Genomic DNA, 236,212 nt, shown 5'->3' on the forward strand with positions numbered 1-236,212 from the left:
ACCCTGTACTCCACCGGGAGCCAGTGCAGCTGGTATAGCACCGGATGAATGTGATCTCGCAGCGAGGACCCCGTAAGGAGTCTCGCTGCGGCATTCTGCACCCGCTGGAGTTTCTGGGTCAGTCTCAAGGGCAGCCCCACGTAGAGCGAGTTACAATAATCCAATCTGGAGGTGACCGTCGCGTGGATCACAGTGGCTAGGTCAGGGCGAGAGAGGTAAGGGGCCAACTGCTTAGCTTGGCGGAGATGAAAAAATGCCGCCTTTGTTATAGCTGTAATCTGCGCCTCCATAGAGAGGGAGGTATCGAAGATTACACCCAAACTCTTGACGGACGGTGCTGGCACTAATTGCACCCCCGCAAGAGATGGGAGTTGCCCCCTCAATCCCATATCGTCCCGTCCCAGCCAGAGGACCTCTGTCTTCGAAGGATTTAACTTCAACCGGCTCCCACGTAACCATCCAGCCACAGCTTCCAAGCATCTGATCAGTGTGTCTGGGGCCGAGTCAGGATGGCCATCCATCAACAGATAGAGTTGGGTGTCATCAGCATACTGATGGCAGCCCAGCCCAAAACTCCGGACAAGCTGGGCGAGGGGGCGCATAAAGATGTGTCTGCCAACTTCATTCCTGCTGGCTCCTACAGTTTCCTAGCAGCTATCAGACCACCTGTGTGCTCTGCCTCCTCAGGGCTGGAAAAATTCAAAAGGAGAAAGGGGTGCATTTGAATGGTAGGCTAGCGAGGGCTTGGCTAGTCAAACACAGAAAGTCTGCTGGGCTTCATGGCCTGCATCAAGAGATTGCAACATTTTCCCTTGCCTCCCAGTGCCCACTGCTGGCCAGTTGTGGGAAGGCGCCACAAGCCAGGATTGCATCCCACAAACTCTGTTTGAAATGCAGATCAAGCAGGAGAGCAAAGCCATTTTTCAAAGTCCTGGAAGACAGCAACTCTGCTTACAGCTAAAGCGCTGAGGCCAAGACAAAAAGTGGGAGAATTCAGTGTTACATTTTTAAGCTTGATGTTTACCTGCCTTTGCCTCTTGGAACAGAACAGCTGCAGAATTGGGGTGGGGGGCTTATTTCAAAATAAAGTTTTGAGTTTTGTTTTGTTTGTTTTAAAATCCCATGAAGCTTGGGGTACACTTCTAGACAACCTGGTTTCTGAGCATTCATCCTGACCTGTTTTCAGAAGAACAGACCGTGTTGGCTATTTAATAAGCATTCGTTCTGATTTGTGAGCAGAGATGTTAGATGTCCAAGTGCTATTATCCCACACTTTCCAGGGCATTTTCCTGTTGCAAAAAGTCTGATCCTTTGGAGAAGGAGGTTTGTTGTACAACAGCTTCAAATCAACATGCATTGTGAAGCCTGTATTTGCTGGCACGTAACAGCTCCTTTTTACCATTTGAGCTCGCCTTGTATTTTTTAATTGTGTTGTTGCCTGCCACTCTGTAATGCCACTTACAGATTCTAATATAAGAAGAAGAAGAAGAGTTTGGATTTGATATCCCGCCTTTCACTCCCCTTCAGGAGTCTCAAAGCGGCTAACATTCTCCTTTCCCTTCCTCCCCCACAACAAACACTCTGTGAGGTGAGTGGGGCTGAGAGACTTCACAGAAGTGTGACTGGCCCAAGGTCACCCAGCAGCTGCATGTGGAGGAGCGGAGACACGAACCCGGTTTCCCAGATTACGTGACTACCACTCTTAACCACTACACCACACTGGCTCTCTCTCATAAGTAGCTATGAATTAGGGTCCTCTGTCAGAATGGATGCCAATATGCTCCAAAGTCACCAGAAAAGGTTCAGTGGCCACACTGACTCCTGCCACTCTCCCACCCTCCTTAAATAAGATTAAAATGAATATTCTGCTCCGGTGCGATGTGTCTTGAGCAAAGAGTCTTCCCTCCTCTCCTCTCCTTCAAAGGATTGTTGCAGACCCCTCCTTCTATGCGCCCCCTGGCACCCTTTTCCTTTACTCCTTTTTGTCTTTTTCCCTAGACAGTGTTTTCTCTCTCTCTCTCTCTCTCTCTCTCTCTCTCTCTCTCGCTCTCTCTCTCTCTGTCAAGCCTCTAAGAGAGCACAAAGTTGCTGTTGTTGTTGCTAATTTAATTTACACTGCATAATTGCCCAAGTGGCTTCTATGCAGTTTGAAGCACAGCAGAAGAGCCCACTGATGCTTGACCAGGTGCGCTGGCACCTGTGTGACATCTGCTGAATTAACATCGGGCAAATCCTCCAGACAGCAAATTTCAGAGAGAGTGGCATTTCCCATCTCCAGCATGTAATGCCATTTCATATGGACCCTTTTAGACTTGGTGGAGGGTGGTCTCCCTATAGATTTTACTTGTTCCTTCAGGTATAAAAACATCTAAGCCCAGCAACTTTTCTGAATTAAAAATTAACCAAGTATTGTTATGAGTTTGCAGGGAGGAAGTAGGCTGTATGTGAAACCCTTCTAACCCCTGAATCCAGCAAGGGTTAAAATATAACCTGGACTAGCTTCCTGTGTTTAGGCGATCACCTGGGTGACGGGCAGGGCAATTTTCAGCCAGAACTCAGTGGAAATCAATTCTGGCACATCTCAGATGGGCACCATGGCCATTATAATAGCACAAGGGAGGAGCTCATGGTGAGTTCTAGCACCTCTTTTTATAGAAAAATAGCACTGGTGTTGGGCCATTAAGAAACAAAGGAAAGGGGGCTCTGAGCAAGAAGACAACTCAACTGAGAGATAGTTAGAAGGACAAAGCCTGAGTTTAGAATTGAGAATTGGCAGTGATGTGACCTAGAGGTAAAGCAGCAAGTTGGAGAGTCAGAACAATGCTTGATTTCTGTTTGAATCTGAGGCTGCAGCTTTGGGAGAAATAACCCTTTTTGGGTGTTAATGCTATGAACCCCTCTGGCTCAGGTTGTGTTGTTGTTTAGTTGTTTAGTCGTGTCCGACTCTTCGTGACCCATGGACCAGAGCACGCCAGGCACTCCTGTCTTCCACTACCTCCCGCAGTTTGGTCAAACTCATGCTGGTAGCTTCGAGAACACTATCCAACCATCTCGTCTTCTCTCATCCCCTTCTCCTTGTGTCCTCCATCTTTCCTAACATCAGGGTCTTTTCCAGGGAGTCTTCTCTTCTCATGAGGTGGCCAAAGTATTGGAGCCTCAGATTCACAATCTGTCCTTCCAGTGAACACTCAGGGCTGATTTCCTTAAGAATGGTGAGGTTTGGTCTTCTTGCAGTCCATGGGACTCTCAAGAGTCTCCTCCAACACCATAATTCAAAAGCATCAATTCTTCGGCTATCAGCCTTCTTTATGGTCCAGCTCTCACTTCCATACATCACTACTGAGATAACCATAGCTTTAACTATACGGACCTTTGTTGGCAAAGGTCCGTAAATAAACACCACATATCATAAAGACATCGCAGTCTCCACTGTGCCTCATTCTAAAAGGAAACAGGAACCCTGGGTAAGCTCCTGGAACCCCTGAAATCTCACACTGCTCAGAGAGTGGAGTAGTGTGCAACAGTATATTCATTGCAAAGCTCTTGCTACTATGAGCCATTATGTCCCATCCTTCCACAAAGCGCTTGCTCCATCCCTCTCTCCAATGTTGCCAAATGCCTAGCACAGTGGTGAGGCTCCAGGGGCTGCAGTAGAGGAGGAGAGCCACAAGGGGGCATCCCATGAACATCCACATTGGCTGTGTCTGCCTGATGAAATCCTGGTTTTGTAAGCCATGCAGGTGCTTTCTGCACCCATCCAAAGCTCCTTCACTCCTCCCTTTGCATAAGCAGGGTCTTAGTTGATCACAGAACAATAAAATAGAATCAGAATTATATAGTTGGAAGGAACCTCAAGAATCATCTAGTCTATGGATGTAGCAGGAAATGATGGTTAGCTGCATCTTCCTGGTTAAGTTTCCCTGCTTGTGGCAAGGCAGAAGTGAAGCATGAGCAGCAAAGGAGCTGGACTCCAGTGTGCAGCACCCACACATACTCTTAATATGCAATAAAACTTGCACATATTAAGCCAATAACTGATTGTGTGAACACAGCCACTGAGTGTAAGGTTGTGGGTCAACTCAGTGACAATAAATCCTTCTGTTCTGTTACAAACTAATATGCAAGGAGGGAGGGGGGTCAGGGAGCCTTCCCATTGTCTCAGGAATTGAGTAATCAGCATTTTAATGGGTGACACACTATCAGGAAAGGCAATCAGGTAAGGCAATCAGATAACCTGGCAGACAGGAAAAACAACACCATCTTTTCTGTGATGTAGATATGATGTTTGTGGGGGGTGGACTTGGGTTACACCCCTTCTGTGATGTATGTATGATGTATGGAGGGGAGGTCTTGAGCTCCAGGGCAGGGAATTTAAAATGTCTATATAAGGCCTCGCGCGCCATTGTTCTGGGTTCCTCCTTTCCTGTGTTTGAGGGGAGCACCCTGTTGCAACAGATCAATAAAGATCAAGCTTACTAGCTGCTTTGCTTCTCCATATTCTCTGGTTGGCTCTGTTATTTTCTCCTACCAATAGGGAACCTTCGTAAGGCCTCTATATGGGCTCTTGGATACCCCATAAGGGAAAAAGGGCAGATCTGATTTACAACACAGTGAGCCAGTACATAGACACATTTATCAGTGAATTCTTACATTTGGTATCATGCAGCAAAGGCCCTTTGAATAGATAGGAAGAAACTGTGATGAAGTGTTTTGTGGGGACAAATCACAAAAGTCACAAAAGTGATGGTACTGATTTTAGTAGTGGGCTGCATGTGCATATGTACTGGAGGGGCAACCCCCCCCAACCTATACATAAATTCCTGCAACAAAATGTACTTCCCTTCTTTATGGCAAGGATTTGCACTTCCCCACTCACTGTGCTTTCTTTCACTAGTCCATTAATTCAATTCATGTATACTTGAATCTAAACATATGTACAGTGGTACCTCTGGTTAAGTACTTAATTCGTTCCAGAGGTCCATTCTTAACCTGAAACTGTTCTTAACCTGAAGCACCACTTTAGCTAATGGGGCCTCCTGCTGCCGCCGCGCTGCCACTGTGCAAGTTCTGTTCTCATCCTGAAGCAAAGTTCTTAACCCGAGGTAATATTTCTGGTTTGGCCGAGTCTGTAACCAGAAGCATATGTAACCTGAGGTACCACTATACTGTATCCTTGTGCGTATATTTCATATATTGGACTGATTTTTTAAAAAAAATAATAATATGTATATTCCTTATATTAGACTTTTATATAAAATAAACAATGGACAGGGCGAAATTTAAATAGGTATCCTTGCAATATATCTCTGAAAGCCGCAAGAGGGCTGCGTGCCTCCAAAGCCCCTCCCCCATCCACCATCTCCCCCATCCACCATCTCCCCCATCCACCATCTTCTCTCCTAGAAGGGCCCCCCGTGCCCTTGCTGCCTGCGCCTTTAAGAGGGAGGAGCCCCGGGGGCTCACGCGGCTGAGAGGGGAAGGCTAGGAGGAGAAGGAGGCGGAGGGTTAAAGCCGGAAAGCACCGCTCTCCTTCCTTCTTTGCCCTCCCTCCCTGCCACCCCCGCCCTTTTCCTTTGTCATAATGCGCAGGGTCACGTGAGGCCGAAGGTGGCGCACTGTGACGCATGCGCAGACCAGTAACCCGGGAGGGGGGAGGAACCGCCTGCGCCTTGCGCTGCTGTTGTGCGTGGAGCGGCCGTTCCCTCCCTCCGCAGCCCCTGCGGTCGCTGGCCGGGAAACCCCATCGAGCGGAGGAGTGGTAGCGGCGTCGTGAGGGGAAGGAGTTGGAGGCCGAGGCCGAAGACGACGACGAAGGAGGAGGAGGAGAAGGAGAAAGAAAAGGAACGGAGGGAGACCGAGGAAGAGGAGGAAGGAAGGAGAGAAGAGGAGAAGAGAGGAGTTTTAGGAAGCCGCCGCCGCCGCCATGATGGCGGCCTAGCCGGCCCAACGCAACGCCTGACGGGAGCCGCCGTTGCTGCCGTCGCGGAGGACCATGGCGGAACGAGGCGGCCTTTGAGGAGGAAGAAGCCGCCGCCTCACACGGGAGGACGCCCTTCGCGGCCCTTTTTCTTCCTCGAGGCATCTTTCCCTCCCCGCCCGCCGCCGCCGTAGTCTCGGCGCCTGCCCATCCCCCACCCGCGTAGCGCCCCCCGTCCTTCCCTCCCCTCCACCGCCATGTCCTGCGTGCACTACAAGTTCTCCTCGAAGCTCAAGTATGACACGGTCACCTTCGATGGGCTCCACATCTCGCTCTGCGACCTCAAGCGCCAGATCATGGGCCGCGAGAAGCTCAAGGCCGGCGACTGCGACCTCCAGATCACTAACGCTCAGACCAAAGAAGGTAGGAAGGACGACGACGACGGGCGGCTCTCGTGCTCTGTTTTCTCGTGTCGTCGTCGTTTGGCTTTCTTCTCTTCCTCTCCTCTTGTGGGGACACGACCAGCATCCCTCACACACAGCGCGCGCACACCCACCCACCCGCGATCCAGCCGCCCCCCCCCGCACGAGCTTACCCACATGATGCGTACACACATACACAACAACATGGGTTTAAAAGGCACGTTTACACACACACGGAGCAGAAATAATCCCGGGGGCTGGGAATTGTGGCCTTGTGAGGGGTGGAGATGTGCTTTAGATGTATGGATGGTGATGTATGCAGCCACAGTCTAAATCGGGGCAGGAGTGACAAACATCCTTGACTCAGGAAGGCCTTCCTTTAGGAGGGTTGCTAGGCCACCTTTTCTCCAAAAGGTATAGGTCTTTATCTTCACATGCTTTCACTTTGCTTTCTGCAGAGTCAGGCCACTGGGCCTGTTTAGCTCAGTATAATTGACACCTTTGGTCTTCAGCTGGTGGGTTGGGACCCTCTACTGGGTCATGGTCTGATCTCAGATGTTAAGTGTCCAGTGGGTTTCCCAATGCATATTTGAATTACAGGTGGGACTCAGGCCTGACAGTATTGAAGACTGCTGCCAGAGGCTCCCTATGATGTCAGGCTGGGGAAATTCCCAGTCTTACCAAAGATGCCAAAGCTTAAACCTGGGGTTTTCCACTTTGCAGGTTTTAAAATTGCTTAAGGGTTGTTATAAAATTTTAGGATGCACACATATATCAGACACGCACTCCACAGAAAACCAGTCCTTCATCCTTCAAAATTTAGGAAATATTTCCTGAGAAAATTGCCCATTATTTTAGCACACAGAACAATCCCAGAAGCTATATTGGCTCCCCTAATATTAGAAGAGAAACCTTTCCCAATAGTTCTTTCAGTTCCAAATCCTTCAAATCCCATTTTAAGGGGGTATTTTGTGTATGAATACCAAGTGACCTGGATTCAAGAACTAAGTATTTACCATCTCAAAAGAATGGTCAGACTGCCCAGGTACAGTCATACCTGGGGTTGCGATCACTACGGGTTGTGCGTTTTTGGGTTACGGACGTGCTGAACCCGGAAGTACTGGAACGGGTTACTTCCGGGTTTCGGCGCATGTGCAGAAGCGCTAAGTCGCCTCCCGCATGGATCACGTTCACAACCCAAGGTTCCACTGTAATGCAATTAGTTAAAAGGTTATTAGGTATCCTGGCAGGCAGGAGAGGAGCCTCACTATCAGTTTTTTGTTGTAGACTGCCTCCTTGTTCATGATGTTTTTAGGGTGGTCTTTGGCTAAGGGGTTGGGCAATGTGTAAAGTCTTTAAAGGGGCTTGCACATCTTTGTTCTGGATCTCTCACCTCCTTACAAGGAGGCAGTGGCTTTGTTATAACAGAAAAATAAAGATCTGCCTTGCTTTCACTGGATCCTGCCTCCATCCATCTCTGACCCATTATGGACTTAGGGAACTCAGGGTCCCTTGGTGAGTTGGGCAGCAAAAACTAACCCCCAATTCTACAACAGGCTAAATACAAAGGGAAAAATACGAAGCAAATGCTCCACTGTTGAGCTAGGCATAGGAAAAGTGAGGGCCCACAGTTAAGCTGTGGGCAATATTGGGAATTTGAACCTGGAACTCCTTAGTCTTTGTCCAGGACTCTTAGCCATCCCCAGCCTGATGTTTTAGAGAACAGCTCCCATCAGCCCTAACAAGCATAGGGTCAGAAACTATGGGAGTTGTGGTCCTAAAAATCTGGAGGGCTCACACCACTGTGTACACCTTTTCCGTTACCTACCTTCCTTTCATAGATTGGTGTGTGTATGGGTAGCCAGTGGTCAAGTTGTTGCCCTGTATGTGGTGAGATGAATTACTAAGGTAGTAGCATCTTTAGTCTTGTGATCTTCTAGGTCTCACCACCCCAGACCCAAGGGTATATGGCCGATAAAGAATGCAACTACTCATGTAAGCAATTTAAAGTTACATTATATAGCACTTTTGTGCCTGCAACACTATGTTACTTCAGTAGTCCTTACAGCAGCTTGAAGCACATGCTTCCCCAACACTACCTAGTGTGCTAAAGGTAACAGTTGAATTGCGGAAACAGTTTAAAACATGTTTCATCAGTGTTACTTAGTTTCCCATTCCAATACCAGACTGGTACACAAAATCTTTACGCTGCTTCCCTGAATATGTAATAAATACCTAGAAAAATATTCTAGTTTTTATATGATAAATAAGTAGAGAGCTTGGCTTGTATCTGGTCATAGTTGAATCCATCAGAAGTTGTTGAATCCATTAACAAGGCCCCTCAGGTTTTTTTTGTTTTGACTGCAAGTGAGGCTCAGGTGGCCTGATTAGCTGGTGTCTGTCTGTAGCAGCAGTCAGCAGCAGATGCGTCAGAGGAAGTGCATGGTAAACAGTTGTTGGCATGAGCCATTCCAAGCCACTCACTCCCAGTTTCCGGCAGTTCCAAGATTCCACATACTGTTTAAGCAGTTACATCATGGCTAATAGCCACTGGTGGCCTACTTACCTCTGAATTAGTTAAAATCTTATTATCCTTGCTGCCTGATGGTGTGGCATATGGTGTTATGTCAAAACATACATACTGAATTTGTGTATGAATAGAGCCGCTTGAGTAGATTTACGATCTCCTGATTTCACCATTGGTACAGTATAGGGACACTCTGTAAGAGCCTAGGATGAGGAGGGGTGCTTTGTAACAGTTATGTCAGGAATAGGGAACTTGTGTTCTCCAGGTATTGTTGGCCTCCCAGCTCCCATGAGTTCCAACCAGCATAGTCAGGGGTGACTGGAAATCTAGCCCTCCCGCATATGGAGGAAACAGGTTCCTTATCTTTGACTTATGGCAGCCTAGGGTGAATACACTGGATACGATTCGTTTCCTGATTGGTGGTAGGCCTGGTGGACAATGACTTTGATAATGTCAACACTCATCTCAGTAACCTCCTTGGCATGCTAAAAAGTGGACCAAGACTGTCTTTATGTGAATCTTTAGGAAAGTACAAGTCGTGTTGGCCCTGCTGAGGATATGTGCATTTTAAACATTGTGCTTGTTACCACAAATCACGGCAAACAAAGCAGACTTCAGACTGCCACAAAAGCCTCTCATATGTACAAGACTTTATGGAAGAGAGAATGTTTGTCCTGCATGTATGTGCATTGTGTGTGTAAGGCAAGTCCCCAAGGTTGTCATATGCAGGCAAAAAGCTCCAAACTAACTGCTCACTGAAAATGGCATTCACCCCACTGAGAGAGTTCACTGTAAATGTAGATTAGATGTGTCAGGGCTGAATTAGGCAATTGGATTAATGTTTATTAGGCAGCAAGGTTATAGTAGTTCATCTAGTAAGGCACCCCAGACAGGTATCCTGGGGGAAATAGGCTGTGTCACATTTATCTTCACACTCCTTGTCCCCCCCCCCCAAGTATGTGTACCATTACGCAAGTTTTGTGTTAATTCCTGGAAAGTGTGTATAATTCCAGAAGAGACTGTAGAAAGACTGTTTGGGACAATAAGTTGAAAAGTGAACTATGGCAAGTTCTTGATGTGAACACAAGCCATTTATTTCCTCGAGAATTGTACAGTTAATTATTTAATTAATTTTCATGTCAGCTAGTTAATTTTTTATGACAATAGCTGTTTCAGTTGCTGAACTATCTGGAGTTTTAAAAAAACAACCACCAGGTCCCTGGGAAATTCAGTTGTGTATTATGCTTGCCATTTTTATGCTCTTGTCCAGGGAAAATCAGAAGACATCTTCACCAAATGCACTGTTAGCTTATTGTGCCCATGCATATATGATGTGTGTTAAAACATCCACATTGGCATAATGGTATTAGCAGCTCCGGGCTGGTGGGGGTAGTTAGTTGTAAGCACCCATCCTAACTTTGGAGCCGTGTATTAATTTTATAACTGGGTGCTTTTTAAAGAAATAGAGGTATGATTTTATAACTGGGTGCTTTTTAAAGAAATAGAGGTATGATTTCAATGTATGGGGTTGGGTGGATTAAACATTTTGGGTGGAATCCAACTAACTCCCTCTCTGATTAAACCCATTGGAATTGCTGGACCTAAGATAGTTGTGTTCAGTGAATCTACTCCAAGTATAACTGTTATTAGATAAACCTTTTATAATGGGGGGGGAGCCATGTAATCCAAATACTAAACTTGTGGTTTGTACATTAATACGTCCTGTTCTTTGCAACCTTTCACAAGGACAAGCTAACATTTTGGTTATGTGATTTTGGCAAAAAGAGGTAGAACATTTTTCAGTATTCCCAAAAGGGTAAGTCCAGTGAAATTGCCACCTCAGATCATTGTGCTACAGTAACTGCCATACCAGCTTTCTTGGGAACACTTTGCAAACTAGACTACAAATTCATAGTCTTAGGTTGCAGTCATATATACCCTTACCTGATAGACTCAGTAGGATTTACTTTTGAGTATACATTTATAGGGTTGCAGACAGAGTGTGCATTCCCAATACAGTGTGAAGTTCCAGACCACTCTGTGCATAAGTTATCTTTTGCTTTAAATATCTCCCTATGAAATCCTTGTTCTGGAGTGCACTCTTAATTGGCAGGGTCCATTTAGCATTTTAAAACTATCCCAAAGATGCTAAATACGGTCCTGTCATACTGTGCTTTTAGCCAGTGTCCTAATAAATTACATTTTCATTAGTATTCATTCTACAGGTCTTGGGTATATTAAGGAAAGTGGTCCAAGTTCCACCAAATGCTACTTCAATAATTGTGGGATAAGTATTAATGATCCCAAATGGTTACAATTGCTGAAAAGTCCCAGGGTTTTGTGGCCTATTTTGAGAAAATTCCACATTGGTTTTCTTTTATTTTATTCTGAACCAAGCATACATGTTTTTTCTCTCCTTTCCTAGAATATACTGATGATAATGCCCTGATTCCCAAGAACTCATCTGTTATTGTCAGAAGAATTCCTATTGGTGGAGTAAAATGTACAAGCAAAACTTATGTCATGTAAGTGTCTGTTTTTTTGTTCCAAGTACTAAAATAAACATATGGGTTCTAACTAACATGTAGAAGCTTAGTGATGCAAGAAACATAGTTTATTTCTGCTACATGAAAAACATGCATGCAAATTCATTTTGTCATATTTGACCATGCCAGCATATGTAAGTTGCACATTTCCATTTCAGTCTATGGCAGTTATATTCCTATTTATTCTCCTGACAAAGTTACACTTTCTAACAGAAGTTACAGGAAAAGCAGTTTTCTACTTGCTAGTTTGCTGAGGATTTCCATCAGAATCCTCTCCCCCACCCATGCAGTCTTGAGTTCCATGTGAGTGGATTAGGCACATCCAGCTTCTAGTTGGTAATAAGTTATGTGTTTTGATATGTTTGGTGAGAGTGGGACAATAAAGTCAAAAAGGTTATTTTGTTTACTGAATAATACTTTAAAATTATACTGTGCCCTTTCTGGTAGTCCTTTGAAAATGAAGAATCGGAGTTGGAATGGACCCCTGAGGGTCATGCATGAATGAAGTCCAACCCCCTACAATTTGGCATCACAGCTATCCCAACTTTAAAAACCTCCAAAAGGAAGTCTACTACCTTCCAAGGGAGTCTGTTCCACTGTTAAACAGCTCTTACCATCAGATTCCCCCCCCCAATGTTGGGGGGGATCTCTGTTTTTTGGGAATCTCTTTTTTTGTCATTTGAATCCATTGGTTAGGATCGTCCACTCTGGAGCAACAGAAAACAAATTTGCTCCATCTTCCTTGTGGCAACTCTTCAACTATTTAAAAATGGCTATCCTGTCACCTGTTTCTTCTCCAGGCTAAACACCCCTAACTCCTTCAACAGTTGTTCATAAGGCCTGGTTTCCAGACCCTTGATCAGCTAGGTCTCCCTCCTCTGCACATGTTTCAGCTGACCAACTTAAACGGCTGTGCCCAAGAATTAGCCCTACATCTATTCTTGTTTAATTTTTTACATTCTTTTACTTAGAGGCACTTGAAGTAGATTATTCCTCTCCAGTGAATAGACTTGTGTTCCTGCAGTTTTGGAATTTGGAAAATAAACTAGACTGAAATCCTGAGTGTGGGGCTGATTCTTGAAGTTCAGGTTGGCAATAGGTCCAATTCTGAACATCTCCTGGAGATAGAATATTTTATGTTTGGATTGACTTTGGGATGATAGAGATTAAATTGTAAAAAGAGTGGCTTTTTCACATTATGATTAATTATAAAATTAATTATGATCAGACAATGTTGAGCTTAATGATGAAAACAAATTTCTATGGTATGTAGAGACAGGATGAGGAGAGAAACCCTTGGGACTGGTTTTCCATTATAGGAGTTTGGGCTTGTCTACAGATTGCATAATGAAATCTGCATTCTACATGTGGGTAGGAGTTCCTGGACCACAGGACTCATTCATATTGCCTTTTGGGGAGGAATTGGGTGGAAGCAAGCAAGAGCAGTGGATGCTGGGCAGGGCAAGATTCTGGTGGATTGTGCTTCTGAAGATCATGTTTTGAGTATTTTAAGCAGATACTGTTCTAGTCCTCTTGTGCATTTGTCATAGCATGGGGTAGTTCATGATATCACCTCTCAGCCATCAATAGCATAACATGTGAATGGTGTGTTTGTGTGTGGGGGGGGGGGAGAATAAGAAAGAGGAAATCATAGAATTGTAGAGTTGGAAGGATGATCTAGTCCAACCCCTTGTGATGCAAGAATATGCAACTGCCCCATACAGGGATCAAACCTGCAATCTTGGAGTTATCAGCACCACACTTTAACCAACTGAGCTGGTGTTAGGTTTGATACTTGGTAACTGGATGGCACCCTTCCACACAGCTGACATAGGTATGATGGGTTAGCACTAAAGCATAATGTACTCTGGAGTGAACATTGACTTGTTCCTTTAAAGTCAAGTGAATACAGAGCACATTTGCCTATGTTTGCAAGAGTTGCTTATGGTAAAGATGTTGTACATTTGTAGGGTAAAATGTATCGCAAACATATCCTCAGGAACTCTTGAGAGTAATTTTTGCTGCCTGCTGAGGCCAGGTCTGGTGTCTCCTCCATCCCACCTGCCAGGCCAACACTAAAATGTCTTGCTGCACCATTCAGGCACTTAATGCCTGTCTTCATGTATTCTTCCCACCCCAATGCTCGCTTAAGCAGCCTGCTTCCTCCTCCTACAGAAAAATACTATTCCTGGTGCAAGGACCAGTTTTCTGCTTAGAGTTCCATTCCTTGGTATCTGTCCACCCACCCCTCACACACACACCATGGAACATGCTAGTTGAGTGTGCAGTACTATCCCCTCACCCCATGTGTAGTTTTAACTTAATGTGTGCCTGTGGCCTTCACTTTGTACCACCAGAGACCATGGTTAGGATTAGTTCTTTCCCCCATAATAAACATGATAGATATCAACCTCAAAAATGAGACAACAAAATAGCAGGATTCAGAGAATGGTTTTTTTTAAATACAAAATTGCTTTTATCTTGGGTTACTTGCTGCTTACATTTAAACTGTTTTCAGTGACAAATATGTAAGGCATGTGGTATAAGGCCCTATTCAGACATTGGCTTTGGACTTGCATGCACTCACTCCTTAACAATTGTGAGGAGATTTAAGCAATGTGTGGTTCTCTGTAATATCCAGGCTGTGGTTACTTAAACAACTTCTAACAAGAAGAAGCTAGCAGTTCCAAATCTTGCCTTGTTATCACAAACCTTAGTTTAAACACAGTTCGCCGAAGTTAAGATTTAATGGACAGTTGTGCTTTGTATAAAAGCAGGTGCTTCTGCTCACCCACAGCCATTAAAGAAGGGGAGGGGCTCACCATAGTTTATGCACATAGCAGAAAACCATGGTTTCCCATTACATCTGAATCAAGCTTAAGTGTGTTCATTATATGATGGCTCTTGTGCGGGAGATGCAGTTGATTAATACTGTTCTATAAACAGTTCTCTCTGGGCCAAGTTAGCTTCCTTGTTCACAGTTTGGGGATTTGGCCTTTTGTATACCTTTGTGCAGCTTCTGTCTCTCATGAAATGGGTAAAAGTTGTAAGTCTAATAATAATAATAATAATAATTAATAATAATAATAATAAATTATTTATACCCCGCCCATCTGGCTGGGTTTACCCAGCCACTCTGAGCAGCTTCCAACAAAATATTAAAATACAAAACAGGCATATGGTTTGTATCTAAGGTGGCAGTTTCCTCTGTCATTGCTGTTTTTCTGACATTCTCTATTTTCTCTTTTTAGAAGTCGAACTGATCCAGTGAGTGGAACTTCAAAAGCAGTATGTAAAAACACAATATCACACTTTTTTCCTTCTACACATTCACTTAATGTTTTTAAAGTAATGTAGCAATAAAATACTTTTCTAAATACTAATTTACATTGATTTCTCACAGAGAACCATTTATATTGTAAATACAATGTATTTTGAATCAGTATAGCAAAATTAAGCAATGCAGATCATTTTAATGTGAATATTGACACTTGTGCAAAGTGACGCACTGTATTGCATATTGAATGCAAGATTATTTCCTGTATGACTATGTGTTGTACAGATACTGTATGATCGTTTATAGATCATGTAAGATAAGGGTTTCACTGCTAAACGTGATTACCTTGTTCAACATCTGTGTGTCTCTAGTTAGTAGCTATATGTTTGTATAGGTTGTTGTGTGCCTTTTTGTTTTCTTGAAATAAAAACATTTGGAGTGTATCTTTTTTTTTGCCACTATTGCATTGTATCACCTAGGCTTTGTTCTAAGTATTTCCCTTTATAGTTTTTGAAAATGTTGTCAAAAACCACATTAGTGTTAAACTTGTTGTTTTTTTCCTTTTAACTTAGGGTTCAGGCACATGTTGAAACACCAAGAGCAGTTTTATGCAGCTATAAATGTGCCCTGTCATACACAGTCTTTGCACACGACTTCCAATAGCAATAAGAATTTTTTAAAAACCATCTAGAACTGGTATCCTGGATTTGCTTCCGTTTTTTTGTGAGCAAGCACATAATTTAAATTTGTCACAGTAGTCAACATACAGGAAACATATTTTGGCATAACAACCCAGCTACAAGTCCTGCTACCTTTTTAAGAAACCTTCCCAGTTGAGGATAACTTGCCTTACTTTTTTCCTCTTCACCAGACAAATTCCCTAATGTTATTTTATATTAGATAAACTCTTAAATTGAATACTCTAGTAAATCCTTCTGTAGCATACCATTGTTTGTGTATGATAACATTGGCAGCATTTTTGTTTGATTCTGGTGTATTAATTTGAGCCAGTACTAACACATATTCTGTTCAGTATGGTTTTGCTTAATTTAAGCTAATGCAAACCTAGTTCTAATTATTTTTCAGCTTGGCATATCTTAAGTGTACTTGTTTAAGTGTAGCTGGCTTTCTTTTTAGAAGAACGAAACCCAAAAAGTTATTTTGTGGATTTACTGGTCTTGGTGACCAGTGAGAATATTGATGAAATCATGGTTAACTAGAAATGTTTGGACTTTGTGTAGCCTTTCAAAATGTTAAACCATAGGCTGCATTTGACAACTCGTCATACATGTTTTAAAACTGCTTCCCATTTATAGTGACCCAATGACTGCTGTAATACATAATATAGTGGATTTGTGTAAGCTACACTTACCTAATTCTTTTTTCATGAGCAGTCCTTTTCTTTGCTAGTATGTATATAAACACGACTATATGTTCGTAAATAAAGTTCAACATTCATTTAGAATATTGTGTTCCCTGGCATGTCTATTATACATCTGGGTAGTTCTTGTAGTTTGATCAAATGTTTTTTAAATGTGTTTTTTAAAGCAGGCTTGCAAACAGGTCCACAGAATTTGCTAGCCTACAAACTTTTATCCACATTGTAACGTATTTGCGTTCTAAAGTGGGGGTGATGGGTGTATACTTTTTAAAGCTTCCCTGTCGTAAGTACCTGGAGATGATTACTACTTCCTGGCCTAGAGGGTGGCTGTTTAAAGCCTGCTTTAAAGCTAAGGCGGAACACTTAGTTCCTTTACGTAATTCATCTGCTATGCTGTCTTGCCCAGATGTCAACTGAGAATTCAAAAGAAAATTCTTTTTGGAAATAGGTCTTTCCAATTCTGTGTGAAATGTTCAGTGCTCTGGGAAACTTGGTCTAGATGGTGGGGAGGAGACTTCAGTGCTTCCATGTGGTATATGACAAAGCGAAAAACTGTAGGCTGAAGATGAGGCTTGGCACTGGGCTGAGAGTAGTATAGAGTGCAGGTTTCTGTAGTCTAAAAAAGTCAACATGTTCTGGATTGTCAAGAATTCCCAAAATTAGTACTTCTTTGATTGTTGTCTTAGTATCCAAAAAGTACAGCAACTTTTTGGGTGGGCTTTCTGCATCTAATATAGACTGCTAATGTTCTTGACAAGGCCTCCACAAGTCAGGTTTCCTAAGAAGGCAAGGTGTCCCACACACAGATTTCCTCTCCTGTGTTGCAAATAACTTGGGATCTAGGAAGTTGTGAACTCAATCATGTACAGGGCTGGATCTAACATGATCCTTAGTGCCATGGCTCTGGGGTTTTCTTAGCTCTTTGTGGCGCTCTGAGTTCATTGTAGGGCATGGGTTTGACTGGGTGTGAAATGTGAATCAGCTGTTTGTAGCCATGCAAAGGAATGGAAATCAGAGGACTGACAGAAACCTCAACTGGAATTCATGACTTTTAAGACCAAAGAGTTTAGTATTAAAGGAATAAGAGCAGCCAGAGGACTTCCAACTACTAGGAGACCCAAAATTCACTTGCTTGTGGTATTTTAGAGGCCAGGATGCAGTGTGTTCCCTTGTCCCTATTCTCTTAGGCAATGCTCTGCTTGTAATCTGTTCAGTGCTTTCCACGGGAAATATTACCTCTGTGCCCATGTTCCATAACTTGCTTCATATGGCTGCAGCTGCTTACAGTAAATAACACCTGATGAGCTGTTAAGCTCTTCAGTTTACCTGCTCAGCCTGTTACCACACACAAAAATAACTGCCATGATACAGGTTATGAACTCATTTTCTTGAAAAGGCTGCCTTTAGAAAGCTGAGTTTGAGTATACTGCTTTAATTAAATTGCTGCATAGTTCAAGCTACAAAAAATGTTAGTAGTCAGATAGCTCTGATTGTGGGACATTATGGAGGTGAGGTCATTGCAAATAACTCTGCGTTGGCTGAGGCTGGCCACGCAGCTTTAGGAATGGTGACCAGGATCCACTCTTAATGATGTCCCAAGTGTAGTGCTGGTGGGATTGAATGGCAGCTATTCACTTGAGCAGGAGAAAGTAAAGGGGTACCCTCATAACTTTGGGCAAAGTGTGAAACCTATTGACTCGAGCATGTTCTCCCATCCTGCCAAACAGAGTCCTACAGAACTCCATAGAGGCAAGCTTAATTCTTTTTCAGGGTTAGCTTCTATCTGCCTAACCCCATGTTTCACTGTCCCCCTTTTAGGCAGACATTATTGTAACACTAGTCACAAACACCTGAAATGTTGGGAGTTAGAAGGGGAAAGTGTGTTTTATTATCTTAACATAAATCCATTTTTCTTCTTCAGCAACTTTTTGCATTACACTTGGAAGACCATAAAACAATGCTAGTGTTTTACGATGTTATAGTTCTGATTGCTTTCACTTCAGAGCTACCTGTAGGCACTACTTAAAATGTGTCTTAAAACTTAACGTTGAATGTTGTATCCTAGGATTAGCCTCTCAAAAATGTGGCTTTATTTACTTGGCGCCAGGCATGTAAGCCCCAATCCTGGTACCTTCAAGCAAGATACCACCATGAGAAGCAATACATGTTTTCATTGAAATTGTTTTCTAAAGTAGTAGCTAGAGTTCTATTCCTTATGTCACAAGAAGGGCTATCTTATCTCATTACTGTATTTCTGGTATTGAATGCTGCCTTATTCCAAAGTTAGTTCGAATGCAGCCTTTGCCAACCTGCTGGACTCTGGATGTTTTGGACTACAACTCCCATCAGCCCTTGCATGCACAAGTCTTTAGGATGCTGAGGCTGAGGCACACCAAAGCATCTGGAGTGCACCAGGTTAGTGAAGGCTACTGCTCTACAGTAAATGAAAGAAAGTTGATCTACACAATCTGGTTTAACACTCGTGGCGCCTCCAACAAAATAAAATATTTTGCTTTAGGGGGCTTCAGTTCATTTTCTGAGCAGCATCCCAAGACTTGTCACAGAACCAAAGTCTGATTTCTTGCTATATTATGCCATTTCTCTTAAATGGACAATAGCTGTAGTTTAGCCCAGTGCTAGAAATCAAGTTCCTGAACTGATCCCTGGACTTCAAAAAATATTTGCCATTACTGATTTAGATATTACAAACAAAATTCTTTAAATGTTACCTCTTTATTTCAATAGTTTCCATTAAAAATGTAATTTGAGAATCATATAAATATTTTAAGCACTCAATTCCAACACTTTTCCTGCCACAGAGCATTTAATTAGTACCCTGTTGCTATCGACATTGGCTTTTTTGAGTTAAGCATTAACAAGTTTCCAGAGGCTTGAAATCTGCCAATTTATTTTTTTATTTTTAATATAGGAAATTATTTGGCTATTTTGTGTGACTGCTTTGTGGAACCTACTGCAGCATGCTATTACATGTAGAATGAAGATTTTTAACTATTGAAAAAGCAATTTATTTTTATTGTGAAAAAATGTAGGCTTGTTTATGTTGATCTCTGAACATAAGCCTGATGAGTTGATTCCATTGAGTGAGTGCAGCATTAGTTGCTCTCCTGTGAAACTGAATATTATGTATACCTGACTGCACAAACTGTACAGACAATGATATGTTTTGGCCAAAGGCTTCATTACTTTGAAAAAATGCCTCTCTGTAGGACTAGATCTTAATTACACAGTAGAGGCTAAATATTTTGCTTCATTTTGATTGTGGAACTTGAATGTGTGTTTAATTTTTTATGAACAGATTGATGACTCTTCTGCATCTATTTCTCTGGCCCAGCTTACAAAGGTATATATACATATATTCTTGTCAAATATAGCCAAATAAATTGTTGCTTGCTTGGTATTTTCAATGTTTTTATGCTGTGATCCTTATCTGGTTAGTTTCTGTTACTGGTGCAAAGCATTTTTAGTAAAAAGTACCGAGCCTAAACATTGAAAATGTGTGTATATTTATTGATAACTATCCTGTAAAGAGTAGTTCCCAGTATGGGAAGATAGAAGGGGAGTCCCTTATCAGCCTCAACATAATGTTGCCGTTTTACTCATCTTCAAGACACAAAGAAGAAGCACCTCCGAAGCTGTTTTATCGTTTCTTTCATACGTTCCATTAATTTTGCATTGGAAAAATAGCACAAAGAAGAATTTTAATACTTTGGCTATTTATGGACTCCTAGGATTTCTCGGTGTGACAGCCAAAATAGAAGTATTTCCCTATCACATGGACACTTTACATGATAATTTTGGGATTCTGCATTCAAAGCCAGTGATAGTACAATAATTTGCATAAAATTTGATAAAAGTTGTACACTTGTAGTGTATCAGTGGGCAGCAGCTATGCAACTAATTTGTTTGAACACAGACTGCGTAAATGTAACTGTTTATAGGAATATACCAATGTGTATGTGTGGCATATTAGCAAATGTGACCTTCTGAAACTGTTGTATCTGCCTTGTTTTGCTATGAAACTGCTTGCATTTTCTGCTCAATAATGTGTAACTTTGTCTGGGAAAGCACTAGTGATAACGCTCATCAAGTAAATTAGCTGCTCTTTAAAATTCCTATTAAGCAGTGTTACCTAATACATTTGTGTTCCCTTTGTGAATAAAGACTGAAGTTATGTGTTTCCAAGAAAAACTTTATCTAGTAAAGTTGGGAAACTCTGAAGTGCATTTGCAAATACAAAATTTAAGTCAAGCAAGGTAGCTTTAGTTTGGTTTCCATTAGTGCTGTCCTTAAATTTGTCCTCAGTTCTGTAAGCTCATGTCAAGTTCTATTTTTATTGAGGTGTGAAAAAATGTCCAAGAGGTATACAAGTTACGGAGAACTTAAGTATTTCTGACTATTTTGTAATATAAAGTAGTTGAAAACTGTTACTTGCTTTAAAACCTCTTCAATGCACAGAGTCTTTGCATAGAGGAAATGTGTTTAACAGTTTTCTGTTTTATTCCTATTATGTATTAAATGCCATATTTGAATTTTGGTCTATTCCTACTAATGTTTTGTGCTATTGGATGTGTTCTGTAAAACTGTTTGGGTTCAAACAAATTAGCTCAGTATTTGTAAAATAGTCTTCTGTAAATGTGAACAATTTAATAGTTGTTAATCTGGAATGTTAAGAAAAAATATGTATTTTAATCAACTGTTTAATAAAATGTTGAAACTAGCTGGTTGCTTTTGTGGATGAATGTATAAAGTATGTGTGGCTGATCTGAATGTTAAGTGATTGAATATCTGAACAGTTAGTAAACCAGTCCTTAGACCCTGCTTGTATCTGTTTATAGAGTGTAATGAACCATCCTAACAGGTACCAAGTTTCTGGAAACATTAGCTCAATAAGGGAGCCTCACATTTAGGGCTTGCACCTTAAGGGTAGTGTCATCTTGAAAGTTGTGTTTCCAAAGCATTTTGTGCTGTCTTTAATTCCAGTTGGGGAAAATTATTTTGTCTGAATTTTTTTGTGCGTTGGTGCGATGCAGTTTTTTTGATACATTCAGTTGCACTCAGGCATTTTCCTTTTAAAGACATCTGAAAGGGAATAACAAGCCCATTTCCCAAGTTTTTAAAGGTGGTCTAGCTGGGCTTCTGAACCCTCAGTTTTCAGGATGACATTGTCCTTTTAAATATTTTAAGCATAAATAATGCATAGCATTATATAGCAAATTGAGGCAGTAGTGAACAGCATCACTTTACAAAAGGAAACAGCTCAATGCCTTTTATCTTGTAAGTATTACAAAAGGCATCTTTCAGAACACTTAACTCCAGACCATTTAAATTTATCACGGCAAACTGGAGCAGTTACACAAGCCATTACATAAGATACAAACTGCACCTAAGGTTTAGTTAGAATGCCCCAGCAGAGTTTTTTATCTTTTCATTTTAGGTTAGCAAGTACACAAACATCATGTAACGGCATAAGGACTCCCTGGAACATCTTCAAGACAATCTGATATTAAAGAGCTGTTTTTGAGGCAACTTTCAGTTAGCTTTGTGCTGCTCTTTACAGGATTGGATGAGTGGTGTTTGTCTTTGACTGGATGGACTTAAATGTGTTTCTAATGTGTGTGTCAAATGATTACCTATTGAACAGACCGCCAATCTGGCTGAAGCCAATGCTTCCGAAGAAGATAAAATTAAAGCTATGATGTCACAGTCTGGCCACGAATATGATCCAATCAAGTAAGTCTTCAGCATGCCACAAACCAATTTTTTAAAAAAGCTAACTTTGGAAAAATTTACAGATTTACTATCTTCTTAATTAAAGCAAAACAGCAAAGAAACACACTTCTCTTCTTACACCTTTTTAGTTACATGAAGAAACCCCTGGGTCCGCCTCCGCCAACATACACTTGCTTTCGTTGTGGAAAAGCTGGCCATTACATAAAGAACTGCCCGACCAATGGGGTAAGGGACTGTGGAATGGAAGTTTTGATTAGTGTTAACTTGTTTATCTTTATTTTCATAGACCTCCATTAAACCAGTAGCAAGAAAATTAAAGTTTTATTCCTTGGTTTATTGTTTATGGGGGAGTGTAATATCCTGTTAAGTCCTTCTTTCTCTCCACTTTCAGATTGTGTCTGTCTCTTCAATGATCCATTTGGTAGTGCCACCTTGTATTTGTATCACTGACTCCAGTAATGCAAGATCAGTGGGGTTGAGGGAGGGCTACCTGTCATGGATTATTATTGCGGGGCACTGCTCACTATGAAAAGTAGTTTCTTAATGATAGCTTACAGTAAACATTCTAAGAGCAGGAGACAATTTTGTTCAATTCTTTCATGCTTCAAGTGGGATGTGACTGACTTAAATAGCATCCTTGGTGAAGCTGCAAAGTTCATGTCATGTGCCTGAACAACGTTGTTTCAACACAAGCCAAGAAGCTTAGTTAAATTTGGGCAGGGGTTCTGTTTGGAGAAGCTGTTGAATCTTTCTCTTATAGCTTAGAGAGATCTTTTGTGTTTTTTACCCCTTCAATAGGACAAAAACTTTGAGTCTGTTCCCAGGATTAAAAAGAGCACAGGAATTCCCCGAAGTTTCATGATGGAGGTGCAGGACCCTAATACCAAGGGTGCCATGCTCACAAACACAGGGAAATATGCCATCCCAACTATTGATGCGTAAGTATGCAGGTCTTTAGAACAGAAATGTTGTCTCTAACGTTCAATATTCCTAGCTAGAGCTTTGCAACTAGGGAATCTTATTTATTGTAAGCAGCATATTTGTGTAAAAAAAAAAGTCATAATAAGAAATAATTGTGAATGCTTGTGACAGTTCATTTATGGCATCAGACAATGTCTTCGGCATCAGACAAAAACATTGCTTTTCAAAAACACCTCCAGAAACACCTGGTTTTACCATTTTGCTGCTGCAGTAGAGGGAAAGCCTCCTGTTTATTGATTTCTCCTGGAACTATTCTCTTTGATAATTCTGGTTTGATTCTGTCCTCCAGTGTTTTGGTTTGAAATTGTAAACTGCTTGAGTTCATTGAATATAAGGCAGGATGTTGTTAGAATATAGTATTTATTTGACTAGGCCTGTGACTTGGGTCAAATCCACACCATAAACAGAACATTACTTCTATCCACAAACTGTAGCTTGTTAAGAGTGCTGGGAATTGTAGTGTTGAGTTCTTTGGGCAGGAAGGTGGGATACAAGTAGAATAAATAATAATAAATATTAAACACATATATTTAATGCTTAACATCATGTATTGTCTCACCTTTTTAAGACCAAGATGTGTGTCTGTGTTTTCAGTGCTGCTTATGCTATAGGAAAGAAAGAGAAGCCCCCTTTCCTGCCAGAGGAGCCATCGTCTTCCTCAGAAGAAGATGACCCTATTCCAGATGAGCTTTTGTGTCTGATTTGCAAAGATATAATGACTGATGCTGTGGTCATTCCCTGCTGTGGAAACAGCTACTGTGATGAATGTGAGTTCCATGAACTGGCTTGTGTGTGTCTGAATGTGATGGGAGAAGAGCAAGGCTGATTGGGTTTCCCCACTTCTAGCGTTAGCTGAGGAGAATAGAAGAGTGTTGCGTACTTACTTGCTGCTTCACTACTGTTTTTAAGAGGCAGGAACTGGACTCGTTAATTTTTAGCCAAAATTTTTACTCTTCCTTTGACCCACAGAATTCTACTTTTTCCTTAAGTTCATTGGCATTTTGGCTATATGGTACACTCTAAGATATCAAAAGCCCTTTCCACAGTAACTCAAGAGTGGCTTTTTTAGTGTGGTTGCACCTGTTCTATGGAACAACATCCTTCTTGAGATAAGACAAGAGCTGGCTATCTGCACTCTTTTGAAACAGTTGAAGACATTTTTGGTCTGCAAGGCTCTGCCATGGGTGCTTATTTGGTGTGATTTTCAATTTCATCCACTATTATTTTCTGTAGATTATAGCTGTTTTGTACATCATCTTGATGTACAAAAGAAGGCAATTAATAATATTATTCATAATAAAAAAGCTGAAACTGTTGTCTTGCTTAAATTCTGACCTGGAATGCTTTATAAAGCAAGGACATTCCTTTTCAGACATTGGAGTTTCCCTCTGCACCTCCATGCCTCTAGAAGGACAACCATCCATCTCCTTCTGGAGCAGCGGCTTTTCAGGAGGCATATGGGACTGCAGTGGGTGTACAGCTTTGGGACATGCCCTTTGGATCTCAAAGTTGCTACTAGATTTCTGTACTGATCTACTATTTTGTGGCCTTTGCAGTGTCCTTTTAGTTACAGCACATCCACATTTAGAAGTCTTCTGGCATTTGTTGTTTGCAGTCTTAGTAGCTGTGCTAGTACATGTGTACCATTGAGCAGAGTGTGAAGATTTATATAACAGTTACACATTTCACATGGCATTGAAAAATCATTCACAGGTATCAGAACATCGCTGCTAGAATCGGAGGAACATACCTGCCCAAATTGTCATCAGACAGATGTTTCTCCTGATGCGTTAATTGCCAACAAATTTTTACGCCAGGTAACGTGAGATCTATCTGTATCCAGTTCTGCATGCCTGAGTGTACATCTCTTTCCCCCTTATTCTTACTGATCCACTGTGTTGGCCCGGATGAGAAGGGGTGGGAGTTAAGCTGGTTTGGTCCCTCTGTGACCTGCCACCCAAGAAATTGACCCACATGCTGTGTCCCTTCCTGCAGTAAAGGTATCCACAGCAAGATCTGATTTTTTATGACCTCACCAGGCCTGATACCAAGTAGCACAGATGTTTTGATGCAATCTTAGGGAAGCTTTGATATGCTTAATCATTTCTCTTGACTGGTGATTTTTCTTCTCTAGGCTGTAAATAACTTCAAAAACGAAACTGGCTACACAAAAAGACTTCGCAAACAGGCCCAGCCACCTAGACCGGTAGTTCAGCGGAATGTGCCTTCATTACAAAGGCCAACAGGTTCCAGGCAGCAGGATCCCCTCATGATTCCAGCCACTTCTGCTCCTCTTCTTACACCTGCATCTCTCACCTTGTCATCAGCTCCTGGCCAATCAGTATCTTCAACAGCCACGTTGTCAGTCAGCCATTCTGCCACCACATCTGCTAGTGAGGTCTCTGCACCAATGTCCCTGGCAATTCATGCTGACAAGCCAGAAGGACCTTTCCGGTAGGTCTATTTGTAGAAAGAGGCCACTAGATTGACAGCTTGGCTTCACTTTTATACTGTCCTGGGCTCTGGTAGTGTTGTGTCTAACCATTTGTATGCCTATCTCCCTGGAAGGATTGACTGCCAGTTCTTGAGTGTGTTTGTATGTCTTAGTAACTTTTCTAAGGCTGGCAGTGAGTTTTCAAGTTACAAAGGTTTCTAAGAAATCAAATCCAAAGTAAGGTAAATCAAGCCCAATGCTTGCTTTTGGCCTGTTAAAATTGAGTGTTCTTATGGGAGGGAAGTGATGCTTATATGTTTTAATGAGTTACTACATTGTTTTGAATTTCATGCATTCTCCAGGGATTGATTGATATTGCTATGCTTGTATCACATTTTGCCTTTTAAGATTTTAGGTTTGAAATCTTAAAAGACAAAGTGAGCTAGGTGAAGCTGTGAGAATATCCTAGTGAATTTCAAGAATTTCTCCTTTGGGTGCTGCAAGCATCCAAGAAAGCAATAATCATTCTTTATCTGTATTATTTGATTAAATTTCAAACTACAATGTTCTCATCGGCCGTCAGCTCAATTCAGATAGTCCTCAAGAGCCATGCCATGCTATAAATTGCCAATTTGGATATCACAGCAAACTGATTAACTTTAAACAGGAAATGGAGAATGGGAGGCAGGGCAGGAGGGACCTGGTGAATCCATAGCATGTCAATTCTCCTGAAACCATGGCTTGGAAGGTTCTCCAGAGCCTATCCACACCACATGAGGCAGATTAACATCTCATTGAAAAACTTAGTCATAGCACAGTTCCTTTCTGATATATGCACCTCATCTGTTTAACCGCAAAACTCTTCATAGAGAGGTTCTCCCAGCCATTTAATTATGTGTGTTGATTTGTTTTGCCTGCCCTTCCCCACCTTTTTTAAAGTATTGTGACTATGACTACCTCCAGGGTCTGCAGAATGACTTTGTAGCACCCAGTCTCTCGTTTTCAGTCTCTTGCCTAGAGTTCCTAACCTTGAATTTGCCTCTTTCACTGCAGTGAGGGCGATAGTATTGGACCAGCTGCTGCTATAGTGACTGCCTCAGAACACTCAAAGCCACCTTCCACACTGTCAATTAATACTGTGATGGAGGAGAAGGTAAGCTTTGTTTTGGAACTAAACTTGTTTGCACATTTTAGCAGCATCACAGTCTAATTCTGTTCCTCTTCCTTTCTGCAGGGCTATCAGGTTCCTGTGCTTGGGCAGCCAGCTTTGCCAGGACAGCTGGGCTGTCATGGGCATTCAATACCCACCATGGGTAAGTGGTACAACTTTGCTCTTGGCTATTTTTTGCAATAGGCCTGCCATCTACATTTAATAAGCAACTTCTTCCCCTTTTCAACATAGGTCAGCCAATGAGAACTCATCCTGTTCGCTCTGCAGGCAATAGGTCAGGCTGGGAGCCGTAAGTATACCTCCAAAACATATTTTTTGTATCTTAGGTAGTAAGTTTAGAACATGATAAGCACATTAAACAGCTTGATATGCATAGAGAGGCTTTTTTAAAAGTTGCTGGTTAAAGGATCTAGTTTGGTATCGAGCAACACTCTAACCTCACTCCATTTTTTAAAGTGTCAAACTGTTATCGGGATTCGGGGACACCTTTAAAATCCTAGATTAGAAATAAATATGATTGATTTCAAAATAACTCCAGTTTATTATAAAAAATAATATTGATCGATACTGCATTCCAGAAAAATAGAGCTGTATCCAACGAAGACATTGCATGATTGAAACAACTTCTGCTTGTGCAGTGGACCTTCTCCTCCTGCTGCAGCCCAACCCCCGAATCTACTCTGGGGGTTCCCCAATACCCCATGGCAGGTTTAGGAAAAGATGTTGGGGGTGCTTGTGAAGAGGAGAGAGAGGGAAGTTCCGTTTCACAAGTGGAAGTTATTCAACTCAACACAGTTGAATACAAACTCTTATCTAGTCCAAAAGCTATTGGGGATACATTGAACCCCACAATGTCTACTCAAATTGCTCATTGAGCTATTGGTAAGCCCTAGAGGAGAAAACAGAAGAGATGCATAAATGAAATACTGAACATTTAACAGAAGAGAAGATGAACTAGAACCCAAGCAAGGCCTAGTAGGTTTTTTCTTACAAATGATAAATCAGTGTTGAAAGCCAGCTTAGAGGAGAATTAACTGCTTAAGATAAGATTCATTCCTGTGATTTAGTAGACCCCTGCAATACTTTGTTCTGGGGCTTTGTACACACAGGAATGTGCAGAAAAACTGGACAGAAGATGTACTCCGGTGCGCTGAACACTAAAGTTATTTTACCTACCCTGTTTTGATAAGTTGCTGGGGATAGAATAGGCCCCAGTTAGTGAGTAGTTTCACTTTCCCATTCATTTCAACAGGGTAAATCAGCCTCTGACAACTTAGTAAATTAACAATTTTAAAAATAATTGAAAGGAGGCAGGGAGCAAAATGAGGTGTTACAGGACAACTGACTCCATAATTGCTGAGGAATATGTAGAGTAGGTTTGCAAAACATTTTACAGCATATTTGCAGCAGTTGCTGGTACCAACATTAGCTGCTATTGGGCTAAAATAGGTAGTTTTTAGCACAGGGTGAGGGCCGGGGTTTCAAATTGCCAGGAAGCAGCATTTAGATTGCTTGAAGGCACCCTCAAGTTTTTGAATTGCAAGCCATAGGCAGAGGGTAGAGAAATCTAAACCCTGACAGGTCTGTATTAGACATACTGTGCTAGGTATCCTTTTTTAACATCTACAAAATGCCAGTGTACAAAAGAAATGCAGTTGTGATGGGGATGCTGGATGGCAGGCATTTAAAACAGCAGCAGTAGCAGATTAACTAATGTTCATGAAAGGCTTGGAGGAGGAAAACTGTGGTAAGTGTTGTGTGTGACAGAGAGGGCTCTTGGGAGGATCTGTTGAACTGGAAGTGCTGAGGGGGAGCAAAAGAACAGTTTAGACTGGGTAGGCTGTAAGACTGAGGATGGGCAGTTACTGCAGAGGGGTGCTATCCATTTCACGTTTCTCTCTTGAGAACAAGGGGCAAGTGTAACACTCAGTGACAACGTGTTTTTGGGTTTCTTTAGAAGTTCAAACCGAGGACGCCCGCATAGTGACCGTACACAAAGGACTCAGGCCCCAACACTGCCAGCATCAACACCAGTCTTTGTGCCCGTGCCTCCTCCTCCCCTGTATCCTCCTCCTCCCCATGCACTTCCTCTTCCACCGGGGGTACCTCCACCACAGTTTCCTCCTCAGTTTCCACCTGGTCAGCCTCCACCTGCTGGGTACACTGTCCCCCCTCCGGGATACCCCCCAGCTCCAGCAAACATATCAACACCTTGGGTACCAACACCAGTACCAACGGCTCATTCAAATGCCATCCCAACGACACAAGCACCTCCTCTCTCTAGGGAGGAGTTTTACAGAGAACAGCGGAGACTTAAAGAGGAGTAAGTATTTGGCTCTGAATGAAGTTCCGTTATATTTCATTCTTCTGTTTCCGTAGAATATCAGACTGCAAAACTATGCTAAAAATGCGTCTGCCGTAAGCAAAAATGACATATAACGTGAGATTTCAAATGTTGGTTTTCACCAATAAAAATAATCCTTCAGATCTCAAACCCAGAAAACTGTAATTCTAACAAAATGCCATGAAGCATCTCTTGGAAACCTGCGTTGCTTTTTGCTTTGTTGTAGCATGTTCACATCTCAGTTGCATGCAGAGTCCTTTTTTGAGTGGTGTGGTTCTCTTAATGCCGCCTTTAACATTGCCCAATGACCTGACATCACGATCTCTCACTTTTGACAGGGAAAAGAAAAAGTCAAAGCTTGATGAGTTTACAAATGATTTTGCTAAGGAACTGATGGAATATAAAAAAATCCAGAAGGAACGCAGGCGCTCTTATTCCCGGTAATTGTTTTTATTGTGCCTGTATAGATGAGCCGGAACAAAATCCCCCGTTCTTTTCACCTTGCAGATCCCTATTCAGTCCCTGGCATCATATCTAGTTTTTGGGTCTTATGTAGTACAGAGATGGGGAAAGATGCTACCACTCAGTGCCAATGGTACTGGGCAAGGTGGGCTAACAGTCAGAAATAGCATGGCTTATTGCAGGTACAGGGAACCTCTGGCCCTCCAGATAATGCTGAAGTACATCTACCATCAGCCCCTCAGCAAGCATAACCAGTGGCCAGGGATGATGGGTGTTGTAGTTCAGCAATATCTGGAGGGCCAGCGGTTCCCCAAACCTGGCTTACTATGTTCATAGGCATTTTTCCTATGAAGACTAATGCAGGATACAGATTTGCATCTGTTGTCCTACATTTCAACCTTGATGCTAACTGCAGGCAATGTTATACAACAACTTTTCCCCAATATTCAGAGGAACAACATGCTCTGAACTTGCTAAGGCTTTGAAAGAAATATTGTTTTGGATTTTTAAGGGTTAAATAGTTCCTGGGCTATTTTGAGAATGCACACAAAATGCCCAGTAGTAGCTTTCTGTGAAAGTAACCTCTGAAATAAAGGCTAATGATTGTCTGCAGACCAAATAATTTCTGGATACTCTGTTAGCTAGTCACATAGTGCATGAAAATGTTTCCCAAAGAGGAGCTGTCACCATCAGCTGGTGAATTGCTTCTTAAATATTGGGTGTACAAAAGCAATTTGTCATAACTTATTTGGTGCAGAGTGAGGAGCTATTCTTCATTGACAATAGTGATAATAATAAAGCTGTAAAAGTCCCACTGAGCTTGAATGAGTTGTTAGGGGTGCCCAGAAGAGCTCTGTGCATTGTCTCCTTCTAGGTATCTCCAGTGACTGCTTCATAACAGATTCTGTGACAAAAAAGGGAATGCTCTTCACTGTGGTTGTGCCACATAATTTGTACAAAAGTGAAGAGGCTAGTTACACATCTTTCCTTCCCCCTCCCCCTTTGCTTTGTTTCTTAAGGTCCAAATCGCCATACAGTGCATCTTCATACTCAAGAAGTTCCTATACGTACTCCAAGTCCCGATCGGGCTCATCCCGTTCTCGATCCTATTCTCGGTCATTCAGCCGTTCCCATTCCCGCTCCTACTCACGGTCTCCTCCCTACCCACGGAGGGGCAGGGGGAAGAGTCGGAACTACCGTTCCAGGTCAAGATCCCACGGCTATAACCGCTCAAGATCCAGGTCACCCCCCTGCAGAAGATATCATTCTCGATCGAGGTCTCCAGTTTACAGAGGCCAGTCCCCAAACAAGCGCCCTGTTCAGCAGGCAGAAGGGGAAAGGGAATACTTCGGCCGATACCGAGAAATTCCACCTTACGACATGAAAGCGTACTATGGCAGATCCGTGGATATGAGAGACCCATTTGAGAAAGAGAGATTCCGGGAGTGGGAGACCTACCGGGAGTGGTACGAGAAATACTACAAGGGCTACACAGCTGGAGCCCAGCCCAGGCCTTTGCTTAACAGGGAGAACTTCTCTCCAGAGCGCTTTGGTCCTCCTGGCCCTAGGCGAGAGAATTCCCCATACGTTCGGGGCCGTAGAGACGATTACCCTGGAGGGCTGGGCCATCGGAATCGGAATGTAGGTACTGGCTACTCTGAGAAGCTTCCAAGTAGAGAGGGCCATGGCATGAAAGAGGTGGCCAGACTGAAAGACAAGGAGGTTGAGATCCCACCAGGAGACGGGAAGGGAAACAAACACAAGAAGCACCGCAAGAGAAGGAAGGGGGACGAGGGCGAAGGCTTCCCCAATGTTGACCTGTTGGAAGGCTCGCGAAAGCCACGGGATCCTGCCCCTGGGGAAGAGAGCAGCAAGCCTGACCCACTCTTCATGCTCCCAAGCAGGGATGATGCTACTCCCGTCCGAGATGAGCCAATGGAAGCAGATTCCGTTGCCTTCAAACCCACTTCTGACAAGGAAAGGAAAGAGAAGCCAAAGGCAAAAGCCGAGAAGACAAAGCGAAAAGCAGAAGGCCCTGCCACTACCAAGAAAGAGGTGCAAGTGAAGCCAGCTAAAGCACCCCAAGAGAAAGTGGAGGCAGATCGTGAAAAATCCCCCCGGGCAGATCCTCCTGCGAAAAAAGCCAAGGAGGAGTTGCCAAAGGCTGATCCTATCAAGTCAGTGTCCTCTCAGAAAGATGAGAAGGCACTTGGTACGCCACGCAAGGTTCATCCCCGAAGCTCAAAAGAGCATCCAGAAACCAGATCAACCAAGGAGGAGAAGGCCAAGAAAGATCCCCCCAAGGAAGTCAAGCAAGAGAAGCAATCAAGTAAGGAGGAGAAGTCAAAGAAACCTGTGGACAAGAACAAGCCTGTGGATGCAAAGCCAGAGAAAAGGAAAAGGAAAGCCGAGGAAAAAGGAGACAAAGATCACGAAACGCCGTCGTTAAAAATGTCCAAACCTGACATTCTAGAGTCGAAACCATTGCCAAAGGGGAAAACTGAGCCAGAGGGTGAAAAAGCAGAGAGGACCCCTGAAAAGGACAAAGCTCTTTTGCCAGTTGCTCCAGCAAAAAAGATTAAGCTGAACCGAGAAACTGGCAAGAAGATTGCCAGTGTTGAAAATGTCCCCCCAGTGAAGGAGGCTCCAGCCGAGAAGCCTGAGCCACCCCCCAGCAGCAAAGGGAAACAAGAGAAGGTGAAAGGAAAGCTGAGGAGGAAAGCCGCAGCTGCCGATGGATCTGGTCTGACGCTGGTTGATTATACCAGGTACCTCCTGATTAAAACTTAAAAATTAATTTCACTTCCTGTCCATGTCATGTTGAGTACTGCCTCCTTTCTTAGGCTTTGATTTGGCCTCTCTTAAACCCAGGTGGGAGTAGAAGATAAGCAGCTGACGTTGGCTGGTCTGGATCTGGATCTTTCGTCTTATGGACAAGCCAGATCAATCCCTCTGATATAGATCAGTTGCCCTCCAGTCCCAAGCAGTCCAGATTGAGTCATGGCCTTTTAATTTCCCTTCTAGCATGAGGTTTTTTTATGAAGCAATTTGCCCACCTTTCCTTGATGTCTGGGCTGTGTCGGTTATTTTGTGCCTGTGGCTAGGTAAAGTGCACTTGCCATTGGCCATTGGAAATCTCACTTCAGCCTTTTCCATCGAAGGGAAGGAATCATTGCCTGATGTGGCTTACTAGTGTTAATTTATCAATGCTACTCTGTGATCTGTGGGTGAGGGGGCCTTTCAGAGTTCTTCATTTGCCCTAGAGGCCCATTCTCCCCCTCCCCCCTGTCATACCCACCTGTCACAATACCATTTGATGTCAGGTGTGCAAAGTGCCCTCATGACAGGTGGGGAAAATAGCCTAATTGGCTGTGTCAGGCAATGATTATTTTCCCTTGATGGAAAATGCTAAAATAAGACCTGCAAGGGGTCACCCAGGCTTGATGGGAAGGCTACATCTGGATTTGGATCCACTCAGGAGCTCCTGATTGAAGTTCCCAAGCAGACCTGATGTCTGCTGAAAGCAGTACAGTTTTATATTCCATGCCAAATGCAAACAGCAAAGAAACAATTGGGAGCCTCTGCAAGAACCACTTGCATTCGGCACTGTTTCATTTTGGCACTGAGTGCCCACTATGCTACTTTTGGCCAGGTTAGATCCACTCCAGTGGATCTGATCTGGCAGCACATCTTGCATTCCTTGCTGCATTTTAATGACATTGAATGCATGACACGCTTGCAAAAGAACAATCCCACCTGCCAAGCGTGGACTGCAGAAGGTTTGCCATAGCTGAATCCAGCCCACTGTGTCAACGAGGTTCCCTGCGCCTTTTGTTGTCAAACAGAAATCTCTTGAGTCACAACAGCCCCTCTAAAGTGTAGGCTGAGAAGAATGAAGGCTTGGTTACTAAGTTTACTTTTCTGTAGTGGGAAAACGCACATGTGGCCTGGATAGGGGGGATGGGACTCTGGACCCCAATGTTCCTGAGGGAAAAAATAAACCCCAGGCCAGTTCCTTGATGCAAGGGCTGTTTTCTATGTGAAAATAAAATAGTAAAGTGGGGCTTTTGGCCCTGTAAAAAAAAAAGAATATCCCCACAATCTAAACTTGGAATCAAATTATGCTGCTTTGATGTCTTCCTTAATAGGCTGTCTTTGGTTTTTCCTTCCTTAGCACCAGTTCTGCTGGAGGAAGCCCTGTGAGAAAGTCAGAAGATAAGCTGGACATGAAGCGAACTGTCATCAAGACCATGGAAGAGTACAACAATGACATAACAGCCCCTGCCGAAGATGTCATCATCATGATCCAAGTTCCTCAGTCCAAGTGGGATAAAGACGATTTTGACTCTGAGGAGGAAGAAGAGGAGGAGGACGTTAAATCTCTGCAAGTACCCTCTGCAGCTGGGAAGCCCTCGAGTGTCGTCAAGAATGTCAGCACAAAGCCATCCAACTCCCTCAAACACAGTGAAAAGGATCCTGAAAGTTCACAGCCTGAGTCCAAAAACTCCAAAACAGTGTTATTGTCCAATGAGAAAGGGAAACTCAAAGAGAGGGATCACGCTGCATCTGACAAAGACTCTTCTGAGAAAAGGAAGAGTGGCACTCAACAGGAGAAGGAGCGCTCCGAACGCAGTGCCGAACAAGGCAATGCAAAGAATTGCTCTTCTAACTCTTCCAAAGAGGCCAGGTCTTCAGATAAACATGAAGCTGCCCATGGGTCCTCTGGGAAGGATTTCACTCCTAACTGGGACAAAAAGTCTGACTACGACAGCAGCAGTAGCAGAGACTATTCTGGTTCCAAGCGAAGAGAGGAAAGGAGCGACCTGGCACGGAAAAAGGTCTCTCCTCCTCGCAGCCGTGATTCTGCCACCTCTGGACAAAAAAACAAGGCCAGGGATGAGCGAACGGAGCAGCCCAAAAAGGAGGCTGGGGACTCAAAGCGAAGCAGTTACAGCCCTCCGAGGGACCGGAGGCCAAATGACCACAAAGCTCCTTATGACTCCAGACGTTCTGCAGAACAACACAAATCCCAGGAGAGGAGTTCGGGCAAGGAGAGAGAGAAACGCCCGTCCTCTGAGACTACCTGGAGCAACAAGGAGAGGGTGGCAGGTGGGAACAAGTCCTTGCACCGGCGCTGCTCACCAGAGGCAAGAGAGCCAGGGACAACGGTGCCGAATGACAAGGGCACCACCAAGCCGAAGCCACTGCCCAGCCACTCTGCCCGTCTCTCGTCTGACCCAACGAGGGAGACGGACGAGGCAGCTTTCGTCCCAGACTACAGTGAGAGTGACAGCGACAGCAATTTCTCTACAAAGCAAGAGGACTCCCCTGGAAGAGCCACCCGGGAGGGGAAGGATAAGGCCCCCGAGAACAGTAAGCCCAAGGAGGGAGCGGTGGGGACAGCAGTCTTGGCCCCCCCAGCTGGCGGGAGCCAGAGCAGCCCCAGCATCAGCCGCAGCCAGAGCCCTTCTGAGAGCCAAGGCCGGAGCCGCAGCAGCAGTGCCAGCTCGGCCGACAGCCAGGACAGCAAGAAGAAGCGGAAGAAGAAGGACAAGAAGAAGCACAAGAAGCACAAAAAGCATAAGAAGCACAAGAAGCACGGCGGGACAGAGTCGGAGGCAGAGCGGAGCCAAAAACACAAACACAAGAAGAAGAAGTCGAAGAAGAACAAGGAGAAGGAGAAAGGAGACGACCAAAAAGCTAAGGCGGCCCCCCTCTAGGGCGGGGCAGGGGGTGGACTGACCTACAGAGGGACTGAGTCGCCTGTGTGAAATTTTGTTATAATGTAAACAAACGAGAGCCTTGTAAATAATGCCATGACGGGCCCTGTGCTGCACTTACACAATTGCTGCTTGATTTGATTTTTACATCAGAGCTTTATAAAGTGAACATTTTGTACAGACTTGTGAGTTGTGACCATGTGATATGGGGGAGGGAGGTGGGTTTTTTATTTAATTTTATTTTTATTTGGGGGGGCTCTTTTAACCACCATTAAAATAGTTTGGGTGGTGTTTACTGTACTGTGAAAAAATTCACACTTAATTTTTTTTTTTTTAATTGCCTGTCAGGAAAAAGAAAAGGGCTGATATCGGTTCTAAAATATCAGCCAGAGGACTTGTGGAATGCATTACAGCCCTGTTCTGTTACTTTTGGATTACAATAAAAAAAGAATTCATTAAACTTTATAATCAATGTGTTAGATTTGCAGCACCAGCTTTAATCAGGCAAGGAAGGGAAGGTGACCCTCACCTCCCCAATGAGCTCTACCCTTCATGAGAAATTGTCTGTCTCCGACAGAATTTATTGGTTTAACACAGAGAATGTTAAACTGGAGGGTGGGTGGCTAGGAAGCTCTGTGAGCATTAATCTTTGAAAGCAGTCAAGTTCGCTCTTCCATGTAGAGAACTTGGACTAGTAAATGCATCATCCTAGGAGGCTGCGTGCTTAAAGCAGCACTCCTCAAGCCTTTGCGGGTGGGCTCCCTTTGGGGACCTGAACACGATGTGTGACCCCTTGCCATTGGACCCATATTGGTCCACATTTTGATGCATAGTGAGGATGGTGGTTGGGGTAAACTGGTTTAAATGGAAGCTTGGCTTTCCAACCTGGCTGATTCAAGGTTACATGACAGCCAGCAATAATTGCCTCAGGCAGGATTCCAGACTGACACAGGGCCCTTTAGCTTGGTGAGTAACAACCCAAACCCTATGCTCTGCTAAGCAGCCAGAGCAGGTGGCTGGGGCTCGTTCTGTGCAGCTAGCCAGCATTGGCTCCTGCCAGCAATTTGGGAGAGTCATTTCAGCCTTTCATTATCAGCACTGTCAGTTGTCAATTCTGTCAGACTTAAGATTTTTGGAGGGGAAATTGTTTTTTTAAAAATTGGCATGTTTTATTGCCTCAAAAGGTTAAACACCAAGTAAGGAGTTCCTGTTTTTAATAAGAAATATATATATCCTGCAGCTTTAAATTGCAATGCTAGTTTTCTAATGCCTCAAAATTTCAGGTAAAATCATGGAATGGTGCTGTCAGTTGAACATGAAATTTTCTCTGACACTTTGGAGAGTGGGTGCTGCATTGCTCCTGCTCTCCTCAGTGGGCCAAAGAAAGTCCTAATATTCCTCCACGGTGTTAGAGCAAGCAGACAAAAAGGTACAACCCTAACTTGGCTGTTGCACACTAATACTTGGCTGTGATTCCCTCCGTTTTCCTAGCCCTACACATGGTTGCAAAGTGGTCACTGGGAGTTTCCACAAGAGGTATTAAACAAAAGAGGAGCTTGCTGGATCAGGCCAATGGCCCATCCAGTCCAGCACCCTATTCTCACAGTGGCTAGCCACTTGCCTCTGTGGGAAGCCCACAAACAAGACCTGAGTGCAGCACCTCTTTCCCCAATTGCATTTTCTAGCACCTGCCATTACTGCCTCTAATAGTGGAGGTAGCACAGACCCCTTGTGACTTGTAGCCATTGATAGCCTCCTTCTCTGTGAATATGTCTAGATCACCTTTAAAGCCACTGAGGTTGGTGGCCATCACTAGTTCTTACAGGAGCAAATTGACATAGGTAGACACTGCTCTGTGAAAGGCTGTTCAAATATGGACTCCAGCACTCCTGCCGCAGGTGATCTAGACGTAATTCACAGAGGAGAATACGGCTATCAATGGTTACAAGGGGTGTGTGCTACCTCCATTATTGGAGGCAGTAATGATCACAGAACAGAGGTGAAACACTTCCCTTTTTTCGATACGTACGCTGTGATCCTGTTACTGCAGCCTCAGCTATCATTAACATTTCTGAAAGACTTTTCGCATGTACCGCTTGCCAAGTCAGGACTCCGTCATCCAACTTATAATGTGACTTTGGTGCCGAAACACAAGGCTACCTTTCATCTCTGGAATTTCATCTCCGTTTCAGCACAGCTTTCCAACCTGCCAAGTTCATTTTCATCCTTGATTTTGTCTTTGGTGGTTCCCCTCACAACTTTGTGTCATTTGCAGATTTGATGAGCTCCCGTATGCCTTTGCCACCACAAATTTATAAATGCATTTACCAGCTCGGGACGTAGGCCAGAGCCTTGTGGCGTTCCAGATGAGACAGCTCTCCAGGTGGATGTAAGCCATTAATGGGTACTCTGGTGCTGTTGTTCAACCAGCTGCAAATCCACCTAACAGTAGCATCATCCTGCCCATATTTTAACCATAGGTCAAAATTATTATCATGAGAGAATTTATCATATGCTCTTTTGCAACCAAGTAATACAGTGGTGCCTCGCAATACGAAAAGAATCCGTTCTGTGATTCTCTTCGTCTAGCGGTTTTTTCGTCTTGCGAAGCAAGCCCATTAGCGGATTAGCGCTATTAGCGGCTTATCGGATCAGCTGATAAGCGGCTTAGCGGCTTAGAAAAAGGACCCGCAGGAACTCGCAAGACATTTTCGTCTTCCGAAGCAAGCCCATAGGAGATTCGTTTTGTGAAGCACCTCCAAAACAGAAAACTCTTTCGTCTAGCGAGTTTTCCGTCTTGCGAGGCATTCGTCTTGCGGGGCACCACTGTACTGTCTACCACATTTCCATGAACTACTAAGTTAGTAGCTAAGATAAAATTGATTTGGCATGTTTTGTCCTTCAGAGACCCTCACTGGTTTAGTAATAAAACTTCATTTCCCATGTTTTGAAGGGGCAGGTATACGTTTTTTTCTCCCATATCAGTTTTGTCCTAACAGTCAGGTTATGTTTGGACCTGGGTATATGAAATTCAGAGTTCCACTCACCCTTAACATTTCAACACCACCATGAGCAATTCACCCAAGGCTGTTGGAGAAGCCCAATAATGCTTCAGAACATACTGGGGTATTTGTTAAAGTTGGTTGCTTATAGATATTCACTTAAATGGGGCTTCTTAAAAGTGGCATCCCATTATGCTGAGGACTACAGCCCTCTTCAACAACAACTCTGGTTCAGTGTTTTGGATTTGGTTCCTCCCTATCTGAGATGCTCAGCATGTTAACAGTTTTTCATTTAGCTGAGCCTTTTAATTTCCCCATTAAGGGATCTCAGCTCTGCATGCTGCCTCGATTAAGGAGAGGGAAATTGCCATTTATAGACTACCATTTATGTTGACTTTAAAACTTGGGTATTTTGCGCAGTACTGGAGAACTGCATCTCTCAAACTGACGGTCCTTAGAATCATGGAACAATGCCTCCTCTGACCACTTCAAGGGCCACCACATTCTCTATATGGCAAGAAGAGATCCATTGGAAGCAAGAATTGGACTTCCCTACAGGCAGAGTGTTGGGTGGGCTGGAGAGAAGCTGGCTTATTCAGACAGGCTCCCCCATGTACAGGAAGGCAAGGAAGAGGCTGCTTAGTAGGTTGCCCCAACTTTATAATTACACAGGGTACTTGGCTATTCCTCTGTAGTTAATGATAGGAAATGGGCCTCCTTTGGGTAACCCAAACTGCTTAGGCAGTGAAAATGTATAGTACTTGATAGCTGTGGTTGCGAGCATCTCTCCTGTGACAGAGCTACACATAGACAATTGTTAACTTTACAGCTCATAAGCTCATCTGTATTATTGCAATGGGGCCTATAAACACACAAAACTTCTTAAATACTCAGAATACACTGAATTTCCAGATTTCTATGCAAAAATAATTACTGATCCAGATGTTTTAGACTACAGCTCAGTCCTGCCCTGGGCCATCTCACAACACCACAATATCCATTGTAACCAAGGGACTAAACATCAGAAAAACCGCAGCACAGAAGTCAGGACACCAGACACTGAAAGAGTCTGCCTGGGTGAACAGAGCGGTCAGCCTTCCCCAGCCAGCCACCCTCCAGATAGGAGAGGGTTGGTTGTATGTTGCCTCCTGTGAATACCTCCTGAGGAAGCTCCCTTACACTGAGTCAGACCATTGGCTCATCCATCTTATTACTGTCTACACAGACTGGCAGCCGCTCTCTTAATGTTTCAGAGAGGGGACTTTCCCACCCACACCTGGAGATGCCAAGGAATTGACCTGGGACCTTCTGCACACAAAGCAGGTGTTCATCATTGAGCGGAGATCCTAGTCCTAGTGGTTTTGAACAAAGGCCTGATTTAATCAGGAACACAGCATTGGCCCATCTAGCTCATTACTGTCCACACTGACGAGTGGTGGCTGTCCAGGTTTTCAGGCAGGGACATTCCCTGCCCTATCTGCAGATGCCACCAGCAGGGATCCAACCTGGGGCTGTCCGTGTGTAAAGTGGATGCTCTGGCCTCCGGTTTTCCTGCAGCCAAACTCAACTTTCCTCGGATTTCCTTGTGCTCCACCACTCAAGGGCATTCACTGTGTAGCAACCAAGCTGGCAGTGTTCCAGTGCCACCCGCCTGCCCGCCCTTCTTCTGGCCTGCTCATTTCCAGAGAGACAGAGCAGCTCATCTTGGCTGGTTGCAGTGCCAGGTTCCTCTCTGTTCTTGTGGATGCCGCGTGCCACTTCCCAGGCTCCAGGGAACTGGTGGCACCTCGCCCAGATGGCATCTCTCTCTGTCTCAAGGAGGTAGCGGAGCGCCGAGGAAGCTGCCTGCCACTGGCATCCTCTGCAAGGGACAAAGCTCGGGCAAGTTGCCTCCTAGGAAAAGAGGGAGGGAAGGCACTTCATGTGCCAAGGTGCCATCTGGAGCGTCTCCTTGGCCTACATGAATGCCTCCGTGCCTGGCACCAGCCGTGGATCCCTTTGTGCTGCAGAGAGCCAGTGGGGGGTGCAGCCCGAGACTTCTCCGGCATCATTCGTCGGCCTGTCTCTCCTTGTGCCGGCAGAGCAGGTAGGAAGCAAGCCCACCCCTTTTCTCCCCCTTAATTGGGGGCACAGGCCGCCCTCAGCCATTGTGCACCAACTCTGGCTCACTTAATGGTATTGATTGCATTTGTATCCCACCTTTTTCTCCAAAGAGCTCAAGGTGGCATAGATAGTTCTCCCCCCCCCCCAAAAAAAATTCATTTAATCCCCACAACAACCCTGTGAGGTAGGTTAGGCTAAGAGGGAAGGACTGGTCCAAGGATGCCGAGTGATCTTCATGGCTGAATGGGGATATGAACCCTGGTCTCCCAGGTCCTAGACTAGGGGTCCCCAAATTAAGGCCCGTGGGCCGGATAAAGCCCAAGGGACTCGTTTATCCGGCCCGCGGTGACCCCCACCACCCACTGCCACCGCCCTATCTTACCGGCGTTGAGCTGTGTGGCTGCGCACGTCCAGGTTGGAGGAGCACCGGAAATAGCTTATGCGCATGCAGAAGCATTATTTCCAATGCACATCCGGGTCAGAGGAGGCCTGTGCACATGTGCACAAGCTATTTCCGGTGCTCCTTCGACCCGGAAGTGTGCCAGAAATGGCATGTGCGCACGTGTATGGGCATGCGCTCCCCTGCCCTCCGGCCTGCCGCGCATTCGGCGCTGGAGACACCGGCCTGAGGTGTGGTAATTTTGCTGACCCCTGTCCTAGACCAACACTCCTCCCCACTACACCACACTGGCTCTCAAAAAGCTCAAGGCCTATGAAAATCTGAGTGTTTGCATTCATTCATTCCTCCATTCATTCATCCATTACATTTCATAGAATCATAGGATTGTAGCGTTGAGAGGGATGCAAAGGGCCATCTAGTCTAACCCCCTGCAATGCAGAAATCACTCCTTTTTGCTCCAGTGAGCACAAGGGTCTCCCCCCCCCCTTCAGTGAATCTTCACAACAACCCTATGAGGTAGGTGACGCCGAGAGGCAGTGACTGGCTCAAGGTTGTCCAGTGAGCTTCATGACCAAGTGGGGATTTGAACCCTGGTCTCTCCCAGGCCCTAGTCCAACACTAACCCAGGCATCCTCAAACTTGGCCCGCCAGCTGTTTTGGGACTACAATTCCCATCATCCCTGAGCACTGGTCCTGTTAGCTAAGGATGATGGGAGTTGTAGTTCCAAAACGTCTGGAGGGCTGAGTTTGGGGATGCCTGCTCTAACCGATACACCACATGGGTGGTCAACTCTAGGCTGTCACAAGGATTTGTTACCCTTACCTGTTGGGTGGCCGCCCTAGGTGGCAAGGAAATTACCCAACACTGTGGTCCCTGACCCCAAGAGGATTCGGTGCCTTGACTGGGAATGCAGGTCTTGCACCAAGAATCACCTCCTGGCTAACCCTCCCTCTGCTGCTTTTGGGCCTCTGGTTTCTGCCTGCAATGCAGCTCCTATTGATTCTTCCCTTAGGCTATTCTGGCTGTTCTGCAGCCAATCTGCTCAGCTGCTCTTGGACCCAGTTCAGTCTTGCCAGTCTGAGATTGCTCATCTCCTGTCTTGACTTGATTTGGCCCTAGGCTACGGTGTCGATCTGGGAAAGATTCCAGGACCCAATGCCGCAAGTCCATCCCAATTCAGGCTTCTGGCTCCCATTCCCACCAGCCCACTGTTTCAGAGCCATGTGTGTTCTGTGATTCTGCATAGTAGTCTGGGATGAAGAGTAACATGCTTGGATCCTGATAAATTCAGCATTTAATCCCCCCCCAGCAAGTTGCTAGTGCAGGGGTCTGCAACCTTTAAGACAAAAAGAGCCACTTGGACCCGTTTTCGAAGAAAAAAAAACCTGGGAGCCGCAAAACCATTGCGACATTTAAAACAAATATATCTCCGAAGCCGCAATCTGACAGCGGGCGGGAAGGTGACGTCAGGACGGTGCGTGACTAACGCACGCACCGCCCCCATGCGACATCACAGCCAGTACAGCGCCCAACAATGCGCCTCCTCCCCTCGCTAGTATCCGCCCCGGAGCCGCAGCAAAAGTGTAAAAGAGCCACATGTGGCTCCGGAGCCGCGGGTTGCAGACCCCTGTGCTAGTGCATGACTGCCAAGTAGGTCCAGATGAAAATGCAGAAGCTGATGAAATCTATCCAAATTGGTTTCTCTCATTTTTCCAGTCTCAAATTCAGTTCTGCATATCAGTGTGTGGGTTGTTGTTTTTTTTAAAAAAGTCATTTTGAAAATTCATCAGTTTTTAGTGTGAATTTCTCCTAATATGCATGCTAGTCAATGAAACTGCCTGATATAATGGCTTTTGTGTGTTAGTTTCACTAATACAGTTGTAACTTGATTGCCGAACACCCTGGAACGCGGACATTTTGGCTCCCAGATGCCGCAAACCTGGAAGTGATTGTTCCGGTTTGCGTACGTTCTTTTGGAACCCGAATGTCCGACAGGGCTTCCTGCAGCCAATCAGAAGCCGCAATTTGGTTTTGGAAGTCCAAACAGACTTCTGAAACGGATTCTGTTTGACTTCCAAGGTATGACTGTATATGCATATTTATGCACACATAACCCCAGTATTATGAGTACCTTACTGGGCTGGAGAACTGCATTGCAAAATTCAGAGAAGTACAAATTTCAAAAAGTGGTTGTGTTTTGGATGACATGCTGTTTTGGGAAGTGTAAATTGGGTAGGTTTGCCTTTAAGTGCAAATTGAAGTTAATAGCTCCCCTATCCCTACTTGCCCATCCCAAGGAGCAATACTCTTGCTTCACTTATCAAGATCTTTCTTTCTTTCTTTCTTTCTTTCTTCCTTCCTTCCTTCCTTCCTTCCTTCCTTCCTTCCTTCCTTCCTTCCTTCCTTCCTTCCTTCCTTATGTTTGGTATGTTGCACTACTACTAGCTCCCTATTTCTTAAAGTTGCACAGTTCCATCTTCTGGGGGGAGTGGGAATAGATCAGGATTTAGCCTCAATCAGTGTTGGGGGCTCAGGCGGGGGGAGGAACCAGGTTTCTCCCAACCATCTCTTTGTTCTCGTCTTTAAGAAATGCTCTCAAGCACTGTGGATCTCCATAGCCATCTCTAATATGCACGGCTTTAAGATTTTAAGTTTTTTTTTAAAAAAATGGGGACTGAGGTGGTAGCGCTGTTCAGCCTTGTTGGAGATGGCTGCAAGTTGCCTCTCGTAATTAGTCATTAGGACGAGCTGCCCGTGCACCTTGAGTTGCAGGACAGGGAAGCCTGGCGGTGGTTATGAGTTATGCTTCCCCCGGTATCCTTTGTGACAGATTCCAGCTTGAGAGAGCCACAGCCCTGCAGACGGACGGCAGAGGCGTCAGATTTGCGATTAACAAAGGAGGCTATTCAAATGGAGTTGGCACTGGTCCAGGTTGCGGTTTATGAGAAATCGAAGGCGCGGGTATTAAATATTCATAGGCAGGTTCATTGGCATTTAGCTGGCTTTCTTCTTCTTTTTCCTCGCAACCCCCCCCCCCCCGCTCGCCTGCCCACCCCCTCAGGAACAATTGCTTAATTGCAAAGGTTAAATGAAAGCTTCTGCAATGAATTCATTCACTGAGACGTTAGAATCCAGGCACATTTTGGGGTTTCTTTTTTGGGGGGGGTTGCCATGTGACTAGTGACCTTGATCACATGACAGCCCAGACTGGTGCTAAAGGCAGCATGTGACCCTAAGAAGCTATGTGAGCTTTTTTTAAAAAAAAAATAAATACAAAAAAACATATCGGGAATTCTGTCCTTCCTCCCTCCCTCCCTTCACCTGCTGTTGTAATAGTTCATTTCCTCCCCAGTTCAGAGTCCCTGGAAAGACCACCTGGGCATAGTAAATCCTGCCTGCCCAGCTCCCTCCTTGCACCATGAGACTCCTGCCCCCTCTCCCTCTCCCTGCGTGTTACACCGCCCTGTTTGGTAAGTTAACAGATACTTTGAGCAATTAATTTGCGCAGCATTTCCCAGAGTAACTCATTAGCATGCACACTGCACAGCCGGCGTGGAGGCTGCCCGACAATGCCTGGTGCGCCAGCGCCACTGCAGAGGGTGCCTTGTTCCGTGTGCTTTGCCTGCCGGCTGCCGTTCTATCTCCAGCTCAGGGGTGGCGACAGGGGGAAGGGGGCTTCCTGGGAATGCCTTTTTCTGTTCACCTGCTGGTTTGAGAAATGCTCTCTGCAGCCCCAGTGCCTGAATTGGTGCAAGCAGTGGGGCTATCGCCCAGTGCTTGGCACCTTGTTGTGCTTGGAGAGTCTTGAGCCTCTCGAGAGAATTTTGGAGGGTGGCCAGCCAGAAAACCTGGTTTGCACCCAAAGGGTGGCTGTTCATCCAAGTAGCAGCTTCTGAAGCTGGTGGCGAATTGTCCCGGTTGCAGGCGGGGGGGATAATTTCCCTCTCCCTCTCCCCAAAGAGGGATGTCACTTTCAAGACGCTTCAGCATTAAAGCTTGCCAGTAGCCAAAAAGCAAGCTGGCATCCCGGCACTCAGTCTTTTGTGATGTTCAGGGACGGCTCCACTTGCTCTTCTGCAGTTTTTAGCCGTTCGGAAATGATCTTGCCCTCAGATCGCAGGCTGGGCTTGCAAAGACAAGCAGTCCAAAATTTAAGAGGAGGCAGGACATCCCGCTCTCTCTCTTTCTCTCTCTCTCTCTCTCTCTCTCTCTCTCTCTCTCTCTCTCCAGGTCAGCAGGCTGGCCCTTCGTTAGGATGCAATGCCATTGTCGTTACCGTGGAGATGGTGGGAGGGGACTTGGACAGGGGTGTCCGGCTGACTTAGCATGTGGTGTGGTAGGCAGCCATGCTCAGAGGAGGAGGATTTGAGGCAGTGAATGATTGCCCCCATCCCCACATCCAGCTTTTGTTTCATTGTCAACAGAAAAAACTGGAAAAAGAAATTTCATCGGTTATGTTCAAGAACATTGCCTTCCTCCTTGGGAACAAAGATGGTGCATACATTTGCATCTCATTTTAGCAATAGCGGTGAACCTCAGCCTTCCGCCTCACAAGAGGGATGGCTTCTACAGCTGTGTAATAAGAAAGGGGGCAGGTCGGTGTTTATAGAGGGGGTTATTCGTTTTATTCTGCATGCAAAAGAGTTCCTCTTTCTGGATGAAAATGTTCCTCCCAGGTGATGCTTAGGTTAGTGGGAGGAGATGGAAACGAGAGAGCATTGCACTGGGAAAGCAGACTTCATTCAAAATACGTTTGGGTGAGCACCAACCACACAATTAAGTTTGGATCCCAATTTAGCACTTTGGAAAGCAACTTGCCTCAGTCCAAGGCACTTCGGAATCTGCTCAATTCAATTCAGAACTGCCAGGGTCTCCTTTGCTTCCCTCTCTTTCAGTACTTCAATTTTAAAAATAAAATAAAATAGATAAATCCCCTTTTGGCAGAAGTGGCTGAAATTTGCAGGCTTATTAGCTGTTGCATAGGGGGTCAAACCTACCACTCTGCAAGTAAATTTGTCCTGGAGCTTTTTGTCCTGGGCACCTTTAAAGTTTTTCTTTTAAGAATGATCTATAATTTTCATTACTTTTATAGGCAAGGTTGCCCCAGCTGAGGGCATCAATCCTGCCAAATTTCAAAATAACTGCAGTGCCCATTCCCACAATGGCAGCAATTTAAGTTTTAGTGCGAGTAAAAAAAATGAACCACTCTGTCTCCTTGCTTTGTGGGCAATTTGGACTGAAAATTCCAAGCACAAGAGAGGTGGCCCAGGGTAAGAAAATTGCCAAATAACAAATAAATAGGTCCAAGGCTTTTTTCGCTAGGCAGTTTTAAAGTTGATCTTAGGCTGAGAAGATCTAGGATGGGAATTTGCTTCCCGGGTAAAATAATTCCCTCTCATTAAACGCTGGATTTGTGAGGAACATCATAAGCTGCATTATACCAAGTCAGACTTACCCCTGGTCCATGTGACTCATTGTGCTGCCTACACTGACTGACAGCTTCTCTGTAGGGTTCTAGGCCTGGACGGGGGGTTTCCTGGCCCTACTTGAAGATGCTGAGGACTTTCTGCATGCCAAGCAAGTGCTCTGCCACTAACCTACAGCCCTTCTCAACAGAGCCCTCCATCCACCCTCTCTCCACGCTGGCTCTCTATTCCTCCATCACCCTACCCTGAGCTCATGGCATTATGAGAGGTGCCAGAGCTGAGCTCCTGAAAAAAGCCCTGAATTTACCACCACAAGATACAGGGATGGCCACCAATTTGGATGACCTTAAAGAGGGCTTGAAGGGACGCGGGTGGCGCTGTGGTCTAAACCACAGAGCCTAGGGCTTGCCGATCAGAAGGTCAGCGGTTCGAATCCCCGCAACGGAGTGAGCTCCCGTTGCTCAGTCCCTGCTCCTGCCAACCAAGCAGTCCCTTAACCTTTAAAGAGGAATTAGACAAATTCATGGTGGTCAAGGCTATCAACCTCCCAGTAGTGGAGGCAGGATGCCTCTGAGTAATATCAGTTGCTGGGGGTGATGGGGTTGAGGTGGTCCACTCCTCACTGGTAAACTCCCTTTCCTTCTCTAATGGACTTTGCTTTAATGGGGGTGTTTATGATATATTTTAATTATGGGCGGCTGCAGTTTTACAATTGGTTACATTCCTCTTATTTTGAGGTTGGCCTTTATTTGCTTGTGAAACACCTTGGTATTTTTTCTTGAAAGGTGGCATATTCATTTTATTTATTATTATTATTATTATTATTATTATTATTATTAGGAAGAAGAAAAGTGTGGTGCAGTGGTTAGAGTCAGATGCAACTTTGAGTCTGAAGACCAGAGTTCAAATCCCCACTTAGCCAGTCTTTGGGGCCACTCAGTGCCTCTCAGCCTAACCCTATTATTATGCAGAGGCAGGACCGATTCCTTCAGAACAGCTCTAGGGGGAAATATACAAAAGCAGAGATTACTGCATTTATTTCCCCTAATCCCAAAGCACCAGATCTTTCACAGAACCTCTTGAATTGTCTTTACAGAAACATAACTTAGCCAGGCAGGCGTAGCACTGGGGAAAGCTTTTGGTGAGCAATTCTAGGGAACAACCTTTTAAAACCAACGAAGCCAAATTTCCAAAATGGGGAGAATGTTGTTGGGGCGAAAGGGCAAGGCAACACAGAGACAGGTTTGCAAATAAAAGTAATAAAGTCAGTCTAATATAACTAGTTATATGTTACCTGCTTTAGTGGAGTCTTGGTCTTCAGAGCATGTGCAGACTTCCTTGTCGAAGAGAAGTTCTGAGAGACAGCATCTTTGGACTCCCAGTTCAATGTTTCTGGGAAGACCAAAGCTGAAGCCTTACTGATGTGAGATCAGTAAGAGCTGGGTCTCCATCCTAAGATGAATTGTTGTTTAGCCAATCATGAAATCGCCTCCATCTCTGATGTCAGTAGTTCCTGTGGCCAGCCACAAAACTACTAAAAGTCCAGTTCAACCTCCCTAAAGATTCTGAACTTACAATACAAAGGCCCAGCCAGTTCAGACCTGTTGAGTCATTGTGCTGTACGGAGAGGCTTAGCCAAAAGATGTATATTCAGAAACAATGCAGCCTGATAGCTTTCTGTTGAAGGCTAACTGCAGGAGGTGAGAACCCCAGGAGCTCTAGGGGGCACTGTTGAGCTGCATCAGAATATTGGGGTTTGTCACAACTTAGAACAGTGGCAGAAAACTCTTGCCTTGACATCCTAAGATGGGCACCCAAGACCCTGCTCTGAATGCCCCCTCTGAGAGATGGCCAGAGAAAGGCAATCTCTGTTTCTCTGTGGCAGCCCCTGGCTTAGAGAGTGCTCTCTTCTGGGAAGCCCACCCAGCACCAACATTGCCTTCCTTTGGGTGCCAGACAAAGACGTTATCTATTTTTCAAGGCTTGCAGATAATGGCGAGATAGGAAGCTGCCTTATACAGTGGTACCTTGGGTTACATATGCTTCAGGTTACATACGCTTCAGGTTACAGACTCCGCTAACCCAGAAATATTACCTCGGTTTAAGAACTTTGCTTCAGGATGAGAACAGAAATCGTGCTCCGGCGGCGCGGCAGCAGCAGGAGGCCCCCCCATTAGCTAAAGTGGTGCTTCAGGTTAAGAACAGTTTCAGGTTAAGAACGGACCTCCGGAACGAATTAAGTACTTAACCCGAGGTACCACTGTACCAAGTCAGATCTTTGGTTGAACTAGCTCAGTATTGCCTGCTCTGACTGGCAGTGGCTATCCAGGGGTTTTAGACAGGGTTCACTCTCAGGCCTACCTGGAGATGCTGGAGACCTTCTAGAGATGCTCTTTCACTGAGCCTTTCACCATGCGAGTCAGACCCTTGGGCCACCTAGTTCAGTGTTGTCTACACTGACTGTCAGCAGCTCCCCAGGGTTTGAGGCTGGGTTTCCTCCCAGTCACACATGGATATTGAAGCTGGGACTTTCTGCATGCTCTGCCACTAAGCTTTGACCCTTCTCTGGATGACTGAATAGTAAAAGGTAAATGTAATGGTCTGGCTTTTTTGTGGTTATTTTTGGGTGATCGTGCCTGAACTGAGGAAGATAGTGGTTTTTTGAGTGACTACTGTGATGAACACTTTATATAATGCATAATTCATTATTTACATGTTGTCCATCTGACTGGGTCGCCCCAGCCACTCTGAACGGCTTCCAGCAAATTAGCACAGTAAAACATCAACCATTAATAACTTCCTTATACAGGGCTGCCTTCAGCTGTCTTCTAAAAGTCAGATAGTTGCTTATTTCCTTGACGTCTGATGGGAGGGCTTTCCATAGCGCGGGTGCTGTGTGTAGAAGCACTTCCTTTTATCTGCCCTGAACCTTCACACATGACATAAACTGGGTCTCACTCTACCTAGTCCATTTTTCTGATGCTCTTTCTGGTCCTTCAGTCTCCAGCTCCTCCAAGTCTAGTCTAGTGCCCAGCAAAATTCCCAGTTCCAAAATTCATGGGAGTCACATTCCTTGCATTGCTCTGTGCAGACGCTATACCCCGCTGACACTGCCTCATTGTCTGTTTAACCTCTGCTACTGAATCAGATGTCATGCAGGTGGAACGAGCACACAAACATGGTCCTGAGACAGCTCCAAACACAGGCCTTCAGCAGGGTTTCTCATAGGGCAAAGCAGACTAACATGTCTTTGGACTACAACTTCCATCATCCCTGAGTGTTGGCCATGCTGGCTGTGAGGGCTGATGGGAGCTGGAGTCCAGCAACATCTGGAGAGCCACAGGTTAGCCACCCCCGGCGTAGCGGCAGGTAGGATCTGTACTTGGCGAGATGTCACACGCTTCCCACCCTGCTTTTCAACACAGCACACCAGCAATCTTATCAAGGCAATTGGCCTTACAGCTTGGATGCAATGAATAGTCCATTTAATAGAGCTGGTTTTTGCCCATGAGTCTGAGCAGGCGTCTCTGGATGGGAATGAATGGAACCTAATTAGGGAGAGGGGGGATGAGGGAATCCAGGAGAGGTGCTGATCCCAAGGAAAGCCAGTGATAATGGGGAAATGAATGAGCTGCCACCGTCAGCGGAGAGACGCTGTAATTATCTTGGCCTGACACGCTGCAAGCTGTCTGTGATAATGAGGCAGTGCCTCAAATCAAATTAACTGGCATTATTAAGCACATGGCGCAATGCGCCGCCGTCGCCACAGCAGCGGCCCTTTCCAAGAGCAGCATTCCAGCAGGACAGGGAAATTCCGGGTTCCAAAAGGCAGGTGTTGGAGTGGCTAGCGAGATCGTCAGACTGCTAGGTCCAGGGTTCAGATCCCTGCTCCTCCACAAGGTTTACAGAGGGACTCTGGGCCTCCCTCTCTCTCTGTCTCAACCTGATCTACCTCACAGGGCTGTTGTAAGGATAAAGGGGGGAACTATGCATGTTACGCTGAGCAGTTCATGGCAGGAAGGATGGATTTAAAATGCACCGATGTTTTGTCCTGCAGCAAAGCGGCCACCGACCTGATCTGTCATGAGCAGAGTTGCCAACTGAGCAGAAAAATATTTTGCTCGGCGGGTTGTTTGTGTTTGTTTGCTTTTTGAGTTGCAAGCCCCATGAGGAACAATTGAGGGAGTTGGGTATGTTTAGCCTGTAGAAGATTGAGAGGTGACTCAAGTAGTTGAAGGGTTGTCACGTGGAAGATGGAACAAGTTTGTTTTCTGCTGCTCCAGAGGGAAAGACCTGAATCAATGGATTCAAGTGATCAAAAAAATTAGATTCTGAATAAATGTTAGGAAGAACTGTCTGATGATAAGAGCTGTTTGACAGTGGAAAGGACTCCCTTGAAAGGTGGTGGACTCTCCATTGGAGGTTTTTAAGCAAAGGTTGTATGGCCATCTGTCAGGGCGGGACAATGTGCTATAAATGTGGTTTAAACGCATGGTGCACTTTCATGCACAATCAGTAACATAGGAAGGTGGGGGTGGGGTGTACTGGGTGGCACAGTGGCTGGAGGGCCTGGCTTGGATAGGGCTATCTTCCAAAAAAAAAAAAAAAAAGCTCAAGAACTTTGGACGATCTCCAAACTTCAACTTGTTTTCATTCATCATCACTGACCATCATTCATCCCCATTCATAAATGTTTGAAAAGTCCAGGGATGCAGTCAGATGACCAGGGAAACAGGCAAGGCAGGAATCCCGCTCAAGTTTGCTTTTGCTTAACTGTCTTTCTCGCCACCCCCATTCTGGAGATACAATTTTGTACAAAGGACCTAATGGATCTTAATCTGGAGAACAGGTCGACATGCCCACATTCTCACACAGTGCAATTTGTCAAGCTAACAAGACCTGCAGAAGTACCACACATGATTCATTAGACTGCTATATCTGGAGAAGAGGTGGAGCTCGGTGGTTGGTGGAGCATCTGCCCTGCATGCAGAAGCCCCCAAATTCAATTGTTGACATCTCCCAGTAAGACTGGGAAAGAGTTCCTGTCTGGAAACCTGGACAGCTGCTGCCAGGCAGTGCAGACAACACTGAGCTAGATGGACTGTTGGCCTGACTTGGTGTATGGCAGTTTCCCATGTTCCATAGGTTTTTATGATTAATTATGGGATGTACATGTGTGGACTCGTAGACACCTAGGGAACCATCTGAGAACCTTCTGGTAATAATAATTTAAAAAATAAATTTTATTTATATCCCGCCCTCCCCAGTCGAAGCCGGGCTCAGGGCAGCTAACAACAATAAAACAGTACAACAGTACAACACAACACAACACTCTAAAATCATTCATTATATATTCATTATAAAGTTAAATTAAAATCAAACCAATGGCAACCATTGGGCCAGAGCTCCGTGAAGATTGCCGAAGGGGGGAGTCAGGCTGTGCCCTGGCCAAAGGCCTGGTGGAACAGCTCTGTCTTGCAGGCCCTGCGGAAAGATGCCCTGCGGGTAAGCTGTTTGTATGGATCTCCAAGTAAGATCCATGATCTGTAGCTGAGATTCTGGGTGTCCCCAGACTGCCACTGTTGTTTCAGTAGGGATTCAAGCACCTACCATAATTTTATGTTTGCACAGTTACAGTGGATTATTAAAGCACTCTGTTGCCCTAGCACAACAAATCCACTTGAAAAATACCGTATTTTTCGCCCCATAGGACGCACTTTTTCCCCTCCAAAAATGAAGGGGAAATGTGTGTGCATCCTATGGGGCGAATGCAGGCTTTCGCTGAAGCCTGGAGAGCGAGAGGCATCGGTGCGCACCAACCCCTCTCGCTCTCCAGGCTTTAGGAAGCTATCCGCAAGCCTTGTAAGCCCGGCGGGAGTTCCCACGGGCTCACAAGGCTTGCGGGCAGCAGCCTGCAGCCCCGGCGAGTGTCCGCAAGCCTTGCGCACCGGGCAGGAGGTCCCGCCAAGCGCGCGAGGCTTGGGGCGGCAACCTGTCGCCCGAAGCACGCGGAGCCCTCCGTAGGGTGCCCCGTGCTTCGGGCAGGTGTGCGCAAGGCTTGGGGCGGCAGCCACGGTGGGGGGATAATTTTTTTTTATTCATTTCCCCCCCCCAAAAAAAAACGAGGTGCGTCCTATGGGCCGGTGCGCCCTATAAGACGAAAAATACGGTAAAATAAAAACTATGGTTTCGGAAAAAAGGTGATGGAGAAACGCATAGAAAATGAACAAACAGTTGACGGGAAGACATATAAACCAGTGTTTCCCAACCTTTTTTGGGCAAAGGCACACTTGTTTCATGAAAAAAATCTCGAGGCACACCACCATTACAGCCCTGTGACGTCAGCACGCAGCGTCACGCCGGGAGGGACATGAATTGCTAGCAAATTACATAATCACCTCCTTGAGGGCTGGCTCATCTTCTCCGAAGGCAGAACCCCATTAATTAACAGCACAGACTCACACCATAGCCAAGACGAGGGGGGGAAACCTCAGTCATGCACAGTCATGCACATGTGGGGGCTAAATGAGGATGAAGACCGGGCAGAGAGCAGGGTTCAAATAACCCCACCTGGCCAGGACAATCCCTGGGTGCTCCCTTGGGCCACTCGCCTGACCCACCTCGCAGGGCTGTTGTTGCGAGGATAACACGGGGAGAACCACACGCGCCCCCGGGAGCTCCTTGGAGGAGAAAGCGGGCGATGAATGCAATGCACGAAATATATGAGAGGTGACCAGGTTTTGCAGGTGAGGGGCCCCCGCCAGCCTCCGCTTCCAACACCCGGCGCAACAACGCCAAAGTTTCCCCCCGGGCTCGGCTCGGGGAGCAGCGCTGCTCCCCCCTGGCTCCCCTTCGCCCTCCCGGCTCTCTCTGCCGCCCACTGGGGACCCTTCTCACCTGCCAAGTCCGGAGCGCCGGTGGAAGTTGCATGCATGCATGCAGGGCGCCGCGTTGCCATTGCATTGCACTGCACTCCATGCAATGCCTGCACGCATGCATTGCCTTGCACGCCCGCCAAGGGGTCTCCCCACGGTCCGATGCGTCCCCTCCGGCGCGGATGCAGCATTGCAAAAATAAAAAAACCCCGACGCAGCCCTACCTGGGGGGCAGCCTCCGCCTCCGCCGCTCCGCCTCCGCGGGGATCCCCGGGCTCCATCCTGCCGCCCGATCTCCGCGGGGGCGCAGGCAGGCTGCGCGGGGTCTGCGCGGAAGAGCCCCTGCCCGCCCGGCCGCCGCCGCTGCGCTCATTCTATGGCCGGGAGAAGAGCGCTTCAAACAAAACGCCCGGCCCGCCAGGCCACGCTGGGAAACGTAGTTCGTGCACCCCGCGCGGGCGCGGAGCCCAAGGGTGAGGGGACTACGGATCCCGGCAGCCCCTGCGCCGGGGACGGAGGGGGAGAGGCCGGGTGCAGGGATGGAGGGACGGGTGGGCGAGCGAGTGAGTGAGTGGCAGCCGCCAAGCCTTGGCCGAGAGCCAGGAAGGGCCTCCCCGGAGGAGGAGGAGGGAGGCGCAGAGCGGGAGGGAGGGAGGGAACCCCAGGGGTCATCTAGTGACGGCGCCCCAATCGAAAATTTGACTTAAAAAAAAATCTTTCGAATTTTTTAATTTTCCCCGCGGCACACCAGGCAACATCTCGCGGTACACTAGTGTGCCGCGGAACAGTGGTTGGGAAACACTGATATAAACACTTCACAAGCACCAGTCAGGATGCAGGAGGACTGCTGCTCATTCCCATCCAGCCATTCTGCAAACAAATAAGGATAGATGGGGAATAAACATGTCCTCTAGAGGAGCCCCAAGTAAGAACCAGGACAGATCTGTAGCCACCATGCCTCTTTCTTTCCAGAAGACAATAATGAGGAGCACTGTGTGAATTTTGGGCACCCTATCTTGAAAATTATATTCAATGAATTAGAGAGAGTCTGTGCTGGGAAGGGGGAGGTGCATGAATGAACCCCTATTTATTTGGGGCACCCCCCAATTTGCTTCTGAGCTAATTGAGGGGATGACAGACCAGCTCTGGAACATGGGAAGTGCACTGGATGTGCACAGAGTGTTTCCCACCATCGCTGAATAATCACTGCCGGCTGTTACATATTTTGGGATGGGTAGGGAAATGGCAGAGATCCCCCCCCCCTCAATTCCAGCCTGCAGTGTCCAGTCCCTGCCTGCAGGAGGCAGCAAAACACCTTTTTGCTTGCACATAAGCTCCAGTCTTCTGTGTTGTGTTTGCATGTATGGCTGTAATGCAAAATGGTTGTTTTTTTCCAAAAAAATCATTTTCTTTTACATGTTGCAGCTTCAGGTGCTGCACTCATCTGTGCTTAGAGAGCGGCTGTCTGGGTTTACAGTGGGGCATATGGGTACACCTTCACCAGTTGCATAAAAGATCCTGGAGTTTGCCACCACAACAGCTTCACCTCTGACTGCAGCAGGAGGTGGCCATTCAACATGGAATCATAGAACTGTAGAGTTCGGAAGGGGCCCAAAGGTACATCTAGTCTATGGTTACCAGATTTTTTTTCAATGAATCCGGCGACACACTTGGTTTTTTTGTTTTTGAAGCTGAGTAGCAACAGGAAGTCAGTAGTATGGATGGTGAGGCAAAAGACCCTGGGCCCAAGCACACATGCATATTGTATAAAGGTGCAAAGCCCTTCTTTCGCACCCTGTGAAACATAAATGCTCAGAGTTGTTGTTTTTTAACTGGGCAACAGCGCACCGCGCGCCTGTGACTCCTGAGCCTTCCCCGATCTCCTTTCCCCTTCCCCTTTTGTTTTGACAGATCAGGGGAGGCTTGGGAGTCACGGGCAGGCGGCCGTTGCCCAGGAGGGGCCAGCCTGGTAGCGCAGTTGGCTCTGGCTGGCTTCAGGAGCTGCTTGCTGCTTGCTGCCGTGGTGCAGGAAAAATGGTGGGCGCCACGGCAGAGAGCAGCAAGCAGCTCCTGAAGCCAGCCAGAGCCAACTGCACTACCAGACTGGCTATGGGCTGCTGAGGCTGCCACTGCCATGTTTCCTGGGGCCAGATTTGCAAATCTGGGGACATTCCGGGGACGGGAATTTGTCCGGGGATAGATTTGCAAATCCGGGGACTGTCCCCAGTAACTGGGGACGTCTGGTAGCCCTAATCTAGTCCAACCCCCTGTGATACAAGAATCACAACACTATTGAATTATTTGACAGGATTTGTGGAGAGTATAGATAGAGGTGTCTAAATTTGGGGGGCCCAAGAGCCACATTCCCCTTTGGCCTGTTGTCTGGGAGTCTCGTTGCAGCAGTGGTTGCGGCAGCCATATTTTGTGTCATTTGCAAACGGTTCAGTCCCCAACGTCTCCAGCTAAGAGGTTGCGGAAGAATTGTTGAGTTGGAAGGGACCACGAAGGGCCATCTAGTCCAACCCCCTGCAATGCAGGAATCTTTTGCCCAACAGCGGCTCAAACCCATGACCCTGAGATAAAGAGCCTCATGCTCTACCAACTGAGCTATCCCAGCAGTGAGAAGACCCATGGAAACTAATAAACATGACTGACTCAGGCCCATTCATTTCAATGCGTATACTCTGAGCAACTGCTGGCTACAATCCTCTGTCTTATTTTCAAGCAGTTCTCGGACGCTCCATGGTTTGCCATTCCTTCCACGCGCCGCCCCCCCCCCCCGACAACCAGTTGGGTTTGTCTGAGATCGGGTAACACCTAGGAATTACTTTCTGCAAATCCTATTACAGAATAAGTGCATGTGGGTGTTTAAAAATCCAAAACGCAAAACGTGAAAGCTTTGGGAAGTGGCTGAGTCATGTCTCTTGCTGTGCAGGACCCAACACCAAGTACTCAATAAGAATTTACTTAAAAAGAAAAAGAATTAATTGTACAGCTAAGTTGCAGTACAACTAGCATATGTGTCTACTAGGAAGTAAGTCTCTTTGTATTTAATGCATCTAACTTCCAGTAAGTGAGTACAGGTTGGCAGCCTAAGGTAAAGGTAAAGGGACCCCTGACCATTAGGTCCAGTCGTGACTGACTCTGGGGCTGTGGCGCTCATCTCGCTTTACTGGCTGAGGGAGCCGGCGTACAGCTTCCATGTCATGTGGCCAGCATGACTAAGCCGCTTCTGGCGTACCAAAGCAGCTCACGGAAACACCGTTTACCTTCCCACCGGAGCGGTACCTATTTATCTACTTGCACTTTGACGTGCTTTCGAGCTGCTAGGTGGGCAGGAGCAGGGACAGAGCAACGGGAGCTCACCCAGTCGCAGGGATTTGAATCGGCGACCTTCTGATCGGCAAGTCCTAGGCTCTGTGGTTTAACCCACAGCGCCACCTGCGTCCCTTGTACTTGCAGTACAACTAGCATATGTGTCTACTCAGAAGTAAGTCTCTTTGTATTTAAGGGATCTAACAGGTTGGCAGCCTAGGCTTTGCTTTAAGCAGGATGACTCTGAATACCAGTTGCTGGGAAACACAAGAGGGGAGAGGGCTCTTGTACCCGGGTTCTGCTTGCTGGCTTCCCACAGGCACCTGGTTGGCCCCTGTGAGAATAGGATGCTGGACTAGATGGGCCTGCTGTGGCCTGACCCAGCTACAGGACTCTTGCTGTAAAACCTCCAGGTCCAGAGACAGTCTATCTAGATTCCTAGGTTCAAAGGGACATTTGGCCACAGTGAGAAACAGATGCTGGACTAGATGCACCCCCCCTTTTGTCCTGAACCAGCTGACTCTCCTTATGTCCATATGTTAGAGTTGTCATTGGGGGGGAAATAGGGTCCTTATGCCCTTAACAGTTGTATCTTCACAGGACCAACAGAATATGGCTGGCTTCCCTATGGTAAGCATGAGTTTGCCCAGAGGTTGGGTGAGGAGCACCATGGCAGCCATTTTCTGACCGGCACCCACAGTACTCCTCAAAATTTGAAATGCGCCTTCTGTTCAAAATTTGTCTTAAGCAAAGGGGGAACTGTGTCTTGTTTTGAGAAGTGGTGGTGTGGAAAGTTGAAAAGAGATTGAGACACACAGAGAGAGGAGTAACTATATTCTGTGTCAGTGAATCTGACCCCTGAGGGGAATGTAGAGGGGGAAACAAGAGGAATATGCAAAGAGGCAGCCCTTGAATGAGGCACATAACTATTATTTTGTTCCAAGAAAAGGGATCTCGTTTCTGATAAAAGCCTATGGAAGAGCTACAGATAGATTTCAGAGACTTTCCTTCCTTCCATGCTGCGTTTCCCCTCTGCTTCGTTTTCTTACTTCCCTTTCCCACGAAGAAAGAAACGGACGAATGCTACTTTAATGTTCATTAAAATAAGATAAATTAGTCATGCATGAATAACAAGGCCAGTTTGTAAGCTCCTGCCTAGCATCAAAGTGAATGATTAAACATTAGAAATAACTTTCTGATGGTAAGACTCTGGAATGGATGTCCACAGAAGGTGGGTGGACTCTCCTTCGTTGGAGGTTTTTAAAGAGAGGTTGGGTGGCCATCTGCCAGGGGTTCTTGGTTCCTGCATTGTACAGGGCTGCACAAAATGAACATTGGGGTCCCTTGCAACTCCACAATTCTTTGAAAGTAAGAACTAGGTTGCTAGACCACGTCAAGGTCCATCCAGCCCCCTGTATCCTGTTCCCAACAGCAGAAGCTTTTGGGGGAAGCCCATGTGGAGGGCGCAACACTGATCACCATTCCCCTCTTGTTTGTGCTCAGCAAATGCTTCTGGGTGGTAGGCTGCTCCTGTACATGGAGGTTCTACCATCTGCCATGATGGTCAACAGGACACCCTCCCCTGGGCGGCCACTCCGGGTGCCCATCCTCCACCTCAAGCAGCCGCCAGTGCTACACTTGGGCTCCGTGCCAACATTCCTCCGCTTGCAGATGGCGGTGCTGAGCCCAACTGGAGCGCACAGGTTCTCCTCCTCCTTCTTCCCCCCCCCCCCCACAGCCGGCTGGGCCGCCTTGGTTTCCATGGCAACCTGCATTCCCTTCTGCGGTGCTTCTTGCCTGTGCTTCCCAGCTCCCCCCCCCCCATTTGTATTCTGCTCCTTTGTCTCCTATTACAGGTTGGCAAGTTGCCAGGCCAGGCATCCATTTCAAAAGCAGCCTTTGTTTTTATGGGCAAAATGGCTAGTCAGGAGTGGACAGGAGCAGCAGAGAGGAGGAGGCTGGACATTGCGGGGGAAGAGCAGCAGGACCACATGCACACACACCTCACCTGCAGCCTGGGAATATCACCTAGACAAGGCAGCCGCCTGGTTTAAGGGAAGCCTAGTTGATTAATCCTATGAATTTTAATTGATCAATCCAGCCTTCCCTAAGCTGGTGCCCATTCATGTTTCGGATTGTGAGCCTCATCAAGAGTTACCGTCCAAAGCCTCTGGGGGCACCAGCTTGGGGAAGGCTGAATGAATCCAGCCGTTACGTCTGAATAAAATCTGAATAAAATCTCTGTTTTTGGAGAAACAGCTCTCCAAAGGTAGTGCGTGTCACTAATTTGGGGAAATGTGTTTTTGTGTGTGGCTGTGTAAGAAGTCCTCACAAACACTGCAGGAAATGGGAGGGCCTGGCTATGCATGGAGAGAGTAGGGAATTGAGAGTAGAGCATTGCCCTCATCTCCAGTTTGTAGGCTTCCCACAAGCTTCTGGCCAGCCACTGTGAGAACAGGATGCAGAACTACTTGGGCCATTGGCCTGATCCAGCATCCTCCTCTTAGGTCAGGGGTCTGCAACCCATGGCTCTGGAGCAGCATGTGGCTCTTTTACACCTTTGCCACGGCTCCGGGGCAGATACTAGTGGGGGGGAGGCGCATTGTGCGCCCCGACACTCCCCACTGTACTGGCTGTGACGTCGCATGGGGGCGATGCGTGAGTTAGTCACGCACCGTCCCGACGTCACCTTCCCACCCGCCCGCCCGCTACATTGTAAGGGACATGTACGCTGGTCACTGCATTGAAAGGGGGCATGTACGCTGGTCACTGTTTTGAAGGCGAGTGAAGAACACACACACAAAAAAGGTAACTTGTTGATTTAACGTTTATTTCTATGAGGAGGAGTAATTCTGAGGGGTCAAACAAAGAAAAAATATATGAGGAGGAGTAATTCTGAGGGGTCAAACAAAGAAATAATAAAAAAGTGACAAAAAAGTTATTTTTATAATGACGAGTTTTGTGGCTCCCAGTTTTTTTTTCTTCGGAAACGGATCCAAGTGGCTCTTTTTGTTTTAAAGGTTGCAGACCCCTGTCTTAGGTCTTTATGGTGGGAGCAGGGCTACTTAACCCTATCCCTTTTGCCCACTCAATACTGGCCCTCCCAGCTGCTCCCCCCCCCCACCCGACCCTGCGCCTTTTCCCCAATTGTGGAGAAAAGCAATTTTGATTTGACTAACAGTAAACTACCGAGCCTAGGACTTGCCGATCAAAAGGCCGGCGGTTCAAATCCCCACAGTGGGGTGAGCTCCCATTGCTCGGTCCCTGCTCCTGCCAACCTAGCAGTTCAAAAGCACGTCAAAGTGCAAGTAGATAAATAGGTGGGAAGGTAAACGGCGTTTCCGTGCGCTGCTCTGGTTCACCAGAAGCAGCTTAGTCATGCTGGCCACATGACCTGGAAGCTGTACGCCGGCTCCCTCGGCCAATAAAGCAAGATGAGCACCGCAACCCATTGGCCACGACTGGACCTAATGGTCAGGGGTCCCTTTACCTTTTTAACAGTAGACAGGGAAAGGGTTAAACAGCAGTGGGGGGCCCTCCAGCCCTCTCCTCCTGCTTTCAGCCCCCCACATCACCTGGAGTTTGGCCAATAAAAGGGAAGGATCACATTCTTATTTCATCAGCCCTACTTGGGCTCTTCTCCTGTACAATGGTGATCAGGTTGGAGATGAACCAGAAACTCACAGGTTCTTCCCAGGCTTTGCTTCATCTTTCTGTTTTGCTTCAGCAGCTGTTTTGACGGCAGCTCAAAAAATAAATAGGTGCACAGCCTGATCTAGACTGACTCAACCAGAATCATCGCTCAGAAGTAGTGGGATTGACTCCTGAGTTCACAGAATTCAACTAAGATTAGTTTAATCAAAGGACTGGCATGATATTCTGCTTCTTCTCTTTTCTGAGAGAGAGACTCCAGTACCAAGGGCCAGGCTTCAATTCATTGCCCGTGCTTTCTTCAGCTTTCTCTTCTTGGCCCCAGCCAAATAAGGGCAGGATTTGGTGTACACGATGAATCACCCGCTGGATTCCAATTTGAACATTCTCTGAATGGATCAGGGGCAACACGAACCTCATGTTAAAATTACGCCCACTGTGTTGTGCATCAAGAACTCGTTGCCATACAACTAATTTAGACACAAATCAAACATGTTTCCAAAAACTATCAGATTGCTCATGGTTTTTCCATTCTCCTCTCCTTAAGATGCTAGACAAAGGCCACAGGAAATTCACCCCATTCCCTTGATTTTCCCCTATTGAGGTTTTCTCGAAGCCTTGACTACAAATTGCAGACCCAGGAAGATAAAGGAAGGGGGGGCAATGCTTTGATTGTTATGCTTCAAGTGTTCTGTGAATCCTGCGAGTCTTTTGTATTTAAATGCTGCTTTTGTGCCTCGACTCAAAATAAATCAAGCTGGTGATGGCAGGAATTATATGATCTCTCTGACTGTGGAGCATAAGAGCAGAGTTGTAACTGGAGATAGGCTGAGGAATACACATTTGACTGGTGGCCTCATACTGTGGTTATTCCTTATTAGATTCTTTTATCCAGTCTGTTATTGAACTTATGCTCCACTGAAATCAATGAGCAAATATAGTAATGAATTAATTTAAGTCATATTGATTTCAAAGGGATCTAAGGTCAGATCCAGATCATGACCTGTTAACAGCTTGCAAAGGAACTCAAGGACAACTCAGTTGTTGGGATGCCTCCAGCCTGTCACTAACTTGGAGGAGGGTTCAAAGTGCATACCGGAATTTTAGGTTTGTGCAATTAAAGGAGATTAAAGTGCTCTGTTGCCCTAGCAAAACAAATTTAAAAATGAACTTTTTGCAGTTTGGAAAGTGGCAAGAAAAGTGTTGGATGAATTAATGATTGACAGGAAGCAAATCAGGACAAATGCTCATTGTCATATAAGTGTCCCATAAATGCTCAATAAACACTGGTCATCATGTAACTTCTGCATAAGCTTTCTATAAGCAAATCAAGATGAATGCTCAGTAAACAGGAAATCTGGAGGAGCCCCTGGTGTCAGGTAAGGGAAACCCACTGCCAGCAGAAATCCCTCCTAGGCTATGAAGCTCACTGACAGACCTTGAGCAAAATAGTTTCTCTATTTCTCCCCCTGTCTCTCATAGCCCAACCTCGTAACTTTCACAGGACTAAAACACATTCTGAGACTGGCTGGAGCTGACGGGAGTTGTAGTCTAAAACATCTGGAGGACATTAGGATCATGAAGGCTGACATAAATAATGACACTGAACAGTTGTAATTGCTCAGATCATAAATTGTATTTCTGAATAGCACGAAAAACATCCACAAAGAAATTTGCTTTCCTAGACCTCCTTAAGTTGTTAGAAGCAAAGCATCAGAGGGACATGAGGGAATTGCTGATAATATGCCATATCTCTGGCAGGCTTATGGGTAAGAGTAGCTCATTAATGGGGCAGGCAGCAGAGAGTCAACTTAACATCCAGAGGTGCCATCTCATATTCTCTTGGTGAAGGAGGGGGGGGGGAGGGGAGTTGCTACCCTTGACCTAATCTTGACCAACAGGGAAGAACTGATCGAAGGAGTGGAAGTGGCAGGAATCTCGAGGGAAAGTGACCGTGTCATCTTGGGATTTGTGATAAAAAGACCGTCAAGTGTACACCATGGAAGGCCAAGTTCACACAGCTCAAGCAACAGTTGGGTAGGATGCCATGGGTAGACATTAAAGAGGGAGGTCATAAAAAGTGAAATATTGAAGGCACAGCCACAAGCTTCGGAGGGTGGGGTGGTGGGCTGAGACAGCTAAAAGAGCAGAACTGTGGCGTTGAAGGGACATCTGTGGGAGATGGCAGGAAGGCCACATTACCAGGGAAGGGCCATTGCTCACAGGTAGAGCACATGCTTGCATGCAGGTCTCCGGCTCTGTCTCCCAAGGCATCGCCAGTTAGGGCTGGGAGAAAGATTCCTGTCTGAAACCCTGGAGAGTCTCTGCCGTCCGTCTAGGCCACGGGTGGCCAACACCCAAGACACTGCGATCTACTCAGAGTTAAAAACTGCCAGTGATCTACCCTCTTTTGGGGGGTTCAGGTCAAGGTTGTTGAGCGCTTTTTTTAGGAAGGAGGGAAGCCCCGCTTTTTGGAGGCGAAGGGCTAAAATGTTGCTCTTTTTTTTAGGGAGCCAAAGTTGTTGAGCTTCTTTGGGGGGAGCCAGTGATCTACCACAGACGTCCGGTGATTTACTGGTAGATCACGATCTACCTGTTGGACGTGCCTGGTGTGGACAATATTGAGCGAGATGGACCCAAGCCTACCTCGCAGGGTCGCTGTGTGGATAAAATGGAGTGCGGGGAGGGGGAGCGTGTGCGCCACCTAGCGCTCCTTAGAGGAAAAGAGGCGGGCTATAATAAATGCAGCAACTGAGCTGATGAATAAGCCGCATCCCTACATCCACGGAGGGGACTCTTTTGCCCCTTCTTCCACCACATTTTTTTCTAACGCTTCGTTCCACGGCGAATCCGGCGCGCCAATTCGACCTCCCTCCCTCCCTCTCCCGCTCGTTGTTAGGGCGCCATGTTGGCGGCGACGGGAGCCCCCCCGGAAGTGCTTCCCGCCGGCGGGGGGAGGCGGGGCGTCCGCTTCCGGGGCGTGGCGGCGACGGGGCTGCTGGGGAGTCTCCTCCGTGAGGGAGGCTGGAAATGGCGGCGGCTGGGAGGGGGGAGAAGAAGAAGAGGCGGAGGCGGAGGCGGCCGACCCGGGTGGAGAAGCAGCAGCAGCAGGAGGCAGCCGAGGCCACCCTGCCGGGGACCCCCAGGCCGGGGCGCCGGGAATAAGAGGCGGAGCAGGCGACACCCCCGCCGCCCCCCCCAAAGCACATGCGGTGAGGAGGGGGCGCCGTGGTCCGGGTTAGGGGGGGGTGTCGTTTGCAGGACAAGGTGCAGCCGGGACAAAATTTTCCTCTCATATATATCTCCCCAGCACCTTAAAAAAAAAAAAAGCCCCTCACTAAACATGGCGCGCGAGGGCCGGGCCTGCCCCCCCCATTTTGCTGCTGCGCCAGCGCTCCGCCTTGCACGGAGCTGCCCGAGAGAGAGAGAAACGCGCGCCCCGCCGCCGCCCCGTGCCCGCGCTTTGCGTGCGCCCTTGCCCCGGGGAGGCTGCAAAGCGGTGCATGGCGCCGTGGGGGAAGGAAAGGGAAGAGAGAGTGGGGAAAAGAGAAAGAGAGAGTCTCCTCCTCTTCTGTTTACTTCAGCTGCAAATGCAAGAAAGCGTGAAAGGGGGCCCCTGCGAGGAAGCGGAAATTTCGCTTCTCCCCCCCCGCCGCGCCGGCCGCAGCAGAGGATGGCGCGAGAGGAGGAGGAGTGCAGCGCAGGCAGCCGTCCACCCATCCTGCGCTCATTGCAGACAGGAGACGGTGGGGGCCCTTATTCCAAATGAGAAATACTTGCAATGAGGCTGGGGTGCAGCCTGCTCGCCCCAGATTTGCCCAGATGGAAGGAAAGGATGTCTTCCCCACCCAAAGAATAGCATCTAAGTAGAACTAAAGGGGTGCATGGGCAGAGGAAGTGCTTTCAGTCGATCTCCCTAGGGTGCATTCTTAGATGGAGAGGAGGGGTGCCCCTGTTGTAATAAATAGCATAAAAGTCTGTGCCACCCTGTTGGCCTGACAGTGGCTGTACCCTTAGGATGCCCTCTGTAGATCCCTGCAGGGTGAGCAGCGTTGAAGGGCCTCAATAGAGTACAAGTTGCTGAGCTTTTACCTCTTTAGCTGCCAGCACCATTCACTTAAGTTCTGAAACACCCCCCCCCCTTTATTTTAATTGAATGGACACTGGTGAGGTATGAAAATACCACCCCATCCATTTGTTGGGCACACATTTGTATACAGTAGCAGCTGCGTCTTTAGCAAAACAGCTGATACGAGTAAGTACGTCACCATGTTCTGTTGCAGGTAGAATCTGGCCGAACCGTTAATCCACCTCCTATAATTCCTTTGCTCTGAGCCCAGAGGGTGGGAAGTTACAGCATGTTTCCAACTCAGCCATAGATTCGAATCTCTTTTGGACATATTGAGAGCACTTAATGTTGTGGTTCCATGTTTGGTACCTAGGCCTCAGTCCCACCTAGGGCAGAGTGTTGCAAGTATGGTGTACCCTACATGCAGTGAATGTTCTTGTGGAGCACATCAAGCAATAGCAATTTCTGTTCTGAAGCTATATTGTTAATAGACTTTCTGTTTGCTAATCTTACAAGCTGGTGCTGAGCTGTATAGTTCTAGCTTCTTTGGGACAGGGCTTCTCAGTGCATTCCAGCTTTGTCTCTGGTGCTATCTGAGTCTATCCTGTCAGCTGCTTTTGCTGGCCTCAGTTATCTTTCACCTGCACCTTCACATTAGTTCATCTGATTAAATGGGTCGTTGCCTACAACAGCAGTTTTAAATGTGTCGATTTTGAAGGTGCCACAAAGCTCCTTCCTTGGGTTTTCTTGCAAGCGGTTGACATGGCTGTCTTCCTGTTAGTGCCAGAAATACATGTTGTGCTCAGAACGGGACTGATGAGGGTTTTCAGCTGCTGAACTCTTGCTTCTCCTGCACCAACGTGTGTGTTCGTGTTCACTGCTTTTCTCAATCAGCTAGTGCATATGTGTATTTTTATTCATTGCATATTCATTTCTCATTTAACTGTGCACAATAAAACAATCCTTTAAATCATTGGTCAGACAAGTATGCCTGTATTTGTACTTCTGATTTGTTGCTGCCTGTGCTTGTTTTCTTGATTGGGGATATGTGTGTTCTTTTTCAGAGTGTTGGAAGCTAAAGCTACCAAAGAAGTCGAAAGAAAACTAAGCAGGTAAGTCAGAAATAAAAGGGCAGAGAACGAACTGAAGGGCATGTAGGAATTGGGCGCTTAGACAATTGACAGTTTGCGTGATTTGTTTTAAAGAAATGTGGTGAAGCTTCCTTATAAAAAGTAATTGAGCAGAGGGGTCCTTTGTGAAGCGAAGTCCTCCACTCCTTTAAATATCTTGCCGAACATATTTTCTTTTGCTACATTTAAACTGTTGCCAGAAGCAAGCAAGAGCAAAAATGAATACAGGGTTTGTTTGCTGTGTGTGTTTTTCATCCTTGCCTAGCCAAATGGATTTTTATTGGCTGGAAATCATCGCTGGCCTTGAACTCAACACAAGCCGCATCTTGTGAAATAAACATTTGTTCCTTTCTACGTGCTGTATTAAGGAGTGTGAGAAGTAGCTGCTTGCTAATAGCCAGGGAAATTTGAAACTTCCCCTTACTACAGTAGTAATAGAAACTTTGGAATTAGCTTAAGAGTTTGGAGTGGGAATGGGGGGGGGGTAAATATCTGACCAAATTATTTTTCAGTACTTTTGTGCTCCTCCTTTATCTTTGCAAACAGGTAGCCCACTATTCCCATAGTGCAGCTAGGCAATTGAGAATGAGCAGTGCACTGCAAACCCAGGTCACTCAGATCAAAACCCTGCAAAGTACCTGCTCAAGTGCTTTCTGTTTTCTTGCATTACGCATATATGTCAGATAGTATTCTTTCTGCACTTGTAAGGAACTGATCTTTTAGTGTGGCAGCACCTACACTTTGGAACTCCCTGCCTATTGATATCAAGCAGGCGCCTTCACTGTACCCGTTTTGGCGCCTGCTTAAAGCATTTCTGCATATGTAAGCCTATCCAGTTATGTAGATGTTGATGTATTTTAGTTTCCTTTGCTTTTAATTATTTTTATATGTCTTTGTTTTTAACTTTTTATTTAGGATTTAAATATTTATTGTATACTGCTTAGTAGTTTTGTAAACTGCTTAAGTGGTATATACATTTCGTTAAATAGAAACTAAAAGCACTTTTGATTAGGGATTCTTATCCAAATATGTTAAAAGTTGACCTGTGTTTTATTTAGTAATTTTAGCTTAACTACTGATTTTAATTACATTCTAATTTTTTTTGGAAAACAAATACACCTATTAACTTTTTTTTAAAAACTGTATTGCATATTTCTCTTTTTTATACACTGTTTATAGTTAAGCCTTCTACAGATGGTTAAATAATGATGTCTAGCCCCACCCAGACCCCCGTCCCCTTGCCACACTCTGTGTTTGATAACTTCCCCCCCCCCCTTAACTGGCCACAATTTGGTCTTAGCCAATAGACAGGAAATTAATTATTTTAAACGTCTGTATACCTCATTTCAGCTCTAACAGCCTCCCGAGCATACACCCAAATGTTGAAAAATGAAAACAGTATCTTGTCAAGATTTATACAGTTAAAAACAAGACATTCTGAAAAACCCTGACTAGAGCAGAAATCAAGGCTACTACATCTTGCCTTGGTTTGGTTTTTTAATGTGTAGTAATTGTGATAGTTCTGCACATCAGTAGAAGGTCAAGAAGAGTAGTTTATTGTTAATCTACTGAACATTGCCATTTAATTCTTAGAAACATAGGAAGCAGTCTTAGACCAAGTCAGGCCACTGGGCCCATCTAGTTTGGTGTGGCTTTCACCAGGCCAGCCCAACTTTTCATACCAAGTGGGCCACAAATGTACTTCAACATGGAACCCGTGGACCGCACACTGCCTTGTTGTGGGGCAGGGGTTGGTGAGGCCAAAAGTTGACCCCAGCTCTTGTGCTGCCTTCCCAAAACCAGCTAAGTGAGACACCAGGTTTCCCAAGTTCACGAAAATAAAATAAATACTTCAACAATAAAGCCTATATACAATAACAGCATGAAAATGAACAAGAGCTATGATGAACGCATTCAACCTTGCGTTGTCACAAGTGAGGAGTAAATAAGAAGAAATATATGTACTCCCTTTCAAGGGAGGTGTTTGTACTTCTGCTTTTGAAGAAAAGCATGCTCCCAGTTGAAACACTCATCTGCAAATGCTACCAAAAAGGGCCCTGTCCTTCCCACTCCCCAATTCCTTCTTGTCTCTATTCGCCTTGGAAGGAAGGGCCCCCTTTTCTGGCCTACAAAAGAAAACAGTTGAGAACTCTGATTTATGCAAAGGACTCTGCCCACACAATTCTTTTCTTTTTAAAAAATAATTTTTATTGAATGATTTTGCTCACACAATTCTTGGTGTGAATAGAGAAGCAAGTGTAAATACCCTGAACTCTCCAAGGATGCCTTTGTCATTGTGAACACAACTGTAGTTTTCTTGGTCAAATCTGTTGCTGCAGGCATGTTTAAAGTGAAACTGGCAGTGGAAGGATAGTGTGTTTCATTGCAGGAGGAATTTTATAGGGTGGCATGGGACTCCTATCAAGCAAATGAATGGTCAGGAGCCTTATACCTCACTGGCAGAGGGTGGCTTAATTGCAGTATCATTTTTACCCCTCTCATCTGTGCACGTGTGCAGCTAGGGTAAATTTGAAATAATGGTACTGCTTATACTGAAATCACCCAACCTGGCATCTCTGGTTCTAAATAAATAATTGCAACAGAGGAAATGCTGACTAGCATTGGAACTTAATGCCATCAAAGCATAACCTGCCGCTGCTACACCCCTATTGGGGTTTAGAAGTGAAACTCAATAAAGGACACAAACTTCCTTTAAAGCAATCAGCACCTTGCTGCATAAAAACAATATAATAAATGTTGCATTTGTGGTAAGGATGTTTAGAGTGTGTGACATAAGCTATCTGGCCAGAGCTTAGGAGCTCATGCAAGGCGGCTCTAACAAATTTTCAGAGTGTTCAGTAATGGTCTGAGTCTCCTTCCTGAGCCAATTGCTGCTGCCTACAGCACTGCTCATGCTGTGGAGTGGTTCATCATAGACAGGCAGGAATCTTAATGAAACTCTGAGCAGAGTTTCAAAGCATGTGGTCAGATCTAGGGCTGGGCGATAGCTTGTTTTCAATATTGCAATATATCAGTTAAACATCTCGATATATCACAATATCTGAAATAAGGAAGGAACTGTGCAGAGGCAAACAGGACAATGTCCTGGCAGCTGCTACTACTTAGGGGTCTAAAACGGATAAATGACAATATTATCAATCATCTCACACTCAGTTTCATCAGCAGGCAAGCCAAAATGCATCCCAGCAGGACTTTTGGGTTTGGCTACCAAATGGTCCTGTTCAGACAATCCAAAGTACAGCGATGAGTCATAGTGAATAGAAATAATCTGGGACTGCCAGCAGGCCTGCTAGGAGGCAGCAGAAGCAGTGGCATAAACAGCTTGCCATGATTGCGGTATGTGTCCGCAGTAGCAGTGACAACCTGCAAGGCCTGGCGGTGGCGGCAAAATCAGTGGTGGCCTGCAAGTCCTCTTGGCAGTGCCAGGAGCTGTCTGCAGTAGCAGTAGCAGCCTGCAACGACAGCACAAACAGTGGCACAATGTTTTGCTGGTGAGTTATCACAATGTTGAAAACCAGATATTGCCTAGCCCTTACACACATTGAGATTTGCAGTATATTGCCAGCTCAAATATTATGAAACAATTATTAGGATGTGAATTTCAAAGCGGTTTTGGATGATATATCACCCAGCTCTAGTCAGTTCTTGCCATTTGTTATGCCCTCTGAAGGCACATTGGCTTCAGAGAAAACTAATGATTTTCCTTCTTTAAAGATCTGAATGAACTCCCTTGGCAAAATATGCTGTTAAGTTGGTGGCTCAACAATTGTGCTTGTGTACTCTGTTTGGGGCAAAAATACTGACTTGTTTGTTGAACCTTCAGGAAATTGTCCCCCCTCCCGTTAATTTAATAGATGTTTCTGCACCATCTAACTTGACATGGAAACCCCATTGGATATGCTTGTCTGACATAAACCCTCCACACTGTTTTCTTTCTTAAGATCATTTATACCCTACTTTTGACCCTTTTGAAATTGTAAATCACAGCAGGGATGTGGGCACACACAAATCCCAAACAGCTGTGAAACTAAAAAAAAAAAAAGAAGAGCTGTTTTGACATTGACTTGAGCGCGCAAAATGAAACAGACTTGTGGAACCTACTGCCCTGTGTGATCTGACGGTCTAGGAGCTGCTACTGAGAAGGCCTGATTTTACGTCTCAATCTTCTGCACGGTACAAGATAGCAGTACATATAATAGAGTCACTTCTAATGACTGAAATGCCTGGGGTAGGTTTACAGGACAGTGGAAACTTGGCCTGCAGCAGTTAGTGCAGAGATCTGTTGGGATTGCAATCCACAGCTGATTTATTTTGGGTTGCATCCAAAGTAGCTCTGAGTAACACATTCCGTCAGTGCAAGAGTTTCAGTTTGTGCATTGGGATGTCACTCGCCCCTGCAGAATCTTTCCCCAAGACTCTTTAGTAGATTTGGAGAGGGTGCATGTGGGGAGAGAGGGAAAGTCCATCTGGGCAAGTGTACACCCTTGCACTGACTGGACTATTAGTTGTATACTGCCCCTTATTATTACATTTAGGTTCCAGCTCTCTTCCAGGGAGCTCAGGGTGGAGCGCATCATTCTCCCCCTCGCCACAACATCCCTGTGATGTAGATTAGGCTGAGCAGTTGTGACTGACCCAAGGCCTCCCAGTGGCCTTCATGGCTGGGTGGGGATTTGCGCCTTGCTCTGCCAGGTCTTAGTCTGCTTATAGGACTGCTGCCCAAACAGTTGGTGTGCCATCCTTCTCATGAAATAATTAAAAATACCGTATTTTTCGCTCTATAAGACGCACCAGACCACAAGACGCACCTAGTTTTTGGAGGAGGAAAACAAACAAACAAAAATATTCTGAATCTCAGAAGCCAGAACAGCAAGAGGGATCACCGCGCAGTGAAAGCAGCAATCCCTCTTGCTGTTCTGGCTTCTGGGATAGCTGCACAGCCTGCATTTGCTCCATAAGACGCACACACATTTCCCCTTACTTTTTAGGAGGGAAAAAGTGAGTCTTATAGAGCAAAAGATACAGTATATATTGTTTATTTGCAGTATTTATAGCCCCACTCTTCGTAATAAAAACAGAGAAAAACAACATGCAGAAATTTTAAAAATCATATAAACAGGACCAATAAACAACCAGACACTGTTATAAGGTCAACAAGCAAAATAGCAACAACATAAATTAATATTTCCAATTTATTGACGTACAGGCCTCAAGGTCAGCCGGGTTGCCAGGTAGTGATGTGTAGGTGGATTTGGTGGCCGCCTTATCTCCCTAGCAGCCAGCACAGGCAGTGTGCCGGAACCTTCAAGGTCTTGGCCTAAGTGGATGCTATAAATGACTTCCAAGTATTTGGAGGTTCACCATCGGAAGTTGTGATGAGTCAGAAGGGGCTGTGCAAGCAGCTCCATTTAACCCCTTCCAGTGCTTGCATGCTGCTTGAGTCAAGAGCAACACTGCCAACCACCTCCTGCCATTATTATTATTATTATTATTATTATTATTAAGATGATGGCTTACCCCACTTGATTGCCATTGCTGCTTGACCATAACTTTTGCAGAGTTTCTAGCTTCCCTTCTTCTGGGTACCTTGACTTCCAGTGCAAGTCATATAGACCATAAGTCTCATATTCCGCTTCGCTTGCCCCCAAAGTAAGAGTGCTGTGAATGAATTGGCTGTGTATGCATAGTTTGCTCAGCTCCATTGCTGATTTGCGGGAGTCCTTGAGCCAGAGGTGATTAATGTTTGCTTAAAGGTTTTGTCGTCTTGACCTCAAAGCTTTGAACTAATCATTAGTTGCATTTCTAAGATGGGTATTCCATAAATGCACCAAGCAAAAGGCACATAATTTGCGTGAGGCCAGCTGCCTTAAGGCCTGGAATCTTGCACAGGCGGATGTCTGTTTCAGCTCTTTGATTTGCCCTTTTGTTCTTAAACAGAATGTAACTGATTCTTGGGAAGGTTGGCTTCTGCTTGACACTTTGATGTTTGTGAATGAAATTGCCTGTTGAGCCTTTGTAAACAGACTGCCTGGGTGCTTAAACATACAAAGGGTATTCGAAGGTAAAATGCAAGCTGAGAGGTGTCCAGGGGGAAAGTTTGTACAGCATTTTTGCATCTTATGCGTAATAAACTTGCGAGATTTTGACCATATGCAGTCGAAGGCAAGCTGATTGAAATTGTACAAGTTAAATCCGAGCAAGGCAGAGAGATGGGGATATGCCTGTAGTATATCTCACTTTCAGCAAAGCATTTGACAGACACTTTGTGATAGCCTTCTTGATAAGACAGTAAAATAATGGGCTGGGCTTTTGTTCCCTACCAAAAGCTACCCTCCTGTCTTTGATTTTCTTCTGTGATTCATTCTCTAGAGGTGCAAAGGACATGCTATTTTAAATATTTAACAAAAATTAAATACGGCTTGATTGTAAATAGAACCTCCAAGACAGGCATGTGCTTGTCCATCTCCATCCGTTTTTCAGGCAAGATCACTAAGGGGAGAACGGAAAGCATCCTCACACAGCTGCTCTGAACAGTGGATCTCAATAGAAAAGACCAACACTGCCTCTTGCTTAAACTCCATGGGCACAAAAGGTTCTCCTAAAGTAGGCATGTGCAAAGTCCATTTTGGGGGCCTAATTTGGCAGTATATGTCCCAGGGTAAAACCCTCAAAAAAAGGTCAGCTTCAATCCTCCTCTCACAGAACAGCCCTCTCGCGTGTTCACGTGTTCACTTCATCAAATCTTGCTCTCTATGAAAAAAGTGTGGGCACCCCTGCTCTAAGAGGTGTATGACCAATATTTAAATATCAATACAAAACAGTTAAAGACAGGTATATTAAATATAAATAAAATATAATTAAAATCAACTGTTCAGCTAAAAACATTTAAACACATGTGTGGATACATGCCTGAACAAAAATATTTTTAGCAGTGTGGAAAAGAGTACACCAAAGGCACTTTTTCTGATGTCACAGTGTTTCCTGAGTATTGATACTGGTTAAGTATCAAGTGAGAGGCAGTGTGGTGTTGTTTGAAAGCACGTCAAAGTAGATAAATAGGCAGCAAGGTAAATGGCATTTCTGTGAGCTGCTCTGGTTTCCCAGAAGCGGCTTAGTCCTGCTGGCCACATGACCCAGAAGCTGTACACCAGCTCCCTCGGCCAATAAAGCGAGTTGAGCGCCGCAACCCCAGAGTAGTACGTGACTGGACCTAACGGTCAGGGGTCCCTTTACCTTAAGTATCAGGTGAGAGGCAGTGTGGTGTAGTGGTTAGAGTGCCGAACCAGGACCTAGGAGGCCAGGATTTCAGTCACCATTCAGCTATGACACTCAGGAATTAAAGTTTTAGGATTGCTGTTCTGTTTTTGATCTTCTGCTCAGTGGACTGTGTGGTATAAAACCTATAAAGTATTGAATCTTTTGTGGTAGTTACAGTTGGTAGCATATTGTGCAGTTTTCAAAATTCCCAGATCTCTTTCAGGTCTATCCTGAGTGTATGCATGCTCATAGTTTATCTGAAGTTGGTAGAAGAAAAGATTGCTTGCTTAGTTTGTCTTGCATAGTACTGTGATAGACAGCACCTAATTACTTCCATATGAAGATTTATCAGGCTGCGGCGCAAAAGGTGTGAATAGTGTGTGTGCATTCAGTTGTCTGGGCTTCTTTGAACTCTGGGTGTGAGCTGATCTCTGGGTGTGGTCTTGTGCAGGCAAACCTCATTATCTGTGGATTAAATCGCCTCCCTATCTGCTTATGCATGCTGCTTTATAACACCAATAGCCCCCTGGGTCCCCACAATTTGAAGTGTCAAGTCCCAAGAGGACTTGAATTGTAATGCAAGCATGATTTGCATACACACACACACACACACACACACACACACACACACATCTATATATCACATTGTGATTGCTTGGATCTATTGACTACTTGGGTAAATGCTACACATCTGTAAAAGGTTTTCAGTGGAGCATATTATGAGGGGGACAAACATGCTTGCTTTTGGTCTAATTTACTGTCCCTGTAATTGCCTTAAATTGAGACTTTGGGGTTGGTTGGTTGCAACAAGATGCGATAATTGAGGACATGTGGCACTTAAGTGGGTCAAAATGAGGCCAATAAAACTAGGAGTAGAATTCCATTACAGCTGGAAGGGCTTCATAAAGCAACAATTGTCAAGCTGTTTGCTTAGACCCGTTGAGTCAGGCTAGCGCCATCTTGCGGAGTCTGCTGTGCCTTTTTGTTGATGCAGGGAGCAGACTGACTTGGCAGCAACTTGAATCCCCTCACAGTCCCCACCTTACCGGGACCAAGCTATACCTAGCATGCAATCATGTGACACCTTGCCCAATTCTAGCTAATTAGTGAAAAGCAGCCTCTGGAGGCTTGCAGTCTTCAGTGGAGCACAGAGTGGGGTGAAAAGGCTGCTTAACCCGTCTGGCTGCTTTCTACTTTAAATAACTCCTTCCCCAGCTATGTTCATGGAAGTAAGGGACTTAGCTCACTTAAGGGGAGAAAAGCAGCTGAAAGGATTAAGCAGCCAGCCCCCCCCCCATGCCCTGTGATTGCAGCTGCCTTTTGTCAATTAATGCAGGTGGAGTGTCCTGAGGGTGGGTCTGTTTCCTGCTCAGTGATTCACCTTTGTCTTCTTCAGCACAGTCCCATGTGGAAGGAATTGGTTTGGAAGAGAGCCTCCCATGGCAATTCAGAAAGTGATTTCCTGGCCTTGCCTGCTGTTGTTTGGCTTAATGACCCTCTCTACTTCAACACAATTTTCATATTTCCCCCTTACTTTTAAGGCAGTTATTGTTATAGCGTCATCTATGTATCTTACTGTTTTAAGATCTGTCCCATTCCTTTTTCTTGATCTGTTATGGTTTTTTCAGTTGCGAGCCTCTCTGAGTGGTACAAAATTTAGTACTGATTTAGTTATTTAATTAATTTGAACGGCAGGAGCTGTAAATACATAGACAAAGTTGTTTTGTGGTTTTGGCAATGTGATGCCTTTAGCTGGGCGAGCTGGTGTCTGCCTTCTCTTCCACACCCAACCTTGTATGCTTCTTGTGAGGGCAGAACTCAAAATATTTCACCGTTCTGCAGGCCTCTCTTACCTTTGCTACCTTTTCCCCCAAACCCTGCGGCCTCTTTTTTTTTTTTTGGTTGGGAGAAGTGGAGGGTTTGCTGTTTGTGCAGCTTAGTTGCCAGCACTTCCTTGGGCTCCCCTTCCTTGGTTTGGGAGCCTGTGAGGCACTCCAGTCCTTCCTTGCCTCTGAAAACTCTTCCTTTTCTGTAGCTAGCAGTTCCTCCTTTCCCTTGTTTCTAGTTTTGCCTTGGAGTAAGTGTAACAAATCAAATATTGGAGCATAGCAATTACCAGATTAAAAAATATATATTGCATGACTTGCACCTTGTGAAAAGCATTTCTAGTCTGAATTCAAACTGAATTAAAAAGTGCACGCCACAATTCTTTGCATGCTTGCAGAATTAAAAGGTATATCTAGGAAGATACTGCTAGGATTATTGAAGTTGGAGTGATAGACATCTTAATGTATTTCAGTATAGTAGGCAGAACTAGACTTTTAATTCCTAGCAAATTAGTGTGGGTTGTATCCAAGTATGTTTTACCCAGAGTAGACCCAGAGTAGAATAAATTGGGGTCCATGCCCTACAGGGAAGACATTGGCTGTGTGTCTTTGGAGGTCTAATTGCAGCCCTGTCCTTCTCAGGGAATTGGTGCAAGAGGAGGAAGAACAGTTGATGGAAGAAAGGAAAAAGAGGAAAGACGACAAGAAGAAGAAAGAAGCTGCTCAGAAAAAGGTGAGTCAGAAACTAAGGCACTTAGTGGGTTGTGATGGCCACCAACTTTGGCAGCTTTGAAATGGGCTTAGACAGATGCATGGAGGAGGAGACTCTTGATGGCTACTAGTCATGATGGAACAGAGGAGCATCTTATTGGCCACTGTGAGAAACAGGGTGCTTGATTGGATGGGAGCCCTTTGATCTGATCCAGCTTCAGGGCTCTTTTATGGGCCTAAAATGTATGTGTTTGTGAACCTCGCATTGCATGATTATCAGATGTTTTAGCCTTTAATGCTGGGAGTTCTTTGCACACAGGGGGAGAAGCCTTCAACTTTAAAGGGGTCTGACTACAGTTTTATGGGGGTGGGGAGACAACCTTACTTCATATTTATGTTGAGAAAGATGCTTATGCTGATAATGCCCTATAAGCTGCCAGTTTGTGCCCAGTGTTGGGAAAGCAAGTCTCTGATCATTAATTGGGTTGTTGTTGTTGTTTTTCAGGCCGCTGAACAAAAAAATAAAGGTGAGTTATGGTTATTGGTTTGTCGTAACTTTGATATGACTCCTCTTTGTCTGGTGAAGAGCTTTGAATGTGCCTTTGGTGGGCTGGAGATTCTTCCATGAGAAAGCCTACGACCTGGCTTTTTAGTGATGAGGCCTTTTCTATTTGAGACACCACCTTTTTTACTTTCCAGAGGGGCGCATAAAAGAATCCTCACACCTTTGAGCCTCTCCCAGCCCTTGTCATGTTGAACACTGAACCCCTATTCTGAAGGACAGGCTGGAAGAGATGAGCAAAGAGCTTTGAAATAGGAGAGGAGGAAAGTGCATGAATGAGAAATTCCTCCCACCACCCACCCTATGCCTTAACTCAGGCATCCCCAAACTCGGCCCTCCAGCTGTTTTGGGACTACAGTTCCCATCATCCTGACCACTGGTCCTGTTAGCTAGGGAAGGTGGGAGTTGTAGTCCCAAAACATCTGGAGGGCTGAGTTTGGGGATGCCTGCCTTAACTCTTGTAATTCAAAGCCCTTTCCTAGTTGTTTGAGGATGGAGAGCAAAGTCCCCCTCCCCACACCCAGTGGTCCTCCTTAGATACCAGATATTGCTGGACATTTTGAATGCCTGCATTCTGTCTAAAAGCAGGAAATTTGGAACAATATCCAAGATGTCTACCTGCTTGCACAACGGAAACCTGCTTGTGCAATGTAGCTTGTGGTTTCTTTGATTTCTCCCTCCTGCGCCCCCCTCAAATGCACTCACAAAATTGCTCTGGAGGGTCCCCAAAACTCCGGAGCAGATTTTTTGGGTGTGGTTGGAGCTTCAGGGGAGGAATGGAAGGAGAAGCCCCACTGCAAAGGCAAACACCCTCTCATGCTATGTTAGCTCTCAGCTTTGGTTTTGGTTTTTGGGGGTTTTTTAAAAACTATCCTGTACTTAAATTTCTCTCGTTAGGAGATATTTCCAAGATAGTACTGCAGATTGCACAAATACATTTGCTCTGCAAATCTTTTGTTGAGCAGATTGATTTTTTTGTGTCCCTTGATGTCTGGAGTCATCTAATGTTTTGTTTCAGATTGCATTAAGTGCAAAGCAGAGGAAAAGAGGGATTTGGGGGCAGTTATAAGACTTCAAAAAGGCTTCCTTTCTTTCAATTTAATTTTACTTTTCTCATGAGTGAAACTGGCTAAGAGTCCTTTTGGCATTATAAGGGTGCTCTGAGTAGTATCTTCCAAAATGCTAGGCATCTTAGATCGATTAGGAAACAAACGCTTCAGTGCACTCTAAACTTAGTATACTTAAGAATGGTGCATTTTGAATAATAGTCTAATTTGCTTCACTTAAGGGTGTCAGACCAGCTTGTAGTACACACGTGCCCAGGGTGGATAAAAATTAATTAACTTTTTAAGAATGAAAGGTGCCTCTTTAATTTAGAAAAACAATAATAGCCTGGTTTAAAAAAAAATCTGATCCCATATAAGTCACAGTCTTTTTGGTGGAATTACTTTAATAAGTGTACATAGGATTCAGCTTTAGCCTGCAAGTAAGTGATCTTGCTTAGTCTACTTAGATGTGCACAGATGGGTAAACGAACGACTATTGTTTTCAAGTGGTTATAATTTTGCAGTGCAATGCTAATATGGGCAGTATTGCAACAAATTCTGGATTTTGCTTCTTGGCTTGTAATTAAGGTCCTGCTTAATTACAGACTGCAGTGCTTTAAATATTATAGTGCCTAGTCAGTATGGATTTTGTTCAGGAAGTATGTATACATTTCGAAATTGGAAACCTGATTGAAGACTGCAGTCCACAGGCAGGCACAGGAATGCTTTTGAGTACCAATTGTTGGGAACCACGGGAGGGGAGAGTGCTCTAGCTCTCAAATCCTGCTTGCAGGTTTCCGACAGGCATCTGGTTGGCCACTGTGAGAACAGGATGCTGGACTAGATGGGCCCATTTGACCTGATCTAGTGGGCTCTTGATGTTCTTGGGGGATCTTGTACTGTCCCATAGCTAGATCTGTGGCACTCGCCCTACTTTCAGCAGACCCTCAATCGGCCTTTTGCCATCGTTAGGATTGCTCTGACAATCACTTAAATTAGTCTTTCTTAAGGTTCAAATAAATCTACCCTACTGGAGCCTGGTGGCATGTTTCGTTTGTTTGTTCCAATTGTGATGGATGAACCAGAATTGTAGAGTTGGAAGGGACCCCAAGGATCTTCTAGTTCAGGGGTCGGCAACCTAAGGCCCATGGGCCACAAGCGGCCCACGGGGGGTCATTTAACCGGACCCTGATGTTTAATTGGGATCTCCTTTCTTGTCATTTGAAGCCTTTGGTTCGAGTTGTGTGACAGCCCTTGAGATATTTGAAGATGGCTATCGTATATCCTCTCAGTAAACATACCCAGCTCCTTCGACCCTTCCCCATAAGGCTTGATTTCCAGACCCTTGATAATCTTGGTTGCCCTCCTGTGTGCACATTCCAGCTTTTCAATATCTTCCTTAAATTAAAACTTTCTTTCCTATAAAGTAGTATAAAGTGCCCCTTTTCTTATTAAAACTAAAGTTGGTTTCCTTTCACATCAGAACTCCCAGAAAATCTTGCACACTCTTAACTGTGCTTTGGTGAGCCATTGCTGTTTTATCTGTAAAAGGGCAGGTATTTCCTGTCAAAAGTCCCCACCTTGACTCATTTCCTGTTCCTTCTCATGGCTCTAGGGGAGTCAACTGTAGCTATCCATCCTCCCCAGGGGCCTCCATTGGAACTTTTGCATTTTGCATGTCTCATCTTGGTGATATGAAATCCACATGTGCCCTTTAGCACCCCCAGACTGGCAGCTCAGTGAGGCACTCAAAAGGAAAGTACGTTGCTATGTTTGTAAGTGACAGTGAAAGCAGAGAGGTCTAAATGCAGCCTGCTTTGTGCCAGAAAAAGGAGTGAAACCAACACTTGCAGGGTGGTTCTTCAGCTAGTGAAACTGTTTCCTGTCTGCACTGAAGATGTTAAAGCAACTGTAGTTTTGTTTTCATGCCTAAGTGAAGACTTGAGAGAAGAGTTCTACTCACTAACTAGCCCTGTAAAACTATACCCTTCCAGCAGTTAAGTGATGTTTATGCAGCACATTAGATGTGCTTCTAATCTCTACTGTAGAGTTTAAAAAAAAATTAAAAACAGGTTTTAAAAAATTAAGACAAGGCTTATGCATCTTGAAAACATGTTCTTTGCTCATCTTCCCCGCTGTTAAGTTTTGAGGCAAATCAAGGGCTGCACAACTGCTTTAAAGTTTCTGTTTAGTACTAAGAAGTTTTCCAGGGAGAATTGGAAGTGAGAAATTGAATGGTTTTCTTATGAAAGTTAACTGAAGCCATCTTTGAGCATTCAAGTGTGTGAGCCTGGGTTGCATTGGAGACAAACAAGGCAATTAAAATCACTCATCTCTAGTAACTCGTGGACATACATTGGTAATTGAACATGAAGCTCACCCCTCAAGCCTGCCTTTCCTCCATCCTTCTTTTTTGCTTTTTCTTTCTCCTTTCTGATTACCAACATTGAGTTCCTCCTGGTGCCTGTTTCTCCATGAGATTTGTCCAAGCCAAACTTGTCTTTTTTTCCAGAGATGCTCAAGCCAGCTGTTTATTCTGTTCCTGACCCCTCTGCCACTGGGGTGCTTCATCATTCCCATCATCCCAGCGGTTCCACTGCCACTGGGGAAGGGGAGGGTTTTCCAGCAAGAGCAGGAGCCACCTAGTCTGTCATGTATATAAAGCATACAGTCAAACCTCGAAACTCGAACATAATCTGTTCCGGAAGAGCATTCGACTTCAGAATTGTTCGGGTTCTGAGGCACGGCTTCCGATTGGTTCCAAGAGCTTCTTGCACTCAAGCGGAAGCCACGCCAGACGTTTGTTTTCTGAGCAACGTTCCGGGTTTTCGGCATTCAGGAGCCAAAACGTTCGAAAACAGAGCCGTTTGAGAATCGAGGTTTGACTGCCTTTTTATACCCCTTGCGTAAGTTCTATGTTTTAGAAGTGTTTTGTTGAATGAATATTTGTTGTTGTTTTTTAATGGTCTCCTAAAACAATTTACTAACATCTGCTCTTCCTCCCTCTTCTCTCCCCCTCCCCCGTCAAACATCTTGCTTTGGGCAAGTGCAGTGCCGGAACCTGCCAAGCCCAGTGTCAATCAGCTATTACCTGCCACCTCCACTGCCGGCACAACCACAGCAACCAGCAGTGTTGGTGGCAATAATAATGCCAAGAGGGCTTTGGTCAGCAGTCAGCAGCAGCAGCAGCAGCAGTCGTCGTCCTTGCCTCGCTACCCACCTCGCGAAGTCCCTCCGCGGTTCCGGCACCAGGAGCAGAAGCAACTCTTGAAGCGAGGGCAGCCACTGCCGGGGATCGCTGCAACCCTGGGGGCGGCATCTAAACTTCTGAACGGCCAGTCCGAAGGGAGCCCAGTAACAAGCGAGCAACCTGCAGTCGGTGGCGAAGGGCAGAGCAGCAGCAAAAAGCAAGCAGGTGAGGAGGCGGCAAAGACCTCCCAATGAAAGGGACAAGTGCCTGTAAATTCTCTGGCTCATTTGGCAGGGGGGCTGCACACTTTGGAGGAAGGCCCAACCTAGCTCTTTTCCATGCTCCTTAAGACCCATTTCGCCTCCATTTCTAAATGTCACAACTCTGCAGAAACCGGATGTTCTTTTCCTGTGCTTCATGCCAAGACTGCAGCTGCAGAACCTGCCAAGGCACAACACATGGTCTCTCTGCCCTCAGCTGTGTCACCTGCCTTTCCACACTTGGGGGGAGTGGAGCGGGCAGGAGGAATAATACACGTGCTGGCGTCAGTTCTTCCTTCACACTTGTGACCAGAGGAGCGCTAGAGAGTTTCTCCACTTAAGAATATAGGACTGTTCTCAATGTAGTAGGAAGGTTGGTGCACCCATTGTGTGACTTAACATTTTGAAGAGGAGCATAATGGGGGCACATGCTTTCTATATGCCAGCAGTTTACTCTCAGAGTGATAAGAGGCTCGGTCCTAAGAAGTCTGCACGGATAGCAAGCCGTTGTAGGTACTTGTCAGATGATCAGAGTGACCAGAGAGGTGAATGAATCTGGAGCCCTGAGCAGGGATGAGTTGACCATTGCGAGACCACAGCAGACCAGAGAAGTCTGTAATAGTCTAAGCAAGAGATCTCCAGAGCTTGGCCAGAGGGAGGGGCCAAGATGAGCTCTATAGCCAAGGCACTCTCCCACCATTCCACTAGCTGCACTTCAGCTACCAGTGGGATGTAGTGAGACACCCCTCCTGTAGATCTTAATGAGTGGGGAAAGGGGAGAGGCAAGTCATTTTAGGTATCAGGGCTCATTTCACATGTGGAATATATGGACATACCTGTGCCTGCCCTTTTGCTAAGAATATTTCAAGTACCTAAGCCATGTACTTTTGCAACATCTTGTGGTCCTTGTTTTCCAGAATTCTGGATAGTCTTCTTGCCTCTGTTTCTTTGCTCACTGTACTGAGTGTTCTTTTTTGCTGTACCATTTCCAATGATGATGACGATGTCTTCTCCTCCTCCTCCTCCTCCTCCTAGATCTGAACCACAGCACACTAGGATCCCATTATGAGAACTCTCAGTGGGGAACAGTCTCTTCCAGTGGTGACTCCAGCACAAACTGGGATAAAGTTATTGTAGACGGCTCAGACAAGGAGGCATGGCCCTCAATCACCGGCAGTGACGTGGAGCTGGCTTCAGAATGTACGGACACTGACTCTGCTTCTGCCTCGAGTTCTGGGTCAGAGAGGAACCTCATCGCCATGGCTTCAAGGGGCCCGGGCAGTGAAGTGAATGGCCTGCGGAACGGCGGCGGCGGCCACTGTCCTCAGGCCAAGTTTGGCAACAGTAGCAACAGCAATAACGTGGGCAACGGGAGCGTTGGCAGGTCATGGGGCGTGTCCCTCGGCTCCCTCGTGAGCTCCTGCTCGCCGATGCCCGCCGATGCTCCTAACGGCATGTCGGAAAGTAGCAACAATAGAATGAACACTTGGAGCGCGCTCAACTCATCCAATGGAGGATTAAATCCCAGCACTTTGAATTCCAACGGCCACCGCAGTGCCTGGCCTGTCTTGGAGAACAATGGGCATGCCCTGAAAGGGCCCGGAGGAAGCGGTAGCTGCAGCACAGGTTTAGGTCAGATAGCGAACAATCAGAGTATGAACTCGTCCAGCCTTGGCGGCTCCTGGGCCAGCCTCCAGGAAAACTGTGATCCCCAAGCGAATGGTACAAGGAAGGCTTCGCGGAGTGGGCAGCCTCAGAGCCTTAACCCCGAAGTGAATGGACCAAATAATAATAACACTACTAACTTTATGACCTCTAGTTTACCAAACCCTGCTGGTTCGATGCAGGTGACTGAACCGGCAAGTAGTAATACAGGGCCTGGGGCCTGGTGCGTGAGTGCCAAGAGCAGTCGGCCTCAGCCCCAGGCCTCCTCTCCAGTAATAAGCAGCACTTCCGTTTCTCACCTGAGCAATGGTGAAGCAAAAAATGGTGGAACTCCCAGTACTCTGTGGGGCACCTACAGCCCCGCTTACTCCGGAGACACCTGCTCAAACAGCCAAGCCAATAGCGACACTGTGAATGCAAACCTAATGCAGCCTGGGCTCAGCGGGACCAGCAGCACTAACTTTGAAATCAATGGGGAGAAAGGAGCAGGGGCGTGGGAGGCAGCAGGCGGGGGGGCCAGCACCCAGAATGTGGTGTGGGGGGGTGGGATTGGAATGGGCTCTGGAGGAGGAGGCAGCGGCCGGAGGGGTCCTGCCCAAAGCACCACCTTAGCCGACGGAGAGTGGAACAAACTTCCAAGCAACCCTCACGCCTCCAAGGGCGGCAGCGGGAACAGTAAGAAGTTTACAAACATGCGGAAATCTTCTGAGGAGGAGAGTGCCGCAGTCGACATCCAGAGTTTTGCAGCAATTCAGAATGTTGAGCAGAATGGCGGGTGGACAAAAAGCAGTATTGGGGATAGTGACGGCAGTACCGAGAGCCCCGAGGAAAGATCCGCCGCGGAAGGGGCGAACCGCGAAAGGAGGAAAGCTGACCAGCACGCGTTGCTCCAGAGCATAGTGAACAGGACAGATCTGGACCCCCGGGTCCTTTCCAATTCCGGTTGGGGACAGACTCCGATCAAACAAAACACTGCCTGGGACACAGAGGTTTCTTCAAGAGGGGAGAAAAAGACTGACAATGGGACGGAGGCCTGGGGGGGCTGCGTGGCCCAAGCCTGCGGCTCAGGGGGCCTCACAGAGAGGTCCAGCCTGCATGGCAACAACGCTCCATCCAGCCAGGGTTGGGGCGATCCAAAGTCTGCTACAAGGTGGGGGGACTCCAAAGTCTCCGGCACCCAGGGGGGGTGGGAAGAGGGCTCTGCTTCCACTGCACAGGCCAAGGGCAATCAATCATGGGGGAGCGGCAAAGAGGACAGGTGCTCATCATCGCAGTGGAGCGACCCAGACAAGCTCAAGCAGGGGTGGGGAGATGGGCAGAAGGCAAGCCCCGGGTGGGCGGCCCCAGCTGTCGACGGCTGGGGGGAGAACCTGAGAAGCAATCATTGGGGCGAGGTGAAGAAATCCAGTTCCGGCAGCAGTGACAGCGACAAGTCGACCTCTGGCTGGAAAGAGCCGGGCAAGTCTGGCGCTGCGCACTGGGGGGGAGGCGGCGGCAACAACAACGCCAAGCCAACGAGCTGCACGGGATGGGAAGAGTCTGCCAAGCCAAGCCAAAGCCAGGGATGGGGAGAATCTCCTAAGCCAAGCCGCTCCCAGAGCTGGGGGGCAGAGGCACCCTCCAAGCGCCCTCCTTCCCCAGACTGGAGCAAGCAACAAGAGGTGGGCTGCTGGGGGGCACCGTCTGCGGCAAGCAAGCCGCCGGCCGCAGGATGGCTGGGAGGACCAATGCCGTCTGCAATCAAGGAAGAGGACCCCACTGGGTGGGAGGAGCCATCCCCCGAGTCCATTCGCCGCAAAATGGAGATTGACGATGGAACTTCTGCTTGGGGCGACCCGAGCAAGTACAACTACAAGAATGTGAATATGTGGAACAAGAACACTCTGAACAGTGGCAGCGGCTGTTCAGACCAGCAGGCACAGGGACTGCAGCAAGGGCTTTCTTCAAGCGCCGTGAGCAGCATGGAGACTGGTGGCGGCAGTGGCAGCAGCTCTGGTAAGGTTCCATTTTCCGTGATCTGCCCAACTGAGGCAACCCTCAGGCACTACTTGGGGGGAGGGGGGGGAGGCTACTGGAATGTCTATTGAAAAGCATTGTTGCTTATTTCGCTCCAAAAAGCTAGTGGGAAGTCAAGAATATACCAAGGCTTCCAGGTGTGGTTTGTCTGGAGAGAAACAAACCATCTTCCCATGTTCAGGTATCACAAGTCAGGCTCCGGCTCATTTCCTAGTGGAGCAACAGGCGCAGGGCAGAAGCAGAGCAAGCAATGTATTAGCTGCATTGCACAAGCATGCTGGTCATTTGTGTTTAACCATTGTTTGTTTTTAAGCTATGGTGTAAAGTTGGGTGCAAACCATGGTTTATAAAATTGTGTAGAGAAGTAGCCAGAAAATCATTCAGTGGTACATCTTAGCCTTGTCAAATCAATGAAAACTCACGGTTGTTGAAAGGTCCTGGGAGATTTGCAGAAGGTTGACTGATTTTGGTGTTTTGCCTTTCAAACAATACAAAGATACCACCACCACCCTCAGCTGCCTTCTAGTCAGTTCCTACTTATGTTTTGTTTTAATTGCAAGGAGCAAAATAAGAATTTATATCCTTTCCTGTGAGTATTTTGTGGGGATGAACAAGTGCCACACAGCATTTTTCTTGCTTATTGATCAACAGGCATTAATCATTAACACAGCAAATGGGGCAACCCAGTCAGATGGGCGGGGTATAAATATTATTATTATTATTAGATAATCTTCTTTGAAGATCAGTTTGCGTTGGTGGTAGGATAATGTGAGCTTTCCATTTGGTTATAGAACAGCTTTCCTTACAATGGAACTGAAATTATTACTAAAAACATCAGTAAATTTTCTTTAAACAATCCAAAAGTTAGCCTAGCCATGTGTTGCCTGGCTTTGGGACCAGCTAATAACGTGAACCTCTTTTGAAAGGTTGGGGAGAGCCTCTTCCTGCTCCTGTTACTGTAGACAATGGCACATCAGCTTGGGGCAAGCCTGTTGATGCTGGTACGAGCTGGGGAGAATCGGTCGGTGATGCTATGAGTGCCGGGAGCTGGGGGAACACATCTGCTGGGCAGCAGCCTTCTCATAAACCTGGTACGTGCTTTTCTAGGTGGGCTGGAAGTGGGGAACTGCACTAGGGAAGTTGCTAGCTGTCGAGGTCTGGGGGGGGTGCGGGGAACCTAGGGTGCGTTTGTTTGGAGAGCTGAATTAAGAAGGGAGGCCCTATGACTTGGGTCTGGGAGATCTGCGTTCAGATCCCTCCTTCGTCATTGGCTGCTGTTAGCTTGACTCTTGTTCTTTGTAAAATGTGAATAACAGCTCCCCAGGTGATAGTGCTGCATAGCGGCTATAGTGAGGGCGGGGGGGGGGGCGTGTTGTATCTGATGAGTAAAGAGTGATTATTATTTTTATCAGGACCTAAGTCTATGCAAGTTCCAGATGGCTGGTGTGGGGGCGACATGCCTTTGCCAGGAAGCCATCAGTCGAACTGGGAGGAAGAGGACGACGTTGAGATTGGGATGTGGAACAGCAACTCTGCCCAAGATGCCAACACCTCTCTACACTGGCCACCATACCCTAAAAAGATGCCTTCTAAGGTAACCGAGTTTAGCTGCAGAGCAAGACAGAGAGAAGCTCCCTCTACCTCTTAAACTACCTGAAGCCTGTGCCCCATTAAAGTCCTATGTAGGTGTTGATCAGTAGCCATATATCTAATAATGAAGTTTCCATGCTGTTTGTGTTTGGTTGTAGGGAACAATGAAAAATGGAAACAAGCAAGACGAAACGTGGATCAATCCATTTGTGAAACAGTTTGTGAATCTCGGCTTCCATGTAAGTCCTGAAGTCGGGTGTGCGTGGCAGGGCAAAGACTCATCCCATGGCAATTCATTCTTTTTCCAGCCCCGCTTAATATTACCTGCTTTTTTCATGTTTTGCTAAGATGCATTCTGTAATCTTCTGCCTGCTTGCCTGCCTTCCCTCCCTCATGAACAACAGAAGGGGTAGCCTGGAGTATACCAGTAAGCAGAGGCTGACTGTAATTAAGCTCCTCTTGGTTATTCCTTTAGAGAGAGTCACCAGAAGAAATGATGCAGAGCAATAAGATGGATGTATCTGGAGGTAAGTGCAGGCGTGGGGTTGTGGTGGGATGAGTGAAAGGTGACTCAAGATAGAAGGGGGGTGCAGAGTATCTCAGTGATAGAGCGCTGGCTTGGCATGCAGAAGGCTCCAGGTTCAATCCCCAATGGCAGCATCTTCTGGTAGGGCTGGGAAGGACTAGCCTCTACCAGTCCATTTAGATGGGCCAGTGATCTGTCTCAGTATAAAGACAACTTCCTAGGTTCCTATTTATTTGTGGTCTTTTAAAAATGGTGTTCATTTCTAGTCCAAATGGCTCACGCCTTGTTAAAAAATCAGCAATCCCAGTTATAACTTGCGCCTAAAGCAAATGAAGTTGAGCGTATTGTTGTCAAAAAAAGACTCCGTTTCACCTGCGTTGTCTTCGCAGGAATCTCCTGTGCAAGGTTTGGACTGCTATTTTCATCCTGGCTGGGGCTGATGGGAGTTGCAGTCCGAAACAGCTGAAGGGTGTCAGGTTGGGGAAGGTTGCTTTAGGACAGGGGCACCCAAACTTTTTTCAAAGAGGGCCAGATTTGATGAAGTGAACATGCATGATCGACCGGCAGGTCAGGCTTTGGACATGCCTGCTTTAGGAGAACTTCTTGTGCCCGTGGAGTTTAAGCAAGAGGCAGTGTTAGTCTTTTCTGTCGAGATCCACTGTTCAGAGCAGCTGTGTGAAGATGCTTTCCCATCTCCCCTTAGGGATCTTGCCTGACAAACGGATGGAGATGGACAAGCACAGCCTGAATGCTGGAGAGTACAGCCGGGTGATAGGAAAAGGCCCAGGCGCCCGTCCTCAGATTTCCAAAGAGTCTTCCGTGGATCGAAATCCTTACTTTGATAAGGTGAGAGAGCCTGTCTCCTCCCAAGGGACAGTAAAAAAAACAATTGCTGCTGTACGCAATAAAATGATTGCTCCTGTATTTAAAAAAAATTGCTGTGTTACTGAAGAGTTGCATTGTGCTCCTCCATGTCTACTCCGAAGTAAGCCCTTCTTAATTCAGTGGGGCTTCCTCCCAGATAAATAGGATTCGGATTGCAGCTGTAGTGTGCTTCTGCTTAACCCTTAATTTTAGTTCTAGGCTGCCCATCTCCAGATGAGTGAGTGGGAGACTGACTCTGGTGCCTCTAGAACCCAGAGCAGGGGAAGATTCTGAGGGACGCTGATGTGTTTTCACTGAAAATAGTTTGCAGGGGTGGGGGACTAAGTTCAGTGCATCAAATGAAAGCCCAGCACCCTCCACCAGGAGCATCTAATGCTGTTGCTTTTGCTATGAGTCATAGGCCCTTAAGAGAGGAGTCTGCACTCCTCTTTTCTCAATCAGGGTGGGCATCTCAGGAAAGCATTTTCACTGCTCTTGTGCTCAAAGTGAATTGCTTTGAGTTCACCTTCCTCCAACAATGTGACTCATAAATATTATTATTAGATATTCCACAAACTCATCCTTTTGGCTCAGGATTGCTGCTAGCACAACAGGACTCCCCCTGCTCTGTGTCTGCCAAATGGGCTTGGGAGGGATGGGGAAAGCCCTACAATAGATTTGGGGGGGGGGTGTTCCATTGCACTAGCAGCCATCCTTTTACTAATGGGATCCTGACTTCATGCAATGCTGAATACAACCCACTATTATTTTATCAATAATTTTAAAGTTTTTTATTTTTGGTAAACTGCTTAGAGGTTTTCTTACAAATCAAACAGTATATAAAATAAAAGAGTATCTGCCATCTGCTTAGAGAACCATCTGGCTCTGGACTGCAGTGGCACTAACCTCCTCTCTCCTGTTTTCTGACTTTTTCTCCCCACCCCGTTGATGCTGGACTTGTCTGCCTCTTCCTGTCCGTCTATCCGTCCTGCTGCTTGGCTTGCTGTCCAACCCTTGCTCCTTCAACTTGTCTGCCCAACCAGGATGGCCTTGTTGTAGCAGACGATTCCCAGAACATGCAGTTTATGTCCAATCAGAACGTGAAGTTTCCCCCTTCAAACAGTGCACTACCTAACCAGGCCCTTGGCTCCCTAACAGGGCTGGGTATGCAAAACTTGAATTCTGTTAGACAGGTAAGGCTGTGAGCATCCTCTTTACATGATGTTTCAACAAAGCCATTGGGTACTTCCTCAGATTTTAGCATGCTGTCTCATCCCCCTTCATTTACAGACATTTAGAGAAGATGAATGGCAGCTTAAACCTTTGGGTCCTCTTCCACTTAGTGCACACATGGTTTTAAAAAACCTGCAGCCCTCTAGATAGTGTTTCCCAAACTTAGAATAATCATGTGCCCCTTTTTGCTAGTTTAGTGTTACCGGCAAACCCCTTCTGGGGCAAAGTTAATTTGTGGGTATTTTTCATAATAATATTTCATCTCGACTAGAGCAAATTCTTTTGTGTACCTTTAGAAACCCTTTCGCTTACCACACTTTGGGAAACACTGCTCTAGATACGTATTTCTCGTAGCCTCTCCAGATGAAATATCTTTCAGGCAGGAGAATCTTCTGCCATCCTCTAGATCAGGTTTCCCAGATTCGTCCTTGGTGCCATACAAGGTGTGTGGGGGGGGTGCTGTTGTGCTTGCTGGCTTCCCTCCCCCAGGGTTCAGTCATCTGCACGGCATTGTAAAAACAGCCACGGTCGGAGAGCACCTTCCTTCCTTTTCATTTGCCTCATTACACCGTCTCCTCTTTATATGTGCCTGTTACTCTCCCCTGCTTCTCTTTCGTAGTTTCTTTTTAACTTCTCAACCCTCCAACCGCTGTCCGTGTATTTGCAATAGCATATGGAGAACTGAAGGCAGCACAGAATCATAGATTCATAGGTACCCCAAGGGTCATCTAGTCCAACTCCCTACAGTGCAGGAACCAGACCCTTAGGTGGACAGGGCTTGTGTTTACAGCCCCATCTGAGGGCAGTGTGTGCCTATTTTTGCAAGCACAGGCTTAGCCTTTGTGTTCTGCTTGTTGTTGGCATGTTCACTTTAGTCCAGAAAGGGTGGTTGGGGTGAGAAGAGAAGCAGTTGTGCCACTGCAATATGTCTTGGGGGCTCCCTTCTTCCCTCAGGGCATCCCCCTCATTAACCAAGGATCCTGTTACTGGTGAAGGACTTAGTGGGTTCCCAGTGTCTCCTTCGGTGGCAGATAGATATATCATACTGACTGGAGCTCCATTGTGGTGCTGTAGCTTGAACTATAGGTTTAAGACAGTGTTTCCTAAACTCGGGTCTCCAGCTGTTTTCAAACTACAATTCCCATCATCTCTGACCACTGGTCTTGCCAGCTAGGAATGATGGGATTTGTAGTCCAAAAACAACAACAACTGGAGACCCAAGTTTGGGAAACACTGGTCTTAATACATGGAAAAGCCTGATTCATATTTCCCCTGAGCTTTGAAAGATCACTAGCTGGCGTAGGCAAATCCCAATCCCTTCACTTGAACCTACATCCCACTTCCATCGTGAGGACAGTGCGTATGTGCCCACACACCTAGGCAGTGTTTTTTTTCCCCTGGGGACGGAGCAGTACACATACCCTTAAGCATTTTGTGAATCTAAGATTGGCCTCATTGAGGGGCAGTATTTCAATATGAGTAGGAAAATGAGAGTACCCCTAAACATTTTTTTTAGAAAAAAAGCACTGCACTAGGCATACTTCCCTCAGCTCCTTGCAGGAGTGCTGGGATGCAGGCATTCTTTTTTGCTTCCAGGCAAAAGAGTTTCAGGGTCTACTAAGAGTCAAGGATATAAGAATGTCAAAAGAGTTCTGCAGCAGGTGGAGCCTCACAGTGGCCAACCAGATGCCCCAGTGGGAGGAAGCCCACAAAGTAGCTCACTCTGTAGAATTCAGAGGGAGATGGAAACTTGGTCTTACTCTCTGGTTTCAGGGTGATGCTTGTTTGCTTCAACGTACATCTCAGCTCCAAGCTCACCTTCTTAGAAATGCCACCTTCCTACCAAAACAGCACTAGGCTGAAGGTTGTCCCTTTCCCTACATGTGCTGAATGCAGCGCTTAAGGGCAATGCAAGAAGCAGCTTCAGTAGCCGGCAGACCATAATTTCTGTCACTCCTGACCTAAGCTGCCACTTTATGATTATTATGATTATGTACTCCTGCTCCTGTCTTTGGAGAGGGTGGGAACAGCTGCTCAGCCCTCTTTTTACGTTCTCTCTGCAGAATGGCAACCCCAGTATGTTTGGAAATCTAGCAGCACAGCCCCGGAGTATGCAGCCGTCTCCAGCACAGCCTCTTAACTCATCTCAGCCTAATCCACGTGCTCAAGTGCCTCCTCCATTGCTCTCCCCTCAGGTGAGGCTTGTGAAAGAGAAGGCCTGGCCTGATGTTGGTTGGATGGGTGTGCTAGTTTTGTAAAGACATTCCTCTCTTCAAAAATGATGGCTGCCAGGCTTGGTCCCAATAGCACCTGCCCTGGTACAAGCAAACACAAGTCACATTCTCCACCTCCCACCTCTCCTCTTCTCCCTTCCACATCCCATTACGAGACTCTTCCCCCCACACACCCAAGTTTTTAAACAGCTAAGTAAAGGGCCTCCAAGCCAAGCAAGGCTGTCAGGATCTGCTGGGGCAGCTCTTCCTGCTTGTGCTGAGAAGGTGTTGGTTGCTTGTCTCCCTCCCTATTTCCTGGCCAACTTCCAACCTTCATGTCATTGTCAAGCTTTTCTCTGCTTTGTAGGTTCCAGTATCCTTGCTGAAGTATGCACCAAACAACGGGGGCCTGAATCCACTCTTCGGCCCGCAACAGGTAGCCATGTTGAACCAACTCTCCCAGCTCAACCAGCTCTCCCAGATCTCCCAGTTACAAGTAAGTGATACACTTCCTCCCCCAACTTTGCTTAGAAAGTGCTCATCCTCCCTGACTCTGCCCTGACTTCTTCCTTACTTTTTGCAGCGATTGCTGGCCCAGCAGAGGAAAGTGCCGAGCCAGAGAAACATGTCCTCTGCTGGGGGTGGCGGCCGCCAGGAGCAGCAGCAGCAGGTAGGGTTTGGGGAAACTTTTTGTTTTCTCTTTCGTTTTTAATATTGGTTCTGCCTTCTCTTGACCTTAATTGATCGGGAAAGATCAGGTTGAATTGGGTCTTTCTCCGCTGACCCATACATTATCCCCTTCTTCACAAATCTCTTGATGCCGGTTGAGGGCTGTTTGCCTGAGAACTGGAATATTTCACGGGAACGGTGGACAGCCCTTTGCAAAAGCCAGGGTGCACTTAGCAACGCACCTTGGCAAAATAGGTGAATCATCTGTTGTGGAAGAACTAGCTCACTTCTTAATCTTAATCTCAGGGTTGTGGGTTCGAGCCGCACGTTGGGCAAAATATTCCTGCACTGCAGGATGACCCCAGAGTGGCTGGGGAAACCCAGCCAGATGGGCAGGGTATAAATAATGAAATAATAATAAGAATTATTATTATTATTATTATTATTATTATTATTATTATTATTATCATCATCATCATCATCATCATCATCATCATCAACAACAACATCATCATCCCTTCCAACTCCACAATTCTATGATTATCCTATTTTCCTTCCTGCTGCCTTCATGCATGGTCAAAGGAGCGTCTCTTCTCTCTCTCTCTCTCTCTCTCTCTCTCTCTCTCTCTGCTGGATAAAGTTATTCTAAAGGTTGTTCTAATCGGACCACTTTATTTCAAAGTACAAGTGCAAGTTCACCACCTATGTTTTGCAGCCCAGATCAAGGACTCGCTTTGTTTAAATATTGTACGTTAACAGTGACCATTTTGCAGGTTGAAAAGAAGATAGGTTTTATTTGCAAATAACAAAATTATTTTCACATCCATTGCCAGCAACACATAGACAACATTATTTAATATTGCATCCATATTGCGGATTCAAGTCATGTTGGTTGTGTGTGTTTTCTGAATTATCTCTGCTGCTCTGTTTGACTATTATAAGAATGATTATTTTTTGCTGGATGCTAAGTCAATTCCACCTTTGTGCACAGGTTGTAAGGGCAGAAAGTCTGTAGAACATATGACCCACTAGACTGAATTAGAAGTTTAGGATGCTGCTTTAGACAGAGTCGGGCCATCCAGCTCAATACTGTGTACAACACTGACTGGCAGTAATGGCTCTCCAGGATTTCAAACGGGGGGATCTACCTGGGCATTGAACCTGGGACCTTCTGCACACACTGAGCAGCTCAGTTGCTGATAACACCAAGGTTCCAGGTTTGATCCTTGCATATTCATACATTGCAGGGGGTTGGACTAGATGGTCCTGAGGTCCCTTCAAGCTCTAAAATTCCATGATTCTATAGCTGCCTGCTATATATGCCGTGGCTTCTGTTTCACAGCTACAGTGGAGCCACTTCCTAGTTGTGCAGGCGTCAGACAGGACATCTGTCTCAAATCAAAATTTTCTCCCCCTCTCTCTGCTTGAAGAGTCGTGCTCTCAATATGCAGCAACAGATGATGCAACAGTCTTGTCAGCTGGATCCAAACCTACTCATGAAGCAGCAGCAGCAGCAGCAGCAGCTGCTCCCATCCCAACAGCAGCTCCATCATTCTGCCATGAAGTCTTTCGTGGAGAACGTTGTGCCCCACACCAACCCAGAGCTGCAGAAAGGGCCATCACAAATCAATGCATTCAGCAACTTTCCCATAGGTGAGTGTCCTCTCCACCTCGTCTTATGGCTAATCTTCATCAGGTGACCAAGGCTGTGAGCTGGGTCAGTGCTTGGTCTTAGCCTCTCTCAAAAGAGAGCCAGTGGCTGCCTGGCTAAGCCTCTTGTCTCTGATTCTGCAGCCAGCAATAACAATCCTGCTAGTCGGTTACCTAGCTTTCTTTTGGTGCCTGACTTCACCAGATTAAAGACATAATCCTCAATGGAAATCCTCAATGGAGGTACCCCTTTAGGATCCTCAAAGGAAACAGGATTCCCAGTTGCAAGTGAATGTATAATTTAACAGGTTTTCTATTCAATTCCATTCAATCAGCTGCTTTGATCGGCAGAATTCAATATTTTAGTGTGGCAGCACCCACACTGTGGAACTCCCTGCCTCTTGACATCAGGCCAGCGCCTGCTAGAAACATTTTTATTTAGACAAGCCTACCCCAAGGTTTAGAACATTGATGTGAGCTTTAATCCGTATTTAGCCTATGGTTATTTTAACTTGTTTGAAAGTCTAAAATTTATTGTTAATTCCTTCTTATTGATAAATGTTATGAATTGAATAAATAAAATTGTTTCCTCCCAAGATTCAGTTTGAATTCCATTCTTCAGTTTGAGGCTTAATTACTAGAGCCTTCTGAAAAGTGTCCCATCTTGCTGTGTAAGAGCTGCTGCTTCTGTTTTGCTGAGGGACAGTCTCCCAGCTCAAAAAATCACAATGCCTCTTTGGGGACCTGAGTACAGCAGCAGCACTCTCCTCGCTTGTGGTTCTGAGCAGCTGGTATTCATAGTGAATCCTGCCTCTTGACACTGCCATAAAACTTAGGGAACAAGCTGTACTACCAAAATGATCAAGGTTTTAAATGATAATTTTAGGTTATATTTTAGTGATCAAGATTTAATATATTTTTTTAACTGCCGCTATAGCTGAATTGTCTCTGACATACCCAGTTGCAATTCAGTGTATTACTGTTGTGTTTTATGATTTTCCTAAGTGACCCGGAAGTGGTCTGTGATGATAATAAATTCTGCCTCTTGACAGTGAAGGTAGCAGAGGCCTGTTTTATTCAGACTTCTATGCTTAGCTGAACTGGAGTCCTGGGAGTGTAACCCAAGTTCTTTGATGCAGGATTGAACTCAAACTTGAATGTAAATATGGACTTGGGCAGTATTAAGGAGCCACAGTCCCGGCTGAGAAAATGGATGACTGTGGACAGTATTTCTGCTAACACATCGTTGGATCAAAATGCCAGCAAAAACGGTGAGTGGAATGCAAGGGAGGGGGAGCAAAGAGGACCCCAAACACTGTCTTCCAGGTGCAAAGAGGACCTCCTGAAGATGGGTGCTGCAGAGAAAAGGAGTGTAATTTGTGGATGTTCATTGTGAAAGGTGGCAATAAAGCTTTCGTACCATACACCTTTTATTCTGACTAAAGCAGGCATCCTCAACCTCGGCCCTCCAGGTGTTTTTGGCCTACAACTCCCATGATTCCTAGCTAGCAGGACCAGTGGTCAGGGATGATGGGAATTGTAGTCTCAAAACATCTGGAGGGCCAAGTTTGTGGAAGCCTGGACTAAAGGATGCAAATCTGTACAGTACCTGAAAGGTTGCATATTTTGGATGCTTTTTTCTGAAATTAAGAGTTGATGTAGCGCTCAAAACTTTTTTTCCCCTTCAAAAATCCTTTGAGGTTTAAGCAAAATGTGACAAGAGTGGCAAGAGGAGAGAGGAATGGGCTGTGACCACTTTATTTCAAAGTACAAGTGCAAGTTCACCACCTATGTCATGTAGGATGTCAAAGCTGCCTCCCTAGAATCTCTGTCTCCTGAGGGCCTTCTGGCAGTTCCCTCACTGTGAGAAGTGAGGTTACAAGGAACCAGGCAGAGGGCCTTCTCAGTAGTGGCGTCTGCCCTGTGGAATGTCCTCCCATCAGATGTCAAGGAAATAAACAACTATCTGACTTTTAGAAGACATCTGAAGGCAGTCCTGTTTAGGGAAGTTTTTAATGTTTGATTTTTTTTTACTGTGTTTTTAATATCCTGTTGGAAGCCGCCCCAAGTGGCTGGGGAAACCCAGCCAGATGGGTGGGGTATATATTATTATTATTATTATTATTATTATTATTATTATGGTTTCCCCAGCCACTCTGGGCGGCTCCTTGCATGGTTATTTTCTCAGAGAGGCCCTTGCATGGTTTGAAGCATAATCCCACATTCACACTGAGGTGTATTGTTTTGGTTGCCAAAGAAAGCTGATGGTCTTGGGAATTTGCAGCAGTTGCCTGCCAGTTTCTGCCCATGCAGGCACATCTCATTCGCCTTGGCTGCCAGCCATAGCTAATTTAGAGGAGAATGAAGACCTTACCCTGGACCAGGATGATGCCTGGGTGCAAGTGGGGATATGACCTGCTACACCTTGGCAGGGACTGGAGGACTACTTCTGACTTAACTCAGAATGATGTTCTGATCTGTGGGTGTAAAGGAAGGGGTTAATCTTGTGGTTGCTGTTGGCAGCTCAGTGGCTAAACTGATCAGTAGTCTCCTCTCTTCCAGGTGCTATTTCAAGTGGCTTTAGGTTGGAGGAAACTCCCTTTGTTCCCTACGACTTCATGAACAGCAGTAACTCACCAGCCAGCCCTCCTGGATCGATTGGGGACGGCTGGCCACGTGCCAAATCGCCTAACGGTTCTAGCAGTGTCAATTGGCCACCAGGTGGGTGACTTGCACCAGTCTGTTCCCCCAAGATTTGGGGCCTGGGGCACAGGAAGCCAAGTTCTTCCCTTCTTGGGCGGGGGAAGATGGTGGAAGCAACTGGTTGAAGGGGGACTTCAGAAATCTTTAGGGAAGGGTAGAGGAGTTCACCTACGTGCCTTTTCTGGCTGTGACAATAAATTGTGGACCCAAGAGGCAGCTGGAAGTATTAGTTTTGTGCTAGGAAGTTCCACAAGTTAAGTTTGGGGGAGGAGAGGACATGCACGTGATCTTGCAGCTGGGAAGGGGGACTACAAAGGAGCTCCTAAGAGGACGCATTTCTCTCCAAACTTTGAAAGAACTCAGGGGAAAGCCCAATCTTTTTCTGAGAATTATCGAAGAAGGATCAGTCCCGTTGTGAGTTGAAGTGGGTCCCCCATCCCTGCCCTTCCCCTGCAGTCTGAAATAACAGCCTCAGCCCCACCAGCACCATGTATGGTGATCATCTGCTCAGCATTCACTTGGAGGCTGAATTGGGCCCAATAGTTCTCCCATGGAATAAGCTCAGCCTCCTGATACTTTTTTCAAAATGCTAGAATTTCGTCCTGGTGAGCCGTGGAAAGGTTATCCAAACATCGACCCTGAAACTGACCCGTACATCACTCCCGGCAGCGTCACAAACAATCTGTCGATTAACACTGTGCGGGAGGCCGACCACCTCAGGGACAGGAACAGCGGTATGTATCTGGGAGCAGAGGCTGGTCACTTGCGAATTCTGCACAAAAAGAGCCCCTTCAGTGGTCCAAAGGTTGTGCCAGTTTCTATTTTTCTGAACTTTTTGTTAACATGCCTGCTTTAAGTGGCTTGGTCTTTGGCAAGTCTCTAGAGGAAGGAAATCCTGCAGCTCTTGAGACTCTTGCTGAGTCCGTCTCCATACCCTGCACAAGGAGCTGGCTAGGTCTCGCTTGACCTGACCTGAGCAAGAAGGGTCCCCCCAGCCCATCTCAAAGATTCTTGATGCTCTCCACCTAGGAGACATTCTGGAAAGCCCAGGTGTGAGGCAATCGGATCCACTTAGATTTTGCACGTCCTCCATTCTGCTGCAGTTGGGCAAAGCAAGCCTTGCATGCTGCTTCTGCAGAACTGCAGCCATGGTGGAACTCACTAGCCAGTGTGCATCTTGGCAAGAGTGGGAGAAGAGGGCCGGAACACCATCGCCTTAGGGGTCTCCCTCCCCCCTGCCTTGAGTAACTTGTAGCCAGCCATGGCTTGATCCCTGAGTTGAGGTCTGTTGGTCTGAGCAGTGCTGGGGGGAAGAAAGGGTTCCTGTGGGCAGGAGAGAACTGAGCTGTGCCTGGGTGACCAGAGCTGCACCCACCTCGCTGGGCTCTGCGTTCCAGTTTGCAGCAGGGTTCAGCCCTGGAACCTGCATTTCAATGCTGCGGTGCATGTGAAGAAACAAAGGTGCCTGTCTCTCCCTTGCTGCTGGTGACCTCCAGGGGAGTGATGAGCTGTTGACTTTTTCCTGGTAGGGTCATCCTCATCTCTGAACACCACGCTGCCTTCAACTAGTGCCTGGTCATCCATTCGTGCCTCCAACTACAATGTTTCCCTCAGCAGTACAGCACAAAGCACTTCTTCTTCAGGTGAGGTTGGGTGCGTCACACACCCCCCCCCCCAGTGCACAGGCTATGTCTGCCGCCTCTTCTCGGATGCTGCCATGAACTCCTGCTTCTCCACCCAGCCCTTATCTGCCCAGAGTCCTGTGCTGCCCAGATCAGCCCACAGGGAAGATTGGGGAGGGGCACCAGGAACAGCTCTCCTTTTTCATTATTATTATTTTTTTCACATGCCTCTGGTTTCCTTTCCTCACAGCCAGAAACAGTGACTCCAAATCGACGTGGTCTCCTGCTTCCATTAACAACACCTCTCTGGCTCATGAGCTGTGGAAGGTTCCTTTGCCACCCAAGAGCATCACCGCTCCCTCGCGCCCACCGCCAGGACTGACGGGGCAGAAGCTGCCTCTGTCCTCATGGGAGAACTCTGCTCGGCTCGGGGGCAGCTGGAGCAATTCCGATGCCAGATATACCCCTGGTGAGTGTCTGGATTGCCTTTGGCCAGGCTGGCTTTTTGCCTGAAGGAGTGAGAAAGAGAGGAGGGTGGGGTCTGCAGAAGGAGAAAGAACACCTTTCCTTGCTTTCAGTTCTAGAGGCTGTGGGAGAGCTGCCTTGTCACAGCTGGTAGCATTGCCTGCCAGAAGGGCAACCCAAGATGGTGGCAAGGGAGGCCCTGGAAATTAGGATCATGGGCCATCAATCAGGAGCTGAAACAGGGCCTGAAGTTCAGACCCTCCCCGCACTCTGTCCTCTCAAATCTCTCTGCTTCTTGCAGCATCTCCAGTGCCAGCCTTCTGAACTGACTGGTGGCTGGGAACGTGGCAGCCTGAGGGCATGACCAACAAGCCCTGTACCACAGTTATCCTTCTGTTGCAAAGTCACTGTTGCTTTAGAGTGGCTGGTTTGATTCACACACACGAACTAGAAGCCTTCGGCCTCATTCGCTATGGGGTGAAATCTGGCCCTTTACTGGGTGGGGCAGAGGACCTTTTTAAAAAACCTGGCTTTCCCATGTGGGGCCTGCAGGCACCTTTTTCCACGAAGGCAGTGCCATTTTTCTCTTGCTTCCGGCAGGTTCAAGCTGGGGTGAGAGCAGCTCAGGGAGAATAACCAACTGTCTTGTCCTGAAGAACCTCACACCTCAGGTGAGTGAGGGCACAGCTTGGCCTTGTGCCAGGAGCCTCCAGGGAGGTTTGGGCCCTGTTCCCCTTGCCCTGAGGGCTCAGGCAGGTAGGGACAGTGAGTGATTGTGTGTGCCTCTCTCCTCCTCCCCCCCCCCCGCCCTATCCAGATTGATGGCTCCACCCTGCGGACACTGTGCATGCAGCACGGGCCGCTGATCACATTCCACCTGAACCTGCCCCACGGCAATGCATTGGTCCGCTACAGTTCAAAAGAAGAGGTGGTGAAGGCACAAAAATCTCTCCACATGTAAGTACGGCCGGGAGCCTGGGAGGAAGAGGGGAGGTGCTTTTCTGTCCTGCTTCATTGGGGTGGGGGGGCGGTGTGCAGAAGGCAAGGATTGGGGCCTCAGGGGAAGCCGAGAGCAGCAGCGTCTAGCTGGCACACTTCTGTGTAAGCGGGTGGTCCCTTACAATGCCCATCACTGGGCAGGGCGCAGACATTTCCCATAAAACACGTTCATCCTTAGGATCAACTCTGTTTCAGATACACTGCTGGAGATGCATTTGCTATGAGAGATGGGAGGGCAGGGTAGGATTTAAAAGCACAAAACTCTTAAAAATGCTTTGAGTACAGAGTAGTCTGAGGGCTGCAGATAGAACTGATCTCCTAGAAACACCAGAAGCTGCCTTGGGCTATGTGACACCACTGGTCCATCAAACTCTGCATTGTCCCCACACTGACTGGCAGCAGTGGCTCTCTTTTCAGGCAGGGGAGTCTCCTGGGGGGGTTGAACCTGGGACCTTCTGCCCTGCTCTTGAGCTACGCTGCTTCCCCTGAAAAATAAGATTCTAGTCCTCATGTTTCTGAATGAAGGGCTGGTCTTAACTGGAAGCTGCCTTATACCGAGTCAGACCCTTGGTTCCCTCTAGCTCTGTATGGTCTGCTCTGACTAGCAGGGGTTCTCTGGGGTTTCAGGCAAGGGGGTCTTTTCCCAGCCCTACTTGCAGATGACATGATGGGGGGGGCACTGTTTGAACCAGGGGCCTTCTGCATGCAGAGCAGGTATTCTACCACTCTCCTGCCTCAGAAGGGCCTGACTGGCGCAAGCCAGAGCCTGAATAGTGGGGACAGGGATGCATGCTGCAATCTCTGCACGCAAGGAAGGCAGGTGGGCTGGAGTAGTGGAGGATGAGTCGGGGAAGAGAAGATGCCGCTTGCTTTCGAGGGCTTGTGCCCGCCTCAACCCATTTCTGGGCCTCTTTCCGGACAGGTGTGTCCTCGGGAACACTACGATCCTTGCTGATTTTGCCAGTGAAGAGGAGATCAGCCGCTTCTTTGCACAAGGCCAGTCTCTCTCCCCCTCCCCTGCCTGGCAGTCTCTGGGCACAAGTCAGACCCGCCTGGGGCGCCTCGATGGCTCCCACGCATTTTCCAACCGCAACGACCTAAACAGCCACTGGAATGGTGCTGGGCTTTCAGGAACGGGCAGCGGAGACCTCCATGGCACATCCCTCTGGGGGAGCCCTAACTATTCCACAAGCCTCTGGGGTTCCCTGGGCAACAACGACACCAGGGGAGGGCTGAGCAGCCCGTCCCCCCTCAATGCTTTCCTCTCCGTTGACCACCTGGGGGCCGGAGGGGAGTCCATGTAGCCACCTCTTCTTCTTTCAGTGAACAAAACTGTGACCTCAAAGCAGCACTAAATTTGGACTCCCCAGCCCCATCCCTCCCCGCCAACCCGCCCTCCCCACTTGCAGCCTCCAGGGGTCACCTGTGGAAACGGTTACTTCGTGCGCACATTTCCTCCCCTCTTTCCCCGCCCCCTTTGTTTTAGCCCAAAACATCCCAGTTTGAATACTTGAATCGTGCAGGCCAATAATTATAATGTGAAAAAGTTATAGATTTTACACTTCCAGGATATAGTGCTATACATAGTTTAAAGAAAAAACAAAACTACGTAGAATCAGCTTGCTTTTCATGTGTTCCATCGCTTTTTTATTTTATTTTATTATTTTTATTTTTTGCTTTGTGGATTCATCATCATTGTCATCATCATTCTTACTATTTTTGCAACTTGCTGATGATGGAGTTTGAGCTTTCTTAGGCTTTGCACAGACTCTGTCCTTCTCCCTGCCCCACAATCGTCAAGGTGGGGGCAGCAGCAGCAGCTCACGGGTGGCGCTTCCTGGAGGACAGACAGAAGGATGCTCCTTGCTTTGGACCAGGCTGTGCCCCACTATGCCTTGACGCCTGCCTGCCCACCTAGCCGCCACATGGCGGTCCTCCAGCGCCCAACAATCGAATGATGAGACTGGTACCTAGGATGCCGAGCGGAAAAGCCTTGCACCTGTTTGTTCATGTGGAATTAAACTAAAGAATGGAGCTCTGCAGTTTCTGAAACTGCACGCACAGCTATGACTGGCAACCCGGCCTGCTTGTCTGGGCAGGGGGTCCTGCACTTTCAATAGGCGTTTGGTATTTTTGTTTTTGTTTTATTTTGGGGGGGCTCCTGTGTTGGGGTGCTGCCTTGTTTACAGAAATCTTTTATTTTCCTTTTTTTTCTTTTTCTTTTGAGAAACAATGTTTACTCGACCATCACTTAAATATTTTTTAAAAACAAAAAAAATTTGTGGATGTTAAAAGATGCTTTCTATCTCTGGGAATAACGAGCAGTGTTTGGCCATGTTCCATTTGTGTTTTTTCTATTCCCACCTCCTAAATCTAAGAGCATGGCTCTCAGGAAAAACCAAGGTCCCTACGTAAAACTCCTTGTAGTTTCTTATAGGAAAATAACTTTTAGCACTGATTACTACTTGCTCTGTAAACCTTCTTCTGCCAAAAATTGCTTCAAATCGCTGGAGTTCGACATTCTGTGCTTTCCAATGCTGTCTTTTTAATAGTGTGGGGTGGGAGAGGGGTGCTTGGCTCTTAATCTCTAGTTTCCCCCCAATTTTTGTAAAGCCGGCCCCCTTGTTCCTTTCCTCCTCCCCCTCCCCCCTTTGGTGTGGCCCTTCTTCCTGCTCTCGTGACTGTGTTCAGTGTTTAACCTTAAAGCTGAAGTAACTATGCAGACTGTAACCAAGAACTTGGGCTTACAGAATTTTGTTGTATAAATTTTAAATGTTTTAAAAGTTCCTGCAAATACTTTTCTTGTGAAAGTGTTAAAATCATCTTCTCTTTTGCCACAAATGGTGTTATTACCTGAAGCTTGTTTAGTTGGAGGATGAAAGACTAAACAAGGATAAAAAAAAAAAGAAACGAAACCAATTTTTTTAACTGTGCTGAAAGACGCTCTCATTTCATTGCCTTGATTCTAACTGTTGTGTCTGAAGATGCAAAAGTCGCCAGTGGCTTTTTAACTGTTTACAAATAGAGTGTGATTGTAAAATGTACAGTTTGGGTTGTGTTCTAATTATGAAGTTTCTCCAGATATTAATAAATCATGACATTTTTTGGCTGCTTACCATGGAACGGTCTCATTCGTGATTTGTATTGTCTGTCCGTGCCTCTCCCCTCCCCCCCCCCCGGGACCCTCTGCTATTGATGCACAGGCAGATTTGCTAGATTATGCTAGGTTAACAAGGGCTTAGTATTTGTGTATTTCCTTTTAGGGCCAGCTCCCACCTTGACAAGACACTTAGAAATTGAGGAGCGTGTGGGGAAAAAATGCTGGGTTTTGGTTTGTTTGTTTTTAAACTCTGGCGTTTAATACTTCCACTACAGCGACTTGCACAAAACGAAACAGTAACTGCTCTTCCTCCTCGCCCTTTAATCCAGTTACTTGTCCAGCTTTTTCTGTCAAGGAGATTCCTGTCTCCAAATAGGAACTAACTCCTGCGTCCAAATAGGAACTAACTGCTCAGACTTGTCCCAGTGTTGGATTCCAGTGCTGTGCTGTTCCTCCCAAGAGTAACCACTCGTAAAAATAAAAATAAAAAATCCAACACCAAACCAGTAAGGCTAGTTTGCTTGATGGTTGAGCCTCCTCAAGCCTTTGCACTGAAAACTGACATCGGCCACCTGCCTTGATGGGCTTGCACTGCTCGCAGGGTTCAAAGCCACCTCAATCTCTGAGCTGGTCAGGTAGAAATTAAAAGGTTGGTTTCGAGCACGTTGACACGTCCTGTGTCTGACTGGAAGGGTTCAGGCTGTCCAGCTTCTCTCCAGGTTGACCAGCTCCATTCCCTCGCAGTAAGAGTGAGGCCTCTGGGCTTTGTGCTGTGGAAAGGAGAGAGAGTGGGGCTCCAGGGATTGTTTTGTACTCGGAATGCCACGGGGGGCTAATTTGGCTGAAAGGGCCCAACCCCTCTCTCCCCTTCCTGCTGATTTCTGTTATTATTTCTTGAATTTATATACCACCTTACACCTTGGGGGGGGGGTCTCAGGGTGTTTCACAGAATAAAATCAAGATATAAAACCACAAAATACATAATAAAAATAAAAACAACAACACAATAGTCCCCCTCCAAAAAAAGCACATTTTAAAAGGGCATAGATCACAGGCCTGGTTAAAAAGGACCGTTTTCGCCTGGCGCCTAAAGGTGTATAATGAAGGCGCCAGGCAAGCATTCCACAGATGGGGAGCCATTGCAGCGAAGGCCCGTTCTCATTTTCTAGGGCCAATGAGCAGATACCACAATGTAGGACACTTACTTTATGGGTGAGCAGCCAGACAACTTACTGGTTGTCGCCAAACTGATGGAGTGACCTTGGGCAAAAGTCTCTTCTCGTAGTCTCCACCATACTCAAGTTACATGAGCAAATTTATATCTTATACTCTCTGGCCCCCTTGGAGATTCATCATAACATGCAAATAAGGGGGGGGGGTTTGTTTTTTGTTTTTTTTTTTTTTTTGCAATATGGAAAAGAATAGTTGTGTTTCATCAGAGTTCTGTGCCAAACTATCCTGTGTGCTTCTGTGCCAAAGCGCCACCTCTCCAAACTAGAGACCCACAGCCCAGGGAAGTGTGCCTGGGCCTCACTCACCACTTGCTCCCTGGAGGGGTTGTGCAGAGCAGGGCAAGGGCTCCACTGAATAGGTTCCATGGGCCAGCTGGAGACAGAGACTTCACTGGCCTTCCCGGAGTCTATCATAGGGTCGTTCATGCTGTTGGAGCTCACGTCCCAGTGGTTGTAATGAGCGCTAAAAAGATTGGAAGGAAGAAGATGCAAAATGGGAGGAAGCCATATCTACACATGGGGCATTAGATGCAAGGAAACGCACCTTAAAACATGGAACACCCAACTCTCTTCCTTGGAGGCCCATGACTTTCCCCGAGGAATGAAAGTAAGTAAGGCCAGCATTTTGCCACATCCTACTTAAAAGTGATTTAAAGCGCACCAGAATCAACTACGGTGGGGGTTGTAGATTTTGTCAAATGCCAATGCGGCCTTCCACCGGCTTTCCGACCACTCCAGGGTTCCCCAGAGTTTTTGGAAAAGGGGAAGTAGCACAAGTAGTTGTGCTGCAACTATTGGATGCAGCCCAGTGTCTCTGTTGATAGGAACTACTGCCATGGTGCCTTCTCAGGAAGGATATTCGAGGTGGCCTGCTTCTGAATAATGAATACCAGTTGCTGGAAACCACAAGGTGGAGGGGGCTCTTGTGTGTGCTGGGGTCCTGCTTAATGGATTTCCCATTGGGGCATCTGGTTGGCCACTGTGAGAACAGGATGCTGGAAGGGATAGGCCCCTGGTGGCACCCCTTTGGCCTCATCCAGCAGCTGGATCAATGCTCCTATTCCAAGATTGGAGGAGGCGGGGCTGCGGAGAGCAAGCCGAAGGGAGGAAGCAGAAAGTCAGATGCTGCCTTGGGAAAAGCAGCCAAGAAATTGGAGCGCAAGGCTGCAGTGTGGGGGCTTATCTCTGCATTTCTGCCACCAGTTATCAAACTTTTCCTGAGTTCCTCTTTCCATGGCGCTGTTAGAGGCCTTTATGTTTGGGGAGGTTTTTTCCCTTTAGCACCAAACAAACCAGCATAAGTGGAAAGTTTATGCCAGCTGCTTGGCCTCAGGCCAGCCAGGAGGTTAGCTGTGACAATTGAAGGTCAGTCCTCTGGGCTCAGCCTGTCCTTTCCTTGGGGAGTTCCCACCTCCCTGCCCAGCTTGCTCTCCACCCTGCTGGGCTATTGCCTGTTGCTGGAGATCAAGCATGATTTGCTTGCTGGGGGGGTGGGAAGTCGCTAAGCAATGGAAGTCCTTTGCATATGCTAGTCTATATGTACAGAGGGCAAATGAAGGTGATTTGTGACATCCAGCGGCCCTCTAAGCAGAGCATCTCATCTTTTAAAAAACAGGAGGATGAATTTGCAATTGCCAGACACAGAGGAAGTTGTTTTCACCTGGTCAGACCGCTGGCCCACCTACAGTCTCCTCCACTGACTTGAGAGCGGCTCTCTGGGGTTTCAAGCTGATATATTTTTAAAATGGGCGTTGGCTTTTACAACCCAACTCTCCATCAAGGGATTTAGATTCCCCAGAGTCCATTGTCAGAGAAGAATGGGTGGAGGTAGGAACCAGTCAAAGCAAAGCACATCTTTATTTTCCTGTTGCAACTGAGTCCCCCACCTTTGCACGAAGGTGAGGAGCATCCAGAACAAAGGTGTGTACGGTCTCTCCCAGCCCTACCTGCAGAGGTCGCTGGGGATTGACCCTGGGACATTCTGCATGCCAAGCAGGTGTTCCATCACTGAGAAACTTGATGCTGGAGGACAGGGCACCTCCCTTTCAGAAACTAAACGCTGTATGCCCCTGTGCCATTGCAGTCCTTGACCCCCTTTTCACCAGAACCCTTCGTGCTCCACCCCTTACATCACCCACCATGGCTGCAGTGATGGTTACCTCGGCCGGCCTGCGGCCCCGATGCAGGGGGCATCCTGTGGCTGCTTGCAGTAGCCGTCGGGGCCCATGCAGTCGTCCTGGCAGCTGCAGCAGGCTGTGTCCAGGATCTGCAAGTGCAGCAGTTCTTCCGAGTTGCTAAAGGCCGGGTTGTCCAAGGAGACTGCTGAGGCCAGCCAAGGCTCCGACCAGTAGTGGGCCGAGACATCGTCAAGGCGGCAGAAGCGGCGGTAGCTGGAGGGGTCAAGAGTTTATGATCCCTTATGTTGCTATGAGTCATAGAATCATAGAGTTGGGATCACCGAGGGTCATCAAGTCCAACCCCCCATGTAATGGAAACTACCGTATTTTTTGCACCACAACACTCACTTTTTTCCTCCTAAAAAGTAAGGGGAAATGTCTGTGCATGTTATGGAGGGAATGCCTACGGGTGACATGCCTACGGATTTTCCTCCTCTAAAAACTATGTGCGTGTTATGGTCGGGTGCATGTTATAGAGCGAAAAATACGGTAATCTAAAATCCTAATACTGTAAATACAGTTATTTTAAAAAGCAAAAACAAAACATGCTGAAGTAACATGTTGTTGGGAAGTCCTTGGTAATTAAAAAGTATATGCTGGTGGATGGTAGGAAACCTCATAGCAGTTTAGAAAAAGAAATTATTAGTAAAAGAAATTAAAACATTCAAAAAAATTAAAATGGCCAATATACGCACCATCATTCTAAAAGCCTGAGCAGGGTTGTCTAAACAAAAATGTTTCTAGCAGCAGGCACAGAAAAGAGTACAGTGGTACCTCAGGTTACATACGCTTCAGGTTACATACGCTTCAGGTTACAGACTTTGCTAACCCAGAAATATTACCTCAGGTTAAGAACTTTGCTTCAGGATAAGAACAGAAATCGTGCTCTGGCGGCACGGCGGCAGCGGGAGGCCCCATTAGCTAAAGTGGTACCTCAGGTTAAGAACAGTTTCAGGTTAAGTACAGACCTCTGGAACGAATTAAGTACTTAACCCGAGGTACCACTGTACAGGGAAGGTCCCTGCCCGATGTCAAGAGTCTGGGAGTTCCAGACCATAGGTGCCGCCACACTAAAATATCTATTTCTTACAAATGTGGAGCAGGTATTATGTGACACCTGTAACAGTGCCAGTTCTGCAGGTCAAAGTGGTTTAGAGGATGTTTATGGGGGTTAGACAAGATGCCCACAGTGAGACCTTCTGCCCAGTCTTTTCATTCTAGGAGTGAGATTGCACTCTGCATATGCTCAGAGCCTAGAAAGGGGATTACACTCTGCATATGCTGAGAGCCTGTGGCCAGAGATTCAAGCCTGGAGTGCTAAAGAGCCCAGGCTGAAATGAATCCCCCCCTGTCTCTCTCTCAACACAAAGCTCAGTTACACACTCTCTACCCCCTCACACCCCACCCCCGGATTTCCCTTGGAGTTCAGCCAGAAGCTGCTGCCTGTTTGCTTTTCCCTTGAAAGCAGGCCTGGCGGGAGGAAATAGATCCCTCAGCTCAGCCTAGCAGCCCCCATTCCATTTCCCACCCACCTGCAGCCCCACACCAGATGGGAAAAGACAAGAGCCCTGAGATCTATGGGCGAAGGGTGGTATACAAATCTAATAAATAATAATAAGGGAAGAGCAATGAGTGAACAGCCCCTGTGAGCCCAACAAGGCCCAGAGAAAGGGAAGCAGCAGAGACTCAGCACTGCAAACAGCCCCTGTGGGTGCCCTTTCTAAGAGAAGAGGTTAATGAGGAATGTCGTGAATAGACATCATAGAATTGCAGAGCTGGAAGGGACCTCTAAGGGTCATCTAGTCCAACCCCCCTGCAATGCAGGAATCACAGCTAAAGAAGCCCGGACAGGTGGCCACCCAACCTCTGCTTAAACACCTTCGATGAAGGAAAGTCCTTCCTCTTCCAAGGTCAGGGCCAGATTAAGACCTTTAGATGCCCTAACCACTTAATTTTGGGTGCCCCTATATATATATATATCCGATTCAAAATACAAAATTCAATTCAAAATATGAACAATAACAAACCAGAAAATAAAATTTTATTTATTGAAATGAAACAAAACCTGTAATAAGGATGGAAAATAATGCTTATCTTTGTGTACTTTATGTTTGAAAAGTTTTCTCCTTTTTCTAACTGCAAAGTCGAGGATCGGATCCTCAAAACTAATATTACCTTAACGCATCCACTTCTATACTTAGTAGAGATAAGACATCAAGCCTGCCTTGTTGCACACTTGTGCTTTTGGGATTTTTAATATACAGTGGACCCTCTGGATAGGAACTTAATTCATTCTGGCTATCCGTACGTACCCTGAAAAGTCCGCAACATGAGGCGCTGCTTCTGCGCACGCATGTGGCGTGATAGAGCGCTTCTGCGCACGCGGCAAAACCCGGAAGTATCCACGTCCAGGTTTGCTGCGTTCACAACCCAAAAAGTTACATTACGTAACCCAAGGATCCACTGTACTTCAGCTGAGAAAACGAATGCTCAGGTGAGCAATTTGTGACCATTTATTGTTAAAAATCCAGCTATGGAAAATGTCTAACCCTAAACCCCTTCCCTTGATGCCCTAAGCTTGTGCTTATTCTGCTCCACGTTTAAACCAGCCCTGTCCAAGGTAGCCAGTGCATGGATTAAACTGGCTGGGAAGGCAGGAAACCAATGGGAACAGTGCCCCAGTTTCTCTCCCTTCCTTCCACCTCCATGGAGTCCAGGAAGGGAGGAGAAGGGACAGGGTCTCACCTGCTCTTGGTCTGATCCGCTCTGGCCTCCAGCAGCAGCATACGAACCCGGCGGATCACCAGGCCGGCAATGGCAGCTCCGACCACCACCAGGCTCAGCAAGAGGCCGCAGGCCACCCCCAGCAAGCCCTGCTGGGTCACCTTGTAATCGCAGCGCACCCCCAGGAACCAGAAGTCGCTGCCCACGGGACACCTGGGGAATGAAAGGGGGAAACCATCAGACAGAGGCCTTGAAGGCAGAGACGTGTGTGCAGGGGCAGAGGGACTGGGCGCAAGGCCAGTGCGCCATGGCACTCACTGGCAGACAGGTGTGTGGTTGACAGCGTGTGTGCAGATGCCCTCGTTCTTGCAGTAGTCGCGGTGGCACGCAGAGGTGCAGACGGCACTCCCGTCTTCCCCGGTGGAGACGCACTCGTAGCCGGCTTGGCAGGCGAAGAGCACGGAGCAGAGGTCCAGGTGCCGCTCTGTGGAACAGGCAACAGCTCAGTGGCAGAGCCCCTGCTTGGCATGCAGAAGGCCCCAGGTTCTGTCACCAGCAGTGGCGTAGCATGGGGGGTGCAGGGGGGGCCGGCCGCACCGGGCGCAACATCTGGGGTTAGGGCAAATCCACAGTTTAGGGGGCGCAAATCCACGGGTTAGGGGGCGCTAATTACTTGCCTTGCCCCGGGTGCTGACAACCCACGCTACGCCACTGGTCACCAGGTAAGGCTGGGAGACACTTCACCTGAGAACCCTGGAGAGCTGCTGCCAGTCAATATAGACCTAGGTGGGCCCGCTGGCGAAAGGCAGCTAGCTTCTGATGTGTCAATGGAAAGCAGCCACTTTGTTTAAAATCTTGAGGACTAGAAACTTGTGGGGAGGGGGCCATTGCACAGTGGGAGAGCCGCTGCTTTGCAGGTGCGCAGGTTCTGTACCCAGCGGCATCTCCTGGGCAACTGATGTCGGCTGGGTTGGGAAATGGGCAAATTGCCCGTCGGCAAAAGCTTACCCAGCGTCGTGCTCTGCAGCACCCGGGCATTGCCAACCCAGAGCCCCGGCCGCAAGCGCTCCGAGAGGGATGAGCGATTCAGGGCAGCCCACAAGCCAGGAGCCGCTACCAGGAAGAGGGCATCAAATGCCACCACCACGCTCCCGGGCCTGCAAAGAGAATAAGAGAATGGTAGAATTGCAGAGGTGGAAGGGTATCTAGTCCAATGCAATACACGGAAGGTGGCAGCAGGGGCAGCCCCATCTGAGTCCTGAGACACACACACACACACACACACACACACACACTGCCATTCCTAACACAGGAAGTTTCAGGGCCCAGTCATCACCCATAAGCGAAATTATTTTGCAGGGACAGGTTTTGGAAACGTGACTCATGAATGCACCAAATACTTTAGGAAATTGCTTGAGTTCCATGAGTTTTTAAAGGCCTTCCTGCAACCAGCCTCTCCTGGTGATCCAACTCTGCCTTCAGATGGAGGTGGCCAGTAGGTTGCCTTTTCCCTGCCCACCTCCTGCACCCTCAGAGATTCCTCAGAGTCATCAAGGCCTTCCTGATGTCATCTGCCTTCCAAGGAGCCACCCGGGACCATTTTGAACTTTTGTATTTTCACCTGCCACACAGTGGTGTCAGTCATCTTGCCCTCCCTGAGCCCTGGGATACGGCAGACAAGAAAACCCAAAGAGAGAGGTGGGTGGATGGATAGATACCGGATTGCCTTCACTTCCAGTCGCTGAAATCCCGGCAGAGAATCGAAGAGAGGTGTGACCTTAGAGAGAGAAAAGGGGAAGGGGAAGGAAGGGTAGTCAATTAGTCATTGATTTATGGAGCTTCCATCTCCAACCCTTCACCAAAACAGATCCCAGGGGGGTTTGCTAACATGAAATAAAGCACGCATAAAATACAATTAAATTATAACACCTGCAACAAAACAGACACAATTTATTTAAAAAATCCCTCAGGTATTAAAACAATGAAGCATCATCAGTTCAAAATAATAAACTCTAGGAGGGGCTGGAGAACCTCAGGCCTGGAGATGAAATGTGGCCCTCCAGTCCTCTTCACCTGGCCCTTGGAACTATCATCAGGCCCCACCCACTGTTCCCAGGCCACACCCCTCATTGGCCCATGCTTCACGCCCTCCTTGAGTGCTTCTGCCCGAGCGGAATGATTTCCTTGTGCAGTGGTACCTCGGGTTACATATGCTTCAGGTTATATACGCTTCAGGTTACAGACTCCGCTAACCAAGAAATATTACCTCAGGTTAAGAACTTTGCTTCAGGATGAGAACAGAAATCGTACTCCGACGGCAGCAGGAGGCCCCATTAGCTAAAGTGGTCCTTCAGGTTAAGAACAGTTTCAGGTTAAGAATGGCCCTCCGGAACGAATTAAGTACTTAACCTGAGGTACCACTGTACTCTAATCATGTCTCATGCTTGCCTGGATGAAGATGAGAGGGAAGGGTGCATAGAAACTAGCTGAATGTTCAAAGGCCAGATTCCCATATGCAGCCCCGCCAACTTTTGCCTCTAGTCCTGCCTCGCCCCCATGACCCATAGCTGTCAACGTTTCCCTTTTTTTAAGGGAAATTCCCTTATTCCGAATAGGATTTCCCTTTAAAAAGCTATGCCATGGCCATGTGGCCCTGGGAAGTTTGACCAGCAGGGAATGTGGCCTTTAGGCTTCAGGACCTTGGGCAACCCAGTTAAAATCCCCCCCCCCAAGTCCTGGGTAAACAGACACGGCTAACCCACCGTTTCGTTGACGCTGAGCACCAGGCCCTGGTACTCAAGTGAGTCGGGGTTCCAGAAGCTTCTGGAAAACTCCATGGCCAGGACCAGCTCACAAGGGATATGCAGGAGAGTGGCTGCAGGAAGGGAGTAGAAGGAAAATAGGACCCACCTCAGCCCAAGGTTGGGGGTGAAGGAAGGAGGGAGAGAGAAAAAAAGAGAAAGAGAGAAGAGATTCTTTAGTAGTGATTCCTGCTTTGTACCTTCCAACTGAAGGAATGGGTTTCCCAAACCCAAAACTGACTGTGCAGGCATTTTTAAACTGCACCAAAATCCCCATTTCTCCTTAGCTAAAATGCATAAACTTTAGCCGTTGAGCAATGCAAAACAAGAACACAGCTCTCTCCCTTATCAGTTTGACAGCAAGACTGGCCTTGACTTTACCAGTAGAACAGACACAGACATATCTTATGTTCTGACCACAAATGACAGGGAGACCCAAGTCTGGGACTAACGCCAGAGCATGTTCTCGGAAGTAGTGACCTTTTGCTCCAAGATAGGAGTAGGAACAGGAATATCCTTTTATGGTCAGGAGTGCAGGAAGGCTGAGAGTACCAGAGCAGGAACATATGTGATGTCAACCTGCATACATAGGCTGACGTGGTTGGAAGGAGGGAGAGGGTGCCTGGAGGATATAAATACTGCATGAAACTTGTCATTTCTTTGGACTTGCTGTGGACTAATCACGCAAGTGCCTTCTGCTATCCGGAGAGCAGAATAAACTCTTTCTTTGAACCAACTCGGTGTCATTTTGACTTCCTTCCTCCTGTCCCGGAGCAACGCAGACCCAATCAGTGAACTCCAATAAGGCTACATTTCTTGGTGCATTGGCCGGGAATCCGTGTTCTCCGAGGACAGGACGAAGGACCGAGACGTATGAGTTTACCATTCGATTACCACCTTCAGAGCCCCAAGTGATGGCAGCTGCCACAGCATGGCAGGATGGTGAGGGTGGATCCACCTGCCCCACAAGTGTAGGGAGCACAGAGGCTGCAGGCCTATAGCATTAAAAAGGAGAGCCAGGAGTCTCTGCAACAGAAAACTTGATTCAAAGAAGCCAGTGGCCACAGCTGTAGCTGGACCAGGAGAATGGGTGTAGAAACTGAGCATTTCTTACAGGTTTTTCATTTTATGCCCATGCTTGTGGGTTTCCCACAATGGGTGCTGGGTCAGCCATTGTCAGAACATGGTGCTAGATGGGGTCCCATTTGGCCTGACCAGGAAGTCATCTTATGTTTTTACATTCAGACCCAGACCAGCTTAGTTCCAGCAAGGTGGTGGGGCCTCCTGTGTGTTAAATTCTACCTGGGGGTGACTGGTCCATTAGGGCAAATGGGTACAGCTGCCGTACGCCCAGATTTCCCCAGGAAAATCCTCTGCCATCCCCCACCTTCTGTCTTTTAACTTAACAACCAATCCAGGGGGCAGCCCTGGCTGTCCTCTTCCTCCTCCCCACTTCTGTAAAACTCATCAGGGGAGAGGAAAGGGTGTAAACAAGAATCAGTTAACTCCAGCTGTTTGTGACCTCTCTGCTTTCAGCCTTACCAGGCCCAACAGGCACTACAGAATCATAGAAAGGTGTAGAAGGGACCCCAGGGGCCACGTAGTCCAGGCCCTTCAATGCAGGAATCAGAGAGAGAGAAATCCGCATCAGATGGCCAACCAAACTCTGCTTAGAAACCTCCAATAAATGAGAGTCCACCGCCTTCGCAGACAGTCCTTTCCAGCCCCCACTAAACCTCAGTTTACAGGGAACTCAGCTGCCACAGAATTCCCTCCTAGCTCGCCAACCTTGCCCCCCAGCTCAGCTCTGCTTCCCTCCCTCGGTTTGCAGAGAGAGGTACCCCACTGACCTTTCAGGCGGGGCAGCTGATTCTCTGCCACAAAGACCTGGTGGGCTCTAGGGCGGCTTTCCCTGGGCACGGCCGGCTTCAGTTGTGTTGTGGACTTCTCTGGTGTGGCTGGCGAGAGCCAGGTGCTGGCAACGAGAGGTTCCTCCTTTGCAGTGCTCTTTGGTCCTGGAGCTGGCAAAGGCGGCTGTGTGTGCCCACTGCTCCCTGTCGGAGTGGCTGTTGTTCGGACAAGGCCCTCCAGACTAAGCGGAGAACGGGCAATCTCCCTGATGGAGCCACCTTCGGCTGTGGCGCTGGGCCTCTTCCCCCATTCCCAGCTCCTTGTCCTGCCTGGAGAGGTCCACAGCCGGTGGGTCACGGGCATGGTCCCAGTGGCTCCTATCTTGCTTGTGGGCACAGCCGTTCCAGAGACCAAACTGGAGGAATTGGCTGCTTGGGAGTGAAGCTCTGGATTCAACGAAGGAGCTGTGCTCACATCATCTCCCTCTGGAGTGAGCAAGGCAGCCTCAGAGCCCACTGGGGTCTTGGTTGGGCTGGGAGTCCAGCCAGTGGGGGCACCCTTTTCTGGGAGGCTGCTGCTGCTGCTGGTGAAGGGCTCTGCTGCCTCTGTGGCTTGCCAAAGGGACCCCTCTCTTGTTGCCTGCTGGGCGGGGCGTGTTGTGGCTTTATGACGGCCCTCCCTGGCGTCGCTAGGCACCCCTGTTCTTTCTCTGTAATTGACAGAGACCTCCATTGGAGTAGGGACCATAGTGGGTGAGGTGCCCTCTTCTGCAGCCCCCTTGGGTGTCAGCTGCCTTGGCTGTGAGGATGGCTGTACAGGATCACCCACTTTCATGGGCAAGGCACTGCCAGGCTCCGAGGGGCTCTGAGATCCAGGCTCTTCTGTGGCTGTGGAAACCCCACTGGAGGCAGTCTCTGCAGTCATGAGCGGGTCTGTGGAGTTCTGAAACATGGGCACGTCTGCACTGACATGCCCACCTGCTCTGGAAGCTCTTGGTTCTTCCATTACACCACCTGGGCCCACAGACGAGGTGAGCAATGTGGACCCAACAGGGAGGTTGCTGGCAGAAGCAGGATGGGTGGCAGAGTCCGCCAACCTCAGGGGCAAAGCTGTCCCCAAGTGGAAAGATGAGGATGAGTGGGGAGCCACCTCTGTTTGATGTGGGGAGTCTGCAGAAGTGGGCTGAGCATCCACTACAGGCTGTGCTGCCCTCATGGCTTCTGTGGAATTGTGCACCAGGGCTGTTCCACTGGGGACAAAATTGCCTGCGATTATGGCTTCCTGGGTCGTCTCCTTCGTGTGACCCAATCCTGCCCTGGACCTTGGTGGCATTGAAGGTGGAGCCGGGGTGGAGCCAGGATCAGAGGGTCCCATGGAACTCCAAGACTCATGAGATCTGGTTTCTGGCTCCACGCATGGTGTGCTGCCCCCTGGCCCCTCAGCACCCACCACAGATGGGGCTGTGCTCCAGCCCTGTGGCAATATTTGTGTTGTGATGGTTGCCACATCCTCTTCCTGGGCTGCCCCAGTATCAGCCGCAACCGGCTGTGGGGTGGAAGCCAGAAGAAGGGTCCCTTGAGTCTCTGCAATGGGTGACTGGGTCTCCTGGGGCCTCAGGCTGCCAGCTCTGGTGGGCATCTTCAGGTCATCTGTAGGGCCCACGCTGCGCGTCTCATTCCCACCTGTCGTAGCACTTGGGGGTCCCTGGCTCTCCGGCCAAGGGTGCTGAGGCTCAGCCGGGGTCTGTGTAGCAGCTTGCACTTTGGAGGCCAGAAGCAGAGCAGGGCTGGTGGGTTGCCAGACCTCAGGGGCTTCCTCTCCAGCTCCAGGGCTGGAGGATTCTTCCGGAAGAGAAGAGGGCCAAGAATTTTGACCTGCAACATCCTTTGGGGAAATGGGCCCAGGAAGCAATACTGAGAAGGTCACAGGCTTGGTTGTGATGAGGGGTGGACTTGGTTGGGGCAGCCCGCCAGCCCCCAATGTGCTCTCTTGAGTGGGGAACTGAGCGCCTCTCCCAGTGGCAACTGCTGCTCTGCTTTCTTCCACCTCTGTTGGCCTCCTCGATGTTTCTTCTTGGCTGGCATCAAGGACAGCAGATCCAGTCTGCAAGTCTGGGTGCCACGCAGTGGGGACAGCAGCATCAGTGGATGAGAGACGATGCCAGGTGATGCCAGAGGGCTCAGCGCTGCCATGGAGGAGGGTCTTCAGCGTCTTACTGGTGCTTTGCCCTACAGATAGTGAGTCCTGCAGCCCAGATAAATCTGACCCTGTGGGGTGGAGGGAAAGCAGAGGCAGTGAGCTCCCTGGGAGGAAGTCGAGGGGCAGCACCATCTTCACTGGCTCCCCTACAGGCAGAAAAGCGAAGGCGTCTTCGGGATCTGAGCTGCAAATGTCAGCAACTGCCCTTTGTTCAACCAGACGCAAGGAGGTTAAAGCACCGGGAGGTACCAGGCAGTGGTGTTGCGCTGATGCTACACGCTGGCAGCCCCGGGAGGGTGAATAAGCCAAAGCCCCCAAACCTCCTGTTCCAAAAATGCATTTAAACACACAGCTCTCTCGGTGGAACTGTAAAGCTCCCTTGTTATTTCTGCAATTGGATGCTGGATGTACAGTGTTACCTCGGGTTACAGACGCTTCAGGTTACAGACTCCGCTAACCCAGAAATAGTACCTCGGGTTAAGAACTTTGCTTCAGGATAAGAACAGAAATCGTGCTCCGGTGGCGCGGCAGCAGCAGGAGGCCCCATTAGCTAAAGTGGTGCTTCAGGTTAAGAACAGTTTCAGGTTAAGAACGGACCTCTGGAATGAATTAAGTTCTTAACCCGAGGTACCACTGTAGTTGTTTATGCAACCTTGCTGTATTTATAGCACTGAAGTGTTTTGTTTTTGTCTGGTGTTCTCTATACTGTTGTGGTGTTTTGTTGCTATTAGGAAATTATTTTTGCACTTTGATTTTGAAATGCTCTCCTCTTTTCTTTGTTGTAAGCTGCTTTGAGCATGGAAAAGCAGCATACAAGGAGAATGAATGAATGATTTGCTTTTGATCTGGTTTTGCTGATTTGGGGGTGGAGCAGCTGCCCTGCTTCTCACCAGATTTCTGCACCACGCATGGACACCACACACACATCCAGACCGTAGTTACACAGCTCTCAATCCCAAGACAAAGTTGGGAACCAAAACCTTATGCAAGAACATGGGGTGGGGCAGAAATCTCCCCCCAGCCTCCCAGGGGCCACAGCGTAGCTATTGGGTAAGAATGGCTCTGGAGCTGCCATGGCAGAACATTCGACAGAAGCCCAGCTAATAATCCAGAACAGGCACTCAAGACAACCCACCCAGATATTCTGCATCCCTCTCTCTGTGTTGCCAAGGCAACAAGCTTTCTCTGGCACAGACCGCTATCTGACACGGCTGGTTCGGAGGAGGAGGCTGGCATCGTGTCTGCTGTGGAAGAAATCCACGTTTTGTACGAGGAACTCCTGGATCCTCTGCATTCATACGCTCACATCCGAGACACAAGACTTGACGGGTGGGGGCAGAGCAGAAGGCAGAGACCCCAGGGAATGAGGAAGGGTGTGCATCAGCGACTGTAGGATAAGTGCCACTACTCTTTCCTGCATCCACACACACACAGCTGCGATGTCATCCATCATAGCGAACATCTGGATTCAAGCAGAGCATCATGCACCCCATAGTTATCAGTCTCTGATAGGCTTACAATGACTACTTCTCGTCTGATTGCCAGTGGGGAAGGAAAATCCTCCCTCCTCCCCCCCCCCCAAGCAGCCAGGTTGTCCTTAGAGCACTGCATGTCACTCATACAGATGGACTGAGAGAGATAAGCCCAGGCCAGTAAGAGCCTGCGGTATATTAAGCTGGCAGCCAGACCACCGGGCCAGTCTAGGCTGCCCATGATCTCACTGATTAAGAGTTGAGTGAAACCTTGAAGACTTTGCCCTCCTACTCTCCACCTAAGGTTGAACAATCAAAGAGGGGCATTGTATCAGCCCTGCATCTCTTGTCCTGAAGACGGGGGGCAGAATACGGCCCTCCATGACTATCTGGCCCTCACCTGCCTTGCCATCTCCTCAAGTGCCCTTGACGTGTAATGATGTCACTTTGCTTGCCTGGATGGAAGACAAGAGCTGTGCAGAAATATCTGGCTTTTGTGTGGCTGGAAAGTAGAAAAGTGGAGAATGGCGGTGGAAACTGCTGTTTTGCCTCTGGCCACACTCACTTTGACCCACGACTCTGTCCACACCTGGCATGTGGCCCCCAGAAGGTTGCTCGTAAGGCAATGTGGCCCTCAGGCTCAAAAATGTTCCCCACACTTTGTCTTACAGAGGGGAAACTACATGCCTAGCCACACTCTTCCAAAGGAACAGAGTCATAACTCACTGCCCTCCTCCCATCCCAACCTAGAGATGAGCATCTAGATGCCTGTTGACCACGTAAGTGTGCTATGAATTTGCCTGGCATTGCTTTCTTCTAAACACAACCATGTGTCAAGGGCGAGAGCTTCGTTCCTCCATCAATGAAAACCCTAAGCAAAGGTAAAGGAGAGTTTGGTTCACTAGCAAGAGGTTTTTGTTGGGGTTGGTAGGCAAGCATGAGATGGACATATTTAATCTAGGGATTGTGAAGGAAAGTTAGCCAAGGATGGGAGCCCCAACAATTCTGCTGGGATCCCACAAAGGCAGCTGCTTCCTACTGTGGTTCTGTTGCTTTTTTCCTCTTGCGTAATATTTCCATTCTACTCAGTCTAGGAATGCAGCTCTAAGGAAGATACCCAGCTCTGGCACAAAGCCAGCACCAACCCCAAAAGACCTGCCTGCAGCTAACTGCACACCCACACAGATACATCCTCGCAGCACTATAAGGTGAGATGATGTCTTTCTGGAGTGGAGATAGGAGTCAAGCAAGGGGACGGGCGGCGGCAAAGGTGCAGATACCTGTAGACAGAGCAGCACCCTGCAGATCAGACGCCTCCTGGAACATAGCAAGGGAGGAGAAAGAAGAGCCATGTGCAGAGTGCTCCTTCCTGCCTCATGAAGGAGCCACAACCAGCCCCCAAAACATGGCAGACATTAGGAAGAACATGGGGCCTCGCAGCCGGGCATTATCCTTTGGGGTAAGACTTGGGGGCAGAAGTCCGGGCCCCTCCCCACTTAGCAGAAGGAGCAGCTGGTTTCCCGAAACACAGCAAGAGCAGCGTGGGACATTTTGAAGCCAGTGAAAAAATGCACATGGCCATCTAAAGGGCATGGTGCTTGCAGGTGCTTTAAAGCTATGAACTCCATTGTCCACAGCTGGAGGCTGCTGTGCTTCTGAATACCAGTTGCTGGAAACCAGAGCAGGGAAGAGCACTCTTGGGCTTGGGTCTTGCCTATGCGTTTCCCACTGGGGCATCTGGTAGGCCACTATGAGAACAGGATGCTGGACTAGATGGGCCACTGACCTGATCCAGAAGGCTCTTTTTATTTTCTTATTTTCTTTTTAAAATTTGACACCCTCTTCTACTTTCTGCCTTCCGTTGTTTGTCATTGCTGCAGCACCCCCTGCGGTGCCATTTCAGCTCGGCACACAGTGTGGTAAAAGGTAAAGGGTAAAGGGACCCCTGACCATTAGGTCCAGTCGTGGCCGACTCTGGGGTTGCGGCGCTCATCTCGCTTTATTGGCTGAGGGAGCTGGCGTACAGCTTCCGGGTCATGTGGCCAGCATGACTAAGCCACTTCTGGCGAACTAGAGCAGCGCACGGAAAAGCCATTTACCTTCCCGCCGGAGTGGTACCTATTTATCTACTTGCACTTTGACGTGCTTTCAAACTGCTAGGTTGGCAGGAGCAGGGACTAAGCAATGGGAGCTCACCCCATCACGGGGATTAGAATTCCCCTAAATCTGCCTCTGACGCTGCTGTCCTACCTTACTAGGCTGTTGTCGAGATTAAAAAATGAAAAGCCCCAAGAACATTCGAATGCACTAAACAATTATAGTACTGCACATGGCCATCATACTTATGTAAGCAGTTTAGCTTTTTTTAAAAAAAATTAAGTGTGGCATGTAAATCTTCCTAAATGATGAGCAATAATTTATTAATGACTGGGAGTGTGCAAAAATGTTCCCTGTTGGAAGACCAGGTGTATCTTCCATGAAGGAGGGGGTGGGGGGCTGCCCTGTGGCTCCCAGATGATGCTGAGCTCTCATCACCCCAAACCAGCACAGCCAAAGGTCTAGGATGATGATGGGAGATGGAGTCCAGACACATGGGGGGGCACAGACAAGCCACTTCAGTGATCAAAATTGGGGTGGGGGCGCCCTGCAGCACCAGTGACTCCCAAATTCACCCTCCCCACACCAGCCCCAGGTTCAGACCTGCCAAATCTCCACCACCCACACGGGATACCCGCTGCTGGCAGTTCGAGGCAGGCAACAAGTGGGGGAGTGTGGGGGGGTCCTCGGGCGAGCGAGACGCCTTGTTGGGGTGCCCCATGCCTGGGGCCACTTGGCTCCCCCAGCGGGCGACCTTCGGCTCCAGCGTCCCCAGCGGTGCCCAGCACCTCAGCCGGCGAAGAAGGGCTGTTGCCCGATTTTGGAGGGCGCTGGCAACATCATCCAGAGAAGCGGGTCTCTGAGCGTGTGCAGAGAGCGCCCTAAGCCTTGCCCACCCCGGGCAGACAGTACCCGACGGGGCGGGGTCTTCCCCGATGCCAAGGACAGCGAGACCGATGGCCAGCCGGGCGACCTTCTGGAGCCCTCTCGAGGGAAGGAACAAAAAGAGAAGAGGTCCTTACCGGAGGAGGGGGTGATGGCGAGGCCAGGCTGAGGGGTCCTACCGGCGCCTTGCTGGTCCCCGCGGGGCCGCCGACGCTGCCGCCCGCCTTCCCGGCCGCCCCCCTCGAAGTCCACCTGCAGCGGGTCTGGCAGGGCCGCCGCCGCCGCCTCCTGCCCCTCGACGGCGAGCGGCTGCCTGGGGAGGAGATCCGAGCAGGGGGGCTCCTCGGGGGCGGCCGAGGCGTCCAGGCGTCGCTCGCAGCCTCCGGAGTGCCCTGCGCGGAGAGAGACAGAGGAGGGCAGGAGAGGAGCCCGCGGTACCCCGCGGTGCCCGACGGAGCGCCCGGCCCACCCCGCGCCCCCCTCGCCCGCGCCTTACCTGCGGCGGCCAGCAGGGCCAGGAGCGCCACGAGAGAGAAGCGGAGGCGGCGGCAGCAGCAGCAGCAGCGGCGGTGGAGGTCCATGCTGCGCGCCCGGCTCCCTCCGAAGCGCGCCGCCGTCGCTGCCAGGAAGCGGAGCCCCCCCCCCCCCTCCGCCCTGCTCGCCACCTCCCGTGCGCGACACGAGCCAGCGAGCGCGCGGCGGGCACAAAAGGAGGAGGCGGAGAAGCAGCAGCAGCAGCCGCCGCCGCCCCAGACCCGGAAAGCGGAGCCCCCCGGCTTGGAGACGGGAAGTCCCCGCCTGCCCCCAACTCCGGGACGCCCGCGGTGGCACGACGGGAGGAGGCGAGGGAGGCAGCAGCCCCAGAGCTTGCCGGCGCACGTGGGGAGGAAAAGTTGCTCTCTGAGCATCTGCAGAGTGCCCTGACTCCCCACGCCTCCCCCTCGAGGGAGGGGCGTGTGGGGCCGAGAGCAGCCGAGGGGGTCTCTTGATTGCCCTCTTCGGGGCAGCCGCTCGGGGACTTCGACTGACGCCCTGCTAGGTACTTCAATCCCAGGGACTCCCTGGACCTCTCGTAGCCTCCATCGAGCAGGCCAGCTGCAAGGACAGTTCAGGCACTGGTGGCCAAATGTGGCACATCAGGCTTCTCTCTCTGGCCCTAGGGAACACCCCCCCTCCCCATGCTCCTTCCTCCTTGGCTGAAATGTGTCCTTGAACTCTCCAATGCCTTACAGAGGTGCAGGTGGGGAAACTAGCTTACCGTAAAGAGGGAAAATTAGCATTAGTTGCTCTGGCATTAGGGTGCCCATCACTGTTATGTGGTTGTCCAGAGGAGCAAGTGGAAAAGTGTCCCCACCCCAACCCCTCTCCCATCCTTGGAAACCATGAAGTCACCTCCACCTGGCAGAGCAGGAGCAAGAGGCCTTGGTAGCTGAGTAGTTGGCCACCACTATGTCCCATCATGCTAGCTCAAGGAAGGGTGCGGTGTGGTCCTGCCTGTTGGGGGCCCACAAATCCCACTATCCCTGGCCATTGGCCATCATGGCTGGGGCAGATAGGAGCTAAGGCTTCCTGGTGGGCCACAAAACCCTCACGCCCCTGCTCCAAACACAACAGCAGAGCAAGTCCCAACAAGGCAAAGCCCTTGAATTGGCAGGAACTGGCCTCAGAATACATGGGGCTCCAGAGGGCCTTTGCAGAGAATCTAAGCCAGGGATGGGTGTGGGGACCTCTGGGCAAAAGGCTCACAGGACCCTCCCTGAGCCATAGTTTCACCCCTCACCAGCTCAGCTTAGCACATTCCTTGAGTTTTTCTGCCTGGCTGGAATGTGTCCTTGAACTCTGGACACAAAGTCTGGATGGAGGATAGAGAGGGGTGTGTGTAGAAATCAGCCTGCTATACAAAAGGGAGAATTCACATTCATGGCTCCACCTACCTTTGCCTCTGGCAAGTGGCCCCTCGAACGCAGGCCTCAGGCTGAAACAGGTTCCCCTTGTCTGACCTGAGAAGAAGACTCCCTTCAGGAGTCTCAAAGCGGCTTACAATCTGCTTTCCCTTCCTCCCCCACACCAAGCACTCTGTGAGGTGAGTGGGGCTGAGAGACTTCAGAGAAGTGTGACTGGCCCAAGGTCACCCAGCAGCTGCATGTGGAGGAGCGGAGACGCAAACCCGGTTCCCCAGATTACGTGACTACCGCTCTTAACCACTACACCACACTGGCTCAAGAGCTCCTCCCACCTCTTGGCTCACCAGCCAAGAGGTGTCTTTAACATAGTTTGGTCAGTAGAGCATGAGACTCTTCATCACAGGGTCATGGGTTCGAGCCCCACAATTGGGCAAAAGACTCCTGGAGTTCCCCAGATGCAAGTAGGGAGAAGGACCACACCCCTTAACCGGAAGAGAACAGGAAATGTAGCTGTAACCCTAACCCTGAGACATGTAATACACACATGCTTGGAACCAGTGAAAATCAGAATAAAGGAGTCAGTATCAGTCTTTTTATTTTGGAGGCCAACATATATTACACAGCTTTAAATACAGCAGCCAACAGGGCTATTCCTCTGAGTGTAATAGTGATTCAATACAGCACAGAGCTTCCATGACACGGTCCCCTCTTCCTGCTGACATCATCCTAGCCCTCACGACAGAACAAAGTCACCTGTGAAAGGGAGAGGGAGACACGCATGGCTTAGAAACTCAAAAAGATCACCGAGAAGTAACACACAGTGAAATACTTCCTTATAAACTAGGGAGTTCCACTTCCTTTTGACATGGTTTTGACTGATCATAAAGGAAAGGGAGGTTGTTATAGAGCTAAAACTCAATCTCTCATTCTACCCCCACCCCTGGTCACCTTTTCAACTTCCAATGCCAGTTATTGCTTCCTCTCCACTCTGGAACAGCCTTCACTTACTCTTCTTGCACTTTGCCTTGCATTTTACTTTGTATTTGGCAAAATGTGTTAGGCCAGCTTGCAGTAGCCTCAACTCCAAAAGGACGTCACAGGGGGATGATGTTTCCTTAGCAACAGGGTAACTTCCCACAGCTGTGTGTTGCTTATTCCATGAACATGGAAAGGTGGCTTATGGACACAGAGAGAGGGCTGTGTCCTCAAGCAAGTGTAGTAACGCCAGCGAGGAGAGGCAGCAGGCTCCCAAGGCCTTCCCAAGCAAAACATGAATCAAATAATCCACCCTCCCAAAGAAGTTTTAACGGGGGCTGATCCAAGCTACCCAAGATTCTCTTATCTAGCAGAGCCCGATCCCTTTGCAGTGAGACGAGCATGAAGTCCTCCCCAAGACGTCCATCTTCTGCTTCCTTTGCATCAGATGCCCTCTGAATGAGGAGAGCATCACTCCATGCAGGTTTTCTGCCACAAGACCACTGCACACTCCTTCCAGCAGGAGTCTCTACTTACTCAGCTCAACACAAACAATTATTCGTACACGTCCTGCTTATCGGCAATGTAATCTACAATCTCTTGCGGACACATCAGCTTCTCTGCTTCCACATCAGGGATTTCAAATCCTGAAAAAGATGTGGCCTGTTTAGTCCAGAGGTGAAGGAATCTCAGTCAACAAGACAAGGGATCATGCTGTAGTTTTCCAAAGGAGGAGCAAAGGGGGTGCCATGTAGTGCAGGAAAGTTAACAGAATCCCCTGGGAGTCAGGGTGTAAACATACAAGAACAGCTCGTAAGCACATTATTGCTTATGAGATTCTCCCGGAAACTGCTTAAAGTGCTACTAAAGAGTAAGGGGAGGGAAAGGGGATTTAACAGAAGCAATTTATCCAACTACCAATGAGCATCACTATAGTTTGGGTCCCCAAATCTTTAAGAATGTAGTATGAACAGCGACAACTGGAAAACACTGGCCTGTAAGTGCTCCAACTGGAGAACAGCCTCTACCAAAGGTGTCATGTAATTTGAAGAAGCACAAACTCGGGATAAAAGGCAGAAACGTGCTAAGAGGGAGGCACGTTTGGCAAATCCTCACCGTGATCAACTCTCACCCGGAAACCTATGGCGCCACTGTGAAAGGATGTGTGGATCCAGAATTGGCCTCCACAGTCACCTACAGACTCACTGTTAAGACCATATTAATGGAAGACAATCTTACATGGCTACAAGTGATCACCAAAGAAGAAGCAGTTTGGGTAACGTACCAGGCCCCTTATATCAGTGAAGGGAGTTCAGCAAGCTGGGCTATGCTAAAATGCATGAGCTCCATCTTTTTCCAGTAGTCTTGTCAGAAATGCAACTGGAGATGAACCACAACCCAGTGCCCCCCTTTTTTTCTAGATGAAGGTAGTCCCTAGTTCAGCTACTGGCATCTGCACTTAAAAGGACCAGGGAAACAGCTGATGGGGATGTCTCTCTTTGCCGGAGGCTCTGGAGCGCTGTTGCCAGAGATGATACTGGACTTGAAAGACAAATATAATCTGACCTGGTATAAATTCCTACAAGTCCAAATCACATATCAGTATGCACAGCAGTGCAAAATGGCTGAGCCTAAGCAAGGAAGTGGTGTAATGACCAATGTGCCATGGAGAACTGTGGGAAACACTAATATAGAGAGAAACTAAGTGAGTGTAAATTTATACTAAAAGGTCAAATAAGAGAGAAAAGGGAAATGTGTGCATATCTAAGGAGAATGAAAGGATTGTCACATTAAAAGCCTAGTTGGGCAGTTTGTATAATGATGTGAGTAGCCAACATGGTGTTCTCCAGATGTTGTTAAACTACAACTCACAGCAGCCCCAGCCCAGTCAGAGATGGTGAACAGCACAGCAACATCTGGAAAGCAGCATGTTGGCTATCCCTGCTAGAATGAATGCCCAGACTGCTTTGCCAAAGGAATGCCACAGAGTTGATGTTCCCTGACACTGTGGCAGAGACATCAAAGGGCACACTAGGTGGGCTGTTGCCAATGTTATGGAAGATGAAAACATCTGCATTCCAGGCCTGTCTAACTCAGATGCTCAGAGCAACTGCCCAGGAGTGTTACTTTGTTATGTATTAAATTCTGTTTTTTCTCAAGACTGAGCTCCACAGCAGGCACACTCTGACCTTGTGACATTCTAACAGGCACATCTTGAGATGTATTTGCATACATCAAACACATTACCAAATTCATCTTCCATTGCCATGATGATCTCCACTTGGTCCAAGCTGTCCAGGCCCAGGTCTTTCATGAAGTGGGAAGTTACTGAGAGCTGGAAGACAAAATAGAAAACCCCAAATTATGGTATAACGGACAATGTCAATAATCATCAAAATAATGTCAAAAGTAAGAAAATAGGGGCCAAAGACTCCAGGGAGATTTGGGTTTTATTACATATAGAGGTCTTCTCTCCACTCCACCCAGAACATTGTTCTGACTTTGTTCCCATTACTGGACAATCTTAAAGTGAAATTCCCCCCACCCCTTATTGTTCATTTCCTATTTCCTCTTGGTGTCTGGATGCTCACTTGTTTCATTAAGCCAGAGAGACAACTTTCTTCCTATCATCTGCTATGGCCATAACAGATTGCCTGTTTGGGCTGGCACAAAGTTTTAGGAAGATAGGGAACACACCTTTGTGGTTCATTCAAAGGTGCAGTTTGCTCCAGTGCAAAATGTATGTTAATCATACAGATGAAGAATATGGGACTCAAGAAAAAGAGGGTCAAAACAGAAGCTGCAACACAGTTACTCACTTTTTCTGGATCTATCTTATCATACAGTTTTAGGACGTAAAGAACTCGATCTTTGATGTTATCCAGGGTCAAAGGAGGCATCTCAGAGTAATGACGACATAATTGAAGCAACGTTCCAGAGACCTATAGGGAAAAGCCAGAGATATGTTTTTCATGATTTGGGAATATCCTCAGCACCCTCACCTGAAATACTAACTCTTTACAGGTGACACCTAAAAAGAACTTGTCATTAAAGCTCCCCAGATATTCATAGATGGAGACACTGCAGTGTGCATGTTTGATTTTGAAACACAGCTCCTGAAAATCTGAGCCTGATAGATCATTCTCAAGCCCTAAAATTTATGGCAAACTAAATGCGCCTTCAAAAAAACAACTTTGGCTGAAAAGCAGAGTCTCAGAATATAATTCCTAGGGATCAGATGCCACAGGGAACTCCAAAAGCAGGGAGGGCAGTGCAAGGGGTTTTCCACTGGGCATTTGCTGCCTTGGTGTGCACATAAAATCTCCCATTTCATGGCAAAGCACCTTGTGCTTGTGAAGGAGGCCCAGCCTACAACCCAGGGCCAGTGTGGTTCAGTGCCCAGAGTGCTGGACTAGGACCAGGGAGACCTCAAAGTTCAAAATCCTCAATGCAGCCACAGAGCTTACTGGGCAACATTGGGCTGGTCTTGGTCTCTCTCTCTCTCTTGAACCTTCCTCAAAGGGCTGTTGTGAGGATAAAACAAGATGGAAGAACCATCCTTGCCACCTTGAGCTCCTTGGAGGGGAGGCATGGCACATACATAGATTCACTTATTTATTTCATAAAATTTACATACCGCTTGATTATAAAAAACAAGAACGAAAAGAGCTTTAAACCTCAAAGTGGTAACAAATGCAAGAATAAACGAAACTGGGACTACCCCACCAAGGAAGCAGCAGCAGCAGCAGAATCATCTCCCCATGGCAGCAGTAAAAGGCCAAGAAAGGCCACGAGGGGGAGGCACCACCCTCATGCAGCGGGGAGTCGGGGCTGCTTCAGGTTTTGACCCCGTTCTTTGTCGCTATTCTTGATCCAGCTTTAGCTGTGTTAATTAATACAATTATTTTCGGCTATTTGTTGGTTGAAAGGCGGGGTAGGAAAATGATAAAACCCCGAATCTTCCGCGATCCGCTGGGCTGGGTTCCAGACCACCCCCCGCGTCGGGATCCCGGGCGGCCTGCAAAGCCGAACCCTGCGCTGCACCGGACGGGCTCCCGCCTGCGCTCTTCACCTGCGGCGTCAGCCTGGCGGGCCCTGGCGGCAGGAGGGGGGCCAAGAAAGCGAGGCGGGAGGCGGGCGGTAGCGGGAGGCTGAGACGTCCGAGCGGTGAGGAGGAGGCGGAGAAGAAGCCGCGGCTCCCGCTGCAACACCGGCGGCGGAGGCAGGTGGAGGAGAGCAGGAGGACACGGGCCGCCATGATGACCCCGCGAGTGCGCCTGCGCCGACGCCCACAATGCCCCGCGCCAGCCCGCTCGCCCGCCGGGCTTCAAGGGTATTGAGGAGGGGAGGTTCCCGGCATGCAGCGCGCCGTGTTTGCATATGCAAAGCAAGCCCCGCCTTCCCCTCAGGCTCACGTGGTGGCTCCTCCTCTTGCCCCGTCCAGTGACTCAAATGACAAGTAACGGACCTCAGTTAATTTCAATGGGACTACTCCGAGTAAAACTGGAGTAGCGTCGATAGCCCTCCAGGCTGCCTCATTGCCCTCTTCCCTCCTGCAGCCCTAAGGTTCACTGCCAGACAGCATCTCCTTTGCATGCAGATGGTCCCAGAAAGGGCTGCGGATATTCTTCTGGTGAACTACTGCCAGCCCAGGCAGACAATATGGAGCTAGATGAGCCAAGAGGTCTGACTCAATAAAAATAGATTACAATGTTGCCATTAAAACCAGCCTTTTATTCAGAACAACAGGGACTGGAATCTTTGCCCACTTTGAATCTAGGCCTTTCGGCATGTTATGTGGCTGGCATCTCCAGGAAGACCTAGGAAACAGTGGCGTAGCGTGGGGGGTGCAGGGGGGGCCGGCCGCACCAGGCGCAACATCTGGGGGTTAGGGGGCGCAAATCCACGGGTTAGGGGGCGCAAATCCATGGGTTAGGGGGCGCAAATTACTTGCCTTGCCCCGGGTGCTGACAACCCACGCTACGCCACTGCTAGGAAAGACTCCTACCTGAAACCCTGCCACCAGTTAACAAAGCCAGCCTGCAGGGCACATGGACAGGATGAAACCCTTTTGGGGAACACATGCCTGCAGAGGGTGTAGCTGTGTAGTGCATGTGTGCATGTGCACGCACACACACACACACACACACACACACACGCCTCCCACCCCCACTGATCATTGTAGAGGTGTGGGAAACCTTTGGCACTCCAGAGGTTGCTGAATTACAACTCTCAACATCCCTGGTCATTGGCCATGCTTACTAGTGCTGGTAAGGGACGCAGGTGGCCAATTTGGGCTTGCCGATAAGAAGGTTGGTGATTCCAATCTGCATGACAGAGTGAGATCCCGTTGCTCTGTCCCAGCTCCTGCCAACCTAGAAATTTGAAAGCATGCCAGTGCAGGTAGATCGATACCGCTGCAGTGGGAAGGTAAATGGTGTTTCCGTGCACTCTGGCTTGTGGTTTAGTCAGAAAGCTGTCTATGAACAAACGCCGGTTCCCTTGGCCTGAAAGCAAGATGACCGCTACACTCCATAGTCACCTTTGACTGGACTTAACCATCCAAGGGTCCTTTACCTTTACCTTTTTTAATAGGGCTGATGGGAATAACATCAGGAGGGCCAAAGCTTCCCCACTCTCACTGTAGAGAGAGTCGTTTTTTCATCATTACATTTAGCATTATGCTAAACCTCCCGGATTTTTTTCCATTCTTTTTATGGGTAACGGTCTGGAAGCCTCATTCCTGTCAATAGAATTTTCATTCTACGACAGACAGCAGGAGAGTAGAAGGGAAGGAACAGGAGGGACCAGTCAGGTGCAGTACAGCACCGCAGATCCTCTCTACTTACTTTGTACTGAGGAGGGCAGGGATCCCCCATAGAAGCAGAATTGTAGAGTTGGAAGGAACCCAAAGGTCATCTAGCCCAACCCCCACAATGCAGGAAACTCTTAAAGCATCCATGAAAGATGGCCATCCAATCTCTGCTTAAAAACGTCCCAGGAAGGACAGTGTACAAACTTCCAAAGGAGACCGTTCCAAACTGTCAAACAAACAGCTCTTACTGTCAGAAAGTTTTTTTCCTGAAGGTTAGTTGGAATCTCCTTTCTTGGAGTTTGCAGCCATTGGTTCGAGTCCTACCTTCCAGAGCAGGAGAAAACTTGCTCCATCTTCCATGAGACAGTCCTTTAGAAATTTGAAGATGTGTGCCTGAAATCTCAAATACAGTGGTACCTTGGTAGTCAAATGGCTTGGCTTCCGAACAAATCGGCTCCCGAATGCCACAAATCTGGAAGGTTTGCGAACATTTTTCGGAAGCTGAACGTCCGACGTGGCTTTTGTGGCTTCCAATTGAGTGCAGGAAGCTCCTGCAGCCAATCGGAAGCCATGCCTTGGTTTTCGAACTGTTTCAGGAATCGAACGGACTCCCAGAATGGATTAAATTTGAGAACCAAGGTATCACTGTACTCCATCCCACTTTCATGCCAGCTATCTGTAGACCATTCTCTGCAGCCCAGGAGGATAATTATGGAGAGGGAGACATCATAATGGACAGTAAAGGATTAGCTGCTCCAACACTTGCTTTCTTCTTCCCTCCCCATTCCCTTTTCCTTTTCTGTTGTGTCTATTACTTCTTCCTTTTCTATTGGGTCTATTACTATTGTGAGGCTGGGTGAATGGACTGTCTTATCTTTCAATGATACACATACAGCACTTGGAAAATTTTAGGCAATTTATAAGTGTTTAGAAACAGAGCCGTCACCTTGAAAACTTTATACGTTTTTTGAAAAAGAATTTTTAATATTACATTTAAGACACTCCAGAAAATGTTTTTAACAGTTCAAAGCCTGCCCAAGAGGGTGAACAGTAAGAACAATAGATTTTGAACAATGCTGTGCCCAGGGAAGCCCATAGGAGTATGCAGAGAAAACGTTCAAAGTGGATCGTGTCCATTATCAATTCCTGAGACCAGCCTTCTGGGATAAAACTACCATTGGCCCCAGCAGGCACAACTATACTGGCAATGCCAGAATAAACAGAATATAACTTTCTCCTAAGGCCACTTCATAACACTTTTGAAAGCATTCAACTTTTCGGAGAAATGGATCCACTAGTCCTTACATGTTGTTCAAGTACAGGAAATCTTGTCCAAATTAACTCATCTAACCAAGCGAGTCCCTCAAAGCTGTTGTGTAACTGTAAATGTAAACACTGCCGTCCTTTTGCCCAGCCAGCAGACAAGTGTCAGTGACAGACCACCTGGCGAGAGACCAGCTCCCTTCAGAGTTGGGGGGCAGCAGAGCCGTGCACTGCCCCCAAAATAAATCCCAGACAGCAATGGTTCCAGATGTTAGCACAGCTGCTGCAGAAGCGCCCTTCACTTCACCCTCCAAGTACCTAGAGCCAAAAGCAATATCCAGATTAATGCTGCCCCATAACATAACTATTATTATTTTTTAAAAGTAGAACTAAAATGCAAGAGCATAAAGTCAAAATAAAAACAAGAAACACAGAGGACTCACACGATTAAAAACAGATTTAACACTTTTCTACAACTTTATACAACAATAATCACTGTTAAAATCACAACAGTGCAGTAAAATCTGGATCCTTAAAAAGCCTGCTTAAATAGAAGTGGAAGTTACAGCATGTTTTAATGATCCTCATTATCAACCAGGAAAAAAAGCTGTTTGTGGAAGAGGCCCAGGATGTTCAAAGGGCAGAGAAGGTGGCAAGCAGAAAGTGGTCTGCACTTGAACGATAACCCATCATGACAAACGCCAGCAAAGGCTTCATTAGGAACTCCTGACATGAAGAGCTGCAGAGGAAGCAGCTCCCTTCACCAGAGTCCAGGAAGCTCCAGTGCTTAAAATCAGATTTACACAGGAGGCTGGCAGGAAGGAGGCAGTGCCCTCCCAGTGACCTAGAGCTACAGAAGCATCAACAGGAATGTAGCTCCACTGGGCTGGAAAGAAAGTGGGGGAGGGGAAGCATGTGCCTTGAATACAGGACATCCCCAGTCCTTGCTGCGCTCAGTTAACCTTATCAGAGGTAGCAGGACTGGGAGACACCTCTGCTGGAGAGCCCGGGAGCTGCTGCCAGCCAGAGTAGGAAGAAATGAGCTAAATGGGCAGTCAGATCCCCATACCCTAGTTTGGCTGCAATCTGCTCTAACTGCTGGTTTTATGGGTGGAAACAACAGCAAACAACAACAACTTGCCTTCCTGTGATTCCCAGGGGAAGGGATAAGGACATCAGCCTGGCACTCCTCGCTGTCTTGGGGTTGAGCACAACCACCTGGAAGGCAGGGTTCACCCATGAGTTGTTCTCCTTGGCATGTGGGTGGCTCAGAACTACAAACAGGAGGCCCTGATCCACAAGGAAGGAAAAGCAAGTAGAAATGTCAATTCAGCAAGCAACAAAAGTAGCAGCGACTGGTGGTGGAATTGTGGGAGAGGAGATCCAGGGCTCAGGAAAGTGGTACCCCCTTAACAAGATTGTGACTCTGCTTCTAACCCACCTCTAAGACTCAAGGCATGCTGCAGTCTGAAAGCTGCACGCAGCTTGCTGCAAACCTGACTGAAAGCAGAGCTTCTGTTAAAATCTCAGATCGTAAAACATTTTGGTCTGGCTCTTAGATACCAATCCAGAAACATTTTAACCGAGGGAACAGAAGGCTACATTGATGGAGACTTTGCTGATGGCCTTACACTGCAATGGGATGTAGGAGGGAAAGCAAGCTCCTAGGAATGCAGAAGTAAAGGGATTTAGGGCCTTCAAGGTTAAAGTTGGACCTTGGTGGTGTCTAGAGCTAGGGAGCTAATGCAACACAAAGACCAGAACACTAGGGGAGGGCACGGGAGAATTAAGTGCAAGGGTGCAACTTGAATCCCAGATCCCCTTTTCCCCAAGATGCCTTGCTCCTTGACCTAGCCCAAACTGCAGCACTGTGTATTTCACAGAGCAGAACCTGCTTTAAGAGACATACCGAGTCAGAATAGGCTTTGTGGCAGACAGATCCTGGGTAGGAAGAACCAAGGGGCACCTTTCTCAGCAGCTGCCCAGTTGTCAAGTTCCTGCAAAAGGAGAAAGCAAATGTCACCCGCTCCTGTACAGAGTGCAGCAAAAGGGGAGGTGGTGTGTAGAACCAAACAGTGAAAATGTTCTGGAAGGCCTGTAAACACCATCTTGATAGTAAGGATAACCCCAAGACTAATTGTTAGTCGCTGCAAAAATGAGGTCACGTATGTTTATCTGCTTTGAAGCCTTGGTTCTGATTCAGTTAGGAGAGGAGAGACTTCTCCCGCCGGCTGCCTGTCCGCTACTCCCTTATCTAAGGAGATGGATGTGAGCTGGGAAGGGGCCTCTAAGCCAGGGGTGTTAACTGGGCTACTGATGCCAGCTTGCGTAGCTTGCTTTGTGTACAAAGAAGGGCCTGTAGCTCAGTGGTAGTGCACCTGTTTTGCATTTTAAAAGTCTTAGGTACAATTTCTAGCCCCTCTAAGTAGGGCTGGGAGAAGCTCCCCAGTCTGAAACCCAAGAGAGTTTCAGTCACTTCCGGGTTTCAATCGTTTGGGAGCCAAACGTCGAGAACTCGGCTGTTCAGAAACCAAGGTACAACTGTATTAGTAGTAGTAGTAGTAATATACCACTCTATACCCACAGGTCTCAGGACTGTTCACAGGAAATCCACTATCAATCATGACTTTCTGGGCTTGCTAGGATTAGCATGTTAAAAATACTGTTTCCACCCCACCCCAAAATTTAAACAATATAAGACAAATGCATGCTGTTGAATTACAAATGCATGCTGTTGAATGTCTTAATTTTAAAAAAATCATTTAAAAATATTTAAAGTGTCCTTTACTAGACTCCTCTCCCCACAAACAAATATTTCCTCCCATGTGAGTGGGGGTGGAAATTGCAGTGTAGCTTTCTTCTGGTTTCCTTATGAAATATAAGTCAAACATCAGAGTCTCATTAATTTAGGACAGTGGGAAGTTTTTAGATTTAGAGAAAAACTTTGTTCTGGCAGTGGGGCAAGTAAACTCCATACAGACGCTTACCAGACCACCAAGCAATCTGTGGTAGTCAAGGCAATTAAAGCCTCCTCCATCCCATCCACTTCAGCAAAAGCCAAAACAGTCTCTTCAGGAGGCATCAAAGCCTGCCTCTCTTTACTCCTAGAAACAAAAGAAACCCCCAGGGATGTTGAAACCAAGCTGAAAGAAGTAGAAGATGTCTCAAACACAGCAAAACACCTTTTGTCTCTGCTGCTGCTCCAGGAGATAAGTGGAACCCCCACCCCAACACCAACTTTCCTTTCCCACTGCTGCCACCTCTCACCTTCCTGTCTCAGAGAAAGAGAGGACTTCCACTTCTTGGTCTTGGAGTGACCCACAACTACTGACCAGCCTCCTGTTCTTTAGTCCAAGGACAGCATTTATGTTTCCAGTTTTGATGAGGGGTTGCTTAACACAGCCATCTTCAGAAGAATAAAACAAGAACCTAGAAGAAAAGGTGACATGGTAGCTTTTGGCCCCGATTCCAAGCATGTTTGTAATCCCCCCCCCCCTTATATCAACGGCACTTACTTCAGGCAGGTATGCTGAGAACCTTAGTGTATTGGTAACATCTCTGTGCTACCGTGCAAGAAAAACAGGGTTATTTGACAAGGCAGCCCTCATAATTCCTTGTCTCTGTCTTACAGTATGTATTGTGAACCTCTGAGATTTGGGTGTATTTATGTTCACTATGAAAAGGGTCTGCTATGTTCAGCTCTTTTACAGAGCACTGCAAGGAAATTCTGTATTTCTGCTTCTCCCAAAGGCCACAAAGTCATTGATGGGAGGTTTCTTGTGTCTTTTTCTATGCATAACTGTGGTAACTCAGTAACCTGTAGCACCGCTTGCTGAAAAGGTGAAAGGTAACTGTACTGGTCTGTAAGAATAAAAAAATTCCTTCCTGTAGCACCTTAAAGACCAACTAAGTTAGTTCTTGGTATAAGCTTTTGTGTGCATGCACACTTCTTCAGATACACTGAAACAGAAGTTGCCAGATCCTTCTATATATAGAGAAGGTGGGGAGGGGTATTACTCAGAAGGGTGGTGGGAATCGGAGATTGGCAGATAGCTGAGATGAGCCTGATGAGCCTGTTGACAACTCTTAACGACTGTAATAGGTCTTACAGGAAAAGGCAAGGGGTGAGAAGGTGAGAAATGGCTTAGTTATGTATAATGAGATAAGAATCCAATGTCTCTGTTCAGACCAGGTCTCTCCATTGTTTTAAGTTTGGTAATGAGTTGCAATTCAGCAGCTTCTCTTTCCAGTCTATTTCTGAAATTCCTTTGTAGTAAAACAGCTACTTTGAGATCTTGTATAGAATGTCCTGGGAGATTGAAGTGTTCTCCTACTGGTTTCTCTGTTTTGTGATTCTTGATGTCAGATTTATGTCCGTTTATTCTTTGGCGTAAGGTTTGGCCTGTTTGTCCAATATAGAGAGCTGAAGGACACTGTTGGCATTTGATGGCATACACAATGTTAGACGATGAGCAATTAAATAGTCCCGAGATGGTATGTGTGATGTTGTTGGGGCCAGTAATGGTGTTGTCCGGGTGTATGTGGCAGCAAAGTTGGCATCTGGGTTTATTGCAGGCTCTGGTGCCAGTGTCTGTGTTAAGTCTGGTTGTAGTATTATTGTGGGTTAGGAGTTGTTTAAGATTGGGTGGCTGTCTGTAGGCAATGAAAGGTCTTCCTCCCAGAGCTTGAGAAAGAGAACTGTCATTGTCCAGGAGAGGTTGTAGATCTCTGATGATGCGTTGAACTGTTTTAACTTGGGAGCTGTATGTGATGACTAGTGGTGTTCTGTTATTTTCTTTTTTGGGTCTGTCTTGCAGCAAGTTCTCTCTGGGTATCAGTCTGGCTCTGTTGATCTGTTGTCTAACTTCATCTGCTGGGTATTTTAGTTCTGAAAAGGTTTGCTGTAGATCTCTTAGGTGAGAGTCTCTGTCTGTAGAATTGGAACAGATGCGGCTGTAACGTAGTGCCTGGCTATATACAATGGACTGTTTGGTATGTTTGGGATGGTAGCTAGAGGCATGTAGATATGTTTGTCGGTCAGTTGGTTTACGGTATAAGGTGGTGTCTATGCGTCCATCCTGTATTTTTATAGTAGTGTCCAAAAATGTATTTCTTGCATAGATTGATTCATTGTAAGGTTGATTGTGGGGTGAAAATCATTGAATTTCTGGTGAAAGGTGTCCAGGGTCTGTTGACCATGTGTCCAGATGATAAAAATATCGTCAATGTATCGCAGGTACAAGAGAGGTTTGAGTGGGTAGGAGTTCAGGAAACGTTGTTCTAAGTCTGCCATCTAGCCTTACAGACCTAAGTCTGGTCTGTAAGAAGCATTGCAAAATCCGAATTAGAGAAATACCTTTATTAAGCCAGCTGAAATGTCGCAAAATACTGTGCAAGCTTTCGAGTTCTCCAAAACTAACAACATAAAAAAGGCCCTGCTGAATCAGGCCAAATACCAAAGGCCCATCTTGTCCAGCATCATAGAGGCCAACCAGATGCTTCTGGGAAGTCCACAAGGGGAACCTGAGTGCAACTGCAGCCCTCTCCTCACTTGTGATTCCAAACAACTTGTATTCAGAGGATGCTTCCTCTGAAAGTGGAGGTAGAACATAGCCATCATGACTAGTAGCCATTCATGGCCTTATCCTACTCTTCTAAAGCTATTCTAGTTGGTAGACATAACTTCTAGGAGATCTCCATCAGGCTAGATGGCAAGCAATGCAAAGTGGGGTAGGGGGAGAGACACAAACGAGGTGCGCTTGAGAGTCCGCACACTATTTTGTGACATATCAGCCGGCCTAACAGAAGTACAATTGGATGAGTTATTAATACCCAAAGAGCAGAGCATCATGTTATAAGAGGGTCAATCTCACTTCTCTGCAGCAGCACTCAGAAATAACCACAAAGACTTAACTGTCAAGGTTCCTTCCTCAAGGCCACAGCAGTAGAGCTGGCCTCTACGCAGAGCCCAAAAAGCATTTTTAAAGTAACACTTAAGATGCACAATGATTATGTTGCGGAGGAACACAGAGTTTGGATCTCTGAAAACAAGTGCAACTCACCTGATCTCTGAAATCTCCAGTCCTCCCAATGCAACACACACAAGGCTCTGGACACCTGGAAGAGGGACAATCTGAATGACTGGAACCTGGGGAACCAGAGTAACAAGAATCAACTATCTTCCTTCTCATCTGTGCTCCCCCTTCCAGGACAAGAGCCTGGCTGCTGGAAGAGACCAAAGGGGGGCCCATCTAGTCCTGCATGTTGCTCTCCCAAGGGCCAACCAGATGCTCCAATGGGAAGAAGCCCAGAGCCAGTTTTTGTTTCCAGAAGTTACTCAAGGGCAACTGCAGCAAGTTGTTGGTGCTATGATAGCCACCATGGGGCAGACCACACATATTCTATTTCAGCAGGAGTAAAGACCCCTTCTTTCTAACCTTTGTAAAGTGCCAGGTGTGCACACAGCCCCAGTGGCCGGACTCCAGATGCCTCCAGAGGGAAACGGAAGCCTCACAAGCTGTCACAACACACAGTGCTGTGAAGTCAGCGGCCTCCCACCACACGGTGCTCACGTCCACTGAGCACGAACCAGAGCAGCTCTGTACAAAACAAGAGAAAAAGAATCAATAGGGGGAAGGTGGGCGGGAGGGAAATGTTGCCAGCAAAGGCAAATCTTGTGCCACAAAGAGCTTCCTCCAGGAGCAGCAAGGGGTTGGTGCTCCCCTACACAGGGAAAAACAGCTTACTGGACACGTGCAGGCACCAGACCAGCGGCTAGCTCAATAAAGGGGCCGAGGCTCAAGCTTGCCAGGAAAGCACCTGCATATCCAGGCCTTCCTCCCAATATGGACCAGATGTGGTCTCCCGGTACTTCATTTCTAAAGGCCTTTCCCCTGTTCATGCCAGATGCCCAGACGACATCAAGTACTTGAACCCGGCTAATCCTGCCCTTCCGCTTCCTCCCCACCTCCTGAGACTGAGAAGGAGAGCACACATGGGCACCCAACTACAATACTTCTGTCCTCCGCACACACACATGCAAAAAAAAAAAAAAAGCAGGATTCTTGGCACTATCCTGGAGGCCTGTCCTAGGAAAAGAGAGTGTGATGGGAGGATGCAAGAGAAAGGAGAGTACCCAAGAGGGTGGGGGCCACTGTGCCACTCCTCTCACTCCACAGTTAACTGGCTATCTGCTCCTCTGCAATATTTTGTTACCTATTCATAACCATTTCTGAGCCGCTTAATTTTTTTAACCCCTAAGCAGTGTAAGCTACGTACAATATAAATACAATATCCATTATAATGAAAAACCCAAACCAATAAAACAGAATAAAAGCATATAAAAGGAAAAATAAACAAAAGCGTGAATCAGTCCTAGCAAGCCTGAATAACATTGTCCATACAGGGCCCAACCTCCAGGGCAGGGGAAGGACACATCTGTGTCCAGAAGTAGGTAGAATCCGAACAAGGCATTTTTTTAAAAAAAGTGCAGACGTGCATTTACATCAGTAAAGCACTTTTTTAAAAAAGTGAGATGGTTTTCTTCTTTAACCTTTAGTTTTGAGGTCATCTGCAAGCTCCCTTTTCTCTGTCTGTCGTCCGCTGGGTCTTCTACGGCCACTTCGTTCTGCAATAAAACATCAAGGTAATAAAATGAAGAACCATATGGCTTCCAGGCAGCAGAGTTCCCACCTGCCTCTTAAGTGCCAGGCACCTGGAATGCTAATAGTAGGTTGATAAGCAATGCAATAATTGTTAATTAGTCAGATAGGTACTTGATGTTTGGCTAGATTTGTTTGGTTTTATTTAATTGGAGTGTACTGAGTTGCCAAAACTGTAAATGCTTTAATGTATCATGTATTTTGATGTTAGCTGCCCTGAGCCTGGTTCCGGCCAGGGAGGGCGGGATATAAATAAAATGTATTATTATTATTATTATTATTATTATTATTATTATTATTATATTACTATTACATCTGCAGAAATGTGATTTTGGGCAGACAAGCACAGTTGTCCCAAATCAAGATTCCAGGAAGTTAAGGTGAAACATGAACTCTCAATATTCCAACCCCTTGAATGAGGTGGGGAACCTTTGGTGCTCCACATTTTGTTGATCTGCAACTCCCATCATGCCTAAAGGGGCTGTTGGGAGATGCAGTTCAGCAGCATGTGGAGCGACAGAAGTCTCCCACTCAAGGTAGGCTATACCAAGGATTTATGCATGAAATATCCTGCCTAAGGGAGGAAACTTGAACTAGGTTGCCTTCTTTTGGACGCAAGGGTATTCCGCACCTACTAGGCTAAAAACCAACAGTGACTTGCCCCTTGCTGGGAATGGTCTTGGAATGCTCATGAACATTCTACCTTCTCAGAGATAAGGTTTCAGCCACAGTACCCTGGCAATTGATGCAGCTTCTGTGAAAGAAAAGTCGATCTGGCTGGGAAAGGTGGGGGAACTCTCAAGTGAACTCCAGGTGAAGGTGACCAAAGAAAGAAAGAGGGCACAGTAGGCAACAAGAACCTGAGGAATGGGCAGAGACTGAGGGATGAAGGGAGGGAGAAACGGGCAAGCAAAGAAAGGGAAAGACACAGAGAGGCTGTGGGAAACTTAGGCAGGGCCAAAGAACAGGGAGTGTCATGGAGTTCTGGAGGCAGCCAAGAGAAAGAAAGAAAGAGGTACACAAGGGAGCGAGTTTTGATTATAACTGCAGTTCCGGGAAGGTCAAACCTGCAGCTCTGACAAAAACGCCTCTGCTTTCTCCTTGGGAATCCCAGAGACCTCTACAATTATGACCAAAAGCAGAGAGCAGTTGGTACTACCCAGCAAGAGTGTGCAATCACTGATTGATAATTACAGCAGAATGTGGGTGGAGTGAGTAATAATGTTCAGCTGCATTTTTAGCTGCTCTTTTGTTTTATTGAAAACTCTCAATTATATAACTTGTGCTGTAAATATGATGCTCTGCTCTTGTTGATTATTGTTTGTACACTGGAAAGCAGCAGAGAAATTGTATGAATAAACCAACCAACCAGAGGCTCCTCTGCTCTTTCTTCCTGTTTGGGGGATTCCTTGTAACACTCAACAGACTCGCCAGCTGATAGCAGCCTTTCTTCAAAGCTGGCCATGTCCTCATCAGGCTTCCAGCTCTTTTCCCTTTGGCCTTGTGACAATGAGGGCATCCTTTCGCCACCTCCCTCTTCTTCCTCTTGCCTGCTCCTGGGCAAGGCAGAAACACCTGCAGAGTCCCCTGGCTCAGGGCTGGCATGAGCTTGCAAAGCAGATGCGCCAGGTGTGCCTGGCAAGGCCTGGGAGGCTGGGGTTGCCCCCAAACGGGGGAAAACTGGGGTAGGCAGCTGGGACTCTGGGACACCCTCCAGGGCTAGAGAGAGGAACAACTCAGTTGATGGAAGAGCTTTCCGAGGGGAGCCCACTGGAAAGGGTGGCTCTTTCTCCAGGGAAATGGGATTCTCTCCTAGTGCTGAATCTTTCTCAAAGCCAGCCCCACTAGTGTCCTGGAGGCACTTGGCTGACTGGCCAGTGTCAAAAGTCTCCGGCAGATTTACAGCACAGGCTTTGAGCTTTTCCAGTTTAAGGAGCCCAAATTCATCTTCAGGTAGGTGGAATTCTTGGAACTCTAAGCCACAGGGCAGCCATTCAAGACTGGACATCTTACTTCTCTTGCCATGAAAAGAAAGGGACAATTTGGGGAAACCTGTCCCAAAGAGGTAAAGTGAGGTAGGATCCCGAGATTCCACAGGCAGGCTGGCCCTCCTTCTACCTGCAAATACAAAAGAGAAACAGCTTAGCCTGTCATTCACTGCAGTTGTGAGGATCTTACTCTAGAAGGGCTCCTGGGATCCTTAAAGCCACCCTGCTTCAAATTAGCAGCAGGAGACCTGCTGGCTCGAGACATGCTCTCAGGTGTCCTTTGCTGAATCACCTAGATGCTCTAAGCTGTGAACTCCCCTGCATCTCAGGATTCTCCTGGAAGAAATGGACAGATGCAAAGGACCTGTGTGCTTCCAGGGACATTTTGAAAAGCCTTGTCCTCTGCCCCCATCCCCCAGCTCAATAAGGCCCCAAAACAATGGGGAAATATCAAAGACCACCAAGGGGCCTGTAAAATTAGCATATAGTGATCAAGCTGGAAATCCAAAAACCCTCCCCATCCCCAATTAGTATGGGGCACAATCAATCAATCAATCAATCAATCAATCAATCAATCAGGGAGCTCCTCTTGTGTGCCAGCTGCACAGCACCTCCAACTCACTTCAAAGGGGCCAGTCACAAAGAACTTCCTAAGGAGATCCTGCAGGTCAGCCCACCCACCCTCATGAAAATACGCCACCTAAGGGAGCTTTCTCAGCTTGCCTCACGGGGAGGGGTCTCCACTGAAGAAGCTAAGCCAGTGTACACAGGAAATGAGCAAAATATTCCCAAGGGGATATTTACTGAGGCCTTTCTTGAGAGCCATTGGAGAAATTGGTGGGCACTGTGGTGCCCACAAATACTGCATTGGCGACCCTTGCTCTAAAGGGACCAAGTAGGAGCCCCCTCCCCAAGCTGCCCCTGGGTGATAAAGCTGAACGAGCTCTGGGTTCAGGGGGCACATACCTCGGGGTGCTCCCCTCCGCTTGCATTTCACAGAGGCAACTAGGGGTGCATAGTGAGGCAAGGGGTCTCTATCCACTTGTGCCAGATTGACCCCAGCGTTGTTCCAATTCCCAGCCTGCTCAGGAGACCCACTGTCAGGACAACATGTCTTGTCATTTTCTTCCAGGCTTCCCATGAAGCTGGAGGGAACACTGGCCTTTGAGTTCACCACCTGTGAGACATGGACAGCCTCTAACTCAGTGTCAGGGTGTGTGGAAGCAGAAACTGCAGACTCTGCCGGCCATTTTCTGCCACTCGGCTTGGATTCCATGCTGCCACCAGCTGTAATGTAAAGCACTGTGGCTTTGTCTCTTCCATGGTGGTTTTCCTTCCTTCCCTGAGCTTCACTTGGCACAAGAGAACTATCAACCTTGGGAATTGTCAGCTCCACATTCTCTGCTGGGTCCTCTGCTGTGGCGGACAAGGCCTTGTGATTAGACCTCCCTCTCAGCCTTCTCTTTCTTCTGGGCTGCACTAGGCCTTCACTCTGTACTAGATCCCCGCTGGAAGATGTGTTCTCATTAGAAAGAGACTGAAGAGGAGAAGTGGCAGGGCTGGCACCAGAATCAGGAAATGGGAAAGGAACAGCCTCCCTCTGCTCACCACTTTCTGTCTGCCCTTGGGAGGACGACGAGGCTGGATCTGTGCTCTTCTCCTTGCACACAATTCTCTGTCCTTTCCTACTTTTGCCCAGCTGGGTTTGAATGACGGCCGCCAAGTTCACCTCCCTCTGTTGACTGGACATTCGCCGTGTTGTCCTTACGTAATACTCAACAGGAAACAGGAGCCCCTCAACTACTGTGCATGAGCTCAGCACATCCTTAGCAGGTGTGGCTGGAGCCCTATCCAGGAGGGGAGATCCAGTTTCTTCAAGCTGATCCCCTAAACCATTTCCACTGGGCTTGCTGGTGGGAGCGTCACCGCCGCTGAGCTCCAATTTCTGAGGTTCCTGGCAACGGCTGCCTTCTTGCTGCATTCCATGTGTATGAGAGGCAGCCTCAATGGTCACAGCTAAGCCTGCAAATCGGCCTGCCTCCTTCTCCATCTGTGGAGATTCAATCTGCATGTCTGCAGGTGACACAATATTATTGACAGCTGGACCTCCAGAGCTATCAAACAGGCCTTCCTCACAAAGATGCTCAGGTGAAGACTCCTGGTTTTCACGCGACAGATCAGGAAGAAAGGTGGCTTGCCCAGATGTTTCCTGTAAACAATCCAGATGCAGCAACACAGGAGAAACATCGCTGCCTCTTCCTTCTTCAGCTGTGTTCCCTGAGGAGGCCACTGGGATGCTATGGTCCGTCCATAAACTGTCACTTCTGTTGAAAACAGGCGATCTGGAGCCCTGGGAGCTCTCTGGCTGGGGTCCCACATTTCCCAGAGGTGCATCCCATGTAGATTCTTCTCTTTCCTCCAAAGCCAAAGATGCTCTCTGTTGCACTTTGGTTTTACTTCTTGACAAACTATTCTGGTTTTTCTTAAGAACAGGACTAAAGAGAACCCTTTTGCGGTCCTGGTTGCTACATGAAGAACTCAAGTTTCCTAGCAAGCTGTCTTCTTGGTTGAAGGCCTCAGGCTTGAAGGTGACTGATGCAGCTTTTGCAGCGCTCTTCTTTGAACAGCCACCATCTGTGAAGGAAAAAATAACAGCACACTGCCATCAAGGGAGCACACAGAACAGCAAAACGAAGCGCATTTTAATCAAAAAAGTTGAAAACTACAAAGGCAGTTTAACATAAGACTCTGTTTCACTTCCTAAAGAGTGGAGAGCAGAGTTCAGGCTTGACAAATCAACTTTCCTTTTTTAAAAATTAAAAACCAGAGATTCATCAAACAGAGTCAGGTATAAAAAACACTTAGAATTAAATAATTGAGTGCTAGAACTGAGTTCACAGTCCTTAGTCCACCCAGCACAATTTTTAAGATGGCTTTAGTCCCAGTTCCCCTCATTTTAGAAAATAAGCACTCACAAATACCCCAGAGTAAGGGGCTAGTTCTGAACTGGAACACCAGGCCTCATCTGTACATAGCCAAACAGAAAATGTGCGGGATTCTAAGTGAACAGAATCCAAGATCTCAACAATGCAAAGTTTGGGAGCAGAAACAACAGAAGAAAAATTAATTTAAGTTTTATGGCATCTCCCTGTAATGGTCTCACTTAGTCCACAGCCCAAGAGGCCTGCCCAAGAACAGCATTGGGTGAAATACAAAAAGTGCTCTGCCTTTTGGGAAAGGTAGAATGAGCCTATAATACAAGAGTGAGAGCCATGGAGCAATGACTTCATCAGGACAGATAAACACCCAAGGAACCATGGATCTGCCTTTCCAGGCTTACCTGCAAGGTCCCCCTCAGCTTCCTCTTGCATAAGCAACAGGTTTTTCTCTGCAACCGTTTTCTTGACATAGTTGTTCACCTTTTCAGCTCTTTCAGCACGCTACAAAAACAAAAACAATAAAAAGAGTAATGGGAAGACCGGTGCTTAATCAGATGTGATTTCATTTTCTGCCAAAAATATTATTATTTATTAAAATTTTGTATCACTCTTAATTAGATGATCACAGGAGGGGTTTACAACACAGAAACACAAAATTACACACTATAGTAACAAACAAAACAATACCCCCCTCCCCAGTTTAAAAGGCCATAGATTGTTTAATTAACCAAGTCCTGGAAGAAGAGGAATGTTTTTGCCTGGCACCTAAAGATATGTAAGGAAGGAGTCAGGTGAGCCTCCCCAGGGAGCACATTCCACAAGCGAGGGGCCACTGCAGAAAAGACCTGCTCTCGTGTTGCTGCCCTCAGGACCTTGCTTATAAGTCCTTGGCAGACACTATTGTTTACTTACCTGTAACCTGTGGAATGTTTTGCTGTATTCTCTTTTCAATAAGGCCAACTTTTCTTTCAGCTGGAAGACAAAGATGTTACAAGGTGGTCACCACAAGTTGTTTTAAAACAAGATTTAGGAATGCAGCAGCTACATGAACTGCATTGCCAAACACTCGGTCTTGCTGGAGGAAGGAGGAACACAAGACTGCACACCAAAACAATGTACTCAAAATGAAGGGTTCTGTGTAACTTAAAACCGCATCCCCAACAGTATAAACTGGCCTCCCTCAATCTAGTGCCCTCCAGGTTTTTTGGAGTGCAACTCCCAACAGCCCCAGCCAACACAGCTGTATGATGTTGGGGCTGATAGGGGTTATAGGCCTAACATCTGGAGGGCACAAAGTTGGGGGAGGCTGGTTTAAACAGATCTCCAAAAGGAGTACATAGGAAATTGCCCTATCGAGCTCAGTAGTATGTTGTAAATAAAAATATGCCCTTTTCCCTTATGGGGTATCCAAGAGCCCATATAGAGTCCTTACATAGGTTCCCTATTGGTAGGAGAAAATAACAGGGGCCAACCAGAGAATATTGAGAAGCAAAGCAGCTAGTAAGCTTGATCTTTATTAATCTGTTGCAACAGGGTGCTCCCCTCACACGCAGGAGAGGAAGAGGACCCCCCAAAATTGCTGTGCAAGGGCTTATAAAGACTTTTGAAATTCCCATCCTCTAGATCAAGACCACCCCCAGAAACATTATGCATACATCACAGAAGGGGTGTAACCTAAGACCACCCCTCAGATACATCCCACCTACATCACAGAAATTTAAATGTTGTTTTTCTGCTGTCACAGTTTATCTCCTGTCTGGCAAGTTACTTGATTGGATTGCCTGGGGAGCCTGGCCATTCTTTTGTAGTGGTAAAATACTTATTTCCTGGGCCAGGTCACAGGCTCACACCTTATTCAAACAGACATATCCTTGAGACAGGATTTGTGAGGAAAGAGACAATGGGGAGGCTTTTCCAGTTTAACCTTGCAGAGAAACATTTGCTCAGTTTAGGAATCAAAATGGTTCCAGGTTGGCTTTCCTGTGCTGATCTATGTACGTGTGGTTATGAACGTTGCCATATATTTAAACCATAAAATTCCTATCACAAGTGTTTCTACACTGAACAGTTGTGGCTCTCCAGGGTCTCAGGTAAGGGCAGCTCAACCTGGAGATGCTGAAGGTGGAATATGGGACCAGCTGCACGCCAAGCAGTTGCTCTACTGCTAAGTTATGGATCTATATATGGGCCAGTGGCTCTCTAGGGTTTCAGACAGGGGTCTTTCTTACTCCCACCTGGAGATGCTGATGGGAACTGAACCTGGGAGTTTGTGTGTGCAAAGCAAGTCTTTATATTCCTTCCCTACAAAGTAAGATTCCATCTAGCTCAGTATTGTCAACAGTGGCAGTGGCTCTCGAGGGTTTCAAGCAAAGGTGTTTCTGACTCCCACCTGAAGATGCCGGTGGGGACTAAAAACAGACTTTTTTTTTGTATGCAAACTGGAGTGAGAATGTTCTTCCAAGCCATGATCTTTCTCGACCTTGGGTCTCCCGATGTTCTTGAACTACAACTCCCATCATATCTGACCCCTCGCCATGCTGGCTAGGAATGATGGGAGTGATAGCCCAGCAACATCTTGGGACCCAAGGTTGAGGAAGAATCCAGTCCACATGGTTCTAAATAAACAGCTGGTTTAAGCAAGGACATAGGAAGCTACCTTACACAAAGTCAGATTATTTGAGTCCATCTAGTCTGCACCGTCTACACTGACTGGCAGCAACACTCCAAGGTTCCCAGCCATATCTGGAAATCCCACCCATGGGGCCTTCTGCGTGCAAAGCACATGTTCTATACCGCAGAGTGAGGGCCCTCTTCCCTTGTCCCGCCTCCTGAAATCTCTACCACAGGAAAAGAGGAGAGGGGCGGGCCTTACCTCCCCAGCTGCCAGGCCAAAGCCCCTCTCTTCAAGAGACCCTCCCGCCCTTTCTTCCTCCAGCCAAAGCCCCTCCCTCGCGGCCCCTCTCGCCCGGCGCCCACCTGGGCCTTCTCCTGCGCGTTGAGGGCCGGGAAGTGGCCCCGCGGAGGCTCCATATCTCCCGCTCTCTGCGCGCCACGCACCTCGCGCCAGCTGCGCCTGCGCAGTAGCTGAACCAGCTAAACGGCGTCCATGGAAACGCAAGATTCGCCTGGAGCGAGGGAATGTCTCTGCGCATGCGCCATGTCAAGAAACGGGAGCTAGCGCCATAGAGACGGAAGGTAGAGCGGCTCATTCCCCCTCCCGCGTCGCTATCACCCACCCACTTAATATTGCGCTTTATTCTCCGCAGCTGCGACGCCAGAGCATGCCCAACAAAGGGATGTCTCTAGTCAGAGCCGAATGTTGAAATAAGACAGGGCACCATGGAGAATAAGGCAAGGGAGGGGGGAGTCGCCTTGTTTTAAACAGAAACCGGAAGTAAACGTATTCACGTCACTTTCGTCTTCAGTCATTGGCTGGCAGTGTTTGGAGGCCTCCGGGAAGGTCTGTGCTGATAGGCTGCAAAGTCTACGGCTCGCTGGAGGGCGGAAGTGGGACGTTTGTACGGTAGCCCCGCGGGGACAATAGAGCCGGGGAGCCGCTCTGGGTGTGACGCGGGGGCTTCGCGATGGAGCTGAGCGAAATGCTCTACAACAAGTCCGAGTACATCGAGACGGTGCGTGTCGAGTCAAGGCGCTAGTCCTCTTTACCCGGGAACCAGGCCCGTGGGAGTGGGAGAAGCACAGCCATGCCAGGGCGCTCACCTCAGAATAATGCATGAAACGTATGGAGGCAGAGCGGAGGCCACAATTCGTTCGTTTCCTCCTCCCTCCCCGCCTTTTCTCCTCGCGTGCCTTGTCTTTTTTTTATTTTAAGGCTGCGGGCGGGGCCGCCTTTTTTAAAGTGATATATAAGCCGATCTGGAAGGCTGCCTCCATTTTTTTGCCTGAAAAGCAGCATGGAAAGTGTCTAAATAATATAATAGCAGCAGAATGCGTGTTGTGATGGTGAGGTCTGGAAGGGCCTTTGGCTAGTGCCTGAACCCCCAATCCCACTTAGCTTCAGAGGGTGGGGGCATGCGGCGAAGAGTCCTATGCCATAATCACTGTACATGGACTAAGGTGGCCCTCTAGGTACCTGGCTCCTAAGCTGGCAAAGGCTTTGAAGCAGACTTCCCTGGCCTGGTGCCCTCTGGGTGTTTTGTACTCCAAAGCATCAGGAGGGCACCTGATTGCTGAAAAGGTAATAGAAATGGCTATTTGGAAACTAACCAACACCTAGTGAAGCAGTTTCAGTACCGGCAACGTGTGTTTCCATTGGCTCTTCCCAGTTAATAACCAGTTACCATGAACAGGAGGAGGGCTGTTATAATTCATTGGTCAGTCCCTGCCTTACATGCAAAAACCCCAGGTTCAATTCTCAGCTTCCTTGGGGTGGCTAAATAGAGAGCTGTTGCCAGTCAGTGCTGAGGGAGGTGGGACAATTAATCTGACTGGGTATAAGGCAGCTTCCTATGAACTTATATGCTATTGATGTGTTCATGCAAAGCTGCTAAGAATTTTTTTGAATGCACAGTGAAATAATAAAATAATAGCACAACAGCACTTAATTATATCAAAAGAAACGCACCCATTCACCCTTGAAGTTTGAGAAATACTTAGAGGCATGCACCCCACATGTAACATTATGGTAGTTAATCTGGAGGCCATTGGGTTACAGATAACTATGGCTGTTTGGTGCTCCCACCCATATTGCAAAGACCGCAGGGCTTTCCCCCAAGTACCTTCTCTAAGAGCTTTGTTTTTGCTAATCATTTCTGCCTTTCTCTATCTCTTTAGGCATCTGGGAACAAAGTGAGCAGGCAATCTGTGCTGTGTGGAAGCCAGAACATCGTGCTTAATGGCAAGGTGAGAGGCCCTTGAACTCCAGAGGCTGCCTATGGGACAGGGTAGGAAGGGATTGTAAGTGCAGTGAACAGTTCATGGCCTACTGATAGATTCAAAGGGTGGAAAATAAGACCTCTTGTTCAGGTAGGCCAGTGATTCCCAAAGTGAGTGGTACTGCTCCCTGAGGGGGGGCAGTGGGATAACCTGGAGAGTACTAAGAGGCAAGGGGGCTCTTGAGGTGGGCCCCTTCAAGTGTGTTGATTGCTTATTTACATCGACCAGGCTACAGCAAACTGCAAAATACCTTTCTTCCTTCTACTTCCTTCCTTTTACTGCTCTCATCATTTTCAAAGCCATTTCCTAAATTTATGTTTTAAATTGTTTCTGTGTTTTTTTAATTGTGAACCATCTAGGGAGACTCTTTAATGCAGTATAAAAATACTAAAATAAATAAAAGATAATCTTGGCACTGGCTGCATCTGGGAGTGGTTCTTACAGCAACCAAGGAAGACGAACCATTTAGTGTGTTGTTCACATTTACATGAATCCCATCTTATTTGCATGTTTCTCAGGGTCCCATCAGAATGCCGTCCTGCTTTGAGAAACCTCCAAAACTGCAGTAATTCTCTTCTTTCCCATTCAGACAATTGTCATGAACGACTGCATCATCCGAGGGGACTTGGCCAATGTGAGAGTTGGGCGCCACTGCGTGGTCAAAAGCCGAAGTGTCATCCGTCCACCTTTCAAGAAATTCAGCAAGGGGTAGGAGTTGCTTGGGACAAGGTGGGAGGGCTTCCTTGAAACAGGGTAGTGCTGAGTTTTGAGTTCAAGGAGCTGGGTTCCTTAATAAACATACAATCATCTAGACTGATAATCCCACTGCTCAATTCCTTTTGATATCTCCCCCCAACCCCACTTGGAATAGCCTTTGGCAGAAGTGACAACTATCCATAGGAGATGATTGAGAAATCATCACGTACACATCCCAATTTCAAAAGTGTGGGGGTTAGTGAAGGTGACCCATGCTGCCTGGCTCCATTGTTTTGTTCCATTTTTAGATACATGAATTTGAGAAGAGAAGAGTGTATACCATTTTTTAGCCTACATATCTATAGTTGGATAGCTCCAGCAAAGCCCCAGCAACCAGCTGCTCATCAGGGCTTGCATAGTGCTGTGTTTGCTCACCCACATGGTTTGATTTCAGTCATGATGCCATGGCATTGACAGACGAGCGGCCCCTCCCAGCTGTCAAACTTGACCCATGGTTGGTGGGGGAGATTACCAGTCCCACCAGCTGAATCTACTTCCTCACTCAATATAATTGTTCAAAGAGTGCATGGGACCTTTTCTGGTGATGATGAGCCTGGGGGGATTAAGGATCCCACATACTTGGAAGTGGAGACTTGGCTGAGAGGGTGACTGCTGTCTCAGTGGAACTGGAAGGAGACCTCTAGCCAAAAGACAGCATCCCTAGACATTGTGGAGGCTGGTGTACTGCCTTACATCTGCTTCTTGACATGGCTGCAGCCAAAACCTAAGGACGGGCAGAGCGGAAGAGCTTTGCTTGGAGGTTGCCAACTGTGAGGAATTCAGAGGGGGGATCCAGGAAATCTTTGTGTTCTTCCTTGCCAATCCCACTTGGGCGTTGGTAGCTCCTGGGCATGCTGCATGTTGTTTGATCAAGCTTTGCAAGTCATCCTCACCAAATTTGTTATTGTTCTGGGGCTTCAGTGATTAGATTTTATTTTATTTTTGGTGGGGTAGGTGTTGCTGGCTATAAATATGCCCCCCAACACACATGTATATTTCTTCTTCAGGGTTGCATTTTTCCCTCTGCACATCGGTGACCACGTTTTCATTGAGGAGGACTGCGTCGTCAATGCGGCTCAGATCGGCTCCTATGTCCACATAGGCAAGAACTGCGTCATTGTAAGTGTGGCTCCCCTTGGGCATCCTGCAAAGTCTATGTAGCATAACAGTCCCACTTAATTTCAGGCAGTTGCACGGGGGTCAAAAGGACCTAAGAAGAGCCTGCTGGACCAGGTCAAAGGGGGCTCATCTAGTCAAGCATCGTGTTCTCATAGTGGCCAACCAGGTGCCTGTGGGCAACCAGCCAGGGTATTTATTTGGCTCAGAATCAAGTTTTCTTTATTTACTGCATTTATATGCCGCCTTTCCTCCAAGGAGCTCAAGGTGGACTACATCATTCTCCTCTACCTTGTTTTATCCTCACAACAACACCGCGGAGGTAGGTTAGGCAGTCACCGGTCCAAGGACCCCCAGTGAATTTAGCTGAGTGGGGATTTGAACCCTTCCAGGTCCTAGGTCCTAGTCTGACAGCAACCTCTACACCACACGGGCTCTCTAGTTCACCCTGAGGCTCTTGTAAGCCTGGATGCCTAAGCAGATTACACCACAGTTCAAGATCCACGCATGCACCCATTCAAATGGCCATGTCCGTGTTTGGCTGGGGAGGCAGGCGGAAGCTGAGACCCATTCATATGCCAGAGATTTCAACTTGTGGAGTGGGGCCTTCTGCTCCTGGTCAGCTGCTTGCTGTGGCTGCCAGACTCCAGTCCCAGCTGCTGTGTTCCCCTCTTGTCTGCAACAGCTAATGGCAGGAGGGTGGGGTCATGGCAATGGGAAGGGCTGTGGCTTGGCAGGCCTGTCAAGAGATTTCTGCTGCTCACCTAGCAGAGCTCCACCTGGGACAGCAGCAGGAGTTTGGTCTGTGCAGTTCTTTTTGTGTTGTGGGGTGTGGACGCAACTTCATGACGGAACTGAGAAGCAGGCCCCAACTTCTGTATGCAATGCAGATGTTCTGCCACTGAGCGTTGGGAAAGGGCCATAGCTCGTTGGTAAAGCATCTGCATTGCATGCAGAAGGTCCCAGGTTCAATCCTCAGTAGCATCTCCAAGTAGGGCTGAGAGAGATCTCTGCCTGAAACCATAGAGAACCATTACTTCCCGTCAGTGTTGACAATACTGAGCTAGATGGACCAAGGGCCTGATTCAGTATAGGGCAGCATCCTATGTTCTTATGAAAAAGTTATTGAGTGAATATGTGTGCATAGTTTCTGCACTGCACAGGATGAGCAGCATGCCAGTGACAGGGCTGATGGCCAAATCCAGTCACCCCCTGTCTTCATGCCTGGGCAACCCCAGGATATGGGTAAAAAACCCCAGCAGAGTCCACTCCTTGTAGAGATCAGAGAAAAGCACACACACAGGAAGCAGGATTCTTCAGTATGAGTTTTACTGAGGCTTAAATTCATACAGGAACTTACTAGATTCCCAGTAAGGCAAAATCTTTGCTCCAAAACGCATCCAGTTACAAAAGCAAAATCACACAATATATATGGAAACAAAAGTAAAGAGCAGGATGAAGGACAAAAGATAAAATGCCCAGCAGGCTGGGGTATGTATCTCCCACTGAGGCAACGACCTTGACTAGATAAATGCAGCTGCAAGCTTGTTCTGTTGTGAAAGTTCAGGAAGATTCTAGTAGATTCTACATCCATAAAACTTCCATCCCTGACAGTTAGAACCTCTCTATGCACCTAACCCTTTCTGAACAGACTTAATGAAGCCATTCCCAATTAACAGCCATGGGGCTGTATCTAACTAACTCCTGTTCAGGGTAGACCCACTGAAATCAATGAACCTAAGTTAGTACTGTAATGTCCATGACTGGTAATGGGTCTGCTCTGAATAAGGCTAACATGGGGTACAATCCAATGATTCATCAGTGTGTGAGAGAAACACAATTTGTCTGAGAGAAAAAGGCATCATATCTGTGTAATGTGGTTAGCGATAAAAGATACACCCATACGCTTATAACACACAATTTCCATGGCTGAGTGTAAGAACATAAGAGTCTGCTGCTGGATCAGTCCAGTGGCCCATCTAATCCAGCATCCTGTTCTCACAGAGGCTGAGCAATTGCCTATGGTAAACCAGCACGCAGAATGCAAGAGCAGCTCTCCCCTCCTGTTGTTTCCACCAGCTGGTATTCAGAAACATTGCTGCTTCCAGGTGTGGCCGGACAGCATAGCCCTCATGGCTGGTAGTCACTGAGAACCCTCTCCTCCATGATATTGTCTAGCCCTCTTTTAAAGGGCCTTCTCGGCAGTGGCACCCTCCCTATGGAAAGCCCTCTCATCAGATGTCAAGGAGATAAAGAATTGCACAACTTTTAGAAAACATCTGAAGGCAGCCCTGTTCAGGGAAGTTTTTAATGTCTGACATTTTATTATTACAGTGGTACCTCGGGTTACATACGCTTCAGGTTACATACGCTTCAGGTTACACACTCCGCTAACCCAGAAATAGTATCTCGGGTTAAGAACTTTGCTTCAGGATGAGAACAGAAATTTTGCTCTGGCAGCGCGGCAGCAGCGGGAGGCCCATTAACTAAAGTGATGCTTCAGGTTAAGAACAGTTTCAGGTTAAGAATGGACCTCCGGAACAAATTAAGTACTTAACCCGAGGTACCACTGTATTTATATTTTTCTGGAAACCACCCAGAGTAACTGAGGAAGCCCAGCCAGATGGGGGGTGTATAAATAATAATAATAATAATAATAATAATAATAATAATAATAATAATAATAATAATAAATATTTATATCCCGCCCTCCCCAGCCGAAGCCGGGCTCAGAGCGGCTAACAACAGTAAAATGATACAACATTCTAAAATCAGTTCATTATAAAATCAGTTCATATCAGATTAATGGCAACCATTGGGCTAGAGTTCTATGAGGATTACCGAAGGAGGGGGTCAGGCTGTGCCTTGGCCAAAGGCCTGGTGGAACAGCTTTGTCTTTCAGGCCCTGTGGAAAGATGTCAATTCCCGCAGGGCCCTAGTCTCTTGTGACAGAGCATTCCACCAGATCGGGGCCAGAGCCGAAAAAGCCCTGGCTCTGGTCGAGGTCAGCCTAACCTCTCTGTGGCCTGGGACCTCCGAGATGTTTTTGTTTGAAGACTGTAAGGTCCTCCATGGGACATACCAGGAGAGGCGGTCCCGTAGGTACGAGGGTCCTAGGCCGTATAGGGCTTTAAAGGTTAAAACCAGCACCTTAAACCTGATCCTGTACTCCACCGTATAATAATAATAATAATAATAATAATCCAAGTTGGTGGCCATCCTGCAGCGATATAGCTGTGAAGCTGTACCCATGGGACCTGTTGACAACTTGCCCGAGTGCCTGTCGAGAGATCCCAGGAGAGTGTATCAATCTAAGCCCCAATTGTAGCAACCTTCTCCTTTGTCTTTCACCATCCAGCCCTAGTATTAAAAAAAGTCCTGCGTGACTCAGTGTTTGCACTTTAAATGCCACTTGGCTCCCCTGCTCTTTTGCCAACGGGCATTGCATCGGATCTCTCCTGCCTGCGCCCTCTTTGTCAAAGTGGCCTGAGCTCAAGCGCCAGCTGCTCGTGGGGGCTGCCCTGAATAAGCGCTTTGTTCCCAGAGTTGGCACCAGTTCAGAGCCCCTGGTTTGTCAGCCTTGCTGTTGCTGGGAAATGTGAAGAGGACAGCCAGGATAGCTTACCTGAACAAGATACCACTGTGGTTTGGCATGTGTGGAGATACCTGAGGAGGGAGCATGTTTCCTGGACACAAGAAGAGCCTGCTGGATCAGGCCAAAGGAAGCCCATCTAGTCCAGCATCCTGTTATCACAGTGGCCAGCCAGATGCCTGTTATGGGAAACACTTAAGTAGGACCTGAGCACAAGAGCCCTCTCCTCTCTTGTGTCTCCCAACTGTGGAGGCAGAGCATAGTCATCCTGGCTAGTAGCCATTGATAGGCCGCCCCTCCATGAATTTGTACAGTCCTCTTTGGAAGACATCCAAGTTGGTGGCCATCACTGCCTCCTGTGCGAGTGAGTTCCACAGTTTAACTATGCACTGTTTTGAGGAAGTTTAACCATGGGCCATTTGGAGAACGACTTAGTTTTATCCGTCATGAATCTTCCAATCTCCCTGAAAAGTGGGGCGGACTCTCTGTGTCTCTTTAAAGAGAGGGCACGTCCTGATCTCCCAACGGAGTCTTCCTGGTGGGAATGATTCCCCTCTCTGGCAGCCAAACCAAACAACAAACTTCAGAACGAGGTAACCCGAGAGCTCTCTGAATCTCTCCCACGTCCCCACCTGAGCAAACATTGTTAGGTTTTTATTTGCTGAGAGAACAGAGCTTCTGGCTGTCCGGGGACTGCAGTGTGTGGGACGTGACTCCCGCTTAACTGTCCCAGAACCTGCCTTTGGCACCTGACCTGAGCAACTCGGCTCCTCTCATGCCCAGGAACTGCAGCCCAGAGGCGTCTGAAGCGAAAACACACATTTGCCAGAACAGTAAAAGATCCGGTGTTAATCACTACGTTTTGCTCACCTGCTCAAGCAGGTTCTATGGGAACTTCAGCTGGAGTGGGGGAGCTGTGTCCCTGCAGATGGAGTTGGACTATACTGTAGTTCCCATTAGCCTTGACCATCTGCTGCATTGGCTGGAACTGATGGATTTGGAGGCATGGTTTCCCCACCCTTGAACTAGAGTGTGGTACAGAAAAACATAAGACTGGCCTGCTGAATCAGGCCAAAGGGGGCCCATCTTTTCACAGAGGCTGATTCCCTACCCAAGATTAGTGCTGCAAACCACACACAGAATTGTAGAGTTGCAAGGGAGTCTTGTGGGCCACCTAGTCCAACCCCCTTCAACACAGGAATCACAGCTAAAGAATCCTTGATAGCCATCCAAACTCTGTTTAAAAACCTCCAATGAAGGAGCGTCTGCAGTACTCAGAAGTAAAGTCCTGTAGTGCTGCAGTTAGATTGCCAGTTAAGAACAAAACCACCCACTTGGATGCAGTTGAGCATTGGGCTGCCTGCTGGCCCTTTAAGCCTGGAAGTCCAGGGCATGAGTGGCAGGTGGAAGGGTGGGAACCTGGGGCCTGTTCCAATTCCAAACTGACTTGTGGCACATCCTTTTTAGGGTCGCCGGTGTGTCCTCAAAGACTGCTGCAAGATCCTTGACAACACAGTCTTGCCTCCAGAAACAGTGGTCCCACCTTTTACCGTCTTTGCAGGCTGCCCAGGTAAATGGGGGAAAAGGGGTGGGGGGAGGCCTGCCCTATAAAGCTGTGTGTGCCTTACTCAAAGTGGGACAGTGACTGCACAGCAAAGGATGTTCCTTATTGCCAGGCTGGCTGCTCACACTCCACTTCACCCCCAGGGCTCTTCTCTGGAGAACTTCCCGAGTGCACACAGGAGCTGATGATTGACGTCACCAAGAGCTACTACCAGAAGTTCCTGCCCCTCACCCAGGTCTAGCCGTCTCCACCTGGCCCTCCCGTGGCCCTCTGCAGGAGGAAGAGTGGGAAGGAGCCTTGGCGTGACTGGCGTGGCTTGTGAGAGTCCTGCAAGCAGCTGGCTCCAAGCCTGACTGGCAAACTCTGCCAGAAGCTGCCTTGTGTAACACCATCTTCCCTTCTTGGGCATCCCCTTCATTCCTCCGCCTCACACCCTTGCCCACGATCTGGACTGTTCTGTCCCATATGGGAGGCCTTTTCCCGCTGACCACCCTAGCCCTGCCACTGACCAGCCTGGACTAACCCCACTGTCTACTCCTTCGCTTGTGAGAGACTCACATGTTATTTATTTATCCCTAGATCCAGGGTGCATTGGAACGTGAAATGGGCAGAGACAAACCTCCTGAGCGGGAGGACGGATGGCCAGCCTACAAGCGGGGGGGGGGGGGTCTGTGTGCTTCTGCTGTCATCTCCCCCCACCCAGCACATTCCTTATTAGAGGCCAACGTGACCAGAGGCCCCTCAGCACCCTCTCCTCCAGGCAGGTGTGTATGTAGCCTCCCTCCCTGCCTGCCACCCTCCAGTGGGGAAGGCTCTGCTCCCTGCCTGGACAAGATGAGAAAGTGCTCATCTATTTGGCCCTTGAAGGCTTCCCAGCAAGCCTCCATCTCCACTTCATACGACCGTTGTGAAGGCCATCGTAGATGTGGGACATGCACTGTGACCCAGATCAGACTGTCCAGACTGTCCCTTTATCAGCTGCATATTTTTCAGGCAGCAAGAGATATGTGACTCAGAGAAAAGGGTGGCGCTGAGGAGGTGACCTGGCACTTAACCATAGCAATCCACTCTTGAACACATGCCCTCGGCAAGCAGCTGCTTTGACTCGTTTCCCCCTGCAGGCGATGGCTTTGTAGAGGTTGTTTCAGAGCATAGGGCTTGAGTGCAGGCAGGAGGTGGGTGGCCTTGTGGATTTTGCACAGGGGTGGGGGTCCCTGCGCAGGGTTATGATTGGGGGTAGTATGTCTGGAAGGGCATAGGGCAGGGGCAGGGCTCCTGTGGTTCTTCGGAAGCTGCTAGACTCCCAACTCCCATCTTGCCTGACCAAGCTGCCTGATGGGAGTCCAGCATCAGCTGACAGGCCACAGCTTCCCCATGGCTGGGTCATCTGCAAGAGAAGGTTGTGTCCTTCCCTTTAAGGTAGACACTGCTGGAAAACATGAAGGAACCAGCTTCCATCTGGGGATGCAAATGACTCCCACCCCTGCCATATACGCTCTGCCGATCCTTTGCTTCTTTCCAGGTCAAACCCCCAGTCCATTGGTTTGGTGGCTGTGCGTATCCCTGGTTCCCACCCAGCTGCTTCCCGAATGTTGGATACAGGGCCAGCATACTGGCAGGCAGGCGGGTGGGTGTGCTTCTTCTTTTCATCTGTTCTACGGCACGTACAGCTTTGCCACCCATTAACTAGCCATGGCCTCTCCAAACACAGAAGCCTGGAGGAGCTGCTGTTAACCATTGCGCCACTGTCCGCCTTGTTTATACTTTGCTGTCCACTAATTAAAATCCTCTCAAGTAGGTCAAGTGCTTTGAAGTGGTAATTTTCCTCCAACAAATCTTCTGGAAACAGAGTGGGGTAGATGGGAGTGTCCCGCTGGCGTCACCACCCACTGCTTTGGTGGGGGGGGGGGTAGTGCTAGCTGCACCTCTCCTTGGTGAAATCTTGAACTGCTGAATAAATGGGCTGCTCAACTAGCCACCCAGACTAGCCCAGCCCAGCTGCCTGTAAGTGATTCCACACATAGAATTCTAGAATTTGGGAGGGACCTCAGAGGTCATCTAATCCAAATCCCTCTAGCGAAGGAGAGTCCACAAGGGGACTCTGTTTCCTCTTACTTTGTGTTTAAAATGGCCTTGCAAAGAGCTTTTGCAACAAGAGATGCCTGTGTCAGCCTGACCTCCAGAGCTGTTGCCATGGCACTGAAGGTCATGTGGAGGCAGCTTCCATCCTCCAGGGCTCTGCTTTTCAAAGGGTGGCCTTGGGATACAAATCTCAGCGTAGGCAGGAGGGCTTTTGCCTCCTTGATGCCTGCTGCTGCTCTCCTTGCTGCCAAGTAAGGAGGGAAAGGATGAGTGCCCCCCCCCCGGGTTCTTTGTGCCAGGTCCTCCCTCCCATGTCAAACAGCTGCACATGGCGGTGAACTGGTTTGAGCCTGTGCTTCCTGAAAAGAGCCCAGTTTGGACCCAGTGCCTGAAACAGTACAGAGCCAAGGCCCAGCAAACTTATCATGGGGCTCTACCAAATACCCTGCAATGCAGCAAACTCTTATGTTCCGCCTTATTTAATGGCCTCTGCTGTTGGGCCACTGCAAGGCCCGCCATTGGAAAAAGACCATCCTTAAGGTGGCCAGGATCAAAGCTGCTTGAGGCTTTAACCCCCCCCCCCAATCCAGCCGGGTCCCACAAAACCAGCTTTGCAAATGCAGGGCTGGAGGGGCTCTTAGCCAGCTGCTGGGTGGACTGACCAGCTGGGTAACCCAAACTCGGGCAATATCAAGGGCTTCTTTCCAGCTGCCCAGTTAACCAAGGAGCTCTCTTAAAAGCCTAAAGCTGCCAGCAGTGTGCCCGAAGGCTCTCTCAGTTGCTCAATGCAATCTTTCAACAGCTCACAAATCTCTCTGTGTGTCCCCCCCCCCTTAATCTCTCTGTGTTCTCAACTGAACATTTCCTGGACTGTGCAAGTGATAAACGGCCGGATTGGAGGGCTGGCCCTGGCGTGTCCCATCAGTAGGGCTGAGAGCACCTTTGTCTCCACCAGAAGCAGACCTCTTGCTGCATGCTTGCTATATCGGGGCCGATAAGGGCCGCTATCCTTGAAGGTGGCTATCAGGGTGAAGAAACCAGAATAAACAGTTGTGAAATGTGCAAACGCGACTTGTGCCAAGCTGGGCACACTCTTTGCAGAAAGACTGGACCAGGCTGGAACTGAACTGCCCAAGGGTGGCTGAAGGAACGTTGGAGAAGCTCAGCTCCCAATTAAAATGAAAAGTGTAAAACGTGAATCCTGATTTGCAGGCGGTTGGGCTAGATGACCCCTGGGGTCCCTTCCAGCTCTACAATTCTACGATCCAGCCTTTCACTGCAGCAGTGGAAGAGCCGATGCCCATCAGTGAGCAGTCACTAAGGATGGGTCCTGGAACAAGGCCCTCAGCTGTGCCCAGTTGTAGCCACCTGACTCGTTCCGCATGCTCTCTCCCCCTCTCCCTTACCTGTCCCCCATGCTGGTGTCCAAGGAAATTAGTTCCACAAGAGGCTGCAGTGGCAGGTGGAGCTTGCAGGCAGCAGTGGCAACCCAAAAATGGATGGCAGCCAAAAAATCATAGAATTGCAGAGTTGGGAGGCAGCCCCAGGGTCATCTAGTCCAATCCCCTACAATGCAGGAATCCAGCTAAGGAATCCCTGATAGACAGCTATCCAACCTCTGCTTAAAAACCTCCAATGACATGGGATGGGATGCTTCTGTGGTCTTAAGGCAGGTCCATGCTATATATTTAAAGCATATTCAGTGTAAAATCTTGGTACAGTGGTACCTCAGGTTAAGCACTTAATTCGTTCCAGAGGTCCGTACTTAACCTGAAACTGTTCTTAACCTGAAGCACCACTTTAGCTAATGGGGCCTCCTGCTGCTGCCGCACCAGCGGAGCACGATTTCTGTTCTCATCCTGAAGCAAAGTTCTTAACCTGAAGCACTATTTCTGAGTTAGCGGAGTCTGTAACCTGAAGCGTATGTAACCTGAGGTACCACTGTATCTGCAGTTTCTGCCTCACAGAGCTACCATTTACAGCACCCTTAGCAAACTGTATCTGCTAGATTCTTTGGGAGAAGTAATGTACTTTAAATGTGTGTTGAATTGTAGAGTTGCAAGGGACCCTCAGGGTCATCTAGTCCAACCCCCTGCAATGCAGGAATATGCTTTAAAGGTACCCTATATTGTTAGAAGGCTATATTCCCTTGAGGGTAAATCTGTTGTTCTCTCCCATGCCACCCACATGCAGTGGCGGGCAGAATCAGAGTCTGAAGGGAGTGGTGAACTCTTTCTCTTCCTCCCCAACCAGCAGGCTGCCAGGGGAGGGAGCACTGCTTGCCCATGCTGTGGGGTCTGAACTGATCGCTTGACAAGGGCTGCTGTCTTAGGGAGAAGTCAAGCTACCTTGCTGGAGATGGAGGCTTTAGATTCCCCCCTCGCACAGCCAGACTACAGTACACCCCCTCCCCCCCAAAAGTGAAGAAACCAGTCAAGACTGCAATCAAGGGCTGGCTATGGTGTGTCCTATCGGAAGTCCTGAGGTCACCTTTGCCGCCGTCAGAAGCAGAGGTCCTGCACGCTTCCCACATCAGGGCTGATAAGGGCCGCCATCCTAGAAAGTGGCTATCAGGGTGAAGAAACCAGAACAAACAGTTGTGGCAAAGGCAACTTCTGCTGAGCTGGGCACATTCCTTGCAGATAGACTGGGCAGGGCTGGAACTGAACCAGTCTCTGCCCAAGGGGGTGTGCAGGGATGCTGGCCACTCCTGGAGAATGTCAGCTCCACTTAAAATGGAATGTGTAAAACATTGTGATTTCTGCTTTGCAGGGGGTTGGACTGGCTGATCCTTGGGGTCTCTTCCAACTCTACAATCCTTTGGTTCTATGAATAAAGCCAAACTGGTACCTGGGAATAATCTACTATGGGGCAGAGCCAGAAAAGAAACTGGCAAGGCCCCCGCTTCTTATCACTTACAGCTGCGCTATGAAACTACTCAAATCTTAATCATTTGTGATCTGCAGTCTGTTCTGCATAAGGACACCTTCCCTCTCATAGACCTTGCGTGGCAGGTATCTATTTCCTGCTCCTGAACCTCAAAGAGCTTACTGCTCAGCAGCAACAGGCCTGAGAACAAAGATGTACACACAGAGAGCAGCCACTGTGGTCAGCCCACACCCATCACGGCCCTCAGGAGGCCGCTCAAGCAGGAATGTGGCCCTTAAGATGGAAAAGGTCTTCACTGGCTGGCAGCAGCAGTTCTTTAGGGTTTCCAGCTGCAGCCTTGCTCAGCCCCACTTGGCACTGCTGGGGACTGAACTGGGCATGCTCTGTGTTCATTGCAGGTGCCCAGCCCCTGAGCTACAACTCTTTTCTCCTTTGTCCCTGCTGAGAAGGCAGCTCTTCCTCTCTGGCAAGAGTCACAGGGCTGATTCTTAGGGGTGCTAGAGATAGCAACCTCTATCTTGACCACCTCACTAAGCTTTCCATACACAGCAGGGGTGGGGAACCTTTTTGGCCCAGTGGACCAGCTCTTATCTTCCCCAACCCTGCAGGCCAACTTTGAAATATGGGTGGGAACAGTGGCGTAGCGTGGGGGGTGCAGGGGGGCCCGGCCGCACCGGGCGCAACATCTGGGGGTTAGGGTTAGGGGGCGCAAATCCACGGGTTAGGGGGCGCAAATTACTTGCCTTGCCCCGGGTGCTGACAACCCACGCTACGCCATTGCGTGGGAACGCCTGCCTGTCAATCATCTGATATTACAGTGACATCAAGTTTAACCCACAGGGCAGACCAAGGTTGGCAGAGTGAACTTGCACTCATGTCCAGTTTGTGGGCTTCTGACGGGTATCTGGTTGGCCCCACGGCAACAGGATGCAGGACTAGATGGGCCACTGGCCTGATCCTGCAGGCTTGTCTTAGCTTCACCCAGCAGGACTGAATTCTCTGCTGATGAGTGGAGACTTCAACCTTGCTCTCTGCAGGGGTTTGAGCAGGATTTAACCACCCTCTCATCAGCTGCTTTGATTGCACGAACCAGTTTCCTGTGGGGAACTGGTGGTGGGTGCAGCCAATGCAGAACTGAACCCCACCACACTGCCCATTAAGGGGGTGTCAGTTGACGGACAGCTAGTTGTGGTTTTACTAAAGGGCCCTCATGGGTCAAATTAGACTGTGTCAGCCCAAGATGGCCTGTGAGCCAGAGGTCCTGCCCCCCCCCATTACATAGGAACACAGACTTATACTTCCAGACCCTTGGCTCATCCAGTATTGTCAACCCTGACTAGCAGCAGTCCTCCAAGATTTGAGGCAGGGAGCCTAGCACAACCCTCCCTGATTTAGCTAAGTGGTGCAGCTGCCTCTGCCAATGCCCAGCCCTTTTCTGATTCAGCGACCGTTACAGGGAAAGCACCCTTTCCTTAGTTCAGAAGACTGAACCCACTTTCTCAGTCTACACACACCCACACTCACATCCCAGCCCCACCAAACACACAAACAGCACTTCTAAAAATACACACCTGCCTTCCTTTTCCAATGTGTCAATACCAGCAAGATAAAGGCTATAATAAAGTCCCTTTCAATTACTGTTGTTTGCAGATCTTGGGCCTTGATGCTGTTGCAAAGGCAACCCGGCCCGTCATGAGGCACCAGGTGGATTGCTGGGCAGCAGAGCACACCGGAAGCCAGCAGGAGGGATGGGCAGCAGGGAGTGGAGCACTGGCAACTCTCTGAAGTATCTTTAAAATAAGAGACCACCAATACTGCAGCATCTTGCAGGGAGTTGTACACCCTTAACATGCCTGAGTTGCAAAGAGGCCCAGCTGATTTCTTGATCATGCAACACAAGGGCTGCATTTGGAGGCTGCTGGTGAAATAAGCTCCTCTCTATACCTCCCAAGCACCATCAGTGCTATATTCTGCTTTTGGTCAACTCTCGCACAGCCACATATTGGGCAGTGCCTGTGACATCAATGATAGCAATGGAGGCAGTATGTCCGAATACCAGTGGCCGGGAATCACATGCAAGGAAAGAGCACTGCTGCGGCACTCATGCCCATTGGGACATCTGGTTGGCCAATGTGAGAACGGGATGTTGGACCTTTGGTTTGATCCAACAGGGTTCCACCATTGAGCTATGGCTCCATAACTAAAAGCTTTGCAAGGACCTCCAGTGTCAGGAAGCATGGCCCTGAATACCAGTTGCTGTTGCACTCATGTCCTCCTTGTGGCTTCTCATTGGCTGCTGTGAGAGTAGGATGCAGGATGGTCCCCCTTTGGCCTGTTCAGCAGCCAGACTCTTCTGATGTTCTTAAGATAACTCAACTGGCTCATCCCTGTGCAATTACAGGACTTTTAAATGGGGGGCTTTTAATTTGCTTTTCAATATTTTATACAGTCGTGCCTTGGTTCTCAAACAGAATCCGTTCTGGAAGTCCGTTTGACTTCCCAAAACATTCAAAAACCAAGGCACGACTTCCAATTGGCTGCAGGAGCTTCCTGCACTCAATCAGAAACAGTGGAAGCCACATCAGCTGTCTGGGTTCCAAAGAACATTTGCAAACCGGAACACTCACTTCTGGGTTTGTGGGAGCCAAAACGTTTAAGTCACAAGGCGTTTGACAACCAAGGTATAACTATATACAGTTTTGAAAGAACTTTGAGCAGCCCAGTCCCACCTACAGAGATGTCTCACCATTTCCCTTGAAGGATGTTGCCTTCTATCACCACCACCCTGTCTCTCTCCCTTAACTCCCTATTGGGCTTTATAAATATCTCTCTCACCCAAACACTCGTATTTGCATACTTGGTTGTTTGAAGAATGGATCAGGCCTTTCTTGGGAAGTCTAATGCCAAGGATGTTGGCTTGGATATGTGACATGGGCAATTCAACACACCCAGCTCCGCTGCGAATCGAACAAACGGCAACAAACCCACCTAAACAAATTTGAAGCAAGCCTCCGTAGCTGGTCTGGCTAGCATTTCCCCCAGGGAGCTAGGTGGAACACTGATGGACACTGGCCCTGGGACCAACTCCAGCCAGTGAGATCTCTGTTTTCACAAGGGTGCATGCCTTCTATAGACAGCCTTCCTTTAAAGCTCTGCAAGTTATCCCTTCAATAAAGACATAGGCAGGTGCAAGCACTGAATGAGGCCTCATCAGCTTGAATGAGGCTCAGCAGAAATTTAGTCTGGTTTGTTAAAGGATTTATCCCCAGGTAAAAGGCACCCTTGGGGCAAGCCAAGCATAGAATCTTAGAGTTGGAAGGAACCCAAGGGACATCTAGTTCAACTCCCTGCAGTGCGGGAATCTCAGCTAAAGCATCCATGATAGATCGCCATCCAACCTCTGCTTAAAAACCTCCAAGGAAGGAGAGTCCACAGCCTCCTGAGGGAGACTTCCACTATCGAACAGCTCTTCCTATCAGGAATTTCTTCCTGATGTTTAGTCAGAATCTCCTTTCTTGTAACTTGAAGCCATTGGTTTGTCCTATTCTCCAGAGCAGGAGAAAACAAGCATGTTCCCTCATCCATGTGACAGCCCTTAAGATATTTGAAGATGGCTATCATATCTCCTCTCAGTCTCCTCTTTTCCAGGCTAAACATACCCAGCTCCTTCAAGCGCTCCTCGTAAGGCTTAGTTTCCAGACCCTTGATCATCTTGGTTGCCCTCCACTGCACATGTTCCAGCCTGTCAACATCTTTCTTAAATTGTGGAGCCCAGAATTGGATACAGTATTCCAGATGCGGTCTGAGCAAAGCAGAATAGAGTGGTACTATTATTTCCCTTGATCTGGACACTATACTTCTGTAGATACAGCCTAGAATAGCCTTTTTTTGCTGCTGCGTCACAGATCCTGGCTTGTATTTCCCCTTCTTTCAGCCTAGGTGGGGAAATCTGCAAAGGGATTTGGTTGCTTTGTTGTTATTTTACTATCATCATTTTCATTTTAAATAGACCTCTAGTCAAACAAAAAGGGGGGTTGCCACAATATATACCAACAAATGAAGCATAATGCAATCGCAAGAACAAACATTTCAAAACAGTACCCAGCTCAACATGACTGCTACTAAAAGCCAAAACACATCCACACATGGATCACAAAACACAAGAGGTAAAAGCTAAGTCTTTAAGGCCTACTTAACAGTGTCAAAAGTTCCATAGTGGTGGAGCCACCATCAAGAAGGATCTGCTCTGTATTCCTTCTAACCTGATCGTCTGTGGAGGAAGAAGCCTAAGCAGGAGCTCTGAAGTGGATCTTTTGGCAGGGGCAGGTTGATAGGGGTGCAGGCTGCCATTTAAGAATCATGGCCCCAAACTGTTTGAGGCTTTAAAGGTAATTGCCAGCATTTTAAATTGGGTCCGGAAATGAACCGGATGTCAGCAAGGAGGCTATTCCACCAAAGTGGGTGTTGCAGTGCTCTGCAAACCTCCAAAGTGCCTGACCCACCAGAAGGGCTTCATCTGATCATCTTGGTGTCCTAGTGAATCTATATAGGAGAAAGCAGCCTTTCAGATAACCTGGGCCTAAGATGTTTAGGGGCTTTGTTTACCAACAGCAAAAGCTTACATTTGCCCTGATAGTATATCAGAAGCGGTGATACATGCTGGACTCGATGTACTGTGAACAAAGTCCCATTCTTTTGCAAATATTCTTGAATCGCTGAAGCAACATTGAGGGGCGTTGCCGCTCACAATCTCTTTTGGCATACTATGCTTTCAAAATATAATTTGTATTGTTTGGTTACTGATTTACTTGTGATGCCCTCAAGCAAATATACTTCCATGTGTTCTGAATAGTAATCCCCACAATTACTTTCCTTACAATTCAAGTCAATTCAAATAAAATCTCAGCACAAGTGTTTGGGGAACTTTGCGAGGCCACGGTGCCCCATGAAGCTGGACTGGTTCCCTTTCTTGTCGTCTAACTATTTTTAAGGACTTTAAGGACAGTAAGAGCTGTGTGTTCGACAGTGGAATTTGCTGCCAAGGAGTGCGGTGGAGTCTCCTTCTTTGGAGGTCTTTAAGCAGAGGCTTGACAACCTTATGTCAGGAGTGCTCTGATGGTGTTTCCTGCTTGGCAGGGGGTTGGACTCGATGGCCCTTGTGGTCTCTTCCAACTCTATGATTCTATGATTCTATTATTCTAACAGGACTTTGCCTCCCTGAGCAGTTGTGTTCCTTCTGAAGAGATTGTTTTATCTGTGCTGCCTGCCTGCCTCCTATTGCATTTTGCTGTAGCTGACTAAATATTATATTGATACTGCACTTTGTGTTTGTCTAATTCTGATCTCACTTGCTGGTAAGGCAAACAGAGTGATGTGTTAGAAATCGTATCTATAAACAAATGAATAAGTACTCTACAACATAACGTTGGCAAAAATAATAATCAAATAATCGTTTTTCCCCATGTGTTGGCTCAGAGCTATCAAACAATGGGCATTACTCATCAAGCTCTGAAACTATTGGAATAACTAGTCATGTATAAGTTTCGAATTAGTCACACAAGTGCTGAGATAGTAACATTTATTAATCTCATTAGTCATGGCCACCATTCTTCAAGATGGCATCCAAACAACCAAGATTAGAAAAAAGTGACCCAATTCATATCCTACACACCTCAGGAATGAGTTTCAGTTATTTAACAAAGTTCCCTAAAATAATGCACATGTGTGTTAGATCTGTCTTAATTTCAGGGTCGTGGGTTTGAGCCCCACGTTGGGTGAAATATTCCTGCATAGCAGGGGGTTGGACTAGATGACCTGCATGGTCCCTTCCAACTCTACAATTCTATGATTCTATGACTGGCAGGCAGGCACCTCCCATGCACGGAGTTCAAAGCCGGTGGTGCAGGAGATGGACGCCTGGGGGACTTGTAGAGGGGCTATTTTCCAACATGTCCCTTTGCTTGTTGGGTGTGCAGAACTCCTGGCAAATGGTCAGAAGAAACTGGGACATTGCCCCAACCCAATGAGGTTAGGGATACCTGCTTGTTACAGCAGAAAGAAGAGCACAGGACCTGCCCAGAGAGAGGGAAGGCACAGGGTTCTTGTGATAAGCAAAGAGGGCATTGCAGGAAGGAACTTAAGGGTGCTCCCTCCTTCTCGTCTATTTAATAAGGGAGTAAAGGCAGAGATCAGTCATGAAATGTTAGCATGGCCCGAGGAAGTTCTAGAACCCATATTAGGAGGTGCTTTGCTTAGTTCCTCCAAGCTATACCAGGACTTCCTTGGAGACTCTTTTCCAGGCTGAGTCACGGATGAGCGAAGGCTTTAATGCAGAGCGCCAAACTGGACAGGAAATCAACAGAGTTGTTTTTGTCTACCTCCTGCTCTCTGGGAGAGATAAGGCATTGCCAAAGGGCATAAACAGTTGGCAGGGAGAGCGCGTCCTACTCCTTACCGACTGTACCTACCTGTTTTCTTACAGTGTGTACCAGCTGGTGGGCAGCACTGAATTCATTTCTTTATCTCAAAATAAGGAAGCCTCACCACCACCTGAAATCTGTCTGGCTGCCAGAATGCCCACTTCCCTACTGACCAAATAACTTATTTGTTGATAAATGCTTCATTAGACAATTCCGAAAGATGGTAACTCTCAGAATGGAATTTTTGTGGGCCTGTCTGAATATTCATGTATAGCTTTGCTTTTAATTGCAGGTATCTCTGCCCTGTGACATTTGAGTGAAAGGAAAACTAGAAATATGGTAGGAAAATAAGAAAATACACAATAATGGTGGTTTCTCAATCTCTTAAGCTTTGGTGAATCCTTTTCGCATTGAATACCTTCTGAAGGACACCTGTGTGAGGACCACAGAGCATCTGCAGGGTGAAGATCTGGCATGGTGAGCTGGCAGCCTGTAGATCAAACCTGACCTGGCGACACAGCGGCCCCTTTTCTCTGGACTGTGACTTCTCCACCTGGATCTGCATCTCCTCCTTTGTTTGTGTAATATGGGATGGAGATTCCCAGAGTGCCTTTGACTATAAATCTTCTTGCCAACATTCTGGCAGCTACACTTATCTTCCCAATGCCGTAATTTTCCAAATACGTACAAAAGATGCAAATGGGGGTAACCTGAGATATGAAGCAGAAAAGCCAGGTGCCACCCCCTTCCCCAACCCGGCTGCCCTCCAGATGTTTTGGACTACAACTCCCATTGCAAGCAAGCACAACTTGTGGCATTGCACAGCATCACCAAGGATCACAAGGCATAAGAACAGAAAAAGCCTGCTGGATCAGGCCAAAGGGGACCCAGCATCCTATTCTCACAGTGGCCAAACAGATGCCCCAATGGGAAGCCTGCAAGCAGGATTTGAGGACAAGATCATGCTCCTGTCCTGTGGTTTCCAACAGCTGGCATGCCTGCTAAGGCCTTAGCCTAAGGGTCCAGCATCCTGAGAGCCCAACATGAGACAGCCTTAACTCTGCTCTTAAACCAGCAGGGTTAATTTTTAAATCACAAAATGGGTTGTGGCCCAGATGTATCCGCAAAGAGTCTCCTGTCCTCTGGGCTGCACACTTCAGGAGACGCTCAACCAGGATGTGGGGTGGGGGTGGGCAGACGAAGTTCAAGGGAAGCTTGTCTCCTCAGTGTGCTCCTCAAAGGTCCCCTTGGGCCTAAATCTCCAGCTGGGAAGGCAGGGAGCAGGCCAATGAACAAGTAAACACCACCCACGGGGAAAGGCCAAACCTGCTGCCTCTCCTCCCTCTGTTTCCACTTGCATTGGCAAAGCTGTTTATCTCAGCAGCTCTTTTGTGATCTGCTTGGATCACCCTGGCGCCCTGCTGAGTGCCAGTGGTGGTACTGATTCTGGGACTTGACAACCACCTGCCCTCCCTGTTCTTCATCTTGGCATTTGCCTCTTCCCCTTGACCTGTGCCAAAGGGATTGAGAAGGCAAATATTTGTCCAGGAGAGAGCTGGCAGGTTTCCTGTCCAGCAAGATCCCAGCTGTTGAGAAGAACGGCGGCCGCTGTCAACACCAATAACGCACCTGGCTTGCTCTGAAGAGAGGGCTTCTCACCAGGGCCCGACACAGCACTGGGGCAGAGAGGAATGGTCCTGCCCATGTCCTGTGGCCTCCTCAGAGGAGAAGGCAGGGATCAGGAGCACAAACAGCTTGTGGAAATAACAAAACAAGCATCTGTAACTATATGCACACTTAGCCAGCCCCCAACTAAAAATGTTTTTAAAAGTAAGAAGGCAAAAAGGGCTTGGATGCTGACATGTTTGCTTCTTGTCTCCTATTCTCTGGGTCATCATTTGGGGGCCCTGGACTCTGGCCCTGAGGTCCAGTTCTAGCTGCACCCCAAGGATGTGAAGAAGCAAGGGAGAGATGCTGGTCTGAGATGACCTGAAAAGACATTAGTCAAATTTGCATCCAAATCACTTGTTGTAAACAGTACTTCTCAGCCTAATTTCATAAAGGTGACAAGGTGGGGAGGGGGGAACAGGATGAAAAGGGGTGGCCTAGATAGAAAAGTGGGGTTCCCTGCCCACAGTAGCTCTGGCCCTGCCCATGGCTGGATTCAACGCTGCCCATTGCCACTACATGACCCCCAACAGTTCCCTGAAGGGATGTAGCTCTCAGAAGCAAACAAAAGTCCCCTACCATTAGGATAAATCAACATGGCTTGTGGTCTGTTGCAGCCTACTGCAGGCTAGGGTTTCCCGGGTGTTTTGGGTTTGTATCCAAGACCATAGGATGGTGGAGCAGGTGAGAGTTTGTCCAGAACATAGGGAGGGGGCTGGTTGGCAAATGTGAACACTTCTGGTCATCTCTTTATTGTGGAGATGGAAACGGTTCAGAAAAAGGAAAGTAAAATGACCGAGAGGGTGGAGCAACTCCCCTATGAAGAAAGGTTGCCGCCCAGGGGACTTTTTAGGTTAGAGAAAAGGGGGATTAAAAAGTGGCATGATCAAAGTTTATAAAATTATGCCGGGTATGGAGGAAGTGGCTAAAGAAAAGCTACTTTTCTCCTTCTCTCATAACATTTAGATCTCAGTGGGGAAACCCAAGGAAGCTGAATGCTGGAAGATTCAGAGAAGATAAAAGAAAGTCCTTCTTCACACAGTGCAGAGTTAAACCACATAACCATGGATTGTTGAATATTGCTTTATTTGATATAAGTTGTTTATTTTAAAGTTACTGTGACCTTTTTTGTATTGGATCAGATTGTCATTAGGTGTGTGATCTTCGCTGTCTATTTTGTTGTTTCTTCAGCTTGTAAACTGCCTTGTGTCCAGTAATAGAGAAAGGCGGAATACAAATTAAAAGTGAAATGCAATTAAACATGCTCCTATAGGAGGCAGTGATGGCCACATGGCTTCAAAGGGGAGCAATACAAATTCGTGAAGAGGGCAATCAATGGCGACTAGACACAATGGCTATGCTGTCCCTCCATGGGTCATAGGAATGGACTCAAATCCCACTTGTGGGTTTTCCTCTGGGGCATCTGCCCTGTGAGAACAGGATGCTGGACTAGATGGGCCATGATCCAGCAGATGCTCATCTTAACTTCTTAATGCTGTTACAGTATAAGAAAACCCTGCCCCGTGTTTGTGATTTCTACCAGAACGAGAGACTTTGCCACCCAAGTGACAGTGGCGCCTCTGGTTGGTCCCAGCTATCAAGCCAGACTTTGGCACTCGCAGCGAAGGGGACAGAGCCACACAGCTGCCAGGCGTGGACCACATCTGGGGGTGGTGGGTGGGGTGGGTGTTACAGAACCTTTGCTCCCTTCAGAAGTAGGGGAGAGGTCGTGGACCGAAGCCCAGGCAAGGAGCTCCCCCTCAGCATGAGATGTGTACACAAGGCCAGACAGGGAAATATCAAGCCACCTCCCACTTGGCAAATAAATTTGTGTGTGGACAACGCACTTCGTCTCCCGAGGGCTCAGTGAAAGAAACATCCTTTTGTAAACCAAAACAATGCATTATCTGTCAGCAGGAAACAAATAAACCAAGCATAGGTATCGCTGGCCAAAGTACAGGTATTCTGTTCTGCAACGTTCCCATGGGATACCTCAATGAAGGAGGAGGACTCTCTGGGTTTTAAACAGAGGTTGGATTCAGGTTTTTGCAGGGGGTTGGACTTGATGACCCTTGATGTCATTCCCAGCTCTACAATTCTGCAATCCTACGGGGGGCCACCAGTGGGCCACAGACCCCAGTTATGGAACCTCTGGAATAGCTAAGACACAGCTTCTTCTCCTGTACCTCCACCCTCCCAACCACTTTAAGGTGGGAAATCGCAACCAACTAGCAATAATACATAACAAATAGTTTAAAATATTATTGAGTGTCCTGGCTCTGCACAGCTCCACAACATCCTCTGCAGCCAAATCCTCAGAAAGGTTTTCTGATGTGTCCATGCTGGGTATGAAAAGGGTCTTTTGCTTGGGGTCCAATGACGTTGCATTTGTAGCTCAAAGCTTCCCTCCTTCTTCTGGAGTGACGTTCTACATAAAAGACTTGTTGCTGACCTATATTCCAAAAAGAATCAAAATACTATAAAAGGCAATAAAATACAATAAAAGGCAATAAAAACAATTAAAAAGCAGCTGTAAAGACATAATTAAAATAAGCAAAGCAACAGAGGGATGCACATCATGTAGGTCAGGGTCAAGTCATTTACAGAAACAAAACACCTGTTTATTGCACAATTAAATGGTGGGGAAGTGGGTCAGTTCCTTCTCCCCAGCCAACTCCTCTGCCTTCACGTGTGTCATCTTCAGAAAATTTGGTAACCCAAGGAAGAACTCCCAGATGCAATAGGTGCAGGTGGAATTGCAGGAGGAGGTGGGGAAGACTAGGAAATCTGGAATCCCCAAGGCAGCCATGTGACACCTGCCAATCATTTCAACCTCCTGCAACCACCAGGTTTCCTTTTCCAGCTATCAGCTGCTGGCAGATTGGCTGTGATTCCTGCATTGCAGGGGTTTGGACTAGATAACCCTTTGAATCTCTTCCAACTTGACAATTCTATAGTATTATGAGAGCCACTTCCCTGCCTGCTCCTTTTCCCTGTGCCCCCACCCCAACCCTGCAGAGTATATGCAAGCCTTCCCCATCCTAGGGCCATTATGCTGTGAGCTGTCATCCAAAACAGCTGGAGGCCATCAGGCTGGCCCATGCCAAGGGCTTGGCATCTCCCTCTCTGTTTGACTTCCCAGGGCCTCTTCAAAGGCTCTGGCTTTCTAATCCCAAACCCAAACAGGGTGGGTCAGCCCAAGTGAATGACAGCTTTCCCAGCGAAAGTGATTCAGCCGTATCAGAGCAACCATTGTTCTTCAGAACAACAAGAGCAGGAAGGGTTGCTCTGCTCCGGTGAAGGAGGTGGTCATGGCTGAGCAGGGTTCTGGCCTGTTTGAGCCATAAGAGTTCATTGTACCCTAGAGGGCGGATGGCGCCAGGTGCACACTGTAATGTTAAGGACCTACCTTCTCTGTACTAAATAAAGAGATTTCAGGAAGAAGGGAAGCAGAATATGCACCCTTTCCTTTTCCTAGCGACCTCTCTGCTGCTGTATAGCAATGAAGGCTTTGGTGGGTTGGCTCACACCGTCTAATCCAAATCATTATTTTTCCCTGGGGGGGGGGGACCCTTTCCCCACACCCCCAGGAGCCCTCAAACAGGACTACAAGGCTCCTGTTCAAGGCTGGATGGAAGCCTGAATAGGAACACACTTTTTAGAGAATCGGCTTTTACTGCAACTTTGCTGATGGCAGTGGTGGTGGGTCCATTAGGGCAAATGGGGCATGGCCCCACAACTTCAGCTTTGACTCCTCCAAGCTGTGCTGCCTTCTTACGACCAGTCCAGGAGGTAGCCCTGGCTGTCAACTACCTCCTCCTTAAGGATGGGGCCAGCAGTGGGGGAAAGTAAAATCACCGTATTTTTTGCACCATAACACTCACTTTTTTCCTCTTAGAAAGTAAGGGGAAATGTCTGTGCGTGTTATGGAGGGAATGCCTACGGGTGGCGGGGGGGATCTGCTGCAGTCGTGAGCAGAGGATCCATGGTTCCCCTTCCTTCCCTCCTCTGTGGCTCACTTTGAAACAGCAAAGTGGGAGAAGAGCCGCTGAGTGGGGAGGAGAGAGGGACAGAGAGCCTGCTTCTTTAAAGGAACAAAGCAGGAGAGGAGAGGAGCCTCTTACACAAGTGTAAAGCACAGATCCACATGGATCCTCAGAATTTTTGCACTGGGTCACCCCAAATTCACCATCAGATCACATAGCATGTCCATGGCTACATCTTGCACCAAAAAAATCACGCACCCACTGTTGCCTGGGGCCGCAGTGGTGCAAAAACGTGGTTACAATGCATGGATCTACATGGATCCTCAGGATTTTTGCATTGGGCTACTCCAAACTCACTGTCAGATCACATGTCTGTGGCCACAGCATGAACCACAAAAATCATACACCCACTGTTTCATTTAGAATATTTTTTTTCTTGTTTTCCTCCTCTAAAAACTACGTGCGTGTTATGGTCGGGTGCGTGTTATAGAGCGAAAAATACGGTAATTGGCTCTGTCTATCACCGACACTAGCTATTGTTGGCTGCCCCACCAGCTCTGCCTAGTAGGCACCAGGCACCACTGGCTGCAGGTCCCCACTTCTTTTCATTATTGCCTGGAGGTGCACAATGAGTTGGACCTGACTGCAGACAACCTCCCATCCAAGTCTAACACCGGCCACTGAATTGCATCCTTTTGTTGGGAGGGGCACAGATGAATGGTTCCAGAAACCATCAGAGTGGGGCAGCTTTTAAAAGTTTTTTTTGTGGGGAGGGGAAGCAAGGGAGGGGATGTGAAACACGCTCTTCCTTTGCCAGAGGTAGCATGGCAGGGCAGGACAAAATGCGCCATCCCTGTAGCTCTGGCAGGACTCCGAGGACAGCCTGACAAAGCATCACTTTTCAGTTAAGACGACTTTGCAGCTCCTGGCACTGGCATCTCTAAGCACCCCCTGTTCCTGTCCCAGTAAACCTGACCCAGTTTCTCGTCCTAGGACTCTACAAATGTTTTCCTTCTGGGCACTCCAAGCCAAGGTTGTTGGCAGAAGGGAAGTTTTCCATCTGCGGATAACTCCCTTCCCAGGGAATTAATTTTTCTGCCTTGAGAGGCTGAGATGCCACACATGCCCCAGGCTTTCTTGGCCACTGCAGCTAATAAATAAATACATTTCGAAAGAATTGCAGTGTAAGACCAAGTCTGTCTGCTTCCCCTTCCACTATAGGAGGAGAAAATGTTGGCCAAAACTGGACAAAGGCTCACTCCTTGCACTGAGGGTGGGGAGGGGAGATGCTGGTGGCATCCAAGCTTACGGTCACAGCCAAGGGGCCCAGATCAAATAAATAAATAAAAATACTTAACTGAGGTTCTGCTCCCCCCAGCATGAAGCCTGCCCCCTAACATAAATCCTGGCTATGCCTATGGACAGCACCCAGGGGTCAAGTCCCTCCTCTACCAGAAACTGACACCAAAATTTAAACCACTCTCACACCAGATCCTGGGAACTGTAGGTTGTTAAGGGTGCTGGGAATTGTAGCTTTGTAAGGGGTGACGCTGTGGGTTAAACCACAGAGCCTAGGGCTTGCTGATCAGAAGGTCGGCAGTTCGAATTCCCGTGACGGGGTGAGCTCCCATTGCTCAGTCCCAGCTCCTGCCAACCTAGCAGTTTGAAAGCACGTCAAAGTGCAAGTAGATAAATAGATACCACTCCGGCGGGAAGGTAAACGGCATTTCCATGCGCTGCTCTGGTTCACCAGAAATGGCTTAGTTATGCTGGCCACATGATCTGGAAGCTGTACGCCGGCTCCCTTGGCCAATAAAGCGAGATGAGCGCCACAACCCCAGAGTCGTCTGTGACTGGACCTAATGGTCAGGGGTCCCTTTACCTTTACCTAAGGGGTAAGTTACAGGAGTTGGAGGTGCTTTAAATGTACCATGTGTGTGCAGCCTGTATGCAGCTTTGGGTATTATTAGTACTGTAATAAGTTCTTTGGTGTGTTCAAAGTGCTTTGCCTAGGAAAGCAAGCTTCACAACACCTTTGTAAGGTGGGCCAGGAACACACCCCTGTTGCAGATGCAGGGGGCTAATGCTGAGAGAATACCCATTATTTGTGGCGAACAGGATTTATATCTTGCTTAAATCATCCATCACCTCAAAGTGCTTGCAAGTGATTTGCTGTGACAAAAACTGCCTCAGTCTGCTGCCATCTGTAAAAAAAAACCAGAACAGAGGCTTACCCTAGAAGTCTGCTGTGCGGGGAAGGGGAAACCACGCAGCGAAGTCCTGTCGCCAATGCTGAGAAGCCCCTTAGCGCGTGCTCGGCTCCCAGGGTGCGGAGCCTTCCGGGGCGCGCCCGCGAGGCAAACAATTGCCCGGGCTGGCGGGCGGCCAGTAGGCAGCCCCTCCCACCGTAGACCGGCCCGCCTGAGCCCCTCCTCCGGCTGTTCGATTGGCCGCGGGCTGCAGCCGCAGCAGATAAAGCGGCCGCCTCGTCGTAGCGGACCGACCAGAGATAAACAGCTCCACTATGTCGCTAAAGCCAGAGGCCCGGGTGCGCTTGGTGTTCTTGGGCGCAGCGGGCGTGGGAAAGACGGCGCTGATCCGCCGCTTCCTGCACGACGCCTTCGAGGCCCGCCACCGTCGCACCGTGGAGGAACTGCACGTGCTGGAGTTGGACCTGGAGCCGCCGGGCCCGGCGCTGCGCCTCCGCCTGGAGCTGCTGGACACGAGCGGCAGCTACAGCTTCCCGGCCATGCGCCGCCTCTGCATCCAACACGGCGACGTCTTCGCCCTCGTCTACTCGCCCCACGAGCCGGGCTCCTTCGAGGAGCTGCAGCGGCTGCGCGATGAGATCCTGGAAGCCAAGCCCGGCTCCCCGGTGCGCCTTGTAGTGGTCGCCAACAAGTCCGACTTGGGCCCGGCCACCGGCAACAGCGACCGCCTAGCCGCCGCCACAGTGCAGCGCGAGTGGGGCGCTCGCCACGTCGAGGCGTCGGCCAAGCAAGGCTGCAACGTGGTCGGGCTCTTCCAGGAGCTGCTGGGCCAAGTCGACGTGCTCAGCGGGCGCCTGAGTCCCGCCCTCCGGCGCCGCTCCATCCCCGACCCGCTGGCCAAGGAGCCGACGGCGTCCACGCGGCGACGCCCGAGCAAGAGCCCCAACTGCGCCATCTGCTAGCCGGAGCGTCGAAGGAAGCCCAGCGGCCGCTGCGGCGCCCCTTTCCTCGTAGGCAGCCGACAGGGCGGCCGAGGAAGCGAATGTCGTCGAGCACGAGTGAAGCAGGAGGAAGAAACGGAGCGCGTTTGCCTCTCCGGAGTAGAGAGCCATGCAGAGACGCCTCTCCCCGGTGGGTTGAGGCTAGGGGATCGAGTCCCAAAAGACACACACACGTCCAACCCGGCGGGACGACAGAAACCAGTACCCTTGTTTTGCATCTGGCGCCCCCGCGGCGGACTGCGCACTTGCCCCCACTTGCCACTTGGGTCTCGGAGCGCAAGAGTTTCGGCTCGAGGGAAGGACACATCCCTTTGTGCCAAGCTGCCTGGCCATCGAGGTGACCCGTTCCGGGACATGGACTCTGCCGAGCCTGCTCTTGGCAACCGGGTGGGGGCGCTCTCTTCCAGAAGCCAGGCCTCGGACAGAGGCCAACAGGAGACTCCGGAGGCCGGACTTCTGCAGGAAACCTGGGTGCCTGGCACTCAGTTCCAGCTGGCTGTTTCCAAGGCATTGTCCACTTGCCTGTTCTTGACTTGTGTAGGGTGGAAACAGTACTTACTGCTGTACCTTAACAGCATTCCTGGCTGGGGGCTGATCCATTAGGATGGAGTATGGAGTTTGGGATGGCGGGACAGAGTGCTTGCACCTATGCTTGTTTATTTAAAGACCGTTCTGAACTTGAAGGAATGTGACTTGTTTTTAATGCAGTATGTCATCCTGTTTTGGAGAATAAACTGTTACTCCCTTGTTTCATAGTGCTGTGGTGAAGCAAGTGGGTGGGCCATCAGAGTCGGGAGCTGGGGGGCCACACAGAGGCCAGCTCAGGAACAGATCAGAAGGTCCCAGGTTCAGTCCTCAGTGTCTGAAACCCCAGAGAGCCAATGCTGTGAGTCAGTGTAGACCAGGCACCCCCAAACTTGGCCCTCCAGCTGTTTTGTGACTACAACTCCCATCAACCCTAGATAACAGGACCAGTGGTCAGGGATGGGAATTGTAGTCCCAAAACATCTGGAGGGCTGAGTTTGGGGGTGCCTGGTGCAGACAATACTGAGCTGAAAGGACCTTGGGAGGGCAGCAGGTTTGTGAAAATTGCTGTTAGGAGGTGTGGCATGAGACTGACCTTTATTCTAGGACATTCAGCCTGAATGGCATATTAAATCTGAAACATTGGCAGAACCTCCACCCATAGACCCACAATTCCCAGTTTGCAGAGGATTGTCAATTGTAGCTCAAGGAGCAGGGGTCTCCTAACAACCCCCAGTACCCTTAACGAATTACAGCTCCCAGGATTCTTTGCTTTCTGTAATATCATCACTTTAAATGCATGCTGCCATTTGCCAGCCCAGTCACCTTCAAGGCAGGGTGTGTGTCCTCGGGCAGCAACATGAGTTGCCAATACTGGGCAGCTGCAGCCTCCCCTCAAGCATCCAGGAGGCGGCTAACCACATCACAGCTGTTTGAAGCCCCTTTGCTCAGGATGCCCTGGCCTTCGCACTAGACAGGTGATGCACCTTTGGCCCTGCAGGTGATATTGAATCACGACTCCCATGATCTCGAGGGCACGCTTTCCGAGGCTGCTGGGAGCTGTAGTTCAACATCTGGAAGGCCACGGTTCCCCCATAATTCCCCATCCAGGAATTAGGAGGTGCATCTTTGGTGCCAACACCTTACAGCTTTGCTGCCTGAAGCAGATGTGAGTTTCACTCCAGATAAGCTGGAGGGCAGCAGGAAAGCAAAGGCTCCCTCCTGCTTTTCCTCCCCCTGCAATTAATATTAATGGTCATCTTCCTCATGTCTGCATCCAACGCTTGCTCTGTGAAACATCCTGAGGCATGGCATCAGCACCCTATGTTAAAGGTTGGCAAGTTTTAATTCTTTTTACTGTTAAGATTGCTGTACGTACTGCAAGATACCCATTTCGCAGAAGAAACACTGATGATGCTTAGGCACAATCACTACCCTCCCCCTGCTGAATCCCTCCAAAGCTAAGACTAGTCATGCTGCAGAGTTGGAGACCAGAGGTCTAAGCATCACAACTGTGAAGGGCTGGTGACGTTTTTCTCCTGAAAGGGAGAGCTCAGCTGTGGGGCAGTCCTAGCTAGGTTAAAAGGGAAGAGGCAGCCAATGAGTCTCTTCTCTAGGAGTTGCAGAAGTGGCTCTTCTGAATCTATAGGGAACTACTGTAATCCTTTGTTGCTCGATAGTGCCCCAATCCTCTGGGCTTGTCATTTTGGGACCTGGCTCACTTCTCCCAATGTGTCCATGCAGAGAAGGCACAAAGGGGTTACAGTTTCTTACAGCAGAGCAGAAGCCATTTCAATATGTCCCCAAGGAACCTGTTCTCTATGGGGGAGGAGACTTGCAGCCCCAGGCAAGAAACATCAGGGAGTAAAGGCAGCCAAGGACTTGGGATCTGCAACTCTATTAGAGGATGATGTGCAAAAGCGGCCAAAAACCCCTTTCAGAGTTACAAGGGTGGAGAAGGCAGTGTGGAGGACCCCGCTGAATGCTTCCAGAGAATCTTCTTTATTAAGTAATGTACAAAAAGTTTAGTTGGTGTAGACTTTAGTTTCAATATTTAAAAATCTGGTTGCTTAGAGTCAAAGAACAAAATGCCAGACAGTTTAACTACAGCAGGAAGAGGAGGGAGAGTGCCCACAAGAGGAAGGCTCAGCAGACAGACCACGTACAAGTAACTCACATGGTGTAACCGAAACCCCCAACTCTTAAGTTGCACCAGAGGCCTCATTGGGCTGGGCTGAGAGGAGGGAGAAATGGGAGCTTTTTCTCCAGCAGAATCGGGAGAAAACAAATCCTTGGTTGTTGTTGTTTTAAAAAATAAAGAGTCTTCTAGGCTGGGCTGGGGGGGCATTTAGCACCGCCCAGCTAGAAGCCACTCCCTGGCCTGACCCCTGTGCCAGGACACAGCCAGGCAGAGGTGACCCCAGCTGGGAGGGGAGGGCAGGAATGCCGCAGCCCTTAACGGTATTGGAACTGGAGACAGCGAGAGAGTCCTTCGCTGCTGCACAACCCCAGCAGCCAGGTGCTAGGTAGAAGGTTTGGGGCAGGGAACGCCCTGCTTGGAGTTCATCAGCTTCTCCACCATGGTGCGGGCATAGCGGAGGCGGCTGGCCAGTTCCTTGCAGCAGCCAAACTCCTCAATCAGGCTTAGCTTGTAGGTGCGGAACTCCCGCTTCTCATTGATGTAGGTGACGGCTGCCATCAAGGGGCACAGGATGACCTTGGTGTGGTCCTGTGGGCAGAGGATGGAGAAGAGACATGCAAGAGGCAAATTAGCGCCAGCTGGGCTCCTTCAGCTCTGAGAGGCAGCCACAGGGGATTAGGATGGTGGCATTAATGCAATACGAGGTAGCAGTTTGTAAAACCGCATAACAAGACAAAGCTGGGAAACCAGCAGTGCCTACGTTGACTATTCTGGGCCTTCGCAACTCCTGTTGGTCCTAGAATCAGCTTGGCCAAGGAGGGGGGTGGGTGGGAGTTGGAGCGGTGCCTATGATGACTATTCTGGGCCTTCGCAACTCCTGTTGGTCCTAGAATCAGCTTGGCCAAGGAGGGGGGTGGGTGGGAGTTGGAGCCCATGAAAACCTGGCTATTCCCGATATAAGGAATACCTGGATCAAGGTTTCCCATACTTGGGTCTCAAGCTGCTTTTGGACTACAGCGCCCATCATCCCTAGCTAGCAGGACCAGTGGTCAAGGATGGGAATTGCAGTCCAAAAGCAGCTGGAGACCCAAGTTTGGGAAGCCCTGCTCTAGATCCATTTAAGCCAGTGCAGGTAACTTCATGCCTAGGGCCTGAATGCAATCCTCCATTTGTGCTCAGAACTCTCCCTAGGCCACCCTCATCACTGGCCCAGCTTCAGATATGCCTGGATGGGATGCACCCTTCAACTCTGTTCATGCCTCATGCTCACCTGGATGGAGGAGGGAGGGGGTCAAAATCTAGCCTGTTGCACAAGGGTGAGGTTTGTGTTGGTTGCTCCACCCCCTTTTGCCTCTGGCCCCACCCACCACTGACATGTGGCCCCTAGAAGGCTGCCCAGAATGGAATGAGGCCCCTGGGCTGTAAGGATTCCCCGTGCTTTGCTGTAAGCAGTCAGAGATGATGCCAGAACAGCATTCCACAAACACGTCAGCTTCATAATCCCAAGAGGAGTTCTGAAGCCAAAGGAACTGGAGTAGGAAGAGACTCAAATCTTGCCCCTTAGAGAGACAAAGGCGAAGAAGCCAGGGCATCCTCCTCTGTGCCCTTGGAGGCATCTCGCACACAGTCCCTCTCCTTTGCCTGCTCTCAGTTCCACCTTTACGCCATCAATGGCTACTAGCTATGATGGCTCTGCTCTGCTTCCACTGCTGGAGGCAGCAATGCTTCTGAATGCCAGTTGCTGGAAACCGCAGATGGAAAGAGGGCTCTTGTGCTCAGGTCATGCTTGCAGGCTTCCAAGAGGGCACCTGGTTGGCCACTGTGAGAACAGGATGCTGGACTAGATGGGCTATTGACCAGATCCATCAGGGTCCTTTTAGGTACAGTATTGGGGGGTGGGCAGCATTAAACTTGTTCAAGAAGAGATGCCTGTGACACCCCAAGCTGAACCAGTTGACAGCATGGACAGCCAGCCAGCCATTATTATTATTAATTCAACTTCTAAGCCCATCTCTCCTCCCTAAGGAACCCATTGATTGTCCCTTTTGGGGGGGGTAATTTCTAGCTTCAAAACCCACCCCCAAATACATGCAGGCTGGCAGGGTGGGGAGAGAGAGCTTCCCCGCTCCTGTTGGGTCACCTGGAAGAAGTTGATCTGCACAGTGCCATTGCTCAGGTGCAGGATGATGGCGCTGCGAGTGCGGAACCAGTAGCACATGTAAGGGAGGCGGGCCAGCTCGTCTCCCTCTCGGGGGGTGATGTTGGCTCCCGCCTTCAGCAAGTGCTCGCTCATGTAGTTGCGGAAATAGCTCAGCAGCGTGATCTGCAGGAGACAAAAACAAGGGCCCATGTCAGCAAAACAGCAGCGGAGCAGAGGCAGGCCTCAAAACGCTACGTTCCAGCAAAGGACCCTGCAAGGCATGATAAAAGGTTATTGGCAACAGAAGCCCAGAGCTCATAAAGGCAATCTCCGCCCAGCAGGATTTAAATGCACCCCCCCCCTTAAGCCACACAGACACCAGAATAGTATAAAAGAAAGTCCTTCTTCACACAGCGCATAGTTAAACTATGGAACTCACTGCCACAGGAGACGGAAATGGCCAACAGCCTAGATGACTCTAAAAGATTAGACAAATTCAGGGAGGAGAGGGCTATTGATGGCTATAAGCTATGATGGTTGTGCTGCAGTTGTAGGCAGCAATGTTCTGAATACCAGTTGCTGGAAACCACAGCAGGGGAGAGGACTCCTGGGCTCCCATCCGGCTTGCTGGTTTCCCACAGGAGCATCTGGTTGGCTAGATGGGTCATTGGGCCAGCTGCAGGGTTGCTCTTACGTTCTTAAGTAGCCTCCTACTTGCAGCCAGCAAGAGCCAACAGCCCTCTTGTTGCCACCAGACCCCCAACCTCACATCGATGCCGCCCCTTCCCCAAAATGAGAATGGTGGTTTCTTTTGCAAGGGAAAAAAAATACCCTGGGGCCGAGCGATGGCTGGAAGCCGCTCACAACTTCATCTCAGATACAGAAAGGCAGCTGCTCAGTGGCAAAGGTAGGGGCACTTTGCACATGGTCAGATTTAGCCACCACCACGAGGCTCTAGTCACTGACCTTCTTGCTGAAAGCCTCTGGGTAGGAACGTGCGTTGAAGTACGACTCAGAGCCGTTTTGCTCAATGTACTGCAGGCTGTCCCCGTCGTTGTACATAATCAGGCGGGTCGAGTCGTTGAAGAGGACCCCAACGCTGTTGTCGCACAGCTGGTAGCCTGGGGTGCGGAGAACAGAGGGGAGCACTCAAAACCTGCCTTAATTCCAAACCAAGGAGAATCTTGCCTTTCCCTGGCCTCAGCTGTTTCCCGCAGAGAACCCAAGACTCTTTCCCACCCGAGTGGCCAGGGGCTCTGCCTGCAAAGCAGGTGCTTATTATCTGTTAATTAATCAATGCCGCCAGATCTCAGAGGCCCCTTGGTCATGCTTTGGCAGAAGTTTTGATCCTGAAGCAGAGCTCCGAGGCTTCCTCTTTCATACAGGAAGCACCAACTAATCACAGGCACCAACAGACAATAACATCACATCTGGACAATTTCATTGCAAGCTCCTGCCCCTTATAAGTCCTGCCACCCTGGGCTCCTTTAGGAGGAAGGTTTGAACCCAAACGAATGAATAAAATAAATGCTGACCAACGGCTCCACCTGCCAACATCTCACTTATGGTAATTTCTGGACAGATGTTCCACCCCTGGATTTAGGTCAAGGCTTCTTTTGGTATTCTCCCAGTTACTTTTGGTATTTTCCCCCAACATTTTTAATCTGAGTCATGAAAAATTCATGCAAATAAAAATGTGCATAGCCACAAAAACCACATTAGCATCATAAAGGGAACCAGCAACTCTTTATTTTATCTTGCGGACTTCCCCGGTTCCTGAAATTGTGTCTTGCCCCGTCCCCTGCCCTCCATGTATCTCCCCCCCTTATTATTCTTGTTCTCAGGTAAATAAAAATTTAAATGATTAAGAAGTAGTAAGGGTGGCAGCTTGGAACATGGGCTTGACTCACTGATAGGTGAGTTTTGGTCTGTTCCCAACAGGACCAACTTGGGATGTTTTGCCACTTGAGGCAAAACATAAAATACCCCCCCACACCTCTTCCTTTGCAACCACCTCCCTGAGCTGAAGGTAGAGAGGGAGTAAAAGGAGGCTGGAGAGGGGTGAGCAGCACACCCTGCGGAGGTTGGATCTGCCACCTGAGGCAACCGCTTCACTTTGCCTCATGGCCCTGTTTCCCAAAGTGCACTCCCCCCACCCCCGACAGCTGCTGTGCCCAGTCGACTACCCACCTAGGCCGTACTTATCCGAGTAGTCCACCCATTTGCTGACCCAGAAGATGGGGATGCAGGCTGGGTCCTCAGCCTCCTCTGAAAAAGAGAATTGTGGTTACCAAATGGAGGTTAAGGAAGAGGGAGTGAAGCCTGCAATCAAGCAAGGCTGGCTCAGATACAAGACACACACACACCACACCTTGCCTGATGGGTGCTCTTTCTGCGGGATTGGACCCGTTGACCAGTGTCAGCTGCTGCAGGAGGTCAGCCAAGTGGCTGTCCACAGGACTCCTGGGCTCCCGCAGGGCCACCTCTTCTTCCTTCTCGGGCACCTTCTCCAGCGCAGGGCTCTCTGGTCCTGTGTAGGAAAGAGAGAGATGCATGGGATGCTGCCTTGTTCCACTCTTGGCTCATGGAGCTCAGCTTCCCAGTTGGAGATCACACCCTGTGCAGCCTCAGCCAGACCCACACACCTTTCCCACAAGTTCGGCTCACTCCATTTTGCCTGGGTTTCACTGGCAGAACTGGCATAGCTACAGGTGCCACATTATGCCCCTTCCGCATTTGTAAGTATTCAATCTTTTAGTGTGGCGGCACTTGCACTTTGAAGCTCCTTGCCTGCTGAGATGAAGCAGGCATCTTCGCTGTAAGATGCCTGCTAAAAACCATTCTTGTTGGCCCAGATGTTTAGAAAGTTGGAGCGAGCTTTAATCTGTTTTCGGCCCGTTGTTATTTTAACTTAAGTCTTACATTATTGTTGCTAATTGTTCTTAGTGAAGCTCCTGCAGCCAATCAGAAGCCGTGGAAGCCCTCTCAAATGTTCGGGTTCCAAAAGAATGTTCGCAAACTGGAACAATCACTTCCAGGTTTACGGCGTTCAGGAGCCAAACCGTCCGAGTTCCAAGGCACAACTGTACAGGCATTTTCCTTGTCTACTGATGAGTCTTATGGAATATTCTAGATGTTGTTGTATCACTCTCCCCCCCCAGCCCCCTTATTAAGTTACTACCTAGGCTGCAAGCACAGCCAAGCCTTCCCCCGCTCACTCCCTCACCTTTGTTGACCACTGTGAGAGGCTTCCTCAAGCTGGCATCAAACCCGCTGGGGGCCAGAGAAAACCTAGGGGGTATCGTGAGGCAAGTGGTGGGCAGCCGTGATGGGATGTAGCCCGTGGTGAAGAACTCATCGGTCAGCAGCTCATCAATGGTGGGGCGGGCAGCCGGGTCGGACCGCAACATTTTCTGGATGAGGGTAGCAGCTATGGGGTTGATGTGCTGGAAAGGAGGAAGAGTAGCGTTGGGAAATGGAACGAACAGAAGACACAGGCAGGCGCACCAGCCCCACAGCCATGAGCTCTAAACGGGGCCTGAGCTGCTAAAATGTCCTGCTTCACACAGCACACGGCTAAACTATGAAACTCACTCCCGCAGGAAAAGAGGATTAGGCAAATTCCTGGAGAAAGCTATTAATGACTATTTGCCAGGATAGCTATACTCTGCCACCACAGTTGAAGGCAGCAATGCTTCTGAATGCCAGTTGCTGGAAACCACAGCAGGTGAGAGGCCTCTTGGGATCAGATCCTGCTTGAACATTTCCCATAATCTGGGTGGTCACTTTGAGAACAAAATGCTGGACTAGATTCAGCCCTATTTGGCCTAATACAGCAGGCACTTCTTCTGCTCACACCCAGAGCACAAGGCCAGGTTCTAGGTTCCATATGGGCAGGGCTTTCTTTCTGGCGTTATTCGGCGGTACTCAGTACCGGCACCTCCCCCCCCAAATCTTGTGGTAAGGTAAATGGAGGGTGAGGAGAGGAAGCAAGCAACCATGGCTAAATGGGGCGGGGGAGCAGGGATTGCAAGAAGTAGGAGGTTGAGGGGGAAAAGAGGCCCGAATAATTCACTACTGTGTTGTTGTTCTCTTTAGCTTATAATCAGTGTTGGGGAAACTTTGGTCAGTTAGGAATGTTGTTCTGTTCATTAAATGGAATTCTGCTGTGTAGACATAACCCTAAACTGCTTTGGGGACAGCTTCAGTTCTGTGTATTTTATGAAACTCAATTGTTTTCCCCAAATTCACCCCACCTTGAGCCCTCAAAGACTCAGCTTAGAAATTTGAACAAAATTCCTCTCCCAGTTGCTACCAACTCCTGTTTCATGAATTAAGGGGTGCCCACTTCTGACCCCCCCCGTCAACTCCAGACTCTCCCGTATCCAGGGAAGGCTGTACCGATGGAATGGTGTACTCGTTGTTCTTAATTCGGATGTACGTTTCTTTCAGACAGGAGGTTTCGAAGGGGGGCTTCCCAACCAGGAGAGTGTACCTGCAAGGAGAGACCATATATGGAAACCCATCAACTGCGGGTGCTGGGGGTGGAGAGGAACGCTAGGGAGCCCACTGCCCACCCAAACATTTAGCCACCTTTCTCTCCCTCTTTCGTGGAACAAGCCATGTTTACACCGCTGAAACTCTTGTTCCTCAAAATGCACAGAGCATGACCCGCCCTGCTTCTCGCCCCTTCCCAGCACATTCAAGGTGGAGATGGAGGGAGCAGAACGTAAGAGACTCCCTGCTTCCTTCCAGTCTGTGCAGAGGGGAACAGAGACAGGCTGTGCCTAAACCAGCCTCCCCCCACCCCACTTGATGTTCTCCAGATGTTTGGGGCGAGAATTCCCAACACCAAAGGTATTTGTCCTGGGCAGTCATCCCCACCAAGAACAAGTGATACAACCAGGCACATCCCTGAAAAGTCCCTCCCCCGTGAGAGGCACCCCTGGAAAGGAAACTGGAAGTGTTTTAGGGGGACGGGACTGCACATTTTAATGCAACTTGTGGAGGGAAGAGAAAGACTGGAAGTTCTAACACCACCTGACTTTATTACCCCAACTCCCCCTCTACTGATTTCCCGCCAGCATTGATGAGGAAAAGCCCTGGTGTCCATTAGATCCACTCAAGTCTTACACAGCAAAACGTACATGATGCAGCCAAGGGACCAGACATCCACTTCGAAGCTGTGTCCCTTCTTGCCCAGCACCTCTGGGGCGATGTAGTTGGGCGTCCCGCACAGGGTCTTCTTCCGCTCGCCATCGTACTCCACCTTGGTGGCTAAGCCAAAGTCCCCTGGACAAACAGGAGGAACACAGAGGCTTCCTTGGTCAAGGCTACGCCAGAGAAGCCGCAAATGGAAGCATTAAGTAGCTTCCTTTTCAGAGGCAGTCAGAGATGTAAAGGCCCAATAAAGGGAAAGGGATTTTTAACACAAGCACGCTTCATTGGAAGGTTTGGGGAACGCTGGCAAGGAGAACTCTCATAGGACAGATTTTCTTTTTTGCAGTGAGCAGAGTGCCGTTTTAAGGCAGATTTGCTCCTTCAAAAGGTGCAGTATAAATATTTTTATTCTCCAATCCACTCCCACAACCTGGCAAGGGGAGAATTGTGAATTGCTGTCTGCTTCCTTTTAGTGCCCTTTGATGGAAGTTTGGAAGCACGAGAAGATGGATGGGGAACCTACAGCCCTCAGCCTAACTGAAAATCCAGGGAGAGGGAAACAAGGTTTTCCAAAGATGTCACACCTCTTGGTACAGGGCACCTGCTCTGCACCCAAGCAGCACTTTGGGGGAAGTACCATTCCACAATACTGATGGTTCCTAACAATATGGTTGTAAGCTGTTTAATTATTTTTTAAATATTGCTTTGAATGCTGAAACCCACCTTGAGACCTTTGGGTGATGAGTGGGTAATAAATGAATAAGAATAAGAGTCATTCAGTTCAAACAGGTAGAAACTGGACAGTTGTCCCATCCCAAGAAGCACTCATACAGCCTGGGAAATAATGCAATAGAAGGCAAATATACACATTTGGAGTAGGGCTGCCATACATCCAGACATTACCGGGATTTCAAGGTGGAATTGACATCTGGGGGGGGGGATTTCCAAAAGGCAGCACTTTGTCCTGGATCTTAGGGGTCAATTGAAAAATCACATTTTTTTGGCATTTTTGTATTGAAATATGTCAACCCTACATTTTGAAGCCAGATAAAAGCCCACTAAAATTCCTAGATTACACCATCAGATTGTAAGAACCACCTCCAAGCTAAATGAACAAAAAACACAGGGGTTCTGGTGCACCAGTTGGCATCCAATTGTTTCGTGTCCAGGCTGCTTAAGCTCTCTTTCCCCTCCACATGCAGCACGATAGGAAACCTCCCTCCCCAGGCAATGAGCCCATGGCCATATAATTCCCAGGCCCCCCACCCTGCACAACCCCCTTACCTATCTTCACCTCCATGTCATCATTAAGGAACAGGTTGCCCAGTTTGAGGTCGCGGTGGATGACCCGGTTACTGTGCAGGTACTGGCAGCCCTGGATGATCTGCCGCAGGTAGTAGCGAGCTTCGGGTTCCGTCAGCGCTTTCCGTCGCTTGTGCAGCTCCAGAAGAGACTTTGGAGAGGGAGGAGGAAAGAGAAAAGCACCTTAAGGAGATAGTCACTGAACTGACCAAGGCGGGCAGGAGCTCCTCTCCAGGAAGCTGCCTTAGAAGACTGTCAGACTGCAGGTCCATTTAGATCAGCGCTGTCGATACAGAGTCAGAGAAGGCCATGGGTTTCCATGGTTTCAGGCAGGGGGCATTCCGAGCCCCATGTGGAGAGGCCAAGGAAGCTCTGTCCAGTGAGTGACAGACAGCCCCCTCCCTGCAAATAAGTGTGGGGCTGGAATGGAATATGATGCAGTTCACAGCAACTCTCTCGCCACCCCTGGAAAGTTTGGCCAGGGCATGAGAGTGGATTGTGCTTTTCAAAGCCCTGATTTTAGCAAGATGTTGACATGTAGCGACTGGCCCAAGGTCACACCCAGTGCACTTGATGGCTGAGTGAGGATTTGAACCCTGCTCTCCAAGGTCCTTGTCTGACACTGTAAACACGACACCACACCGGCTTTCTGCCGCAGGTCTCTTCTGATGTTCTGACTGGCAGGCAAATGCAAGGACGCCATTATTACCTTTTCTGCCCACAGTCTACTTCTGTCGACCTCAAACCCACCTGAAACCTCCTTGCCCTGCCCCATATTCCTCCTCACAGCATGGTTCCTGCCATCTCCGAGTGGGTCCTATGTGATGTTGCTTCCCCATTCACACCAGCCTTTGGTACCTGTCACAAAAGCTGTGTGGTACACCAACCTCCCTGCTTTTCATTAAAGGTCTGCAAACATCCCCAGATTTTTTGTTAAGATTCCTGCATTGCAGGGAGTTGGACTAGATGACCCTCGGGATCCCTTCCAACTCTACAATTCTATGATTTTAGGATCGCCACAGCTCAGCCAACGGGCAAGAGGGGTTGACAGGTGACAGGTAGACTACAGGCAGTTTCTGGGACCTTTGAAATGTGGATCAGTTTCATCGCCCCTAAGGCACCAAGGCCATCTTTCCCAGCTAAAAGCTGACAGCTAAACTCTGGTGCTTTCATGTATTGCTCAACTTCCCAAATCTTAGTGAGGCTGTTCAGAAACAGTCATCTCATTCCATAGCCAGGGATGAGAGAATGATGGAAAGTTCAAGCCTTCCTTTATTCAGTTTATTTAATTTGTATACCGCCCTTCATCCAAAGGTCACGGGGCTGTTCACAACACAGAAATACAAGATGAGGACACAAAATACATGATGAAACAAAAACAAACCAATAACCCCAAATAAGTTTAACTTAGGAGGGAGATGACAGCAGCAGCTGAACATAAGTCAAAGGCTATTGATGGAACCCTTCATTTCTGGAGTGTGGGAATCTTCCTACAAAGCAGATAGGTCAAGACTTAAGGAGAAGGACCACCTGGCCTGGCTGTTGTTTGATGGGGGCTAGTCGTGGTGAGCGATTACGGGGAAGGTACTCTGCAGGTGCTCAGAGACGGCTTGCATTATCCCCTAAGTGCCGAAAACAGCGACTTGGAACGACACATCCAATCGCTTGGGAACGCTGCCAACAAAGGCGCCCACCCTACCCCACCGAGAGGCCGTCGCCTGGGGAACCGGATCCACGCCCTCCCCATGCCAAACCGAAGCTATGGCTACGGCTTGGCAGTTCCCAGGCCTGCCTAGCCAGGGGCTCAGAGGGTCGGTCCCTTCAAGCCCACCCTCCAGCCCGGGCTCTGCAGCGCCCCTCCGGCAGCCCCGTCGAACAGCGAACCCCGAGCCCGCCGCGGCCGCCGCCCTTTGCGCGCCCTCCCCCTTCCCGGGTCCTCACCCTCCGCCGGCAGAGCTCGAGCACGACAAAGACGAAGTTGGCGTCCTCGAAGAAGCCGTGGAAGCCGACCACGTGGCGGTGGTGGAGGCTGCGGTGGATGGCGATCTCCATGGACATCTTCTCCTTCTGCGGCGCCTTCAGCAGAAGCGACTTGGGCACGATCTTGCCCGCGAAGACCTCCTGGCTCTCCACGTCCGTGATCTCGTAGCATTTCGCGAAGCCGCCCTTGCCCAGGAAGCGCCCCAGCATGTACCGCCGGCGGCTCCGCGGGTCCAGCAGCACCTCCGGGATGGCCTTGCTCTCCTTCAACGCCGCGGAAGACGCCCGGCTCCCCCCGGCACCACCGCTAGGCGCCGCCGACGCCCCCGGGCGGGACCCTCTGCTGGGCACCGCCGCGCTCATCCCCGACGCCTTCCTCGGATGCTGCTCCGGAGGCTCCTTGCGCTGCGCTCCCGTTGGGCCTGAGAGTGAGGATGGCGGCGGCGTGGCGCTGCTGTGCGCTCCGTCCAGTGACAGCGATGAGCAGCAGCAGCCACAGCGACCCGGCCGACGGCTTCTGCTCAGTCGCTGCACCAATTTCAAACCTAGAGCCGGAGCGTTACGGAGCCCCGAGCGCGCTCCTCATTGGCCGGCAGGATTTAAACTCCAACCCGCCTCCAGCGCCGCGGAGCACGACGGGAACCGGAGCCCGCGAGGGAGGGAGGGAGGGAGACCGGGAGGCCGTCACCGTCCCAGCCCCGCCCCGACAGCAGCGGGCAAAGCGGCGCCATCGCAGCCTGCGCAAAGCTGCTGCTGCTGCGCGCATCCGTGGGAGTCCGACCCGTCTAACGCAGCTGGAGGGCTTTACTCCCGAGTAAACATGCGGAAGGGAGCGCTTCCAAGTTCCGTCGTAGGTCTTTGCCGGGGACCCCCGTCGGGCGCTGCGGTGCAGTGCAACGGAGCGGGCCGGGCTGCAGGCATAGGATCTTTTTGGAGAGCCTCGCCCGGGCCCCGCGGAGCGAATCGAGGCTCTCCGCCAAGTGCTTGCTCGCGTCTTCGCCCAGAATGGCGTCACCTTCTCCGCCTTCTTGACTTTTCAGCCGTTGTTGTATTGGCGGTTGAGGTTTAGAACACATGCTATCGATCTCTCTATTGTCGTGACCCGGGCTGGAAATGTTAACATTAAAGGACAGGAGGCAAACTAACATACTAAACTGATTTCAGTGTCGATACATTTGTCCCTTGTTTATAATTTTATGGCCCTAATGAGCTCTCTATTTTATTTTATATATATATATATATATATATATATATATATATAGGCAGTTTTAAAATAGGTTTATACACAAAATAAATAACCCCACTCACTTCTGAGTAAGCCGAATTTAATTCAATAGGACTTCTGGGTGGACATGGGTAGGGTTGCCTATAAATATGTGTTGTGTACTGGACTAGGACCTGAGAGATCTGGGTTCACATCCCCACTCTGCCATGAAGCTCACTGAGTGTCCTGAGACCTGTCTCTTAGCCTAACCTACCCAACAAGGTGGTTCTGAAGGTAACATGGAGAGAGGGAGAACTTTGTAAGCCACCTTGAGCTTGAAGAATGTTGGGCTATCAGAATACCAGGGAAATTTACAATTTGGTCATAATTGTTTATACTCCAATATTATTCATTTGAAAAACAATGGGAATGGAGTTAGGTGTGATCACAAAGAGAATAATAAGCCATTGTTTTGGTTACAGTTGCTTAGGTCAGGGGCAGGCCCCCTTCAGATCTGTTGTCAGACTCCCAGCAGCCACAGCAGCCAATAAAAACATAAGAATAGCTTGCTGGATCAGGCCAAAGACCTCCAGCATCCTGGGGGAATGCTCCAATAGGAAACCTAGAAACAGGATTCCTGATCAAGAGCCTTCTCCCCTCCAGGGGTTTCCAGCAACTGGTATTCAGAAGCACTGCTGTCTCTGAGTGTGAAGGCAGAGCATAGCCATTATGGCTAGCAGCCATTGATAGCCTCATCCTCCATGAATTAGTCCAATCCTCCTTTAAAGCCACCCAAATTGGTGGCCATCACTGCCTCTTGTGGCAGTGAGTTCCATAGTTTTAACTCAGTGGTTTTCAACCAGTGTGCTGTGGTATCCTGGGGTGCCAAGAAGAATAAGAAGAAGATTTATACCCTGCCCATCTAGCTGGGTTTCCCCAGCCACTCTGGGCAGCTTACAACATATCTAAAAACATAATAAAAACATCAATCCTTAAAACCTTCCATAAACAGGACTGCCTTCAGATGTCTTCTAAAAGTCAGATAGTTGTTTATTTCCTTGACATCTGAATGATGCTCAGGGGTGCTGTGGGCAACACTGGCCTCTGTACCTCTCTCCCCCCCCCATGCCCTTTTGTGTTTCTGCCTCCCAAAGGCTCCCATGGCTACAAGCTCCCCAGGTGAATGATGCCGCTGGGGCTGGCCAGGGGGTGCTTCCCAGGCCCCTGCAGGGCCGTGTGAAGAGGCACCTCGTAGACCGGGGGCAGCAGCTGGGGCTGCCCAGAGGACTCCCAAGGAGAAGAGAGGAGGCGAGGGGAACACTGCATAAGGGAGGGTGTTCAAAAAAAGGGTGAGAGGCTGCTGACTGCAGGCAAGGGGTGACATGACTGGGCTCCTGAGCCCCACAGGGGTGCCGTAGAAAGAATGTAGTTGGTCAAGGGAGCCGTGGGCCCAAAAGGTTGAAAGCCTCTGGTTTAACTAGATACTGTATGAAAAAGTACTTTATCTGTCTTGACTCATCCAAAGGCCAGGGATAATCAGGATTGGAATCCAATAGCATCTGAAGCACCACCAGCTTCGCCTGAGTGACAGAGATGCATGTTTATAGGACGTGCCCTGTTATTTCCATTGCAAATTTAAAAAATGATTTTAGCACTGATTGTTTACTTTGCTCTAAGCCACCCTGGTATCTTATGGCGAAGGGCTGGTAAGAAATCCAATTAATAGCAGTAATCCAAAACTCTGGACATCGAGCCATTGAGGTGATTCTGTAAGCAAAATGTCTGAGAAAGCCGCTGTCTCGGGGGTGGGGACACACAACACTCTAGCCTCCTTTGCTTTTACATTTAAATATATACTGTTGTTTCTTTTACAAAAAAATCTTTTATTTAAAAACACTGCATTACAAAAACACTCAGAGGTAAATTATGAGCCAGCAAAACATCCTACCAGCGTACCTACAAATTGCAGCAATTGTCACTTGCTAGGATAAAACGCCACCCAAGTTGCAAGAACAGGTATGCTCAGCAATTTAACAAGTGGTTGATGTGAGAAGTCAGAGGGAAGTAGCCAGATTGACAGAGCCATGTTGACACCACCAGCCTTTGTCAGGTAATGGACCCCCATGAGCTGAAGGATCTCCTACAGGGAGAACTGGAGGGCACAGAGAACCTGTTCCAAGATCCAACCCCCCCCCCCGGCCCACCCCAGTTGAAATACAGCTACTAGGAACAATTTTTTTCTCACCTTCTACCCAGGAAATACTATTGCAGGGCTTAATCTCAGCCATTACCTCTCAGGTACCTCCCCTGCTTTTCCAGGGTGATACATGACCCTATCTGCCAGCAATGCCCTTTTGCATTTTACCCGGGAGAAATAGAATCTTAGAGTTGGAAAGGGACCCCAGGGTCATCTAGTCCAACCCCCTGCAATGCAGCAATCTCAGCTAAAGCATCCATGGCAGATGGGGAGATGCCCACCCTCTCCTACCAATGGGCCTTTGTAGGAGAGGGTGGGCACCCCTCCCCAATAAACCTGGCATTGAAACCTGCTCCAGAAAGCCCCCTCGCTTCAGTGGCAGCTTAGAGGTAGCTTCAGACTGCAGAGACAGGGACTTCCCCTTGATACCTATGCTGTCTCTGCTTGAAGATAAAGCAGTCCTCTCTTGCATGAAGCCCTGAAAAATGCTTTATCAGTGGCATCTTCAGGCAGGGCTAAGAAACCCCAAAGAGTGACTACCTGTCACTAGATGATAATGAGCTAAACGGCCCAGTGGTCTGATTGAGAAGGAACACCTCTGTATATTGTTCTTCTACCGAAAGGTGCTTTCTGCTCTACAGGAAATTTGCTTTGCCAAAAACACAATGATGGCAGAATCCTGGAGCGGCTTTGCTGAACTGGGTCCTGCAAATGGTCCAGAGAGCGTGCTGGTGTACGCTGATGCCGCCGCTCACCAATGGAAGAAATCACCCCTCTGTAACAGGGCAGCCTGGGCCCCACAGCCAGTTCTTCCATCCTCCAAGGAGATCAGTTTCCTGCCATTTGCCGCCTGCATGTCCCTGCGTGGTCCCATCATGACGGAGGGGGGTAATACGCTTGCAACGGCCTCTCCGTGGCACAAATGCGCATGGCCTGGTATGTGTGCAGCAAGAGGCAGGGGAAGCGGGACGTGAAGTACTGGACAAATCCGCGTGGGATGGCCCCCAGGGTTTCCTGGACGCTGCTGGGCAGTTCGTGGTAATGGTGTTTCTGTAGGGAGAAAGGAAGTCAAGGGCCACCCATGGCACATCACACAGAACCACCGCGGAAAGGAGGCTGTAGGCTGGCTGTATGTTTGCACAGGCATATCCTTTGCACAGCTTCTGGTTCCACCTCCTGTTGGCCTCCTTGCTTTCTGCCCCACCAGCAATCACCGCTCTAGGGCAGGGACACACCTGAGTAATGGGGGAAACACAAGGTACCTTATTCCTCATGGCCCGCAGGAGATCACGCACCGAGTTGCCTTTGTACGTACGGAACTTCCTGAGGTCTGCGGGAGGGAAATGACACAGGTGAGCACCTTTGCAGCTGCTTTTCCAGGATAATTTGACTGTTCTGCGTGGTGGGTGGAGACTCTCTCCTGCCCCCTGTGGGTCAGAACTGGTGGGGAGGGAGAGAGGAACCCTAGAGGCAGAGCCTGTACCTGTCTGCAGGGGGATGGAGATATGCGTCCGCCAGTTGTCTCTCACCACCACTTGCCCTCTGGTCTCTAGTGCACGGACAATGGGCCCATCCGCTGGCTCCTTTTCAATGCGGTCGCTGACATCCTAGACGCAGAGGAGTTTGTTAAAAGCCCCCCGAGCTTTGCAAGCACGGTGAAGCCAGCACCAGGAGAGTGCTGCACCTGTTGGATTTCTGCCTGGCTTGCACCCCCCAGCTCACCTTCTAGGGAACTCACCTGAAAGAACTGCAGCTGCTTCTCGTGGCTCCAGAAGAAGGGGTGCAGGAGGACCTGCATGGCCGACGGACGCAAACGGGGGTCACTGCTGATCATGGCTTCTATCAATTCTCGGCCGATGACGTTGTCTGGGGTGGAAGGGGGCAGGCAGAAAGTGAGCTGGGCCCTTCCCATACATTCCTGGTTAAGCTTACAATACCCATGCAAGGTATCCCGGTCATTATCAACGCTTTGCAGATGGGTGGGGCTGAGATTGAGAGCGACTTGCTTAAAGCCAGCTGCTGAGTCTGCAGAGCAGGGGCAAGGTTTGGTTCAGGGACATCACAGTCTGTAGCTTCACCCTGATAGCTAGATCCATTCTCACCTTTCCTCCAGGTGAGCTTGGCTGCAAATGAAGCCTGCAGGGCAGAGGGTAGGTCAAACTGTCTCCATGCACAAAGGAGGAGGAGTCAAGGATGCTCCTCTCTGTTAGCAGATGTGCCCCCCTGCCCACCTGCCCCCCAGATATGATAGTGGGTGATGCTCCTCACCATGTGTCTCCTGTTGGAGATGCGCCAGCTGGTAGGCCCCGGTGAGGATGTTCGCCTGGCGGTGAAAGCCGTCTCCAAAGGGATGCTGCCCACTGGACACGACATAATAAAATATGCAGCCGGCCGAGAAGATGTCCACTGCACTCGTCTGCCAGAGACAAAAGGAGTCCTGGGGGAAACTGCCTCTTTCTTTGCTCCCAAAGCCAGACCCTTTGCTTCCCCACCACCACCCATCCCAGTCCAGGTCAGGTCTCCAGCAGGCCTGTGGCACCCCCAACTCCGCAGCAGAGAACCTCACGCTCCGCACGAGCCGCTTCGCCCTGCCTGCATCGTAAACACAGGAGCCTGGGCAGGTGGATGCTACTCACGGGGTTCTCCTTTGGGTCCTCCCTCAGCACCTCGGGCGCAATCCACCCCTCGGTGCCCGGAATGCCAGAGCGGAGGCTGAAACTGCACCGCCCCCTCTGCAGCTTCTTGCACAGGCCGAAGTCGGAGATGATGGCGCGGATCTTCCCGTGGCTGTTTGGGGCCGAGATCAGGATGTTGCAGGGCTTCAGGTCGCGGTGGACTGAGAAGACACACAGAGTGTTCATCGAATGGAGTGGGGAGGCAGCTGGCCCTCTGGGTACAGCCCCAGGTTCAATCCCCAACAGCATCTCTAAGTAGGTTTGGGAGAGACTCCTGCCGGAAATCTTGGGGAGCTACTGCTGCTGCCAGTCAGCGTAGACAATACTGAGTTAGGTTGACCAGGCAACTTTCTAGGTTCCTGTGCCCTTTGATGGGTCACCTAGGAACACCACCACCTGTCTTCAGGTGTGCGGGTAGGGAGCTTGCCCTTACCTATGCTGAGGGAGTGCAAATGAGCCAACCCAGACATGGTTTGATGCAGCAGCGAGACAGGATCCAGACTTTGCTGGTTGAAAGTGGGGCTCTCCACATACTAAAAGGGGGACAGAAAGAGGAGGGAAGAATGACTTCGCTGGGGAGCCAAGGAGGGAAGTTCTGCCACCACCTGCCCAGTGGGCCCTGTGCGAATCATAAATATGTGATTAAACTTAGTCTCAGAAAGATAACCTTAAAGGCATTGCCCAACTCACAGCACAGAGACGAACCCATTCCTTACAAACCAAACAAATAACATTTTGAAGGGACTCAAATTGCAACCAGAGAACTTGAAAAAGCAAAGCAAGCCATGTACTCACAGTTTCCTCAAAGTTTGCTTTTCAGTATACAGACTTGGGCTTTTAAAAGGGACACCACTTTTAACCTCTGCTCCCCTGTCCCATCCCAAATATTTTTGTTGGTAGGGCTACAAGTCAAAAAGTATATTTCTAATATGGCCAGCAAGCAGGGTTTTCCTTTGTATTGTTAGCAAAAAGGAATCTTTTTGCCCAACATGGAGCTCAAACCCACAGCCCTGAGATAAAGAATCTCATGCTTTACCAACTGAGCTATCCAACCAGTGCAAGATGACACCTGTGTGTGTGTGTGGTTAAGTCCCCCAAGATACCATCACAAAAAGAGAACAGAAGGAGCCCATCCAACTGGCCTTGGGCAGTGGGAGCACCTCAGTTCTCATTACTCCAGAGGATGAATGGAGATGAAGTTCCCATCATCCTGCTGTGTCTGTAGTGGGGCTACCTTTGAAGGTGACCCAGAAACTACAACTAATCCAGAATCCAGCTAGACTGGTGACTGGGAGCAGCCGCCAAGACCATATAACACCAGTCCTTAAAGACCTACATTGGCTCGCAATACGTTTCCGAGCTGATCATTAAAGCCCTAAACAGCCTTGGCCCAGTATACCTGAAGGAGCATCTCCACCCCCATCGTTCAGCCCAGACACTGAGGTCCAATGCCAAGGACCTTCTGGCGGTTGCCTCACTGTGAAAAGTGAGGTTACAGAGAACCAGGCAAAGGGCCTTCTCGGTAGTGGCGCCTGCCCTGTGGAACATCCTCCCATCAGATGTCAAGCATATAAACAACTATCTGACTTTTAGAAGACATCTGAAGGCAGCCCTGTTTAGGAAAGTTTTTAATGTTTGATGTTTTATTGTGTTTTTAATGTTCTGTTGGGAGCCACCCAGAGTGGCTGGGGAGGCCTGGCCAGATGGGTGGGCGGAGCATAAGTAATAAATTGTTGTTGTTGTTATCACCATCACTATCATCATCCAGGCCATGTGTGGCAAAGATGCCCAGATGCAAAGGACAGCCAGGGGCCCCCTGCATGTGCCCAGAACTGGTATTGAGAAGCATGTCTGCCTCCGACTGTGGAGGCAGAGCATAGCCATCCAGGCTAGGAGTCATCAATAGCCCTCTCCTCCCCACACCCCTCTTCCTCCCCACAGCTCACCTCCTGCAGCGTGGCAGAGCACAGCTCGATGGCGATGTAGTGGAACTGCCTGTCCATCTCTGTGCAGAAGTAGCGCACCACGTTGGGGTGTTCGTCTGACTCGCGCAGCAGCTGCACCTCCCGATCCGCCAGGTGGATGCACTCGGGAAGCAGGCGCTTCACTGCCACTTGGCGCCCATCAAAGTGACCCCTTGCGAGGGAGAGGAAAGAAGCGGTCCATGGCTCGGCCAGCCAGGTTGGCTCAGCTGCGCCCAGTCAGTTGCACCTAGACCCCAGGGCTGGAAACTCCCAGGTGCAAGGACAGCTCCCTCTCTGGATATCTCCCTGGGCTCCAGGTGTCTTGGGAGGAAGCCTTCTTGGACATTGGTCTGCGCTTGCAGGTTGGACCACTCCCCTTCTCTTCTGCCAAACAGTGGCGTAGCGTGGGTTGTCAGCACCTGGGGCAAGGCAAGTAATTTGCGTCCTCTAACCCGTGGATTTTAGCAGGGGGCAGAGAGCTGCGAGTGCGAGCGCCCCCCCCAGATGTTGCGCCCGGTGCGGCCGGAACCCCCTGCACCCCCACGCTACGCCACTGCTGCTAAAGCTCTCTCTCAATAAATCTCCCAACTCTCCCAGAAGGCAACACCTTCAGAGATGCCCTGCTGAGCTCTTGCTCCGTCTCTGCTTGGAGATCAGTCACAGAGCAAAGGGAAATGGTAGCGAAACAGCCAGCACCTGCATTGCATTCCGAAAATCCCCGGGTTCAATCCCCAGGTAGGGCTGGGAGACAATCCTGTCTGAAATCCTGGAGAGCAGCTGCCAGTCCGTGTAGACAATGCTGAGCTAGATGGACCAACACTCTGGCTCAGGACATAGGAAGCTTATAAAGAGTCAGACCATTGCTCTACGTAGCCCAGTATTGTTAACACTGACTGGCAGCAGCTCTCTAGTGTTTCAGAAAGGATTGTCTCCCAGCCCTACCTGGAGTTGTTGGGGACTAAACCAAGATCCTTCTGCATGTCTTCTCTGCCACCGAGTTGCGGACCTTCCAGGAGAAGGCAGATCCTTCTGTTCCGGGTTCACCCAGGCACCTCTTACCTGAAGACAAAGGTGCCCCCTGCCCCACGGCCCAGGACATCTTTGGGATTGAAGGAGATCTTCCCCACCTGGATGGTTTCTAGGTCAGCACCCGCTGCGAGGAGAGAGGGAGAGCGGCTGATGCTCAGAAGGGCAGGTGGAGGCCACTCCAGGCTCAGAATGCCAGGTGTTGCCTGAATCCCACCTTGCTGAGGGAGCTCAGTACCTCCCCCCCAAAAAAGCAAAATGAAAACCTTGGCTGCACCAGGACTTTGACCACACCAACCTGGGCTGCTGCTTCTGACAAGAAGACTCTGGCTCATCTCCCCATCCATCCATTCAGAAGAAGAAGAAGGGCCCAAACTCTGGTCTGGAGTTATTCCTGGTGAATCCCTGGAGGCTGTGGGGGGATGCTCCCCAGAGCTGTGACTGGCAGGGGGCCGCCCCATGCCTTGCTCCTGTCGCAGGAGCTGCAACTTCTCCTCCAGCTGCTGACGCTGCTGCTCTTGGTTCTGTTGCTGTTGCATTTGCTGGGTGGGAGATAAGAATTATTATTATTAATAATTATTATTATTTGTACCCCGCCCACCTGGCTGGGTTTCCCCAGCCACTCTGGGTAGCTTCCAACAAAGATTGAAAATACATAAAATGTCACACATAAAAAATTTCCCTGAACAGGGCTGCCATCAGATGTCTTCTAAATGTCAGGCAGTTGTTTATCTTTTTGACATCTGGTGGGAGGGCGTTCCACAGGGTGGGTGCCACTACTGAAAAGGCCCTCTTCCTGGTTCCCTGTAGCTTTGCTTCTCGCAGTGAGGGAACCACCAGAAGGCCCTCGGCACTGGCCCTCAGCGTCTGGGCAGAATGATGGGGGTGGAGACACTCCTTCAGGAATGAAACACATCACCCATGTCTTTAGCCCCTTCCCCAGGATGGAAGTGGGAGGGCTACCTGGATCCTGGGCTGCCTAGACCCTGCCACAGAGTACACAGGCATTGGGATTTGACCTCCGAGGCAGGATTTAGCATTCCAAAGTTACTAGTCCTCATTGCTGTGCAGACAGCAGGTTCCCTTCCCATCATGGCGCAGGGGGCAGGTTAATATAAGAACATAATAAGAGCTCTGTTGGATCAGGCCAATGGCCCATCTAGACCAGTGTCCTGTTCTCACAGGGGCCACCAAGATGCCTGCGGGAAACCCACAAACAGGATTCAAGCACAAGAGCACTCTCTCCCCCCTCCTGCAACTGGTATCCAGAGCCATTAGTGCCTGTGACCATGGAGGTACAGCATAGCCCTCAAGCCTAGTAGCCACCGAGAGATAGCCCTCAGGACTATGGATTTGTCACATCCTCCTTTAAAGCCACCCAAGTCTGTGCCCATCGCCACTTCCTGCAGGAGTGAGTTCCATAGTTTAACAAAGAAGCACGTTCTTCTTTGAAGCTGAGGGCTGATCTCAGGGCAGAAAAGTGGGTGGCCTAGGCAGGACTAGAGAGCCAGGACTCACTGCTGTGTGTGTGTGGGGGGGGTGAACAGTACTTCCCAAAGCGCCCCCCAAAGGGGAAAAAGACCAAAGCCCACTCACCCAAAGAAGGAGGAAGAAGAGCCCCCCGCCCAGGAACACAGCAGCCACACCAGCCGTCGCCAGCTCCAAGCGGCTGAACCCAGGGTAAATCTCTGTTTGCTCCATCTCCAAGCGGGGGTCTGCACTGTGCCAGCTATCCTCATCATGTGCTCTCTGGCTATGTGAGGCCAGGAACTGAAACAGGCAAAAGCCATAAATAATGATAAGCAAAACATACCCCTGTACCTACATATTAGGCACACAGACACCCTTGGCAAGCCTGCCTTCTGGAGCATCCCCTCTCGCCATCCAGACCCCCACCCTGTCCAAGCACACACACTCCATTCTCTATCACAGAAGCAGCTTTAGCGTGTGTGTGTGCGCGCACACACACACACACACACCCCACCCTTGCTCCGCTCACATCGTCAAAGAGGGTCCTGGGAGAGGAGCTGTGGGACAGGATGACCTCTGGGCTCCTCCGCAGAGTCTGGGGGAAAGCCCTCAGCATGGTGGTGTGGACCACGGGTGGCAATTCGTGGTGCCCTGCAGGGAAATAAAACATTCTGCTTTATTTGTGGTTCTGCAGGTAAAGATAAAAATGTAAGGGACCCCTGGATCATTAAGTCCAGTCAAAGGCGACTATGGGGTTACGGCGCTCATCTCACTTTCTTTTTTTTATTTTATAATAATATTTATTAGTTTTCCAACAAATTGAACACAACACTACAAAAAACCAAAAAAGAAAAAAACATACAACAATACAATACAATACAAAAAACACACACTGCAAAACACTAACATTCAACTAACAAAACAAAACAAAAACCATTTAAAACACAGTCCATTTTCAATATCTTATCTTTCTTTCACTAATTTCCACGACCTCCTCACACCTCCCTTTTTGTATTCCACTTCTATTAATTGTTTCAGCAATTTCTTTCCATCTTCCTCTGTTTTCTATCCTATAATTGTCTTAACACATTCTAACCTTATTTTTTCCTTTAATGCTCTATTAATCTATTTATACTTAATTCCTTATAACATTTCTACTAAAGCCATATAACTTCATTCCAAAATTTTTCTAACATTCATTAATTTTACAGTATTTCTGTAAATAGTCTTTAAACTTTTTCCAGTCTTCTTCCACCCACTCCTCTCCCTGGTCTCGGATTCTGCCAGTCATTTCTGCCAATTCCATGTAGTCCATCAACTTCATCTGCCATTCTTCCCTGGTGGGTAAATCTTGTGTCTTCCAATACTTCGCGATGAGTATTCTTGCTGCTGTTGTTGCATACATAAAAAAAGTTCTATCCTTCTTTAACACCAATTGGCCGACCATGCCCAGGAGAAAGGCCTCTGGTTTCTTCAGAAAACAATATTTAAATACCTTTTTCATTTCATTATAAATCATCTCCCAGAATGTCTTAATCCTTGGGCATGTCCACCAAAGGTGAAAGAATGTACCTTCAGTCTCCTTACATTTCCAACATTTATTATCGGGCAAATGGTAGATTTTTTCAAGCTTAACTGGTGTCATGTACCACCTATAAATCATTTTCATTAAATTTTCTCTTAGAGAATTACATGTCATAAATTTCATACCTCTGGTCCATAACTGTTCCCAGTCAGCCATCATTATGTTATGTCCAACATCTTGTGCCCATTTAATCATAGCTGATTTCACTGTTTCATCCTGAGTGTTCCATCTCAACAGCAAGTTATACATTCCTGACAAAGGCGCTCATCTCACTTTCAGGCCGAGGGAGCTGGCATTTGTCTGCAGACAGCTTTCCGGGTCACATGGCCAGCATGACTAAACCACTTCTGGCACAACAGGACACCGTGACGGAAACCAGAGCACACGGAAACACCGTTTACCTTCCCGCCACAGTGATACCTATTTATCTACTTGCACTGGCGTGCTTTTGAACTGCTAGGTTGGCAGAAGCTGGGACAGAGCAACAGGAGCTCACCCCGTTGTGCGGATTTGAACCGCCAACCTTCTGATCAGCAATCCAATCTGAAATGCTTGCCCAATGGAGTCACGTTGCTGCTGCTTGAGGGGGCATCCTGGAGCCATAGCAGTGGTTCCCAAATTGGGAGGTATCATCCCTTCCCCATTTCTTTTGTATGCAGAGCAAAATTTTAAAAAGGAGGGGGCAAAGCTTCAGTGTGTGTGTGTGTGTGTGTGTGTGTGTGTGTGTGCCTGCCTGCCTGTTTAGGGAGGAAGGGGACCCACCGATAAGAAGCCACTGGCTGTGGGGGATGGTGATGCTGCCCTGCGGGTACTTGACGCTCGTGCTGGGCGTGATCTCGCACTCGCCGGACTTCTGGATCGTCACGTCTTCCGTGGTGGGGCCACTGCTGCGGGCCAGTGTCAGCCCCTGAGGCTGTAGCAGGTTGGGACACACACACAAAAAAAGGTTCTGTGAGCACCCTGCTCCTCCTCCACCTGCCCAGGGCCACCCAAGGGGTGAAGAGGCACTCACAACAAGAGCTGTGCCCTCGTGCACCAAGGACGTCAAGGCGTAGAAACCTGCAGCGTACTTGCCCACGTACAGCGTTGGCCTAGAAAATTGGGAAGTGGGGTGGAGAGGGTGCACATCAGTCACACCGTAGAAGCTCAACATTCTAGCAGAGAACTTGCCAGCACAACCTGAGCAGTCTCCTGCTTGCTGTGGATTAAGTCTGCGGAACTCATTGCCACAGAACATCCCACCCCCCCAAATACCCACAGCAGCCGAGTCTTGGCGGTGAAGTCCTTGGTGGACTGGTAGTTCCAGTGGATGAAGAAATGAGTGTCTTGGGAGCGCAGGACGAGGTAGCGCAGACTCTCCACGGCAACGTTGAGGTAGGGCATCCGCCGCAAGCTGTCCTGGCGCCAGGTGTACACACCAACCACAGGGGAGCCGTAGTCCTGCATCCACAGCACCTGCCCACTCTCCTTGCCAACCGTCACCAGCAGGCCGTCTCCACTGGAGGCAAAGTGGGCCATTTCTGGGCAGAGGGTGAAGGTTAAGGAAAACCAGTAAGTGGCTTCCCTGAACAATGTTATCTCGCTTTCCAGAAGGGTAGTTCCTGGTGCATCTGGTAAAATGGTCTGCAGTCCGTGCACATTTATGATGCAAGAAGAAAAGGTTGTCTTTAATGTGCCACAAGGCTCTATGTTGCATACCCTCCAAGTGTCCTGACTGTCCAGGGACAGTCCTGGAATTATGAAAGCAATCCCAGCTTCTGATTTGATCCAATAATATCCCTATTTCCCTCCTCCCAGCAACGCTGCCACTGAGCTCCAGGAAGAGGATGAGCCAGAGCTTGCCCTGAGCGATGGCAGTAGCAGCTGTGATGAAGCATCCCACTGCCTCTCCATGGCTGCTGCTGCCGCCAGCCTCTTCCCTTGGGCAGCTTATAGCGGCTGCTGGAGAGGAGGAGGAGAGGTTGCTGTCACTGAGGCCCAGCCCAGCATGATGTCCCAGCTCAGAGGGGCAGGCAGAGGGCAGGGCCACCCTGGTTGGGAAGAAAGGGGGAGCAGAGTGCAAGGAGTCTTGTTTTTGTTTTGTTTTTTTAAATGCTTTGTGCATCCACGTCTAATCTCACCCCTTTTTTTTAATTTATGTATTCGTGTGTCTTTCTCTTTTTGTAAATCTACCAAACAATAAAATCAAATAAAAACGGGATTAATGGGTTTTCTTAGGATGGTGGAGGGCATGTGAGCTGTGTCCCATTGGTGCTGTGGTGGTGGAAATGCTCAAGGGTGCAGGATAAAAAGAGGGGGTTGAGGAGGGTCACTTGTGGGGCACTTGAAGCAATGCCAACCTTCTCTTTGCAAACCCAGCTGTGAAAGAAAGTTGAGGGTGGGGTGGAGCATGGGGGGAGCTATGGGTGGGGGGAGCTGCACCCCCTAGATCCACAAAAAATCTTGAAAAGCATAGAAAGCAGTCAATTAGCTGAGGTTCTGCCTCCCCCAGCAGAAGCCTCCCTCCCTCCAATGAAAGCCTGCTGCCTGCAATGTCCTCTTTTGGGGGTATATAGTGGACGCTTGGGTTGCGAATGTAATCCATGCACGTTTGCAACCCGCAGTGTCCGCAACCTGCAGCAGCGCATCTGCGCATGCACGGTTGCAATTCGACATTTCTGCGCATGCGCAAAATGCGATTTAGCGCTTCTGCGCATGTGTGACTGCTGAAACCTTGAAGTAACCCATTCCGGAACTTCCGGGTTTCGGTGGTCCGCAACCCCAAAAAACGCAACCTGAAGTGTCTGTAACCCAAGGTGTGACTGTATTTACTCATGGCTTCCCCCCAAAAGCTCAAAAACTTGGGGGGAAGGGGCAATATTCTAAAAGAAGCTCAGCAACTTTGGCTACTCCCTAACAATCCTGGCTACGCCCATGGGTAGAGCCACATCACCTGCCCAGCCAGGGCCCTTCCCTTTTGCCTCTCCAGTTACCCACCGTAGTCATTGTTCTGGTCCTGAAACGGGACAGAGTATTCAAGGTAGGTGGCGTTCCAGCGCAGGTGGCGGGACTTGGTGTCATACATGGTGATGATGTACTCTGCAGGTGGAAAAAACCTGGTGTGGTCACAGAGCCTGTCACATCCCACCCACCACCCACTTCCAGGAGCAAGGCACACTCAAGGCCCGCAGGTTCTTGACCGCACCAGCGTTGGGCAAATGGTGTGGGTATCTGCTTCCTGTGGGATTCTGCTCAGGAGCCAAGAAGGGAGTTCCTGCTCCCTCCTGCAATAAACTATTACGTTTACAAGCCAAAAAGGGAACCCAGACTTACGAGTGCGTCCAATGTAGAGCAGTGGAGTTTGGGGGCACAGACCATCCCAAGCCTCAGTAGACAGTGTGGTCTGCTTCTTCCCAGATGCTGGATCCACAACAAACCACGTGTCCTCTTTTTTCCCTGGGGAAATTGCAGTGGGGAGAGGGATTTTTGCTTGGTACCCATTGCAGGTAAAGGTAAAGGGACCCCTGACCATTAGGTCCAGTCGCGGACGACTCTGGGGTTGTGGCGCTCATCTCGCTTTATTGGCCGAAGGAGCCAGCGTACAGCTTCCGGGTCATGTGGCCAGCATGACTAAGCCGCTTCTGGCGAACCAGAGCAGCGCACGGAAATGCCGTTTACCTTCCCGCCGGAGCGGTACCTATTTATCTACTCGCACTTCGACATGGTTTTGAACTGCTAGGTTGGCAGGAGCAGGGACCAGCCATCCCATAAATGGGTGAGTGGCACTTTCGGCATAATCCGACTCATTATATCTGAATGTGCACAGTGGCCCACACAAGCTCATGCCTTATTTCTAAACTGAAAAGTGCTGGGGATCAAATCTCCTTCTCACTTAAGAAATCTATTTGTTTATTTCAGTGGTTCCTGAATTTTTCTGGGCTACTGCCCCCTTGGTTCCCTAAACTCATCCCCAATGCCTCCTACGCTGCAGTATAAAAAGCATTATTCAGAATAGTGGTTTGCATGACCCACCAAGGAAGATAACAACACAATAAAATTCAAAACAGGAACTATTAATGGCACATTGATTCAAAATCCAGTTAAAACAGATTTGTTTAATTATAATTCAAGAAAACCTGATGAGTTTGATCCAGTGATGCCAGCTTTTCAAAGTGTGAAAAGAGCATCTGTCTGCCACCCCCTTGTCTCTCAGCTCCACCCCCTCCAGGTAATCCCCCCCCACTGGAATTTATTTGATAAAACTGTGTACACCACTTCATTGTAAATAAAACCTCTAGGATGATTGTTCTGATGACTTCCTACAGTCCTTCATTGGTGAGGGAAAGGAACTTCACACGTACTCAGAGGCACTCTGATTCAAAATGCAAACAGGCTCCACAATACCCTCTGCTTCACATACTTGCTCCGCCATCCAGAAACTAACTAGGATCCTAATTGTTGTGGAAGTTGACTGCTGTTGCTTTAGTTCTCCGTACACCACTTAGAGATATATTTTATATATTAAGTGGTACAGAATTTTTAGTAGTTATCATCATCATCATTCCCTGACTCACAGCTGCCCCACGCATCCCACCAGCTTATACCTGTGTAGAGAATCCCATCGGAACTTCGGCAAGGAGAAGACTGGACCAGCTCAGGGATGGTGAAAGGCAGCTTCTGTAGCAGAGACAGATGGGCTAAGAGTAAAAAGGCAGCCCAGGGCCACCTCCCCTTACTTTGAGGGGGCCCTCCTGTTCTAGAAAGCCAGCCTGCCTCCCCTAGAGCCACCCAGCCTCCCTCCGCTGCTCCCAGGCCACTCACCATAAGGCCTTCCTTGTTCTTGCCTCCCAGGACATACAAGCTGCCATCATTTGGGTCTGGAAGAAATGCTGGCCTGAGCCAGGAACACAGGCGAAAGACAACAGCTGCTCAGTTGTTGCTGCTGCTCCTCTTCCTCTGGGCAAAAGTGCTCCCTGCCCCTTTGGGCAAGTGGCTACTTTGCTACGCTCAGAATTACAACTCAGGGGATCCACACACACCCCTCCACCGATTCACATACCACCAGCCAGCAGGCAATGCATCCCAGAGCCCTCTGCCAGGACCCCAGTCTGAACTTGGCACCCAGAGAAGAATTTGGCATCGGGAAAAGCTCATGCTTTCCCATTCATTCATTCATTTTAAAAATCCCAGCATTTGTGCAGATTTCACAGAGCTGATTCTCACAGCCGTTGTCTGGACCCCTGGAGCTGTAACTGCCCTCTTATTTTCCCTGATGGTTTAAGTACCATTTCCAAACCTTTTACCCCACCTCTCTGTCTCTTTCTTCTGCCTCTGACACCAGGGGTGGGGAACCTCTTGCCCAGGGGCCAAATGTGGCCTCCCAAGCCTCTCCATCCCACTCTCCCCAGGCCACACCTCCTATCCCAAGGCCACACCCCCACCAGCCCTGCTTCCCACTCTTCCTTACCAGACTTGAACCCTGATAATGCCTTTCCCTTGCCTGGATGGAAGATAGAATGGTGTGAGTGTGTAGCAACTAACCTAGTGCCCAGATATGAAATCTGCATTTCTTGCCACGCCCACTCTTGCCTATGGCTCTGCCCACCACAGAAGAGCATCTGCCAGAGGGTTGCCCCGAAGGGAAAATGGCTTTTGGGCTGAAAAGGGTTCCTTATTCTTGTCCTACAACATCTGGGACTGCATCTTGGAAACAGGCCAGGCAGGTGGGATGTACAAACTAACTACATCCGGGTTACTCTTAGGGCATGGAAAGAGGATGCTTTTGGCTGTCACCTCCAGACGAAACTGGGAACCCATCTGGCTGGCTTGCTGAAGCCTTTGGGAGTTGGGCTGTGGACTGGGAAGACAGCTGTTCCTACCAAGGGGAAAGCACCCCAGACCTTTTCCTGCAGGAGGCTACACTCACTCTGCCATGTAATCCGGCACCTGCAGAGGTGGATCTGGAAGAAGAAAGTGGAGGGGTGCTTACTCAGATTATTATTATTATTGTTATTATTATGCCCAGCCCAGCAAGGTGAAAGGCACCTAGCCAGTGCAAAACCCCACCCCAGCATCCATGGGTTTCTGCTGCTACTCACCATCCTTCAGGGTCCACTTGACATCTCCTGTCTTTCTGCTCACTGCGTGGAGGTTCCCGTCAAGGGTTGACACGAAGAGCAGCGTTTCCGCAACAGTGGATGTGCTGCCAGCAAGACACTGGGGGGGGGGGCAGGCCCAGAAGAGATGAAGTGGGGTGAGTTTGGAACACAGAGCCACAGCAAGGTCCTTTTCCTGCCTTCTTGTGCACAGTCGCTCCAGAGGCTGGTCCTGTGCTGCCAGCTTCCACCTCTTCCTTCCTATCAGGGTTACCCTAGTAGAACTCAGCAGCCCCATCTCAACAGGTACCAGACAGCACTGCAGAGCCAACTAGGTGGCTGACTCAGTGCATGGTGGTAGGCTGGACCAGATGACCCTTTGGGTCCCTTCCAGCTCTTCTGTGATTCTACGACTCAGTCTAAGGCAGCTCAAGCCAAGGGCCTCTGCTCAGGAGCAGAACATGTGCTTGGCATGCAGAATCTCCCAGGTTCAGTTCCCTCATGGCATCTGCAGGAAGGGCTGGGGAAAGTCTTCCCCCAAGACCTGCTGCTGCTGCTGCTGCCAGTCAGTGTAGGCAGTCCTGAACTAGATGGGCCAATGGTCTTCTCGAAGCTTGATTTGAGTCTCATGGTGGTCCTGCCTGCAGCCTCCAACCCTGGCAGCAGAGCCTTCCCAGGTATACGATATATGATATCTTTATTGTCATTGTCCCATGCAGAGCAATTAAATGGAAAAACTACCGGTACATAAAACTACATAAAAACTACATTAAAACTACATAAAACTTTCAAAACCCCCTAAAAACTCTAAAACCCCATTTTAAAATACACTATACTATAGAGACCCCTTATGCTGCGTTTAGAACCAGAATTGCATTTGCGTAGAAACTGTTTCTCAGGCGGCTAGTCCTGGCCTTTATAACCCTAAACCTTCTTCCAGAAGTAAAAGAGAGGACCTAGCTTTGCCAGCCAAAATGGGGAGTGGGGAGGAAAGGGGACCCTGTGGGGAGCACTGGATGGCACCCAGTGATGTGTGCCCTAAAGATCACATCCACCCCATATTTCTGAAGAGCTCCTATGCCACTCAGAGAAGCATGGAGCACAGTTAAGCCTTGGAACCTGCTCCTGCAGGAGGCAGATGGGCTTTAAAAGAGGATGGCATAGATGGCTTTAAAGAGGATTGGAGAAATCCATGGAGGGCTATCAATGGCTAGTAGCCAGAGTGGCTATTCCCAGCCTCCTTGGTCAGAGGCAGCAATGCTTCAGCTGCTGGAAAGTACAGGAGGGGAGAGGGCCCTTGTGCTGAGCTCCTGCTTAGGGGTTTCCCATTGGGGCATCAGGTTGGCCCCTGTGAGAACAAGAGGCTGGACTAGATGCGCCATGGGCTGATCCAGAAGGCTTACTCCCAAGATACCTGAAGAAACGAGTTCCCACGCTTTCTCGGGGAAAGGAACAATAACGTGGTTTGTTTGTGTGACATTTGTCTAACCCCACGACCCCGCCCCTCTTCCGGGTCTGCCAGAGAAACCCCTGCAGGAGCGGACCGGCCACATTCGGGCGCATTCCTGGAGGGCAACAGCCGGACTTGCGCCAGCTCACCTGCTGCGCCCGCCCGCCAACTCCAGCCGGGCGCACCCTTTGGGCAAACAGCTTAGCAAACACGGCGGTGGAGGGGAGAGCGACAGTCTTCCTTCTCCTTCTCCTTCTCCTTCTCCTCCTCCTCCTCCTCCTCGGGACCAGGAGGAAAAAGCCAGCCTTCTCCTCAGTCCCCCACCCTGCTGTCTGAAAGCGCCCCATTTCCACGCCCCACTTTTCTTTTTGTCCTCGCGAAGGACTAGCGCCTTGGCGGGGCCGGCATCATGCTCTGCTTCAGGAAAAGAAGACTTAGGGAAGTAGGAAAGAAAGCCGTCCCCTGTTGTCTTCAAGGGTTCCGGCACTCAGGAGAGCGCTGAATGGTTTTTTTTGGGGGGCGGGGGTTGATTGCTCCGCGGGCTTCCCAGTGGGTCGAGTCAGCCCACGGCGGGGAGAGGGGGGGGGGGTCTGTCCCAACGCCCTACTGGGGGAAGCCTTGGGCATCCCGACAGCATCTCCCACCAGCCCTGGGCTTAGGATCCGCTCCATTCCTGCAGCTGGGCTCGGCTGGGGCTGGTGGGCATCACATCTTAGGAGGCGACACCCCACGCCCCACTCAGCCTTACCTGGGCTAGCAGGGCGCCGAGGAGGAGGAGGAGCAGACGCGGTCCGCGGGTGCCCCGTCGGGGCTGTTGCTCCGGAGAGTGGCGCATGACTGCTCTTGCCGCGGGTTCCGGGCATCCTCCTCCTCATTTGTTCCAGGGGCCGCGACCACAGCCAAGACCCCCGCAAGCCCGACGCCCCGGCTCCATTCCGGCAGGTTCAGCGCAGGGAGGAGCCGGACCTGCCACGCTACCGCCTTCCCGGGCGCTGCTGCCCCACCTGGCACACGCCTCCGCCCCAGATCCGGGTCCCTGCCCTGCCCTGCCCTGCCGGGACCAACAGCCAGGAGGACGGGGCTCGCTGATTTCCCCTTCCCAAACACTCCCCCCGCTAGTAGAATAGGCACTCTGCACGCGCCCAGAAGCACACAGAGGATTTCAATTCTTTATGAGGATGGCTGCTTTTGCAAACATACGCGCATGTGTGTATGAGAGATTCCTATTTCTAAGGGTCAGGGCTCTCCATTGCTCAGACCCAGCCAGAACCAGGAAGTGGGACATCCTGGGCAGGGTGGTAAGGAAGGCTGCTGGCACTAATGAAGAGAGCAGAAGGAAGCAAAGGCAACAAGGGAGCATATACAAAGCACAGAGTGAGCATGTGCAACGAGCCCTTCCTTTTTTGAGTTTGGAAAAAAGAACAGCCCTTTCCCCAAGTCCAGACCCCCCCCCCCCTCAGCTGGCATTTTGAACTCCAGATCTCCCTCCCAGTGAAAGTAAGGAGAGCTGGGTTATGAGCTGGCAGTGCTGCTCTCACACACCTTTTCAGATACATCCTGGAAACCACAATCTGCCCACAGATCTCACTAGCAGGAAGTGCTGGACAAAAAACTGCGCAGGCGGAGAAGGAAACACATTGGAAGGACGTTACAAGGCCAACCAGGAACTCTTCTCTTTGGCCTTCACTCCTGAGCTGCATGAACAGCTGCCCAAGACCAGTCCAGCAGCTCCATGATGTTATATTAAACCTTTGTGCCCAACACAGAGTAGCTTTTTATCCACTCAACAGGGATGCCAAGTACAGTGGTACCTCGGGTTACAGACTCCGCTAACCCAGAAATAGTACCTCGGGTTAAGAACTTTGCTTCAGGATGAGAACAGAAATCATGCTCTGGCGGCCCAGCGTCAGCGGGAGGCCCCATTAGCTAAAGTGGTGCTTCAGGTTAAGAACAGTTTCAGGTTAAGAACGGACCTCCAGAACGAATTAAGTTCTTAACCCGAGGTACCACTGTACTCCTTCACACAGTGCAGTGTTAAAATTATGGAACTTGCTTCCACAGGAGGCAGCGAATGATGTCCATCAACTTGGAGGTCTTTAAAATAAAATTGGACAAATTTGTGGAGGAGAGGGCTATCGATGGCTACCAGCCATGGTGGCTATTGCTTTGGATCTACAGTCAACTGAATACCAGTTGCTGGAAATCACAGGAGTGTTCTTGAGCTCTGGTCCTGCTAGCTGGCTTCCCATTGGGGCATCTGGTTGGCCACTGTGGGAATAGGATTCTGAGCCAGATGGGCCACTAGCCTGTTCCAGCAGGTGGTTCTTACGTTCTTAAGTATTATTTCACCTACTTAGTAATTTAGAGATACTTGTAATAAGCATTATATGTGAGGATCCCCAACAAAGATGTGTTTCTCTACCAAATATCCTCACTGCTGAAGGGGTGGGGGGTGGGCTTTCATCGCTCAAAGCCTGCCTTATATGGAGCCAGACCAATGGTCCATCTAGCTCAGTATTGTCAACACTGACTGGAAGCAGCTCTCTGGGGTTCCAGGTAGCGAGTCTTTCCCAACGCTACCTTGAGATGCCATCCTCCTCACCTCCAACCCCCCCACCAAAAAAATTTCAATAGCACTATGCGGAACAGGTACCATGTGAAAAACCACTCAACACAACCAAAAGTGTTCATTATCAAAGTTTAATTGACAAGACTGATTGATCTTACAGAATAGAACAAGGAGAATAATTGCCGGACAAAGTTACACTTAAAAATATTTCAGCAGTGCACGTCTAAGACTTAATGTTTACCCAGCCTCATTCATGCCTCCCTGTTCCCATAACCGGCCCTGGAAATGATAAACTGCTGCTCTGTAGAGGACCTGGGATGAGGGTGAATCAGGCTGGGCTATTTGGGATAGACACACTGCCTGCCTAGCTTCTGCCCATGCAAGGAACTGGCTAAGATTCAGAGGGCAGGCACATGATGGCGCAAGAGAAATTCACCCCAGCACAGGGCAACTCTTCACACAGGAAGGGATACTGGGGGAGATGGAAGATTTCCTGATACTGAACACCAAGATCCCAGCCCCTGAAATGCATCCATACCAGTGTTAAACAGGTCTGTATGTACATGTGCATGCCAACCACACCCCAGCTGGCTGCTTTCACTGCTTGGGCCCTTCTTGGGCGCTCCATTTGCTTGTGAAGCTGCCCACAATGGGTTGGCATGATGTGGGCAGGTCATTCTTGTCTGTTGGAAGGACTGGGAGACTAGGAGGGAGGAGGGCAAGTGGTGAAAGCCTGTCCTGTAAGACCAAACAGCTAGCATGTGTCCGTGCTGGGAGAAGGGCATACTGAAGTTCCCTATGGCTGCAAGTCTGGAGGAGGAGAGTTCTCCAAATATGGCACCTTGGGTGGGAGAAATGCATTGCACAACAGAACCTAGATTTTTGGCCCTGGTTAAGAAAATGGAAAGAAAATCAACAACTCAGCAAGAGCAAGATTAGCCCTGGAACACCACCCCCGTTTCCTAGGCACCAAATGCAGAGTAATTTCCTAATCACCAGCATTACATGGGATGTTTCTGCTCCATGAGACTGAGACAAATGCCTTTCCCAACCAGAGGTCCTCCAGATGTTTTAAACTACATCTCCCATGATGGCTAGGGCTGATTAATGCTGTAGTCCAAAACATCTGGAGTATACCTGGTTGGGGAAAGCAGGGCTGGAAACATGAGGCTGTTTCCCCCCCCCCCTTCCTGGCAGTTTTTTTTAAAAAAGAAAGAACTGAAAATCTGCCTCAAAAAGGATGGAGATCATGGGAGTGGTGAAAGGAGATATGCTCCCAAGGTGGTTTTTTCATTAACCCCCCCCCCAACAGGGGAACACCCACCCACTTATTTGTGTCTGCTGAAGCCTTCCCTAATAAGCAGCCCAAAGCAGCACCTGTAATCTAAAGTCAAGTCCTTCGATATTTCCTTCCACTAAGAAGAGACACCTCATTTTCCACTCAGAGACACTTTAAGAAGGTACACACACAAACAAATGTTTTCCAACAGGCTCATTAAATGATCTGAATATAACCTGCATGTAAACATGGCACCAGGGAGGCTTTTAAGCAGCGATGCTTTCAAGCTGCAGAAAGACACTCCATCACAGAAAGGGACTGCAGTTTGGAAGCAAGCAGAGGCAAATAATGATATCTCAGGCAGCAGGACAGGGCAGACAATGAAGGGGAAAAACAAAAACACCAGCAGCACTAGGAAGCCAGTTCTACTGAGGCCGTCCAGTTCAGCCTTCTGCATCAATGTGGCTGCCCCTCTCTTGCATAGAAACCCAATTAATATTGGCATGCTGGAGGAAACTCAAGTCCTCCTCTCCTAAGCACATGGGGTGCAACGAGTTGTCAGATTAGGTACTCTTCCACAAGCTGGCGCTTTCCAGCGGTTTTGGACTGCAACTACCAGCACCTACAAGGGTCAGCCACACTGCTATCGAAATGTGCTCACTTGAATCATAGAACTGTAGAGATGGAATGCACCCCAAGGGACACCTAGTTCAACCCCCTGCAAGGAAGGAATCACAGAGGGGTACAGATACACACATGGACTGAAAAAGACACAGCAGGATGTTGTGAATACGCAGCAAGCTTGAAAAAGCTGCTTGTTCGTAGTCAGTACCTGAAGCTGCCTCCAGGATCAAAGGTGGAATCATTCATAAGGGCTCAAGTGGGGCTGGAGCTGCATTCCAAATGCCTAAAGATCAGAATAAGAACTCAAGCTAAGCTGAAGCTCTAGCCCTCTCACTAGGGAATCTTGCCCGATAACCCCAAGGGTTGGCTCCAATGTTAACTGTACTCAGAGGAGGCCCGTTGAAAGTAATGGACATGTGGTCTTTTGATTTCAATGGGTTTGCTCTGAGTTACAGCTGATGTTGGATACAGCGTCCCAGGTGTGTTGGGGGAGGTGGAAGGAGAGAGAAGAGGAGCCTGACAGGTTAAGAGAAAGGCACTCTGCTTATACTCAGAGGTAATTGCTTATATTTTCTTTACTTCTCAATTTCCAAGGCTTTCGTCTTGGCACTAAACACAGGTTGTGGGACTAAGTTCAATGAGGCCGTGGCTCAAACAAAGCCACAATGCAGATGTTAAAAGTTCAGATGGATCTTTAGGCTTGGGCTGAGTAAATCCCCTGGGCTCCGAAGGCATTAGCCCATGATGCAGATAAATTTTTGAAAAATGGTTGAGCCTTGAGGAAGACTGGAGACTAAGAATTTGTGGCTTGCTTCTAGAGAGAGAAAAAGACAACAGATGCTTGAACCTAGAAATCATTTACCTATTCCATGCAGATGTTTCCCCACATCCCCAATTATGCAGACATGCCCTTCACATATAAAGACTGGAAGGCAACTCAAAGCATCAGCACATCATCTTATAAAAGGATAGACCATGTCAACCACGTTATCTGCACTTATGGCCCGTTACAAATTGTGCCTTTAGCTGCACAAATAGGAAGCACTTGGAAATTTGCAAGTACATAGTCACTTTTAAACTGCATGTTCCTGGGAAAGATTTGAGCCACTTTAATGTTAATTTTGGAGAGAAACCAGCCTAGCGCAAGTCCTTTGGAAACCTTCAGCTGCCCTTGTACACAAGGAAGCAGGCAACCCACTGTCAGGACTCCTATGCTATTTACTTGTATTGTTGCTCTGCCTTCTAGAGAGAGGCCATACTCCTTGAGAAGGTGGGTTGAAGCACTTGCGGGAAGGAGCTGGAGCAAACAGCCAAACAGTTTGGTATTGCACATATCAGACTCCCTTCCACATGTCACAATTACCCACTACCTTCAATATAAGAACATTAAGAGGAACCAGGCTGCTGGATCAGGACCAAGGGGGCCCATCAAGTCCAGCCTCATGTTCTCACGGAGGCCAATCATATACCCCAAAGGGAAGCCCACAACCAGGAATTGAGAGCAACAACACTTCCCTCACTCACAATTCCCAGAAACTGATATTCACAGGCACGCTGCCACCAACTTTGGAGAGAAAACATAGCCATTGAAACCCTGAAAGTGCCCTGATGTCCCTCCTGTTCTCCTAAAGCAGGATGTCTCTAGAAAGAAGACCAAAAGAGAGTGGCCTCTTCTGCCCCTGCCCCACCTGAGCATCACTCGGTATAGTCCCCCTTGTGGGGGGAAAGGGACTCCTGCTCCTAAACAGCTGCCAACAATACAGATGTAAGGCACACACCTTCTTACAGCTTCCCACTCGTCCCCTAAAGCACAAACAACCTCAATACTAGTTGTAATTATTTGTGTGGATGCATCCCGTAAGGTCACTTTCATGGAAATGGAACAGACAGGGATACATGTTTGCAGAAGACAGGTGACATTGACACCAGATCTCTAATGTTTAGAAATGCTCACATCAAGTAGTCTTCTAATCCAGGAGGTACAGACCTGGGCCAGGGGTGTTTTCAGGTGCAGCTAAAGCTCAGACTGAGGCTCACCCTCCATGCACAACAAAGGATGCTCACGATGGGCACCACAGGGATCAAAGAAAACCAGAGGCAAACGACCCTTGAATTGAACTACAGCACTAAGGAGAAGTATACCATGATAGACAGGTAGTTAAAAGACAGCCTTCCTTCAAAGGCGCCTGGGATGAGGAAATCAGAAGGGAGAAGAGCTGTAAGTGGTACAGTGTCTGCCTTGCATGCAGAAGGTTCCAAGTTCAGTCCCCAATGGCACCTCCAATTAAGGCTGGAAAAAGACGCTTGCCTCAAACCCCGGACAGCCACAGCCAGTGTAAATACTGAACTATATAGACCAACTGTCTGATCTGGTGAATGGAGGACAAGCCCATTGGGTCTGGCCAAAGGTTGCCCATCTAGTACAATCCTGTTCTCAAAGCAGCTGACCAAATTCCTGTGCAAACCTCCAAGCAGAAACATGAGAGCAGCGGCACTCTGCCCACTTGCGATTCCTAGCAACTGGTAAGACAGCGTCTTACGTTCCCAATGCTAAAATTGCAGCCAACCTTACTCTGTAAGTATTTAAGGTTACTAGTTGCAAGTAGGAGTTATGAGTTACTAGTAGAGATGTGTAAAATAATTGGGTACCCTAACACATATACTTGGGGGGGGGGGATATTGTAAAAAACTTGGCATTTGAGGAAAGACTGAAAAAACTGTAATGCAATATTTTTCTACTACTAGGATGATGAATAAAAAGCTTTTGAAAGTAGCACTTGAAGGATTATAGTCAATTGACTGCTGCAATACTTCTTAGATTCATGAATGAAATGCAGGATAGTTAGTAGTAACAGCCTTGGGTTTAGGTTTGGTAAGAAAGAATTGCATAAATTTCAATTTCTCCAAATGCCTGTTTTTTCTCCAGGAAAACATGCCCTGACCCAACCATGGCATTAACATTTGAAGTTTTATATATCTCTATTCACACCTGGTGATGTTTAGTAGCGGGGAAATCAATCATCAAAACCAGACTGGTCACTTCCACAAAATTAGATGGCACAGAAGTCAAAATTACTTCAAGGGTTCTTGAAATGTGCCCCCACCAGGCACAAAAAGATTTATACAGTAGCTCAGCAGAAAATAAGATGGCCAACTCAACTGAACAAGGGAGGTCTATGGATGCAATTTGTCTGAGTTGTTCTTAAAAAACATGAACCTAGGGAACTTATCCTGAATGAACTAGGCTGGAATGACAGTTCACTCTGGTTCAGTTCCTACCAGGATCAATGCAAATCATGATGTTAAGCCACACTCCAAGTTCACCTAGGCAAAGACTCAAGGAACACCTACTTGGAAGACAGGGTACAAGGACACCTGAGGGTCCCCCAAGTGGGCCAAGGAACAGGGTGATGGCCAGCTACTCGCTCAGCTGAAAATATGGTATAAAGAGCACCAAACAGAAAAAAACCCTGTATTCTAAAGCAAATTTGTGTCTTCCTCAGTCACCACAGGCCACGCAGTGGAGCAGAGTTCTGGTATAATGAACAAAAAGCAAGTGACTACCATTTGTTCAATTTTAACCACCGTTTTATGGAAAAGTTGCTAAAACATTTGACAATGCCACTAACCCCATATTAAAGGGTGTGAAGAATGTGCTCTCTTGCTGTAGATAACAGCTGCAAACCCAGCATCTCTAGAATGCGCAGGAGAGCACATATGTTCACACAGACCAGCCGTGTCTCTTCTTTGAACACAGGGAGGGACCTCCCTTCTGAGCACATTGAGGCAGCTGTGTGACTGTACACACATTCAGAGGCCCCACTGATGCTAGGGTGATACTGGATGCGGTCTGGATGCAGAGCAAATGTTATACGTAAAACAAGAGATAACAAACCCACAAGCTAGCTGCAAAGTAATTCTTGGTAACAACAGGGATAGCCAAGAAATGCTTCTTAAGGCAGTCTAGATCCCCCTAATAATGGTAGCAGAAAGGGAGAAAGAGAGAATGGCGGAACACAGAACAGAGTAAGCAACAGTCCAGCATGGCTGCAAGCCTCCTGCGTTATTAAGCTTCCTTCCTCTCAGTAACAGGCATGAAAAACTCCACTAAAGAATCATTGCCAGCATCTGAAAAAGGAGTCAAGCATCTTTGGGTTAAGAGTGAGAGTTGTCCCATTTTGCTACCAGAAAAGCTACCAGGAAACTTAAGGACAAGGAAGATATGGCTTCTGAAACCCCAAGTTTGCATACCATTTAAAAGTTTTCTTTTAGTATTAAAAAGGAGAGAGAGAAACCTACTTCTCAAGCTCCCAGTCACAAGCGCATACCTCAAAACAAACCATAATGCTTGTTAATGAAGAGTTACGAAAATATCTGTCTCTTGTCCAAATCATGTAGAAAATCCTCAGCGGTGTGTCAGCGTTTTTCTCCTTGCAGAAACAGAAAACCAGAAGGGCTAGTACACCTGGCACAGTTAAAGTGTATTACACACAGTGGTTTGTGAATTAAGGTTTATTGATTTCCATCATATTTGCTTTTTGTTTTTAAATATGGTTGAAGCTGGGCTGCCGAACAAAGGCTGCTGCTGCACTTTTTAAGTTAAAAATAAACTAATGGCGAGAGATCCCCACCTCTGGCGTCCTCCCAGGCCTCTTTGAGATCGTATCGATAAGAAGTTCCAGGACGACCCATGTCCAGGCCTCTCCTAGCAGTGTCCTTAGGTTCATGTCAGTCTCCAGTGCCAGAGGTGAGCGTGCCTTCAAAAATACTGCCACTTCCCCAGCACTGTGTCCTTGATGGCATCGACGTATTGAGTAGGCACCCAATAGACCCAGTAGTAAGAGGCTTCAGTAGGACCCAGCTGGAAGGCCTGGAAGATGTGGGAGAAGAAGAACAGGAGGCTCAGGATTAAGGTCTCTCAAACTATGGCCACCTCATTCAACACTGGGACCAAGCCAGATCCAGTAGTTTCCTGAGGAGCAGCAGTTCTCTCTCTCAAAACATTGAAGAATATAAGAAAGCCTGCTGGATCAGGCCAATGGCCCACCTAGTTCAGCATTCTGTTCTTCCAGTAGCGAAGCAGATGCCTCTTTTGGGAAACACACAAGCAGGATTTGAGCACAAGAGCACTCTCTCCTCCTGTGGTTTTCAGCAACTGGTATCAGACACTTTCTGTTTATACATATTCAGGTGTTCAAAGTATTTCATGTACGTTATCCCCAAACCCTTACAACAACCAAGCAATGTAGGCCATCACTAAACACCAGCATCTCCATATTACAGACAAAGTAGTTGAGGCAGAGAATATCGGCTTGCCTCAAGAAAGGTGAATCTTAACCGGATACTACTTTGTTCACACGCAGAGACATTATGCATTTTGCCAACTGGGCTCAGAATATAAAAGCCAAATCACGGTTTGGTGCTTCTGGAATGAGCTCTGTGCTCACACATTGCACCTCCCCTCCCCCCCAGGTGTTCTGCTTCAATTATTTACTCCTGCACTTGTGCAAACCAGTCAGCTGCTGCATCCAACTGTACTACAACTCCAATCATGATCATCCTTCTTGACCACTGGCCATGCTAGCTGATGGGAGTTGTAGTTCAGAAACATCCAGAGGGCCACAAACACACCCCTTGGTCCTCACCTCAACACCAACTTCAGTTCTATTTGTGAGAGGAGGAAAGAGAAGGAGACGCATAAACTCTCCTTTCAAGTGGCAAATAAACCAAAGAGTTAATGAGATTGTTATGTAAGTAGAGGCCCTGTGCCCCTGTGTTTTTCTGTCCACTGAAGGGAGAAGTACTTCCTCTGTAGAAAATAGAAGAGAGGCAGACAATTCACGGGAGTTCACTGAATGCGGAGTCTTCTTGCAGGGTAAAAAGCAGGGAATATGATCCTCTCTATGGAGAGTGCTGCATGAAGGGTACCGGAGGAAGAAAGGCTTCTCTCTGAATTAGCCCTTATGCTGACTGCTTTTGCTCATAGGAATGTAGTCTTCTCCTGAAACCCTGGGCTTAACATCTGCAAAAGTTCAGGTGCAGTATTTGCAGAGGACCGTTCCTTACCATCATGTGATAATCCTCATGTCCTTCGATAGGTTCACTCACCACGTTCTTGATAGACCCCATAGGCAACTTTTCTGTTCTTTCTGCATTGAAATAAAACATGTCAACTCGGGCAGGATGACATTTCACACCATTCCTCCGCTCTTCCTTCCAGACCTTCTCCATCCCATCAGAATGTATGAAAAAGCAAAGGCTTTCTCAAAACTGCACCAGACAAAAGAAGTTTATAAACCCCATACGCAGCTTAATCCTTAAAGTTCTTGCTGTTTCCCTAGTTCACCCCCTAAACCATTCCGGTGGCAAGAAATCAGATAGAATTAAAGAAACAAAACAAAAGCATGGTCTGTCTGCAACACCACACAGCGACAAAATGAGAATGCATTTCAACCTCTTATCAGCATATTTCCTCCCTATGTGAAGCTGGTCCAAGGCCAGCATAATAAGAGTGTCACATTTCACATCTGTCCTAGTCAACAGATGTGCCCTTTTGCAAAAGGAGAAGATCCCCCTGCTGAGGCACTCAGATGGTCTCTCTCTTTCCCCAATGGTAGGGCCATTTGCCAGGCAGAGATGTGAACTACCAGGTGCCTGACCCTGGGCTGCTGCAAGAACAGGTGATGGTTGAAGTGCTCCTACTGTTAAGGAGTTGGATTGGGAAAAACCAAACCCCATATAATGAAATTGGCCATTACTGCATTAGAATATTATTCAGCCATATCAGTAACCATTAAGAAGTCATAATACAGAGATTACACAACCACAGTTGTGACTGAGGCCAAAAGCACTTTGTGCCCATTAATTTCATCTGGTGAGAATTAAGCATGAGCTTAGCTGCTGCTGAAACCAAATGGGAGATACAACAGCTTAGTTTGGGCTACACGGTGCCTGTTGCTCTGTGTGAGGGTCAAAAACACCTAAACTAGTAAGCCCCAGCTTTCAATGGAAACCAGAGTGTAGCAAAAGTATGCTGCTCCTCAACTAGCCTTGTTAAATGAAACTCAGAAATACCCATAATTTCCCACAGACTCTTTAGCCCTTTCAACTCCACGCATCATGCCTGCTCAATCCAGTTTTGCATCTAAAGAAAGCCTGGGGCTGCAAACGAGCAGGAAGTGCAGCTTACAGAGCCACTAAAATACTACACAGAGTTCAACCAGCCAGCCAGATCAACAAAATCTCTTTCTAAGGACCCTCTGTACTGCAAGTTCTGCTTTTAATGGTCCCCCACTCTGCCCAGCCCCTGTGCAATGTTCTGGTATTTATGAGACAGTGGTATATAAATAAACAAAGTGCCACTGGCGTGCGTGTGTGCAGAATGCCAGTGCTCTCAATGTTTCAGCACTTTCAGAGCCTCCCTCCAGGATGGTTCTTGGGACACAAGCAGCTCAACTCCCCACCACAAAAAGACTCCTGCACAACAGACACAAAGGGCACAGGCAGAGTATTAAACACTGAAGTGCCACAAAAGCCCTCATATATTAGGTAGGTCAAACCCTTCAAGCGGGCCAAATTATTGATTGGCCAAAGATGTACAGGAAATGCACTCTAGGGTATCTAAATCACCAATGCCTTTTCTGCTCAAGCTTCACATGAACTGTAGCATATTTCTACCTGTTGCTCCTAAACCATCACCCGAACAGGATGACTCTACAGGCTCAGAAATCTTGCAAGGGGTCAGCTGTGAAACGCTAAACATGCCATCAGTACTCTCCCAGAGATAAGTCTTCAGGTCCCTCCAAAGTATATAATTTTGAGCACCTACCTTTAGTGCCAATCCAGAGCTGATCTTGTTCGAGTTTAAAGGTGAGCCGCACTTTTCCACCCGATTTGTTGTACATGCCCGATAAAGGAACAGTTGGCAGGCGCTCCTAAGAAGTCGAGAACAGAGGTCTTCTGTGAACAACAGGAAGCTTCTGCCAGCTTTACAGCACAAAGTTAAAAAAGCCACCCTCCTCTACAGGACACAAGTGTAGGAGAGAAGGAAGAGCCCCAGAAACTGCCACTGGCTCCTATGGACCTCAACAATGATACAGCCTACTCACACACCTGGGCACCCTTGACAGAAGGCATCACATCTTCAGGTTTTCCTTTATCTAACACTTTCCTGTGTTGCTGTAACAAAGCGGAAATAAAAAATAAACATGACAAAAGCCTAGAAGATTTTCCCATCTACCTACTTGCTAACATATTGAGATTTTTAAGAATTTCAAGAAGGTACACAGGCAACTAGTTACCTCTTATCTTAGTCACACAATCCAAATGCAATCAAGAAATGCATAGTATGTATTCTGTCTATCAGTAGTTATAAATTCACACACTTCCCTAAAATTCAAGAGTTTACACCACAACTTTGGTGAAAACTATCACATTAGTAACTTTGCAAAGGAAAGCATGAAAAGGTCTCACAGAGATTCCCACCTCAAAACTGGCCAGTTGATAGCAGAATTAGCTATCGGCCAAAGGTGACAAAGGCCAAATTCAACAGGACTACCTAAAGGGCAGCACCATTTGGCTACAAAATGTTATTTATTGTTAAATTACAGTCACTACACTGTCCGTTCCACTAAAGTTAAATAGAGTTCAAATGGCTCTTCAACCTTGGACTTGAAGATAGTTTTTAGGCAACTTGCTCTCTCAGTTATTGGAATAGTGATCTAACCAGAAGGCTGCTGCAGGAATTATCAAGATAAGGAGCTTCAAGTTAACCTTTCACCGAAGCACATGGACCTCAAGGTCCTTCCTTTTAACTGGTCTATGGTCAAAAGGGGTACTCCCATTTTACCTGGGAGATCCATGTACACCTTCAGTCCAAACAAGCTACCTAGACTGGCAGTTGTAACCAACCTTTTGTCTGCAAAGGGGCTCCTTTTTGGTCTCTTCTGATTTCACTTCCTGCTGAGCAGCATCTTTCGGTGTGTTTACTGCCAAGACATCATTGATAGTTGAGCCAACCACCATTATTTTTGCTCCATTGATCACTTTGATTTCCCGTAAAGTTTTATCCTCTGGTAGAAGTCCTTTGAACATGACCTTCTGCATTGCAGGTGGAAGGCCTAGCAAAGAAGGAATCAACAGGGAAGACTTTTTAACGCAGGAATTTCTTCCAGATATGATGGGAAGGTCACGTGGTAGAATTACCTCTCCATAAAACACAGACAGCCTCACCTGTGAGTGAGTGGATTTTCTGCTTCAGGTCAGCCCCTGTGTTATCAAGTGGGAACTTCAAGTCATACTTATTTTTGTTCCAGATAATTTTTAGCTCAACCAGCTCTTTCCCAATCTCAGAATCGCCGCCATTGCTGACAGAAGCCTGTGGGTCAGGTGGATCACTTTGAGGATCATCAGTCTCCAAAGGTTTCTCAGCAGAAAGAGGATCGCTGCCATCCCTGCAGTCTAGAGGCGGATTCTCAGCTTCTGCATCCATGCTGGTGTCATCCGAATCTGCAAAGAAAGGAAGCAAATGAGAACAGCCCCCTTGAGAGAGGTTGGATCTGTATACATACACTCCTTATGCGCTGTTTTGGGACAACACTCAAAATAAAAACAAAAACCCCCACCAATCCAGATTAAGACTTCAGTCAGGGCTGAATGATGTCAGCGGAAGGTACAGAGTCAGCTCAAAACACTCCCAACAGTAACTATTTTCTCTTTGTTTAATAGCACTTATTCCAGTACTGGAGTGCCTCCCCCAATTGTACCCGCTTGGTGAGCAGAACACTACTTTCCTCACTCCTATGCCTTGCAGTGCTTCTCCCTACACCCCCCCGCCTCTGCACCCGCCCCCAATTTAGCGGGCCCAGCCCGTGTCAGGGCTGAAGCCAGGCAGACCTCGGCTACCCGCCTGGGAAACTCCCCTCCCTCGTGCCAGGGCGCCTCCCCCGAGGAAGACCCTCCGAATCTTTCCTGGGTGGGTGGCGCTTTAGGAAAAAGTGGCTCAAGGCACGAGGCCGAGAGAGGGGAGGCAGGTGAGGGTGAACCTCCAGCCCAACCCAGCCTAGTCGCTGCATTGAGGGGGGAGTTTGGGGCTGCCCTGGCAAGGGGAGAGGGAAGGCCGGGGGTCGCCCACCACCAATGTGTACAGCCCAGGCCTTGCCCCCTGTTTCCCTCCGCGCGCCCCCGCCCCTGGCGGACCCCGCTCTCTCTCGCGCGCGCACCGGGGGTGGCAGAGGCGGCAGCCATGATGATTGTGTACAACCCGCCCGGGGGGGTGCCGGGAAAAGCGCCGGGCGGTCCGGATTGGCCTCCGTCGGCCTCCGTAGCCCGCCCCTTCCGCCTCGAAACCTTCGCTCGCCGGTCCGGATGTTTTGGACTACGGCTCCCGCCACCTCCTTCCCCCACAGTCAGCCAGCCAACATGGCTGTTGTGGCGGCAGGGGCTGATGGGAGTTGTAGTCCAAAAGCCCGGTGGAGGGCACGAAGTTGGTGGAGGCTGCTCCGCTGTAGCGTTGAAGTTCCACGTGGTTTGGTTTTGCAAGTCGCCCAAGCTGGAGAGGCGATGGAAAAGCCTTAAAGAAAGATAGAAAAGGGAATGACGCTTTAAAAAAAAAGAAAAAATAAATAAATATTATTTAATTATTATTTATTAAATATTTGACACAGTTTTGACCACCGCCTTCTTGCTGCCGCCTCTGTCTCTTCTTGTTTTACCCCACAAGGCGACTCAGGGTGGCTTCCACAAATAAAAACAACACAGATAAAATACAAAAAAGCTAAATATATATATAAGACAACCATTGAAAAGTTATTAAACTCTGACAGAATTAAAACAATATTAAAAATACGTGTATTACAATACAGCTAATAAAACAGCACTATCAAAAGCCAAGTTCTCAACACGCCTCAAAAGAGCCTCAGTGGAGCAGGAGAACACAGGACCAGACAGCCAATAAATGGAAGCTAATCAGAATAAAATTACTAGTCCTTTTTTTTTGCCACAAGACACTGGTTGCTTTTACAGGAACATAGTTACTTAGCACAGCCAGTCTCCAGGAACTCTGGCAGGGACTCTTTCCCACCCAGGACCTTTTGCATAGCAGGCAGTTGCTCTGCCTCTCAGCTAAGGTTGTCTTACCTAGAGAAGGGTGGCCCTTGGAGCTCCGCTGCAAGCCTGTCTCTTATAGGGGCAGTGGCCAATTAGGTGCATCCTCCTCTGGGAAGCCCACCCCAAGCAGGATGCAAAGGAGACACCAGTGGTCAGCCTTCTAGCTAATTTGCTGTGCTGCCATATACTAAAGTTTTAGATTATTGTTGCTAACTTGTCTTATTGATAATTGTTTCATATATATTGTTTCTTATATTTGTAAACTGCTTGAAAAGGTGTGTTTTTTTTACAATCAGGCAGTGTACACATTTTATGAAATAAATAATATAAATACGCACACACGTATATAAAGAATAAATTGATTGGAACAGCTTGATCCAGGTTCTATTAGCCAAAAAACCCCGCAAAAATAATGTATATAAAAAAAAAATCCACCCTCTCTTCCTCCCCTTAATATAGAATAGAAAAATAAAGATACTATTGAAAATTTAAATTAATTAAAAAAATAAGAAGTAAAACTGATAGTATTTGGTCCCACTTCGGCGTTGCCTCATTTCTGCGGCCGCAGCGAGGACTCTGTTTCTTTAAAATAAAAAAAATCCTTCCAGTAGCACCTTAAAGACCAACTGTTGGTCTTTAAGGTGCTACTGGAAGGATTCTTTTTATTTTGACTATGGCAGACCAACACGGCTACCTGTCTGTATCTGTTTCTTTAAGTCTGGCTCCGCCCCTTGTTCCTGTCGGAAACTGAATGAGCGACAGGATGTAGCCAATGGAGCGCGGGGGGCGGGGCCTTGTGTTAGACCACGTGCGCTTCTGCCGCTGCCTGTTGAGTCTACAGCTGGAAGGCCGCTGCTGCCGCCGCCGCCATGGGACTGGGGGCTGCAGCGGCGGGGGATGCCTTACGAGGCGCAGTCCGGGGGTCCGGCGTGCGGGTGAGGTTCGCGCCCAGCCCCACAGGTGAGCTGCCCCGGAGCCACGCGGAGCTCCTCGCCAAGCTGCCGAAGCCGCGGAGACTTCCTTGGGCCGCTGCCTGACATGATTAGGGTTATTCGGGTGCTTTCGTGCTGCCTTCCCGGGCACTTTGCAAAAACGATTCGCCAAATCGGATATTATCATATTTTTAAAAATACGTGTTTGCTGGTTTGCTGAAACTACAGCTGTAAAAAGTCAATACGATGTGCAGAGAAATAAAAAGAGAACAAACCCCGCAGCTGTAACTGTGCCATCATCAACAACAACAAAGGGATAGTCTGAAACAGGTTTAAGAGAACCCATCAGGGAAAGGCAAATAACCCATTCCATAGCAATGCATGAGTCATTGGAGGTTTGTGTAATACACTATTGTTGGCTATAAATGGGAACCACGCTATGTCTAAATGATTATGCATAGCCATATAACAAGTATTAATAAGTATCAATTTTTTTACCTGCCCTTCACACTAAGGTCCCAGGATGGGTTACATTATTCAAACTATATTAAAAACAACTTAGTCATTAAAAAAAATGTGGTCTCCCAAGATCCTAGGCCTCTGACCGCTACACACTTGCTCATTGAGTTATATATAAGTAACCACCAATGGTGGGATCTAGTCAGCTTCATGAATCATGAGTTGTGCAGGCCTAATTGAATGCCTCTTGGTTTTTATGACTGTCCTTGGAGCTGAGAGGCTGCTGTTATGCCCTTGGTGTGGGATGAACAAAAACAAAGGGAGGGTTGTCAAAGGTGTCTCAGTAGAAATCAGAGTAGATCATGGAAGCCTGAAGTTTGCTTACCCTTGTGGTTGAAGGTCCCTGAACCCAGGTGAAGTTGGATATGTGGGGATAGCACAATAATTGCCCAGGTGCATGGATCAGACCGAAAACCTATCTTATTCAGCCTTCCCCAACCTGGTGATCTCCATATAGTTTGCCTTGCAACTGCCATCATAACAGTGCTGGTTGCAGAAGGTGGAAATTCTATTCCATCACAGCTGCATCCCAAAAAGGCCAAGTGCATGTTTCTGGGAAGCTCATAATCCTTTGTTAATCAGAGGTAGACTGCTCTTTGTCGCGAATTCCTCGCAGCGCTTTTAGCAGAACGCTCAGAGTCCCAGGTTCTTTAGTGCAGTCTTTTAATGTGAGCTATATACAAGTATTTACAAAAGCAGTTCATACAGAGTGCCTGCACCTTGAGGCAAACGAATACTCTCCACCACAGCACCAACACACCACAGCACAACCACAATTACTGTTGAACAGGCTTTCCTTTTAAAACAGGTGATAGCCAATCACATTCCTGCTGAGTCACTCTGACCCAGCACTTCACAGAGTATTGCATGAGCCTGTTGAAGCCTGCAGACTTATTCAGCATCCTGCGAATCCCAACACTCTTGAACATGGAGTTCCATTTCACTGTTAACATCTCTCAGCACACCTTTTCTCCCTACTTTTGCCTATTCCTCTTTTTAAAGTTAACTAAGTAAACAGTCTCCTCTCTCTCTTGGGGTTGTGATATGCATTGCATGTTCTGAACCAGCCAGCCTGAATTCTAATATTATTTTGAGAAGGAAGATATTTTTCAACTGCTTGCACATTTCAAACCATTCACTTCTCTCCTGCTCATGTAATTGGAAGTGGAATGACTCTTGATGTGGAGGTTCTCTTTTCAGCTAGAACAGCAAACAGCCTCAGATTATAGCACCAGAGTTGTGCCTCATGTACCCTGTTCTTCCTTTTCTATGTGCTCTGCAGGGTTCCTGCACCTAGGTGGCCTGCGGACTGCTTTGTACAACTACATTTTTGCCAAGAAACACCAAGGGAGCTTCATCCTCAGACTGGAGGACACAGACCAAAGCCGGGTGGTGCCCGGGGCTGCTGAAGGCATAGAAGATATGCTGGAATGGGCAGGTAATTCTTCTTCCCCACACATGCGTGCAGTTCAGGCTCTAACACAGGGGCCAAACAGTGTGTGGGGTTGCATCCTTTGCCAGGTTTCCTCAGGGAAGCAGTGCAAGATGATCAGATCCTTAATACAGTGGTGCCCCGCAAGACGAATGCCTCGCAAGACGGAAAACTCGCTAGACGAAAGAGTTTTCCATTTTGGAGGTGCTTCGCAAAACGAATCTCCTATGGGCTTGCTTCGCAAGACGAAAATGTCTTGCGAGTTCCTGCGGGGTTTTTTTCCTTCCGGGGGGAGGAAGCCGCTAAGCCGCTTATCAGCTGTTCCGATCAGCAGATAAGCCGCTAAAAGCCGCTAATAGCGCTAATCTGCTAATCCGTCAATGGGCTTGCTTCGCAAGACGAAAAAACCGCTAGACGAAGAGAATCATAGAACGGATTCTTTTCGTCTTGCGAGGCACCACTGAAATAATAATAACAATTTTATTATTTATACCCCGCCCATCTGACTGGGTTGCATTAAACATTTTAAAACTTCCCTATGCAGGGCTACCTTCAGATGTCTTCCCAAGGTTGTATAGTTTGTTATCTTCTTTACATCTGATGGGAGGGCGTTCCACAGGGTGGGTGCCACTACCGAGAAGGCCCTCTGCCTGGCTCCTTGTAGCTTCACTTCTCACAGTGAGGGCCCTCGGAGCTGGCTCTCGGTGTCCAGGCTGGATGTTGGGGGTGGAGATGCTTCTTCAGGTATACAGGGCGGAGTCCATTTAGGGTTTTAAAGGTCAGCACCAGCATTTTGGATTGTGCTCGGAAACGTACTGGGAGCCAATATAGGTCTCTTTGTTCTTGGTTTTTCTGTCTTATCCAGGGAGTGGGGAAATAGAAAATATTCCTGCTCCCTCCTCTTGCCACCCCCACTCTCCCCCCCATCATCATCATCATCATCATCATAAACCACCTTGGAGAACAGGACAGCTGCCCCATCACTCTCAGCAAGTTATCCACCCTCCCTGATGCTTAACCTCATAGAAAGGGGCTCAGACTCCCCTCTCCTTGTTTCCTTGCTTACTTGCAAAAAACCCAAGCAAAACACAATCTCCAGGTCAGCTGCCTTGGCCTCAAGGAAACAAATTTATTTGCTGATGGTGAGTTATCCACCACACTTTAGACACATGTGACTTCTGTCCAGCAAGCAAAGAATTGTACATCTGACACTCTGTGTTCAGAAATTGGATGGCTCCCTCCCACACTTGATTTGTTTTCTCACCTGCATAATGTGCATTTTCTTTGTTATAGTTTTTCTGTTTGGAATGTTGGGATTTGCAAGATCCAAAAAGGGAAAGGGTTGATTGCTCTGGCCTCCTCGCCCTGTGGCTGCACTCTCACAGGTGCCTAACTCACCTGCCTACTTCTTGATGCTTTTGTCACTGGGGTGCCCACTCGTGCCTGAGGTTTGGACCTCTTTTGCAAGATTACCTGCCCTTTTATACTTCGGGCTATCTTCCTCTAACTCTTGCTATAGGCATTTCCGTCAGAAAAAACCTTGTTTAAAAGGGGGAAATGTGTGTATTGACCACTGGGCTGCAGCACAGTCCAACGAGTTGGGATTTAAGTGACCTGGGAATGGGGATTTTTTTAAAAAAATCAGGGGAGCAGATAATGAGTCACCACTCCTTCACCTAATAAAATCATCATGTGATTATGGGATGTGGGGACTTCAAGCCTCTCTGGGATTTAAATGATCTGAGTCACCGTAAGACTATCTCTGTCTGCACTTTTCTAAACTTGCACTCGAGTTCCCCCAGAGGCGTAGGAAGAGGGGTGCGGTGGGAGCAGTCCGCCCTGGGTGTCATGACTGAGGGGAGTGACAAAATGGCAGGCGAGTGGGCAGCACACCTTGTGCCTGGCGGCAGCAGCTCTTGACCATCCTCAGCAATTTCCAAGTGGTCCACGGGAGGGCAGGGTGGACCACGTTTGGGATCCCTTTGCTCTTGGTTGCTTCTGAAGAGCTGTCCCCTGCCTCCCCTTGCAGGCATCCCACCCGAAGAGAGCCCTCGCCGGGGCGGCCCAGCGGCCCCCTACCAGCAATCCCAGCGACTCAGCCTATACAGGGAAGCTGCAGAGCTGCTTCTGGAAAAGGGGGCTGCCTACCGCTGCTTTTGCACCCCCCAGCGCCTGGAGCTGCTGAAGAAAGAGGCTCTGAGGAACCGGCAGACGCCGCGGTAAGGATCAGGTGGAGGTTAGACCTGGGTGTGCTCTCTGCATGGCTGCTGATGCAACCTGGGTCCTGCAGGATTGCTACACGTCTCTCTGCCTTTGACAATTCTGCGTTCTTCCAAGGAAAGTCCTGAATGCGGGTGGGATGGGGGCTGACATTTGGCTGATGGGGAATCAGGAGGCAGGGCTGAGTGAGTCCAAAGAATTGTCCGTGTGGGGCTCTGTGGACTTCTGGCCTTGATCCAGCATGCTTACACTCAGGGATGGCCTTGATGGCCGGGAAAGGCCAGTATTTGCCTTATCAGGCTTATCGGCTTCAGGGGCCTGTTTCTCAATCTCCAGCAGTATCTGGAACAATAGAGCAAGGACCTTTGGCTAATGCATGGCAAGGAGTTGGACTAATTCTGTGAATCTAAAAGGAGAGAGAAGCACTAGCTGTGGCCTGACGCCCCCTCCCCAAATTTCCTTAGTATATGTTCATTGCTCTGTTGCTACTGTGGAGAAGGGCTTGGGAGATCTTTTGCTATGGCTGCTTGTGGGCAACAATTTATCCTGCTCAGAGTGAGAACTTGGAGGGTTTGGGGGTGGGGGCAAAAATGTGTTAAGTTGTTCAAAAGCCACAGAGTACAGGTTCTCTTTGTGGGAGAGACAGAGAGGGACAGAGTCAGCAGCCATAATTGAAAAGGGGATGGGAACTATCGCTCAGACCATCTGTTTGTCTTCTTTTTTCTTTTTCTTTTGTTTATATCCCACCTTTCCTTCAAGGAGCTTAAAGTGGCATACATGATTTTCCCTTTCCTCTTTTTATCCTTACAGACAGTGAGGTAGGCCAGGCTGAGAGGCAGTGACTGCCCCCCCCTATTGAGCTTTATGGCTGAGTGGGGATTCGAACCCCAGCCGCCCAGGTCTTAGTCCAGCACACTAACCACTACACCACAATGGATCTGTTTGAAATAAATCTGCTCAAATGATTTGCTTGTTTTTACCTAGGTATTTGGTTAAATTGGAAATACAGGCTTTTCGTTCCTGTAATTTTCCTTGTTTACCTTAGTTGTTTATTGTACCTGTTTTTGTGACTTTTATACGTTGTTTTTCCTTATTTTCATTGCTTTGTTCCCCACTCCGGGATTGAAAATACTGTGGGCTATAAATACTGCAAATGAATAATAAAAAAATCAACAGGCAGGGAGTTCCAAAGTGCCAGTGTGCAACCCCTGTAAAAGTACAAGTTCTGGAGACATGTTTCCTGCCTCCATCAAAGGCAGGGTGGTCCGGTCAGCTGGGATTCTGGGTTTCTCAAAGCCTTGGCGTTTTGTGTTGGTTCAGTTGAATGAGAACCAGCAGCTTAGGTTACAGATGAAGCCTTCTGCTGCTGCTGCTGCTGCTGCTGCTGCTGCAGCTTCCGATATGATTCCTAACCCTGCCCCTCTCCTTACAGATATGACAACAGGTGCCGCCACCTGAGCCCCAAGCAGGTGGCTGAGAAGGTGTCTCAGGGCACTGACTCTGTCATGCGCTTCCGCCTGGAGGAGAACTCGGAACCCTTCTGCGACCTGATCCATGGCTGGAGCAAGCACGTTGTCGCCAGCGTCGAAGGGGATCCGGTGATCCTGAAGAGCGATGGCTTCCCCACCTACCACCTGGCCAACGTGGTGGATGACCACGTCATGGGGATCAGCCATGTCCTGCGGGGGGCAGAGTGGCTCATCTCCACCTCCAAGCACCTCCTCCTCTACAGGGCCTTTGGCTGGGACCCACCTCAATTTGGCCACCTCCCGCTGCTCCTGAACAAAGACGGCAGCAAGCTTTCCAAGAGGCAAGGGGACATCTTTGTGGAGCAGCTTGCGCAGGATGGCTGGTTGCCCGAAGCCCTGCTGGACATCATGACAAATTGTGGCTCTGGATTTGCAGGTAAGGAGGCCGTAGCTCTCGGCACCCCAGCCGGCTGGCTCAGTTGGTGTGAATTCTCTGCTTATGGTTGAATCCTTCTTATAAAATTATGGGTGTCCCGCTTTTTCACCCTGTCTTGGCAAATGACTGTGTTCAGTGGAGTCTCTCCTGGAGCTGGTCCCTCCTCAGTAGGTAGTCACTGGGCTTCCTGAGGCCTCCCAGGACATTTTCTGCTTAGCCCATCGCTGTTGCTTCTCCGTGGAATCCTAGAGTTGTGTGCCATTGATTCCAGTGGGTCCCAAAGTGGGGGGCAGTTGGATTACCTGGGCAAGGGAGCTGCAGGCTGGTGGTAGAGGTGGAAATAATTATCATCAATGTTGATGAATTAATTAATTAAATTCTGTTTGAGATTTTAATCAATCTAATCAAAATCTAATCGGAACTCTTGGTTTCTTTTGCAGATAACCGGATGGGCAGGACGTTGAAGGAGCTGATTGAGGAGTTCAACGTGAGCAGGATTGAAAGGCACTCGGCCCTGCTGGATCTTGAGAAGCTGTCCGAGTTCAACAGGTGGAGGAACCAGAGGGGCGGGGTAGCACCAGCTTCTGTGCACTTCCTGGTTGGCTGTTGATCTGCAGGCTGTTTACCCCCTGGGGGGGGGGTCTGCATCTGCTGAGCATCACCTTTTGGTCCCCTTCCCTGTTCCCTTCCTTAGAGCCCAGTCCCCCTCCAGCTCAGGGGTCTCTTCTGCCTCCTCCTTGAAGTCAGGCTGCATTCAGGGAAGAAAAAACAAGATGTCACAGAGGGTGCAAACAGGCATCGCTGAGAAACTGAGGAAGTGTATCCCTAAAAGTTCATCCCACCCCTTATAGCTCAGCCAGTTAAAGCATGCTGCTGACAATGTCAAGGCTGCAGGTTCGATACCCATGTGGATATTCTAGCTGCATATTCTAGTACTGCAGGGAGATGGATTAAATGCTCCTCAGGTCCTTTCCAACTCTTCAGTTGTATGATGCTATGAAGTGGCTTTGTGTGTGTGTGCACAGGATCCACTTGACCCGTCGGATTGAAGATGACCTGCAACGGCAAGAGCTGGTGGCAGAGGTGCAGGCCTCTGTGGAGGAGACCTACGGGAACCAGGTGGTAGACCGGGAGGTCCTTGAGAAGGGCTACGTGGAGCAGGTGCTGCTGCTTAGAATGGTAAGTCAGGCATAGCTGGGGAAAGAGGGTGTGTGTGTCTGTGCACAAGTGCGCCTGCCTCTTTGCTTTCTTGTGTTTTTTTGTTTTTATGTTATGCCAACATAACAAAAGTAAAGTAAACAAAGGCCCTAAATATTAACACCGCAAAGCGTCACATCCTGGGAGCACAAAAGATACAGCACGTCTCCTAAGGGATAATGAAGTGTTAACTCAGACACAGATTTCCTTTACAAATAATAAAGATATATAAAAATAACAGTGTCCTCCACCTGTGTGTTTCATCATTATGATGAACAAAGGTTCTATATACAGGCTTAAATGAGCCAGATGATTTCCATACACTGGTGGCACTGAGTGACTGGGTGCCTCAATATTTGCATTATTATTATTATTATTATTATTATTATTATTATTATTATTAGAGTTTATATACCGCCTTATACCCGGAGATCTCAGGGCGGTTCACAGGAAAGATCACAACAACAACTAATAATAATAATAATAATAATAATAATAATAATAATAATAATAATAAATTTATTATTTGTGCCCTGCCCATCTGGCTGGGTTTCCCCAGCCACTCTGGGCGGCTTCCATAGAAACAAAAAATACACTAAACAGTGGTTACCTCGAATTGAGAACTTTGCCCCAGGATGAGAACGGAAAACATGTGCCAGCGGCACAGCAGCAGCAAGAGGCCCCATTAGCAAAAGCACGCCTCTTGTTAAGAACAGTTTCAGGTTAAGAACAGACCTCCGGAAAGAATTACCGTATTTTTTGCTCTATAAGACTCACTTTTTCCCTCCTAAAAAGTAAGGGGAAATGTGTTTGCGTCTTATGGAGCGAATGCAGGCTGCGCAGCTATCCCAGAAGCCAGAACAGCAAGAGGGATTGCTGCTTTCACTGCGCAGCAATCCCTCTTGCTGTTCTGGCTTCTGAGATTCAGAACATTTTTTTCCTTGTTTTCCTCCTCCAAAAACTAGGTGTGTCTTGTGGTCTGGTGCGTCTTATAGAGCGAAAAATATGGTAAGTTTGTAACTAGAGGTACCACTGTATAATCAGAATAAAAACAACAACCCAATAACACACACCCAGAAAAGAGCCACATTTTAGAAGGCTATAGGATGTCAAACAGATCAACCAAAGGCCTGGTTAAAAAGGAACATTTTTGCCTGGCGCCTAAAGGTGTATAATGAAGGTGCCAGGCAAACTTCATGCTATATATGTTTCCTAGCTGGAAACTCTTCAGCTTGAAGGTAAGAAGATGCCGTGGGGCAGGGAGAGATGTGGTGTTTCGGTGGGGGCTCCAGCCAGGGGAACCTATCTGCCTGTCTCTCTGATCCTCAGTGGTCCTTCCTCTCCAGGGTCACATAAGCCGCCTCAAGGACTTGGTGTCACCCAAGTATTCTTTCTTGTGGATCCGGCCCTCCGTGCCTCACGAGGAGCTACAAACCATTTCAGCAGAGGCAGACAAAATAGGAAGGCTGGTTCTCAGGTGAGTTGCCCTGGATCTTGCCTGTTGTTGTTTTTTTAACCCATTGGGATGTTGCAGCCACCTAGAGGTCTGGCCTCCTCCACCTTCCTCCTCACCTGAGTGACAGCAGGTACTTTCCATGCTGGAGTAAGCGCTTGTTTTCAGCCGGTCTCCCTCATATGGTAAATAAACAGTAGAACCTTACATTATCTCAGCTGGTAAAGTATGAAACTCTTAATCTCAGGGTTGTGGGTTTGAGCCCCATGTTGGGCAAAAGATTCCCCCACATTTGAGCCCCATATTGGGCATTGCAGGGGGTTGGGCTAGATGACCCTCGTGGTCCCTTCCATGTCTACAATTCTATGACTCTTGCCGCATGAAGGGTCTTCTGCAAGTGAAACAACCTGCCCTGCAAAATGGATACGACAAATCACTTGGCAGTAGCTTTTCCAAATGAAAACTGAGCCACAGTTTAGAAAAATGAGTTTAAAGTAATATCCTTTTTTCTTCTTTTCTTTCCAAAGGTTGCTGGAACAGCCGGTGGCTGCTCTGACCCCAGAGGAGCTGGGCAAAGACCTGAGGCGGCTTCAGGAGCAGATAAGTGGGACCCCATACAGTGGCATGATGAGACTTCTCCGCTTGGCCCTCAGTGGCCAGAAGGTAAATTTCCCCTGGCCCTGCTTCCCAAATCTCATCATCTGAATTGCTCTGCTTTGAAAGCCAATAGCTGGCTTGGCTCTACTAATGGACCTCAGTGGTAGTTGCTACATCTCTTTAAAATAATTGAAAGAGCCATCCTGGTAGACTTGTGGTATTTTGGACTACAACTCCCATCAGCCCTAGCCATATCATGTTGGGGCTGATGGGAGTTGTAGTCCAAAACACAGAGGGCAGCACATTGACTAAGGCTGACCTAAAATTAATTGTACCTCATTTTCAGCAAATCGGTGGCTTATAACAATAAAAATACTTGAAATCAGTTAACACGGATGGACCATTCCTGACAATTAATAATGAAAAGGTATGAGCAAAAACCCACAGGTCAAGCTAGAGCTAGAATAAAACCAAGAATGAGGATGGATAGCTCAGTTGGTTAGAGCATGGTGCTGACAACGCCAAAGTTGCAGGTTCAATCTCCATTCAGGGACAGCTGCATATTCCTGCATTGCGGGGGATTGGACTAGACCAGTGTTTTTCAACCACTGTTCCGCGGCACACTAGTGTGCCGCGAGATGTTGCCTGGTGTGCCGTGGGAAAAAATGAAAAATTCAAAAGATTAAAAAAAAATGTCAAATTTTCGCCCACTCTGCGGGCGTCGGACTGTGTCCACCCTATTTTCCATCCGTCCTGGGTGGGGATCAGATCGGATGGGATCGGATGAGAGCGGACAGGCGGTCCGCTGTCATCCGATTCCCCATAGAGAGCAGCGGGGCTCTGACATCTCCCTCTCCGCACACAGTGGTGGTGTGCCTCATGATTTTTTTCATGAAACAAGTGTGCCTTTGCCCAAAAAAGGTTGAAAAACACTGGACTAGACGATCCTCTGGGTCCCTTCCAACCCTATGATTCTGTGAGCCCTCCCCACACCCCGAGGCATGCCCTGATAAGCAAGTCTTTACTTTGCGCCTGAATGGCAACATGAAGATGCCAGCTAAACACCTAATACAGGATGCCAGTTTTTTAAATGTTATTCCATTTATTGGGCAGTGCTGAAATCATAGGAAGCTGCCTTCAGATGTTTTCTAAAAGTCAGATACTTGTTTATTTCCTTGACATCTGGTGGGAGGGCATTCCACAGGGTGGGCACCACCACCAAGAAGGCCCTATGCCTGGTTCCCTGTAGCCTTACTTCTCATAGGGAGGGAACCGCCAGAAGGCCCTCGGAGCTGGACCTCAGTGTCTGGGCAGAACGATGGAGGTGGAGACGCCCCTTCAGGCCGAGGCCGTTTATTCAGGAGGGGTGGTGGTACTGCAGCTAGAAAGGTTGTAGAGCACCCGTCAATGGAATTGTGGTAGGAATACGGAAGAGGGAAGGCTGTAATGGAGGCCTCTCAGATTCTAGCTTCCACAAAGCTTCAGGAGCTCCTGTTTTCAAGTAGGGAGGTGTTCCTTCCCGGGTGGCAAGGGCTCCCCCTCCCTTTCTGCAGTAACCTCCCTGTCCATTTCAGGAAGGACCCAGCGTTGCTGAGATGATGGTCTCCTTGGGGCCCAGAGAGGCTAGCGCACGGATCCAGAGAGCCCTTTGCAGCTGACCTGTTGAAGCAAAACAGCCAACCGAACTTTCAATAGAGCTTCCATGTCAAGCCTTCCACGAAGCTCAAACACCTTCCTGTGGACTGCAGAGCATCCCACAGCCACGGACTTGACCACTTCTCTCTCTCTTTTTAAAAGTGCTCTGGGGTTGGCAGCCTGGCATTGGCACTGAGACCCTAAGGGGATTTCCGGTTCTAGTTGAGTCTGACGTGGCATTAATAAAGAAAGCAAAAACACTGGCTGGAGGTCAAAGTGCCGTTGTGACTGCTTTCCACGTGGCCTCGCAGCTGGGCATTCCTTCGGGGCTGGGGAGCAGCGTCAACCTTGGAAGCCTCAGGAGAGGAAGCCAAACCGGGCTCCAAGGGTCCAGTTCCATAGAATTCAAAGGGTATTTTTTACTGCATTACAGTCTCAGAGATAATTAATTGCAGTAGGTTGGACTAGATGACCCTTGGGGACTTTCCCAACTCTACAATTCTCTGGTTCTGTGAAAAGGAGCAATAAAATACAATTGAAAATCAATATGAATCTTTAATGTGACGTTTGCACCATCAGCCATAAATCCACAGAGATGCGTGGTCCTGCTGGGTGTAACAGCGTCTCCTGTGCTCAGCCTAGTCTCTCTGCCCAGGGCTGGATTAAGCATTAAGCAAAATAAGTATGGGCTTAGGGCATCAAGAGAAGGAATTTCCCCTTGGACCATATGGTGCAGCTGAACACAAACGTCATTTCTACAACTATGCAAAAATAAACATTACTTTCCATCTTACTGTAGTTTTCGTTTCATTTCAAAAAGTAAAATTTTATTTTGCAGTTTATTATTGTTTATATTTTGAATTAGATATTCAAAATCTTTTCATGGCATAGGGCCTCCAAAGGTCTTAATCCAGCCCTCTGAGCACCGTTTTGGGATGTCTTTCCAGAACAAGGGTGGTGTCCTCCTCAGACATCCCTATATGAGCAACCTTGAATGGCTTAGCCTGCGACCCTTTGTGGTGAAGGAAGGTGACTCTTCCAAGTCAGGTGTGGCTACAGGCTGGCTTGGAAGGTAAGCAAGCAGTGGGGGGCCTGGGAAGCAGAGCTCAGTCTATCAGATCTGCTGTGGCAGCTCCCACCAGGCCTTCTCTCCCCTCTGCTGTCACCTGGGGGCAGCCATTCTGGCAGACTGCCTCAGTGCAAGAGAGATGGGCAGCAAGGCCCACTGAATCAGCTTTGCTAAATGCCCAGCTCCATGAGGAACCTCCTGCCCCTAAACTGGGCCAGCTGGTCATTACAGGAACAACTGTCTAGCAATGGATGCCTGAGTTTTGACTTTGTCCCTTTCTCCTTGTGTGTCGTGTCATCTCAAGATTGTAGACCTGAGGGTAGGGACTGTCAGGCCTTTTTGGCTGAAGAATAGGGCACAAAACAAACAATAGATAAGCTGACCCAGGCAGGGTCCTAAGGCCAGTCATGTTGGGGGTGGGGAGAGGAACGGTATGCTAAATCACTCCCCCCCCTTTATCTTTAATAGATTTGGCCATTGTCTTTGATACTTCTCTATTTCAGCCCACTTTTCTCCTCTGACTGGGGTCTTCCAGTTCTCTCTAGATTAGGGCAGCCCAGCTAAGTGAGGCACTGGGCTTTGGGAAGGCAGCACAAGGGCTCAGAGGGTGCATGCACCCCTCAGACCACCCACTGGACTACCCCACTCTAGATTAAGGTGGCTATCCTGGTGCCCCCTCCAAATGTTGTTGGACTATTCCCCCTGACCACTGGCCAGTGTTGGCTGTGAGGCTGATGGGAACTGGCCCCCATCCCCAGGTCACAGAGCAGTGGTTCTGAAAGTGAGTGTTACAACCCCCTGGGGGCAGTGGAGATACCTAGCAGCCCACCAAGCGGGGTGGGGTGGGGATGGGGTGTCAATCACTATCTGACTTTGAAAAGCAGGTATCACTTGATCAAGTTCCTCAGTTTTGTGGAATCACTCAAACTACAGAGTTTAATTGGGTTTTGCATAAATGTGCATTTAAGGTAATTGCTAATAAAATGTGCAATCTATTAAGTTTGAATTGTATTGCATTATTATCTTCCTTGGGGTGGTGATAACCACTATTCTGACTATAGTGATGCTTTTCATAGGGCAGAGGGTACTGAGAATGAGTTTATGCGACCAAGAGGTCCAAAATAGCTTAGGAACCACTGAGCTATAGGCAAACATTTCCAAAAATCCAAATCCTTAGAATAGCCTCACCCCCATTAGGCCAACCCAAATGCTGCAAAGGTGTGGGCAAACTTTTTCCCACTTCTAGCCTAACAAGAACTTTGCTGTAATACGGATTATCGTTATTTTTCTTGTGGGTCGGAGGCTTTGGTTTTTAATTGTGCTTTTCCAACCTGATGTGAACACTAATCCATTTTGAGTCTATCATTTTAACTTCTCGAAAGTTTTACATTATTGCTGTTCATTTTTCTTACTGATAATTTTTTTTTTTTTTTTTTTGTAAACCACTTTAAGCTGTTTTCTTTTAAAGCGATGTATAAATCTATCTGCCCGCTGTCCTCTCTCCCCTTATGCTCCCCTTGCCCCCACC

General features: G+C 48.2%; 11 protein-coding genes and 1 long non-coding RNA gene across 21 annotated transcripts; 6 read left to right on the forward strand and 6 right to left on the reverse strand.

Annotated features, from left to right (window-relative positions):
- Positions 1-5,476: 5,476 nt before the first annotated feature.
- Positions 5,477-35,401, forward strand: RBBP6 (RB binding protein 6, ubiquitin ligase). Of its 3 annotated transcripts, XM_083473944.1 has the most exons (17): positions 5,477-6,340; positions 11,292-11,391; positions 14,664-14,700; positions 19,387-19,431; positions 21,733-21,821; positions 21,950-22,046; positions 22,620-22,759; positions 23,397-23,569; positions 24,516-24,619; positions 24,937-25,256; positions 26,290-26,389; positions 26,471-26,549; positions 26,639-26,696; positions 28,365-28,730; positions 29,090-29,191; positions 30,233-31,981; positions 33,388-35,401. In XM_083473944.1, exons 1-17 carry the CDS (start codon positions 6,175-6,177, stop codon positions 34,931-34,933), a joined length of 5,271 nt encoding a protein of 1,756 aa, XP_083330070.1. In that variant the 5' UTR covers positions 5,477-6,174; the 3' UTR covers positions 34,934-35,401. The 3 variants fall into 3 exon arrangements, with proteins under 3 accessions (XP_083330070.1, XP_083330071.1, XP_083330072.1); XM_083473945.1 differs by lacking the exon at positions 29,090-29,191; XM_083473946.1 differs by lacking the exon at positions 28,365-28,730.
- Positions 35,402-62,675: 27,274 nt separating this feature from the next.
- Positions 62,676-101,116, forward strand: TNRC6A (trinucleotide repeat containing adaptor 6A). Of its 2 annotated transcripts, XM_083473933.1 has the most exons (24): positions 62,676-62,918; positions 64,840-64,887; positions 74,652-74,742; positions 75,226-75,247; positions 79,381-79,743; positions 80,814-83,438; positions 84,386-84,550; positions 84,872-85,053; positions 85,208-85,288; positions 85,525-85,576; positions 86,279-86,421; positions 87,483-87,632; positions 89,736-89,867; positions 90,253-90,381; positions 90,469-90,555; positions 91,985-92,207; positions 93,344-93,475; positions 94,767-94,925; positions 95,501-95,641; positions 96,437-96,550; positions 96,780-96,998; positions 97,595-97,665; positions 97,812-97,951; positions 98,916-101,116. In XM_083473933.1, exons 1-24 carry the CDS (start codon positions 62,914-62,916, stop codon positions 99,295-99,297), a joined length of 5,856 nt encoding a protein of 1,951 aa, XP_083330059.1. In that variant the 5' UTR covers positions 62,676-62,913; the 3' UTR covers positions 99,298-101,116. The 2 variants fall into 2 exon arrangements, with proteins under 2 accessions (XP_083330059.1, XP_083330060.1); XM_083473934.1 differs by lacking the exon at positions 87,483-87,632.
- On the forward strand, positions 64,943-70,024 carry LOC310692783. The gene is made up of 2 exons (XR_014518899.1): positions 64,943-69,692; positions 69,952-70,024. It is a non-coding gene; the product is annotated as an uncharacterized lncRNA (long non-coding RNA).
- A 209-nt stretch (positions 101,117-101,325) lies between the features above and the next one.
- Positions 101,326-119,619, reverse strand: LOC310692753 (uncharacterized protein). The gene is made up of 11 exons (XM_083473957.1): positions 119,028-119,619; positions 118,669-118,923; positions 111,878-114,145; positions 109,989-110,101; positions 108,945-109,003; positions 108,235-108,383; positions 107,545-107,710; positions 107,248-107,439; positions 104,485-104,715; positions 102,632-102,788; positions 101,326-101,863 (listed from the first exon to the last, which is right to left on the reverse strand). Exons 1-11 carry the CDS (start codon positions 119,437-119,439, stop codon positions 101,789-101,791), a joined length of 4,077 nt encoding a protein of 1,358 aa, XP_083330083.1. The 5' UTR covers positions 119,440-119,619; the 3' UTR covers positions 101,326-101,788.
- Positions 119,620-121,013: 1,394 nt separating this feature from the next.
- Positions 121,014-125,734, reverse strand: NDUFAB1 (NADH:ubiquinone oxidoreductase subunit AB1). Its single transcript, XM_083476101.1, has 5 exons — positions 125,483-125,734; positions 124,230-124,352; positions 123,658-123,745; positions 121,948-122,057; positions 121,014-121,188 (listed from the first exon to the last, which is right to left on the reverse strand). Exons 1-4 carry the CDS (start codon positions 125,666-125,668, stop codon positions 121,966-121,968), a joined length of 489 nt encoding a protein of 162 aa, XP_083332227.1. The 5' UTR covers positions 125,669-125,734; the 3' UTR covers positions 121,014-121,188; positions 121,948-121,965.
- Positions 125,735-128,123: 2,389 nt separating this feature from the next.
- Positions 128,124-144,488, reverse strand: PALB2 (partner and localizer of BRCA2). 3 transcript variants are annotated; one of them, XM_083473954.1, is made up of 13 exons: positions 144,053-144,488; positions 141,989-142,048; positions 141,478-141,577; positions 139,104-140,771; positions 137,519-138,267; positions 136,041-136,115; positions 134,926-135,087; positions 134,551-134,636; positions 131,756-131,917; positions 131,476-131,592; positions 130,398-130,485; positions 129,630-129,778; positions 128,124-128,806 (listed from the first exon to the last, which is right to left on the reverse strand). In XM_083473954.1, exons 1-13 carry the CDS (start codon positions 144,104-144,106, stop codon positions 128,572-128,574), a joined length of 3,705 nt encoding a protein of 1,234 aa, XP_083330080.1. In that variant the 5' UTR covers positions 144,107-144,488; the 3' UTR covers positions 128,124-128,571. The 3 variants fall into 3 exon arrangements, with proteins under 3 accessions (XP_083330080.1, XP_083330082.1, XP_083330081.1); XM_083473956.1 differs by having other exon boundaries at positions 144,313-144,447; XM_083473955.1 differs by lacking the exon at positions 144,053-144,488 and adding an exon at positions 143,738-143,852.
- A 62-nt stretch (positions 144,489-144,550) lies between these two features.
- DCTN5 (dynactin subunit 5) lies at positions 144,551-154,803 on the forward strand. Its single transcript, XM_083474038.1, has 6 exons — positions 144,551-144,708; positions 145,871-145,939; positions 146,562-146,680; positions 147,736-147,847; positions 152,904-153,006; positions 153,144-154,803. The coding sequence occupies exons 1-6, from the start codon at positions 144,661-144,663 to the stop codon at positions 153,239-153,241; spliced, it is 549 nt and encodes a 182-aa protein (XP_083330164.1). The 5' UTR covers positions 144,551-144,660; the 3' UTR covers positions 153,242-154,803.
- A 17,476-nt stretch (positions 154,804-172,279) lies between these two features.
- On the forward strand, positions 172,280-174,003 carry LOC310693783 (ras-related protein Rap-2c-like). The gene has a single exon (XM_083476167.1). The coding sequence runs from the start codon at positions 172,569-172,571 to the stop codon at positions 173,214-173,216; it is 648 nt and encodes a 215-aa protein (XP_083332293.1). The 5' UTR covers positions 172,280-172,568; the 3' UTR covers positions 173,217-174,003.
- Positions 174,004-175,762: 1,759 nt separating this feature from the next.
- PLK1 (polo like kinase 1) lies at positions 175,763-187,509 on the reverse strand. The gene is made up of 10 exons (XM_083474889.1): positions 186,464-187,509; positions 184,505-184,673; positions 183,208-183,352; positions 182,462-182,555; positions 181,287-181,506; positions 180,432-180,590; positions 180,251-180,328; positions 179,027-179,181; positions 178,061-178,243; positions 175,763-176,508 (listed from the first exon to the last, which is right to left on the reverse strand). The coding sequence occupies exons 1-10, from the start codon at positions 186,863-186,865 to the stop codon at positions 176,302-176,304; spliced, it is 1,812 nt and encodes a 603-aa protein (XP_083331015.1). The 5' UTR covers positions 186,866-187,509; the 3' UTR covers positions 175,763-176,301.
- Positions 187,510-189,568: 2,059 nt separating this feature from the next.
- Positions 189,569-207,167, reverse strand: ERN2 (endoplasmic reticulum to nucleus signaling 2). 4 transcript variants are annotated; one of them, XR_014518885.1, is made up of 23 exons: positions 206,896-207,164; positions 204,701-204,818; positions 204,529-204,562; positions 203,424-203,496; positions 203,207-203,279; positions 201,936-202,058; positions 201,600-201,701; positions 199,882-200,143; positions 199,636-199,714; positions 199,386-199,536; positions 197,568-197,689; positions 197,165-197,338; positions 195,867-196,110; positions 195,602-195,695; positions 194,525-194,714; positions 193,012-193,111; positions 192,540-192,739; positions 192,172-192,319; positions 191,642-191,769; positions 191,387-191,510; positions 191,166-191,233; positions 190,225-190,953; positions 189,569-190,185 (listed from the first exon to the last, which is right to left on the reverse strand). XR_014518885.1 is itself a non-coding variant. In XM_083473958.1 (22 exons), exons 1-22 carry the CDS (start codon positions 206,980-206,982, stop codon positions 190,777-190,779), a joined length of 2,871 nt encoding a protein of 956 aa, XP_083330084.1. In that variant the 5' UTR covers positions 206,983-207,164; the 3' UTR covers positions 189,569-190,776. The 4 variants fall into 4 exon arrangements, 3 of the variants coding, with proteins under 3 accessions (XP_083330084.1, XP_083330085.1, XP_083330086.1); XM_083473958.1 differs by having other exon boundaries at positions 189,569-190,953; XM_083473959.1 differs by having other exon boundaries at positions 189,569-190,953; positions 203,424-203,527; positions 206,896-207,163.
- A 1,664-nt stretch (positions 207,168-208,831) lies between these two features.
- Positions 208,832-221,796, reverse strand: UBFD1 (ubiquitin family domain containing 1). 2 transcript variants are annotated; one of them, XR_014519377.1, is made up of 8 exons: positions 220,840-221,016; positions 219,851-220,126; positions 219,530-219,738; positions 218,732-218,797; positions 218,448-218,553; positions 216,686-216,768; positions 210,637-215,489; positions 208,832-210,460 (listed from the first exon to the last, which is right to left on the reverse strand). XR_014519377.1 is itself a non-coding variant. In XM_083476102.1 (8 exons), exons 2-8 carry the CDS (start codon positions 220,862-220,864, stop codon positions 215,379-215,381), a joined length of 876 nt encoding a protein of 291 aa, XP_083332228.1. In that variant the 5' UTR covers positions 220,865-221,189; positions 221,756-221,796; the 3' UTR covers positions 208,832-215,378. The 2 variants fall into 2 exon arrangements, 1 of the variants encoding a protein (XP_083332228.1); XM_083476102.1 differs by adding an exon at positions 221,756-221,796 and having other exon boundaries at positions 208,832-215,489; positions 220,840-221,189.
- A 692-nt stretch (positions 221,797-222,488) lies between these two features.
- Positions 222,489-234,408, forward strand: EARS2 (glutamyl-tRNA synthetase 2, mitochondrial). Its single transcript, XM_083476168.1, has 9 exons — positions 222,489-222,685; positions 224,459-224,614; positions 226,638-226,827; positions 228,261-228,733; positions 229,174-229,282; positions 229,759-229,912; positions 231,277-231,407; positions 231,911-232,046; positions 233,555-234,408. The coding sequence occupies exons 1-9, from the start codon at positions 222,595-222,597 to the stop codon at positions 233,636-233,638; spliced, it is 1,524 nt and encodes a 507-aa protein (XP_083332294.1). The 5' UTR covers positions 222,489-222,594; the 3' UTR covers positions 233,639-234,408.
- Positions 234,409-236,212: the final 1,804 nt, after the last annotated feature.

Source organism: Podarcis liolepis, assembly GCF_965112155.1.
Source record: "Podarcis liolepis genome assembly, chromosome: 14".
NCBI lineage: Eukaryota > Metazoa > Chordata > Lepidosauria > Squamata > Lacertidae > Podarcis > Podarcis liolepis.

What these genes read in the sequence shown, in the direction of transcription:
- RBBP6 (XM_083473944.1), top strand. Translation starts at nt 6,175, where the DNA reads ATGTCCTGCGTGCACTACAAGTTCTCCTCGAAGCTCAAGTATGACACG. An exon ending in TGAGTGGAACTTCAAAAGCA is followed by an intron (nt 14,701 to 19,386) that starts GTATGTAAAAAC and finishes TTTTATGAACAG; the next exon opens with ATTGATGACTCTTCTGCATC. An exon ending in ATACTGTGATGGAGGAGAAG is followed by an intron (nt 26,390 to 26,470) that starts GTAAGCTTTGTT and finishes TCCTTTCTGCAG; the next exon opens with GGCTATCAGGTTCCTGTGCT.
- TNRC6A (XM_083473933.1), top strand. An exon ending in CAGCAGCAAAAAGCAAGCAG is followed by an intron (nt 79,744 to 80,813) that starts GTGAGGAGGCGG and finishes TCCTCCTCCTAG; the next exon opens with ATCTGAACCACAGCACACTA. An exon ending in GCCAGGAGCAGCAGCAGCAG is followed by an intron (nt 90,556 to 91,984) that starts GTAGGGTTTGGG and finishes CTCTGCTTGAAG; the next exon opens with AGTCGTGCTCTCAATATGCA.
- LOC310692753 (XM_083473957.1), bottom strand. Translation starts at nt 119,439, where the DNA reads ATGCTCAGAGAGCAACTTTTCCTCCCCACGTGCGCCGGCAAGCTCTGG. An exon ending in CTGGAAGTGAAGGCAATCCG is followed by an intron (nt 108,384 to 108,944) that starts GTATCTATCCAT and finishes TTCTCTTTGCAG; the next exon opens with GCCCGGGAGCGTGGTGGTGG. An exon ending in GCTGCAGAGCACGACGCTGG is followed by an intron (nt 107,711 to 108,234) that starts GTAAGCTTTTGC and finishes CCTGTTCCACAG; the next exon opens with AGCGGCACCTGGACCTCTGC.
- NDUFAB1 (XM_083476101.1), bottom strand. Translation starts at nt 125,668, where the DNA reads ATGGCGGCCCGTGTCCTCCTGCTCTCCTCCACCTGCCTCCGCCGCCGG. An exon ending in CCGCCAGGCTGACGCCGCAG is followed by an intron (nt 124,353 to 125,482) that starts GTGAAGAGCGCA and finishes TTTTCCCTATAG; the next exon opens with GTCTCTGGAACGTTGCTTCA. An exon ending in GGCAATGGAAGATGAATTTG is followed by an intron (nt 122,058 to 123,657) that starts GTAATGTGTTTG and finishes CATCTTTTTCAG; the next exon opens with GATTTGAAATCCCTGATGTG.
- PALB2 (XM_083473954.1), bottom strand. Translation starts at nt 144,106, where the DNA reads ATGGAGCCTCCGCGGGGCCACTTCCCGGCCCTCAACGCGCAGGAGAAG. An exon ending in AAAGAGCAGAGGAGCCTCTG is followed by an intron (nt 136,116 to 137,518) that starts GTTGGTTGGTTT and finishes GTTTTATTGCAG; the next exon opens with AACGAAGTGGCCGTAGAAGA. An exon ending in ACACCTGGCACTTTACAAAG is followed by an intron (nt 134,637 to 134,925) that starts GTTAGAAAGAAG and finishes CTGGTTCCCCAG; the next exon opens with GTTCCAGTCATTCAGATTGT.
- DCTN5 (XM_083474038.1), top strand. Translation starts at nt 144,661, where the DNA reads ATGGAGCTGAGCGAAATGCTCTACAACAAGTCCGAGTACATCGAGACG. An exon ending in AGTCCGAGTACATCGAGACG is followed by an intron (nt 144,709 to 145,870) that starts GTGCGTGTCGAG and finishes CTATCTCTTTAG; the next exon opens with GCATCTGGGAACAAAGTGAG. An exon ending in TTCAAGAAATTCAGCAAGGG is followed by an intron (nt 146,681 to 147,735) that starts GTAGGAGTTGCT and finishes TTTCTTCTTCAG; the next exon opens with GGTTGCATTTTTCCCTCTGC.
- LOC310693783 (XM_083476167.1), top strand. Translation starts at nt 172,569, where the DNA reads ATGTCGCTAAAGCCAGAGGCCCGGGTGCGCTTGGTGTTCTTGGGCGCA.
- PLK1 (XM_083474889.1), bottom strand. Translation starts at nt 186,865, where the DNA reads ATGAGCGCGGCGGTGCCCAGCAGAGGGTCCCGCCCGGGGGCGTCGGCG. An exon ending in TCTCACAGTGGTCAACAAAG is followed by an intron (nt 180,591 to 181,286) that starts GTGAGGGAGTGA and finishes TTTCCTACACAG; the next exon opens with GACCAGAGAGCCCTGCGCTG. An exon ending in AAGAGCACCCATCAGGCAAG is followed by an intron (nt 180,329 to 180,431) that starts GTGTGGTGTGTG and finishes TCTCTTTTTCAG; the next exon opens with AGGAGGCTGAGGACCCAGCC.
- ERN2 (XM_083473958.1), bottom strand. Translation starts at nt 206,982, where the DNA reads ATGCGCCACTCTCCGGAGCAACAGCCCCGACGGGGCACCCGCGGACCG. An exon ending in CAAGTGGACCCTGAAGGATG is followed by an intron (nt 204,563 to 204,700) that starts GTGAGTAGCAGC and finishes TTCTTCTTCCAG; the next exon opens with ATCCACCTCTGCAGGTGCCG. An exon ending in GGGGGCACCTTTGTCTTCAG is followed by an intron (nt 194,715 to 195,601) that starts GTAAGAGGTGCC and finishes CTCCCTCGCAAG; the next exon opens with GGGTCACTTTGATGGGCGCC.
- UBFD1 (XM_083476102.1), bottom strand. Translation starts at nt 220,864, where the DNA reads ATGGCTGCCGCCTCTGCCACCCCCG. An exon ending in TGCCGCCTCTGCCACCCCCG is followed by an intron (nt 220,127 to 220,839) that starts GTGCGCGCGCGA and finishes CTTTCTTTGCAG; the next exon opens with ATTCGGATGACACCAGCATG. An exon ending in AGCCCCTTTGCAGACAAAAG is followed by an intron (nt 218,798 to 219,529) that starts GTTGGTTACAAC and finishes GCTTTGTTACAG; the next exon opens with CAACACAGGAAAGTGTTAGA.
- EARS2 (XM_083476168.1), top strand. Translation starts at nt 222,595, where the DNA reads ATGGGACTGGGGGCTGCAGCGGCGGGGGATGCCTTACGAGGCGCAGTC. An exon ending in AGGTGCTGCTGCTTAGAATG is followed by an intron (nt 229,913 to 231,276) that starts GTAAGTCAGGCA and finishes CTTCCTCTCCAG; the next exon opens with GGTCACATAAGCCGCCTCAA. An exon ending in ATAGGAAGGCTGGTTCTCAG is followed by an intron (nt 231,408 to 231,910) that starts GTGAGTTGCCCT and finishes TTCTTTCCAAAG; the next exon opens with GTTGCTGGAACAGCCGGTGG.